The 247,592-nt window shown below is 46.9% G+C and overlaps 9 protein-coding genes across 14 annotated transcripts in view; 5 read left to right on the top strand and 4 right to left on the bottom strand.

The window, feature by feature from the left end:
* Nucleotides 1-36,119, top strand: part of SRRM3 (serine/arginine repetitive matrix 3) — a 110,912-nt gene extending 74,793 nt beyond the window's left edge. Inside the window, exons 8-17 of one of the 2 annotated variants that reach the window (XM_077919257.1) lie at nucleotides 3,516-3,545; nucleotides 4,290-4,358; nucleotides 5,636-5,671; nucleotides 7,026-7,094; nucleotides 8,393-8,497; nucleotides 9,279-9,456; nucleotides 24,520-24,869; nucleotides 25,563-25,778; nucleotides 30,420-30,557; nucleotides 34,337-36,119. In XM_077919257.1, coding sequence (XP_077775383.1) covers nucleotides 3,516-3,545; nucleotides 4,290-4,358; nucleotides 5,636-5,671; nucleotides 7,026-7,094; nucleotides 8,393-8,497; nucleotides 9,279-9,456; nucleotides 24,520-24,869; nucleotides 25,563-25,778; nucleotides 30,420-30,557; nucleotides 34,337-34,526 — 1,381 coding nt within the window. In that variant the 3' untranslated portion in view covers nucleotides 34,527-36,119. The remainder of the gene's footprint in view (nucleotides 1-3,515; nucleotides 3,546-4,289; nucleotides 4,359-5,635; nucleotides 5,672-7,025; nucleotides 7,095-8,392; nucleotides 8,498-9,278; nucleotides 9,457-24,519; nucleotides 24,870-25,562; nucleotides 25,779-30,419; nucleotides 30,558-34,336) is intronic. The other variant, XM_077919258.1, reaches the window with a different exon arrangement.
* A 6,668-nt stretch (nucleotides 36,120-42,787) lies between these two features.
* Nucleotides 42,788-49,141, top strand: HSPB1 (heat shock protein family B (small) member 1). Its single transcript, XM_028708559.2, has 3 exons — nucleotides 42,788-43,253; nucleotides 48,428-48,491; nucleotides 48,819-49,141. Exons 1-3 carry the CDS (start codon nucleotides 42,851-42,853, stop codon nucleotides 49,006-49,008), a joined length of 657 nt encoding a protein of 218 aa, XP_028564392.1. The 5' UTR covers nucleotides 42,788-42,850; the 3' UTR covers nucleotides 49,009-49,141.
* A 14,955-nt stretch (nucleotides 49,142-64,096) lies between these two features.
* Nucleotides 64,097-93,504, bottom strand: YWHAG (tyrosine 3-monooxygenase/tryptophan 5-monooxygenase activation protein gamma). Its single transcript, XM_028707743.2, has 2 exons — nucleotides 92,979-93,504; nucleotides 64,097-67,738 (listed from the first exon to the last, which is right to left on the bottom strand). Exons 1-2 carry the CDS (start codon nucleotides 93,063-93,065, stop codon nucleotides 67,082-67,084), a joined length of 744 nt encoding a protein of 247 aa, XP_028563576.1. The 5' UTR covers nucleotides 93,066-93,504; the 3' UTR covers nucleotides 64,097-67,081.
* A 20,152-nt stretch (nucleotides 93,505-113,656) lies between these two features.
* SSC4D (scavenger receptor cysteine rich family member with 4 domains) lies at nucleotides 113,657-130,726 on the bottom strand. Its single transcript, XM_028708638.2, has 11 exons — nucleotides 130,540-130,726; nucleotides 128,067-128,102; nucleotides 126,686-126,991; nucleotides 124,809-124,880; nucleotides 123,487-123,801; nucleotides 121,908-121,988; nucleotides 120,697-120,774; nucleotides 119,258-119,569; nucleotides 118,263-118,340; nucleotides 116,015-116,342; nucleotides 113,657-114,824 (listed from the first exon to the last, which is right to left on the bottom strand). Exons 1-10 carry the CDS (start codon nucleotides 130,655-130,657, stop codon nucleotides 116,026-116,028), a joined length of 1,713 nt encoding a protein of 570 aa, XP_028564471.2. The 5' UTR covers nucleotides 130,658-130,726; the 3' UTR covers nucleotides 113,657-114,824; nucleotides 116,015-116,025.
* A 10,764-nt stretch (nucleotides 130,727-141,490) lies between these two features.
* DTX2 (deltex E3 ubiquitin ligase 2) lies at nucleotides 141,491-175,101 on the top strand. 2 transcript variants are annotated; one of them, XM_028707891.2, is made up of 10 exons: nucleotides 141,491-141,617; nucleotides 154,025-154,419; nucleotides 156,668-157,274; nucleotides 160,050-160,108; nucleotides 162,829-162,963; nucleotides 166,590-166,660; nucleotides 167,524-167,682; nucleotides 169,964-170,125; nucleotides 170,796-170,885; nucleotides 174,598-175,101. In XM_028707891.2, exons 2-10 carry the CDS (start codon nucleotides 154,140-154,142, stop codon nucleotides 174,820-174,822), a joined length of 1,788 nt encoding a protein of 595 aa, XP_028563724.2. In that variant the 5' UTR covers nucleotides 141,491-141,617; nucleotides 154,025-154,139; the 3' UTR covers nucleotides 174,823-175,101. The 2 variants fall into 2 exon arrangements, with proteins under 2 accessions (XP_028563724.2, XP_028563725.2); XM_028707892.2 differs by lacking the exon at nucleotides 162,829-162,963.
* A 4,095-nt stretch (nucleotides 175,102-179,196) lies between these two features.
* On the top strand, nucleotides 179,197-191,801 carry LOC114585670 (uroplakin-3b-like). Of its 2 annotated transcripts, XM_028708514.2 has the most exons (6): nucleotides 179,234-180,246; nucleotides 184,698-184,847; nucleotides 186,171-186,390; nucleotides 188,912-188,988; nucleotides 189,248-189,377; nucleotides 190,373-191,801. In XM_028708514.2, the coding sequence occupies exons 1-6, from the start codon at nucleotides 180,189-180,191 to the stop codon at nucleotides 190,542-190,544; spliced, it is 807 nt and encodes a 268-aa protein (XP_028564347.2). In that variant the 5' UTR covers nucleotides 179,234-180,188; the 3' UTR covers nucleotides 190,545-191,801. The 2 variants fall into 2 exon arrangements, with proteins under 2 accessions (XP_028564348.2, XP_028564347.2); XM_028708515.2 differs by lacking the exon at nucleotides 184,698-184,847 and having other exon boundaries at nucleotides 179,197-180,246.
* A 6,916-nt stretch (nucleotides 191,802-198,717) lies between these two features.
* Nucleotides 198,718-210,009, top strand: LOC114585784 (uroplakin-3b-like protein 1). The gene is made up of 6 exons (XM_028708661.2): nucleotides 198,718-199,221; nucleotides 201,796-201,945; nucleotides 202,748-202,973; nucleotides 205,402-205,478; nucleotides 206,710-206,839; nucleotides 207,611-210,009. Exons 1-6 carry the CDS (start codon nucleotides 199,044-199,046, stop codon nucleotides 207,714-207,716), a joined length of 867 nt encoding a protein of 288 aa, XP_028564494.2. The 5' UTR covers nucleotides 198,718-199,043; the 3' UTR covers nucleotides 207,717-210,009.
* Nucleotides 210,010-217,185: 7,176 nt separating this feature from the next.
* Nucleotides 217,186-228,727, bottom strand: LOC114585431 (putative methyltransferase DDB_G0268948). 3 transcript variants are annotated; one of them, XM_077919953.1, is made up of 7 exons: nucleotides 228,474-228,727; nucleotides 226,032-226,073; nucleotides 222,658-222,818; nucleotides 220,771-220,984; nucleotides 219,258-219,358; nucleotides 218,708-218,845; nucleotides 217,186-217,582 (listed from the first exon to the last, which is right to left on the bottom strand). In XM_077919953.1, the coding sequence occupies exons 1-7, from the start codon at nucleotides 228,582-228,584 to the stop codon at nucleotides 217,492-217,494; spliced, it is 858 nt and encodes a 285-aa protein (XP_077776079.1). In that variant the 5' UTR covers nucleotides 228,585-228,727; the 3' UTR covers nucleotides 217,186-217,491. The 3 variants fall into 3 exon arrangements, with proteins under 3 accessions (XP_077776079.1, XP_077776081.1, XP_077776080.1); XM_077919955.1 differs by lacking the exon at nucleotides 226,032-226,073 and having other exon boundaries at nucleotides 228,474-228,724; XM_077919954.1 differs by lacking the exon at nucleotides 228,474-228,727 and having other exon boundaries at nucleotides 226,032-227,432.
* A 6,898-nt stretch (nucleotides 228,728-235,625) lies between these two features.
* LOC114585430 (putative methyltransferase DDB_G0268948) lies at nucleotides 235,626-243,780 on the bottom strand. The gene is made up of 6 exons (XM_028708085.2): nucleotides 243,541-243,780; nucleotides 241,476-241,636; nucleotides 239,360-239,573; nucleotides 237,900-238,000; nucleotides 237,331-237,468; nucleotides 235,626-236,267 (listed from the first exon to the last, which is right to left on the bottom strand). The coding sequence occupies exons 1-6, from the start codon at nucleotides 243,649-243,651 to the stop codon at nucleotides 236,177-236,179; spliced, it is 816 nt and encodes a 271-aa protein (XP_028563918.2). The 5' UTR covers nucleotides 243,652-243,780; the 3' UTR covers nucleotides 235,626-236,176.
* Between the last annotated feature and the right edge of the window lie 3,812 nt (nucleotides 243,781-247,592).

Raw genomic sequence — 247,592 nt, forward strand, 5'->3', positions numbered from 1 at the left:
TTTGAAGCCTTAACCCAGGGGACAGGAGATTTGGAAGGTTGCCTGGGTAACTGGGCACAGGAAGTGATGTCACAGGGGGATTTGGGGGCCTTTGGCATGAGGCTTGGGATAGCTAAAGAGAAAGAAAACCATTTTGGCAGGCTTGCTAATGGCAGGCTGGGGGAGATCACAGCCTCCAGCATTTCTCCAACGAGAATAGGGATGCCCTATTTAATAATAATAATACAGTGGTACCTCAGGTTACAGACGCTTCAGGTTACAGACGCTTCAAGTTACAGACTCCGCTAACCCAGAAATATTAACTTGGGTTAAGAACTTTGCTTCAGGATGAGAACAGAAATGGCGCAGTGGTGGCGCTGCGGCAGCGGGAGGCCCTATTAGCTAAAGTGGTGCTTCAGGTTAAGAACAGTTTCAGGTTAAGAACAGACCTCCAGAACGAATTAAGTTCTTAACCCGAGGTACAATAATGATGATGATGATGATGATGATGATATTATTAGTTGTACCTTGCCCATCTGACTGGGTTGCCACAGCCACTCCAGGCAGCTTCCAGCATATATAAAAACATAATAAAACATTTAAAAACTTCCCTCTACAGGGCTGCCTTCAGATGCCTTCTAAAGGTTGTATCTCCTTGCCTTGGGGCGGGGGCATGGCTGTCAAATTTTCCCTTTTCTTGCGAGGAATCCTATTCAGAATAAGGGAATTTCCCTTAAAAAAGGAAAACATTGACAGCTATGGGTGGGGGGGGGTCACATAACTCTATACCCTGCAACATTTCTCCAGAAAAAATAGGGACATCCTAAGGAAAAGTGGGACATTCTGAGATCAAATCAGAAACCAGGACAGCTTCTGTAAATCTGGGACTGTCTCTGGAAAACAGGGACACTTGGAGGGTCTGGGAGATGCCTTACATTTCAGTGCTGTGAAGAACAAGCCCCTCTTGAGATGACCATGCTGTAAGAACAGTACTTTGTAACAATACATTACAAAGTCAGCGTCAGTTTCCTCGCACGCTGCATTTCCTGCAAATACATTGTGCTCCCAAGTGGTTCCGCGCGTCGATAATTTACAGACAATCACTATAATTATAACGCAGTACGATAGAAAACGTTAGCAATTCAGCAGCGGCTGCTTATTTGATGCAGGGATGGGGATGTGGCGGCCCTCCTTCAGGCACATTTGGTTCCCCTCCCATCTGCCTCCGTCAGTGGTCAGGGATGATGGGAATTGTAGTCGAGCCACGGGTCCTGGAGGGCCACAGGTCTTCCTCTTACCTCTGCTTTCAGCCAAAGGGTGGGGAGGGCACCATGGCCAATGGTATCCGAAGCTGCTGAGAAAGAAAAGAAAGAAAGAAAAACAGAGTCCTACTGCCCTCATCCCATGCTCTATAGAGGTCATCCATTAGGGTGACTATGGCTAATTTAGTCCCCAAACCACGCCTGAAACCAGCTTCAGATGGATCCTGATCACATATATCCTCCAGGAACTCCTGGTATTAATAATAGCAACATACGACCCAGGATTACGCTGGTGGCGCTGTGGGTTAAACCACAGAGCCTAGGACTTGCCGATCAGAAGGTTGGCGGTTTGAATCCCCACGACGGGGTGAGCTCCCATTGCTCGGTCCCTGCTCCTGCCAACCTAGCAGTTCAAAAGCACATCAAAGTGCAAGGAGATAAATAGATACCGCTCCGGCAGGAAGGTAAACGGCGTTTCCGTGGGCTGCTCTGGTTCGCCAGAAGCGGCTTAGTCATTCTGGCCACATGACCCACAAGCTGTACGCCGGCTTCCTCGGCCAATAAAGCGAGATGAGCGCCGCAACCCCAGAGTCGGCCACGACTGGACCTAATGGTCAGGGGTCCCTTTACCTTTTACCCAGGATAGCTCAGTCGGTAGAGCATGAGACTCTTAATCTCAGGGTCATGGGTTTGAACCCCACATTGGGCAAAAGTATACCTGCATTTTAGGGGGTTGAACTAGACCTTCCAGCTCTACAGTTCTGTGATTCTATTATTATACCCCCATTAAGCAAATAAAAATAGCATATGCCAACCCCTCCCCAGAAATGTCTCAACAAGTGGGGCAAGGAAGGGGGGCATCAAATTGAAATCATTAAATTGTTGGCTGCATAAATGAAATGTTATGAATTTCTTTAAGAATGATTGGGAGGATGTCCTCATAGCAAAAGCGTGGTCTTAAGGCAGGGGTCTGCAACCCGCGGCTCTGGAGCCGCATGTGGCTCTTTCACACCTTTGCCGCGGCTCCGGGGCGGATACTAGCGAGGGGAGGAGGTGCATTGTGCGCCCCGACACTCCCCACTGTGGCGGGCGCTGTACTGGCTGTGACGTCGCATGGGGGCGGTGCGTGCGTTAGTCATGCACCGTCCCGACGTCACCTTCCCGCTGTCAGATTGCGGCTCCGGAGATATATTTGTTTTAAATGTCGCAATGGTTTTGCGGCTCCCAGTTGTTTTTTTCTTCGGAAACGGGTCCAAGTGGCTCTTTTTGTCTTAAAGGTTGCAGACCCCTGGCTTAAGGGAACAAAGCAAGATTATATGGTGGTGTGAAAATTGCAATATATGCGTTTTATACACACATTACCCAAGTGAATACATTTTGGCACACATTACTTGGTTGGAGAAGTGCATTGCAAAATTGGGAGAAGTGTGGATTTTGAAGGGTGTCTGTATTTCGTTTGCATATTGTTTCTGGAAGTGTGGATTAAGTTAAAGTTTGTCTTTAAATGTGAACTCAATAGAGTCAGTCCCCCCCCCTTTCTTACTACCTCCCCATAACAGGTGGTGAAATTTAACAAGTTAAAAAAGTGGGGGTGATGACCGCAGCAGATGGCATTCCTTAAATACTGAAATTGGAACATGTGAAATGGGGGGGGGGTTACTACCTAGCATGGCCCTCACTCCCTGCTGGGGTGGGTCTTACCCATAATGCCACCTAAGTAGGGCTAAATTAAAGCAACAGACACATGAAACATAAAAAGGTTTGTAAAACACGCCCCACCCCCTTGCAAAATTGTATAAGCCTGAGGAATGTTGTTCTCTCTTGGTCTGACCTACCTCACAGGGTTGTAGTGTGGATAAAACTGGAAAACCCTGAGCTCCTTGGAGGAAAAAAAAGTGGGTGTTTTTTTTTACAAATTTGACAGATGGAACAAGAGTTCTCCAACCCCAAATCCCTGGCAATGCTTCTGAACCCCACAAGTTATGATGCCTGCTTTCACCTCCACAGGGACTAGCAACTTGCTCAAGAAAGCTGAGATTCTTTGGGTGTCAAATTGAACCCTTTCTGTGTTTGCGCAGGGGCTCAAAAACACACACAGTCCTGATAGATGTGGCCTGTGTAATTTACTTACTGGTTTTAAAAATATGCCAGGTTAGACACTTGTCCGGCCCGGTCGTGATTTCAAAAGTCTACCCTGTTCTACAAACCCTCCGCTCTTTTCAGAGAGACACTCCTTAACCTCTCCTTTGTCTGTTTCCTGTCTTGCAATCTCAGCAAAAAAAGGAAACCTGGATCTGAACGCAGGTGAGTGCCAACAGAATTCGCATCATCCACATGATCTATTACCTATAATTTCCCATATATTTATAGAAACCCATCCAAGGTGTCTGGTTTTTTATGGCTTTCCCCATACGGTTTCCCCAGCCACCCAAAAAGCAGTCCCATAAAGCAAGGGGGCTAATTTGTCTGGATGCCTTTAACCCTTGGATGGCTTCAAAAGAGAATTGGAGAAATTTGTGGAGGGGAGGGCTCTGCCTCTACAGTTGAAGGCAGCCCAGCTTCTGCTTCCCAGTTGCTAGAAACCACAGGAGGGTAGAGGGCTCTTGTGGTCAGGTCCTGCTTGCAGATTTCCCATATAAAGCATCTAGTTCAGGGGTCAGCAAACTTTTTCAGAAGGGGGCCAGTCCACTGTCTCTCAGACCTTGTGGGGGGCTGGACTATATTTTGAAATAAATAAAAATGAACAAATTCCTGTGCCCCACAAATAACCCAGAGATGCATTTTAAATAAAAGGACACATTCTACTCATGTAAAAACACGCTGATTCCTGGACCATCCGCGGGCCGGACTGAGAAGGTGATAGGGCCGGATGCGGCCCCCAGGCCTTAGTTTGCCTACCCATGATCTAGTTGGCCTCTGTGAAAACAGGAAGCTGGATTAGATGGGCCATTGGCTTGATCCAGCAGGCTTCTCTTATGACATTCCCACATGCTTATTCAGCTCCATTTCCTCCTGACAAACTGACGTAGTCCTTTTTTTGCTTTTCAGCGGGGATAGCTCTTCCCCGGTCCGGAAGGAGAAGAAGAAGAAGACAGGGAAAAAACATCGGAGAGACAGGTAAAGGACTCAGGGCTCCCCCTTTTCATTTCCCCCTATCAATAGGAAGGTCCATAGCTCACTGGCAGAACATCTGCTTTTCATGCAGAAGGTGCCCCGGTTCAATCTCCAGTGTCATCTCTGGGGAGGGATGGGGGAAGGCACTGAAAATCCTGGCAGCATCTCTTTTCATTGCAAATGCTTCACTATCCTGGCTTCCATTTTCTGGTCACGCTGGACTGTGACAGGATATTGGAAACTTGTGTGGCTACTTCTGGGCAAGCAGCCAGTTCCAAAGCTGGCCAGTAGCACTGCCAGCTGGCCCAGGGATCTGGACCCTGGAGGCAATTGCCCTCAGGCTGGTAGGTAGAGGAGGCAGAGAAGCTGAGGGACTGGTGCAGCCTGTCCTGTCTGTCCCTCTATGGCTTGTCTGGGCTGCCCATCCACCACTAGTCAGCATGCTGTAGTCACCAGTCAGCAGCGCCACCTGTTGACAGCCAAGCAAACTGCAGCATGACAACACCCTTCCATTTTTATTATATTCGATCCCCGACATCCCTGGCTTGGGCCCTAGGAAGCCGCTTCTGGTCGGTATAGACACCACTGAGCTAAGTGGTTCAATAGTCTAACACAGCTTCCTTTGTTCTTATCTGTCTCTTCCACTAGACAATCTCCTGTTGATAGGAGAGTACATACTTTTTTTAAGCAAAATGTCCCAGGTCTGACCCCCCCCCCCAGCATTTCCAGTTAAATGGAGGCCCCTGGATTGGAAGAGACCTTTCTTTTCATGAAATTGAGGTGTGCCACTGCCAGTCACAACAGGTTAGAACTGGGCTGAATGGACCAGAACTAACAGAGGCTATAGATTGTCGCAACCTCCAACTCCCATCAGCTCTGGCAGGATGCTGTGAATTGGAGTCCAGTGACATCGACAGGGCAACATGGCTGTGTTACATAGAGATAAGTTGCTGCAGGTTCCGTCAGTAAAGGCCATGGTCAATCTTTCTGTTCTTCACAACCCCACCCCACCCACATTCTGGACTGAGATGGTCTGGAATGGGCAATTTATTTGTTATTATTAAATTTATTGCTCACCCTTCATCAGCAGGTCTCAGGGCTGGGTACAGCAATTGAAAATTCAGGAATAGGGTAATCTGGGTGCTGTGTCTTTGGTGTGGCTCTTATGCAAGGAAAGAGATATTTGGCTATGCGCTCCCCCCCCCCCTTTCTCCTGGACCATCTCAACCAGTGTCTCTCCTTTCCTCTCTTTGTTCCTGTTCTTGCCGGTTGCCCATCAGGTCTGCGTCTGGCTCTCGTAAGAAGAGGAGGCACAGGTGAGGGTTAATGGTGTAGATTCCAAACCACCCCCCCACCGCACACCTTGTTTCCCCTAATCCCACATCCACATTCCTCACCTCCTCCCCCACCTGACCAGCAAGGCAAACTATACACTGCCCTCTAGTGGCCAAAGACCACATTTGATCCTCTTTCTAGAACAAATTCACCATTTGCCCCCTTGTCGGGCTCAAGGTCTCTTCTGGCCAAGCACAGAAGAAACCAAATTGGTGCAGGGCCATGAAAGTAGCTCCATAAAGGCCACCATAGCCAGGCACGAAAAGGCCAAAGGATCTGGGTTCAAAGGCTTGCAGGGAACAAGGAAAGTCACTTGACTTGCCCGGAAGGGTGTCACCAAGATTTCACCTGCCAGGAACTCCTGGAGGAGTTTGTTCCATAATGATGGGGCCACCACCAAGGAAGTCCAGCCTTGGACATCCAGATGGGTGCAGGGGTTGCCTGTGGAATCTGCCATGGAAAGATGTCATGATGGTTACCAACTTCAAAGGCATTTAAAAGTGGAGTCAAACAGATTTATGGAAGGAAAGGCTATCAGTGACTACTAGTCATAGAAAACATACCTCTGAATACCAGAACAACAGCAAGAGAAAGTAACTGCACTCCTGCCCTGCTTGTGGGATTCCCAGAGGCAACGGTTGCCAGCTCTGTGAAACATGTCACCCAGAATCTGCCATTGGAGGTGGCTACCTCACTTTGTCTAATGATAGAGCCGGCCATGGCAAAAATTAGTTAGGTGAGCTCTCGGTCTGATCCTGCAGGGCTCATCTTAATGTTCTTATGTGAAGTATGGTCTCTAGAGCTGTTCTCTACAAGCTGGGGAGGGTGTGGTGGCCAGAATTTATATAATAAGGCATAAAATGTACCAACATTATAATCACTTAGTGATAACAATGGAACAGCAAGAGCTTTCAGTGCAGGCACACAGAGCTCTCCTCGTCTGCAACAGCTTCCCTGTTCATTTCAGCACAGGAAGGTGATTTGAAGGTGCAGATAAAGCAATGGGTCATGGTGAGGTGAGATGTCATGACTTGCAAAACGTTCTCCAGACTGTCAGAAAATAGCCTGCCCCTCTGATTCCAGACCCTCCCCCTAAGAGTCAACTCCCCATGGAGCGAATGATAAGCAGGCCACAGGTTTGGCACTTTGGCACCTGGGCAAGCTGTTCCATGAAATATTCTAGAAGGAAAAACTAGCTACTGAGGCTGGTGCTTCCTGTGCCCATGTCTGGTTTCCCTCCTCCTCCTCCTCCTCCTCCTCTCTCTCTCTCTCTCTCTCTCTCTCTCTCTCTCTCTCTCTCTCTCTCCCTCCCTCTCCCTTTTCATGTGCGTTCAGTTTTCTGCTGTCTCATAGGTCCAGAAGTCTCAAGAGCAAAAGGAAAGAGAAGAACAAAGACAGAAAAAGGTGAGGATCAGAATGGATTGCACCCCATCCGCAGAAGAAAATAGCACAAGCTGAATGCTTATTCCCATGTTACTTGCAAGTGAAATTTCCCCCCAGAAGCAAATAAAATGGGAATTAACCATCTTGAAATAACTCATGGAAGATGAAGCAAGCTTGTTTCCTGCTGCTCCAGAGGGCAGGACCCAAACCGATGGATTCAGATTACAAGAAAGGAAATTCTGACTAAACATTAGGAAGAGCTTTCCAATGGTAAGAGCTGTTTGACAGCAGAACAGCCTCCTTTGGAAGGTGGTGGACACTCACTTGCTCTGTTTCCAACAGAGGCTGGATGACCACCTGTCAGGGATTCTTTCGTTGTGATTCCTGAATTGCAGAGGGTTGGACTAGATGACCATTGGTGGTCCCTTACAACTCTGTGATTCTAGGACTAACACCTTGAATTTGGCCCAGTAGCTCACCAGCAGCCAGTGTGATGCTTTCAGAACTGGTGACTCAAGGTCCCGTCAGACTCCTGAACCCAGACCCATGGTTAGGCTCGGCATCCAGGCCTGGATCCAAATTCTGCCCCTCCGTAGCTTGCACCAGCTGGTCCTTGTGCCAAAGTCCTGGCTGTCAATCAGGGTCTGGGTCATGATGGGGGCAGTCCCAGAACTCCTCCTGAGCCACAGTCATGGACTAATTGGACACAGAAGAATAGTAGGGGGAACCAGCTGAGAAACCCCCAGGGGAAGAAGGCTGAGAACCAGGGGAATGGTGGTGGGACAATGGGGTGGGAGGGATAAGAGGGAGAGGACTGGAAGGGGGTGTCAGAATCTGAAGGGTTAACAGGGTTTAGTGAGCTGGGGGAGTCTGTGGCAGAGAGAAGTCCAGAATAAAGAGGCAGAGGTTGAAGCAGGAGCGGAGGGAGACCAAGAGGCAGAGAGGGGTCAGGCTGGTGCAGAGTCATGTGTGCCTCCCCTTCCTGCCACAACAAGCTCCCCTCCCACCTTGTCTTCTAGAGCCAGGAGAGGCATGAAAAGGGAAGAGGAGAGATTAGCTGTGTGTAGGTGCAGTCTCTGATTGCTTGGGGGAAATGCTGAAGAAGAGAGCACTTAGGCAGCTATGGGGAGGCGAGGACCTTTAGTCTCAGTAACTGCTCCATGGGGCAAGACCGACCAGGGATAAGCTGTTGTGCTCATCCAAGTCTGTGCAGATCTTGTTTTCGCTAACAAAGGGTTAACTCCAACTTGCATGGTGTGCCAAGCTGCTGGAGCGCCAGGTTCTGCCTCACCCTCCCGCTTCTCCCCATCCTCTCCCAGGTCACACAGCGAGTCGTCCACTCGGAGGTCCCACAGGCGCAGCAGCTGCAGTTCCCGGAGCGCCTCGCTCTCCTCGGACTACAGCGACTGCAAATTGACAAGCAGGTAGGCTGGGCTTGCGCCTGGTTTGGCCCCAGGTTTAGGGGTGGGGAGGCACAGCTTGGGGGGGGGGCTCTTTAAATGGGACCGGTTGTGGATGGTTTTTTCACTCAAAGGAGGATTAGATAAATTCATGGAGGAGGATAAGGCTAGCTCTGCCTCCAGAGTTAGAGGTGGCGATGCTACTGACTACCAGTTCCTGGAAACTGCAGGAGGGCTCTGGTGCTCGGATCCTGCGTCAGGGCTTCCTACTGGTTGGCAACTGTGTGAACAGGGTGCTGGTCTAGGTGGGCCATTGGCCTGATCCAAGAGGCTCTTATGTTCTGATATTGGCACAAGTTGCTCAGTGGGAGCTCTCCTTGGTGCTGAAACAACCAGCCTGCCTTTCCCTGTGAACTCTTGCACCAGATCAAAGCAGGATAGTTACGTCTGGGTTCTCTTTAGCTGTATTACATCCTTCTGCAGCAAAACCTACCTGGTGGCCTTACCCCATATGCTTCCAATCAACCTGCTTGCTGGCTTCTGTTAGAGCAGCTGGTTGGCCACTTTGAGTAGAGGATGGTAGATCAGATGGGCTGTTGGCCTGATCCAGCAGACTCTTCTTATGTTCCTACTAGATGTTATGCTTCTTCAATTGCTGTTGTCCTTTATTTGTTTGGGAACTGCCTTGCTATTTCTCCTTGAAATAAAAGGGGATCTATAAATCCTTCTAAGAAAGAGAGCAAAAGTCTCATGGAGACCTACATAGCTGCTGACCAACCCTCTCTGTCCTCCCCTTTGCTTGCAGACCGAGTCCCAAGTACAGAGAGGATGCCCAGAAGGGCAGCAGCCACCAGTCCAGCCAGAGCCCCTCCTCCTCCTGTACCGGCCACAGCCGATCGGCCACGCCTCACCAAAACGGGCACAAGGGCGGTGCCCAGAACGGCCGCCATAGCCACGGCACCCTCTTGGAGAAGAAACAGGAGGTATGGACCTTTGGGGTTTGCTTTTCTCAGGGTTCAATCCAACCCCACCTTCCCCAGCTGCCGCCCCCCCACCTTTCCTCCCCAGATCGGATCAGGCCCATCTCACGTTGCTGCCTCCTCTTAGGCGTTTTGCTCAAAGCGTGGCGGACGGGGAAGGCTAAGGAGAAGATGTTCCTCCAAGCCAGGCTTTCAGGTGCTGCTGGACTCCAACTCCCAATAGCCAGCATGGCCAGTGGTTGGGGACGATGGGACCTGCAGCCCCACAGCATCCGGAGGGCTGGGGGGTTGCTCTGGAACTTTTCTCCCTCCCTCCTTCTCCGTCTCTTTCCTTTCTCACCAGACACTCATGTGCTACATCTGCATTGGGGTAACTCGATGGTAGAATTTGGGCTAGATTACCCTTTGGGTCCCTTCCAATTCTGTGAGTCCAGGAAGCACTTTGCAGAGATCTTTTTGAGGAGTAGCGTTGAGGCAGAAATCCATCGCCAAATGTTTTCAGGTCCGAGGATTTGGGTCTGTACGCCAAAGTTTTCCATACTTCTCTTCTCTCCATGCTTTTATCACCACCTCCCACTGCCTGTTTGTGGTCCGCAGGAAAGGTCCCGATCCTGGCTATTGCTGGGAGTCTTTTTGCTTCTTTTTTTTTACCCACATGTAAGCTGTCTGAAGGCAGGAACAGGCTGCAGTTCGGTGGTAGAGCATACGTTTTGCACAGACCATTGCAGGCTGAATCCCTGGCGTCTCAAAGATGCCTGCTGGAGACCCTGCTGGAGAGTTGCTGCCAGTCAGTGTGGGCAATATTTAGCTAGATGGATCAAGGTCACACTCGTTTTAAAGCAGCTTCCTGCTTTCATATGACTAGGAAGCGTTGCCCTCCATGGTTTAGCTTGACAACAGCGCTGTGCCTTTAAAGAGCAGAGATGGGAAAGGAACGGATTCAGTTTGTGTTTTAATGCAATATCACCTACAGCCAATTCCAGGCTTCCCCATCCTGAAAGCAGCCCTCCCCATGATATACATGCTTCAAAAGAAGATGAGTTCTTTCAGTTTAAGCATTCTCTATTAGGATTACCTCCCTCCATTCCCCTCCCCCTACCATTTTACCTCCAAATTTCTGAGCATCTTGCAAGGAAGGAATTCCTGGTACAATCTTCCCCAGAGAGTTTGCTAGGCCAATCCACTCTAAGTTTATCCATTCCACTGTCTCTTTCTCCTCAGCCGTCTCTTTCTCCCTCTTTTTTTAAAAAAAAAAATTATAAACAACATATATACACATTTTTATTTATTTTCCTAACCATGTGATTCTACCTCTTTTCCCCGCACACCCCAAATCACTGTAGTTTGTTTATTCCATTATTCATCTCTATGTGAGCCTTTCCCCCTGCCCTGGCCCAGTTCAAAAAAGGTGGCATTAAATGAAAGGTGAGGGCTCTGTGACCCCCCCCCCCAAGGGTGTTGATGGATTCTAACTCCCATCATCCCTGACCACTGGCCATGCTGGCTGGGGCTGATGGGAATTGTAGCTCAACAACATCTGGAGGAGGGCTGCATCCCTGCACAAAGTTTCCTAATCCAGGGATTGCCATACTGTGTGCCAGGGAAGAATGTGAAAGACACCAAGGAGTTGGTTGCAGAGGTTGCCTGGGTCTCTGCATGAGTCACTGTTCTGGGGTTGGGTGGGTCATTTCCCCTGCCCTCGGACTCATTTTTTCCAAACTGACTTTGGAATCCGTTACGACTCCAGGCTTACATGTGTGATTGGATCCATCAGCACAATTGTGTCCTCTGAAAATTCACTCCCAGAACAGCAACTCACACAGAGGCGTCAGGGATGAGCACTCTTGTGAACGGGGGTTGTTTCTTCTCTCACACTCTAAAACTAGTCATGCAGTGCGCTTCATGTCTCAGAAGTGTGGGAAACAAAGCAGGATGTATTTTAATGCTTCGGGAAATGAATAAAAGAGCCAGCTTTTCTCCAAATTCCCTGATAATACTCGAGTCAACACACGTTTCCTTTGGTTGTCAATTGCGGCTCCTGCTGTCCTGTGCAACTTTTATTTTATTTTTCATTTTTAATCCCAATCTGTGTTTTTCTTTAGCCTCCCGTCCGAAATGTGGTAATATAAAAGTTCAATTTCTTGCTCGGCAGAAATCAGGGGACTGGGCGGGAGGGCGACTGGGGTGTGCCTTTCGGATTCCTGCATTTTCTTTCTTGTTTTCTTCCCTTTTTGTAATGTACAGAAATGCAAACTATATCTTTCTCTTTTTCTTTTTCTTCCATTGTTGTCATGTGGATCTAGAAAATAAATATTATTTCTTCTATTATTATTATCATCATCATCATTATTACAATTTCCCCCTTCCGTTTCGTTTCTTTGTGTGTGTAAGTGTGGAACCCTCCCGGCCAATTGAGAAATGCACAGACGTCTTTCTTTAGTTCTTTACAACCATTGAACTCTGTTGTCTGTTTAAAATTCACATTTAAAAGGGAAGATAACTGTGTAGTTTCCTTTTCCTTTTTTAAATATTATCTGAGGCAAAGCAGAAAGCTCCATTTCCCTCTCCCACAGAAAGTGGTGGGTTTGAGGTGGCTCAAATGAAACCCCCAAACGAATCTGGTGCTATGCCTGTAAAGAAAATGAGAAAATTATCAGGTCAGTTTGCTACTAGAATCATTGTTATCTGTGCTATTTTTCTAGAAAAACAGGTGTTGGAACTCACCATGAACTCCCTTGTTCTCTTATAATGGTGCCCACCTGAGAGGTGCCAGAACTGAAAAAAAAATCCCTGGTTATCATAATTATTATTTACTTGTGTCAGCCACCACATTTTAGTCAACCAACTATTTAGATTAAAAAGGAGTATTTGTTGCCCCCAATTAATCCACCAGAAGGCTTAAATTATCAATATTTTTTAATCTCAGTACTCTTAGAAAAGCCCAGGTGGTTAGCAGCATGTACGATGGGGTGGTAGATGTATCTAGACTACAATTCCCATCAACCCCAACAGCCAGAGTTGATGGGAGCCAGGTTAGGGTTCATGTTTAGAGTCCAGTGACTTTCGGAGGACCGCAGGTTCCCCATCCCTGATGTAAGACAAGGGTTTTCCTCTTGTGTGGCAGAAAACAGAGAACTTCTCCTAGCAGGCTCCCTTTTGGATACCCCTATATTTTGAGGGTAGGGGCCGTCCCCCTAAAAACATGGACCTGAAGAGTGGAACCCATCATGGTGTGCCTCCAGCTACAGAAGGAAGGAGGGTCGAAGTAGCTTCCCACCAGTGGCAGTGCCAAGAGGGGCAGAGGAGGAGCCGGATTTGGCTCCTCCCAACGTTCTGATGTCACACTCATGACATCGGGACATTACACGTAACGACGGCTCCTCCAATTGCAAGCTGGCACCTCTGTCTCCTAGGAACACAGGAAGCTGCCTCATATTGAACCAGACCATTGGTCCACATAGCTCAGTATAATTGATGGGGATTGGCAGCAAGTCTCCATGGTTTCAAGCAGGGTTCTTCCCTCCTCATACATCCCATTCCCCGGGCCCATAGGAAATAAATTCTGCAGGCTAGGATGCAGGGGGAAAGAAATAGTATCAAGGCCAGCTCTACCATTGAGCAGAGTGAGGCAGGCACCTCAGGCAGCAGATTTGGTGTCATGAAAAGGCAGCAAATTGCCAGTTGTTCACTATTTTCTTCTATTTTTACTGCCAGGTAATCAGGAGGGATGTTAGTGGGATATTCCGTCGCAGCTCCCAAAATAACTCTGCTGGCCTTGAGTACACTAGATACCTTGACTTCGACTTCTTCTTATTTATATTTAATTATTATATATAATATTTAATAATAATAATAATAATAATAATAATATCAATAAATTAACTTTATTAGTTGGGTTGTTTGTTTGTTTTTACAAAAGTCATGCAAAGTGACTTATCACATAATGAAGGCGTATCTAAAAGACAATACTATTCTTAAAAGACAGGATTAAAACATCTGTATTGTGCAAGCAGGGGAGCCACCACCAAAAAGGCCTGTTTTCATGTTGCCACCCTCCGGACCTCCCATGTAGGAGGCCTTAAGTGATGATCACAGGGTCTAGCAGCGGGTGGGCAGCATTTGCTTCTCTGCTTCAAAATATTTTGAGCTATCCCTGAGTAGAATCAAACTCAAATGAAGTTGACTTCCCTTTTAAAAAGGTGGTTTCAATTTTCATGCCATATTTTCATGCCGGTGGGCTTCCTTGGTGGTACTCTATATCTATTTCTCTCTCTCTCTCTATTTCTCTCTCTCTGTTTCTCAGCTTCTCTTTCCTCCTCCTCCTCGCCCTCTCATGTACACACTTTACAATTTCTCCCTCTTTCAACGGGGCCCCTTCTAGCTTATCCCAATACAAACAGATTCCCGTCCCCGTCCCCACCCCCCAACTTGACATTTTCTGCCTTCATCCGCTTCCTTTCTTGCATGATCTTTGGGACTTTTTTTTTTCCTTTCAAAAATATTTAAATGTTACAGAGAAACTTTTTAAATTGTTTCATTTTCCGATGGCTGCCGCTATTTAGACAACTACTGGTTATCCATATGCATATATTTTTTTTATTTAAAAAAATAATGAAGAATGATGGCTGCCTGAATTGACCAAGACCATGTTCGCACCATAAATTTAAAGCAACTATCACACCACTCGGAATGGTTGTGGCTTCCCCCAAAGGATTCTGGGAACTGTAGGTGTTGGTTAAAGGTGCTGGGCGTTTTTAGGAGACCCCTGTTCCCTTCACAGGGCTATAATTCCCAGAGTTCCCTGTGAAGAGGGATTGATTGTTCGACTTCTCTGGAAACAGTAGCTCTGTGAGGTGAACGGAGGGGCTCCCAAACAGTCCTTAACAAACTACAGCTCCCAGAATTCCTTGCGGGGAGCCATGACTGTTTAAAATGGTACCATAGTACACTCTGTGAGGGGAATAGGGGCCTCCCAGCAACTCTCAGCAGCCCCATAATGAACTGTAGCTCCCAGAATGCTTTGGGGGAAACCATAAATCTTTGAATTGGTACCATAGTGCTTTAAATTTATGGTGTGAATGGGGCCTGAAATCCAAAGTGTGGTCAAAGCAAAGCAAAAGTTGATTAGCAAAAGGGGTCTGAAGCACGTTACTAAAGAGTCGTTGTCTTTTTCCCCATTCTGCCCTCCAAATGTGGAGATTACCATTTCTTTTTTTATTATTGCATTCCTCACCACTCCGAAGGTAGGTATTTCTCTCCCTCCGCACGTTCACTTCTACAGATCAGCCTGTTGAAAAGCACCGTAGTTTGATTAAATGTGATTTTTTTCTATCTTCTCTCTCTCTTTCTTCCTCTCTCTCTCTTCCTCTCTCTCTCTCTGTCTATCTCCTAACGCTTGTCTATTTTTGGTGGCTCTGTACAATTTTTATTTATTTTCTTACAATTAGCTACAAAGTCATGCTTCTCTTATCCTTTTTTCCCCCCATGGAAATTTATTTAATTTCTTTAAAATATAATAATCCTCGTTCTGTTGTTAGAATGCATTTCTGTGTGTTTTTTCTGCTCTTCGATCTTGTGTTTGTTTCCATAAATGGTACAGTCATATCCAGCTGATTTGATTTCCTTTTTGTGATATTATTATTATTATTATTATTATTATTAAGATGGCTTACTATGCAAGCCATTTAATTGTTATTGCCAAAGTAAAATCACTAAAGTGGAGGGAGACTCTCCATACAATTGGAATTATCCTTCCTCTGCCTTGATCACATGGGTGGTTATGAGTTTTGTAGATGGTGTTAAAAAGACAGTTCCAGTTACAGTGGTCACTGAATTTTGGCAGCAAAGTCCTCTCTCTCTATACAGTCATACCTCGGAAGCTGAACGGAAGCTGTTCCAGAAGTCTGTTTGACTTCTAAAACGTTCGGGAACCAAGGCTCCTGCTCCTGCAGCCAATCGGAAGCCGCAACGGACGTTCAGGTTCCAAAGAACATTCACAAACCGGAACAATCACTTCCGGGTTTGCAGCATTTAGGAGCCAAAACGTTAATCTCGTAAAGCATTCGACTTCCGAGGTACGACTGTATATACATTGAGCCTTTATCTATAGGCAACAACATCCTAGGGGATTTCGACGGAAGTGAGAAGATGTTTAAAATGACGTTGAATATATACAGTCTAAGGCAGAGGGTGGCGTTGGTTTGCAGTACAGTACGATCACGTCTTACAGACGTCTAACTTGCGTGATTTCAACCATACGAAGTTGGAGGCCTTTAGTTGAAAGTTAAATGCATGCAAGACAGAGATCTTACAAGCTCTTTGCAAGGCCCTCTGAGTACACCAGCTGTGGAAGCCACTGGATGCTCTTTCAGAAGCAGTTTTATATGCACTTTTGCATATATGTGGAATCCATGCATCCGAACACCCACATAAGATGTGATTGTACTGTACATACACTGAGGTTTGAGATTTGTGGCTACTGTGGAGATTCCTGTAGGGCCAAAGAGCAGGAAGAACTTATGAGAACTTATTAGGAGAAGATCAGGCAGCCCCCTTTCCTTACCTCTGCAAAGTGAGGAAACTGGTAGTGTGTAATGCAAAAGACTTTGAAAGAAATATTGAAAGCTCCCCCTGTCCCCAGAAGGGCCACCTGGAGAGTGACTCTGCCTAATTCCAGTGACCTTCCACAACTGGGACTGTGTTATTTGCAAACTGGCTATATTCCAGAAAGTGGTCTTTATGTCATGTGGAATAAAATGTTGTGTGGAAGCTCAGACATAATGCGTAATTTAACAGTTAGGAAAGCAGCAGGAAAATGGAATAAGCTGATGTGTGAGTGTATTCCGCAACTCACTGCCCAACAATACGAACAGCAATGCTGATTTTGGGGGGGAAATATATTCTGCTCTTACGGAGCTCCTCTGCTTATTCCCATTTGCCCCATCCAGGTGGCTAGTCAAGCCAATAAACACTGGACTTTGGACAATGGATTTCAGAAATCTGCTCCTGGTATTGGTGGAACCCTAAAAGTTCCCAGAGGCTCTGCAGCTTCCGTAATACTTATAAGCCACACAATGCTTCCAGATCACATTCATCCCATGCGTTTAGACTTAGAACCATAGATTTGGAAGGGACCCCAAGGGTCATCTAGTCCAACCCCCTGCAATACAGGGGTCTGAACACATAGCTCCCTCATCCAATTTGAAACCATACTGGACCCTGCTTAGCTTTGCAAATGTGCTAGCAGTTTTATGTGCCCTAAAGCAGTGTTTCCCAACCTTGTGCCTCCAGCTGTTTTTGGACTACAATTCCCATCATCCCTTGCCACTGGTCTTGCTAGTCAGGGATGATGGGAGTTGTAGTTCAAAAACAGCTGGAGGCACAAGGTTGGGAAACACTGCCCTAAAGCATTATGATTCCAATTTGAACAATCATGGCTTTCCCTCAAGGAATTCTGGGAGCTGGAGTGTGTTAAAGGTGCCGAGAGTTATTATGAGGCACCAATTCCCCTCACAGAGCTACAGATTCACAACCAGTCCCACTTTGCATGGAACTCTGGGAATTGTAGCTCTGGAACTGTAGTCATTCATTTAAGATCTCCCACAAAATGTACCATATGGAGTCTTCTGTCCGTGTCAGAAAACGTGCAAAAAAAGGTCACCACTGATTCTAAATCAAATCTTTATGGTCAACAACCAACATTAAAGAAGCAAAATAAGAGGCATTATCCACATGTGTCTATTAGGATGAAATAGGATAAAATGAAATCCTTTATCTGAATGGCTCCCTGTCCCTGTCTCTTGAGGTAATTGACCTGGTAAACCAAATTAATTGGGTCAGGCCCCAGGCTGTGATTATGTCCTCCAACCCAGAGTTACTCAAGAGAGACATTGACTGGGGGGCTCCACTTCTGGCAAATCTCTTCACCAACTTCAACAATTAATTGCACCATTGATTCAAAATTCAGTTAAAACTACCTAGTTTAATTAATTCAGCACAACTGATGAACTTGACTCAGTGATACCAGCTTTTCAAAGCCTGGTAGTCATTTAGGTATACCTCCAGTATCTCAAAAGGTCTCAAATGGAAGCATGGAAGTGATTTGAAACCAAGCCTGTTTGTAAAAGAACCTGGGAAGTTTCAGGTGATGGACTCTGGGTGGGTGTGCAGGTCATCCCATCATAGTTCAGAGGTGGGTGATGTGTCCATCACCTCCTTGATCAGTTTGGGCATCACTGCTTGACCGAGACAGACCAGTTAGGCCTGGAACGTGAGCCAAATCCATCAGTCAACTCTTCCCTTGTAAAGGAACACTGGGGTTAATGGTAACACCAGGATTCAAGTGCAGTGCCTTTTGTGTAGAAGACCCCGGTTCTGGTTGTCCTTCCATTCTCCCTGGTGTGAATCAGACCCTTTTTTTCTCACCATCTCCCCCCACCCAAAAATCCAATAATTACCTCCACTTAAAGGGGCTATAATGATGGGTGCTGCTCCCTAAGGCTGTGGTGGTAACTCTGCTAGGTGCTTTGGTGAAGGTGGGGAATGTTAACATTTTAGACCGAAATACTGATTTCCTTTTGTTTTCTTATTCATGCTGAAGCCTCCATAGGGTCTCTCGCTGGTAGGTATATGTGTATCTAGAAGGATTACTAACTCTCTTCAGATTTAGCTGGGCATGCTTTGAATGGGCAAGACTGGCCACTGATTGCATCTGGGCAGAGACCCAGAGGCTCTGCCACTGACCACCAGCAGCCTCAAATCCATTGTGGTTGACCCTACACCCTTGCAATTGGCCTCATGGCCACCCACAAGGCAAAAGACAAGCCTTCAATGTGTTGCTCTGTGTGATTCTTGCTGTTCGAAGGCAAATCTCAAGATCTGAAGTGGTTTTGTTCCAGTGTATACAGAATTCAAGTGGTCTGGACTTTCCTGGGTTGATGGCAGAAAATACCAAAACAATATTCTTGACTGTTTGTTGTGTGGGTGAAAATGAAGGCATTTCTCTGGCATTTTCAGGAGGGGGCCCCTTGCTGACAAGCTGGCCAACAGTTTCCCATTTTCCCCTTTGCTTTTTATTTTTAAGCACTAAAACACACATGGCAGCGCAAAGCTCTCCCCATAGCTCCTCGACTGTCACACTTCATGGCTGCCCTCATGGGATACCCAAGGCATTCTGGGAAGTGCCGCTGGCAGGAAGTAGCCTGAGGCTCTCCCCACTGCTTCCCACTAGCTGTACTTTCTAAGGAAAGCACCAATTCCCTCCTGAAAATTTTAGAGATGTTGCTTCCCCACTGTACACTTCAAGAAAGCTGCAGAAAATCAGCAACTGCTTCTTGCAAGGGGATAATATTTTCTGGACACATGGGCAGGGAAAGTCCATTTCAGTTTTAACAGGGGATGTTTCCATATCCTGCCCAAGGTGCCTGAGGGAACCCCGATCCACCCTTCTTCCAATGCTCTGGCCCCATATATTCCAGTTATCCCTGTTTACCAGGGTCAGTTCTGGTTTTCTGTCTCCCATCTAAGGTAAATCAGTGCCATGGTTTGGTATTTTCTTGCAGTCTGTGTAGGGGGAGATGCCTTCAAAAAATAGTTATGTACACACATGCATCCAAGTTGCCCTGGGTCAGAGCTCAAGGCCTCTTTTCCAGGTCTCTAGAAGTTAATTCTGCCAATGAAGGAGGGGAGGCATCTTAATTCTAGGGTATATGTAGGCCATTGTACACCTGGAAGTGGAACACTGAGTATACAGCAGCTGGAGAGGTCCACTTCGAACCTTTATGCCTTTACCCAGCTATGACTTCTTGTCTTAAATGTTGATGAATGAATAGCAACCGTGTGTATAACCAGACCCACCGTGAGGTTAAATATGGCTACGTCTTTTCAAAAAGAAAGGAAAGAGATCAGAGCTGACAGTACATTTTTTTCCTGAGAGATTTTTATTTTTCACACCTGCTTAGACAAAGAAGGTCACTTGCAGAATTTTCTCCAAATATTACGCACCATTTTGTGTGCATGTGAGTGGTAGTCACCATTTCTCTCTCTCTCTCTCTCAAACACACATACATACACACACACACACACACACACACACACACACCAGAACTATGCCAGGTCTCTGGGGCATTGTGGAGGATGCAAGATGATTGCTAGGCTATCCATGCAGTTGCTGCTGTCATCGCTTGCAGTGACAAAAGCTTTGAGGGGAGAGGAGTTGTGTTCCTGCTAATGGTGACCCTCATACCCAAGAAACAGTTGGATAATTTCTCTTCCCCCTGGAGAAATTCATCACCATCCCCTCAGTTTCTCTGCCCAGAAGCAGAATCAACAGTGTGATGTAGCAGCAAAAAAATATTTAATGCTATTCTAAGCCAGGTCAACAGAAGCATAGTGTCCAGATCAAGGGAAGTAATAGTACCACACTATTCTGCCATTGTCAGACACCACCTAGAGGACTATGTCCACTTCTGGACACCACAATTGAAGAAGGATTAGGGTTGCCATATTTCAAAAAGTGAAAATCCACACAGAAAAGTTGTTGAGTATTTTTTGTCCAAAGTTGTTGAGCCAAAGTTTCCAACGGCCTATTTCCAGCTATGTTTGGGAATTTCCAGACCTATGGCAACCCTAATATTGATAAGCTGGAAGGTGGGCAGAAGAGGGTGACCAAGATGATCAAGGGTCTGGAAACCAAGCATGTTGAGGAACGGTTGAGGGAGTTGGGTATGTTTGGCCTGGAGAAGAGGAGATTAAGAGGTGATATGATAGTTGTCTTCAAATACCTGAATGGCTGTCACATGGAAGGCAGAGCTGCTTCAGAGGGTAGTACTTGAACCAATGGCTTCAGATGACAGGAAAGGAGATTCTGACTAAACAGCAGGGAGAACTTCCTAATGGTAAGAGCCATTTGACAGTGGAACGAGCTCCCTCGGAAGGTGGCGGACTCTCCTTCATTGGAGGTTTTTAAGCACAGGTTGGGTGGCCATCTGTCATGAAAGATCTAGTTGAGATTCCTGCATTGCAGGGTTTTGGACTAGGTGACCCTCAAGAGTCCCTTCCAACTCAAAAATTTGGTGAATACAGAATGTCAAGAGGCACACATGTCTAAAATTGTGTACCAGGCAGGGGGAAGTCTTTGGTGCTGGAGAGAATCTCAGGAAGTGATGCTCTTTGTGAGAACCAGGGGTGGGGTTTTACAAAATCCAGGGCTGACCCTGCTGTTTTCACCTGCGAGAAGTTGGAGGGTGTTTGGTGGTATTTATTTTGATCAAATAGGAAAGGGGAGAAAGAGAGGGCTGCCCCCCCATCCGACACCACCACCCCTGAAAGAAAATGAAACTGCACCCACAAAATTTGACAGCGAGGACGTTTTGAACCCTGAATACAAGTTTCCCTTTGGGGAAGCTGGTTGGCCACTGTGAGAACAGGATGCTGGACTAGACAGGCCACAGGCCTGATCCAGGAGGCTTTTCTCACATTCATATTGCCAGTTCCCTTCTGAGTCACTCTTTCTTACTGAAAGCAAGAGCGGAATGAACTGAGAGTAGCGAACCAGAAAAACAGTGGGTTGCTTTAAATGTCAGCATAGGGGAGAGAGCTAAGAGCTAACCCTCTCCTGTGCTAGCCCTGAAAGCTCAGAACAAGCTCAAACCCTGTGTAGGAAGGAAGCCTTCCTCTTTTTCATTGTATTTTAATACGGACCTTGAATGCCATAGAACAGGGTGGGTTTTTTGTGGGTTTTTTGGTGGGGTGGAATTAGAGTAGTTGGGAAAGTTTTGCGAAAGTAGATCAATATATACTGGTCAGGGAGACCTAAGGAAGCAAATCCCACCCTGTTCTATGAGTCCTTAGAGTGTTCTGAAAGTAGGCAGGGCTGGATAGATGGGTTGAACACTGAACAGGAGCACACCCCGCACTGCAACATTTTGTTGCAGACCCCACTTCCTCTCAGCTCACTTCCTTTTTCTAAAACAGGGTTTCGTGAGAACTAGCAGACCCAGAGTTTTCAGAGTTTCTTCTTCTTCAGGCAAATAGATCAGGCCAGAGTATAAAGGGACTGACCATTATTAGGCACATGCACCCATGTACCCACCCAGCTAAGAGAAGTAAATGTTTTACAGGCTAGGAAGCCTGTCTTACTCAAACACCTATTACCATTTTTGGAGGGAGTGGGGGAAAACATTTTTTCCACTACATTTGATCCCCATAGTTTTTTTGATGTGGGACATTTAAGATGCCAGCCCAGCCGCTGATTTTGGGTGTCTTTGGTTGCTTCCTTTTCTCTGTGTCTAAGGCAGCCTTCTGCAATCAGGAGCCCTCCAGATGTTCTGGGCTACTATCAGCCTCAGCTGGCAATGGTCAAGGATGAAGCGATTAGAATATTTGGAGGGTAGCAGGTGGAGGGAAGCGAAGCAATGGATCAGTGGCCCTCCAGATGTTGTTGGACTCTTCCTCCCATCAGCCACACCAGGAGGGTACCAGAAGATGGAGAAGGCTCAGCTAAAGTCCCCAGCTCTCACTCAGCCCAGAGGTTGCACAACAGATACACCCTCTGTTGCCTTTTCAAAGCCGCCTGTTGCCCAAATGTTCACCTGCTTTGCAGATGGGCATCTCTCCAAGGGAGATTTGAACTGGGGCAGTCATTTGGCCTTCTCAAGGAATCCTGGGAGTTGTAGTACAGTGGAGGAGCTGGGTTCCCGTGGGGAACTAGCTCTCACAGCACCCTTTAAGGCTCCTGGTTTTCACTCTCAGCTGTATCTCCACCTGCCCCACACATGACATGGCATAGGTGTGGGGCAGGTGGGCATGGTTTGAGGGAAACAGCCTGCAGTCCAAATTTGAACATCTGGTGGGCTATGTTTGGCCCACAGGCTGGATTCTGGAGACGTGGAGAGAAGTTGCAAGGGTTATGAAGCTGATCTATGTCTGTCACATGGTCGGCCCTAAATCTACCAATCCAGCAGTGTTCTGCCTCCGCCGACAGAATTGTTTCAGCCTCCTTCTGTATAATAACAATTCCATGTTGAATGATTCTCTTATGGGGCTGTCCTACATAACTGTGTGCCCCTTGCAGGAAAGGCATAGCTCAGAAGTCCAGGGCCTGCAGAAGGAGGTGTGAGTCCAGTCCCTGGCAGCATCTCCAGTGAGCAACAGGATTAAGTCAGAGGTGAGGACAAAGATGCCTCTTCCCCAGAGAGCTTGGAGAACAGCCAACTTGACAATATTGAAGTACAAGGACCCATCACAGCCTGGCTGGGCATAGGGCAGCTTCCTGCTTATCACCAAATACGGGAACAATTCCCATCATGGGCTTTTGGGGAAAGTCCACAGGAAGGACATGGCTTGTTTCCCCCTACAATCTTCCCACTGTGCTAAATTTAATTTCCATAAAACTGGGCCTTTGTGTGGGTCTGAGAGAGATGGAGCAGACAGATCCTGGACAGAACTAAATGAGGAGAGGTGGGGAGAGAACTTGTTGGACTCCCATGCCCAACAGTAGCCATGGACAATGGGTGTTGTAGTCCAACACCATCGGGAGGGCCTCAACACTGACCTAGAAGAATCTGATCAGTTAGAAGCAGATTCAGGGCAGCATACTCAGGATGAGGATGGAACCAGATTAGAATCTCTGGGGTAAGGGGCAGAAACAGGCCACAATCAGAGGGTTAAGGGTTGTGGTTGGCGCCTGGGCAAAGATGGCTGCTTTCGAGATCCCAGTACTGGTGGGAAAACACTAGTCGCAGGAGGGGCAAGCTAAACTCCACTGGGTTGGCAAACCTACGTACGTCATTGGGCTCCCGCAGCCTTGAGAGGATGTCCGTCTTAAAAGAAAACCCACCCTGTCATTTCCACTAATTTTAGGGAAATCCAAATGGCATTCCGTTTGTTCTAAAAACCAAAGAGGGGACTGCACACAGGGTCCGCCTCATGGCTGTGTGTTGCAAGAGCTTAGGAGACCAGGGTGGTTTGGTTTTTTATTCCTCTCCTTTCTATCTCTCTCTCTCTCGTTCTTTCTTTCTTTCTCTCTTCCTCTCTCTCTCTCTCGATCTCTCTTGCATTTTTTGTCAATCTAATGATTCACTTATATTGCCCAACTTTTCCCTTCTCTTCATACCTTACCTACTAAAGGAGGAAATACCACTTTCTTGGTAAGTGGACGTTAACCAGGACGGACTTAAAAAAAAAAAGTGGAAATTTAACAAAAATAAATAAATAACATAAAATAAAATAAAAAAGGAAAGAGAATAGAACGCTGGTGGAGACTCTGCACAAATTTTCAAAACCCAGGAAGAGTTCAGAAACTTTTTTTTAATATCCTTTTTTTTCAGTACTGATGACATTTGTGGAGTTTTCTTTTGGTTTAAGATTTTATTTTCTCCATCCCCAACCCAGCCCCTGTTCCAATCCCCATCACCTACACATAGCTCTCTCTTCTCTTCTACATGCCTTGATCAAGCTCCCCACAAAGAAATCCATTTCTATCCAAACCCCACCCCACCCGATCCCTGGCTTCTTATCCTTTTCCCCCACCATCCCATAATGTACCCCCTCTTCCACCGATATGAGCACCCTCCCTTTTCTTTCTCTCTTTCTCTCTCTTTGTTTTTTTTCCAACAAAATATAATTTGGGGTCTTCTTTCTTTTCTTTTAAAAGAACACACACATACACACACACATGCACATATTATATACTTTTCATTTTTCCAAGGTGACCCTCTCCCTCCCGCCCCGTTTGAAACTCTCCGCCTCCCCTTCCCTGTCTCATTTTTTCATTTTGGTTTATTTCCTGTTTTTGCATGCCAGAGATTTTGCATGAGCTGCATCGTTTAAGGTCGAGAGGTTGAACAGGGGAGAGAGGTGCAGAGTAGTATCTGTGTAGCCTGCCTTTATTCAAATCATTGTGCATCGCTGTTGTGAAATTGCAGCTTTTTCCTGCTGGTGAGGGGTCTCTCTTTGTTTTTTAAAAAAACCCTCTCCTTTCCTTCTTTCTCTCTTTTCGCCCCACCCCGCCCCACCCTCCCTCTCTCTGTATCTCTCCCCGTCCCTCCGCGTCTTTCATTCTGCTAGAGGCTGGATTCCACGTCTCCTTCCACGAGGGCCCACGTCAAGTCCGAAGCCCCGTCGCCCCACTCCAAGGAAGGCCGGTGCAGCAAATATGGCGTCAAGGCCTCACGCCGGTCCGCCTCACCTCCGGGGAGATGCTCGGGTGGAGATAAGCGCTTCCACAGGCGCCATGCGAGGTCCACGTCGACCCACAAGCACAAAGGGCGTGGCAGGGCCAAGCTCTCAGCCGCCAAGGAGTCCCCGCGATCTGTCAGCCACACAGGCTACAGCAGTGACTCAGAGGGGTCCACCTGCTCGCACCCTTACCACACCGTGGCCGGGACAGAAAAGAACCATGGGGTGCACCTAAAAACGTAAGAACCAGAATGGGGTGCATGCTTGTGAGTGGCCCATATACCATACCCTCCAACAGGGCCCAAGTTTGGTCCAATGCGCAGAAAAACAACCTGCTGCTGTGCTGCTGTTTAGTTGTGTCCGACTCTTCGTGACCCCATGATACAGAGCACGCCAGGCATTCCTGTCTTCCACTGCCTCCCGCAGTTTGGTCAAAGTCATGCTGGTAGCTTCGAGAACACTGTCCAACCATCTTGTCCTCTGTCGTCCCCTTCTCCTTGTGCCCTCCATCTTTCCCAGCATCAGGGTCTTTTCCAGGGAGTCTTCTCTTCTCATGAGGTGGCCAAAGTATTGGAGCCTCAGCTTCAGGATCTGTCCTTCCAGTGAGCACTCAGGGCTGATTTCCTTCAGAATGGATAGGTTTGATCTTCTTGCAGTCCATGGGACTCTCAAGAGTCTCCTCCAGCACCATAATTCAAAAGCATCAATTCTTCAGCGATCAGCCTTCTTTATGGTCCAGCTCTCACTTCCATACATCACTACTGGGAAAACCATAGCTATAACTATACGGACCTTTGTTGGCAGGGTGAAATCAAATCCCCCCGAATTAACCATTGTCTGAACCTGACACCCACACCAAATGCCCCCCCCCCGCTGCTTCTCCCTCTGCGCTTTGATTGGCCCTGCTAATCTCCGCCCACTGCATGTTTCAGAGCAAAGGAGAGGCACCACCGCGGTAGGCTGGGCAGTTGCTCTCCAGCCCCAGCCAAACACTCCAGGCACAAGTCGGAGCGAAGGAAGAGCCTGTCTCGGAGCAGCTCCTGGAGCTCCAGCCGGTCCCCGTCGAAATCTCGGTCCCGATCCCGGGAGAAGAGATCTGCACGCAGCAGGACCCGGTCTGGATCCCAGAAAAAAATAACAAGCAGCAGGTAAGGTGCTTGTAATCCCCAGTTCTGACACTGGGGGCAGCGGCAGCACAGAAGATGGCGACTTGGACCCCAGATCATGGTGGTGGGACACTGGATAGCAGCCTGGGTAAGGGACAAGGTGGGAGGTGCTAGAAGCAGGGGGTTTGGGCGATCAAGGCAGGGGGTCAAAAGAAAGAGACCCTTCCAGGACAGGGCTGGAGGCTGAGAATTGCAGTGGGAGCGCAGACTCGGACAGAGAGGAGTCAGAGATTGCCCCTGCTACACAGCACCAGGGAAGTCCCAGTACTGCTGGCTCTCCTCAGAGGAGATCGAGGAGAGTCCTGCATGTTGCTGAGCACTGGGCCAGACAAGCCCAGAGGAGGAGCCCACCCCATTTCTGCAGCCCTTGTCTGCTTGGGAGGGATCCAGAGTGACAGGCTAGAGGGGAAGGGCAGGGCCCGTGGTCAGTTTCAGCACCGTCCCAAGCTGAATGAGTCAAGCCACAGGAATTCTGCTGTGATGTCACTTTCTGTGAATAAAAGCTAATTGCACCTCGTGCCTCACATTCTTCCTGCCCTGTGGATGACCTGTGCTTGCCTGACAGCTCCTTGACACACTGCCACTGCCCTGGGTCTAAGTCTTCTTTCTCTGTGTCATCCCTGGGAGGTTCTAGGGCTGGTGCCTCCCACTGCTCTTTGTCACCCAGCCATTCCCTGACACAGAGTAACCTTAGGAGCCCGTCCCCAGTGACTGACTCAACTCCTTTCACCCTGATTGGCTCCAATCAGCACAAAGTGTCTTGATCCCACCCCCTTGTCCCACAACCCTGGACAACCTATGAATGTTGAGCTAGATGGACTAATGGTTTGATTCCATATAAGGCAGATTCCTATGTCCCTCAGTGTTTGCAAGATGGGGGTTTGCTGCCTTTCATTTTTTTTTTAATTTCTTTATTTATTTATTTATTTTTTAAAAATATATATTTATTAAAGTTTTTTCAATACAAAAGCATATTACAAAAACAACATTGATTGTTTAGCATCTTTCCATTATTGCTTTGGACTCCCCCACGCCTCCCGCAGACACTTACATCATTATACAATTGTTTCCAAACAAATTATCATTTTATCCATAATCTTAATTTTGTTCATTGACATATAATTTAATCTTAAATCTAATTTAGTGGTAGACAATCATTTCTATTCTGACATCCCGGTCAAGATTCAGCCAAATTACAATACTTTTGTAAATAAATCTTAAATTTCTTCCAGTCTTCTTCCGTCCTTTCTTCTCCCAGGTCTCGAATTCTGCCGGTCATCTCAGCTAGTTGCATATAGTCCATCAGCTGCATCTGCCATTCTTCCAGAGTGGGTAGATTTTGAGTCTTCCAATTCTTAGCAATCAGTATCCTTGCTGCCGCTGTTGCATACATAAAAAATGTTCTGTCTTTTTTTAACACACTCTGGCCGACAATGCCCAAGAGGAAGGCCTCTGGTTGCTTAGTAAAGGTGTACTTAAACACCTTTTTTAACTCATTGTATATCATCTCCCAGAAGGCCTTCACTCTAGGACAAGACCACCAGAGGTGAAAAAATGTTCCTTCATTTTCCTTACATTTCCAACATTTATTATCCGACGAATGGTATATTTTAGCCAATTTGACTGGGGTCATGTACCATCTGTATATCATTTTCATTACATTTTCCTTCAAAGCATTACATGCAGTGAAGTTCAGCCCAGAGGTCCACAACCTTTCCCAATCTTCAAACATAATATTATGCCCAATATCCTGAGCCCATTTTATCATTGCCGATTTAACCATTTCGTCTTGTGTGTTCCATTTCAGCAGCAAATTATACATCTTTGAAAGTACTTTAGTCTTAGGTTCTAACAGTTCAGTTTCCAACTTTGACTTCTCCACCTGGAATCCTACCTTTTTATCATTTTTAAACACTTCTTTAATCTGAGCATAGTGTAACCAGTCTCGCACTTTATCTCTCATTTTCTCTAAACTCTGCAATTTCCAATTGTCACCATCTCTTTCTAATATCTCCCAATATTTTGGCCAATTGGCCTCCATATTGGCTCTTTTTCGGGCCTTAGCCTCTAGGGGTGACAACCACCTCGGAGTTTTATTCTCCAATAAGTCTTTATATTTTGTCCAGACATTAAAAACTGATTTTCTGACAATATGGTTCTTAAAAACCTTGTTTATCTTAACCTTATCATACCATAAATATGCATGCCATCCAAATGCATTATTAAAACCTTCCAAATCCAATACATCCGTATCTTCAAGGAGTATCCAATCTTTCAACCAGCAGAAAGCTGCAGCTTCATAGTACAACTTTAAGTCTGGCAGGGCAAAGCCCCCTCTTTCTTTCGCATCTGTTAATATTTTAAATTTAATTCTGGGCTTTTTGCCCTGCCAGACAAATTTTGAAATATCTTTCTGCCACTTCCGAAAACATTCTGTCTTGTCTACAATCTGTAGTGTCTGAAACAAAAATAACATTTTTGGCAATACATTCATTTTGATGGCAGCTATCCGGCCTAACAAGGAAAGTTTTAATCTTGACCAACTATCCAAGTCTCTCTTAATTTCTAACCAACATTTTTCATAATTATCTTTAAATAAACTCAGATTTTTTGCTGTTATGTTCACCCCTAGGTATTTGACTTTTTTAACCACAGTTAATTCTGTCTCTTTCTGAAACCGTTCCAACTCAGTATCTGTCAAATTTTTCCCCAAAACCTTAGTTTTTTGCTTATTTAATTTAAATCCCGCCACTCGACCAAAGTTTTGAATCAGTTGTAATACTCTTTTCGTACTAGATTCCGGCTCCTGTAATGTCAAAACTAGGTCATCTGCAAATGCCTTAAGTTTATATTGTTTCGCTCCGACCTGGATCCCTTCCACCAACCGGTCCCCCCTGATCATATTCAACAGCACTTCCAGAACCGAAATAAACAGTAATGGGGAAATCGGGCAGCCTTGTCGTGTACCTTTTTCTATTTTGAACTCTTCTGTAACCACATTGTTGAGTATCAGTTTAGCCTTTTGTTCTGAATATATAGCCTCAATCCCATTCTCAAACCCACGTCCCACTCCCATTTCTTTTAAGTTCCCCTTCATAAATTTCCAGGATATGTTGTCAAAGGCTTTCTCCGCGTCTATAAAAATTAAAACTGCTTTAGTGTTTATGTTTGTTTGCAAAAGTTCCAATATGTCTATAATGTTCCTTGTATTAGCAAACATATATCTACCCGGGAGAAAGCCTGCCTGGTCTTTATGGATTATCTCACTTAAAACTTTCTTGAATCTACGTGCCAAAACGTCTGCAAATATTTTGTAATCCACATTTAAAAGAGAAATGGGACGGTAGTTCTTGAGTTGTGTCTTTTCAGTTTCCGACTTTGGTATCAATGTGATAAATGCTTCTTTCCACGATTCTGGCGCCTTCTTCCCCTCCATTATTTCATTACTGACCTCCAACAATGGCTGTATCAGGTAATCTTTCAGTGTCTTATAATAGTTGGAGGTCAGTCCATCTGGCCCTGGCGATTTGCCCTGTTTCAAACTCTGGATGGCCTGCTCAATCTCTTGTCGTGTTATTTCACCATTCAAAATTGTTCTGTTTTCTTCTGACAGCTTTGCTAATCCATTTTTCTCTAAAAATTGTTTAATCTCTATTTCGTCTTGTGGCCCTTGGGTGTATAGCTTTTTGAAGTATCTCTGGAAGCACTTTCTAATCTCTCCAGGGTTCTGGATATTCCTTCCTTCAATCTCTAAATTTGTTACCGTATTTAGTCTTTGTCTCTTTTTCAACTGCCAAGCTAGCAGTTTTCCGCATTTATTAGCCGATTCAAAAGTTTTTTGTTTCATTGTTCTGATCTTCCATTCTATTTCCTGATTTATCAGTTTAGAATATTGTGCTTGGTAAAGTTTGATTTCTCGCAGAATCGGTTGGGACTTCGGGTTAGATCTTAACTTCTTTTCTAACTCTTTAATTCTTTCCAGAATCTTGTCCTTCTTTTCATTTTGTAATCTTTTCTTTATCGAATTTTGTTGTATCAAGAACCCTCTCAACACGGCCTTGCTTGCATCCCAGATGGTTCTTTTTTCCACCGTGGTGCCCATATTAACCTCAAAATAGTCCTTTAAGGTTTTTTGGGCCTTCTCTACAAGTTTTTGATCTCTAAACAGGCCATCATTCATCTTCCATCTATAGGAGCCAATTGGGGTCAGTGTCATATCCATTCTCAATGCGTTATGGTCGGAGCATGTCTTTGGGCAGATTTCCACCTTTCTGATCTTGGGTGCCAGACTTCTAGTTATCCATATTTGGTCGATTCGTGTCCAGGTCAGTTGGGCTTCAGAAAAGAATGTTCCTTCTCTTCCCAAGGGGTTTCTCACTCTCCAAATATCAATCCAATCCATATTGTCAGTCATTTCAAAGAAAGGTTTGCTGCCTTTCAATCCCAGGGGCCGGTGTCGCAAGCCGTCATTGTCTTCTGATGCCTGAAGGGGGCGCTGCAGCTGGTTCGCACGGCCAACTGTAGTTCCCTAGACCCAGATTCCCAGTTGCGCTTCAGAGACTCACAGTGTGTGTGGAAATGAGGCCACAGGGCTGCTGTGGTTGTTGTTGTTTTTTCATCCAGAGAGAAGGACAATGAGCCGCGGGCCCGCCACAGTGACACAGAACCCACGCGTGCCCGGCGTCGCTCCCGGAGCTACTCCCCCATCCGAAAGAGAAGGCGTGACTCCCCAAGCTTTATGGAGCCCAGAAGAATCACCAGGTAAAAACTTGGCCACAGGAGTTCACGCATTGGTGCGTTCAATATTGGATTGGCGCAATGCGCTCTTTGTGGAGCTGCCCAGGCACTCGATCCAAAAGCTGCAGCTAGTACAGAATGCTATAGCATGATTGCTGGTATAATCAAAACCCATTGGGTTCAAGGGTGGGTGGGCTTGCCAAAATCATTTCCCCCAGAACCTCAGCCCCTTTCTGCACCCTTTTACATTTAAATGCTTGTGAAGCTGAATGCACACAAGTTAAATGCACATAAGTTGCAGACTTACTGTTTAAGGTTTAGGCATTGTTCTGTTTCTACAGGTTATGCCTACACCTGTGGTTTAGAACAGGATTTTAAATATATATATTATTATTGTCATTTTGAAGGATCTAAACTAAACCTCTGAGTTCTGTTGACTTCAGTTGTAACTGAATTTAACTGTTGTTTTATTTTACAGAAATTCCACTGCTGCCTTGTTAATTTTAGCTGTTTTTAGTTTATTTAGTGTGATTCTCTCTCTCTCTCTCTCTCTCTCTCTCTCTCTCTCTCTCTCTCTCTCTCTTTCTGTCTCCCTCTCTTTCTCTCTCACTTTCTCTCTCTCTCACACACACAAAATACTCTGCCCAGCCATGTCCTAGAACAGGCATCCCCAACCTGCGGCCCTCCAGATGTTTTGTCCTACAACTCCCATGATCCCTAGCTAACAGGACCAGTGGTCAGGGAAGATGGGAATTGTAGTCCAAAACATCTGGAGGGCTGAAGGTTGGGGATGCCTGTCCTAGAACATCTTCAGTATATGCAGACGCCGTCACCTTGTTTTTCAAGTGGCTTCGTTTTGCTTCCAAAATGATTGGCCCTCAGCCGCCTCAGTCCACTGCCAGAGGGGCTGATGGTCATGTCTCCTCACCCCAATGAGGAACAGCAGCCAAATCTCTAAGGCGTGCAAAGGAAGCCATATATGTAAGCTGCTCCTCGTATCTCCTGTGTGTTTGGGCTTCTCTGTCCGCTTCCTCCGCCTGCCTATTCCTCCTCCTCTGTTAATGATGCAAATTTCTCCCTTTTCCCATCCCGTCTCAAGGTTCCTCCTGGAGAAACATCAAGCAGAAGCCTCTAGCTGCAGGGCCGGGTTACCATGGTAACCTTGCCTCCCATCAGGACCCCGCTGTGCATCTCCTTGAATCCGCCACTCTGTGAGGCCTTGTGGAACTAAACTGCGTCTCTCTTGTCGTGTCTGTCTCTCTCCCTCTCTGTCAGTCTCGCTAACAAGGAAGATAATAAATTGGAGGCTGGGTGGGTGTGTTTGGTGGGTCAACGGTGAGGCCGGTGACTCTTGAAAGGGGGACAGGTGCCTCAGAGATGGCTGAGCAAGCCAATTCCTCCCCATTACCTCCAAAATATTTATCATGCACCTCCCTAAGTACTTCCCTTCTCTTCCCTTCTCCACAACAGCTTCAGGCCAGCTTCACACCATCCATTTAAAACACCGCAATACCGCTTTAGATAGCCATGGCTTCCCCCAAAGCATTCTGGGAGCTGTAGTTTGCTAAAGGTGCGGAGAATTGATGAGGGGACTCCAGTTCCCCTCATAGAACTGCAATTCCTAGACAGGTTTCGTAAGCTATTCCCTCTTTGCAGGGAACTCTAAGGATTATAGCTTTGGGAGGGGAATAGGAGGGTCTTCTTGACATACTAAAGGTAAAGGTAAAGGTAAAGGGACCCCTGACCATTAGGTCCAGTCGTGGCCGACTCTGGGGTTGCAGCGCTCATCTTGCTTTATTGGCTGAGGGAGCCGGCGTACAGCTTCCGGGTCATGTGCCCAGCATGACTAAGCTGCTTCTGGCGAACCAGAGCAGCGCACGGAAACGCCGTTTACCTTCCCGCCGGAGTGGTACCTATTTATCTACTAGTACTTTGAAGTTGGCAGGAGCAGGGACCGAGCAACAGGAGCTCACCCCGTCGCAGGGATTTGAACCGCCAACCTTCTGATTGGCAACTCCTAGGCTCTGTGATTTAACCCACAGCGCCACCTGCGTCCCCTTGACATACCGCAGCTCCCCAAATCCTGATCCTCGGCCCCTCAGAAAGGGCTCTCAGAGCAGCTCACAAATGCTTGAATCGAGGCTGTCGCTGCCCACAGGCTTACAGCCTGAAAGGCACGGCACAAGAGGAAGAAGGGACAGGGAGGGAAGAGGAAGCATAAACGGGCCTACCATCACAGCTAGGTCGCTTAAACAGCAAGAAACATAATGTCTGAAATGGTTGGCTGGGGGTACATTGGTATGGAGGTGGTTGGTTTTTGGACTTTGGCAAGAACTTAGCTCTTGATGGGGTGTGTGGGCTGCCTCCGGGGCAAAGTGTGCCCTCCAACTAACACCTAATCTCTGTTTTCCTGCAGCTTTAATTCTCCAGCGTCTGGAGCAAAAACACGCAAGCGCTGTTAACCCTTTCATGCTCGGTTGTTTTAGCTGGCTAATCCAGGACTAACGACTGGAGAGGCAACAGCTTTGGCACTGAGGGCTTCAGGTTTGGAGGGAGGTACTTGGGGTGAGGCAGAACAAGTTTATTATTTTTACTCCATCCATCTGGCTGGGTTGCCCAAGCTTCTACCCATGAACTTGGGTCATGTTTGCAAGATTCCAAATTGACAGCATTCCCTTCTGTCCATGTGGAGCGAAAACCAAGATTGAACTGAAAATTTTGAATTTTTGAATGTTCTGTTTTGAACTGAACATGTCAAACTTATGCAAGAAGGGGAGGCTGCTGGGAAGAATTTTGTTCCTCGGGGCTCATTTAAATAATAATAAAAAGCAACCCCAAAAGCTGAGATTTCAGCTGCAACAGATTAGCTATGGTTTTTTTTTTAGTACATTTGGCCCCAGGTCTTCAGTCAAAAAGGTTCCTTGAACATATTACATACAACCAATGAAAACAAGACAGTCACTGCCTGTCAGCTTATAATCTGAAAGACACAGCACAAAAGGAAAGCAGGACAGAGACAGAAGAGGGGGAAAGCAAGATTCTTAAGCTAACCAGTATAATGTACTACTTATTTGTGGGAAATGCTTTGTACAAAGAAATTGACAGTGGCTCTGACCCTCCAGATGTTGTTGGGCTCCAACTTCCATCATTCCTGACCACCGGTTCTGCTGGCTGGGACTGATGGGAGTTGTGGTCCAGCAAACCTCTCCTCTGAAAGTGCATTTAGTATGGGATCCCTGATTGGTTGAGGCATGTCCAGATGTTGCTGAACTACAAAGCCTATCGTCCTTGACCATTGTCTGTGCTGGCTGGGGCTGATGGGAGCTGGAGTCCAGCCACATCTGGAGCACCACATGTTTCCCCGCTCCTGATATTGAGCATACAGCCCTTCTGTCCTTTAAGTGTAGAATTTAGGTTGGGTTGGACTAGATGAGGACCCCTTCCAACTCTATTTCTAGAATCACAGATCTGTAGCATTAGAAGGGACCCCGAGGGTCATCTAGTCCCACCCCCAGAAATGCAGGAATTTTTCACCCAACACGGGGCTCGAACCCACGACCCCGAAATTAAGAGTCTCACGCTCTACCAACTGAGCTATCCCAGCAGTGTTCAATGTTCTAAGATTCCATCTTCACCCTTCCTTGCAAACTTGGTTTTCACTCTGCTCTGTATTTAAAAGAAAAAAGGAAATAGGTGTTTCTTGGCCCTCAGTGCCGAAGCCAATGCCCTCTTCCTAATCAAATCCAGTTCAGACCACTCTGCTTCTGCCTAAAGGCACTAAAAATGTCCTTCTTCTCTTCCAGTGCCCGCAAGCGCCCGATCCCCTACTACCGGCCCAGCCCGTCCTCTTCCAGCTCCCTGACGAGCTACTCCTACAGCCGCAGCCGCAGCCGCAGCTATGACAGCTACAGCAGCAGCCGCAGCCGGACTCGCACCCAGAGCCGCAGCCCAAGCTACAACAGCCGGAGCAGTTCTGAGAGCGCTGGGTTTTGAGGGCCAGCTGCCCGGTTGCCGGAGTGAGCTGGCCCTGCCCAGCTGCCCTCCCCACCCGCCCACCCCTCCAAGGCATGCCCAGTTTTAATTCCTCAACCAGCGCCAGCCTCCGCTCCTTCTTCCTTCCTCGTGACTCTGGAGTTGCTGGGTGCGTCCAGCCAGCGAGGAGCTGGGAGCTGGCCCAGCCATTAACCGGGGAGTCAGGAAATCTTGTCGGTGGGGGAGAGAACTGCCGAGTCACCTGTTAGAACGCAGCATCGTGGCGGAGGAGGCCAGACACTCGCTGGAAGTTCGGGGTTGCAAAAGGATCGAGGTTTTGTGGGCAAGGACCCCAATCGTCTGGCTGCTCACAGGGACAAGAGGCCTGATGGTGGACTCCGTTTTGCTTTGTTGTTGTTGTTTTTTTAAAAAAGCTAGTTTCTACTGACAAAAGGGTAGGGAGGGTCTCCCGGGGAATAATGCCTCCAGGGTTCAGGATCACGCACAGAGCATATGAACAAACACCCAAACCCACCACTGAACTTTGGGCTCTAGAACATAGGAGTCCTCGCTATTTGATCGCACCCAGCCTCGAACAAACAGCTCACAGAAGATTCTTCCTCCAGGGGAGTTTGAGGGTTGTTGTTGTTTTCCACCCCACCCCAACCCCTAATTTATTTGTAGTGTTTATTTATTTCGACTCCAGCAGCCTGGAGAGGTTAATGTTTAATTTATTTTAGGAGGCAGAAAGGAGAGGGGTAGGTGTCATGGAAGCACAACTCTGTTAATTTCCAGAGGGAGAAATTCCAAAAGAAAGCTTACTTGGGAGTTTGGAGGGTTGTGTAAAACCCAGGAAATGGATGGAGAAGGAAGGAAGGAAGGAAGGAAGGAAGGAAGGAAGGAAGGAAGGAAGGAAGGAAGGAAGATAGAAGCTGATCACTTCCAAAAAGTTACAAAGATGACTACTGGATTGACTACTTCAAAGCAGAACTAATCTGCATCCCAGGAAAGGACCTCAACTCAATGCTAGAACCCAGCGCACAGGATTGGTGTTTAGAAGTTTGCAGGTACAAACAGCATTTGCCACCAATGAAGACACACACAGAGAGAGCACTTCCTGGTGGATGCAATGACCTAGGGAAGGCCCCAGAATCACCCCCTGCCTGGCAACATGTCCATCTGGCTCCACGGCAGGTGATAGCAAAGCCCCATCTCTGCGTGAGACCCTGGAGAGCAGCTGTTGTTCAACTTTGATGCTTCTGGGCTTGATGGACAAGCAGTCGATAAGACAAGAGGGACACCTGATGGGGCTCAAATGCCGTGGGCTGGTTTGCCAAGTTGGGCGGACCATCAGCCTGACTTGGTCTAAGGCAGCACTTTCATATAAACCTACATCTATGTGTCCAAGGCTGTATGGAAGCTTGCAGAGAGAGCGAGGTGCTTCCAGCCCCCAGCTTTGCAGGATGACCTCTGACGTATCTTAGCACAAAGGGGTATTTTGCTTTCTGCAAGAGAGCAAAGGTCAGCCAGGTGAGGGTCACGTCACTTAGCGCCCTTTCTGTATAACCAGATAGCACAACCGGATCAGTTTCCCTTGCATATATGAGGTGGGGGGGAAATAAATAGAGCAAGTTCAGGGACACCACCCAATCAGACCTTTGCCTCAAACCAAGGGAGAGAGAAAGAGAGAGAGGAACAAAACAGGTGAGTTGTGAATCAGATCCCCCTTGGCAAGCCCATGAAAGCTCCAAAAATCAGTCTGAGTGTCCAAATCTCCTTCTATCAGATGTCAGATGTAAAGATGTAAAACTCACAAAGGACTAGCATCCTGACGTGGACTGTGCTAGAAGGGCAGAAAATGCACTGGGTAAGGAGGAGCATCGCCCATTGGACATCATTCTCCAATTAGCGTAGCATGAACAAAACAGAGAAGCCACAACACCTTTGGAAGAAAACCTCCTGGTTCTGCAGAGGTGCCACCCACATATTATTTAAGCCCCACCATTCAAATTCAGATGCTGTAGACACCCTCCCGATTCTTTGGATTGAGCCTCCAGACCTGAATTCTGTGGTTTGTTGGCCATATGTGAAAAACTGGATTCAGAAGAAGCAGTGCGTTGGATCTCTGTGTGGCCGTGTTGCAGGTTGGGCAGAGAGGGAGGGAAAGAGAAAGAGAGAGAGGAATGAAGGACAATTCTTTTTAGGGACATCTGACATTGCATCCACCCAGTTCTTCCAGTGACACGTTTAAACTATGGAGATTCACAGTCCGTGACTTACTTGGCAAATTTGGATTTGGGAGGCTTTTGAAGCAAAATGACACCTGCCTGTTGCTGAGTTGTGATTGTGGATCCAGATATTATGATCTTTATTTAACACTTATAAAGCACCTAATGTTTTCTAAGCACCGTCATATATTAAAAGCTGAGAGAGTTCCTGCCTGTGGTCTTGCAGCCGAAAGGACACAACACAAAAGGAAAAAGGGATGGGGAGGGAAGAGGAAAGCAAACTGCTCCTTACTAACTGAGAGATGGGGCCAAGATGCCCTCCCCCTGCCCGTGAGGTTCTTCCTGGGAGGTGCAGGCCCCTCACTCCCCATGCTGGCAGCAGAGACCACAGTATGCCTCCCTTCAGCTCCACAGTCCCAGGCAGCTGGCAATTGGACATGACAATCAAGAACTCTTGGCGGTCTTTGGAGCAAGAGCTGCCAGAGTGAACTGTAGGCTAGATCTAGGCAATAGGTCCTAGTACATTGATCAAGGAAGGAGGGAAGACTAGGCTTCTAATTTAGTCAGCCCAAAGATTATACTGTTGGACCCTGGTATTGCAGAAGAAATCTCTAATCTATATCCAGCTGTTGGTTATTGTTTTTTTACATCCCTACCAGTCGCTGAAAGCTCACACTGGCAGTAGGCAGAGCCAAAGTATCTTCCTCCTATTAGTTCACACCTGAAACACAGTCGCTGCCAGGGTGCTGCCTGGGCTCTCCGAAGACGACGGAGCAACAGCAAATACTGGTTCCGTGGGGCTCTCCAAAGACGATGGACAGCTGGGGAAGCTCAGCCAGTAGAGCAAGAGACTTATTCTCAGGGTCGTGGGTTTGAGCCCCACATTGGGCAAAAGATTCCTGCATTGCAGGGGGTTGGACCAGATGACCCCCGTGGTCCCTTCCAGTTCTACAGATCTATGACTCAGTGCCAGCAAACGGCGGTTTAGTGGCGCATCAGTCTCCAAAGGAAGGTCCCCAAAGGACTGCAGTGTTGAGATGTTTTTGGGGTTCCCTTCCAGTTCCAAGCAGCAACGAGTGTAGAAAGACGGCGTTATCAGGGAAAAACATGTCCAGTCTTCCTAGCATCCTTTCATAGTCTCTGCAGCCGTTAGCAAACCAGAACAAACCATTCTCTAGAGGGGAAAAAAATTAATCTCTCTTTCTCTCTTTCTTCTTTCTCTGAATTGTGAAGTTGAGCTGTAGATTCAGTGAGCTGGTTCAATGATAATAAAATATACAATATATATATTGTAATGGAATCTTCCTGAAGTAGAGCCTCTTTTTGATGGCGGTGCGGGGGGCTAGCTGAGTGGGAGAGCATCTGACTTTGCATGCAAAAGGTCATGGGTTCAATCCCCAATGGCAACTCCAGGGAGGGCAGGCTGGGGATATCCCTTGCCTGAAAACCGGAAGAGTCATTGTCAGTCAGTGCAGCTGGAGGGTGGGCAAGATTTATTTATTTTTGAAGTGCATCAAGGTTATCTGTCAAGGGCCACGTATCAGTGGCAGAGAGGCCAGAGCTGAAAAGACGTGGCTCTGGAGTTGAAGCTGCGTCAATGTGTTTGCAATTGTACATCTTTCCAGATATTGCCCTTTTCTCAGATTTGCCCATCCCTAGAGAGCTGCGTCAGATTAGGATTCGGTTTGGGTTATTATATTCCCATGTTGCGCTACAAAAGCCTCAAAGCAATTTAAAAACCAACATAAGGACATGATAATAAAAATCACAAAAGCATGCTGGAATACAAGATTGGAAAAGGGTTCATCCTCTTACATAGGCGAATCCTGCTTCCCTGGTCTGGGCAGGCAAAGGAGCCCACAAACCTCTACTCTCTTTATCAGTTCTTAAGGGTGACGCAATTCATTTCGGATTATGCAGACACCTATGTGCAAACATATTTGGAGTCTCACTTTGTCGCAGAACAATGAGGTGGAGCTGTTGTCTATGTAACCTCCCTATCACAATGTAAGCTAATATTTGTAATGAATACAAGAAGAGCCTGGATCAGGCCAAAGGCCTACCTAGTCCAGCATCCTGTTCTCACCCAGTTGGCCAACTGGAAACACCCCCCCCCCCCCGCAGGATCTGAATGCAATAGCAACTCTTCTCACCTGTGATTCCCAGCTTCAGGTTTTCAGAGGCTGTCTCCCGACAGTAGAGGGACAACATAGCCATTGTGGCTCACAGCCATTGAGAGCCTTATGCCTCAGGAAATCTGTCCAATCCTCTTTTCTTATCTCTCTCTCAGTGTGTGTGTGTGTGTTTATTGATTGATTGATTGATTGATTGATTGATTGATTGTATTTATATCCCATATTTTTCTCCGAGGAGATCAAGGCGGAGTACATGGGTCTCTCCAGGGCTTTTGTTTTGTTTTGTTTTGTTTTGTTTTCAACTGGAACCCACCAGAACTCAGTTCCAGCACCTCTCAGATGATGGAGAGAGAACAAGGGAGGCATTTGGGGTGAGTTCTGGCACCTCTGTTTCTACAAAAATAGCACTAGGTCTCTCCCTCCTCATGCAATCCCCACAACTCTGCAAGGTAGGTTATGCTGAAAGGCAGCCCAAAGTCGTCCAGGTCTCTCCCATCCCAGGTCGTAGTCTGACACTCTCACCACTTCCTCACACTGGCTCTCGGTTTTTATCCTACGTAGCAGCTAGGCGAGGGGCGTGAGGTGAAAGGCCCATCCATTTGTTCTACAAACCAGAGCAACTTCATTGGATATGTATATTGTGGTACCTAACCAGCCAAAGCCATTCCCTTACCTTAACAAAGGAATGGGTTCCTTACCACAGGATCACAGGCTTGGAACGGGCACAGGGCATCATCAAGACTGCACACAAAAAAACCCCATAACATTGTATTTTTACATTCCTGGGGGGCTCCATTTGCCATTTCCCCTTTCCCCATTGTAGCACAAGCATCTGGCCAGCAGGAGGAGCTGGAGGGTAGCTTTTCCCTGGCCTGTCGGACTGCCGGCCAGGAGGAAGGAGGAATGGGAATCTGGAGGGAGTCTTCTGGATGCTTCGCCCTCCCTCTTCCCCTGCGCAATCAGCCCTTCTCATCATGCTCCATTATCCTTGCAGCTGGGGGATCTGGGCACGCAGCACAGCAGATGGGGCCCGTCAATCTCCAGTAATTGAGACAAGAGAGATATTTATTGCCCGGCTGTCTGCTCAGCCCGGCCTTTGGCTCTGCACCGAGCCTGGGATCCTGCAACCAGCACGGGTGGAAGGAACTCACAGCCATGGCCACTTCATCTTGCTTTTGACCTTGCCGTCCTTTCTGTTGCAGGAGCGCCTATGTCCTCCTCCTCCTCCCCTTAATATTTCACCACTATTGTTATGTATTATACGGTCACAGACCTGCTAAAACAGGGCATGCAGGGAGTAAGATGTGAGCATTAAAACACACACGTAAAATACAGTGTGTTGCAAAGAATCAAACAGGCAAACATTTAAAATGCAATATAATACAAGAGAGAGAGAAATATGCAGAAATATGCCATTTTATCCTCACGACAACCCTGTGAGGTCAGTTGGGCTGAGTGTGAATTAGCAGTGCATAGTCACCGAGCCAGCTTCAAGACAAACTGGGGGTGGCAGAGAGGGGAGGATTTGAATGCTGGTCTCTCCCAGATCCTAGGCCAGCACTCACAACTCTACACCGGCTCTCTCCAAAGCTCTATACCCCAAGGAAATACAAAATGAGAAATACATTGTTAAAAATCTAATGAAACAATACAAGCCTATAGTATTCCCTGCCTCTGTGGTCACTCAAGTGAAGTCACACACTTTGCCTTGCTCTGCCACGGATGTGGCCAAAGTGGACCTCCCTCCGGCCAGCCTGGATGAGAGAGAGGGGGAAATGAGCTCTGCTTAGGAAATGCTTCTCCGCTCTCTCTCCGAGTCTTTTTTTGGGTGTCAGGTGTCAAGGCCAAAAAATGTTCTGGAGACTCTCAGAACCTCCAGGGGTTATTCTGGCCTGCAGCCAAGGATGACTACAACTTCAGGATGGGCAGCGGCGGGGGCTCTTCATAATCTTCAAGCAGTTGCTTTCCCTCACTGACTCATCGTCTCCGAGACAGCGAGAAAGAGAAAGATCTTTCTCTCGGTCACCTTCTCCTCACCAGCCGCCTTGATTCTGCCTCGCAGCCATCCCACGACAGTGGTACCTTGTTTCTTGAACTGCTTAGCTGTCAAACAAAACGGCTGCCGAATGCCGCAAACCCGGAAGTAAGTGTTCTGGTTTGCGAACGTTTTTCAGAAGCCGAATGTCCAACACGACTTCTGCTTCAGTGCAGGAAGTTCCTGCAGCCAATCGGAAGCCGCGCCTTGGTTTTCGAACCAAGGTACCACTGTGCCCAAATGCACTCCCATCTTCCCTTGCCATCCATCAGGCTGGCTGGGAATGATGGGAGTTGGAGTCTGCAATTCCTGGAAGGCGAGTGGAGGGGCCTTGATGGGAAGGTACAAAATGATGGAGAATGTGAGTTGGGTTTTTTTCCTCCCTCTCTCCATTCATTCCAACTGGTAGAGATCTGATGAAGCTGAATGTTGGGAAATTCAGGACAGATAAAAGAAAGGGCTTCTTTAAACTGTGTGAACAAACCTGAGCCAGACGGAGCAATAATCTGACTTCTTCTTAGGCCTCTTCCTATGACATATCTTCTGTTGCCTGCCATCTCCAAGCCATCTCCAAGCGGTGAGAGATTCTAAGGTTTCCAGGCACTTCCCCAGAGTATGTGTTTCCCTTTGGAAATGTGGCACAGTGGAAACTGTGGTGTCTTTAGGATGTATGGTTTAGTGGATACATCTATGCAACCTGAGGTTTGACTAAACTGTGGGAGGCAGTGGAAGACAGAAGTGCCTGGCGTGCTCTGGTCCAGAGCCACTAAGGGGTGTGGCCTGCACAGAGGAGTGTGGCTTGTAGAGAGTTGCAAGAACCAACTTTGGAAGATGAAGGTGAACGTTGGAAGATTTAAGCCAGGTAAAATAAAGCCCTCCTTTCATGCAGTGCAGTTAAACTATGGAACTCCCTCCCATAGGAGGCAGCGATGGCTTCAAAAGAGAATTAGACAAATTCATGGAGGAAAAGGCTATTGCTAGCTCAGTCGGTAAGGGACGTGGGTGGCGCTGTGGGTTAAACCACAGAGCCTAGGAGTTGCCGATCAGAAGGTCGGCGGTTCAAATCCCCACAACGGGGTGAGCTCCCGTTGATCAGTCCCTGCTCCTGCCAACCTAGCAGTTCGAAAGCATGTCAGTGCAAGTAGATAAATAGGTACCGCTCTGGCGGGAAGGTAAACGGCGTTTCCGTGCGCTGCTCTGGTTCGCCAGAAGTGGCTTAGTCATGCTGGCCACATGACCTGGAAGCTGTACACCAGCTCCCTCGGCCAATAAAGCAAGGTGAGCAGCGCAACCCCAGAGTTGGTCATGACTGGACCTAATGGTCAGGGGTCCCTTTACCTTTACCTTTTAGCTCAGTCGGTAGAGCATGAGGCTCTTGATCTCAGGGCTATGGATTCAAGCCTCACATTGGGCAAGGGATTCCTGCAACGCAGGGGGCTAGACTAGATGGCCTTTGGAGTCCCTTCCACCTCTACAATTCTATGGTTATGAGAGGCCTGGCAGGCTGGATTTAGCCCTCAGGTTTTCCTACCTCTTATAAGTAAGGCAGAGGAGGGAAGGCCAGCGACTCGTGAGCCATTTGGGATGTGAATACTCTCCAAACACATTCCCTCCCCAGGCTGGCTTGTGCTTATTCTCAGTTTGCTGAGATCAAACGCAGGCCTGGAAAGCCAGGATCCTGCTCAGCTCCGATGGGAATTGGTCTCCATCCCACCGCTCCCCTCCCTGGAAAAACACACAGGGCCGAAATGACAAATGCTGTCAGGACCTGGGCAACACTCATCACCAGTTCCTCTGGCCAAGAGTAATTTCCATTAATAGACCTCTGGAATTCCTCTCCCAAAATAGGCGTTTGTCTGTTGATAAGGGGCAGCTGGCGGCTCCAGCTCTCCACAGGAGTCAAGAGGCTCCACAAAGCGGTTCGGGACGACTCCGGGACGCCTCGCCATGACAGAACGCCAAGTCCCCTTCACTTTCCTGCGCAGCCCCAGCTGGGATCCCTTCCGGGACTGGTACCGGGGCAGCCGCCTCTTTGACCAGTCCTTTGGGATGCCCCTCATCCCTGAGGACTGGTACAAGTGGCCTGCGGGGACCACCAGCTGGCCGGGCTACATCCGCCCTCTGGCCAGCACTAGCCCAGAGCCAGTGGCCGCCAGCCCAGCCGCCGCTGCCGCCGCTGCCAGCCCAGCTGCCAACCCAGCATACAGCAGGGCGTTGAGCCGCCAGCTCAGCAGCGGCATCTCTGAGATCCGGCAGACTTCCGAGAGCTGGAAAGTGGCCTTGGACGTCAACCATTTTGCGCCCGAGGAGCTGGTGGTGAAAACGAAAGACGGCGTTGTGGAGATCACAGGTAAGTGCCATCCCTTGAGAGGCTGGGAGGGGGACTTCAGGCCTGGAGGCAACCCTCAGTTGGGCTCCAGAGGACTCTCCCCAAGGCACACACCCTCCCGTCCCTCCTGTGGTGTAGTGGTTAGAGTGTTGGACCAGGACCTGGGTTCGAATCCCCACTCAGCCATGAAGCTCACTAGGTGACCTTGGGGGGAAGTCACACAATCTCACCTCGCAGGGGGGTTGTTTGTATTAAATGGGGGGCAGCAGGAACCCTGTACGTCGCCTGGAGCTCCTTGGAGGAAAAGGTGGTCTATTAATGCAATAATTAATCCATCGATTGATGGCTGGCTTGCTCAATGGATGAATAGATTTGCTGCATTTTTCTCCAAAGAGATCAAGGTAGCAAACTTGGTTCTCCCTCGTCTCAGTTAATTCCACAATGACGCTTTGAGGTAGCTTAGGCCAATAAGCTTCTTCAGGGCTGGGGTGGGGTGGGGATTTCAGCCCTGGCCTCTCCCAGGTCCTAGCTAGACTGACACTCTGACCACTAGGCCACACTGGCTCTCTGCACTCTGAAGTATTTTTGCCTGGCTGGATTGTGTCCTTGAGCTCTGATAAGGCCATTAAGCCTTTGCCTCCAGCGACAAAATGTATTGGAGCTGCCCAGGCATCGTGTGTGTGTGTGTGTGTGATGAATGGACCAAAAGAAAGTTGTAGCAGCCTGAAAATAAGATAAGGCACCTTCCCTGCTTTCGGAAATAAGGGCAGGTGATGTGGAACTCAAAAATCTGCTGAGACTCCAATGCTGAAAAATGTGGAATCTTCCCAAGCCTCTAGGAGACTAGATCATGGCACTTGTAGAACCACAGAACTGAAGAGTTGGAAGGGATCCAAAAGGTCATCTAACACCCCCCCCCCCAAAAAGCAGGATTCACAGCTAAAGAATAGTAATCCAGGTGGGGTCTGACCAAGGCAGAATAGAGCGGGACTATGACTTCCCTTGATCTGGACACTACACTTCTGTGGATGCAGCCTGGAATAGCATTAGCTTCTTTTGCTGCTGCATCACACGGTTGGCTCATGATCGGATTGTGGTCCACTAAGACCCCTGGATCCTTTTCGCCTGTACTGTTGCCAAGCCAGGTGTCCCCTATCTTCTGTTTGTGCAGCTGGTTCTTCCTGCCTTTTGTCTCAACTCTACTCAGGTGGCAGGTGGAGGGCTTGAATCTCCAGGTAGGCAAGGGGTTATTTAATAATAAAACGCTTATTAAGGAAGCCATGTACACAGCTGCTGCCAGTCAGTGCAGGTACACTACAGTGATACCTTGGTTCATGAATGGCTTAGTTGTTGAACAAATTGGCTCCCAAACGCCGCAAACCCAGAAATAAGTATTCCAGTTTGCGAATGGTTTTCGGAAGCCGAACATCTGATCTGACGCGGCTTCTGCTCAAGTGCAGGAAGCTCCTGCAAGCAATCAGAACCCACGCCTTGGTTTTCGAGAACCACTGTACTAAGATGAACCAATGGTCTGACTTGGGAGAAGTCAGATCACTATGTTCCTATGGCACTGGAAATTCATGTTTTGCAGGACCCTAACCCTCTTCCTAGGGACGAGGGTGGTGCTGTGGATTAAACCACAGAGACCAGGACTTGCCGATCAGAAGGTCGGCGGTTCGAATCCCCGCGACGGGGTGAGCTCCCGTTGCTCGGTCCCCGCTCCTGCCAACCTAGCAGTTTGAAAACACGTCAAAGTGCAAGTAGATAAATAGGTAGTGCTTCAGCGGGAAGGTAAACGGCGTTTCTGTGCGCTGCTCTGGTTCGCCAGAAGCGGCTTAGTCATGCTGGCCACATGACCCGGAAGCTGTACTCGGTCCCTCGGTCAGTAAAGCGAGATGAGTGCCGCAACCCCAGAGTCGGCCATGACTGGACCTAATGGACAGGGGTCCCTTTACCTTTAACCCTCTTCCTACAAGTGCCATCTGTCCTAACTGTTTGTAATTCTGAATTCTAAATCGTCGTAGTGTGTCCAGAGACCTGCTGGTGAAGGATGGGTGATTAGAATTGTAGAATCATAGAACTTTAGAGTTGGAAGGGACTAGGAGAGTCATCTAGTCCAGCCCCCTGCAATGCAGGAATCTTTTACCCAAGGTGGGACTCGAACCCACAAGCCTGAGATCAAGAGCCTCATGCTCTACCAACTGAGATATTAAGTACTACTACTAATATGCTAGTTTTCTTTTTCTCTCCCTGTTGGGGTGGGGAGATCATTCCCCCCCCCCCCCGCGCCTCTTATTCAGCCCAACGGTGGAGGGGAAAAGCTAATGAGATAAAGCCACATTAGTCAGTTACAGAAAATTGGGAGGGAGGGAAAGAAGGACTGGTCTTGTGACACCTTAAAAGCCATTGGGTTTATTGTGGCAAATGCTTTTGGTTTTTTTGAGGCGCATCAGGGCGATGAGTGCTCTGAGTCGGATCTCCCCACTTTTCCCCTCGGTGAGGCTCCTCCAATCAGAGGAGCCGGAAAGAACAAAGATGGGTGTGGCCCAAGAAGGCAGACAAAGGAGCACAGAGCTTGGGAGGTCCCTCCCCCCTTCTCTCCCCCCCCCAGCCAGCTGGGTTGCAGCTGCCACATTACACCCCTGATTAAAATCAATGAGATTGATCAGGTGCCAAGTTTGCGCCTTAGCGAATCGTGGGCAGAGGAGGAGCGGAGAGGAAGCCTGGAATCACAGCCTCCCCCCCCCACCCCAGAGACACCCTTTCTTTTTCTTTCTTTTTTAATATTCAGAAATATGAACAGTTTATTTTGAGACAACAATAAACCTATTTAGCAAAACATTAATAAATAGGTGGAAATGAGAGAATTATACTATATTGGACATTTTGGCTATATTACTAAAACGATCATTCTCCCCAAATTAACTATTAATTAATTAATTTCCCTTTTTAAAAAGGGAAAAGTTGACAGCTAAGCCCCCACCCCACTTCTCATGCTCTGTTGATACCACAGCCGGCACCCATCCTTGTGGTGTCCCAGCCCCCCACCCAAATCTCAGTTCGTCGCCCTCTGAAATATTAATGGATGTATGCGGTCCATGGCTTAACATGTGGCCATGGCAACCAGCGCAGCAGCAGGCAAGGGTGGGGAGGCAGGAACACAAGGAAGAGCGAACGGTTTGGTGTTGCAGTCAATTCTCAAAAATACGGCAGCAGTGAAGGTTGGCTGGTTAGTTGGTTTCTTTGTAGCTTTATACCAGGCTCAGGGTTCTCAGGGTAGCTTATGAAAATCAGCACTGAAACAGCCCCTGCTAGGCTGACCATTTTAAAAAAGACACAGCACACGAGGAAAAGGGAGGAGGAGGGAGGAGGAGGAGGGAAGCAAGCTCAAAGTTACAGCTGTTCATGCCATCCAGCCTAGAAGGCTCCCTCCCTTCTGGCGCCGACCGAAGGACAAGAGGCATGCTGATGCTCAGGGTGACCAGTGATTTCCCTACAGATATTCATAGAATCATAGAACTGTAAATGATCCCTGAGGATCATCTAGACCAACTCCCCCAGCGATGCAGGAATATGCAGCTGTCCCATCCAGAGATTAAACCTGCAACCTTGGCATTATCAGCACCATGCTCTAACCAATTCATCCATGTTAAGCATTAAATATCTATTCTTTTTAAACATATGTCGTCCGTCCCCCCCATCTTTTTTAAAAAAGGGAAGCTGGCTTATGCCAAGTCTGAAACTTCACCCATTCAGTAGCAGGGATGAGAGGCAGAATTTGGTTCAGGTCATATTTAAAGGCCTACAGAGGTAATACACCCTTTTTGAAGCAATCCACAAACCATATCAGGCCACCTTTGCAAATCTGAACGTCTCCAGATATTTCAGCGCAGTTCTGCAGCCAAGTTATGTTTGCAGAAATGCGTATGATTTTGGAAGAGTGGGTGTTACTAGGGTAAAGAAATGCATATACTGTACTTGGGCTAAACATACCTAAAAATGCATATATTCAGTGGGTGGGTGGGAACCATAGCGAACAGCATTCTGTTAGGGAAGATTACTTTGCAGGAATATGTATATTAGAGAAAGTCTCATCAATAAATCACTTACTATGCTGGAACAAACCCATTAAGATAGAAGAGAGAGTGAAAAATAACAACACTCAATGCAGCATTCATGTATTTTTAATACCATATGATGCACAGAGTAAGACACACACATATTTGAAACAGAATGTGCTACAAGGAGAAAACCTGAGATACAAATAGCAGTTAAAATGAGAGTACCATCTTGCAAGGCCTTTGAGGAAAGAGGAGGAACTTGGTTATTAAATAATTTGTATCAGCCAAGAAATATTCCAAATACCAACTCCAGGGTTCTTCCCTCATAAGGGGCAAAGGAGAGAAAATCCCATAGGTTTATGCATATTAAGAGAAATTCACATTAAAATGCTGATGAATTTCCATGCGGAGGTTTTTAAAATAATAATAATAATTTAAGATTGGAAAAATGAGAACCTGAAACTGGCATAGGCCTTTACAATCTGTGGCCTTTTGGACTGTCTGTGTGTGTTAGTGTTTTTGCTTGTTATTATGGTATGTATTCTTGTGTTTTCACTTTGCAAATTGCGCATTGCAAATCTTTGGATGAAGGGCAGTATAGAATATACCGGTAATAGTAATAATAATAATATATTAATAATAATAACCCATCCTTAAGTAAGCGTGCATGCAGATACCACAGGCTTCCCTTCCCTCTCCGCATGGCATTCTTGCCCAGTGTTTCTGACATGGAGGAAGCCAGGTGGCGGCTGCTGCTGCACCTTGCCGGTGGCTGGGCACTGGCCCTGCTGCTCTCCTCACGCCCTGCCCATCCCTGCCTCTTGGATTCTGCTTTGGCGAGGGTGCATGTGGCTTAAAACCCTGCAGGGGTGAGATAATGGCGGGAATGGGGGGTGGGATGCATTTTCTCATCTGCCTCAGGCGGCAAAATATCTTGGGCCAGACCTGAGAGAGAGACATGATTAGAGTAGGGGTCCCTTCCAACTCTACAATTCCACGATCCTATGCTTCAGAATGCAGGTTGGAGAGACCTGGTTGGGTGCCTGGGGAAGAGTTAAATGAATGTATTGGGGGATTTCCCCATCTCTTAAGGCAGTATCGATGTCCCCATGACAGTGTTGTTTTCTTTTTCAGGCAAGCATGAAGAAAGGCAGGACGATCATGGGTTCATCTCCAGATGTTTCACAAGAAAATACACGTAAGTAGCTGAACCAGTTGGCTGGGGAAGGAAGCGAAGCTTTTCAGGGTCTGAGGACAAGGAAGGCAGATCCGCTGCCCCACCAACCTCAATCTTGATTTTTTCCAAGCCTTTCTGCCATCTGTCTCTCATTGCCTTGCAAAGGAATTTGTCCAAACAGCTCAGCAGCCTCTTCTGCTGGATTCTAATCCTCATTGGGCACAGGACCACAGGCCTGGAAGAGACCCCCTGATATCATCCAGACTGACCCCCTCGAACCCATAACAATGTACTGCTTTGGGCACCTTGCCTCATTCCACTCTCACGCTTCTCTGTTCCCTTCTACAGGCTGCCCCCTGGTATCGACCCTGCTGCAGTCCGCTCCTCCCTTTCCCCCGATGGCATGTTGACGATAGAGGCTCCTTTGCCCAAGCCGGCCATTCAGTCTGCCGAAATCCAGATCCCTGTCACCTTCGAGGCGCATGCCCAAATCACCCCGTCAGGAGCCAAGAAACCGGAAGAGGCTCCCAAGGTGTAAATGCCGGGTGGGAGTTTACCACTCGAGTTTCGAAAACGGGCAAACCCTCCCATATCCCTTTTTTTTTTTTTTTGTAAAGACAGAGACCTCTGCAACAGCGCCACAAATAAAGTTGTGTTTTTTTTAAACCCCATGTATGGTTTTTGATTTATTTATTTTGAATCGTCTTGTTTTTGTGTTTGGGGTCATGTTGGGAGTCGGCCGATTAACGGGCATCCATGTGGACTAAGAATCAAGGCCTTCAAAACAGACAGACAGATGCAATGGACATACAAAAATAAATATCATTAACAAGTACGGTAAATGTTTCAAAGCATGCAAAACCAAGCATACAGATTTGATGCACATCAGCACCCCACAGTTTAGTCCTTTTCAGCAGACATCTGAATGCAACCCTCTATTGGGAATTTTTTAATGTCTAATGCCTTACACTTTTTAATGTGCTGTAACCCACCCAGAGTGGCTGGGGAAAGTAAGCCAGGTGGGTGGGGTATAAATAATAAAATTTGTTGTTGTTGTTGTTGTTGTTGTTGTTGTTGTTGTTGTTGTTGTTGTTCTTCTTCTTCTTCTTCTTCTTCTTCTTCTTCTTCTTCTTCTTCTTCTTCTTCTTCTTCTTCTTCTTCTCCTTCTCCTCCTCCTCCTCCTCCTCCTCCTCCTCCTCCTCCTCCTCCTCCTCCTTCTCCTTCTCTTGGGTAATGCATCAGTGACCAACCCCATTCATAAGTACTGGTCATCCCCAGCTGGGTTGCACAGTTGCTAGGCAACCCCTCCAGGGAGCAGGCCCACTCTCTACAACTCAGTGCATTTACTGTCCACCAGCGGCTCAAACCCTTTTCCATGCTCAGAGAATTCTTTCCATGTAAGGAAACCATAATGTGGGAAATGAACCTGAAACCCACCAGGCTGAATGGAGCTCACCAGCTACATATAAGATCAGCAGAAAGGGGGCAAGGAAGGGTTTAAGGCCAGCCAGAATTGGCCAGCTGTGGCTAGCAAGGGGCTGCAGTTGGCTTCCACAATCCTGCCCAAGATGGATCTCAGTCTTTCTTTGTTATGTACTAAGCTTGGATCCTAGAACAATAGGCAGGTAGGATCCTAGAATGCAACAACTGATTGGCTTGCAGGAAAAGATCAATCAGGCTCCAGGAGCGAAGCAGTCAGCCAATCAGACGGGACTCATTGTGTAAATAATGTATATAAAAGCATGAGGTTTAGGGGGCAATTCAATCACTGTTTTACAAGCTGCAACAAAGAGCATGAAATCACTACAGGACTCTGAGTATATTTCATTGTTCTTTGCCCTCTTCTTCCCAGCACACCTTGCTAAAGACTCTCTTTTCCTGTCTCTTCACCCCCAGTTACCCTGGTAACCTTCTGTCTGGCCAGGCCCAAGAATTCCTCTTACATGGGGCATCGACACCTTTTGTTGTGTTCATGTCGCCATCCCAGGTGTGACCCAGGCTTGGAAAAGAAGCTTAGCCCGTTTCCCCCCACTAGCCTGCAATTTCCCCTACAGTACTCCAAATAATCAAAATCTGACCATTTATTAATTTCTAGGGTTTAGCCCCCACCCCCAATCTATAACAATATATTGGTGTGAGGGAAGGGAAATTTTTTTATTCGGTTTGTACTTAAAAGGCAAATCTACCAGATTTGCACTTTCCGGAACAATATGTCAACAATACAGTGGTACCTCGGATTAAGTACTTAATTTGTTCCGGAGGTCTGTTCTTAACCTGAAACTGTTCTTAACCTGAAGCACCACTTTAGCTAATGGGTCTCCTGCTGCCGCTGTGCCGCCAGAGCACAATTTCTGTTCTTATCCTGAAGCAAAGTTCTTGACCTGAAGCACTATTTCTGGGTTAGCGGAGTCTGTAACCTAAAGCGTATGTAACCCGAGGTACCACTGTATGTCCACATTTCTCCATATTTTGGCATGCAGTTCTCCTGCTAAGTAATTTCTGCAAATGTGTGTAAATTGCATTTGAAAGTGAACCTGCCCCCCCCCAAAAAACTCCACCAAAACTAAAAAGCATTATATTAGGGGAAATGTATATCTTAGGGAAATAGACCCATTTCCAATTCTGGAAAAAAGGTGGTGGCCAGAAGAGAATGAAAAATAAAAAAATAGAAGGAATGCATTTGTCTGCACAGGTGAAACGGGAGTTGCGCAGAGACATTTCTCTGTGGCCATCAGAGCTGGAGGTTTCAAAGCCCCTGACACAGAGTATTTCGATAGCGACAGCTGGAAATTTTAAAATCGCAGGCGGATGTCGCCTCGCAGTCAAGCATTGTGAGTGCACATCGACGTAGCTGGTGCAATCAAGTTGCAGACGGTCCCCCAGGAGCCCCTGTCCAGGCTGGGGAGGGAGGCAGAGCGGGAGAAGCAGGCCAGCAATGAAGGCGAGGCCTTATATGGTCAGAGCTGCTGCAAAGGCACAGAAGAGCCTCTCTGCATGGTTAGGGGGATGCGAGGCAGGGGAGAGAACAAAGCCGGCAGCCCAGGGCACCAAGATTAAGAACGAAGATCCTAAGGAGAACCAACTGGATCAGGCCAATGATCCATCTAGCCTCACGGTGGCCAGCCAGATGGCTCAATGGGAAATCCGCAAGCAGGACCTGAACACTAAAAGCACTTTCGTCCCTCCTGTGGATTCCAGCAACTGGCATTCAGAAGCATTGCTGCTTTCACCATCCTGTGTCTTGAGGGTTAAGAGCTACAGTAAACAGTGGCGTAGCATGGGTTGCCAGTGCCCGGGGCAAGGCAAATATTGCACCCTCAACCCATGGTTCCTGCCAGGGCAGGGCAGTGGCAATGTTAGTGGGGAGGGGTCTTCCCAGCAGGGAGAGGGAAGCTGGGCAGGGGACAGTGACAGCGGCCATATATTTTATCATTATTATTTACAGTGGTAAAAGGTAAAGGTACCCCTGCCCGTACGGGCCAGTCTTGACAGACTCTGGGGTTGTGCGCCCATCTCACTCAAGAGGCCGAGGGCCAGCGCTGTCCGGAGACACTTCCGGGTCACGTGGCCAGCGTGACAAAGCTGCATCTGGCGAGCCAGCGCAGCACACGGAAACGCCGTTTACCTTCCCGCCAGTAAGCGGTCCCTATTTATCTACTTGCACCCGGGGGTGCTTTCGAACTGCTAGGTTGGCAGGCGCTGGGACCGAGCAGTGGGAGCGCACCCCGCTGCGGGGATTCGAACCGCCGACCTTTTGATCGGCAAGCCCTAGGCGCTGAGGCTTTTACCCACAGCGCCACCCGTGTCCCTATATTTACAGTGGTACCTCGGGTTAAGTACTTAATTTGTTCCGGAGGTCTGTTCTTAACCTGAAACTGTTCTTAACCTGAAGCACCACTTTAGCTAATGGGGCCTCCTGCTGCCACCGCGCCGCCGGAGCCCGATTTCTGTACTTATCCTGAAGCAAAGTTCTTAACATGAAGCACTATTTCTGGGTTAGTGGAGTGTGTAACCTGAAGCGTATGTAACCCGAGGTACCACTGTATTTCATGGCTTTTTTACACCACTTGCTTGTTGTTGTTGTTGTTGTTGTTGTTGTTGTTGTTGTTGTTGTTTTAAAAAAACCTCAAAGCGGTTTTACTTTTGAAATTCTGAACCCGGGGCAACAGCCCCTCTGCTCCCCACCCCTCTATGCTACACCACTGGTTCAGAACCCCAGTTGCACAGGAGATGAAGCCTCCTAGCTCCTAATGACCAGGAAAGGAGATCTTGGGTTCATAGTTGGTGGGTCATTGAAGATGTCGGACCAGCCGTGGAAAAGGCAAATTCCCATGCTAGGGATAATTGGGAATGGAACTGAAATGAAGGCTTCCAGACTCAGAATGCGGTTATACAAATCCACTACGTTTTTGGAGTGCTGTGTACCGTTCTGGTCACCTCACCTCAAAAAGGAGTTGGAAAAGGTTCAGAAAAGGGCCAGCCAAATGATGGAGCAACTTCTCTATGGGGAAAGATTGCAGAGTTTGGGACTTTTAAGTTCAGAGAAAAAGTGAGTAAGAGCCTTCCTGGTGAAGGTTTATGGAAAAAGTGGTAGAGAAAAAGTTTTTTCCCCCCTCCCTCTTTCATAACACCAGAGCTTATGGACATCCCATGAAGGCGAATGTTGGAAAGTTCAAGCCAGACAAAAGAAAGGCCTTCTTCACACAGCACATAGTTAAACTGTGGAACTTGCTTCTTCAGGAAACAGTGGTGGCCACCAACCTCGACAGCTTTAAAAGAGGACTGGACAAGTTATTGGAGGAGAAGGCTATCAATATGGCTATCAGCCATGACGGCTATGCTCTGACTCCAAGATCAGAGGACACAATGATTCTGAATATTGGTTGCTAGAAATCGCAGGAAGGTAAAGGGCTCTTGAATTCAAATCCTGCTTGTGGGTTTCCCACAGGCATGTTTGTTCACTGCGAGAATAGGATGCTGGACACAACAGGCCATTGGTAAATTTTGCATAAAAATGCACATATTAGTGAAAACAACATACGGAAATGCATTACAGTACAGAAAATTGATCTGCAAAAACTAAAATGCTGGTGCATATTCTTGGTTTTTTAATGAAACCAGAAACTGATGCGGAGGTGCAGAGAACTGAACTTTGGACAGGAAAAACAAAAACCTGAGAGAAATAATACAGAAAGGTTTGCATATCCTTAGCAGCAGCCCTGCATAAGCATGAGAGGCCAGGGTTGAAATCCCCACAAAGCTATAAAGCTCACTGGGCCAGTCACTGCCTCTCAACCTGGCCTACCTCACAGGGCTGTTGTGATGATTAACTGAGGAGGGGAGAGAACCATGTGTGCCACGTCAAGTTCTTGGGCGGGGCGGGGGGGGGGGGAAGGATGGGATGTAAATGCCATCAACCAACCAATTCAAATAGTAAATAATTGCTTTCACCTATCCAATAACGGTTTGGCATTTTCCAGGGCTTGAATTATTTCAGGGTGGTGGTTGCAGAGCAGTGTGTCCTCTTTATTTTCCTAATGCCCTACTCTTTACTGGAGTGTTGTGGAGGTTGTTTGGGGATTTCGAAATGTCACTGCTGAAAACTTTAATCTGACATAGCCGCATTGTTTGCGCACAAAGCGCATGCTTGTTTTCTTTCATTCAGAGGGTCTGTATGTGTGTGTTGGGGATGTTCGCACTTGTCCGGATAAGAAAGGAGAATGAATTGCCATTGTGTTACTTTATTGTGTCATTTACTGCCTTGTGTCCGGTGTGGGGGAGGGGGGGATGTGTCCTTTTAAAGGGCAGGTGGGGAGAGGAGAAAAGAAACCGGGAGGAAAGTATCCTGCCCAGAGAAATCCGCACATGCTGTCTGTAGCGCTCTCTGTGACGGCAAGGCAATGGTTGTTAGGCCGGCCCAGAGACGCAAAACTGCATCTCTTGGGCTCGTTGCTAGGCAACAGTGGAGGATTCTGGGTAGTCGCTGTTCCTGATGAGATGCAGTTAAGAGATCTTCATAGCATACCCTACAACACTTCTCCAATGAAAACAGTGACGTCCTACTCCATAAGAATATTAATAATTTTATTATTTATACCCCCGCCCCTCCTCATGTGACAGGCTTGCCCTCAGCCACTCTGGGCTGCTTCCAACCTATATGAAAGCATAATGAAACATCAAACGTTTTTTAAAAACTTCCCTATACAGGGTTGCCTTCAGATGTCTTCTGAAAGTTGTCAAGATTCTTATCTCTTCGGCTCGGGGGTCGCATAATTCCATACCCTCCAAAAAATTCTCTGGTGAAAATAGGGGCGTCCTAAGGAAAAGTGGGGGGGACATTGCAGGATCAAATCGGAAACCTGGACGGCTTCTGTGAATCCAGGACTGTCCCTGGAAAACAGGGACACTTGGAGGGACTGTATATCCTATGTAAGGAGGTCTGCACATAACTAGCAAACCTCTCTGCGTGAGGTCCCCATGCAGTGCAGAGTTAAACTATGGAACTCACTCCTGCAGGAGAAATAAGGCTATTGGTGGCCACTAGCCATGGCGGCTGTGCTGCCTCTACAGTTGGAGGCAACTATGCTTCTGAATACCAGTTACTGGAAATGGCAAGAAAGAGGGAGGGTGCTCTTGTGTTCGAATTCTGCTTGCTGCTTTCCCACAGGCATCTGGTTGGCCCCTGAGAGAACAGGATGTGGATTAAATGGGCCACTGGCCTGATCCATCAGGAACTCTGATTATTTTTATTCCTTGAACCTGGAAGCTTGCAAGAGCCATGGGATTTCACCCCTTATTTCCCCCAAATAAGCCATATTTAGGGGGGGGGGAGAAATCGGCTCTGTTCCACATCTGCTTAAAGCCACATTTTCCTTTGTGCCGCAGGAGGCCCTCTGCACATGCTCAGGGGCCCGCTGTTCAAGGCATGCCTCTTCAAATCTGCAGGCCCCTCGGGCTCACCAAGAGCGTCTTTGCCCCCAAATCACACTGTCTCCAGATGCTCATCTCGGGACACACTTCCCGGCTTCCGAAAGCCGGCTCTTAATTTCAGAAGTCCAGATGGTGGACTTAGCTGGGGTGTTTTGACCCGGCAGGCCTTAATACAGGATGTGACTGGCGGCCTGGGCTTGACCCAGCTGCAGTTACATAAAGCCCCACATGCATGCAGCAGGCGCAGGAAAAGATGTGTGAACTCTTTCCTCCTCCTCTTCCTCCCCCCTCTCCCCAAATCCTTCTGCCACAAGGCAGGAGGTGGGGGGGAGGCTCTCCCTCCCTCCCCAATTCGTTCCAGCCTTAGCAACAGACTGGTGATTTGGCAGCCAGCTGCTAGCTCCCTCTCCCTCATTGGCTGCCGAGATTGCGCAGGGATTGGCCACAAGCGATGTGTGCGAGTGTGCTTGCACACTGGGAATTGTGTGTCAGGCCCAGAACAAAGGGCGTGGCAGGCTGGGAGGCTGCTGCAATTGCGGTCCTCCTCGTCCCAATGCAGATTTCCGAGGGATCAGGCCGGACTCCGGAGCTCCCGCGCTGCACCAGAGATGTGGCGCAGAGCAGGATGTGCCCCTCTGGGGGAGGAGGGCGGGCAAACCAGCAGAAAAGGCTTGGCTGCGATGCTGTCTGTGCTCTCTCGCTCTCCAGCACTTCACAGATGGAAACAGGAATATTCCTCTGTGCTGGTAACAGCTGAAGGCTCTTTTCTGACAGCCCAGATGATGGTCCTTGCTTGCCCAGCAAAGCTTCTGCGCTGGACCAGTTTTTAAAGGACAAGTGTCCTTTGCACACTTGGGCAAGGTGGAAGGAAGGAAGGAAGGAAGGAAGGAAGGAAGGAAGGAAGGAAGGAAGGAAGGAAGGAAGGAAGGAAGGACGGAAGTCTGGGCTGCATCTGTCCCTTTGACAGCACCTAGACAGGCTAGTGAAGCTCTTCCAGGACAGGGCCATAAACTGCATCGCCTACCAAGTGTAGAATTGATGGGCTGTAAGGAACTCCAAGGGCCATCTAGTCCAACCCCCTGCAATGCAGGAATTGCAGCTAAATAATCCCTGACAGATGGCCATCCAACTCCCATTTTAAAATCCTCCAATGAAGGGCATTCTGCTACCTTCCTTTCCATGGTCACACAGCTTTACTTACCCTCAGAAAGTTCTTCCCGTGCGTCAATTTGCTCTTCAGGTACAGATATATCAGCCAGTTTAAAAGTTTGAGCTTTTTTTTATTTTAAAGAATTTATTGAAGTGAGTCAAACAAATCAATAAAGGTAAAAGGTGAAGGTAAAGGACTCCTGGATGGTTAAGTCCATTTGACTATGGGGTGCGGCGCTTCAGGCCAAGGGAGCCGGCATTTGTCCACAGACAGCTTTCTGGGTCATGTGGCCAGCATGACTAAACCGCTTCTGACACAATGGGACACAGTGATAGAAGCCAGAGTGCACAGAAATGCAGTTTACCTTCCCACCACAGTGGTACCTATTTATCTACTTGCACTGGTGTGCTTTCGAACTGCTAGGTTGGCAGGAGCTGGGACAGAGCAACGGGAGCTCACCCTGTTGCAGGGATTCGAACCACTGACCTTCTGATCAGCAAACCCAAGAGGCTCAGTGGTTTAGACCACAGCGCCATCCACTCCCTTTTTAAACAAATCAATACAATAAAAACAACAGAAGTACCCAAAAAGCAGCGCAGTACAGTCATACCTTGGGTTACAGATGCTTCAGGTTGCGTTTTTTCGGGTTGCGGACCACCAAAACCCAGAAGTATCGGAACAGGTTACTTCCGGGCTTTGGCAGTCGCGCTTGCGCAGAAGCGCTAAATCGCGCATGCGCAGAAGCGCAACCCCCGTGTGCGCAGAGGTGCTGCTGCGGGTTGCAAACGCCGTGGGTTGCGAACGTGCATCCCGCACAGATCACATTCACAACCCAAACATCCACTGTATATGCAGGACTTAATATTAGGCGTGTGTTTCTTTATTGCGCTTATAACCCACCTTCCCCCACAATGAGCTCACGATGGCGCACATGACTCTCCTCCTCTCTCCCCCCCACCCGACAACAACCCTGTGAGGTAGGCATGGTTGAGCAGAAGTGAGTGTCCCAAGGTCACCCAATGAGCTTCATGGCTGAGTAGGGATTCAAACCCTGGTCTCTCCCAGGTCCTGGTCTGACACTCTGACCACTCAAGTCCATTAAGAAAGTACTGATTTGTACGTTGTACTGTAGGGAATGAGTTCTGTGTGTCTGCATTTGCTGTAGACAAGATAAAATCCCACCAAAAAGCATACAATTTATCAGGGTCCTCCAAGCCTCTGCCATTATATAATTTATTAGTCTCCCCCAACTTATTATTATTATTATTTATTTAATTTATATACCACCCGGTACCCTGATGCTAAACTCCACATATTTTTTATACCAAAGGAAAAGTTGCATGTCCTGTAAGGTTTTCCATTTTGGGGGGGCAACTGAGGTCCTGGCAGCTGCCATCGTCCTGTTAAGAGAGCTGAAACCTTGCAGCTGATCATCCCATGTATTTAGCAAACAGAAATTGGAATGGGATGTTTGAGTGCTTTGACCATTGCTTGACAAACCATTATCCAGAATTTGAATACCTGTGGGCAGAAAAGGGGTCTCTTTTTCCACAGCTAAAACATTGGCATCGCCGATTGTAACCCCGAGCTCATTAGACCTAACAAATTCCAATTTACGGCCTGGTGCAGGCAGCAAAAACAGGATGGGGAGTTTGTTGAGTGCCTTTGCCAGCTGATCAGCCTGTGGCACCTGGCTGATTAGTTTTTAATCCTCTAGGTAAAGGTAAAGAGACCCCTGACCATTAGGTCCAGTAGTGGCTGACTCTGGGGTTGTGCGGTCATCTCTCTTTATTGGCTGAGGGAGCCGGCGTACAGCTTCCGGGTCATGTGGCCAGCATGACTAAGCCGCTTCTGGCGAACCAGAGCAGCGCACGGAAACGCCCTTTACCTTCCCCCTGGAGCAGTACCTATTTATCTACTTGCACTTTGACATGCTTTCGAACTGCTAGGATGGCAGGAGCTGAGACTGAGCAACGGCAGCTCACCCCGTCACGGGGATTTGAACAGCCAACCTTCTGATCAGCAAGTCCTAGGCTCTGTGGTTTAACCCACAGTGCCACCAGCGTCCCTCTAGGCCAGTTGCCTCTAGGCCAGTTGCCAAATGAGAGGGTGGGGAAGCAGTTCCCTTCACCATCTGATTTCCTCATGCCTGTTATTTTATTTTTAATAGTTGACATGTGTGTGCTTTTAATGCTTTGCTGATTCGATAGCTCAGTTGTTGTTGTCAAATCCAAATATTAGAAGGTTGGATGGAGTCTCTTTCCAGCAACTCCTGCAGCCAAGCTGCCAAATGGACACATTACTCTGCTTTCCTTTGGACCACAAGGCCAAGAGGGGTGGGGTCTTGTTTTCTGGGCAGCCCCGGACCTACATAGACACTGCTGGCCAGGCTTGCACCCGAGGAGGTAACCTCTGTGCTAACGCAGTAGATCAGTTACCAGCTCACTCTCTGCAGGACAGAGGTGCGCTCGAGGGTGCCATACCAGTAACAGCCTGTAGGTGGCAGCGCCGCCGAGCAGACGCCAGGCGGGGATTGGAAGCTGATGCTGCTGCAGCAGCAGCCGGCAGCTCCCTTGCCGCGCAGGAGAGGTGAAGGGGGCGAAGTGCGCCTGCGCAGCTGGGAGGGAGGGGGATTTCTGCATTGCAGCGAGGTCCGTTTTGCAAGAAACTGGGGATCGGGGGTCGGAAGGACCCCATGTAAAGTGAGGCACGGAAAAGGAGCTGGCAGCAAGCCTCAGATCCCAGGACAAGCACACCCATCTCCCCACGGTGATATCATTAATTAAATTTATTTTTTGACGGTCCTGTCTGTAACAAGAGGCAGAAACCCAACAGGTGTAGCTTTCCTCTCCATGCGATTCCGAGCTCTGTGTGTGTGATGGCATGGAAAGTATCCCTCCCAAAAGCACTGCGAAGGACGTTCAGCTGGGTGACAGTGACTGGCCAAAGATCAAGAAGTCAATTTTCATGGTTAAGTGGTCCTAGTTCTACACCTTATTAGCCGATTCAGAAGAGGGTCAAATGCTGGCATAAGTCCCCAACAGCATGTAACACCTGTGCTCAGAGACCTGGAGTCATATAACACTTGTTCCATGTTTGTAAGAAATCGAACTTCTAGTCTGGCAACACCCACACTTTGGAATTCCCTGCCTATTGAAATCATCAAGGTGCCTTCACTCTGTTTGGCACCTGCTAAAAACATTTTTCTTTAGGGCAAGCTGACCCAGACATGTAGAATGTTGGCATGTGTCATAATCTGGTTTTCAGCTTACCGCTGACTGTCTTTTGAACGTTTTAAATAGTTCCTTTTAACAGTTTATTATTATTTTTGTAAACCCAATTTGAAGTTTTTCCTTACAATCAGGCAGTATATAAAGTTTATATACTGCATTCTCAACAGCTGCCCAGCGAAGGAGATCCCACCTTTCGGAACTGCTTCTAACACTGCCCTCTAATTCATTTCCAGGCTTTCTGGTGTTTAAAGACAGCCATCATGTTATTCCTTAAATCTTTGCTTCTCCAGGATGACTGTAACCAGTTCTTTCAATCGAACATGTTACCATAGAGCGCTAGAATTGGAAGGGATCTCGAGGGTCACCTAGTCCAAAACCCTGCAATGCAGGAATCTCAACTAGATCTTTCATGACAGATGGCCACACAACCTCTGCTTAAAAACTTCCAATGAAGGAGAATCCATCACCTTCCAAGGGAGCTCATTCCACTGTCAAATGGCTCTTACCAGTTCGTCCTCAAGTTTAGTCAGAACCTCCTTTCTTGTAACTTTAAGTCACTGGTTCAAGTCCTACCCTCCAGAGCAGAGGAAACGAAGAGAAAACAAAGCAGTTTCCCAGACTTCTGCCTACCCCAGTTATCTTCCAACAGCGGCAAACTGGTACCCATTAGGACTCATAGGATGGAAGACGAACAGTATGAGAACCAAAAACAGGCTCCCTGATGGGTTGTAAGAAGACAAGGCAGGCAGGGGTTGGCTGAGGGCAGATTGAGACTGGTGGTGTAGAGCCCAATTTTCCTTAATGTCTCAGCCTCCACCCGTCCAGTTTCTCAATACCCTTCCCAAAACATGGTGCCAACAACTGGACACTGTACTCCCAATTCTAGCCTGACTGGTGCAGAATTGGCCAGAACTATGACTTTTCACGATGTAGACACTTGGTTTAATGAGGACCATCGGTTGCCTTTAACTCAGTTAATCTGTGAAGCATATCCAGATGTTGTTGGACTCTGACTCCCATCATCCATAGTGAGTGCAGCCCCTGGGAATGCACAATGGGAGTTGTGATCCTGCAGCACCTCAACCTTTACCAGTGCTTCAGCACATATAAACTTCAGAAGCGCCTATGATGCTGGAAGACTTACATGTTTCCAGAAATATAGGCGCATCCTATAAGAGTTTACCAGGGGTGTGTGGGGAGAGAAGGCGCCTGTGCTGTTAATTCAAGCTTTTGAATGGGTTGTGACTAACATATGCAGCTGCACCCTGGCATTTCGCTTAGCCCGTGCTGCAGAAATGGTGACTCACCATTTTTTTAAAGTCTCTCTGTGCAGCAGCAATCATAAGACTGTAAGACAATCCTGGCTGCTGGATCAGACCAGGAGCCAGAACTGTGCCTTGACTCACTGGCTCTGCAAAGGAGACAACCGGGAGTGGAAAGTTTACACTTCACAGCCCCAGAATGGAAAACTAAAAACAGAAATCCATGGCCCTTGGGTGCCCTCTCAAGAGGTTTCCCCAGAGACATTCCTCATTAAAGCTCAGATCTGATAGAGAACAGGGGCAGAAAATCTGTAGACTCCAATTTCAATCAGCCTCCAGCTTGCACAGGCAAGACTGAAGGCAGACCACCCCTCTGAAACCTGCTCTGGCTTTGGTGCACATCAAGCCTGTGCATAGAGACCCACAAAACCTTTAAGGGAGGGGTGGGCATCTGTGGCCCTCCAGATGCTGTTGAATTACAACTCCCATCATCCCCAAGCACTGGCGTTGAGAGCCCAACACATCTACAGAGAGCCATCGCGTGAGAAGCGAGCCAGCAGTAAATCACACTGTGCAAATTGGAGTGAAGTCTTTATTAGCAAAGACATGATCAACACGGGAGTGTCAGGCCTAATGAGCCCAGCAACTTAGTTTCACTAGGCCTTGCCTCTATGGAGCAGTTGCTGAGACTGAAGGTCCCCGCCTCTCCATAGCTGCCTAAGTCTTCCTCCTCTCCAAAAAATGTTCCAAGCAATCAGAGACTGCATCTATGCATCAGTAATCTCTCTTCGGCCCTTTTCATGCCTTTTCTGATCCTGGGAGATGAAGGGAAGGGGAGCTTGTTGCAGGAGGGCGATAAACCTGTGACTCTTCCCCACCCTGACTCCTCTCTGCCTCTTGGCCTCCCTCCTCTCTTGCTTCAGCTTCTGCCTCTGATTCTGGACTTCTCTCTGCCACGGACTCTCCCAGCTCACTAAGTCCTGTTGCTCCGTCAGCGTCTGACACCTCCTCCCCACAGTCTTCTCCCTCTGACTGCTCATTGTCATCCTACCAACATTCCCTGAGCTCCGAGACTTCTTCCCCTGGGGGTTCCCCAGCTGATTCCTCCCACCATTCCTCTGCATCCAACCAGTCAGTGACGCATAGGTCCCGTTTCTCCTCTAAGGCAATGCTATCAACACCCTTGAATTACATGCCAGCAGCACTACAGCTGCATTATCAACTAATCTAACCTAGTCCAGCACGGATTTCCCAATATAAATGGGCTGCACGGACATGATGGAGATGCAGCGGTGGCAGAATTGATACCGCCAGCCAGATCTTCTCCAAGCAAGTGTCTGCTCAGGTGGCAAGATAAATGTTAGGAGTAAGCCACACATTTGTTTATCCCCAATCAGCCTACATAACGTTCAGGCAAGGCTCGGTATTTAAACTACTCTTGCATATATGTAGTGTCCACCACAATCAACACCCTTTATATCCGACTGTCCACTGAATGGACAAGCTACCGCCAATGAACATGCTGCATCTGATTTTTGATGGCATTTAGCCACCTGTGTCCTAAACCATTGCCCCCTGCTCCATCTTATCTGGCATGCGGAGTTTCCTGGGTTAAATCCCCAGCAGCTCCAGGTAGGGCTAGGAGGGACTCCCTGCCGGAAATCTTGGGAGAGCAGCTGCCAGCCATTGTACCAGATAATTCCAGATGGGCCAACGCTCTGACTCAGTTCAGTATAATGTAGCATCCTATTTGAAAGCCAGTGTGGTACAACAGGTAGGGTGTTGGACTGGGATCTGCAAGGCCAGGATTCAAATACTCACTTGGTAATTAATAGATAGATATAATAATAATAATAATAATAATAATAATAATAATAATAATAATAAAAAATTGGCAAGCCCAATGAGTCTCAGTGGTTTAGACCACAGCGCCACCCGCCTCCCTAACAATAATAATATTTACCGTATTTTTCGCTCTATAACACGCACCCGACCATAACACGCACCTAGTTTTTAGAGGAGGAAAACAAGAAAAAAAATATTCTAAACGAAACAGTGGATGTATGATTTTTGTGGTTCATGCTGTGGCCACAGACATGTGATCTGACAGTGAGTTTGGAGTAGACGACTGCAGCAGATCCCCCCTGCCACCAGTAGGCATTCCCTCCATAACACGCACAGACATTTCCCCTTACTTTCTAGGAGGAAAAAAGTGAGTGTTATGGTGCAAAAAATACGGTATATGCTGCCCATCTGACTGGATTGCCTCAGCCACTCTGGGTGGCTCCCAACAAAATATTAAAAACACAATAAAGCATCAACCATTGGAAACTTCCCTTAACGGGGCTGCCATCAGGTGGGGTGTGGGAGAACCATATGCCTTGAGCTCCTTAGAGAAAAAGGTGGGATCTAAATGCAATAAACAGTAATATATTTAAGACGAAGCTTTCAGTCCATAGCTGCTGAACATGGATACAGTCGTACCTTGGTTGCTGAATGCCTTGGAAATCCTATGTTCCGGCTCCCAAACAATCGAAAACAGGGAGTTAGCGTTCCGGTTTCCGAACAATTTTCGGAAGCCGAACGTCCGGCGCGGCTTCCGATTGGCTGCAGGACGCTCCTTGGTTTTCGAACAGTTCTGGAAGTCGAACGGACTCCCGGAATGCATCTGTTCAAGAACCAAGGTACAACTGAATTCTAATTCAGACTAAGTCGCCAAAGCACCTTGGTAGGCTTTCAAGGAGAACAGGTTTCACCACCACATGTCAGAGGTACGTTAGGAACAGAATACTGCCAAGCTGGGTTCCATAATCAAGAAGAACATATTAAGAATGGTGGGGCTCCTACTCACTACCATTTCACTACAATGGACCCCGGGGGCCCTTCATACAGATTTCCAAGGCTGGGCTGCAGCTTATGAGATCCTGCATACAGAGCGTATTCTGCACTCGACAGGATCTCGCTGCAGCCAGACAGATTCCCAGACACAGGCCCATTCACAGCTGCCAAGAATAAAGCAGATTCCAACACAAAGACCAAATAGCACTGACATCAGATCTGTAAGTTTATTTGCTCAATGTACGACGGCTACATAATGACTCACATTCATGATATTCCATCACTGAGGAAAACTGCTAAGAATGGTCCGTGTGTGAAATAATTCCTTACAGAAACACGGAGTTGGAAAAATAATCACTGATTAGACCTTAAAAAGAGTTCACTGCATAACATGACAGAAAAGCACAAACAAAGGCTCATTCGAAGAACATAGTCATTTTTCCCCTACACTGTAATAGTTATAATTTCACCATGACGAACACCAGACATTAAGATTAAGCTAACACTGGTGTTTTCTTTTGCTTCCCTTTTTTTAAAAAAAATCATATATAATTGCATGTCACTATAGCAACATCCATAACAGATCAGTTTCGTTACGATCACTATTTGGTAGAGCAAACTTTTACCCCCAAAAAGGAAGGGAAAAAAATAGGAGGGAAAAAAATAAATTAAAAAACTTTAAAAAATTGTTGAAGACTATTTGTCATAGGAATACATAACATCTACAGTATAAGTTAATAAATTTCAAGCTACTTTATAGAAATACAACACCAGCATGCACAATATTGTATCAATAGAATAATGGAGCAGTTATTCATTTCACTGGAGAGACAGTTATCATATAGGCAAGTGCATTTCCTTAACAAAACAAAACAAAACAAATCGAAAGAAACCATTCAAGCTGCTCACAAGTCCCCACCCCACCCGCGACTCCGTAGGTTTTAGCCCTCTTGTGCGATCTTTTCCCCCCAGCATAAAGTTTTCCTAAAGCAGCCAGAGCAAAAATAAAAAATAAAAATCATCATCATCATCATCATCATCAAGAAAAGGTTTTGTAATTCCAGTAAATCACTTCCAATTCAAAGCCAGGGAGACACATTGCTCACACTACATGATTGCAAACCAAACAGAAGCCTAAACATGGCCTCCAAAGTAGTCTTGCGACATTTCCTAAAAGGTTCCCATCCGTTTACCCAGGTTGCAAGCCTCTCCCTCCTCTACTTCAATCCCACAGAACGTAAGATAAGCCATGGGATTTTGGCGTGGCTCTTTCCCCGAGGTGGCTCAAAAGAATAATAATAATGGAAAAGTCACCGAGTGCAAACTCTCACGATGCAACGAAAGTTTTGTTTTTGTTTTTTAATGCAGCTGCTTGGACACTTTAATGCTGGACTTGCTAGCGTTTTGCCTGTTGTCGATTCGCTTTTAAACCCAGACAGCCTTTGGGACTCGCAGGCCACCAAAGCAGCTCACCCCCACTGCCCAAAGCATCAAACAACGTGAGCACAAAAAAACCACACGGCACTGTGTCAAATGGAGTCATTCATCTCCACGAGGGGAAGACAAATGGTGTAGCACAGGGGAAGGCCCCATTAGAGGCCATTCTCCTTCTATGCAGCCCCTGATGAACAGAAGCAGGCAACCAGAGAAGGAAAACCATCAATCTGTTTTCTCTCTTTTCAAAAAAAGGGTGGGTGGGTGGGTAGAAAAATGACAGAAAACGACTTGATTAGCTACCATAATTTTCTATTTTTTTTTTCCTTCAAGGAATCAAGACCTGTATGTGAACAGATTCTCTACAAGTTCTAGAGTGCCTAAGGTGTTTTTTGGGGTGTGTGTGTGTGTGTTTTTTTAAAAACAAACAAACACTGGCGAGCAAGCTCTCACCTTTATGAAATTACTACAATTCCACATCATTTCACTTCGTACCGCAGGCTTCCCACAGATCAGAGACCCGGCTTTAGTAAAGGGGAAGCCAGAGATCTGCCATAATCTTCTGGCACAGAAGTGGGTGGGAATCAGGTTATAATCACTACGGCAGCATGATTCCTGCAGAAGGGGCCATGACACCTTCGCCTTCTTCCTTTTTTTAAAAAAAGGAAGAAATCAGCATGGTCTTGGAATATACCAGGTACAGTATGAGACATACAGACCTGAGTTAGTCAAATTACATTACAGTTCAGCAGCTCCTCCTCTGACCAATTATATTATGAACGCTTCTTGCTGGGGGCGGCCTCTTGGGACTTTATACTGTATAGCTGCTTACGAAGCACCCAACAGAATGGCCAACAGATGGACGTTCTTCAGGTGGCCTTTGGGCAACTGGGGAAACCGAGTCGGGTGGGTGAAGCCCACCTGCAGGTGTTAAGGTTGCAAGGGAGATGGCAAGCCGGAAAAAGCAAGCAAAAAAAGGTTTACACTCAATGGCTCGGTGTCAAAAATATGGCTGTCATGTAGAAAACACTGTTAAAACTGCAATTTAGCAATAATACTGAAAGCTGTCTCAAGCATCCTGACTAGATGGGCTCTTGCGGGTTTGGAGCCTAGGACTTTCCTCCCGCTTTGAAATTATGCTGTAATGAGCGTTCCAAAAGGTCGGGGCAGGTATCAGAGAGGAGACACACACAGATGCACCTCGACAACGGAAAAGGCAGGGGACATGTTAACTCGGGGGACAGATGGATGGGAAACCTTACTGGAACCACAGAACTGCTTCTCTCAAACGAACACACGCGCACACACACACACACACACACACACACACACAAAATTAAACCCCAACAACGAAAGAGAGGGCCATTCCATCCAAGTTAGTCATCGTCAACTTCCACGTACGCCTAGCGATTAAGATAACTTAAAAGACAGCTCCCCCTTGAATTAATAAGTCTACAGAACAGTCCATTCGCCATTGTGAGGCTGCCACAATCGAGTTACTCCATTCCACCCAAGCACAGCCAAGCCTGACCTTTCCCGCTAAGTTGTGTTTTGGCAAAAGTGTCAAAAGAGGCAATCAAAGACAGGTTGCGGGGGGAGCCTCCCTGGAAGGTCGCCCCTCCTTTTTGTGTTTTGTTTTGTTTTTTTGTCCCCCTCCCCCACCCGACCCCCTCCCCCCCACACCTCGTGGGAAAACAAAATTAAAGACTGCAGTAGTAGCATCAGCGTGCGGCTGCCAGTCCATCCGGAGGGGGGGGCGGGGTCCTAGTTGTTGCCTTCGCCACCGTCGTCGTCCTGCTGGTCGCTTGTCCAGAGCGTTAGGTTATCGCGCAGGAGCTGCATGATGAGCGTTGAGTCCTTGTAGGAGTCCTCGTTGAGGGTGTCCAGCTCGGCGATGGCGTCGTCGAAGGCCGTCTTGGCCAGGTGGCACGCCTGCTCGGGGGCGTTCTGGATCTCGTAGTAGAAAACAGAGTAGTTAAGCGCCAAGCCCAGGCGGATGGGGTGAGTGGGCTGCATGTGTTCCTTGCTGATCTCGTGGGCTTCGCTGTAGGCCTTCTCGGAGGACTCCACCACCGTCGCCCTCTTCTCCCCCGTGGCCACCTCGGCCAGGTAGCGGTAATAGTCCCCTTTCATCTTCAGGTAGAAGACTTTGCTCTCGTACTGGGTCTCGCTGCAGTTCTTGATCAGGTAGTTGTCGAGCAAGCTGAGCACGTCCTGGCACACGGCCTCCAGCTCCTTCTCGATCTTCTCGCGGTAGGCCCGCACCATCTCGATCTTCTTCTCGTTGCCGTCGGCCGAGGTCTTCTGCTCGATGCTGCTGATGACCCTCCAGGAGGAGCGCCGGGCCCCCACCACGTTCTTGTAGGCCACCGACAGCAGGTTCCTCTCTTCGTTGGACAGGGGCTCGTTCAGCTCCGTCACCTGCACCAGAGAAGGGAGGACACAACAAACAGGCCCAGTTAGCCTTTGGTCCCCACACCTGAACCTGCCGCTTTCCAAAACTCGCTCCTGCTCTATGGAAAAGTCTTTCACCGGCTCCCCCCAGCAGAAGATGCCATCTTAAATGCCCCATACCTAGGTTGCTGCCCCATCTTTAACAGAACAGGATGGAACTGGAGGGGAGGGAAGAGAGGAATTAGGAAGGATACAGGGGGTCAAAAAGATTTCAAGAGATCTAGGGAACAATCTGTCAGGTACTCGGATGCACAAGCAACAGCTGACTCCAACTGGAAGTTTTTAAAAAGCAGGGAGCCACACTAGTAGCTATTAAGTTTACCTGCCTGACTTGAGGATTTCTGCATTTGCAGTCCTCGCCCATCCCTCCATAAAAAAAGAAAGAGTACAATACAGAATAGGGCTGGGCAATATATCATCCAAAACCAGTTTGAAGCCCATATTGTGATATCAGTTTCATAATTTTTGACCTGGCAATATATTGTGAATCATGGGGGGGGGGGGTGCTATGCAAAAATCGTGATGTGGGAAAAACCATGAAGCCAGCCAATGCCTCTACAGAGCTTGATCCTTATTTCAGACATCATGATATACAGTGGTACCTCGGGTTAAGTACTTAATTCGTTCCAGAGGTCCGTTCTTAACCTGAAGCACCACTTTAGCTAATGGGGCCTCCCGCTGCTGCCGGAGCATGATTTCTGTTCTCATCCCGAAGCAAAGTTCTTAACCCAAGGTACTATTTCTGGGTTAGCGGAGTCTGTAACCTGAAGCATATGTAACCCGAGGTACCACTGAATCAGTATATGGCGATGTTTAGCTGGGGATATATTGCAGTGTTGAAAACCAGGTATCGCCCAGCCCTGGTACAGAACACTACATCCTGCAAGAGATGTGACCATAACCTAGAGCATTTGGAGGATAGAGGACACTACAAATACAGCCTTCTGAAGGGCAACCAAATCTAATTTTAGGGTTAGGAGGGAAGACTTCCAGCACACTCCTTTATGTGAATAAGGCGGCACACATTTTAAAGAGCTGCCGGTAGCATGAGGCTGCAGGCAGCACTCATTTCAAAACAATGCCTGGTTGCTGTCTTGTGCTGGGACATGGCATTTGCATTATGGGTTGGCGGAGGACAAGGACTGCCATCAAAGGACAAGGACTACTGCTCTTCCCCTAACAAACCCCGCCTTGCTGGTCCCAGAAGAATCAGATTTTTGTTTCGAGGGATCAAGAAGAAAGAAACGTCATCAGAAACAATGATCCGCTAACAAACCTAGCCAAGCAATTGAATCATAGAATTGTAGACTTGAAAAGGACCCTGAGGATCACCAAGTCCAACCCACTGCAATGCAGAGGTCCCGTATGGGGATCAAACCTGCAACCTTGGTGTTATCTACACCACACACTAACCAACTGAGCCAATATCTGTAGACTCAAGATATGGGAAAGGGGGAAATGGAGGATGAAAGTTAGCTGATCCATCAAATGTTTTAATGGGGGGGGGGGGTCCTTGAAGCAGCCCAGAACTATAGGACTCAGGCCTGAAAGTAGGTTGCTGAATTTTTAAAAAAAGAAACAGAAACAAAAAAACAGCCATGGCAAGTATGGGGGCGGGAGGGAGAGATACAGGAAAGAAGTCAGCAAGCAAGGACAAGAATAGGCAAATAGGTTGAGAGATGGGTGTGTTCGAGATAGGATGAATGTTGGAATTTGAGGGGACAGTGAAGCCACTGAGGTCTCTTCCCACTGATTTTTACGTTGCCCTCCATAGCATAGTTCGAGGAATGCTGTTGTTTGTTCTTTTATTAAAAAAAGAAGCCAACATTTGAGATGTTCAGGCTGCCAGATCCTACTAGAAGGATCCTGTGTTGACTACGTTGCAGTCAAAAACGCTTTCTTGACCCCAATTAAAGCGAGGGACAGGGAGTTGAATTCTGCAGCTTGCTGGAGCTTAAGCCGCAAGATGCCCGAAACAACTATTCCACCTAAGCAATGGTGCTTGTGCTGCAACAGGCAGCTCCCAGAGTAAAATGCCTGCACCCTTCATTAATGCAACAAAAGCCCTGCAAGAGCCCTTCCGGAAATTCACCTGCCTGCACACGGCACCAGCTCTGAGCTGCTCACTAGGCTGCCATCCCTCCAGCGCCTTCAGGAATCTCAGGTCGCTCACAGAAGGCGCGTTTAGTGGGCACCGCAGAGCGCAGAGATAACTTGGCAGTACTGAGTCAAGGTTGCATGTACTTCCTCTCGCAATCAGGCGCAGACATCAGCAGAGGCAGGCAGCAGGCTGCAGCCTCCAGCAAGAGCACGGAGATAGGATCTCAGTGGTGACAAGGCAAATAAATGGGAGATCATATTTAAGAATGTCACTCTGCCCCTCCAGTAATTCTGCACACAGCATCGCTCTATTTCGGGCCATGAAGCAATTAAACCTTTGCGATAATTTGGTTCAGACAGCGCTGCAGAAAGCTATTTAGAGCTCGTTGGGTTTTATTTTAATTAGACAGTCTTAAAGCCATGCTTCAAGGGGACATCGCCTCTTGGCAGTTAACCTGGTCAAAAAGCAAAACGTGGGCATCTCTGCAGCCTGGAAAAGGACATTATAGGTGTGCCGAGTTTTACATGAAGCGGTCTTTCCCACTTTGGATACCCCTGAAAGATCCACGGTCTCCTGGTCTTCAGGGACAACGCAGAAGGTCACGGCCATATTCCAGAAGCAAGTCCAAGGCACAGGCTATTAGTGGTAGCACCTCCAGCTAACGGCTTGCTCTGGGTACCATCTAGATTACTTGAGAATGTGTGCCACAATGGCCTCCCTGGAAACAACTGCAAAATCTGAATAAGTTTTGTTCTTAGCTTGAAGCAGGAACTTAAATCTCCAGCTCCTTAAAGCTGGACAGCAGCAACTGGGCCGCAGAGATTTGTTTCGTAATTGCATTTTATTTATTGAACAGGATTCATAGAATGCTTGATCATCCTTAACTTCCAAGAGATTTACAAAAAATATAAAACGTTCATTAAAAAGACTGGGGTAGGGGGGAGAAACCAACCATTAAAAGCAAGTTAATCTAAAATGTATCAAAATAATAATAAGTAACATAACCAGAAGCTATTAAGTATGTATATAATAGAATACAATTACATGTTTAAATCACAGCATGTTCAATTTATGCAGGGATAATTTGTGCTGCCTTCGGGTTATTACGAAGTGTGGCTGTTTTCCAGTTGTATCCATAGTGGTGGTTCTCGTAATGGTTTAGCCGTTCAGAGAAAAAGCAAATATGAGGTGACATGGTAGAAGGGTATAGAATCACGGCATGGAGAAAGTGGATAGAGGAAAGTTTTTCTCGCTCTCTCCCATCGCTAGAAGAACTCATGGAGATCCGACGAAGCTCAATGTTGGAAGACTCAGGGGGACAAAAGAAAGCGCTTCTTTGCACAGCGCAGAGTTAAATTGTGGAACTTGCAGCCACAAGAAGCAGGGATGGGCCACCAACTTGGATGGATTTAAAAGAGGATTATACAAATTCATGGAGCAAAGAGCTATTGGTGGCTATAAGGCCGCCATGGTTATGCTCTCTGCCTCCACAGCTGGAGGCAAAAATTCTGCTGGAAACCGGTTGCTGGAAACACTGGAGGGGAGAGGGCGCTTGTGCTTGGGTTTTCCCACTGACCACTCTGAGAACAGGATGCTGGACTATTAGGGCCTTTGGTCTGTTCTAGCAGGCCCTAACAATGTTCCTAATAAAACTTACATCTAATACCCACAGGAAATAATGGCTCTCGCCATACAGGTAACTGACTCCCTGGTAATGGAGGTTGCCGGGTTCTACAGCTGACAGCAGGTTTGAGATGTCACAAAGTACAAATGATCAAGGTAACCCCACCCTATCGGTAACCTATGAAAGGGCAAGAGCCCAACCTCCTATAGCCTGTCCCAAAGTTTTCATGGTGCAGCTGGAGAGATGCACACCACATGTACCTCTCACTGTTCTAGCTACCATATTCTCCTAGGCAAAATCGTGGCTTGTCTCCGCAAGCAGTAGGGTCAGTGTTAGATCCACAAAGTGGCATGGAGGCGGCATTCAAGTGTGAGATTCAGATTGCCACTTCATGTGGAATAGGCTTCAAGTTTTCTTCCACCGCCTACCACCTTAATAGGTACATGCACTGTCTTGAAATTCATATTATCTAGGATTAGACAAGCCATTCATCATCTGCTCCACAAGCCCTCGGAAGGCAACCTTACGCTCATTCACATAGGTGAAATTAAATCTGTTCATTTTCTCACACCGGCCGTATTTCATAAGCCAGTGTCAAAGCTTCACAACAGACTGTGTGCTTGAGCATTCTGACCACCACCATCCCGGCCTCCTTTCTCTGCCCGTAACTGCAAGACAGCCACTGGAAAAACTGTGTTAAGGGAATCTTGGCCAACAGTACAGAAGCAATGGCTGTGCACATTAATCCACTGGGTTTCATTTTATATAGGGAGAGCACTGGAACGAAGGTAAATGTCTAACCAACAAAACAGGAATGTGAAGACAGGTGGAAGCACACTTGGTTTGGTTGTTGCCGCCAAATCCAGATCTTTGGAAGGCAGGCAGCAACCTTGTGACTTTGTGCTGAGTTTAGAAGAAGAAGAGTTTGGATTTGATATCCCGCTTTATCACTAACAATCTCCTTTCCCTTCCTCCCCCACAACAAACACTCTGTGAGGTGAGTGAGGCTGAGAGATTTCAGAGAAGTGTGACTAGTCCAAGGTCACCCAGCAGCTGCATGTGGAGGAGCAGGGAAGCGAACCCGGTTCACCAGATTACGAGACTACCGCTTTTAACCACTACACCACACTGGCTCTTTGGGTTTCCGGGACCCAAAAATGCATACTGAGCAAGCTGCAACCTCCCTGCAGGCAAGGGCAGCACAGGCAAGGGAAGGATCTCCTAAGTAAGAAGCTCCACTGCTTTGCAAGGATTTGACTTGTGGATGCTGCCCCTGTCTGCATCTTCAAAAGCTACCCCTTTCGATCTCTCTGCAGCAGCCATTTTTGCCCACACTATTTAGACACACTATTGTTGCTAGAGAACACAAGCCATCTTCAGCGGAGCCTTTCCTGAAGGCATTCTGCCTAACAATGCTGTAAGCCCAAGGAAAGACTTGTGTCACTTCTGTCCCCTAACAAAGGGGCCAGGATGCAGATGGCATCAAATCTGTAGATGGCAGCAGTGGCGACTTCCGATTCATAGGCTACTGCCAATGAAATTTCATTCAAGAGACTGATGGATTTCAAGCTAGGCACCCAATGGCACCTTAAACCTAGGTTACGCTTGCCACAACAGAATGTTGTCAGGGGGTTGGACTAAATGACCCTTGGGGTCCCTTCCAGCGCTGTGATTCTATGATCTCAACTACATTGCAGGACTTTAACTTGCTCTTACAACTATTCACTTGTCCCGGTATGCAAGAAGTAGAAATGGAAATGGTATTAGCTATATGAGCAAAGGCAGAGGTTTTTAAAACTGTGACCGCCAAGCTGGTGCCCAGAAATCTCCACGTAGTCACAATTGGACCCACGCCAGTTGGACCTACTACAAAACGCACCTGGAGAATTTGGACACTGATTTCAAGGTATCACTTTCATCAGCCACAAACAGCTTCGATTACATGTGCCTTTTCCTCATAGTAAAAGGATAGGTCTACATAATGTAGAAATTGTACAGTGGTGCCTCGCAAGACGAAATTAATCCGTTCCGCGAGTCTCTTCGTCTTACGGTTTTTTCATCTTGCGAAGCACGGCTATTAGCGGCTTAGCGGCTATTAGCGGCTATTAACGGCTTAGCGGCTTTAAGAAAAAGGAAACAAACTCGCAAGACGTTTCGTCTTGCGAAGCAAGCCCATAGGGAAATTCGTCTTGCGGAACGACTCAAAAAATGGAAAACCCTTTCGTCTAGCAAGTTTTTCGTCTTGCGAGGCATTCGTCTTGCGGGGCACCACTGTACTTCTGAAGTTCTCCATGAGCATAAAGGTGCTCTTAATACTATCAGCTACGCCAAATGCATCCTAGAGCCAACCCCCTTCCTTGCGCTTTGCTGGAACACCCAGCTACAAGCTAACAAAATGTTGGGTGCCCCTGATACAGAAGTTATTTGGGGGGCGGGAGAGGGAAATCATGCAGGATATAAGTTGCTACAGCCATATGGCATCAGAATGTCCAGTCCCGCTAGATCAGGCCAAAACTTCCTGTTCTCACAGTGGCCAAATAGATGTCATAATTCCAAGCAACTGCTATCCAGAGGCATTGGGCTAGCAAGTTACTAGTCATGATGGCTGTTGGAGCCTGATCTACAGTGGTACCTTGGATTCCGAACAAATCAGCTCCTGAATGCCGCAAACCCGGAAGTGTTCCAGTTTGCGAACGTTTTTTGGAAGCTGGACGTCCGATGCGGCTTCCAACTGAGTGCAGGAAGCTTCTGCAGCCAATTGGCTTTTGAACGGACTCCCGGGACAGATTTAAGTTCTGACAACCAAGGTACCACTGTATTATAATCAGAGCCAGGCGAGAATGGCATTGCTCAGATTAAACACTGAACGTTGGCTCTGCATTCTGTGAACAAACCACAAACTCTCCCCCCTTGCTTTCCCTCCAGCATGAAAATTGGGAAGCTTTCCCACTTCCAGTTTTAAAGTAACTGTGGTTTATTGCTATGCCTTAGCCCAATGGTTAGCCTTAACTACAGTTTAAGGAAACAAACCAACTTCAAGCTGCAGTTCATGGCTCCCTAAACCATACTTAAGGCTAACCAGTTTCTGGTTCAGATGAACTTATAAGGCATGGCAAATAGATAATGGAAGCAAGTGTTTCCAATATCCTCCTTGTGGCCATACCAGAGTGGAAGAGGGGAGAACATGCGCCCAAGATTTGGGCAGCCAACACTCAATTGGTAGAGCATGAGCCTCTTAACCTCAGGGTTGTGAGTTTGAGTCCCACGTTAGGTAAAAAACTGGTTGCAGCTTAGCTTCACATCAGAACTCAACTCCCTTTGAAGGTCCAGGAACACCAGTGACCTCTGCCTGGTAGAAGAACACTCTGGGTAGCGAAAGATAAACCCATCGAGAAATTAACGTGCAGCTCTGTTTTCTCCAAAAATAATCACAATGCTATTCTGCATCAGGCAGGTAACTGCATGACTGGGATGTCTCTAATGCTCTGCATGTTCACTGGCAAATAAAGTCCCACAAAGCAAGGGGACCTCTGGCACTTTTTTGTTGAGTCAGGATAAAAAAATATACCAGACAAGTAGCTTTTCCAATCAGCAGTTTAGTTTCAAACCATAATACAGTCATACCTCGGGTTGGGAATGTGATCTGTGCGGGAGGCACGTTCGCAACCCGCAGCGTGACGCAATTTGGCGCTTCTGTGCATGCGCGTGACATCATTTTGTGCTTCTGCACATGCAGCAAAACCCGGAAGTAACCTGTTCCAGTACTTTCGGGTTCGGCGTGGTCCGCAACCCGAAAACATGCAACCCGCAGCGTTCGTAACCTGAAGTATGACTGTAATGAGCATACAGTGGTACCTCGCAAGACGAATGCCTCGCAAGACAAAAAACTCACTAGACGAAAGGGTTTTTTGTTTTTTGAGCTGCTTCGCAAGACGATTTTCCCTATGGGCTTGCTTCGCAAGACGGAAATGTCTTGCAAGTTTGTTTCCTTTTTCTTAACACCGTTAATACAGTTGCGACTTGACTTCGAGGAGCAACTCATAGAACGCGGTGTGGTAGCCTTTTTTGAGGTTTTTAAAGACTTTGGTATTTTTGAAGCTTTTCCAAAACTTTCCCGACACCGTGCTTCGCAAGACGAAAAAAATCGCAAGACGACAAAACTCGCAGAACGAATTAATTTCGTCTTGCGAGGCACCACTGTACTAAAGCTTTAAGGACCGGATGAGAAACAGCCAAGCCTGGCATCCTACTCTGTGTAACTGAGTATCTCTCAAGAGCCCAACATGATGGCCTGATGCTAAGCCTGTCATAGAGATACAGTTACCAGCCCCCTTTCAAAGGGATTTCTGCTCTAATTTCAGGAACTATTAAAGTTACAACTGCCTGCATCCTGCTCTTCACCCAGACAAATCAAGGAGGGATCAGCCTTGGGAGTTTTAGTGTAACTAGCCAGAGTACAGTTATAGTCAATTCACCTCCACCAGAACTACAAAAGTTCTCTCCACCTGTACAAGTGCTTCTTGACGGCCTTTGTTTTTGGGAAAGCCTCAAGACTTTGGCAGGACTTTAAGTTCACTCACATTCTGTAAAAAGTTTTGAATGAACCGTTTTAAAGTAGGCAAAGCAAATGTAATAACTGCAGTTGATAATCTATGGAAGGAGGTGCCGCCACCACACAGGGGGAGGGAAAGAATGCACGCGCTGGAGATCCACATGGTGATTCCCGGAGCATCCGTGGGCCGGATCCAGAAGGCAACTGGGCATGATCCGGTCCGTGGGCCTTAGTTTGCTGACCCATGGTCTGGGCATTTATGCTGGAGAAAATAAGAATGTAAGAAAAGCCTTCTGGATCAAGCTAGGGGCCCGTCAATTCCCGCATCCTGTTCTCACAGTGGCTGACCAGATGGCTGTGGGAAACCCACGAGCAGGATCTGAGCACAAGAGCAGCCCTCTCCCCTCCTGTGGTTTCCAGCAACTGCCCTTCAGAAGCATTGATGCCTCCCACTGCGGAGGCAGGGCACAGCCTTCATCATGGCTAGACGTTATCAAAGGCCTTCTCCTCCATGAATCCGTCCAACCCTCTTTGGAAGCCATCCATGCCACCTGTGGGAGCGAGCTCCATCCTTTTAACAATGCGCTGAATGATAAAAACTCAGCTTTGCTGCCTTTTACACAGACACACCCTATTATTATTATTATATTAAATTTCTATACCCCTCTTCATCAGAGGACCCCAAGGCAATTTACAATATAAAAACAAAAAAATACGTTAACATAATAATAATTTATATCCCGCTCTCCCCAGCCAAAGCCGGGCTCAGAGCGGCTAACAACATTAAAATGATACAACATTCTAAAATCATTTCATTATAAAATCAAATCAAAACATAGTAACAAAACAATGACAGAGAGAGAGAGAGAGAGAGAGAGAGAGAGAGAGAGAGAGAGAGAAGGGAGGGACTACATGCACACCCAAAGCAGGCGACCCAATAATTATGGAGTTAACTGGTCCACAATATAAACAGGGGGCTTTTGCATTTTAAGTTCATTAGTGGGTACCAATAACTTGCACCCACTGAAAACCAAGCCTTATGAGGAGCGCTTGAAGGAGTTGGGTGTGTTCAGCCTGCTAAAGAGGAGACTGAGAGGAAATATGGCAGTCATCTTCCAATATCTTAAGGGCTGTCACGTGGAAGATGGAGCAAGCTTCTTTAGTCCTGCTCCGGAGGGTAGGAGTCAAACCAATGGCTTAAAGTTACAAGAAAGGAGATTCTGACTAAACATCGGTTAGAACTTTCTGCAGTAAGAGCTGTCTGACAGTGGAATGGGCTCCCTCAGGAGGTGGCGGACTCTCCTTCATTGGAGGCTTTTAAGCAGAGGTTGGAGGGCCATCTGTCAGGGATGCTTTAGCTGAGATTCCTGCACTGCAGGGGGTTGGACTAGATGACTATTGAGGTCCCTTCCAACTCTACAATTCTATGATCCTACCATCTTTACAGCCTTCCGCTTCATTAGGCTTCGCATCCATGCACCTAGGGGCTGGCACCATAGGCAAGACTTATTATTACGGCCTGCTGCGCTACATCTGTCAATTTGAGAAGGCCGTTCCTCTGCATTATGTTATACAAAGAGATGGTTGTATAAAAGCAGGTGAGTGTTAATTCACTGGCAACAGAATGATGCAACGGCAAAGCTGAAGTCTCACATGATCAGAGAAGCAGAGCTCAAAGGAGTACAAGCACACAGAGGGTGGCAATTAACAGCAATTAATATTTCCTGTAGTCATTTTGCTTTTGTTATCCTAACCTGAGCTCCTACAGCAAATGATTCCCTCACACTGGATATGACCATGTTTCAAGGCTCTTGCAGCTTGCCGCAAGCACATTCTTACAATCAAGTGTTTTTAGGAGAAAAGACAGCGTGCTTTTGGGAGTTCCTGTTCCACCTCAAGATCACCATTCCTAGAAAACACTGAGGGCCTCTGGCACAGTTACTATCTTTGTTCAAAGGGGCAGAAATGCACTCATGACAGAAAACCAACATCTGAAGAACTTATGAGTAGGCGCAGGAATGAGTCAGACCCGAGCATGCCAACTGATTCCATCAGAGGGGATGAGTAATTTTAATAGTTCTCTCCCTGAATGACAAAATTCCAATCAATTAGAACAATTGTAACCTCTTCGTATGAAGTGACAATTCCCGTGCTAATTAGTGTTGCATTGTCCTACAAGATCGCAAATGCAGGTCTCGGTTGCTTAAATCAAAGCCCATTCCCGATTCAGAAATCTCGAAGATATGTTCTTTCCTTAGCCGAGGGCTGGTCCCTCACATTGGTTGCCATACTGAGACAAGTGCTTGTCCATTGAGCACAGCTACTGTCTACTACCTCTTGAGTTTTTCAAGACAAAATTCCCTCTCTGCCCTCTTGAGATATGCAAGTCAAAAATTCCTTCATGCATAGCATGATTTGGGCAATGGCTCTTACTTTCACTGCTACTTTTCATGACAAATATCACAGAAAGGGAAAGTAAACATCTCATGGTCTTCACCATTCTCTTTTGGTGGATGGGATGAAGGATACCCCAATTTATCCAATTAATTCCAAGAGAGGCTGCATCAAGCAGAACAAAAAAAATTCCTTCCAGTAGCACCTTAAAGACCAACTAAGTTAGTTCTTGGTATGAGCTTTCGTGTGCATGCACACTTCTTCAGATACCTGAAGAAGTGTGCATGCACACGAAAGCTCATACCAAGAACTAACTTAGTTGGTCTTTAAGGTGCTACTGGAAGGAATTTTTTTTTGTTTTGACTATGGCAGACCAACACGGCTACCTATCTGTAACTGCATCAAGCAGAGTCATCTAATGAATTTTGTAGTGAAGCAGTTAACTGAATCAAAGTCGCCCCAACTAAATCTGACTCTAATCCACTAAACCACAAATGTAACTAGTGGATAATGAATATATGACCGAACACTTCTTAGATATTTAACCATTAACTAATGAGCATGTGAATTTGACTTAGTGAGTACATTAAATAAAATATCTGGAAGCTTGCCTGAACAGAGAAATGCCTTGTCTCAATTTCGAAAGTTCAGAACCAAGGAAAAATGAATCATGACATACACGTGCTTATCGCTTGGGAAGAATGAAGTGTTTTGCCTTTGCAAATGGAAGAGGTGAAGCTGAATTTAATGCAGATCAGAACAGGAACCCTCTTCTAAACCTGCAAATTATACACATACACACACACACACACACACACACACACACACATCTCTATCACTTAACTGACAGAAGTCCCATCCTCTGAGACTTCATTCTGAAGTTAGTCAGTTATCCAAACTTAGACCTTGATTCACTGCTCTAGGAACCCATACCATGGCATTTAATGGCATCCGATCTACCCTACCCAACCCAGAATTCTATATGACCTCACACTGAGAGCGTTAATTTGGGAACTGCTAAAGGGTTAGAGGCCTAATTTTCCAGAAACACTGGCAGCAGAAAGAGCATTCTGAGATTTGAGGAAAACAAAATTGAAGTTGGCAGTGAACTGAAATACTCAACACCAGAGTATTTCAATATCCTCTGGACTCTTAGATGTAAAAAAGTAATTGCTCCAAACTCAGCTTGCAGCTACAAGACACACCCACCTTATTTAAGAACAACGGGGTACTTGGCTGTTTGATTTCCTCACGCTTTTAGGCGTTTATTTACCAGGCTATGAAATGTTTTAAAACCAGAAAACATGCAAAGTCGGCCTTTAAAATGCCGTAGTGGCTTTATGTTGTTTGCTAGCTGGGAATTTAGTGTGGCTTATTTATTATTATTTTATATTTTTATATACACTGCTTAATACCAAAACATGCTAAGCAGTCAACAAAGAGAGGGGACAACAATGAAAGCCAAACAGACAATAAATTCCAAGAAATGTAGCTACACTTCAGAGAAAACACCCACCTTTTAGCCTGGACCTCTGGAAAGTGAGAAGCATGCTCTACCTACCAGTGTCATTCCTCTGGCCAACTACCAAGGAATGGACCACTATAGCACACTTTACATTTTCTCGCCCTTGAAAGTGTTCAGAAGCTAGCCTAAGACACAGCCAGCTTGTCTGAAGGAACATCTCAACTTGATATGAAATCACCAGGGTGACAGCAGACCATATGTACTCCTGCCGTATGAGCTCTCTGGGTGTCAGAAACCAATTATGATTAAGGGTCTTCTCAGGAGCAATTCTGAATTTCCTCCCAAGGGAGGTTCCTGAATTTCCTCCCAAGGTTCATCACTGTTCATGATTCCATGAAACGGACTAAGACGTTCCCTTGCGTCATCAAAAGTCTTCATAAGGAGCTGAATCTTGTCAGCTGACTCTGCTATTCTGCAATGTTACTGTACTGTACATTTACAGAAAACTGCAGACAGTGTATGGTTAGTTATCCATTACAGGGAGGCCCAGCCTCCTCATTTCTGCTGTTCTGCAGCTCCCAACTATGTGACCTTCTCCTCTCCTGCCATTTCCCACCCCATACCTTCTCTTCCACCCCAATCATCTCCCCTCTTCCAAATCTTCTCTTATGCTCACCTGCTTTCACTGGCCAGCTGCCTTCAAGACCCTGCCTCTTCCTTTCCTATTCACACAGAGGTAGGGAGAAGTGTTTTCTTTATGACTACATTTTTTTTTACTGCTACAATTTTCCACAGAAAGCTTTCAATTTTTTTAAAAAAAGTTTCATAAAATTCATTTGACCCACAGTTTATACCTGTAAATCAGGGGGCAGACACCAAATAAGAGTAAAGGTACGGCATATAATAATTTAAATAGCTGTCGCAGCACAATTTTGCATTGGCTTGTTTTTATTAGGTAAAGGTAAAGGAACCCCTGACCATTAGGTCCAGTCGTGACCGACTCTGGGGTTGCGGCGCTCATCCTGCTCCATTGGCCGAGGGAGCCGGCGTACAGCTTCCGGGTCATGTGGCCAGCATGACTAAGCCGCTTCTGGCGAACCAGAGCAGCGCACGGAAACGCCGTTTACCTTCCCGCAGGAACTATTTATCTACTTGCACTTTGACGTGCTTCCGAACTGCTAAGTTGGCAGGAGCAGGGACTGAGCAATGGGAGCTCACCCCGTTGCGGGGATTCGAACCGCCAACCTTCTGATCGGCAAGTCCTAGGCTCTGTGGTTTAACCCACAGCACCACCCGCATCCCTTTGTTTTTATTACCATTCGTCTATTTGGGACATTCTTGAGGAGGAACCTCCCCCCCCCCATGTACAAATGAATGCCCCAATTCCACCATTCCTACAAGGACTATCTGCCTATTGGCAACATCGAAACGATCACCAACAGTACAAAGGTGTCTCACGATTGGTCAGCATCCCATGGTTAACAAGATTGGTGTGGAACTTTCAGCCTGAGAAGAATACACTGTTCTGCACTAAAACCCCTGTCACTTTTTCTTTAAAACGATACCTCTTAAGTTATTTGCTTCCCATCACTAGCTCCCATCACCCCTGATCACTGGTCCTGTTAGCTAGGGATGATGGGATTTGTAGTCCCAAAACAGCTGGAGACCCAAGTTTGGCCATGCCTGGCCTAGACCATCTTTTATCACACGCACAAGCTAGAGATCACACAACCAGTTTATGACACAGCGCTCATTCAAGCAACTGGTTCTGTCACGCGAATGAAGGAGGAAGTGTTTACTTAAGACTACAACAGCCCAGCAAGTCATTCTCCATAGCAACAGTATTGCATAGTTAAAAGCTTGACTAAATCTGGCTTTTTTGCTGACATTTTCGCATTACCCACCAGGCAGCATCTGCTTGCTGCCTAAGACAACCTTGTATTTATCCACTTGCCAGGTAGCCAAACCCGGAATTGCACTCAGGAAAGCGACCTGATGGGAGGCCAGACTGACCGCTTCTGTGTGCAATATATAAAGGGGGGGGCACTATCAAAAAGATAAACCTCCTCCAGCATAGAAATGCACCAGGCTGCTACAGGAGATCCCCACCACTGCAGGACAGTAAAACCTTTACTAGAAACTTTTGCAGTCTTTACAAGACTGGTGGTCATTGCTGAAGGACAGCTTTATTCTTCCTTTTTATTTTTACTTGTGGCTGAATACTCCCAAGAAGTGTAGCTCAGCTCTCACTGTGACTCTGGTGCAAGAAAAAAGATGCAGAAGTATTCATATCCCACCAAGTAGCTCAAGTTGTCCTCATCCCCAGTTTATCTGCACAACAACCCTTGAGAGGTAGGTTAGGCCAAGAGGCAGTGCCTGGCCCAAGGTCACCCAGAGAGCTTCAAGGCCAAATAAAGCATTTGAACCCTGGTCTTCTAGCCCCTAATCCAACACTCTTGATCAATACACCACACTGGCTAGTGCTAGCTTAGGAGGTTTAGTTTGGTCAGAATCAAGTATATGCTCTCATTGTGACTCTGGTGCAAGAAAAAAGATGCAGAAGTATTTATATCCCACCAAGTAGCTCAAGACGGTGTACACAGTTGTCCCCATCCCCAATTTATCTGCACAACGACCCTGAGAGGTAGGTTAGGCCGAGAGGCAGTGCCTAGTCCAAGTTCACCCATCAAGCTTCAAGGCCAACTAAAGCATTTGAACCCTGGTCTTCTAGCCCCTAATCCAACACTCTTGATCAATACACCACACTGGCTAGTGCTAGCTTAGGAGGTTTAGTTTGGTCAGAATCAAGTATATGCTTCCAGAGTTAACATTACTTCTGGTATATGGGGCACCATAGCCGTTAGAGGGCTGTGCAAATTTGTGTCCCGGGCTTTTTAGACTCTTCTGCCCATGTGCTATCTGAAACCAAAGGGGAGGGAGGCAGATGGGGTGAAGGAGAGGGACAATTATTATTTTTATTTGGGGGGGGGGGGAGATGCAGCAGTATATTCTGTTCAAGCTTTAAACTAAGCTGTGCTGTTACTATGGAGAAGGGAAGGGAATCTGCCTGTAAAAGTCTCCAAGTTCAATGGCCTATAATAATTTTAAGCCTACACATTTCCGCTTAATAGCCTGGCTCTGCACATTTATGACCTGGGTCATTAGCTAAAGCCAAGCGGTGCCTCGGTGATCAGGCAGGCTTCAGGTGTTCAAGCAACACAGCCCCCTACATCCCTTTGTCCTCCTGCCAGTCCTGAGGGAGCCCCGCCCATCAGCACCAGCGCAGCTGCCTCAGAGTCAGCTGTTTGCGAAATTAAGACTTTATCCCAAGTGGGTCGTGCCTCCACTTTTAAGGGGTGAGCAACATCGCAGCCAGAACACAGAAGTCAGTTCTAAAACCAACCGATTGCACTCAGTGTTGGAAACTAAAGATATATAAGCTAACCGCCAAATGGCACCTTAAACCTAGGTTATGGTCGCCGCTGCAGAATGCCTAGCCATTTCCCCCCCAGTGAAATTTGTTGTTTCTATTGCTATTCATTTCATTAACACTCTGTATTTTAAAGACAAGACCTCAATGCGGTTTACAGCACATTAAAATATCAAATACAACAATCCAGAATAAAGCCAATTCAAGGGAAAGATTTCAGAGCCTTCTCTAAGTGACACTTTGCTTTCCCCATATTTAATTATTTAGCTACTTAATTTATAGAGCTGCCAGTAGCAGAAGGACTCTAGGAAGCCAGTGTGCTATAGTGATGAGTGTCAGACTAGGACCTGGGAGATCAGGGTTCAAATCCCCACTGGGTGACCTTAGAGTCACTCACAGCCTCCTAACCTACCTCAAAGGGTCGTTGTCGGGATTAACAGAGAAGAGGAGTGAACCATGTACTTCTTGGAGAAAAAGGTGGGATATAAATGCAATAAATGAGCTCTTCTGCTTACCTGCTTAAGAAAGCTGGAGAGGCCAGCCAGATGGAGATATCAGTTGCCAATCTGGCATCCAGAGATCTCCATGGGGTCGCAAGTGGAACGACGCCTGCTGCAAAACACACCTGGCTGATTTCTAACACTGATGCCACTTCAAACAGAAGCTTCCATTTTATTCCACAGATGCCATTTATGTATGCATCCAGCACACACTAAAATGGGCCTACAGTTTAGAATGCCCTGAACATATTTTTTTTTTAAAGTGAATTATTCAGTAAGTTACATCCAAGATTTTATATTCACAAAAGGTTTAATTGAGCCGACGCACTAGATGTTAACAATATGGGACTGAGCAGATTTCTGTGCCACTCAGATATTCTAATGTCAGGAATTCTCAACAATTCTCAAGGCTTGTGTGGTTTTCAACACGAGGCTCAAGGCTTGTGTATTTTGGTACCTCCTTTCCCACACTTCCAGGTGAAAGATTGCAATACACATGCCCAATAAAACGCAGGCAGTTCTGAAACCCATTTCTAGGGGGGGAGGGAAAATGTCACTCTGAAATTTGAAGCAGACAATCAGCTCTCTCAAGCTTGTTCATTAGCTTGCAGAAGCATCTCATGCTCTTGCTAATAACGAAGTTAACGTATTAGGAATGTCTCTTCCTCCTCCTGTTCACTGAAAGGTTCAGAGTGTAGAACAGGAATAAAGAATGAGCAATCAAAAGCCACCCAATAGAACCATGTGCAGACAGGGTGAGAATATAGCAGGCAAAAAGGCAAATGCTATATCATACTATGGAATCAATTTAGGATATTGCATTCTACCTAAATAGGAGCTGGCCAGTGCTTCCCCTTTCAGCACAGTCTGCTGCTGTTCTTCTGGCCCACCCAATGTAAGGGCCCAGTAGACATGTCACTTTAAACCACTGTTAAGCTTAGCCATGTTTTAAAGGTGCACACACAGCTAGGGGTTAAAGCAGGTGGGGGAAAACTTTGGTGCTACAGATGTTGCTGAACTCCAACTCCCCCCAGTCCAGCAAGCATGGTCAATGTCCAGGGATGATGCAAACTGTAGCTTTGCAACATCTGGAGGGCCAAGGGTTCCTCTCAATATACCTGGCTGAAAGGGGCACGCAAGTGAGGCTGCTGTCTAAAGCAGGGTGGTCCAACATGCAGCCCAGGGGCCACATGTGGCCCTCGATGCCTTTTTGGGCGGCCCTCAGAAACATTTGGCGCTGGGCTTTGGGAAGAAGGCAGGAGGACTCTTGACAGGGTCCTAGAGTCCTCCCACCTCCTTCCCAAAGTCTAGTTAGCACTTTCCCAGCTTTGGGGAGAAAGTGGGAGGACTCTAGGACCCTGCCATCCAAATGCCTGGTGCTTGGGGCATCCAATTTTGGCCTTACTCATCCCCTCACAGCACGAGGCCCACAGGTTCCATGTTGAAGTACTCTTGCGGCCTACTTAGTATTGAGATTTTGGGCCATCCTGGTCTAGAGGAATGACCAATTACTGACGTATCAAGACACCAAAGGCCAGAAAGCTTTGTGATCTGCAGAACCAGGGCTACATAGCTGGAGGGAAGCTAAATACCATCTTTGTTCAGCATTCACTTCAACAGAGTGCCATCAGTAGGTTAGACAGGACAGTGCAGCCTACAGAATGTCATGCAAACTATGAAAACATTAAAGATGCCTGCAGGACAACGGAGCATTTCAGCAAAGCTAAAGCATAAAACGTTAAAAAGGAACAATGCTACCAAGTGGATAAAATGTGTCGCTAGACCAGGCCAGTCACTGGTGCTGTTGGTTTCCTTCATTCCTCAAAAACCCAAATCTGCCATCTTCCTGCATTAAATAACTAACCCACTGCCATTTTTAGAAACCACATAAAGTCAAGCTGACTTTGCAACTATTTCCCCCCCTCTTCATCTACACAAAAACCTTTCCCTCAAATTACCCAGCAACAGATGACCTAAAAGGCCTCCCTATATAAACCTGCCCAGGTGCTGAGATCCTCAGGTGAGCACCTTCTCTCGGTCCCATCAACATCAGAGGCATGGTTAGGGGTGACACAGGAAAGAGCCTTTTCTGTGGCTGCTCTTGGTATTGTGGAATTCCCTCCCAAGAGAAGTCAGACTGGCTCCCTCTTTGCTATCCTTCCGCTGGCAGACTAAAACCTTCCTGCTCAGACAGGCCTTTGGAAACTGAGAAGCAGACAGGGCTGACCACTAGGGGCTGCTGTCAGAGCAAATTGCTTGTCTATGATGTATTCTAATTATTGCTTTTAGCTAGTTTGTTATTACTTTGCATTTTATCATGTTTTTAAATGTTGCAAGCTGTCCTGAATCCCAACTTGGAATAATAATAATAATAATAATAATAATAATAATAATAATAATAATGGCATCTTTGGGCAGGGTAGAAGACAAAGAAAGAGGCCCGCTTCTTGTTCACAATCACTGCTTCATCCATGCAATCTACTTACTGGTTACTCTTAAGAGGGAAGTGATCCTATAATGTGCTCCTACTACCTAGCGTCTCAAGTGACTTCTCAACACAGAAAGTAAGTTCTGAAGGTTTTCCATCTCAGAGAACTTCCATCTTCATGGACGATCCCATTCTGGCAAGAATGAAAAACTGGCTGGCGGCCAAGGCTGGCCACTCCCCGTGGCGTTTTGCTTCCTGACCTAACGGACTGGTAGCCGCAAAGGGCAGCTTTCTGATCTATCTTTGTAGAGCTGCAGCGCTCTCGGCGTATGGGTGCATTAAAGGTCACTTGTAACATCACACTTTGCCCTAATGCTATTATTACATTTTGGACACTTGGCCACAGAGAAACATTAGAAAAAGATTTCCTCGTACTTCTCATCCCAAAGGATGAGTATCGCTTGTTAGCACTTTCTCCCAAACGCTGGAAATAGGGCAGCACCTTTAGGTGATATGACTAGCCACTAATATTGGTTAAGATTTACGGCAACATTTCAGGTACTGTTTTACTGGGCTTGTTCTAGGGATTTGTCCTAGGGTATATAGGGCGATATAAAAATTCAATAAATAATAGTAATAATTTTTGTATGGCTTTTACTGCACTGCAATGGTTCTGATTTTAAAATAGGCTTTTAAGGTTTTAAATCTTTATAAATCTTTATACACTTGGTGAAGCAAGCAACTAATACACTGAAATAACAGCTTTGAACGTAGGAGGCTCAATCAAGATGTGGTACTAGTATTGAGGTCAATGAAACCTGTTAAGATTTTATCTCATTGTGGTATAAAGCAATGCTTTTCAAACTATCCACTGTGGTGGACCAGCAACACCCACCCATGCCCCAGGGACTGGTACCATATTTGGTTCCTGAAACATGCCACCCAATCTGGGTTGTGGTGGAGCTGCCCTGGACCAGCAGCCCAATGCCTTGCAGACCAGCACCAGTCCGTGGACCACCACTTTGTGGAACACTGGTTTAAAGGACACTGACATTTAATTTCAAGGGGAGATTGCATACCAAAAAAAAACCAACCCTGCAAAGCTAGCAGTGACTGCATTTCCTTATTTCAGAGGCAGAGATACTAAAAAAATAAAGGCCCCTGGTCTTTAATTTACCCTGCATTTTTGAATGAAATCTGAATAAATTCCATAAATTATCCAGCTAGAGCACATCAAAGCTAGATGTCACACCTAGGCATGGTGCAGTTCTTATTAACTAGGAGCTGGGAAGACTTCCAGCTCTAGAGGGACTGCAAGGAGTCAGGGTGGGGCGAGGCTTTATCTCCATTACAACTAATGGATATTGACCTAGGCATCCTGCAATAGGCAGCTGTATGGCAGGCCATGGGAGTCGATCCTAAAGCAGAACTGCTGATGCATCCACATCAAACATGCTTTCAAAATATCACGCCTCTAAATTTTAGATTCTAAAACTTGGGGGATTTTTCTTGTGGTGGGGGGGGGCAACCTTCTCAGTTTAAAGGCTCTTGCACAAACCACCCTTTCATTCCAGTTGTAAAACAGCTATCACCTTTTATACTCAAAGCAAATCAGAATCCTACACACAGGGAATTTTGCAAGCAATGGCAGGCCCCCAACCTTTAACGACGACAACGATTTATTCCCCACCCCCCTCTGCCTAAGGCCCCAGGGTGGGTTGCAACCATTAAAACACAGAATGTTAAAAACAGTTTAAAGCAACTTGCAATCACAGAAATAAGGTGGGTCCCAAATAAACCCATCTCAAGCGTCAAAGGCAAGGCTGAAGAGGTACTTTTAACCAACACTTGCCATGTGTGCTAAGGGACAAAACAAACTGTATTAACCTTAAATGCAGGCCCTGGTATCTTTTAGACTAGCAAGTGTGCCAACTGCTAGCTTAAGGAAATTCTGCCAATGGCACTGTCTGGGCAGGAGAATGTATGTTGTGGTCCTTCCATTTTAGCAGAGGACAATTCGTGGCAGCGAGTTGCCTTCATACTAACCCAACTGCCTTAATATTTGTCCAGCCAGCAGATGCAGCAAAGTCTTGAAGAGGGGGTCATGCTTCTGAGCTCTTCCATCAGGACAGTACATACACACTGCCCAGCAAATTAATGCTTCAGCAAATTCATGGGAGATAAAGCTATCGAGAGCTACCAGTCCTGATCACTGTATGCTACCTTCAGGGAACAGAGGCAGCATGCACCTGAATGCCCACTGCTGGACATTCAGCAGTGAAAGAAGTGCCGTTAGTTGACCACTGTAGGAACCACAGCATTGGCTTAGATGGGCTTTGGTCTGGTCCAACATGGCTCTTCTTACATTCAGGTAAAAGAGGACACACACCAGCAGCACCATTTTGTGCACTGTCTTCAATAAGCCATAGTTGTCCATGCTGACAAGTTGTCTTAGAAAGTAACCACAAACTACAATCAGGATACAGTCTAAAGCAGGCATAGGCAAACTCCGGCCCACCAAGTGTTTGGGACTACAATTCCCATCATCCCTGACCACTTGTCCTCTTAGCTAGGGATGGAGGGAATTGTAGTTCCAAACATCTGGAGGGTCGGAGTTTGCCTATGCCTGGTCTAAAGGCTCAGACTATTAGGCTGTGGGTGCATTTACCTGTAGCAGTGGAGAAGCAATTTTGGGGAGATGTTAGAAGAGACCTAATGATGAATGCCTACTGCAAAAAAGTGAATGGCTAACTACAGTATAAATGGCAATAAAAACAATTAAGTGCATTAGTTGCAAAAGCAGAAGTGAATGAGGACCTAAAATCCACTGTCCATTCCAACAGGAGAGGTGTCAATCCAAATTGAATCACTACATTTCTGCATTACCTTGGACAAATGCCATTTGTACACTCTCTGCTACCACCTGGGTGCACTGCAGCTTCTACTCTTACGCGTGACATCATTGAGTTGCTACAGAAATGAGTGTGAGGTCATAAGTCTCCCACACAGCTGGAAGTGGGGTAGAGGGAAATAGTGTTGCACAGTGGCAAAAGGAGATGGAGAAAAATATCAGGCGTTAATTCAGCCCCGGTCCATTAAGATGGGCTTTAAATTTTCTTTTCCGAGTACAGCAGGCCAGATCTTTGTGTTGGCCCTAGGAGGAAGCAGTGAGCAAAGATTTCCAAAAAAAAAAAAAAAAACCCAACCCAGATACTAACACAGCTGGACTCGAAGTGCTGTAACATCCCAGGCTACTGTTTTAGAAGAGATTAGCATTTCTACTTCTTTACACTGATTTATTTGCTAAGTTACATTTAAGGCAATTACAGCAATAAAGCAACAGAAATAAAGGGTTGCTGAAAGTATCAGTCTTCAGGTAGTCATAAAATGAAATGCACAGATCTTAAAATACAGTTTTAACACTTGCATTCAGTGAGATTACTCTGTAAGCACTGACTGACATCAAATCGTCCTGCAGAGAGGGATGCTCAAATATTAACACAGTACTGCCGTGCCACTAGGCTGATTCCCCACCCTAATTATGCTGCTAGCTGCATCTTCTTCTGCTCCTAGCTAAGCTTCAGCAGTTTCACATGCTTGACAAACGAACGGTTACGACAAAATGGTGCAATCAGGGAGAGAGAGCAGCATCCCAGGCAAGACTGCGACAATTCTGGATCAGTATTCACTATTCATCAGAGACAGAGGCCACGCTGGCTTCTCTTAAAGGCTCAGACCTGACTAACAAGACAAATATAAAGAACCGTTCTCCTCTTTAAAGCAACCCCTCCCTCCCTCTCTCCACCCAGTCTAGCCTCTCTGCAATATGACAAATGCAGAATCTTCTGGAATGACTTGATACTGCCTCCTACGATCGCTTTGTTTGCAAGATCACATCAAAGATTTCTCTCTTTTTTCCCCCTTTTACTTATTGAACACTCAAAGAGGCCACCTGTATTTTTTTTAAAAAAAATACCCTACTTGCACAATTTAAGAACTGTTCCATTTACAGCTGTCATTTTAAAACACAGAAATTAACAGCACGCCATCCTATCTTAACCTCCTTTTTGAAAAGCTAACCTAGATAAATACTAAGATTGCTAGAGATTGAAGTCACCGGTCTTTCCGTATTGCACGCCTTTCTCTCACCTGAGAGAATAATGTATAATAGTGGACGGGGTGAGGGGAGAGAGAAATAACCCTAGGGAAAGATTTGCCTACTGGTTAACCTACATATCTGATCCGAGCTTTCTCCCTGTAATACCACACCACCCTGCAAAAGTGTGTTAGATGGGGTGGAAGACTTGCAGATCATTTACATCCCCCCCAAAATGTAATCTTAAGGCCAGCTCTTTGCAATGTTCCTTGCCCTGTCATGAGGCAGATTAAGAGAGGGTATGGTAGGTGATTGTGGGTGGGGTTGGTTGGGGGGGGGTAGGGAGGGCACAGCAGATGAATTCATGGGAAAGGCACCGCCCAAGCACAAGGGAGGGAGAGATAAAGAGGGGGCAGAGGACACAGCACAGGTTACACTCTGTCCTTCACTTTTTTCTCCAACAGGGTGAAACAAGAGGGAACCCATATATAAATTGCACTGTCATCGCCACCACCCCACTTTTCTCCCTCAAAGCAGAAGAGAAACCATTTTTAACTAGGCCCAATGATAAGGCAGAAAAGAGGACATCCTCTTTACTTCGTCCAAAGAGGATAGCGCCTAATCTTACAAAGCAAACCCCCCATCAGACCTGAAATAGAAGCACACGCCTTTTGGTGTGTAAGGTGCCTCTGAAACACAGAAGGTGCTCCGGGGGAAGAGGGGATTTGAGCGCACCTTAAGCCCAGAGCAGCATTTGGAAAAAAGAGCCACCCAAGGGGGTCAAAATGGTACCTGGACATTTCAATGGGGGGCACTGTGCCCTAAGGGATAAATGAGAAATCTGGGGAAGCAGGGACCAAGCAAAGTGTAAGATGGTAAGAGAGGATGCATAGGGTGGCCAAGCATTTTCAGGGACAGACTGACATGGAAAAGGACAGGAAAGAGCATCCCTGTAAAAAGGGGGGAATTGCAACTTTAGGGAGGGGCATCTCCCTGGGGGGGGGGGGGGGAGAGCATCATGTTCCCTTCCCATTACACTTACTCAGGGAAGGGCATCTGTTCCAGGAATGCTATACTTTTATTGTTTAAGGCACCTTTTGAAGCTGCATTTCCCTGCCAAAATATGATAATAGCAGGTAATAGCAACAAGGCAGGCTGCATGTATGGCTATCTATGGGTGTGAATGTGTGAGGTCCAGTGGTGATGGTTGAAGATGACACTGGCCCCAAGGAGGGGAATTATCCTTTGAGCACATTGGGGAAGAGAGCAAATCTCTTTTTGCTCTAGGCATGGTGGAGCAGGAGAAGAGTTCAGGGCTTGGCTCTGCAAGGCCATTTCTACCTCCGGGGGGGGGGGGGGGAATGCTTGCAAGGTGGAGTGGAGAATGGGAGTGACAAGAGAAGAAACCTCCTTACTCACTCCCCAAAGCATTTTCTGTATGGGGCAAGGAAAGGGATGGACAAGAAAGACGTGTGTGTGTGTGTGTGTGTACACACACACAGAGTAATGCCTCCACAGAGAGCCAGTTGCAGCACCTGCCCCCCCCTTTCAAAATGAAGAGAATTCATCAATGGCATTTCCTCTAGCCATCATTTCATTTGGGATGGAGCAGAATGAAAATCTAAATTACATTCTACAATGGGGGGGGGGGGTTCTGTGGAAGCATTCTCCCCTTTGTATGAATTATTTCTCCCACCCTCAAGACAGAGAAAAAGAGACCCCCGCTTACCACCACCACAACAAATCAAAGCATTTATGCTTTTGAAGCATGCAGATTAAATAAGTGCATTGGTCCCCTACTCAAAAATAAACAAATTTTCTGTGCAAGAAATAATACATAGCATACACTCTCCTCAGAGAACATGTCCATTTCACTCTCCCCCCCCCAGCTTTCTTTTCCCCCCAGTATGTTGATCACACCCTCCCAATAAATTAATACGAGTCCATTTCTCCCATTTCTCTTAATAATGAAAAACCCTGTCAATTGCCACCACTGCTCTCCCCATCCAATAAATGAATATATGGTGTGAGGAAGACAAAATTATCTCACCCTATCAGAAATACCCCCTCCCCATGTCAAAAGAAAGAAAGGCACATTATCCTCCTTCAGTCAGTGAACAAATCTGGGGAAAGGTTGCAAATTCTCTCACTTCCCCCCTGCATCTCCAATAATATCCACCAGAAGCAATATATTCTACACGCTGATTAACGTAATTTATTTTAATGTACAATAATAATCAATACGTTAACATTTTGATTTAATGTATTTATGCACTTTAAGGAGGGGTAAATTATCTGACCCACTAAATGAAGAATACTAACCAGTAGACACATCCTACTCCCCTCCACTCAAAAAAAATTAAAAGGAAAATTGGGGTGGAGAGCTGGGAATCCCCCCTTTTAAGAATATCTCCCAGAAATATCCCCCCAGAGGGGGAAAAATATCAATCCCCCCTCCTCTCAATAAAAAAGGGTGGCACCCCCCCCCCGCAACAAAGGAGGCAGACGGGAGGGAGGGGAAAAGGAGGAGGGAAGGCCCTTCTGCGGTGGCGGCCGCGGCGGCAGCAGCAGCAGCAGCGGAGGAAACCGGGAGGAGGAGGGAGGAGGAGAGACTCACGTTCTTCATGGCAGCCGCCATGTCGTCGTATCTCTCGGCTTGCTCAGCCAGCCGGGCTTTCTGCACCAGCTGCTCGCGGTCCACCATCTTTCTTCTTCTTTTTAATTCTTGGCTTGCACTTTTATCAAAATAACAGTAGCAATAATGGCAGCAAAGCTATCTCTCGTTTATCCCGACCGCGCGCTGAAGGTGAGAGAGAAACGCAAAAACAAAACGGGAGAGAGAGAGAGAGGAAAGAAGGAAGGGTGGCAATGGAACGAGAGGCAGGCGCGCGCGCCAATCAGGGCCGGCCGAACGCTGGGCGCGCGCGAAGCAGGCAAGCAGGCGGTTAAGCTGCTTGCTGCTGCTGCTGCTGCTCCCGCCGCTGTTCCCTGAGCGCGAGACGGACTTTCGCTTCTTTCCCCCCTCACGCTCGCGCCGCTACTGCTCTCGCTCTCTCGCACGGCAACAACAGCGGGCTGTAGTAGCTGCGGCGGCTGCTCCCGGGCGGCGTGCGCATGCGCCCCTATTTCTCCTCTCCCGTCTCCCCTCCTCTGAGGGATCCTCCCCGCAGCACGTAGACCCCGCCTCCCCCTCTCCCCACCACAGCCCCTATTGGAGCCGCGCGCTCCTCCCGCCCGCCCTTTTTTCCTTTGCCTTCTAAAGGAAAAGAAAGAGGCGCCAAACCGCCGCGCTGTTCTCTTTCCCTCCTCGCTCACACCCCCATCCCACCGCCTGCGCGAAGGGCACCATGGGAGTTGTAGTTTGCTCTGTTAAAGCACGCTTTGAGTCTGAGGGAAAACCCTCTGAGAGGGAGCCTCCATTTCCCATAAAGCAACGCGTGCCTCGCTATTAGTACGAAAAATCGTATTTATACGTATATAAATATCTATATTGTCTTTATACGTATATATACATATTTGTAGGTATATATACATATACCTACACATTCATACAGTTTTGTGTTCATATATGTACAGACACACAATGTGTGTGTGTGTGTGTGTGTGTGTTTGTGTGTGTTTGTGTATAACATATAACTTAGATCAGTGCAGTTCATGTATTTATCATGTCGATGCAAATATTAAACATGTCGTTAGTATCCGAATTAAATCAAATCATATTAAATTGATTATAGTACAAAATACTGGTCCTGTCACAGTAACCTAATTATTTTAAATTCATTACAGTATAACCTTCCCTCTGCCTCCAATGAAGCTCTGTTTTCTCCTCACAATAGCCCACTGTGACAAGTTAGGCTGATACAGAATGTCCACCCAAAGCAACTCATTGGGTATCATTCAAACACCAATCTCTCCTGCCTTAAGTCACATCCATACCGCATACTCAAAACACATGGAAATCGTTATTTCAATTATATTTATGAAGTTTTCAAATATACAAGAAGAAAAAGAACAACATATCCCCCCCCCAAGAAAACCCACCCTCTGCAAATATCTTCCCAACATGGGATCACTGATAAATCATAATACATTTCAGCGGAAAGAAGAAAAGAGAAGTAATAGGACAAAGTCCATTTCTGAAGACAAAGCCTCATCCAATCCAAACCCTGTTTTCCATATCTGGCATGTATTTTTGTACATCCGATGTATGGAAATCATATTTAAAAGCACCTTTAGAGAAAATCCCAGAAGTATAGTTTGCCCCTCACAAAGCTGCAATTCCCAGCACCCATTACAATCTACAGTTCCCAGGATTCTTTTGGGGAAGCCATGCAATTTAAATGCATGGGGTGGATGTGATCCTAGTCTTACCCAATCTGTAAGCAGGACCAAATTGCAACAGCACTCTCCACACTTGTGATTCCCAGCAACTTGCATTCAGAGACAGATAATATAGCCAATGTCCTATCTCCCAAAATACCCAGATATGGTATATAAGTACAGTACAAGCAAAAACCCATCGGCTGGCAGAACAAGACTCAAGTGAAAGAGAAAGACAAGTGGATCTTCTAGAGTTACAGATCAATATACAAGAACATAAAAGAATGATTTAGATGGTGGAATTAGCTGTATATGGAACCAACAACAAAATGTTGCAGTGTTGAGTCCTCCTGTGCAAGCCTGACACCATTGTGCCCCTCTTATATATGATTATTAAAATAGCTGCTTTCCTACATGACATTTTTCAACAAGAAGACAGGGACAAGAGGAAGAGATCTCATTCCAGATCCACTAATGCTGCTTCATAGAAACCCCCTACCCCTGCATAGCGGAAATATAAGAAAGAAATGTGAAGTCTCATGCACAAGCATGAGGTGGACAAAAGGCAGAACCTCTTCGAGAATAAGAACTCTCCTCACACGCCTCCAAGCCTTTCCCGAAATTAAGTTCTCCCCCACCCTTGCAAAAAGCCCTATAGTCAAGCGATGACAAACCTTGTGCTTCAGCACTGGAGGGAGCACCCTGCAAGCAGCCTTCAAAGAACTGAATTGGATGAAGCTCAAAATATTCAGGAACTGGAAAAATTATTTCTGAACAAGAGAGATCACACTCCTGCTAAGTGCCTGCGCCACTTTTAAGAAAGGCATGCATGGACTACACTGCCATCAAAATCAACACTGGAAATAATCTAATATCTGGGAAATTGGGCCACAGCTCTCTGGTGAAAAGGAATATGCTGAGATCTGCCAAGAAGGGCCTTCTTGGTAGTGGCGCCCTCCCTGCCCACCTGGGAATTCAAACCCTGGAGGTCTGGCACCTTAATTAAGGTGTAGGATTCAGCCATAAGTCCATGCAACAGACATGTGGAGTCTTCCAGGGCTGCAGTAAGAACATCTCCACGCAAAGGCTTTGCAGGAAAGGCGAGTTCCTTGTTTCATAATACCATAATACATAATTGTGGTCCTATAAGGGTCCATTATTTGGTGAAGTGTATGCCCCCCCCCCCACAATGCCACTACAGTTGCTCATAAGCCATGGTTTTTGTAAGATCTCTGGAGATTCAGACCTTTTATACCTGTATTTTGAGACACAGGATATACTTTTTACGAGCAGTTTTAATGCTTCTTTACACAGTTGTCCATTTTCAAAGCGACCCAAGTTAATGTTCCTCACTTGGATAATCACCTGGTGGCCATGTGATCCTAGACAGAAGAACAATAGCCTGAATGGGGGGGGGGGGGCTGGAAGCAGGCTAGAAGCCGGAGACACAGAGAAATGCTTGCTTCGTGCTGGACTTAGGGGCTCCTCTGGAAACCTAAAGGGGAAGCAAGATCTATGGAGGTGTTAATGCTGTGAACCCCTCCATATACGGTATCCTAAAGACACCACAGTCTCCACTAACCTTCATTTCAAGGGAAGCACATCCTGGAGTTCCTCACTGCTCAGACCAGGGTTTCCCAAACTTGGGTCGCCAAGAGTTTTTGGACTACAGTTCCCATCACCCCTGACCACTGGTACTGCTAGCTAGTGATGATGGGAGGTGTAGTCCAACAACAGCTGGAGACCCAAGTTTGGGAAACCCTGGCTCAGTGATTGGGGTGGCGTGTAACAATATTGTTGGCCCAATTTTACAGAACTCCCTTCCAGTCGTGGTCTGACAGCCCCCTCCTTGTTGGACATCTGGAACTTCCTGATTCCCCCCCCCCTAATTCCAGCAAGCATTGATGTTCAATTCCATAAGTTTTGGCTGCTGTTTGTATCCTATCTTTGTAAGCCGCTGAGAGGTGACGTCAATTAAGCGGTATATAAACTCTTTAAATAAATAAATAAATTGTCAACGCCGTGTCAGAAAAGCACTCTGAATTGTCCTCCTGCACCATCACAGCACGCGGCGGGAATGCAGTGTCGAACAGGCTGGACATCTGTCTCCACCTGGGTCTCCCGTGCAGATGACTGAACAGTGACAAAGCGGTGTCCCAATTAGATGACCAAGGAGGAGGAGGTGCAGAGGCAACCAGCAATCGGCCAGCTGCTGGGGTGACAGGATCGCAGGTGGAGACCAGACAGACCGGGTGGGAGATTGTCAGCCCACCTACCTTCAAGACACGCCCCTACCGCCATCACCCTAGAAACTCAGCCCTGCCAAACCCCAGGGGACGATCGCTGAACTGAGAGTGAAACAGCGCACTTAAGGGAAGCCAAAATAAAAGCCTGCAGAGGATTTAGAGCAGTATGGCATTCACAAGACAGACAAAAGGACAGAAAGCTCCCAGCTGGATGATGCACCCCTCCACATTTAGCAACACATTTTCAGTGCATAGAATGTGCATGCAAAAACAAATGTTTTCCCTAAAAGATGCATGCAGAATGTGTATTTTACTGGTGGATTTCATTGGGTACAATGGATGGAACAGCATGTGATGGAAAGGAGAAGGACAGAGCAGACCTATATGACCATGACTGGACACCCAGTGAACTTCAACTCTAAGTGGGGCTTTGAATCCTGGACCAGGTGTGAGGAACCTCCAGCCCTCAGGCAAATTCTGGCCTGCCAGCAGGTCCAATTTGGCCCATGAGGCCATTTCCAACCACACCCACTGTCAACCGACTGAAGTCACTGTGTGAAACTGCAGGTTGGTGAGGGGGTTCAATCCTGCTGTGTGTTGCATCAGCAATGCGTTCCCCTTGGGAAATGCACTGGTGAGGCAGACCCCTTCTTCCCCCCCCCAGCTAACTTTGACAGGTGGGCAGGACAGTGGGTGGTGTTACAGTGATGTCCAATGACTGATAGGTGTGTGGCCTCATCGACCTGTCAAATTTAGCCTGTGGGGTGAGGATGGGGAGAACTGGCCCCTCAGGTCCAAGACATTTCCCTACACTAGTGTGATCCTCTAACCAAGATATACATAAACATGTCACCATACAGCCACCACTGGAGCATTTGTTGTGCTGCATCATGTAATCCTGGATTTGCATGACACCAGGAGTAGGAAGGGTAGGTGAGCAGAGATGGCAGCCCCATTATCTCTCTCTCTATCTATCTATCTATCTATCTATCTATCTATCTCTCTATCATCTATCTATCTATCATCTCCCCCCTTTTTCTCCAAGGAACTCAAGGTGGCCCCCTCCTAATTTAATCCCCAGAACAACCTTGCAAGGTAGTCTGCACTGAGTGACCCAGTCACCCTATGAGCTTCATGACTGAGGGGGGATTTGAACCCTGGTATCTACCAGGTCCTAGTCCGACACTCTAACCACTATGCCACACTAGCTCAATATATTGCTTTGTGAGCAAAGCAGCAGAAGCAGAGGGAAGGGAGGAGGAAGAGAAGAAGAAGAAGTGGTGGTGGTGGTGGTGATGACCTACTGGGAGGTACTGAGCTTTGCAGCAGATCCAACATCTTGGAAGCAAAACAAAAAAAGGAGGGGTGAAATGTGAGGGGGGGTGCAGGAGATCTGCATCCCTGCACAAAAGACCTTCGGAAGGGGCCCTGGGTCACCCTGGAAGCCGAAAACAGGTCTCTCACCTGCAAGAGATTGCAGGCTCTGCAGGACTGGGGACCCACCACCGTCCTTTTCTGTGTTGTGCATGTAAAACGTCCATCTTCTGGGGCTGCTGGCTGGGGCCTTGCTGCATCCTGGCAGCAGTAGCAAGCAGCAACAAGCAGCAACAGCAGCAGAGCAATCCTTGTGTGTGTGCTTTGGAAAGCCTTGTTTGCAACCCCCGAGACTGCAGTGGAATCGCCAGTCTGCTTTGCAAGTCATACTAATTGAGGACTGCAATGCAAGCCAGCTGTCTCTCCCTCTCTCTCTCTGCATTTGCTGCAGTGCAAGAGCAGGAGAGATGGCTGAGGACAGGGGTGTGGAGGTGCATTGTGTAGTGGCCCCAGAAGCACTCGTAGAGATCGGCAGCCAATCAGGAGCGGCCGAGGGAAGTCTGCATGGCTTGCAGAGTAAATCAAAGGCAAGCAGCTCTTCCCAGCCTAAGGAAGCATTGACAGGATGTGACATGGAGAGAGAGAGAGAGAGAGAAATGGCCATTTTGCAGTGACAGTATTTGAAACCCCTCAATAGCATCTCCCGGTAGGGTCTGTCCTTAATGCCCCCTGTCTGAAACCCTGCAGAGCCAATGCCCATCCCAGGCCATCCCTGGTTCTATGCTTTATCCTTGCCCTCTCCAGTTGAAGGATCTCACATCACAAGCCCCAAGGCCCATGAACAGGGGTGGGAAACATTTCCATCTGCTAAGGAACACATTCACTCTGGGGCAATCTCAGGAGGAGAGAGGGCTCTTGTGCTCAGGTCCTGCGTGTGGGTTTTCCAGAAGAGGCATCTGGTTGGCCACTGTGAGAACAGGATGCTGGACTGGGGGGGGGGGGCGTTGGCCTCATCCAGCACTGGCTCTTCTTATGCTCTGGGCTTCTTATGTTCATGACCATTCCATGCTTCACAGGTGCTTCTGCGTGCCTGATATGTTGGTGAGAAGAAACCAGAAACAGTTTGCCGGCCTTGATTTTAACAAGAGAGGATGTGTCGTTTTGCATCTTTCTTAAATGGCAGAACCGTGAGAACACAGCTTTATACTTAAATCATTGGTCCATTTAGCTCAACATGAACAGACTGGCAGCAGCTTCCCAGTGTTTCAGGCAGGGGATATGATGATGATGATGATATTGTTTATATGCCGCCCATCTGACTGGGTTGTCCCAGCTATTCTGGGCTCCTTCCAGCAATGCAATAAAATATCAGACTATATATATATATATATATATATATATATATGAAAAAACTTTACAGGGCTGCCTTCAAATGTCTTCTAAAAGTCAAAAAGTTGCTTATCTGTTTGACATCAGATTATCAGCCCTGACCGAAGAGGTTGTGCAGGAAGGATTGAACCTGGGACCTTCAGATGCTCTGGCACTGAGCTATGACTCTTCCCCACAAGGACACCAGGCATAAATGGGAGTTGCTTCTGCTGCTCTGTGAATAAGCAGCATGCTGTTGTGGAAAAGAATATCCTTTTAAAAAGATGAGAATCTGTAACCGTGTACATGGCAGTCTTGCCCACCCTTTGGCAAAAGCTTAAGACCCAGGCAGGATGCTGTCCCAGGTGCTGATCCTGGGGCTGGTCTGCTCCTGCCCCCATTATCTGCTGCTCTCTGCTGGGTCCGTTGCCGCCCCACACCTGAAAGCTGCAGAGCTCCAGAATGCACCCCTAGCTGTGCCCAGACACAGACGAGATGGACTTCCTGTCGAGAACAAGGCACCACGCTGCCACCGCAGGAATTGAGCAGATTTGATCTAACCATTTCTCTTTGGCCCAGATTCCCTGCTGCATTTCATCTCCGGCCTGCTGGCTTGCTCAGAGCAGGGGGTGGGAGAAGCAGGAAGGGGGAGGCGGGGAGAGAGAGGAATCCCTCCCTGGTGCTGCAATCTCTTCTCTCTTGCATCTCTCTCTCTGGGATTGTTTCTCCTCCTTGCAAAGCCCCCCCCCCCTCCTCCTCACAAGCCGCTTGTTCTGCAGATGGATCCGGTGTGGATGAAGCCAGAAAGCACCGGGGCCATAAAGAACAATTAACTGACACATTAGTTTTCATCGGGAGCCAGCAGCTCAGTGCTGCAGTCTGGAGGAGAGAGAAAAAGATTCCGCAGAATGACTCAGCAAAGAGGGGAGAAGCCCTGAGTCGGCACCGGGAGGGTCAGGATAATTCTGCTGCCCAGACCCACCGCAAGAATGCCAACCTACCGCCCTATTTGCCCTGTGGGTTTTGCAAGCCCTGGGCTTCCCTTGCTGGGACTGCCTTGCTTTTATTTTTTAAAAAGCCTTCCTTGATTTTGGGTTGGGGTATTGTTGGGGGGGGGGTGTTATTGGAGATTTCTACTGCTGTTGCCCTAGTTGTTTGGGCTGTTTCATATTATTATTAACTGATTTTTAACTTGTGTGTGTTTGTTTTTTTAGATTAGGAGATGTGGGATGTGCCTGGGAAGAGAGGAGCTCGGGAGATCAGGGGTGATCTCAATCACAGTGGCTCTGGGCAAGGGGAGTTATGGGGTGAGGGATGGGTCAGCCTGGGTAAGGGGCACTTGGCACAGGCAGTTAGTGACTGTGCCATGTGTCAGCGCCTCCTCCAACCTGAGAAGTCGCAGCGGTCCTACCAGCCAGCCCTTAGGTCTGTGGCTGAATGCCGGGTCGGCTCAGAGTCAGGCCTCCCTCATCCATGATCTGATTGTGGATGAGAAGGCCGATATGGATTGTATCACTGAGACCTGGGTTGGGTGAGCAGGGTGGTCTTGGTCTCACCCAGCTGTGCCCACCTGGGTATTCAGTACAGCATCAGGGCAGACTCGAGAGGAGCTGTTGTAACCTATAGAAATTCTCTAGGCTCTCTCCAGTTTGAGGGGGGATCTAGAATGTGCGTTCCTGGCACTGGGCAATTGGGACAGATTAGGGATTTTGTTCATTTACCACCCGCCTTGCTGCCCAGCAGTCTCCTGGCCCTGAGCTGACAGAGCTGGTTTCGGAGGCAGTGTTGTGGACTCCCAGACTGTTGGTTCTGGGGACTTCAACATCCATGCTAAGGTGATTGGCTCAGGGGCTGTCATGGCGACTATGGGGCTGCCCCAACATGTCATCGGCCCAACACATGTGGCAGATAACATGTGTTGGCCCGACCTTGTTTCCTCAACTGGGCAGGAAGAGGGTGATCTGAAAGTGGAGGATAGTGACACCAGTCCCTTGCTATGCTTAGATCACTTCCTGTGGAGATTCAGGCTTTCAGCACTTTCCCACCCCCTGCAGAGGTGGGGGGCATATTAGGATGGTCTGCCTTCGGAGGCTGATAAGTTTCCAGATGGCTCTGGGGGATTTTCTAGCTGATATGAGTGGTGCTCCTGTCGAAGCCCTGGCTGACTGCTGGAACATCTGAATGGCTCAGGACATTGACACGATCGCCGCTCTCCCTCTCCAGTTTCGTGGAGCCCTATTGGCCCCCTGGCATGCTCCAAAGTTTAGGGTGAGGAAACAAACTGGGAAATGGCTCCGACACGAGTGGAGGAAAACTTCGGTCGAATGCAATCGAACACTGGTGAGGGCTCAACATTGGGCCTACCTAGTGGCAGTGAAGGCAGCAAAGAAGGCAGACTTTCCTGCCTCCATTGTATCCTCATTGTGCTGCCCAGCAGAAATTTTCTGTGTACAGTGGTACCTCGGGTTAAGTACTTAATTCGTTCCGGAGGTCCGTTCTTAACCTGAAACTGTTCTTAACCTGAAGCACCACTTTAGCTAATGGGGCCTCCTGCTGCTGCCGCCACGCTGCCAGAGCACGATTTCTGTTCTCATCCTGAAGCAAAGTTCTTAACCTGAAGCACTATTTCTGGGTTAGCAGAGTCTGTAACCTGAAGCGTATGTAACCCGAGATACCACTGTAGTGCAGGGCCTTTTGCAGGCTGGCCCAAAGGAGGTGACAGAACCGACAGCAGCTCACTATGACAGGTATTTGAGCCTCCAGATGTTTCTGGCTCTGGTTCTTAGAACCAAAAGGGGTGTAAAGGAGGACAGAGCAAAAACAGACAAGGCGTCGTAATCTCAGATCGATTGGGAAGGACCTGGGGGAGGAGGAGACTCAGGGAGCTGTGGGAAGGCAGGGACCTTCAGTCCTCCCAACTGCCTCATCGGGGCAAGATCCACTGGGGAGAGCTGCTTACTAGGCCTGGCCTCCTGAGCATTTTTTAAAAAATAAATAAAGAGAGCTAACTTCGCTGACACCGTGTGAGTCATTTCCGACCTGCTCCTGACATCTGCCCTGACACAGCTGTACCAAAGGAATTTTTTTTGAAAATAAGGAGGGGGAATATGGGTGGGTGCCAAATTTTGTCCTTTCTCAAGGCGCCTTTATTACCAAAATCTGCCTCTGCTCTGATGATGTGGACCACATTTCAGGAAAGCCTTTGCCAGAGGGAGGGAACCTGAGGCCCAGGGTATGAAATGGGACCTTCCAGGTCTCTCGGTCTGGTCCCTCGGGAGCCTCCAAAAGCCACACCCTACACTTTGCCCCCTCCTTAAATGTTTTGATCTAACTGGAACACGTCCTTAAATTCCAATTATGCATTTTGCAGGCTCAGATGAAGGATAGGGTGCATGTAGAAACTAGCTTCCTGTGCAAAGGTAATGTTTACATGCGTTGCCCCGCCCACATTTTCATCTGGCCCCGCCCACCACCGGCATGCGGCCCCCAGGAGGTTTCTCCAGATGGTAATGTGGCCCTTGGGCTGGAAAAGGTGAGTCCTCAGAAACGCCACACAACTTTCTGTCTTGTTCCCCCCCCCCCCCCCGATTTAGACAACCTTAGAAAAGCCATCTATTGAAGCAAGCGTTTCATGTTTACAGGCCTGTGGTTTTTAATATTGTTCTAGTCGAACGTCACTGTTTTATGGCATAATTGTTTCATGAGTTTAATTGCCATTTTGCTCATTAGGTTTTGTTTTGTGTTCTTTCAAGAGGCATTGTTTTAATTGGCTGGTATGATTTTCAGTGTCTGCAAGGTGCTCTCAGTGTGGACGTTTATGGAAGTGCAAGATGTATCAACTGAGTACATATAAACAGAAAATTAACAAATTATACCTTGGGAACCATCGTTTAGCTAAGTTCGTGGTGCGCACAGAATTGCTAATTCTGCTTCCTAGGTTGGGGGCTGTGCTATTCTGTCCTCTTGCACTGAGTTGAGGACACTCAAACCAATTTTATTTTATTTTATAGCCGAGGAGGGCAGAAATTAAAAATTGTCATTATGATCATTCTGTTTTAACTTTTAAACACCTGCTGAAAACTTTTCTATTCTGCCAGGCCTATGCAGGCAATTAAGAATACATCTTTTCATAATGGTTAACTGATGACTATTTTCATCTTTTTTATACGTTTCTACTGTATGGTTTTATATATATTTGTTGTAAACCACCTAGCTAATTTCAAAAATGAAATAGTCTAAAATAAAATAAAATAAAAATGTTTTATTATTTATTATTTTTGCTTATGTTCTTTTCTTTTTTAAAAAAATCTTTTTTTATATAGTTTTCAACTGCAGAGACAAGTATACAATAACAGAAATTCAATAATATGTCGAACTGAAGGCAGGGCATACAAAACCTAAACATACTAAATTATAACTCCTAATCAAAACTAATGATAACCATATTTCTTTAGATGGTGTGTGGGGGGGTACATACCTGTAAATCTGAAACAAAACTGTAGGAATTAAAATCCCACTATACTGAGTAGAAATTATCCGGGTCTTCCTGTCCCTTAGAGACTCATAATGTATGGGGGGGGGGAATAACTTAATTCCCAAGATTTTTATAGCATAAGGATATATTCAGATTTTTAAAAATGATTTCCATGGTTGTGCCATAGAGATCTTGGCCGCCACCAGCATCCATGTCAAAAGTTCCTTTTGGCAAAACATCTCCATAGTTTTTGCCCACCTATTTAGGAGGGATAACTGGAGAGTAATGTTAATATGTGCTTTAATAATATTTTATATCTCCTGTTGAATTTTATTACAGAAGAAAGCAATCTTGTGGGCGTTCTCACCAGAGATGGAGAAAAGTCCCAGTTCAGTGATGTACTGGAAGTCATACCGTCAGTGTAAAAACTTTAAGGAACATTCTCTCACATGTACAGATACTGATTGACAATATAATAGAATCAGATATAAACACAGTATGTGTGTGTGTGTGTACTACCTTGACATTTCTGAAGAAAGTTAGAGCACAAAATGTGGAGGCAGCTCTGGCATTTGGCTGGCAACACCATAGCTAAGGATGCTCATCACTCACTGTTTTTTTAAATAATAATAATAATAATATGTAAAACAAGTGACACTGAGGCTGAAGAACACCCAAAGGAAGCATACCCTCTGCCCTGAAAGCCTGTTGGCCTCACTCTAAATGTATGACCATTAGCAGCAGCCCTGTGGGATAAATGTACTCTGCCCATGCTCAAGGTTCGGCTAATGGCTGCAAGCAGGTTCTGAGATGCTCCACATGCTGGCCTGGCTCAAGCATTAGGCAGTGAGGCAGGTGCCTCAGGTGGCAGATGTTGACGGGGAGGGGCAGAATACGGGGCATGGCAGAAAAGTACTGGAAGATGGAACTGAGTATGTGTCACATGACTTGTCAAGTACCATCTAATCTTCCCTTCTGCCCACTGGTGTGGTTAGGGTTGCCAGGCCCTGTAGAGCTGGCCTGAATTGTCCTGGTTGATCTAGCCAGTCCAGGTAACAGGGAGAGTGCTTGAATTTCCAGTTGGGCAAGAGTTCCTTTTTGGAAAAAAGAAACTTTTAAAGAAGATTGCACATGCAGCTTGCTTCCACACACACACACACCCCATTAACTTCATAGAATCATAGAGTTGGAAGAGACCACAAGGGCCATCGAGTCCAACCCCCTGCCAAGCAGGAAACACCATCAGAGCACTCCTGACATATGGTTGTCAAGCCTCTGCTTAAAGACCTCCAAAGAAGGAGACTCCACCACACTCCTTGGCAGCAAATTCCACTGTCGAACAGCTCTTACTGTCAGGAAGTTCTTCCTAAAGTTTAGGTGGAATCTTCTTTCTTGTAGTTTGGATCCATTGCTCCGTGTCCGCTTCTCTGGAGCAGCATAGACTCTCAGGCCACCCTCTTCCTCTCTCCCAAGTAACTTCCATCTCTGCAAATTATTGCATAGACTCTTAGGCCACTAATAATAATAATAATAATAGTAGTAGTAGTAGTAGTAGTAGTAATTAATTAATTAATTAATTAATTAATACCCCGCCCATCTGGCTGGGTTTCCCCAGCCACTCTGGGCGGCTTCCAAGAGAACACTAAAATACAATAACTTATTAAACATTAAAAGCTTCCCTAAACAGGGCTGCCTTCAGATGTCTTCTAAAAGTTTGGTAGTTATTTTACTCTTTGACATCTGATGGGAGGGCGTTCCACAGGGCGGGGGCCACTACCGAGAAGGCCCTCTGCTTGGTTCCCTGTAACTTGGCTTCTCGTAGTGAGGGAACCGCCAGAAGGCCCTCGGCGCTGGACCTTGGCGCATAGACTCTCAGGCCACCCTCTTCCTCTCTCCCAATTAACTTCCACCTCTGCAAATTATTGCAAAGGCTCCCAGGCCAGCCTCTTTCCCTCTCCCAATAAACCTCCGTCTCTGCATATTATTGCATAGATTCAATGGCATCACCAGGACCCACTGCTAGGTCTTAGGTTTGGGCTCTGAAACCTCAAGGCCTGGGATGCTCCAGACCTGACAACCACAGGCGTAAGTGGAAGACGCTGTTCCCATCGCCAATCAGGTCAGAGCTCTATGCATGGAACAGGGCGGGGCAGGCAACATTTGGCTCAGCACCGCAAGCAGCAGAATGTCCTGGTCCAGATGGGTCCAGACGGCTTTCAAAAGCTTCCAGAGGGCTCCACTCCCAGTGCGCAGGATTCTCCGTGCGAGAAACCTCGCCATGGCCACATGCCAAAAAGGCTCTTGGCTTCTGAGAAGCGGCAGCGATGGAGCCAGCTATGCTTCGGAAACCTGAGGTGCTCATTGCTCCAGTGACTCTGCAGCTCCTTAAAATAGCAGGCTCTGCGGCAGGAATGCAAGGAGAAGAGAGGAGGAGGAGGCTCAGAGGCACCAGCTGCAGCTAGCAACACCGCCATGGGCAAAGTCCTACTTCTACTACTACTACTACTATTATTATTATTATTATTGTTATTATTATTATTATTAACGCACCCTTCACCCTAAGGTCTTATGTCAGGCCACACGGCTCATAGTTAAACTATGGAACTCCCTCCCACAGGAGGCAGTGATGAGCACCAGCTACCAAAGGAGGCAGTGATGATCACCATGGAGCCAGGATTTGGTGCATACCCTCCAACATTTCTCCAATGAAAATAGGGACGTCCTATTCTATTATTGGGACGCGGGTGGCACTGTGGGTTAAATTACAGAGCCTAGGACTTGCCGATCAGAAGGTCAGCGGTTCAAACAGGGTGAGCTCCCGTTGCTCGGTCCCTGCTCCTGCCTACCTAGCAGTTTGAAAGCACGTCAAAGTGCAAGTAGATAAATAGGTACCGCTCCGGCAGGAAGGTAAACGGCGTTTCCGTGCGCTGCTCTGGTTCGCCAGAAGTGGCTTAGTCATTCTGGCCACATGACCCACAAGCTGTACGCCGGCTCCCTCGGCCAATAAAGTGAGATGAGCGCCGCAACCCCAGAGTCGGCCACGACTGGACCTAATGGTCAGGGGTCCCTTTACTTTTATTCTATTATTAGTATTGCTGTTATTATTATTCCTATTTGTACTCCACCCATCTGACTGGGTTGTCGCAGCCACTCTGGTCAGCTTCCAACATAATAAAATATTCAACATTAAGAAAAGTTCCTGATACAGGGCTGCCTTCAGATGGTTCAGGGATCAGATAACTCCACACTCTCCAACATATCTCCTATGTAAGTAGGGACGTCCTAAGGAAAAGTGGGACATTCCAAGATCAGATCAGAAACTGGGGCGTCTTCTGTAAATCCAAGAATGTCCCTAGAAAACAGGGGCACTTGGAGGGTTTGTTGGTGTAGTGGTTAGAGCGAGAGCCAAAACCTGTGTAATGAAGGTGCAAAATTCTGTGGGGAGGGAATTCTACAACTTGGGGCGACCACAGAGGAGGCCCTTTTCTGGGATGCCAGCATCCCATAACTTCTGAAAGTGGAGATACCTACTGTTGATCTTAACCCCCCGCAGGAAAGGAGGCAGTCTGTCAGCCAGTCTCTGGGTTGAAACACCCTGCCCACAATTTTCACTCTTTTTTTTAACCTGCATTTAAGTTGTATTTCTTTATCAACAAAATTAAAAATTCTCTGCTGCATGCTTCAGGAACATGGAGACAGTAAATGACTGCCCCATGCAGGAGATGGAGGAGAATCTTAAGCGGTGTCAGGGGGGGTGGAATTACAAGAATATGAGTGTTTGCCAGGTCTTGTCCATGAATTTTTGAGGGTGGTGTTAACTAGCTCCCATTGGTGGTGAGCAGTGATTTGTGTCCCGCTCCCTAAGCATATAAAACCACTGTGTCCTAAAATAAGGCTCCAGAGAGCCTTCTGCCCCCAACTGCAGACCCCCCCTCCCCATTCCCAATTTTTCCTGGATGCGTTGCCACTTCTCCTGGGAGGATAGATCGTTTTGTCCTCGTCTAAGCCCCCCCTCCCTCTTGCCTGCCTGTGCCTTGCTCTAGACAGGCTGTAAATCCAGCCCGAAAATAACCTCCGGTTCTGCTTCAGACTTCGTGAAATATTCATCTCCCTCTCTGTCTTCTGGGCCACCGTTTCCTCCTAAGAGATGATGAAGCAGGAACTGGTCGATGCTATTGATCCAGGCAGATCTGAGCTGTCTGCATAAAAGGGGCTGATTAAGGTGGGCACAGAAGGTTCCATCAGGGATGTCCCTGGCTTCTGCTGAGGGGAGAGCAGACACCCCCAAACTCTGCCCTCCAGATGTTTTGGGACTACAGTGCCCATCATCCCTGACCACTGGTCCTGTTAGTTAGGGATGATGGGAGTTGTAGTCCCAAAACATCTGGAGGGTTGAATTTGGGGGTGCCTGGGGTAGAGGGTAGCTGGGCGGGGGACAGAGCCGGCCCAACCATAAGGTAGGTGAGGTTGCTGCTTCAGGTGGCAGAAGCCCCTCAGCAGGGATGCCAACTTGAATAAAATATGGGGCGGCAGATAACAGACCCTCCAAGTGTCCCTATTTTCCAGGGGCAGCCCTGGATTTACAGAAGCCGTCCCGGTTTCTGATTTTATCCTGGAATGTCCCGCTTTTCCTTCGGACATTCCCTGCATCTAGAGAAAATTACTTGAGGAGGGCACACTCTGACACCACTCCAAAGAGTTATAAAGGTAAAGGTAAAGGGAGCCCTGACCATTAGGTCCAGTCATGGCCGACTCTGGGGTTGCGGTGCTCATCTCGCTTTATTGGCCGAGGGAGCCGGCATGCAGCTTCCGGGTCATGTGGCCAGAATGATTAAGCAGCTTCTGGCGAACCAGAGCAGCGCAAGGAAACGCCGTTTACCTCCCCACCGGAGCAGTACCTATTTATCTACTTGCACTTTGAGGTGCTTTCAAACTGCCAGGTTGGCAGGAGCTGGAACCGAGCAATGGGAGCTCACCCCGATGCGGGGATTCGAACCGCCGACCTTCTGATCGGCAAGTCCTAGGTTTTGTGGTTTAACCCACAGCGCCACCCACATCCCTCCAAAGAGTCATGGCTTCCCCTAAAGAATTCTGGGAGGTGGAGTTCATTCAGCGTGCTGGGAGTTATTAAAAGACCCCTATAGCCCTCAGACCCTCCAAGGGTCCCAATTTTCCTGGACAGTCCTAGATTAACAGAAGCCGTCCCAATTTCTGATTTGATCCCGGAATGTCCCGCTTTTCCTTAGGATGTCCCTGTTTTCATCAGAGAATTGTTGGAGGGCATGGAGTTAAGTGACCCCTGACCCAAACAGATCAGTAACTATTTAACCTTTAGAAGACATCTGAAGGCAGCCCTGTATAAGGAAGATTTTTTAATATTTCATGTTTTATTAGGTTTTTATATATGTTGGAAGGTGCCCAGAGTGGCGTGGGCAACCCAGTCAGATGGGCAGGGTATAACTACTAACATTATTATTATTATTATTATTATTATTATTATTATTATTATTATTATTAAATAGGACATCCCTATTTTTATTGGAGAAATGCTGGAGGGTATGAGCTAAGCCCTCCCCTCGTAAGTCCTCTCCTCCAAGAATCTGTCTAATTCTCTTAAAGCCATCCAAGATGGCTGCCATCACTGCCTCCTGTGGGAGGGAGTTCCAAAGTTCAACTATGCTCTGCATGAATATGTCTTCTATCTGCCACAGGGTTGTTGTTGTGGGGATGGAATAAGGACGGGCAAACCATGTTTGTCACCTTGAGCTCCTTGGAGAAAAAAATGGGATACAAATGAATAAATTAAATAAATAAATAAATAACCAAATAGCTCTGAAATGTGGGCGGGAGGACTGCAACTTCCCCGTGCTCTGTGCTGAGAGAGCCAGTGTGGTGCAGTGGTTAGTGTGTCAGACTAGAGTGCCAGACCAGGTTCTAACCTGGTAGAGTCCATGGAGCTCCCTGGCTGACCCTGGGCCAGTTACTGCCTTGAAGCCTACCTCACAGGGTTGTTGTGGGGTGAGGGAGAAACATGGATGCCATTTTGAACTCCTTGGTAAGAAAGATATGATAGTAAAAGGTAAAGGGACCCCTGACCATTAGGTCCAGTTGTGGCTGACTCCGGGGTTGCGGCGCTCATCTCGCTTTATTGGCCGAGGGAGCCGGCGTACAGCTTCCGGGTCATGTGGCCAGCATGACTAAGCCACTTCTGGCGAACCAGAGCAGCACACAGAAACGCCGTTTACCTTCCCACTGGAGCGGTACCTATTTATCTACTTTGGCGTGCTTTCAAACTGCTAGGTTGGCAGGAGCAGGGATCGAGGAATGGAAGCTCACCCCGTCGCGGGGATTTGAACTGCCGACCTTCTGATCAGCAAGTCCTAGGCCCTATGGTTTAACCCACAGCGCCACCCGCGTCCCAGATGTGATACAGACATGATGAAACCTAAAATAACGCTAACGTGAACACACACTGTGTCTTTAAACAGAGAGAAACCGAGCAAGAGAGAGTTTTGAAAGGGTTTTTATTTATTCAAAAAGAACATATAAGAAAAAAAATGACATCCTGGAATATGCACACTAAAATATTAACAAAAGAATTATACAAACACTTTCTCCCCCTTTTCCCCTTCCCATGTTCCCTCCCCACCCAAATTACATATATTTACATGGCTGGGGGCTTTGCTTTTCGCTTAGCTCCTTATTCTGAGCCAATCCTGCACTATGAGCAACAATCCCCCTTTCTCTCCTCTCCCTCCCCCCTTTGGCTCAGTTTACCTATTGCTAAGGCGGCCATTTCTTGCCACAGACTTTGCTTGCATTGGGTGACTGAAAAGCAATTAAGTTCTACACACAACGGAAATGCTTTCTTATATGTGGGTTGGGAGGAGGACGGGGGGTGAAGAACCCAGCACCAAATGTTAAGGATGATTTTTTTTTTTTTTTTAATGAATAAGGCTGTAGTCCTGTGCCCACTTACCTGGCAGTAAGTCTTGGGTACCTGAAAGGGGCTTGCTTCTGAGTAATCATGGATTACTCAGGTTGATCCAGGGGCTGCAGAAGAGGAGGGCTATAGATCGCTTGCGGGGGGCAAACTCCCGCCTGTTTATAACACCTTGCTTTCAGAATTCGCATTGGTTGCCAGTCTGCCATGGGGCCGACTTCAAGGTACTGACATATATGTTCCTACACTGTTTCAGGACCTGGTGACTTGAGGGTCCGCCTTATCCCTTACACACCCAGCGTGGGTCAAAGATCTCAAAAGCCTGCGCTGCAGCAGGGCCTTCAACGTGGCAGCCCCTGCTTCTGTGGAACAGAATTCTCATTGGCGCCCTCTATCTCTCTATCCCTCTATCCCTCTATCGCCCAGTCTCAAATCTTCCATTCTTGGGCAAGGTGATTGAGCGAGTGGTTGCTGAACAACTCCAGGCACGCCTGGAAGAAGCGGACCATTTGGATCCCTTCCAGTCGGGATTCAGGCCTCATCATGGGACTGAAACTGCCTTGGTCGCACTGGTTGATGATCTCCGGCGGGCTAGGGACAAAGGTGAGAGCTGTTTCCTAGTTCTGCTGGATCTCTCAGCGGCGTTTGATACCATCGACCATAACATCCTTCTGAACCGTCTTGAGGGGCTGGGAGCTGGGGGCACTGTCATACAGTGGTTCCGCTCCTTCCTCCTGGGCCGTGTTCAGAAAGTGGTGGTGGGGGATGAGTGTTCAGACCCCTGGGCCCTCACTTGTGGGGTGCCTCAGGGCTCTGTCCTCTCCCCCATGCTTTTCAACATTTACATGCAGCCACTGGGAGAGATCATCAGGAGGTTTGGGCTGGGTGTTCATCAGTATGCGGATGATACCCAGCTCTACCTCTCTTTTAAATCAGAACCAGTGAAGGCGGTGAAGGTCCTGTGTGAGTGTCTGGAGGCGGTTGGAGGATGGATGGTGGCTAACAGATTGAGGTTGAATCCCGACAAGACAGAAGTACTGTTTTTGGGGGACAGGAGGCGGGCAGGTGTGGAGGATTCCCTGGTCCTGAATGGGGTAACTGTGCCCCTGAAGGACCAGGTGCGCAGCCTGGGAGTCATTTTGGACTCACAGCTGTCCATGGAGGCACAGGTCAAATCTGTATCCAGGGCAGCTGTTTACCAGCCCCATCTGGTACGTAGGCTGAGACCCTATCTGCCTGCGGACTGTCTCGCCAGAGTGGTACATGCTCTGGTTATCTCCCGCTTGGACTACTGCAATGCGCTCTACGTGGGGCTACCTTTGAAGGTGACCCGGAAACTACAACTAATCCAGAATGCGGCAGCTAGACTGGTGACTGGGTGCGGCCGCCGAGACCATATAACACCGGTCTTGAAAGACCTACATTGGCTCCCAGTAAGTTTCCGAGCACAATTCAAAGTGTTGGTGCTGACCTTTAAAGCCCTAAACGGCCTTGGTCCAGTATATCTGAAGGAGTGTCTCCACCCCCATCGTTCTGCCCGGACACTGAGGTCCAGCTCCGAGGGCCTTCTGGCGGTTCCCTCACTACGAGAGGTCAAGTTACAGGGAACCAGGCAGAGGGCCTTCTCGGTAGTGGCGCCCGTCCTGTGGAACGCCCTCCCATCAGATGTCAAAGCGATAAACAACTACCTGACATTCAGAAGACATCTTAAGGCAGCCCTGTTCAGGGAAGTTTTTAATATGTGACATTTTAGTGTATTTTTTATCTTTGTTGGAAGCCGCCCAGAGTGGCTGGGGAAACCCAGCCAGATGGGCGGGGTACAAATAATAAATTATTATTATTATTATTACTATCTGCGCTTTCCAGAAACAATCCGGATGGATGGAAAGCTCTCTGCCTTAGGCATGTGGCTTTTTAAGACCTCTCTTTAGTTATTTGTTTGTACTGTTTTAAAAAAACCATTTTCCGTTGCTTTCATGGCTGGTTTGCAAATCACATTGAGACTCGCCTGGAAGGTGTTTCATAAACTGAATGGAATGGTAATTCCACCGCTGAGCCTGCGTGTTGCTCCCTGGAAGGAGGATATGTGTCTGCTTAGCTTTGGATATTCTAAATAAGCATTAAGAAGAGGAAAGTGGAGCTTACAGGCATGTTTCTTTTCTCTCCCTCCATAGATTCGGAGCACCCAAAACTGCAAAGGGGCTTTAACCCTTTCTTCAATTCAGGGGAATCGCAGAATTGTCACGTTGGAAGGGACCTTAAGGGTCATCTAGTCCAACCCCCTGCAATGCTGGGGTTCTGCAATAGAGCCCTTGTTTCGCATGCAGAAGTTCTCAGGTTCAATCTCCAGCATCTCCTTTCCTTTGCTGTTGCAAAGACAAATTTCTGGTGTTTTTCCTTCTTCTGTTCATGCTGAATGTGTGTTAGAGATTATTCCCGATAAAATGGTTTCAACTCCATCAAATCCTGGGAGATGTAGTTTGTTAAAGAGGTGCCTATTCCCCTCACAGTGCTACAATTCCCATAGTCAGGGCCAGCCCTCCCTTTTTATTTTAATTGGATTATGATTGGAGATGTTAACTGGATGTTAATTGGATTTTTTTATTGGAAAATTCATAAAAATGTTCTTCAAAGGGAGTTCTGGGGTATGTATCTCTGTGAGGGCATTAGCGGTCTCCTGACGACTCCCAGCACCCTTAACAAACTACAGCTCCCAGTTTTCTTTGGGGGAAGTTTGTAGCTGGTTAAGCATGCAGAGAATTGTCAGGCTACCCTCCAATTCCCCTCACGGAGAACATTATGATGCTACCTCAAAGAGTCATGGCTTCCCCCAAGGAATTCTGGGAGCTGTTGTTTGTTCAGGGTGCTGGGAATTATTAGGTGGCCCCCATTTTCCTCACAGAGATACAATTCCCAGAGTTCCCCATGAAGAAGGATTGACCGTTAAACCACTTTGGGAACCATGACTCCTTAATGCGCATACCCTCCAACATTCCTCCGATGAAAATAGGGACGTCCTGACGGAAAGCGGGACATTCTGGGATCATTCTGGGATGGCTTCTGTTAATCTAAGACTGTCCTGGGAAATAGGGACCCTTGGAGGGTCTGAGAACAATAAGGGTCTTCTAACAACTTCCAGCACCCTGAATGAACTCCGTCTCCCAGAATTCTTTGGGGGAAGCCATGACTCTTTGAAGAGGTGTCCAAGAGTGCTTTCAATGGACGGTGTTGTGAGTGTGGCCTGGGACTCCCGCTACATCTCTCCGCAGCGCCTCAGGCCTGCTCTGCGTCCTCCTCAGGTGCTTTTTCCTGGCTGCAATGTGTCCTTAAGCCATGATCTGACCTCTTGCTTGCTTCACTGGATGATGGAGAAATGTACATGCAAAGGGGTAGAAACCTCTGGCAGGTTTTGTGCACCATTGGAACACAGCCTGCTGGCCAAAGGAAAGAATCCTGTCCTTTGTGTCCGTCCCCCCACTTTTGTCTGTGCCCTGCCCCACCACCGGTACCTGGCCCCCGGCAGACTACTCCACAAGGGAATGCGGCCCTCGGGATGAAAAGGGTCCCCCACCCCCTGACTGAGGCGACGAGCGAAAAGCAGCCTTCCTGGCTGCAGCAGTGGGGTAGAGGGTGTTCTCTATGTCAGGTACGTACGCCAGTTTTTATACAGAGATTTACACACGTGTACACAGGCACACACAAAGGCACCATTGGAACGAGAAGGTTTCAGCCACCGTCGGAGGAAGCTGAGGCTCCCACAGCTGGAGCGCTGTCCTTGCGAGGGCTGGCGACACCCATCTGAAAGAGGAAGGGCCCATTTTGCCCAGTTAATTTGAGATGAGGCAGGGACCGCTCCCGAAACAAGCTTATTGTTGAAAACGGAGAGCGGGAAGGTAGCCAGACTCAAAGGCATCCGCATCCGCTGCCTCCAATCCCATACCTGTGGCTGGTCCTGCCTGTCTGACAGGGGCTGATGGTTCCTTTGCAAATGCTTGGGAATCCACTTTATTTTTAAATAGGTAGCTTCATTTTACATTTTTGCAAAGGCTCTTCAGATGAAATGGCCACAGGCAACTCACAACTTAGGCGCATTTAACTTGCACGCATTCAGCTTTATGCACTTGCCCCCCCCAAAAAAATAAATAAATAAAGTGGGGGTTGGAAATGGGGAGGGCATCTGGGGAAAAGGACTTTGGAAACCCCACCTGCCATTGAAAACACAATACACGATTTTGGCTTTATGCATTATCCCCAGAGCATAACCCCAGCATGAGTTGAGAGTCGCTGTATTCTAAAATAGGGATGCTGCTTTCCAAAGAAGTTCTAGCCTATTGGCATATTTCTGCTGAACAGCACCTACCGAAATCAAGTTTTTTGTTGTTGCTGTTTTCATTTTAATCCATCCATTTCCAGCCTTAGGTTCGCTCATAAATCCATCCCACCCTGTTTGTGCATTAATCCGTTATTTATTTATTTATTGCACTTACGTTTGACTTTTCAAATAAATAGCTTAATACAAGTTATTTATTTGACAAGTCCAATTTAATTGCATAGCCCAGAAATCTTATAGCCGATTGTGTTGGAAGTGCAGCGGCACAGGTCATTCCGTTTGTACCTTAAGGGTTAATTCTGTCCCTATTGAAGGGGGGGTGTTGCTTAGCAACCAGGCAAGTCACCTGATCCACGTGGACTTGAAATACCACCCTGTGGCCACTCGCAGCTCTGGTGGCGCTGCAGTACAGGCAAGAGTTGACTGTTAGGGTCCACCCCTGCTTAGACCTGGACAAGGAGGAGGTGCAGGAGGAGCAGGATCCCCCAAGCAGACCCACACACCCCGACAATGACCCTTTGGACGTCTCCTCGTCCGGTTCTTGGCCAGCTCTCTCAGGTAGCACCCCCTACCCTTCAACCCCAGCAGATAAGCTGCATGCAAGCCTTCTTGGGAACAGGGGAAGTGCATGCCAGCCTTTGCCTGGATCAGGCCGTACCTTCCGGCGCATCACAGGAGCCTGCAGAGAGCTCCCGCATCTTCCGAGTGGTCGCAGTTGTGCACGTTCCAGCGGATGTGGGAGCAGCGCAGAAGGGAGCTCTCGTCGCCTTTGCACTTGAGGTTGTCGAGGAAGATGTAGCCGGTCCCTTGGCCGTAGCGGGCCTCCCCCCAGGCGGCCAAGGCCCCCCCACAGCCCAGTTGCCTGCACACCACCTTCACATCCTTGAGGTCCCAAGCGTCGTCACACACCGTCCCCCACTGAGACAGGTAGAACATCTCCACCCGCCCTTCGCAGCGGTGGCTCCCGTTGACCAGGCGAAGGAAGCCTGCAAATGGGGGAAACAGAGGGGGGTGGGTATCACGAAGCTTAAGTGAAGCTCCCCCCCCCAAAAAACAACCAAATCTGTGCCCCACCAACTCAATGGCTGTGCCACCGGCCACCACCCAGTTTCCCCTGTTGCTCCTCAGCTGAGACAATAATGCGCTTTGCACAATGTTACTTTTTTCCCCTGCATGCCACAACAGCTGCGAGAATATTGCTAGCGAAGAATTGGAAGAAACAAGATTTACCAACTATAGAAGAATGGCAGATGAAGATGATGGACTATATGGAACTTGCCAAACTGACCGGGAAACCATAGAGAAGAGACGGTGGAAGAAGATTGGAAGAAGTTTAAGGAATATTTGAAAAAATATGTTAATATTTAAATCTTAGAATAGCTTTGGAAGTGGATTTAGGCTGTAGGGTTAGAAGTAGAAGATAGTGTATTTTAAAACAGTATTATTTGCAAGTGATAAAATGTGAAGATTTTTATGGTTAAAGTAACTGTGATAAAAAAATGGTTAGAAATTATGATATATGTAAACTGCTAAAGATGAGGTAAAATGAAAATCAGATAGGGGGACTTGGGGAAGCCCACCTAACAATGTTTAGAAAAAATAAGGATAAAACAAGAATCTGTTTGTATTGTTTGTTTTCCTGTTTGAATGTTTATTGTGTTATAAAATGAATATTTTTTTTGAAATAATAATAATGCGCTCTGCACAAGCTCAGAGTTCCTCCAAAGAGGAGTCTGTCCACCGCACCTCTAGACCGCTCACTGCTCTGGCTGTGAATAATTTCTCCCGCATCTTTATGCAAATCTGTTCCCCCACCTACCGTAAGGGGAATCTTCTGGTTCCTGTTACTCGGAGTGCATTAAGGATATTAGGAGAATCTGCTTACTCAGACTGTATTAAGGACGTGTCAAGAATGCTTGTGCAGGGAAAACTCAGCCTCAAGCGAGCCCGACAGAGAGCAGGTACCCTCTTATTCCTGCTGAATCAGGCATCCAGCTCGAATAACACAGGCACGCTTTCCCTCTGAGAATGTGACTTAATTTCTATGTATGTGTAAAGCTAAGCAAGGGAATACCTGTGTCATTTTCAGGCCTGGGGGGTTCAACTTTTGTGGGCCACTGTTCTGTTTGATCAAGCAAAGGCACCTCATCCATCACAATACTGTGGGTTTTTTTAAAGCTAATACTGCACAACACAGAATCGGGATTCAGGATGACCTTAGCTGATTGGAGAACTGGGCCAAAACTAACAAAATGAATTTCATCAGGGAGAAATGTAAGGTTCTGCACTTTGGCAGGAATAATCAGATGCACAAATATAAGATTGGGGGGGGGGGCACCTGGCTTACCAGTAATACATGCAAAAAGGGTCCAGGGGTCTTAGTAGACCCCAGGCTGAACATGAGTTAACAGTGCGATGCAGCAGCAAAAGCACCTAATGTGATTCCAGGCTGCATCAGCTGACATATAATGTCTAGATCACGGGATGTCATAATCCTGCTCTATTCTGCCTTGGTCAGATCCCACCTGGAGTCCTGGGACCAGTTCTGGGCACCACAGTTCAAGAAAGACATAGACAAGCTAGAAGGCAGGCAGAGAGGGAGACCAAGATGATGAAGGGTAACCAAGCCTTGCGAGGAATGTTTGAGGGAGTTGGGTATGTTTAGTCTGGAGAAGAGAAGACTGAGAGTGAGATATGATACCCATCTTCAAATACCTGAAGGGCTGTCACATGGAAGGCAGTGCTCAGAAAAGACAACCCCTCTTCTGTTACCATAGTGCTGCCCCCTGAGAAATCTTGCCCTAGGCAGCCACCTAGAGCAGCCTCTTGCCCTGTTCCTGCCAAACACCAGGAATTTCAGCTGAGAGTCAGCAAGCGGGGAGCTAGAGGCCCTGTGCCCCACATACCATCCTTGGGACGTGTGGTGGTTGATGTGGTGGTGGCAAAAGGGTCTTCTTGGAAGAGATCTCCAGATTCTTCTGCACCTGGGACCAGGGAAAAAGCAAGGGGTACATTTAACAGCATAGAGACACGCACCCCACACACACCACACAGAAAGGCACTGGGAAGTGCAGTGCAGTGGTTAGAGTTGCACTAGGACCCGGGAGACTGGGGTTCAGGGACCTGTACTAGGACCTGGGAGACCCCACTTAGCCAGGAAGCTCACTGAGTGACCTTGGAGTCAGTCACAGCCTCTCAGCCTAATCCACCTCACAGGATTGTTGTGAGAATAAAATAGGGCAGGAAGTATGCATGCCACTTCGAGCACCTTGGAGGAATGGTGGAACAAGACAATAAAATACCCAACCTTGAAAGTTTGTTTAGAAACAAAAACACTGACTTCATAGAGAATTGGAGAGTTGGAAGGGCCATCTATTTTAGTCCAACTTCGTACCATGCATTTTTCTTTTTTTTTACAAAGTGGCACCTGTGACAAGGAGCAATTGTCCTGATTCCCTCGTGAGCTGTTTACATGTCTTGCTGTTAATCATTCATTCATCCCACACTTTTCAATGCATTATTTCTCAGTCATTTTCCACACCACAAAAAAAGTCTGCTGTGTGTGTGTGTTTTATGTGGATTTGTTGTGCTGGGGTGACAAAAGAACTTTGGTCCCCTTTAATCACGCAGAATAAAGATAAACACACAACTCCCTCCTGCAAAAGACTGACAGCTTGGAGGCATCGCAGGGGAACCTGCGCTGTTTACATTTTATAACGCCAGGTTATTTCTCTCTCCCAAAATTCTCTGATCCACTGGAGGTTTTGGAGAGCTGCCTGTCCGGGATTCCTTAGCTGTGATTCCTGCACAGCATGGGGTTGCACTAGGTCACCCTTGGGGGCGGGGGGCTTCCAACCCTACGATGAAACCACAACCCCTCCTTTCCACCTGTCCCTCTCACCTCTGCATATGACACCGGCGTCTTCATGGTGCCCGCAGTTGTGCTGCCCCCACCCCAGGTTGAAGCAGTCGGACAGGTCAGTCTCCGTGCCGGCGCAGTCCACGTTGTCCAGGAGGATGGGTCCGGTGCCGTAGCCAAAGTAGCCCAGCACGGTGGCCACCACCGCTGAGCCGCAGCCCACCTGCCGGCAGACCACCTGGGCATTGGGGAAGTCCCAGTCGTCATCGCAGACCGTGCCCCAGGAGTCCCCGTACAGGACTTCCACCCGCCCTTGGCAACTGCTGTTCCCGTTTGCTAGTCGTATGCCACCACCTGCTGGTCAGAAAGCGGAAGGGGAGAAAAGGCCGGAGTGACTTATGGAAGGTAGTGGACTCTCCTTCCTTGGAGGTTTTTAAGCAGAGGTTGGGTGGCCATCTGTCAGGGAGACATTAGAGGAGATCCCTGCATTGCAAGGGAATTGGACCAGATGGCCCTCGGGATCCCTTGCAACTCTACAACTCTATGATTCTGTGATTCTATGATGTCACATGGCAGGGCATCCCCCACGTCCACTTTTCCTTTGATTTGGGACCTTGTGGACATTCCGGCTCCTGGTTTTTCTCTCTCCCGTTTCACATTTTCAGAGAGTGGCAAGAGCACCGGCAAGAGGCCTTGACCCTCATGAATTCTGTTGTTTTAGAAACAGCCTGTATCAATAGTTGCTGGGTAGCTGAGTTGGTTAGGGAGTGGTGCTAATAATGCCAAGGTTGCAAGTTTGATGCCTGTGTGGGAGAGCTGCATATTCTTGCATTGCAGGGGGCTGGACTAGATGACTCTCAAGCCCCACTTCCAACTCTACAATTCTATGACTATGATTCTAAGCAAGGGGCCTCAGTGCCCATGCACAAACTTCTACAGACAACATGCACCTGCCTCCTCCTCCCACCCTTTCAGAGATGCAGAGAATAGGGACCGGGACTTGGAGAAAGTTCAGCGCTAGCAACTCACACCAGCATAGTGTATGGAGGTGGAAACAGGAGCAGTGGTTTACCAAGGACTGGGAAATAGGGGCTGCCTAAACAGGGAAAGCTGGACTATAGAAACCTGGCATTGGGGGTGGGGCTGTGGCTCTAAGTGTGTTGCTAGACTACAACTCCCATCATCCTTGTCTGCTGGCCACACTTGCTGGGGCTGATGGGAATCGTAGTGCAACAACACCAGGAGAGCTCAGGTTCCCTGTCGCTTATATGGACACAAAGCGGATGTTATGGGACGAGAGAGGAAACACCAGGGCTTCATCCTTCCTGCTCCTGGGTCTGTTTTCACATTGTCTGAAATAAACACCTTCCCATCAGCGAGGCGGCCCCCTCAGCCTCCAGCTCTCTCAATCTCTTCTTTGCAGATTTTTACATCTCGGATGAAGCTTTATTCCCATCGACAAAGGGCAGGCAAGCACTTACTTCTTCTTTCTAGCAGGAGAAGGGCTGAGGTCACCATCATCTCAGTCTCAGGAGAAGGCTGGTCTCGACCATCTGTGACTGCAAGAAGACATATCCTGTCATCACAACAACATCCGGCCTCCAATTATATCTCACTGGTTGCCTTTGGACACAGATGGGCAAGCCACGAGGCAGGAAGGCAACCCTCTGTTTTGGCCTCAGCTTCCGGGACTATGTTTTTAACTGCCCCTCTCCTGCTGGTCCTTTAATAGAGATTTGATCTGCAGCTTTCAGGACCCCAATCTCCAAGTGGTGAGAGACTCCGGGGTGCCTGCACTTGCCTAGGGTTTGGTTTCCTGGGAATGAAGGTCAGTGGAGATGGTGGTGTCTTTAGGGTATATTGTTTTATTTACATATATATACAGTCTGGGCAAAGGATGGAAGGGCTCGTAGCATCAACACCCCACCAGATCTTGCTTCCTCATTCAATTCCAGGGAAGCCCCAAACTCACAGTTTTGGGTCCAGCACAGATCAAGGCATGTCTCTGTATCTCCAGCTTCCAGCAGCAGTCAACAACTTTCTCCCTGACCCCCACATAAAGTCCCTCTTGGCCTGCTGTTCTCCATCCTAGGAGGAGGTTGCATTCAGGCAGGTGAGGTGGGGAAAGGCCCACCCATTTGTCTCTATGGCAACAGAGCAGCCTCTTTGGACATGTGCATGGCAGTACTCAACTGGCTAGGCTCAGGCCATTATCTTACAAAGAAACTTGTCTGACTGGTTCAACAGCCTTTTCTAATAGACTCTAAACTTCACTAGGTACAGGATCACAGGCCTAGAAGGGACCCACAGGTATCATCCAGACTGACCCTCCAGACCTATAACACTACTGTATATTTCTGCATAGTGCAAAGTTTCATTTCAGGTTTGACCCTTCCCCAGTAACAATGGGTCAAATATGGTTCTCTTCCCATTTCACCAGATTGGGGTTGGAGTGCAGAACTGGCTTGTGCATCTATGACAGGGGTGGGGTTAGGATCTGAAGCCTGGTGGATCTAACTAGGCCCCCACAGGCCAAAAGTTCTCCACCACCAATCTATGATCACAACCAGCATTGTCCCAGGTGTGCAGATAACACAAGTGTGCTCCTATATCTTTGAAGTCATGGAAACATAAACTGTCCCTGTTGGGGTTTTGTGGTGGGTGGGATTAGCAACAGCAGGTTCTCCCTTACCTGTGACTGTATCAGTGAATGACTGTTCATAGGTGGGAGCCACTGAGGTGGTGGCAGCTGTGGTCGTGGTCATCCCGAGACCTAGAAAGAGACAACAATAGGTCATCAATCAAAGCAAGTCAGTGAATTTAATGTTTTATTCAAGAAACCCAAACGGTGCAGGCCTAGAATTTCCAGCAGCTCTTCCCAGCAGGTCTTGCCCCAGTGAGGCAGTTGCAAACACTGAAGGTCCCCTGCCTTCCCACCACTCCCTAAGATTCCTCCTCCGCCAGGTCTTTCCCAAGCAATCTTAGGCTCCTTCGTCTAGTCTCTCATTGCTCCCCCTTTTGACTCCTCCGCATGTTCTGGGAGACCAGGGGAAAGAGGAGCTGTTCACAGCAGGAGGGGGAGACTCCCTGGATTCTTCAGCGGCCTGCCTCCACTCTGTCTCTTGATCTCCCTCCTCTCCTGCCTCAGATTCTGTACAGCTCTCTGCCCCAGCCTCTTGCTGCTCACTAAACCCTGTTGCTTCTTCAGCTCCTCCTCACCTCTTTTTCCTCTGACCACGCATTGTTGTTCCACCACCACTTCCCTGGCTCTGAGCCTTCTTCCCCTGGGGGTTCCCTTGGGGGTTCCCCAGCTGGTGCCTCCCCCCCCCCAACTCCTCTGCATCCAGCCAGTCCATGGCACTGTGGTTCGTTAAAGGTGCTGAGAATTGTTAGGCGGTCCCCTAGTACCCTCACGGAATGACAATTCCCAGAGTTCCCTGGGAAGAGGGCTTGATAGAGGGGTTTAACAAGCAGCAAGGAGCCAGGGTGTCAGGCTCTGACCAAAAGGATTGCCCTTTTAAGGCCTTCCTCCCCTCGGGAAAGGGGTGGGTCCTAGGATGAGTTTCCTATCCTCTGGGAAGATGAAAGGCCTCGTTCCATCCCTAGATCTTGCTAGTAGAGCATGAGACTCTATATCTCAGTGGTGTGTGTCCTTAATAACAATTTAAACAATTTATTTAACTAAAACAATAACATTATAGCATATGTATCCATGTTTGTTAACGGATGTGGTTAAACGGGGTTTTTTTAAAAAAAAATAGACTGAGTTTTAGCACACATGAAATACTTAAAACAAATCCTTATTTCCTGATGAATAGCCTTTGGACTATAAAGTAACTTAAGTAGAAAACTATCTCTGGAAAGATGTTTCATCCAAAAGCATTTTATTTTAAAAATCCGATTTAAACCACAAAAATCCGATTTAAATCTTTAAAAATCCATTTTTTATATTTTTTTTAAAAACATCATTGATTTTTATCCACCCTGGTTCTGCAATGCCTTGCTAGGCGTTCACAGGAAGCTGCCTCATACGGAGTCAAACTATAGATACATCTAACTCAGTATTGTCTACACTGACTGGCAGCTCCCCAGGGTTTCAGGCAGGATTCCCCCCCCCCCCACAGCCCTACCTGGGGATGCCACTGGGGACTGGATCTGCAGCCTCCTGCCTACAAGCAGATGTTCTAACCACTAGACTACAGTACTTTCCACACAGGGCGGCTGCCCACTTCGCCTGCCCGGCTGCCCCAAGCCCTGAGGGGTCCACCCACCTGAGCAGATGACACCAGCATCCTCGTGGTGACCACAGTTGTGGATGCCCCAGCCCAGGCTGTAGCAGGCTGAGAGGTGCGGCTCGCTCCCGTCGCAGTTCACGTTGTCGAGGAGGATGCGCCCCGTGCCGTAGCCAAAGTAGGCATTGGTCCTGTAGTCTACGGCGTGCCCACAGCCCACCTGCTTGCACACCACGGACGCATCGCTCAGCCCCCAGTCGTCGTCACACACCGTGCCCCAGTTCCCTTTGTAGAATATCTCCACCCGGCCCTGGCAAGAGTTGGCACCACTCACCAGCCGGATGCTCCCATCGCCTGGAAGAGGGATAGGGAGAGTCAGGGTACAAATTGTAGACTTGGAAGGTCATCCAGACCGCCTCCACTAAGGGGAGCCCAAGAAAGGAACCTGCATTTTAGTAGAGGCCGCGGTGCAGGTGTTTTTTTATTTTATTTTAATTTCTATACCATTTTATATTTTTAATAAAAATCTCAAAGCTGTTTACAGCAGGGGTCAGCAACCTTTTTCAGCCGTGGGCCGGTCCACTGTCCCTCAGACCATGTGGTGGGCCGGACTATATTTTGAAAAAAAGATATGAACAAATTCCTATGTCCCACAAATAACCCAGAGGTGCATTTTACATAAAAGCACACATTCTACTCATGTAAAAACACCAGGCAGGCCCCACAAATAACCCAGAGATGCATTTTAAATAAAAGGACACGTTCTACTCGTGTAAAAACACACTGATTCCCGGACCGTCCGCGGGCCGGATTGAGAAGGTGATTGGGCCTCATCCGACCCACGGGCCTTAGGTTGCCTACGCCTGGTTTACAGCATATTAAATCAATGAATCAATAAAACATTAGCCGGGTGATGTTCCTCTGGCCTCACGAGGAGCCTCTTCAGTAGGGCTGGTGTGTGTGGGCCCTGTCCCCCAGGCCAGGTGGAAAGGGCCTTGCAGGGAGCAAGGAGATGGGGACTATCTCTCCTTTGTTTCCCCATTATTGGTGGCGGCGGCATCAGCTGCTACAGCAGGAGAAAGGGGACAAACAGTTTCTCTCCTTCATTGCCCCTCCTGCAGTTGCAGCAGCTGGTAACCAGGGATGAGGAAGGCAACCAGTCGCAGCAACAGCCTCTCATCACACTGCAGTTTGCAGCACCACCTGTTGGCAGTCCTAAGAACTGCAGCTTGATGAGACCTTTACATTTTTATTATACGTTAAGATATGAATAACAGCAACACTATGTACATGTATCGTGTTGCTATTGCGAATCGTGCTAGCTGAGGACAGCTCCTCATGTGAATCCAAAAAGCACTCACTTTCCCCATTTTGCAACGAGGCGGTGGCTGCTTTGCTGATTGGTCCTCTGGATGCTTGGGTGGGCAACAGCTCTGCAAAAACAAACAACCCAACAGAAGGATGAACGTCAGTCAATCATCTCCATTGACAGCATCTGCTTGCCCTCTGCTATGCATGCAAACATGTATACCTCCAACCTTTTAAGCAGGGCCAGCCAACTTGTTCAATTAATTTCTTAGATAAATCCATTGTGGTTGATGACATTTGACTGCCTATTAGAAGTAGTAGTAGTAGTAGTAGTAGTAGTAGTAGTAGTAGTAATATTTATTAGTATTTCCTGCCTTTCACTAACAGGTCTCAGGGTGGGTTACAATGGGCTCCTTCATTTTATTGTTTCTGATACCAGCTAAAAATGTTTTTATTCAGGCACACCTGTAATTTTATTAGGTACATTTGTTTTTTTCTATAAAACTGTTGATTTTATCTATATTTTACTTTTAACAAACGTCTGCTTGTCTTTAAAGTATGTTGATTTCATCACTATTTTCTGATGAATATTTTATGTAAACAACCTAGAGGCGGGCTTTCATATCATTTAAATGATGTCCAAATGTCCTGGGCTGGCTGAATGCAGAGGAATGGTGGGAGAAACCAGCTGGGGAACCCCCAAGGGAGCCCCCAGGGGAGGAAGGCTCAGAGCCAGAAGATTGGAGGTGGGATGGTGAGAAGGAGGAGGAGACTGGGAGGAGGTGGTGTCGGAAGTTGAAGAGGCAACAGGGTTTAGTGAACAGGAAGAGCTGTGGAAGAGCACAGTTCAGACTCCAAGGCAGAAGCAGAGGCCAGGGATTCTCAACCTCCTACTGCTCCCCTCCTGCTGGCTTCCTAAAACACGCAGAGAAATTAAATGGGCAGAGCAGAGGGTGGTTGTGTGCAGACCCAGCCTGAGACTGCGTGGGAAAGACCCTGGAGAGGAGGAGTGTGAGCCCCTCCATCCTATGCTCAGGTGGTATATATGTGTAAATAAAACCATATATCCTAAAGACACCACAGTCTCCACTGACATTCATTCCAAGGAAACTGAACCTGGAAGTCTTTCAGCATTCAGAGATTGGGGTGTTCGTACAAATATATAGGACCCACCCTATTCTTGTAACCGTAACTGATCTTAATATTGTATTTTTAAATTACTGTAAACCACCCTGCGACCTCATGGTGTGGGGGGAGGTAAGAAATCAAAACAGCAGTCAAACAAATTTGGTATTCTTCATTATACACCTTTAGGCACCAGGCAAAAACGTTCCTTTTTAACCAAGCCTTTGGTTGACCTGATCAACATCCCATATCCTTTTAAAATGTTGCTCTTGGGGGGGGGGTATTATTGGTTTATTTCTTTTATTTTTATTTTATATACTGTGATCTTTTTATGTGAACAGCCCTGAGACCTCTGGGTATAGGGCGGTATATAAATAATAATAATATGAATCCTTTTCTTTTTAGAAATATCATTTAATCCCCATGCAATTTTATTACCGTCATAACTTTTTATGTTTCTATCCTGCCTTTCCTCCACCCTGTTTAAGATACACAGGGTTCCTTAGTGTCCCCTGCAGGACAGCGCGGTGCAGTGGTTAGAGTGTCAGGCAAAGACCTAGGAGACCAGGGTTAAAAGCCCACGCTTGGCCATGAAGCTCACTGGGTGACCTCTGGCCAGTCGCTGACTTCCTGTAGCCTAACCTACTCACAGGGTTGTTGTGAGGATTAAATGAGGAGGGGAGAACCATATGTCCCACCTTGAGCTCTGGGGAGGGGGAAAAGGTGGGATATAAATGCAGTAAATAAGCCTGCTTCACCCCTCTCCCTCCTGCCACCGCCACCAGACAGACCCAAACCTTTGTACCATTACAGGTGACAGCCACATCCTCATAGTGGTAACAGTTGTGGATGCCCCAGCCGTGGCTGCTGCACTCGCTGAGGGCTGCCTCTCTGCCTTTGCAGTCCACGTTGTCCAGGAAGATGGGCCCACGCCCCTGGCCGAAGGAGAGGGTGGCTGGCATGGCGATGGCATGGCCGCAGCCCAGCTGGCGGCAGACCACGTTGGCGTCCACGATGTCCCAGTCATCGTCGCACACCGTGCCCCAGGTGTTGTTGTAGAAGATCTCCACGCGTCCTTGGCAGCGGCTGCGCCCATTGACTAGCCGGACCTCTGGGAGAACAAGGCCGGTCCATTAGAGCAAATGGGACAACACCCTGCCAAACTCAACCTGCCGTCCCTTGTCTGCCTGCAGTCCATGGTGCAGAATTGCCTGCCACGTTCCTCCTCCTTAGTCCCAGGGTTGCCCTTGAGGAACTCAGCAGGGCTGTCATGGACTGGCTGGATGCAGAGGAGGGGAGGGAGGCACCAGCTGGGGAGCCCCCCAAGGGAACCCCCAAGAGGAGAAGGCTCAGAGCCTGGGGAGTGGTGGTGGGACGACAATGAGCGGTCAGAGGGAGAAGGCGGAGAAGACTGGAAGGTATCAGAAGCTGAAGAGGCAACAGGGTTTAGTGAGCAGGAAGAGTCTGTGGCAGAGTGCAGTTCAAACTCTGAAGTGAAAGCTGAGGCTGCAGAAGGGTGAGATCAAGAGGCGGCTGAAGAGTCCAGGGAATCTCCCCCTCCTGCTGCGATCATCACCCCTCCTCCCTGGTCTCTGGGGACACACAGAGAAATGAAAAGAGCAGAGACTAGTTGTGCGTAGACACAGTTTGAGACTGCATAGGAAAACCCTGGAGAGGAGGAGCCTTAGAGGGGGTGGGACAGCAGGGACCTTCAGTCCTCACAACTGTGTCATCAGGGCAAGACCCACCAGGAAGGGTTGCTGGCTAGACCTGAGTTGTATTTTGGTTTACTTGAATGTAGAGTTAACTTCATTGGCATCGGTGACTTATTACCTTTGTGCTGATCTGCACCTGACTCCAGCCCTGACCAGGGCGGAGGATGGGGAGAAAATTGGAATGAATTGTCTCTGACTCAATCATTTGCCTCTGGCACCACCTACTGTTTGGCTCCCTGCCTTCCACCCTACAAATGGGCACCAGCCACCACTGGCGAAGGGACAGGCCTGCCCATTACATCATGGACACCGTCCAATAGGCTCAATGGGAGGGGCTTGCAGGAGGAAGCTAAAATGGGCAAGGATTCAGCAACAACCCAAGCATCATTTAGGAACCCTTTCCCAGATCTCTGCAGTGATCTATAAGACACAGCTTCAAGTGCTGGTTTCTCTTTCGCAACAAGAGCTCACCTGGAACAGGCAGCTGTGCAACCTCAGAGCCACTGGCTGAAATGGAGAAAATGAAAGTTAAGGCAGATTGAATGCCACCCCGGATACGCACTTAATGATGCAATTCTGAGCAGTTGTACCTGGGAGCAAGTCCCATTAGGAACCCAGAAACACAGGAAACTAACTTATACTGAGGTCAGATCCTTGGTCCATCTGCATCAGTACTGTTTGCACCAACTGGCAGCATCCTTCTAGATTTTCAGACAGGGTTCTTTCCCAGACGCACCTGGCGATGCCATCAGGGATTGAACCTGGGACCTTCTGCATGCAAAGCAGATGCTCCAACCACACAGATCAGTTCTAAATGCCTATTCATGGATGGGGACCCTGTAACCCTCCAGATGTGGTTGGATTCCAGCTCCCATCGTCCCTCACCATCGGCCATCCCCAGCGTACAGGAGTGCAGTTATATTCTGAGCTGAAAGGGCTCAGGGCTTGCGCAGCCAGCGTATAACAATACTGTGATACCAAAAAACACAGCTTTTGAGCTCCACAATTAAACAGAAGCCGTGATGTGGTTGATGGGTTCTCTGGGACAGAACTGGTTTTATGTGCTGAGGATGATGTTTAAGGTCACTCAACGCAGATTAGATACCTGATCCTCTCCTATTAACATGCAGTGTAACTCACCTTGGCCCAAATCTAAAGGTGGAAAAAGCATTTGGGGATTTCTGAAACAAACCATACCCACAACTTCTAAATTCCCCATCCTAGATGTGAAGTGTCCTGCGACACACACACACCAACAATTCCCCTTGCATGTTGAGTTGTTTGGGCAGCGGGTAGTGTGATCTCAGCCTTTGGGCCCTATAGATTTAAGGCATCTTTAAAAAAGATTTGCAAATATCATCCTTATCCGTTTGTTTCCCTGTTATATATTGCTACATGCTATCCTTATATCTGAGCAGTATGAGATTTCATGGGTTCCAGGCAGGCACTTACCCAGGGTTTGTGTTTCCTTCAGAAATTGGGCACAGCAGAGATGGCAGTGTCCTTATGTTATATGGTTCTATTTACACATATATGCAACCTCAGTCCAGATAGAGGGATTGCAGAGCATTGGGTCTTAAGGGCAGCACTGGATTCAACAGACAGCCAAAAGCCATCCTCTGTGGCTCTTAGTTCCAGCCTGTCATGCCCAGCTCACAGAGAGGTCTGCCCCTCCCTCTCCTTCTCACTGCTAAGGACCTCCCCCCAGCCTACCTCATTCAAGGCTGAAACCCTAAACCTGGCCTTTGCCTCTGCCCACTAGCGCCCAGAGAAGAAGCCCCCCCCCCCCCGCTTGCCTGCCAGTCTTGCGTTCTGATAGTTTCCTTGATGGCCCATCCTTGGCTTTTGTCCCCTGCAGAGCTGGCTTGGGTCCTTAGCAAAACTAAATCTAGTTATGTTTCAGTGCTTGGAAAAGTTGAATCAAGCCTTGATTAATTTTGACCCTTACTAAATCCAGGAATTATGGGGAGGATCTGGCACCCAGGAATTTAAGGGAATTGGTCCCCCTTCCCCAACCTGTAACAATATTTTGGAAAGGTGTTTGTTCTCCGTGCAGTAGGACACCTCTTAAAATACCATAACTTTTGTAGGGTGCTTCCTGAGATCAGGGAACCTATGTTTGGATACAAGTAGACACCATTTTGAATCAAGATGGTGGACTGAACTCTTCAAAACTGCACTGGTTTTTGTTTGTTTCTTAGAATTTGCAAGTAACATTGAATATGAAGCTGCTAGCTGCTCATCGTGATGGCCTGGGACTCGGGCTCGGACTCGGCACCAGAGGAGTCTCAGTCTGCACCGGATCCTTTGCCTCAGGCATCATCTGAACCAAGTCTGGGGCCTGGTCCTGAAGAGTCCCAGTCTGCACAGGTTCCCCTGCAACAAGCACCAGCTGGGCCGAGTCAGGGGCCTGAGCCTGCCCTGGCTTCAGATGTGGGGATTACCTCGTTGCCTTCAGCTGGGCCATCACTTACAGCTGCTCCACTACCGGTTGGGTCAGGGGAGGCCCCTGGGTCCAGTAACCCACCGATGTCTCCCGAGCTGCAGAGACTAAGGTCTGAGAGAAGGAGAGAGTGCTTGCCTTCGGGCAAAACAGGGAGGTGAGTCGCTAGGGGATCAGGACCAGCCGTTACTCCAACAAAGATAAAAGGCTGTCAGACCCCACCCCAGGTTGTGGGAGCAACATTGCTGTATTCCAGGTCCTGCCTGAGATCTTGCACCTGTCCTTGCCTGGTTTCCTGCCTTGGCCCTGTCGGACTGACTCCTAGTGGAACCTTTGGATTCTGGACCGGATCTGGACCACATTTCATGGGTTACCCCTGGGCTCAGCACACTCATAATCCCAGTTGCCATCAAGGGGAAAACAACAGAGAGGACTGACAGGAGCCATTACCTGGGCATCTGCACACCTGTCCACAACTTCTCCGCCACATGAGCAGCTTACCTGTGGGGAAAAGGAAGAGGAAGGAACCCAGTGCTGACCAGACCAGCAAGGCAGGTTGCACCCAGAGCCCAGGCTTCTGATCTCTCTTCCTGTGTCCTGGAGAGGGACCAACTTTCATTTCTGCTTCTCCCAGGGTGACACAGAGGACCTTCCACCGACAGACTCCCCAAGAAATAACTACAGAGCCGCACCTGGTAAGTAAAGGGAAGACACAGGTTGAGCATCACTCAGCTTTGCTGAGTAGTGTCACCGTCACCAGTTACATTTGGGACTTTTTAGCTTAGGAGAAAAAAGTGATGCGAGCCAGTGTGGTGTAGTGGTTGGAGTGCTGGGCTAGGACCTGGGAGAGACTAGGGTTCAAATCCTCCCTCAGCTGGGAGGCTCGCTAGGTGAGCTTGAGCCACTCAATGTCTCTCAGCCTAACCTACCTCACAGGGTTGTTGTGGGAAAATGGGTAAGAGGAGAAAGTATGTAGGCCACCTTGAGCTCCCTGGAGGAAAGGTGGGATTAATAATATTAATATTAATAATAATGAAATAAGAGATGACATAGTAGAAGTGTATAAAATTATGTGTGGCATAGAGACAGTGGATGGCGGAAACTAATTCTCCCTCTCTTCTAACACTGGAACTCATTGGCATCCCATGAAGCTGAATGTTGGAAGATTCAGGACTGAAGTGAAGGACACGAGACAGGTGTTGATCATCAGGTGAGCTGTGCATAAGCAAGCTGCCAGCTAGCTTTGCCGAGGCTCTTTTTATTAGCACAATATGCAAAACTAGTCAGATACATTTTGGACTGTGCCCTTTACACCTCTTCGTGGGGTGGTACAAAGTTAATTTGGCACCTGTTTCCACCGCGTCACTTTCCCCCTGAACAATGTTTAATCGAAAGAGACAAAGGTCACAGACAGGGCATGGCAGACTACTAAGAGAGCAAAGGTTAGATAGAGGGCATGATGTTCAGACAGCTGTGGCTTGTCTACGGGTGGAAGTGTGCTCCACACCTGGCGGTCGTTCCTTCACAGGACAGATGAAAGAAACAACTTCTTCATGCTGCACGTAGTTAAACTGTGGAACTCTCCCCAACAGGAGGCAAGGACGGCCACCAACTTGGATGGCTTTCAAAGAGCATTGGGCAATTCACAGTGGAGGAGAAGGCTATCAACAGTGACTAGCTGTGACGGCTAAGTTCTGTCTCCACAGCCAGATGCAGAGATGCTTCTGAATACCAGTTGCTGGAAGCCATGAGAAGGGAAAGAGAGGGCTCTTGTGATCAGATCTTGCTTGGGGGCTTCCCACAGGCATCTGAGTCACCTCCGTGAGAAGAGGATGTTGGAGGAGAGGGGCCATTGGACGGATCCAGCAGGCTTTCCTTAGGTTTGCTATGGAGTAAGCGCAGGGGAACTTACACCTGCTCTCATGAAAAACAACCTATGTATAATTTTTAACGTATGTATAACCCATGTTCATGAAAAACAACCTATGTATAATTTTTATTAAATTTTCTGTTTTACAATTTAATATACTCATTTTACATCCTTAAGATATCAATGACTTCCCTTCTTCTCTTTCCACGGTTCATTTGGTTCATTGACGCTGCCAGCATTTTCGGCTGTACACAATTATTTCCCATATATTCAATCAACGTTCAATCTCTAAACGAATGTTCTTTTTGTTCTCTTATTCTATATGCTAAGTCTGCAAGTAGTGCATATTCTGTCAACTTAAGTTGCCATTCTTCTTCGGTTGGGACCTCGCACGTTTTCCATTTTGGGGCTTACAAAACACAGGCCGCAGTAGTAGCATACATAAATAACTTTTTCTGACACCTGGGAATTTCAGTCTGAATGATCCCCAACAGAAAGGACTCTGGGTTTGGGAGGGGAAAGTACTTTTAAACATTTTTTCCAATTCATTATGGACCATTTCCCAATACTCTTTTACCCTTTTACAAGTCCACGGCACATGAAAGAATGTTTCCTTCCCCCTCTTTGCATCTCCAACACTTATCTGATTTAGTCTTATACAGTGGTACCTCAGGTTAAGTACTTAATTCGTTCCAGAGGTCCGTTCTTAACCTGAAACTGTCCTTAACCTGAGGTACCACTTTAGCTAATGGGGCCTCCCGCTGCTGCCGCGCGATTTCTGCTCCCATCCTGAGGTAAAGTTCTTAACCCCAGGTACTATTTCTAGGTTAGTGGAGTCTGTAACCTGAAGCATCTGTAACCTGAAGTGTCTGTAACCCGAGGTACCACTGTACATCTTAGCAAGCCTAAAGGTAAAGGTAAAGGTACCCCTGCCCGTACGGGCCAGTCTTGACAGACTCTAGGGTTGTGCGCTCATCTCACTCTAGAGGCCGGGAGCCAGCGCTGTCCGCAGACACTTCCGGGTCACGTGGCCAGCATGACGAAGCTACTCTGGCGAGCCAGAACCGCACACGGAAACGCTGTTTACCTTCCCGCTAGTAAGCGGTCCCTATTTATCTACTTGCACCCGAGGGTGCTTTCGAACTGCTAGGTTGGCAGGCGCTGGGACTGAGCAACAGGAGCGCACCCCGCCGTGGGGATTCGAACCGCCGACCATACGATCGGCAAGTCCTAGGCGCTGAGGTTTTACCCACAGCGCCACCCGCATCCCCTTAGCAAGCCTACTCAGAGTTAAATACCATCTGTGACTCCTTCTCAGGTAGCATGGCTCTCCTCCTCCTTACAGCCCCCCAGAACCCAGCCCAAATGTTCTGGAGAAGGTGCAAGCATCAAGGCACACTGCCGTTCCCCCGCTCTCGTCGCAGCAGGGGCTCCGCCTTCCAGCAGACAACTGGCACAGTTATATCTGAGGATGAAAAACAATCTAGTCCATAAGATTTATGTCTTTGAATACTCTATTCATCCATCAGAGCGCGAGGCTCCCGGGGGAATAATGTCGCCTTTTGTTTCTCTGAGAGGCCCCTGCCTACCTCCCCTTCTTCTAAGAAGAGCTGGATGATGGCAGACGAGGTGGTCTGCAGCCAAGAGCATGTACCTGTCCTGGCTGCAAGAAGGTGTGTAGCTTCGCTCAGGAAGTCCTCTGCCCCATCCCCCAAACCATCCTGCAATCTTAACAATTTGGAGCACGCAGATTTTGCACGCTACCTGTGGCTCCGAGTGAACAGAAGGGGTTTTTCTTTCTCTCTTTTTTAAAATTGATTTGATGGGGGGGGAATTCAACTGATAATAATAATACTGTAAAATAGTAATAATTTATTATTTATACCCTGCCCACTCTGGTCAGCTCCTAATCAAGTGTTAAAAACAATGCAGCATTAAATATTAAAAACTTCCCTAAACAGGGCTGCCTTCAGATGTCTTTTAAAGATAAGATAGCTGCTTATTTCCTTTACATCTGAAGGGAGGGCGTTCCACAGGGCAGGCGCCACTACCGAGAAGGCCCTCTGCCTGGTTCCCTGTAACCTCACTTCTCGCAATGAGGGAACCGCCAGAAGGCCCTCAGTGCTGGATCTCAGTGTCTGGGCTGAACGATGGGGGTGGAGACGCTCCTTCAGGTATACTGGACCAAGGCCGTTTAGGTCTTTAAAGGTCAGCACCAACACTTTGAATTGTGCTCAGAAATGTCCTGGGAGCCAATGCAGATCTCTCAGGACTGGTGTTATGTGGTCCCGGTGGCCACTCCCAGTCACCAGTTTAGCTGCCGCATTCTGGATTAATTGCAGTTTCCGGGTCACCTTCAAAGGTAGCCCCACGCAGAGCACATTGCAGTAGTCCAAGCGGGAACATAAATGGTGATAAATGGTGCTCTAGAATGGTCTGAACTATAAGGGCACTTCTAGTGTGGGACCGAAAGAAAAATCACACATGCTATTGGGTTAAAGGTAAAGGGACCCCTGACCATTAGGTCCAGTTGTGGCCGACTCTGGGGTTGCGGCGCTCATCTCGCTTTATTGGCTGAGGGAGTCGGCGTACAATTTCCGGGTCATGTGGCCAGCATGACTAAGCCTCTTCTGGCGAAGCAGAGCAGCGCCCGGAAACGCCGTTTACCTTCCCGCCGGAGTGGTACCTATTTATCTACTTGCACTTTGACGTGCTTTCAAACTGCTAGGTTGGCAGGAGCAGGGACCGAGCAACGGGAGCTCACCCTGTCGCGGGGATTCGAAACGCTGACCTTCTGATCAGCAAGTCCTAGGATCTATGGTTTAACCCACAGCGCCAAGTCCCTGCTATTGGGTTAGGTGAGTGCAAAACACATGCACAGGTTGTCGAGTGTTGGAGGGTGTTCTTCAAGGGTACAGAACCTCGGGCTCTCCTCCAGATGTTGCTGGACTCCAACTCCCATCAGCCCCAGCCAGCATGGCCTATGGTCAGGGAGGATGCGAGTTGGAGTCCAGCAACATCTGGAGGGCCACAGGTTCCTCATCCCTGGAGTACCTGTCTCAAACCCAGCACACACCCCTTTAACATACCTGAAACGCAACCTGGTCAACAGCCTCCAAGTATTCTCAAGGAACACCTGCCAGACTTTCTACTTAGGGTATCCATATCCAAGCACCAATTATAAAAATGAGAACTGGCCTATTCTGATGGCCTAAGGAAGTGGATAAACCTCAACATCACGGTACATTCCTTTAAGACATATCTAATAAAGCACGTCTCTGTCGCAAGTCATTTCATGAGGAATGCCATTCTCTTGGGAAGCTGCATTGACAGACTTCAAAATACTCGCTCATTTGTTCAGGACGTTTGTTTTTCATAGTGCAAGAAGCTAAAAAGCAACCATTAGTGTTTAAACCAGTGGCTCTAAAAAATAAATAAATGGGAGGGGGGACCTCTGCCCCCTTGGTTCTATATATTCATCCCCGGTGCCCCCTACCCTATAAAAAGCATTGTTCAGCACAGCGGTTTGCACAACCCACTAAGGAAGATCATAACACAATAAAATTATAACTGAGAGCAATCAATTGCATATTTATTCAGAATCCAATTGAAATGAGTTAGTTTAATCAATTCAACAAATCTGATGGACTTGATCCAGCAACACCAGTTTTTCAAAGTCTGAAAAAAGCTTTTGAAGCTCCTGAACGATCAACCAGGAGGGAGAGAACATGCCAGTTGGGCATGTGTCTCTGCCAGGGTCCTACTCGAGTGTAGGCTGAACTCCTGACAATTTCTGCCTCCAGAGACCCCCTTGCCTCTTAGTGCCCCCCAAGGTAATCCTACCCCCCTCACACACAGGGGGCGCTATTGCCTACTTTGGGAACCACTGGTTTAAAACGTTGCATGTGAATTCTGGGTTTTGCCCCTAAATTTCTTAGCTACTTAAGCATTATCATCATTCACCCCTCTTCTGCTTCCAGAGCACCCAAGGGTGCTTGAATCCCCTTGCCATCTTCCCAAAGTTGGAGAAAAAGCGTTGTAAAGTTCACATACCTGCTTGCTATTCTGTTTTGCACTTTGTAATGGATGTCAGGGTCACATTCCCAATTTTAGTCTTTGGCGATGAAGTGGCCGGGCGGTGAAGACGTTTGTGCGTGGGGAAAGCGACTTCAAAACAAGAAAAAAATCTTTCTTCGCATGCCAAGCAAAGGCACCCCCTTTTTTTCCTTTTCTTTTTCCTTTTCTTGCAAATTACAAAGAAGCACGGAGACAGAAAATCCCTCATCCGTCAGTTCAGCGGTTCCAGACTGTCATTGCTGTAACCTTGCTAGACTTTGCAGTAGATGGAACAGGACGAGCCTTGAGATTCGATGGTATGGCAAAAGGACCCTTTACAGTAGTGCATCTTGGCTTAGATTTGAAATCATCTTCATCGGCAGGGAGGTAGAGCAGGGGGTGGAAACCCCAATCCGGACTCCTTTAAAGGTACATGGTTTCCTGCAGAATGGATCAAATTTCCCGAAAGAGCAGAAGAGATACTTTCACTCAAGAGGCGCTGGCCACAGGCTGCTGATGGAAAGTGGAAGCTAGTTTAGCAACTCTCACAAGAGGAAACTTTCCTTTTTCCTTTTTCTTTTTTTTTGCAGGGGCATTTTATTCCCCTTTTAAGAAGGGGAGGGAGAAGCACCAGGTCTAAATTGGGAGGAAGTCAGTACAGCAATGATCATTTGGCTGCAAGGATATTGGCTGAGGGCCTTTGCACAGTGCGTGATTCCTTCCAACATATTAGCAGAGAAACAGCCAGGTGTTGGGGGAGGGGGGTTTTCGGGGATTTATTTTGGCACTGTATGCTTTTGCCTTCCTTGTAGTGTGTGTGGAGCGGGGTGGGGAGCACATAGATGGGGCAGACTGCTAGATTTGGAAATGGTCAGGGCATCACTGGAGGACAGGTGGCTCCTCCTGGCAAATGGCCTGGTGCGTGCTAAAGCACCAGTCCTTCCTCGCCCCCAGAATCTGGGCAACCAAAGGTCCCTTCATGGTTGCCATCTGTAATAAACAAAACCTGTCCTTATTCCCTTATGAGGGACACAAGAGCCCTTATAGTCTTTTGTAGATTCTCTATCGGTAGGAGAAAATAACAGAGGCCAACCAAAGAATATTCAGAAGCAAAGCAGCTAGTAAGCCTGATCTTTATTGAACTGTTGCAACAGGGTGCTCCCCTCACACACAGAGAAAACATTTGGTCAGTTTGGGAGTCAAAATGGTTTCAGGATGGTCTTCCTGTGCTGCTCCAGACATGTTGTCCACATATCTATGTACGTGCTTGGTTGGTACATTTATGAACATTTATATTATATATAAGACCTTAAATTTTTTATTTCAATAAGTTTTCCACTTTTGAACCATTGATTGATTAAACTGTAATGCGGGATCTGATAGTATTGTTGGAATTCTGGATAATATTACGTTTCAGAGCCTTAAAAAATAAATTAAAAGAACCAATATTCTAGCTCCCTGTCAGGGCTGAGGAACCTCAGACCTAGAGGCATTGAATACATTATTCCAGACCCGTCTTTCTGGTCCTATCACATTGCAGGGCTTGGGGCTTTTTAGTTTAGAGAAAAAGCGAGTAAGGTGGCAGGACCCGCAAGGTGATGTTTGTCCTAAGAAAGGGCTGTTCCCACCCCCAACAGCATAGCACATAGGCTGGTTCAGGCCAGAACAAGATTGCCTTTGTTCACCTGTGTTAATCTGCTTCATGATGGGCCTTGAGCAGCAACAGCAGCAGCCTGTCGTGCCAAGCCAGGGAAGGGGGCGAGGGAGAGCAGCCCAAGGGCACCCTGTTGAAAAGGGGCTTTGGGTATGCCAAGCAGTTCCTGAGAGAGACCCACTTCTGATGGAGGAGCAGCTTTCAGTAAAGGAGGAACTTACAAACGAGACAGAACTGCCGCTGGTCTATAAGGCTCAGTCTAAGGCTTGACTATTGCTGAAACAACATCCGAATTCTGACATTTTCATCAGGCAGCCTTGAGCCCTGCAAAAGGCCTTGAAGTCTCAGATGCGGTCAGCGCTTGCAGTATAACGCTCCTCAGATTTTGTGGGGTGGTGGTTCTGCCTGCGGGGAGTCAGAGAGCAAAGCCCTAGGATTCCATGGTCCAGTGCAGCGCAGAGGTATAATGGTTAATGCTGAAATAAAAAATTTAAGGCCATATATATATATATATATATATATATATATATATATATATGGTAAATGTTCATAAATGTACCAACCAAGCGCATACATAGATGTGTGGACCACATGTCTGGAGCAGCACAGGAGGACCGCCCTGAAACCATTTTGACTCCCAAACTGACCAAATGTTTTCTCTGCAAGGAGGAAGGGCGTGGCGGGGGGGGGGCTTCCCATTGTCTCAGGAAGTGGGTAATCACCATCTCAAAGGAATGGGCAGGCTACCAGAAAAGGCAATCAGATAAGGCATTATCAGATAACCTGGCAGACAGGAAAAACAACAACATTCGATTTTCTGTTGTAGACCACCTTTTCTGTGATGTAGGTATGATGTTTGGGGGTGGTGGTCTTGGGTTACACCCCTTCTGTGATGTATGTATGATGTATGGAGTGGTGGTCTTGAGCTCCAGGGCAGGGAATATAAAATGTCTATATAAGGGCAGGCACACCTTTGTTCTGAGTCCTCCCCTGTCCTCCTGCGTGTGAGGGGAGCACCCTGTTGTAACAGTTCAATAAAGATCAGGCTTACTAGCTGCTTTGCTTCTCAGTATTCTCTGGTTGGCCTCTGTTATTTTCTCCTACCGATGGAGAACCTACAAAGCACTCTATAAGGGCTCTTGTGTCCTCCATAAGGGAATAAGGGCAGATTTTTGTTTATTACAATGCCTTGGCCCAGGAAGATGGTCCAAAGCAGTACGTTGTGTGTGTGAGAAATCACAATTCAAATCACACAAACATGGCTCTAAAACACAGTGTACTAGATCTGTATCTAATGGGCTTACATTACAGGAAGGGGAATTTTGGTTGAATGTTAGGATAAACCTCTTGAAGCTAAGAACTGATGACTTAGAGTGATGCTGGATGGGCTTTGCCTCGCTTCAAACTTGACTCTAGCTCTGGATCTTCTGGATCCAACAGGGGGTTAGACTAGATTGCTTACAATGACAGGGGTGAGGGGACTCAGGAGGTACATCAGGACATGCTAGTAGATCTCTGGGTGATTTGCAAGAGATAGGCAGAGACTCGGATCACTTGAAGGGTTTGATTCATCAAATGCAGGTAGAAGCAAGCATCCCTTGGAAGGTGTGGGGTAGGGATGGGAGGGGATTTTATTTTGATTGCATTTTAATGTGAACCTTCTTAACCTGCAATTTTTGAACCCATACATGAACTGAAACACAGCTATCCTTGGAAGTTTACTTTTCTCCAAATTTTGCAACACAGTTCTGCAGCCAAGCAGTGCATATACTACTGAACATAGCATTTAAAAGATGCATTACATTGGGCAAATATTTGCATTGGTCAAAACTGCCTATAGAAATGGGTTTATCTGGAGATATTTGCAGGGAAAAGCTGGCAACCTTCACCAGGGTTTCTAACAGGACTCTGTCCCAGGCTTATCTGGAGATGCTGAGAACTGAACTCAGGGGTCTTGCACTGCCCCTGGGTGCTCAACCACTGAGTTAATGCTGTTGGTGATTTCCCTCTGCCCCAGTTCTCTGGGCTGGCATTGCTCACCAGCTGTTAAAATAGCCTTTTGATCCAATATCAACCTTGCTCCATCAGAGCCTAGTCCTTCCTAGGCCACCTCTTTGATACCAACCAAGCAATTAACTGCTCATGGTGGCTGCTAACTTGGCAAGGTTCCCCTTGCTAAAAAAAACAAATAGACTGGAAATAATTGCTCTTAAAACTCCTGGGCTGTTCTGGATGGTCAAAGTATGACTCTGTCACCTCAGGAATTCATATCACATCCTTCTCACAGTTATCAGCCTGAGAGATCCCGAAAGATGCCTTGAATCGTATTTCCCAAGCGCAAATTAGCTTTCAGTTGTGCCTTAATAAGCCCCTTCTATCTGCATGACCTTGATCCAACAACAGGATACAAAATAACTGCACAGCAGCTGCTGCTTATCTGCTATTCATTTTTGTTTTGTTTCTAAAGCCTTGCAACGCAGAGAAATCCTTTTCAGCCTGAGGGATACATGCCCTTCTGGGCAGCCTTGAAAGCGTAGGAGCTTTCACCTCCCCCCCAATAAAATATCTGAGGGAGCTGCTCCGCACCCCACCCCCAAGATGAGGGGCATTGGCATTCAGATGGTGTGTGTTGCACCGCAACTAGTGACTGATTATGTGGGGCAGGGCTTACCTGCCCCCCCATTTCCCCCCAAGTTGGCACCCCTGCTTCCAAGGGCTGGTGGGCAGAGGCAGAAGCAAAAGTGGGTTCAGCAATGAGTGCAAATTTTACTTGTGTACCCTAGGCTAGTTTCTCCACACACACATGTAAGGAGAATCTGCTGATTCCCCTTACCCAGACTGCATTAAAGATATTGTTAGGAGAATCTGCTTATTCAAACTGTACTGTATTAACAAAAAAAAAAATTCCTTCCAGTAGCACCTTAAAGACCAACTGAGTTAGTTCTTGGTATGAGCTTTCGTGTGCATGCACACTTCTTCAGATACACTGAAACAGAAGTTGCCAGATCCTTCTATATAGTGAGAAGGTGGGGAGGGGTATTACTCAGAAGGGTGGTGGGAATGGGTGATTGGCAGATAGCTGTGATGAGCCTGTTGACGACTCTTAACGACTGCAATAGGTCTTACAGGAAAAAGCAAGGGGTGAGAAGGTGAAAAATGGCTTTGTCGTGTATAATGAGATAAGAATCCAATGTCTTTGTTCAGACCAGGTCTCTCCATGGTTTTAAGTCTGCCAATCACCCATTCCCACCACCCTTCTGAGTAATACCCCTCCCCACCTTCTCACTATATAGAAGGATCTGGCAACTTCTGTTTCAGTGTATCTGAAGAAGTGTGCATGCACACGAAAGCTCATACCAAGAACTAACTCAGTTGGTCTTTAAGGTGCTACTGGAAGGAATTTTTTTTGTTTTGACTATGGCAGACCAACACGGCTACCTATCTGTAACTGTACTGTATTAAGAATGTGTCAAGCATGTTTGTGCAGGAAAAACTCAGCCTTGAGCTAGCCTGATAGAGAGAGGTAGCTGTTTTTAATCGCATCTAATCCAGACCACAACTAATAATATGACAACATCCCTAATCCAGGTTGTTATTATTATGATTGCAACCACCCCCTGCACTCCTGCAAAGGTCCCTTCCAAAGGAATCACCGCCACCACGTGGGAAGAGGCGGAGGGGCTGCAGCCCGCCCCACTTCCCGAGACTACCCTTCCCAGGACGCACCGCGGCACGCATGCGTAGTTCGGGGACGGGGCGCGGAATGGAATGGAATGCTTGTGCTGGAAAAAAAAAAAGAGCTGTTTCAGCGGGGAGGGGAGGAAAGACTACGACTCCCATGATGCTGCTCGGCAGCGAGGAGGCGGTGCCGATGACGACAGCGGCGGCGCATGCGTGCTTACTCTGGCTGAGGCGGAGGTGGCCGTGAGGAAGCAACGGCAGGAATAGCAGCAGCGGCTGGAGCAGCGGCAACGAGGAGCTTCCTGGCAGCGGCCTCCGGTGAGGGGCTGGGAGGGCGAGGCGGCTCAGTCCCACTCACACGGCGGGAGGTGGGGCGGTTTTGGGGGGGGGGGTTGAAGATTTTTGGGGGCTGAGAGAGGTCTGGGGGGCTTGGAGAGTTGTTGTTTTTTGGGGGGACGCGGTTTTTCGAAGTGTTGCGGGTCTGAGGGAAGTGGGTTGAAGGGCTGAGGGGGGCATTTTAGGGGGTCAACGACCCCTCGTGCCTTTCAGTCTCCGGCAGTGCTTTTCAGGGTTTACAAAAAATTAAAAATAAATGGTGTTTTTTTTTTGTAAGTGGAGTTTCTGAGAAAATTGGGAGCGGCCCTTTAATAACATGACATCTTTCATTTCCTCCCAGAAACTCGGGGTGGGGCCGTCGGTGTTTGTGGTCTCTTGTTTTCTCCTTCCTCTCCTGTCCATTTTACCCTCGCAGCCCCCCCCCCCTCCCGGCCCGGTGAGGTAAGTTAAGACTTCAGAGACGGAGAGAGTTACTAAGCAGCCAAGTACTTGCCCAAGGCCAGCCACCCACCCACTGTGATTTCTTTCTTTTTTTCGCTAAGGGAGGGTTCGAACCCAGACCTCTTAATCTTCTCTCGCCCCTCCTTCTAGCCCAAGGACGACTCTCAAAACCTGTAGGTTGTGGTTTATTCATTTATTGTATATTGTATTTTTAATAAACCCTGCCCTTACTTGAAGGAGGAACATAAGGTAAACAGAGGAAGTTTCACTTCTTCTGTCCCCTTGCCCCACGGAACCACTGTGCAAGGGTGATCAGTCCTGTGTGGTTACAGTGTTTGTCAAGGGTCAGGAAACTTTTTCAGCAGGGGGCCAGTCCACTGTCCTTCAGACCTTGTGGGGGGCTGGACTATATTTTGGGGCGGTGGGGAAATGAACGAATTCCTATGCCCCACAAATAACCCAGAGATGCATTTTAAATAAAAGGATACATTTTACTCATGTAAAAACACCAGGCAGGCCCCACAAATAACCCAGAGATGCATTTTAAATAAAAGGACACGTTCTACTCATGTAAAAACACGCTGATTCCCGGACTGTCCGCGGGATGGATTTAGAAGGTGATTGGGCCAGATCTGGCCCCCGCGCCTTAGTTTGCCTACCCATGGACTAGGACCTGGTTTCAAATCCCCATTTAGCGATGAAGATCACTGGGTGACCTTAAGGGCCACTCGCTGCCTCTTAGCCTAACCTACCTCACAGGGCTATTCTCCCCCCCCCCCAGCTGGAACTCACAGGAACTCAGTTTTGGCACCTCTCAGGTGGACACTATTGCCGTTATAAGAGAACAAGTGATTCATGGTGATTTCCGGCACCTCTTTTTCTAGAAAAATAGCACTGTTGTGACGATTACAGTAAAGTGGGAGGGGAAACCATGTGGACCACCTTGAGCTCCTTGGAGGCAAGGTGGGGTATAATTTTTATGATGGTGTGTGACCCAGTGATACCCAGTGGGCTTCAAGGCTGACTTGAGAATTTGAACCCAGGACCGCCTGGTCATAGGCCAGAACTCTGTGGGGAGGAGAGGGGTAGCTGAGTGGTGGCCTCTAGATGTTAGACATCCAGCTCCAATAATCTGTTACTGTTGACCATGCTGCCCAGGGCCAATGGAGATTGGAGTCCGACAGCACATTGACCGCCTTTATTTTTTTTTTTTTTTATAATAAATTTTTATTAGTTTTCCATAAATAAAAAAGAGACAAAACATAAACATAAACATAAACAAACCAAAAACACGACTTCCCCATACCACCCCTTTTCTGCATTCTTGTTTCAAGATTTTTCAGCAACCCTCTGCACATAGCTTAAATATATTTCATGTATTTAACTTCAGTTAATTATTAATACAACTGTAGTTCTTTATCTCTTATAACTCTGAGCCCCTAATTTTCCAAATTACAACAGTTTTTAAGATAAACTTTAAATTTGTTCCAATCTTCATCCACCGCCTCTTTCCCCCGGTCTCGAATTCTGCCAGTCATCTCTGCCAGTCCCATATAGTCGATCACCTTCGTCTGCCATTCTTCCAACGTGGGTAAATCTTGCGTCTTCCAATACTTTGCTAGAAGAATTCTTGCTGCTGTAGTGGCATACATAAAAAATGTCCTATCCTTCTTTGGCACCATTTGGCCCACCATACCCAAGAGAAAGGCCTCTGGTTTTTTAACAAACGTTCTCTTCAGAACTTTTTTTATTTCGTTATAGATCATTTCCCAGAAAGCCTTAATCTTCGGGCAGGTCCACCAAAGGTGATAGAAGGTTCCCTCCGTTTCACCACACTTCCAACACTTGTTGTTGGGCAAATGATAGATCTTTGCTAACTTAGCAGGAGTCATGTACCACCTGTAGATCATTTTCATAATGTTTTCTTTTAAGGCATTGCATGCCGTAAATTTAACACCAGTGGTCCATAACTGCTCCCAGTCAGCAAGTTCAATGTCATGCCCAATATCCTGTGCCCATTTAATCATATTAGATTTCACCATTTCATCTTGAGTATTCCATTTCAACAGCAAGTTGTACATTCTTGACAAATTTTTAGTATTGGGTTCTAACAGTTCTGTTTCTAATTTTGACTTCTCCACTTGGAAGCCTTTCTTTCTGTCCTGTTTGAATACTTCATTTATCTGTCGATAATGTAACCAATCTCTCACCTTAAACTTCAGTTTCTCAAAACTCTGCAATTTTACATTTTCACCATCTTGTTCTATAATTTCACAATATTTAGGCCAATTAGAACCCATATTCAATTTTTTCACCTCTTTTGCTTCCATTGGTGACAACCACCTGGGGGTTCTACTTTCAAACAGGTCTTTATACTTAATCCAAACATTATACAGAGCTTTCCTCACCATATGGTTCTTAAAACCTTTATGCAATTTTACCTTGTCATACCATATATATGCATGCCAACCAAATCTGTTGTCAAATCCTTCAAGATCCAAAATGTCTGTATTCTCGAGGAGCAGCCAATCTTTCAACCAGCAAAACGCTGCTGATTCATAGTAAAGTCTTAAGTCCGGCAGGGCAAAACCCCCTCTATCTTTCGCATCTGTTAATGTCTTAAATTTTATTCTTGGCTTTTTGCCCTGCCAAACAAATTTCGATATGTCCTTCTGCCACCTCTTGAAACAGTCCATCTTGTCTATTATTTGTAATGTCTGAAACAGAAATAACATTCTAGGCAATACATTCATTTTGATAACAGCAATTCTGCCTAACAAGGAAAGTTTCAGCCTTGACCATATGTCTAAATCTTTCTTAACTTCTGTCCAACATTTATCATAATTGTCTTTAAAAAGATTCACATTTTTCGATGACAAATTCACCCCCAGGTACTTCACTTTTTTTGCTATCTCCAAACCTGTTTCATTCTGGAATGTCTCTTTTTCTTCATTTGTTAGGTTTTTTTCCAAGACTTTAGTTTTTTGTTTGTTCAACTTAAATCCTGCAACTTGACCAAATATCTCGATCAGTTCTAAAACTCTTTTTGTGCTAGTGATTGGCTGTTGCAAAGTCAAAACTAGGTCATCTGCAAATGCCCTTAATTTATACTCTCTCACTCCGACCTGAATTCCTTTAACCAACTGGTCCTTTCTGATCATATTTAACAAAACCTCCAGAACCAGTATAAAAAGTAAGGGGGAAATAGGGCATCCCTGTCGTGTTCCTTTCTCTATAGCTATCTCTTCCGTTACCACATTATTCACAATTAGCTTTGCCTTCTGCTCAGAATAAATTGCACTTATACCATTTTCAAAACCTTGGCCTACCCCCATCCCTTGGAGATTCTTTTTCATAAAACACCAACAAATATTGTCAAAGGCTTTCTCCGCGTCCACAAAAATCAAAACCGCTTTTCTGTTAATGTTCATTTCCAACAGTTCCACAATGTCTATTATGTTCCTCACATTGTCAGACATGTGTCTTCCCGGGAGAAAGCCAGATTGATCCTTATGAATCTCACCTGTCAATACTTTCTTCAGTCTTTTTGCTAAAATGTCTGCAAACATTTTGTAATCCACATTTAATAATGATATCGGGCGGTAGTTCTTAACCTGGTTCTTTTCAGTCTCGGTCTTTGGTATAAGTGAAATAAAGGCCTCTTTCCACGTTTCAGGTGCCTTTTTCCCCTCCAATATTTCATTGCAAACTTCTTTCAGTGGTTGCACTAAACCTTCTCTCAAAGCTTTATAATATCTAGCCGTCAGTCCATCTGGTCCTGGAGACTTTCCCAGTTGTGCCTTTTGAATGGCCTCCTCTATTTCCTGTTCTGTTATTTTCTCATTCAAAATCAACTTGCCCTGTTCTGGAATTTTCGGTAGTCCATAATTTTTAAGAAATTCTTCTATTTCTTGTTCGTTTTCTGGCCCTTGTGTGTATAATTTCCTAAAAAAACTTTGAAAACAGTTACTTATCTCATTTGGCTTATGAACATTCTTTCCCTCTATCTCCAAACAAGTAACTGTATTCAATTTTTGCCTCTTTTTCAATTGCCATGCAAGGAGCTTCCCACACTTGTCTGCAGACTCAAAAGTCCTTTGTCTCATTTGTTTAATTTTCCATTCTATCTCTTGATTTGTCAGTTCCATATATTGCGTCTGATAATGTTTTATCTCTCTCAAAATTTCTTGAGACTTTGGTTTTGACCTCAGTTTCTTTTCTCCTTCCTTCATTTTTTCTAAGATTCTTTCTTTCCTTTCATTTTGCTTTTTCCTCTTGATTGAATTCTGTTGTATCAGGAAGCCTCTCATCACGGCTTTACTCGCGTCCCAAATTGTTCTTTTTTCCACATTTGTTCTCAAATTTATCTCGAAGTAATCTTTCAATGTCTTTAGGGCCTTTATACAGAATTGTTCCTCTCTAAATAGGGAGTCATTCATTCTCCATCTAAAGGATCCAGTTGTTGTCATTTTCATTTCCATCTTTACGGCATTATGGTCGGAGCAGGTTTTTGGGCAGATTTCTACTTTTTTAATCTTTGTAGCCATCACACTAGATACCCAGATTTGGTCGATTCTCGTCCATGTCATTTTAGATTCCGAGAAAAAAGTTCCCTCTCTCTCGAGAGGATTCTTTGTTCTCCAGATGTCAATCAAGTCCATATTTTCCGTCATCTCGAAGAAAGTCTTTGGTAATCTTCCTTCTTTAGATATTGTCTGTCTTTGTGCCTTGTCCATATTTGTAGAAACCACTCCATTCATGTCCCCCATCATTATTATTTTGCAGTCGAGATAATCTAGTAAGGTCTCATGCAGCTTCTTGAAAAATTCTGCCTTCCCATCATTTGGTGCATATACTCCAATTATCAAATATTTTTCCCCCTGGATCTGTACTTCAATTGCCAGGTATCTTCCTTCTTCATCCTTAAATTTTAATTTTGGGTCCAATTTTTCCTTTACATAAATCACTACTCCTCTCTTTTTTACTTTATCGGAAGATATAAATTCTTGTCCCAATCTTTTGTTCACCAACAATTTCCTGTGTGCTCTAGTTATGTGAGTTTCCTGTAGACATATCAGATCCAGTTGTTCCCTTTTCAAAATGTGGAAAACCTGTCGTTTTTTTCTGGGATGGTTCAAACCGTTGCAATTCCAACTTAGAAGTTGCAGAGACATTTTGTTTATTAGATGTTTGATCCTCCGACTGCTCCAAGTTTTTCTTCCTCTTCAGTTGGCGGTTGTGGTAGTCCAAATGATAGATTTGCAATGTCCGTTAGCCCTCCTCCTTCTGATGTTAATCCTTGTCCTTCTCTTGCCGGGTCCACCGTACCTTTCTGTAGGTCCTCTAGGTTTCTCTCCAAAAAGTACTCTTTCTCCTGTACTGTTCTTATTCTTACTTTCTTCCCTTTGTAGTTAAAGGACAACCCCTGTGGGAATTCCCACCTGAAGGGTATGAAGTTCTTCCTCAGCAAATTGGCAAGGTCTCTATAAAAAGTCCTCACTTCCAAGATGTATTTAGGGATGTCCTTAAAGATTTGGACTTGAATGTTTCCAATCACCAAAGCTTTTTGATAATGAAGGTTCAGTATCTTGTCCCTTTCCTCTTTGGTTCTAAAGGTAATCAGACAATCCCTTGACTTCTTGCTTTGCTTTCTACCAAGTCTGAAAGCAGTTGTTATCCCCACTTCATCTTCCTCCAGATCTCCTTGCCAATTTTCCAGAATTGCCTCTGTGAGAAATTCCGCCAGATTGTCCTCCTCTTTCTCTGGAACCTGTCTAAATTTCAGATTTCGTTCTTTCCGTTGTAATTCCAGTAAGGAGAGGGCCGCTTCATGCTCATTCACCTTTTTCTCAATCGGCGCAAGTCTTTCCTGTGTCTCACCTGCAACAGATTTTGCACTCTCTGCAATTTTCCTTGTTTCTGAAGATTCCTGAATCAGTCTATTTATAGATTCTGTATTTGTTGCCACTGATGTGGTATTCAGATCCAATCTTGTTGTAAGTTCTGTCAATTTCTTTGAATTTTCTGTAGATTGCTTTGTTAAGGCCTCAAGGGATTGATTTATTTTAAGCAGTGCCTGTGTCATAGATTCCATTGATGCTGCTGTCACACTGTCCGGTGCAGGCACTGTGTTGCCAGAGATTGAACCTCTTTTCTTTTGTGTTAGTTTAGCTTTAGATCTGGTTCTTATCTCCTCTGCCGTGCCACTCATATCCCAAGGCCGTTCTCACAGGAAAAACTTGCAATGGAAAATCCCAGTATTAGTCAGTTACCTTGCAATTTTTCCCTCTTAGCCCTCAAGAGGGAGCAGTTAAAAGTTTCCAAGTTAGAAACAACAAAGAGACAGAAAGCCGGATGTAGAAAATCTCAAGTCCGCCATTAAAGTTGTAAAACTTTTTCTCCAATTTAAATTTGGTTAGTCCAATGTCAGTAACAAAGTCCCATTCAAATCTTAAATGTCTTAAAATTTTTTCACCATTTAAGGTATAGTCTATATCCACTTCAGAGTTATTTTAAAGAACAGTTTTCCCGGTGTTAAGTCCTGGCAGGTCGTCCCGGGGATCAGAGCAGTGAAAAACTTTGTTTCCCTTTAAATTAAAAGTATCTTCACAAGACTGTCTTTTTTCCCCCTTCTCCTGCCAATCTGGAGGGGAGAGATACTTTTGACAGCTCAGGTTTGACAGTTCGCAACTAAGTTTCTAATAACTGCAGCGAGGTCTTTCGTTGCTTTAAATTCCTGCAGTCCGGGGGGGGCAGACTTCCTTATTTTTTGCCCTCCCGTTTTCAGCCAAATTTTCTATTTTTAAAGGTTCCTGATTTTTTTCCCTTCTTACTCACGGGAATCCAGTCCAGATTTTCTTTTCAGGAAGGAATCGGCGCTCTCCGCTAATGGCGACGCGGCTTCACTCCGCAGGCTAGGTAGCGACTCTCAGCACCGCGCTCACTCCCGATGCCGCTCCGGAGCCTTTAAAAAGGCTCTTTCACAGTACCGGGGGGCGCAAAGGTGCCCACCGAGTCTCCTTGCTCTCAGGCTTCCGCGCCTGAGATTTTAGGGGTCCCCCACTCGCCGTAGCGGGTAAGACCCGAACTTGCGGAGCAGTCCTTCTCCGGAGCTCGGAGGTAGGACCGCCATTAAGCGCTGGCACCGACCGGAAGTGCACATTGACCGCCTTTAATACACCACACATTGCTATAGTCACCTGCCTGGAAAATGTTTTAGGGGTGCTTTAATGGTCCCCTGGGCAATGTAGTATTCCTTTAAGGATTCAGGCTTCTCTTGGGGGAGGTTTTGTGCGCTTGCGCTAAGGCACACATGCTATGGTTCAACTTTTATTCTACAGGAAAGCTGTGTGGGTGTGGGATGGGTATTTTGGGGTGTTGTGGTTTCCCCTCCCAAGAAAGGGGGGCTACTGAGTGATCAGAGCTGTTGGCAAAATTGTGCATTGGGACGTAAGTCCCTCCCCTAAGGTTGTGGGTATATATGTTTGTGTGTGAGGGGTTCTCCTTATACAAGAAAAGTTTACCCCTAAGTCCCTTCTGCTGGGGAAGGTTTCTCAACTTCGCCAAGCTTCCAGGAGGCATTCCATTGGCAGTTGGTTGGAATCAGGATGCTAGGCTAGGTGAGTTTTTGGTCCGATCCAGCGGTGTGTTTCTTACTGTCTTAGCAGGGTTGCCTTTTTGTGACAGAGGTCACCAGGCATCTGAGGTTTAGCCGCTTTTCACTTGAGGGGTCTGAGCTGCAAGAATCTATCACCCTTCGAGTAAACAGGCCCACCTCTGGGGTGGCTTGCTGTTTGGCTGACTTGGTACCTAACTTTATGGTCCTAGTTACAGATGGGTAGCCGTGTTGGTCTGCCATAGTCAAAACAAAAAAAATTCCTTCCAGTAGCACCTTAAAGACCAACTAAGTTAGTTCTTGGTATGAGCTTTCGTGTGCATGCACACTTCTTCAGATACACACTGAAGAACATTTTTTATGGTCCTAGACAGCTATTCCCAATGCTGTAAATTTAACGGTGGGAAATTCCTCTCCATTCCTTTATCATTCATATGTCAGCTAATCTAATTGGGGAAGGATGAGTAATAACTTTGTGTGTATACGTGAGAGAGCAGAGGGGATAGATGTCATCCAGCTGTTTCTCAGCACCTCTTGTGTGTCATTCTCGGCTCCATTTACTTACATTGGATAATCATTCCATGTTGCCAGAAAGGCATGTGGAACTGCTTCCCCTACGTTTAATACCCAACCCAACACCACAAGCCTTAGTGGAGTTATTTGCATGTTTCTGGACTTCATTTTCTTCCACATCTCCACAGTGTTGCTGGAAGTGGCTTCTGCAATTTGTCTGTGAATGGGTGGACCCTCTTCGTTCTCTTGCTAGGGTTGCTATGAAGAGCGACAAAATAATCACAGTACTCTAAGTTTCTCAGAGTGGGTTACAATATCCAAACACAGCACAGTATTAAAAACAATTTAAAGCGACTTACACAGGTGGGTCCTGAAAACACATAGCTCAGGTGTCTTAAGCCAGGATTAATGAGGTGCATCTTCAAAATTTTCCAGAAACTGCTGAATGAAAGTGCCAGATGCACCTCTGTGGAGAAGGAGTCACACAGTTTAGGTGCTGCTACAGAGAAGGCTATCTTCCCAGCTGCCACCCCCACTCTAAGCTTCTGCAGAACTACTAAGGGGTTCCTTCTGCCCATCTTAGCAACTGAGAGGGTCTGTAGGGTAGTCTTTCAGTTATTTGGGGCCTAAGTCATTTAGGGATTTAAACACTACTGTGAGCACCTTGAATTGGGCCTGGAAATGCACTGGTAGCCATTGCAGCTGTTTTAGAACAAGGGTTATATGAGATCTAAATGCAATCCAAACCAGTAATCTGGCTGCAGCATTTTAGACCAGCTGAAGTTTCCTTCCAAGGGCAGCCCCATTAAGGGAGAGTTCAACCCTTTCCAAAACAGACAACCAGCCTAATTTAAAAAAAAAAAATACTGGAAGAGTGTTTTTTGAGCCCTTAGGCAAAATCATATGTAAATACCAGTAAGTGGAAGCATGCATCAGAAATGTGAAATGGCCAAGGTTCTCGAGTGCTTGAAAGTGTTCAGCAGCAAACTAGTGCTGGTCACTTTTAAACCCTCCATAGCTGGGGTGGGCTAATCTGTGGCCCTTTGGATGTTGTTGACCTCCAGTTTCCATCAGTCCCAGCTAGCATGACCAACAATCAGGGGTGATGGGGGGTTGTACTGCAATGTCTGGAAGGCCACGAGTTCCCCATCTGTGTTGAACCGAAGGTGAGACTGTTCTCGGAAGGCCCTCAAGGCCATCTTGATAGTCAAAATAACTTTGAAACTAATTGGTAGTTGTTGCAAGAATGCGCTCACATATGTATGTTCACTTGCTTGGATATCTGCTAGTTGGCTTGTTTTGGTGCTATTCTTTTCTGTGGGCCCTGAGATCCTGGCCCTGGGCCCAAAGAGGGGAGTTATCTTTCTTTAATAAAGCACTGGAACTGGCCGCTTTAGTGTTTTTAAGATCCTCCTTTGGTATCCCTGCACCAGACTACTCCCACAAGCCCCACTTTGTGCTTGCAGTTTGGGACACCATCCCTTCTCTTGAGGCAGGAGTGCACTGTGTAGTTGTAGCAGCAAATGATGAAGCAAAAGCAAAATGCCCGTACTTAATTTGTTCCAGAGGTCCGTTCTTAACCTGAAACTGTTCTTAACCTGAAGCACCACTTTAGCTAATGGGGCCTGCCGCGCTGCTGCCACACAATTTCTGTTCTCATCCTGAAGCAAAGTTCTTAACCCGAGGTACTATTTCTGGGTTAGCGGAGTCTGTAACTGGAGTGTATGTAACCTGAGGTACCACTGTACTTTAAACTGCAACCTCCTTGAGGCAGGGGTCTTTCCTTTTATTGCTTTGTAAAAGTGCCACCAATAAGGGGCATCAGGGTGCCATTAATTTTTTTTAGCCCTCCAGGTTGACTCTCAATTGACCTACAAACCTGGGTTACTCAACAGTAGCATTCTATGTAAGCTGGTTATACTTTGCTTGTATGCTAAGTTTCGAAGCAAAGTATTTTCTGAGGGGAGAAAACTCTGTGTTTTGACTTGAAAACAGCTTCTTCTACTCTTTACAGCACACAGCAAAAGCTTTGGTGACCTCTTTCCTCCCTCCCTGGTGTCATTTGTCCACATTTGAGTTCAATGCATCCAGCTTGAAAAGGGGTGCATGTGCTGTCAGCTTTGGACTGGGGACCAGAGTTCATGGTCTCATGTATTTCACCAGCTATGACCTTGTGGACCATTTTCTGGCTCATAGCTTTTTTCCTGCAAAGCTTTTGGAACAGGCTCCACAGCTCTCCTGTCTCCTTGAGGAACAGTGAAAGCAAAACGGATGCAAGAATAAAACCGAAACCTTCTGATCTTATAAAATCAGCCTGCATGAAAGCCTTTGTGCCATTGGTTAGAAAGATACCACCACCACCCCCTCTTTGTCCACACATGCTGGGCCCAGTAGAACTGATCTTTCCTCTTTGCCCTCCCAACAGCCCCAGGAGAAAGAAGCAGTTCTTTTGCGGAGCCTCTCTGCTTTGAAAGGGAAAGCTTTCTTTCTTAGCTTGTCCTAGATTCTTTCCTGGGTGGAAAAAAACCTGGTTATTTGACCTGCTTCTTCCTTGTTCCTACCTCCTTTCCGAGTGCCAAGGAGGGCTGATGCTGTCAGAGACAGGGTTCTTGGGCAGCAGCTGGAAAGGGCAGAAGGAGACTTTACCTGTGTGCTTGTAGCAGCTGTCAAAACTATTTTTGCCACCAGCAGCCAGAGGCTTCACCCACATGAAGCCATGTTCCCAGGCTCCTGCATGAACCAAACAGACCAGAACAATCCTAGTTGTTTGGGGTTTGTTTGTTTTTTAATTACCTGCTTTTGTTCTGTTACTTGATCTTCCCATAGGGACAGAGGACGAGTTCATTCTGTCCGCTTTCTACAGTGGTACAGTGGTGGATTGGAACATAGTGTGGATTTGTGTGGATCTTTGTAGTGCAATTTCGGCCCATGCAACATAGGCACAATACAGTGGTACCTCTAGTTACGGATTTAATTCATTTTGGGGTGCTGTGTGCACCCCAAAAAATCCGTAACTAGAGATGCCACTTCTGCACATGTTCGTGGCCCGGTAGAGCGCTTCTGCGCACGTGCGCAGAGCTCTTCTACGCATGCTTCTGGGTTTGCCAAGGCCGTAACCCGAAGTTTCCGTGACCTGGAGGTTACGCAACACGAGGTACCACTGTGTGCATTTGTATTTATAAAAGTATTTTTTTTGGGGGGGGGAGAGAGAGAGATTCAAAAAATGTGTACATTGCATGCAGAGTGTGCATAAAAAGGAATTTATAATTTAAATGCAGGTGTTTTTGTGCATTCTTTCATAAACACCACACAAGATGGGACAAATTGAGTGCCAGTGAAACTGAAAATGAGACTGAAAATGGGCAGAGTTACGCAGATTCAGCTCAGCTCTAACCTTCCACTCATTTTTATTTTAATTCAAGAGTCTATTGTGAAGATAAAATAAGATTGCAGTAGGAAATATGAAATAAAGAAGAAGAAGAAAACTTGCCCCTCATTCATCATTCTTTTTAGGAACATAGGAAGTCAGATCATTGGGTCCATCTAGCTCAGAATTGTCTACACTGACTGACATTGACTTTCCAGGGTTTCAAGCAGTGGATGTTCCCAGCCCTACCTGAGATTGAGCCCTGGGACCTTCTGCATGCAAAGCAGATGCTCTAACCACTTAACTGCAGTCCTCCTGTTCTTGCTCATACCATTGTATTGGTGGAGGGTGATATTACCATGTATACTGTATATGTTTGGCACCCACTTGTTGGAACCTTGGGTAACAACACAGAGACTCAAGGCTAACATTCCCCCCCCTTTTAACTTGCAGATGTGACAAGCTGCTGTTGCCAAAGATGAAAAATTGAATTCTGACTTGACACCATCCCGAACCTTCCATATTCCCCCCACTTTTTTCTGGAGGAAGGGCAAAAAGCCCATTGAAGATGGCAACTTTGTCAGGTACCTCCGCCGGGCCTTCCCCGTCCCTGCCAGATCCAGGAGTGGCCGTATGGGAGTGGCAGGATGAGTTCGGCAGGTGGAGGCCGTACCCAAGCGGCGTGTGCAGCTACATCGAGCAGTCCTTCCAGGCTCTCATGGCAAAAGGGAGGCAGTCACTGCCCTCCTGGCCTGCCAACGGCAGCATTCCTTTGGGGCAAGCGGATTCCACGCTAGCACCTTACATCATCGACATACCGAATCTCACGCAGTTCCGGCAGGATACAGGTAGGAAAGCGGCTGTGCCAGCTGGCCTGGGCGTGACTTAGCAGTGGCCCTTCTCATAACACTAGAACTCGTGGACATCTGATGAAGCTGGATATTGGAAGATTCAGGACAGATAGAAGGAAGGGCTTATTCACACAGCACTGAGTTAAACTATGTAACTTGCTCCCACTGGAGGCAGTGATGGTCACCAATCTAGATTGCTTTAAAAGAGGATTAGACTAGGGATGGACGAGATTATGTAGAGGCGAATACTGTAGGGCTGGGCAATATCTGGTTTGCAACATTGTGATATATCACCAGATAAACATCACAATATATTGATCTCTCATGATGGCTGAAATAATGATTGAGCTGTGTAGAGGCATTGGCTGGCTTCACGGTTTTTCCCTCATCATGATTTTTGCATCACACACACACACACACACAGAGAGAGAGAGAGAGAGCGCTACAGATACACATCATGATTTGCAATGTATTGGCCAGGTCTAAATTATGAAACTGTTATCACAATACAGACTTCAGAACGGTTTTGGATGTATCAATATATCGCCCAGCCCTAGTGGGTAATATCCAACAAAGTCATGCTCTAAGTAAACCCATTAAAATGGATGGCTTAAAGTTACCAAGATGCACCAATTGCCTACTTAGAGTAGGACAAACAGTGTGTGTGTGTGTGTGTGTGTGTGTGTGTGTGTGTGTGTGTGTATACACACACACACACACACACACACACACACACATATATACGTACACACACACACAAAATTGGGGGGTGGGCAGGAAACCTAGCAGGAAATGCCTATCCACAAAACTTTGTAATTGCAATGTAAAAAAACCCCAGGCAATCTGGGCTGTTCATCAGAAGCCAGAGAGAATGGCAGGAAATCTTCCTTCCTGAGTTTCTGAACATCTTTGTAGAAGGGAGCAACAGATGCAAAGTCAGGCCGCAGGAGTGTGGCGCTTCAGCTGTCGGCAGTGGACAGATTAGCAGATGTAGGGGTAGCAAACACTCTCTGGTTGCTGCTGGACTACAGCTCCCATGATCCCTGGCCATGTTGGCTGAGGCTGGTGGGAGTTGGAGTCCAGAAGCATTTAGAGGAGATTGTGACTTGGGCCCAGGCTGCCTGAAAGGTCCCATCTCCATATGTGAATCTGCTTAGGTTCTAATATCCTCAGGTAAGCACCTTCACTGTCCCATCAACATCAGAGGTACAGCAGGTCCACAGGAGAAAGCCTTTTTTTTGTGGCTGCTCCCAGGTTGCGAAATACCCTTCCAAGAGAGGTCAGACTGGGTTCCTCTTTGTTACCCTACCACCAGTAGGCCAAGACCTTCCTGTTCAGATGGGCCTTTGGAAACTGAGGTGCAGACCATGCTTACCACTGGGCTGCTGTCAGGGCAAACCCAGTGTTAACTGCTGGCTCTAAATGTGTTGTGATATACTTTGACTATTGTTTTCAACTAGGTTGGTTTTGTTATTCAGTATTTAATGATGATGTTTTTAAATGTTGCAAGCTGCCTTGAATCCCTACTTGGGGGAAAGGCAGGATAGAAATACATTAAATGATAGACGAGCTGAACAAGAATGCAGGTCAGTGTTGGGTCTTCTGTTCCCTGTTATTTAGATTAAGAGTTACAGGTGTCTCCAACCTGGAGGAGGAGGAGGAATGTCTTCTCCCAGCCAAGTTCCTTTGGTCCCAGGATCTCTTTCCTCTTCATAGTAGGGTTAGCCAAAGTGGCAATGTTGGGCTCCAACTCCTATCAGCACCAGCCTGCATGGCCAGCAGAGAAGGATGATGGGAGATGTAGCCCTACAACACTTAGAGCCCACCACATTCTCTGTTCCTGTCTTGCAGGAACAGCATGTTCAGGGAGACTTCTGCTATGTGCTGAAGAATTTAGCTGGTTATGTCTCAGTCAGTCAACTGAAGGAGAAGAGCCTTAAGGCACAGAAACAATGGGACTGTTAGTCCCGTGTCCAAATACACAGGACAATGCATCAGAGCCCAAGAACCTATTCCAGCCTGACAAGAGCACTCAAGGTTGGAGCAAAGCATAGTCATTGAAGGGTGTAGCGCTGAGTACTGGGCGATTTGCCAAGCCTTGGGATACCAAAATTCTCCAGATCATTAAGATGAAGTGTTTTCCTTAGCAATTGGGGCCTGGGCCTCTGTCGAAAGATGCAAGGCTTCTTCCTTACCATTGTTCCTCATCTTACAAATTGCTGGTACCCCTTTTCTCTCCTTGCAGGGACTATGCGCTGTGTGCGCAGACACGTTTTCCAGTTGGATTCAGCCCCTGGGCAGGGAGTTGTCTGGGAGTGGCAGAACGATGACGGCGGCTGGTTCCCCTATGAGATGACCGTCTGCATCTACCTGGAGCAAGCCTTCACGGTCAGCACCCCCCAGGCAGATCTTGGGCTCTTTGGCTACAAGTACAGCATCGATTTCATCTCGCAGACCCAGACCAACAAGGCCACGGGCTACCAGCGGAGGATCCGGAGGCGGGTGGATTCTCCCTACCCAGTCACCACAGTGACGGGGCCTCCTCATGCAGGACCCTCATGCACATGCCAGCAGTGTTTGTTGAACAGTGGGACTGGCCCCATTACATCACGGTTTCGGCACTCCATGGTGAACCTCCCTGGACCCTCCGCCGGAACTGCCCCCAGACCCTCTGCTGGGAATCTGGGGGCTGGCAGGACAGCGGGGCTCAGTTCCTCTCTGGTGGGCTTTGTGCCTTATAACAAGCCAGCCCTGTCTGGAGCACGGTCAATGCCAAGGCTGAATGTACACAGTGCCGGGGCAGCACCGCAGTCTGGAGCCGTCGCTGGGCCAAGCCCAGCAAAAGGAATCAGGTGAGCTATGTTTGTTGATCTAGTCTTGAGTTGTTAACATCCTTTCTAAGCCCAAGGGTGGGGAGCATCAGGCCTGCGGGCCAAATCTAACCCTCTAAAACTCTGTATCTCAGCCTTGGGACTCTCCCCCAGGCCACCCCCCTCTCCCACTCTGCTTCACAACCCATCAATAACTTCGTCCTGTGCAAAATTGTGTGTTCTTTTAAATCCAACCAGGTTAGACAGTCACTATGTTTTCTGGTATTAAATTCCATACTTCAGCTATGTGTTGTCTGAATTAGGACTTCCTTTTGTCCTGAATCTTCCACCCTTCATTGGATGTCCCTAGGTTCTCATATTATGAGAGAGGGCGAGAAAAGCATGGATCCGGGGGGGGGGGGGGAGTTGTCACTGTGATTAGGATAAAAGTATGTTTAAGGCTCTGTTTAGGATGAGGCAGTTGCATTGGAGAAGACCCCATCAGCCAGACTCTTCTGAGCTGATCAATAGGGTGTTCTGCTTACGTGCAGCTTTTATAGAGATAGCAAATTTATCACACCATGCACAATTTCTGTATATCACAGTCCTCCCCTCCACCCCAACTCACCTTTTTTTCTGAACGAAAAAGACCCGAAATGTTATAGCCTTTCCTGGTGGTTTTGACTGCCCTTATTCTGCACCTTTTCCAGCTCTGCAATAAACTTTCTGAGGAGCGTCAACTGGTATTCCATGTGTGGTCGTGCCACAAGCATTATGAAATCAGCAAGGTGTGGAAGGTGTCAGGCCCTTTCCTAATGATCCCCAACATGGGGTTTTCCTTTGTCTCTCCTTCTGCACACTGGATTCAGGTAACAGGAGATGGAAAATATTCCCTCTGCCTGAGACTGAGTGCCACTGCCAATCAATGTGAACCCACTGCTGATGGTTCCCCTCTCTCTCTTGTATGGTGATGTTTATCTGCTGTACAAGAGCCTCTGAAGCCTGCAACTGAAATAATGTCAATCTCCCAATCAAATATTTGTTGGAAAAGAGATGCAACTTCAGCAGTGAAAAAATAAAATAAAATTGTTGATAGTTAGTGGACTCTCTTTCAGCCCAGGAGTGGGGAACCTCCCTCCCAGGGGCCAAATGTACCCCATGCCCAATCCCCTCTAAGGCCACAACTCTCACCAGCCCAGCTTCACATCCTCCTTGAGGGTTTCTGCCTGATTGAAATGTAGCTTTAAACTCTGATCGTGTCTCTTTCTTGCCTGGATGGAAGATAGTGTGGGGTACCTGAGTGTGCAGAAACCAGCTTCCTGTACAAATATTAAAATCACATTCATTGTTCCACACACTTTTGCCTCTGGCCTCATCCAGCACTAATATGTGGCCCTCGGAAGCTTGCTCAGAAGGGTACGCAGCCATTAAGTTGAAAAAAAGGCTCCTAACCCCTCTTGTAGAAAATGCAGGGTTAAATCGTCTGAGCTGATATCAGGCAGCTTCCGATGTTCCAGTGACTCTTTCCTTCAGGACACATTCTTACTGGCTGTCGGGTAAGCCATGTTGACTGCAACATGCTCTTAAGCTCTCTTGGTGGCAGGGGTTCACACATTCAGATGCAAGTATTTAGTACCCAAGTGATTCACCCTGTGTGTGTGAACTGGCCTTCAGGTTAGGGTCACTGTATTGCTGCTGCTGCTGCTCTTTATGAGGTGTTTAGACTTCCTCTTTCACTTGCCTGTGCTAAGTGGGGGTCAGGCCTTGAAGGTGATGCTGGTGTTTGGGGGATTAGGTAGAAGCTTAAGCTGGGGAAAGGTCCTGTTTCAGCACCAGCAGACAGCCCTGGGCAGCTTTCCTCCACATAATAGCCTCCTGTCGGAAGTGTGTAATTACTTCTGTCCGGGCTCACATACTTGAAGTTTGCAAAAACCCACCTTCAAACAGAATATTCCCATGTATGTGATTAAAGGAAATCTGAGCAGCCAGCCATTGCTATCCAGCTCTTGGGCTGTGCTGTTTGTTGGTCAGCACCACAGATTAAAATATTTCTTATTTTTGTTAGATTTGGAAACTTTTCATTTTTGTGCGCACAGCAAAAAGCCCCCCTAGAGCTGCAGACAGTGTCTTTAATCTGACCCTGAAGGTTTTGTTTTATGAATCAGCCTAGATACAAAGCCAGGAAATACTGGATCAGATCAGAACTGTACAGTTGTAAGGGACCAAAAGGATCATCTAGTCCAACCTCCTGCAGTATAGGAATTTTTGCCCAACATGGGCTCAAACCCAAGACCCTGAGATTAAGTCTTATGTTTTACCAACTGAGCTGTCCCAGCACTTGGTGGTGGTGTTGTAAGAAAACTTGGTATATCTTGAGCTGAGTATAAGAAGCTGGTACTGGGCTTGGAATTTAACTTCCTGAGAATCGGCTGTTTTCTTTTTCTAAAAAAGCAAGTTGCTGTGTGTGAGTGTTTTAAACTGGGCAGTACTTGTTGAAATCTCAGAAAGCCGATAATATATCCTGCTGAATAGGTTTTGCAGTGGTGGTGATGGAGTTGTGTATGCCTCATTTCCCCCATCTGATAAAATCACTATAAACTGTGCCCATGTGTACAGTTTGCTTGATTTATCCATGGTTGTAGGAGTCAGCTGTTCAGGGGGCCAAACCTGGATTGCCTAGGCAGGCAGAGAGATGCAGTTTTTAGCCTAGAGCATGTACAGCCCTAGGTATGTCTGGTTCTCTTGCTTATTCCTTGTGGTTGCTATAATTATCCACTTTAAAACACATTCAGTAACATTGTCCTCTTCTCTCTCCAGTGTCCCAAAGCTACCAGTGAACATGTCCAGACACAGCAAAGTGAGCCAAGCTCTGGCAGGTAAATGGCTCCTGTTAATTCTTTTTGTTGTCCCCCCGCCCATGGCTTACATTGGCAACTGGGCTTACAAGGAACTGGCAGCCTCATACCCAGTGCTGCTCGGGAATTCTAAGAAACAAAAAAGGTGCAGTTATGAAAGGTTCAGTCCACCATCTTGTTTCAAAATGGCATCCACTTGGCACAGACGAAAATCTGCTCCTTGATCTCAGGACCCATCATGCAAAGTGTGATTAAAATCCATGCAGGTTTGAGCGATTGAGTCTGCCATCGTGATTCAAAATGGCGTCCGGTTTCATCCAAACATAGACAAAAACCTGGGATTGTAGTCAGCTAATTTTTACTCAGAGTGGACCCATTGAAATTAACCAACCTAAGTTAGTCATGGCCATTAACTTCAACTCTTGAGTAAAAGTTAGTTGGATACAACCCCTGCTCATTGATCCCAGAAACCATTATGCAAAACAATTAATTGCTTCAATATCTCTTAGAGGTGTTCAGTTGCATAGCAAAAAGACAAAATGGTGCCCTCACTGATGATGTGGTACTGCAACTCCCATCAGCCTCAGCCAGTATGGCAAATAGTCGGGAATGATGGGTGTTGTAGTCCAGCAACCTTCTGGAGGGCCACAGGTTCCCTATTTTTAGCAGTTACCTGTATCCTGTTGGGGTAAACATACTGCCTGCTTCTTCCTGAATGTCCGTAAGTCCACTTCACCTTAAAATGAGGATTTCTGAATTCTCAATAGATTGTCTTTCCATACTTGATACAGATCCCCCTCACCCCTTCTGCTTCTCAGAGGCTGCTACAGCTACTGGAGTTCAGACCATTGGTCCCCTTTCCCTGACCAGAGGTATTGAGAAGACCGCCTTTCCATAGTTAAAACCATGCCTAAGGCGGCTCACAACATGAAAAGATGTGTACAGTTGCAAAAGTACAACAAAAGTAGACATAAGCAGAGAAAGTAAAAGCATATAAACAATCTGCATCTAAGTCATAATAAAATCTAAAATTAAAGATACAAGAAACTGATATTAATAACAGCAAGGTTAAGCCTCTCCAAAATTAAATCATAACCACAACAAAGAACCCTAAACAATAACCTGCCCCAAGAGTCTGCAGGCTTTCTGAGAAGCAGGGCTTGAAGGACTCGCAGCCAAAATAGGCCCTGGCCTCTTAGGCAGTCTCAGCTTTTGTAGCTGCAGTCAATCAGTCAGGACTTCACCCTCCCCAGCTAGGTAACAAGCCAGGGAGCAGGGGTTGCAGGACTCACAGCCAAGATGTACCCCTGCCCCATATATTCCATAAGATGCTCGGATGATCTAATGGGAGGCTACAGTCCACAAATTCTCTTCCAGGTGCTATATGTTTTGAGTGCATACTACTTTCCCCTGTGGCTGGCTCTGGGCATTGTGAGAGTCTGCCTTAATTGGGCAGAGTCTCATTGCAATGAGGTGCAAGGAAGAAAAGCCCAGGAGGGTGTGGGGACACCCAGGGAAGTCATAAAATGGGAGATGGAGGGTGCACTCCTGGCATCACCCCATCCTTAAAAAAAAAAGCAGGGTGTGGTCTTCCTTTTCTCCAAAATCTGTTCACCATCTATCCTTCCCTGATTCTGGAAAGCAGGTGGCTGGTCTTCAATATGGGTGCTTAGGAACAGCAATGAGTCTTGCTGCTTCTACATGCCTCAGAAACACTTTGCAGCTGCTGGGATGATATCTTTCCCATTTCTCGCTTTGGGACTTGAGTAGGCACTGCAGCAGCCCTCAATATGGTCGACATGGTGAGTGTAGGCCTCAGGACTCACATGAACTTGGAGCACCCCAGAATCCTCTGCCACACACAAATTCTGTTCTGTGTCATCGGCTCAGGGCTTTTCAGCAACCAGCTGAACCTAGGAGAGATCCCTTGAAAAACAGTGGTGTGTTTGTGACTTCTTGTCGTATTATGTATTAGTCTGGTTCAGATGACTTGTCTAAACCAGGGTTTAGTGATTGAGAATGGCCTGTAGTGAGCCTTGCATGCCCCACCCTCTAAATCTCCAGCTTGATCGTGCTTTTTTTTTTTTTTTTTTTTTTGTGAATGTTGGTTAGATCAAGCCGCAGTTCCCCCAAGCTTGTATGTCACATGGAACTATTGTTCATTCTAAAGTAAAAATGGAAGCTTTTGCTCTTTGCTGAACTGAAGGCTGGGAGCCTGCATTCCCCATCACCAGTAATGTGCTTTTTCTGGGAAAAAGTTAGTTGGGAAAATTCTCCTATGCCAATTAACCTTCCTCAAGCTTGTGCCTTCCATTTATTTTGGACTTCCAGTTCCCATCTGCCCTAGCCAGCATGGCCACTGCTCAGATCTGCTGTGGCCCTCCTGATGTTGTGGGCTACAAATGGCCCATCCCTGATTTATGTGGTTGTTCGAAGTTGGCAGCTGTGAACATGCCTGCTGCTTGACTCGCTTCCTTGCACCCCACCCCCAAATTCCACCCTTTTGGGAGAAAGTGAGTTTTCTGTCTTACCCATCTATATCCCCACCCCCTTGCAACACTGAATCACCTCCTTTTCCTTTTGTGCTTGTTTTATGATTTCTTTTTACATTGGTCGAATCAGTTTCTCAAATCAAGGTTTCCTTGTGTTATTTCCCGGCAAATTGTGTGATGCAAATTTTCTTTTCGCTCCTCCTTCCCTCCCTTCCCCACCTTGCATGCTGATCTCGTGCCCCCCTGTAGGCATGATGGCCTTTCTGATGTCAGTCCCTGGATTCCCTGTGCACCTCAGCCTGGCACCTCAGCCCGCCAGAGCCCCTAGAGCCTCTAAAAAACACAGCTCAGTTAAGGAGGGGAGGAGGAGAGAGCTCGCCAAAGGTAGCCCACTTGCTTGGATTCCTCAGGGGGGCGGGTTGTGGGGGAGATCTCCTCCCGGCTGCTGCTGCCACCACCTCCTCCTTGCGGCATTCTGCTCTCCTTTCCTTCCTCCTTTCTGGCTTCTCTGGCAAGTTGGATAGCTTTGGACGCTCTTTGGATGGCCTGGCCCTTTTCTGCCGCTGAGGGTCTTGGCGCGATCTTTGCCTACACGCTGCTGCTTTGTAGTCTCTCCAGAATCTGCATGACCTTTTCTAAAGCTGCCTCTGTGCTCCCAAACAGAGAAGTCGGGTGGTCTCCAGGCTTTCTGTGCTTAGAAACCAAGGTACACACAAGAACGAAGGGAAGGGTGGAGGAGGAGGAGGCTATATTTACAGTAGCGGAGGCTCCTGTTGCAGCTGATCGGATTAGCCGAGGTTCACCTTCTGGTGGCTGACACAAAAACAGTCTCGGATGGTTAAACTGGTATTAATAAAATGTTTTGGGCTGAACGACAGCTCAGTGATACCTTAGTTGCAGCTGGGTTTCCCAGGTTTGCAAATGTGCATAATACTGACCCCCTTATAAATGTTTGCGTCCTTTAGTCTTAGGGCTCATCCATCACGGCTCCTCTTAATTCGCTCATTTAGAAAGATTCCCAGATCACTTAATGATAAATCAAGTTCCTATTTGTTGCCATTGTGTTTGTTATGCTGAGACACATTTCCCTTTAGGGACATCCAGAAGAGCCTGCTGGATCAGGCCAATGGCCCATCTAGTCCAGCCTCCTGTTCTCACTGTGGCCACCCAGATGCCCATTACGGAAAACCCTCAAGCAGGATCCAAGCCCAGAGCCCTCTCCCCACCTGTGGTTTCCAGCAACTGGTATTTGGAACCATTATTGCCTCCATCTGGCTCATCCTAAAAAGAAATCCCAAAAGCCCTGTTTTGGCCCAGCCCCTTTGCTTTCAGCCTTCTCCAACAGCTGGTGCCTTCCAGATATTTTGGGCTGCCACACAGTCGATGGGTATTGTAATGCAAAACAACTGAAGAATCATAAAATCTTAGAGTTGGAGCGGTTCCCAAAGTCATCTAGTCCAACCCCCTGCAATGCAGGAATCTCAGCTAAAGCATCCATGACAGATGGCCATCCAACCTCTGCTTAAAAGCCTCCCATGAGGGAGAGTCCACCACCTTCCAAGGGAGTCTGTTCTGCTGTTGAACAGCTCTTACTGTCAGAAAGTTCTTCCTGGTGTTTAGCCTGAATCTCCTTTCTTGTAACTTGAATCCATTGGTTTGGCCCTCCAGAGCCAGAGAAAACAAGCTTGCTCTATTTTCCATGTGACAGCCCTTGAAATATTTGAAAATGGCTGTCATATCTCCTCTCAGTCTCTTCTTTTCCAGGCTAAACATACCCAATTCCCTCAACTGTTCCTCATAAGACATGGTTTCCAAGTCCTTGATCATCTTAGTTGCCCTCCTCTGCACACGTTCCAGCTTGTCAATAACTTTCTTAAATTGTGGTGCCCAGAACGGGACACAGTGCGCTAGCTGTGGGCCTACCAATTCGGAATAGATAGGTACAATTTCTTCCCTTGATCAGGACACTGTAATTCTGTTGATGCAGCCCAGAATAGCATCACATTTCAAAAGAGATATATTGGGGGGGGGGTCATTCCAACAGGGCAATGATTTCAGCATGCCAGAAGGAATTATCTTCACCCCGTGTTGCTACTCTGGGGCTTTTCTCAACCCCACAAGAGGCAATTTTGGGTGCGAGGGGGAGAGAGAGAGCAGAGGGTATCGTTGCAGAAAGGAAAGCTATTGGGCAGCACCTCCGCTGGTGTGACTCCTTAGCTGAATCCCATCCACTGCTTTTTGATAGGTTTCCAGACATTTTTGGGCCACTGCCCTCCTGGTTCCATAAACTCATCCTCAGTGCCCTTTACCCTACCCTATAAAACAGGAATAGGCAAACTTGGCTCTCCAGCTGTTGTTGGACTACAACTCCTATCATCCCTAGCTAACAGGACCAGTGGTCAGGGATGATGGGAGTTGTAGTCCTAAAACATCTGCAGGGCCGAGTTTGCCTATGCCTGCTATAAAAAGTATTATTCAGTAGGGCAGTTTGCACAACCCACTAAGGAAGATAATAATACAGTAACATCCAAGCCAGTTGCAATTAATTGCACATTTAGTTAAAAAATAAATATATGCAGAAATAGATGGATGCTCTGATCTAATATTGTAGCTAAAGAAGAAGAAGCAAAGAATTATGCTTGAAAAATATTTTTACTCAGTCTTGCCAACGACAGCATACAGGTGAAGGAAATTTAGAGCAGTACGTACCAGACATACACAAATCTTTGCCTACCGCAGATGTACAGTAACTAATTAAAACTAAGAGAAAACTAATTAAAACTAAGAAAATCAATAGCTGTTTATAATAATTGGCTTTCTTGTGACTTGCAAAGTCAGAATCATAAATACAAACAAATGTGACCAAAGGAAATAGCTTTGAAAGTGGTAAGAGCAGTAAAACTTTTAATTACAAAGAGAGGAAGGGGCTTTGCTTTAGACTCTAGACTGGTCAGAACCCACTGTAAAGAACCACTGTCCTAATGTTTTTTCTCTGCATTGCTCCGCAAGCCCACATTTTTGCATTCTCGGAGGTGGTGTACTGGATCCTTAGCTCTGGGCAGTTTGTGGACAACCTGTTTACCTCTCCCACCAGTAGCTTAAGGCGCAGGTGGGGAACTTGTGGCCCCCTGGCTGTTATGGGTCTTCATTCTCATCACCCCTCTAGTCTGACCCAAGTGTCAATGGGGCGTTGTAGTCCAGCAAAATCTGGGGAGCCACCCCTGGTTTAAGGATAGTGTTGCATGTCACTGGCCAGCTGCATCTGCTCTCTGGGATGAGGGGAGAGGACTTTGCATATGTTCAGAGGTGCTCTTCTCCCCAGTAGACAGCTGTGGCTTCCAGTAGGTGCACAGACATTTTTTTTCAATGACTGGATCTCAATGCATTTTAACATTACCTTTTCTTTCAAGGGGAACAACGGTAGAATGGTATTAAGTCTCTCTAGGCAGGTGGTCCTCTGCCCAGGTATTGGACCCTTCCTTACAGACCCACGGTAGGAGCAGAGCAAAGCTTCCGTCATTGTTGCAAGTTGAGAGACCAAGGCCACGTTCACTGAAAGCACCTAGAGCTACAATTCATAGAGTTCCCTGGGAAGAGGGATTGACTGTTAACCTAACTGTGGAAATCGTAGCTCTGGGAGGGGAACAGGGGCCTCCTAACAGCACCCTTGATAAACCGCAGCTCCCATGATTGTTTAAAGTGATTTTATCACACTTCAGACATATGGTGTGAATGGCCTCTACCCAGCTCTTGTGCCCATCAGTGGAAACTACTCCGCCCTGCTCTGTGATCTTATGCACGTAGCATTGAAGCGCTGGCTGCGACTGCTCAGAAATTACTTTTGCTGGATTTAACCTTCTTGCACCTTCTCTAACCCTTCCTCCTTGGCCCGTCACCTTGACTTGCCTGTGGGCCGCTTGCTCCTATTGCATCTGCTGTCTCCCAAGCAGATTTGTGCCTTAGCTTAGGTTGATGTCTCCCTCTGTGCTTTCTCTCTTCTCTTTCTCTAGGTGGCTCCAGCAATCCTGAAGAGGTGGTTAAGAAGTATTTGGAAGAGCTGAATGCACCCCCTGCTGACGAGGTGAGCTGGAGAACGGCCCCAGGAGCCCTTCCAAGCTAGGAACGGAGCCCTCCCTAGAAACCCGGGGTGGGGAACCTCTTTCAGCCTGAGGCAAACCTCCAGGTGGTGGGTGGGGCCAGAGCCAAAAGTGGGCAGGGCAGTGAATGCAAATTTCTACAGTAGGCTTGTTTCTACACCCACCCACCCTTCTTTCTCTCCTCCATCCAGGCAAGCCAGTGGCATGAGTTCAAGCAAATGTTCCAGCCAGGCAAAGTCACTGACGGCTGGTACAGAGCAGGGCTGGGGAGGGCTGTGGCCTGGAGAGAGTTCTGAGGGCCAGGTGAAGAGGCTCGGAGGGCCACATTTGGCCTCCATGCCTGAGGTTCCTCACCCCTGTTTAAAGTTGAGGGAGAATGGAAGGGGAAATGCAGCTTTCTTTATTTGTTCATTTTTGCTAAATTGGTTACAGAAACATCGCAATTTAAGTTGTCAGGCGTTAAGTCAGCAATAGCAAACATGGCATCCGTGAAGTTATTCAAAGAAAGCAAAACAGCTCAGGCCCAGTGAGCACACCAACTCGTCCCTGTAGGTCTTGCCCCGCTAAAGCAGTTGCGAGGACTGAAGGTCTTTCCCACTGCTCTCTACGGCTCCTCCTCTCCCATGGTCTTTCCCCAGCAGTCGCAGATTGCGCATACAGCCAATCTCTCCTCTGCTCTTCATTTCTCTGCGTGTTCTGGGAGACCAGAGGGGAGGGTAGCTGGTTGTGGCAGGAGGGGGAGACTTCCTGGCTTCTTCAGCAGCCTGCCTCCACTCTGCCTCTTGACCCTGCTCCTCTCCAGCCGCCTCCTTCTGCTTGAGTTGAAATACTGATTATCTCTGTCCAGGATTGCATCATCTGCATGGAAAAACTAGGCGCCCCTTCGGGCTACAGCGATGCCTGCGAGAGCAAGACGATCAGACCGGAGAGCGTGGGGAGGCTGGCCAAGTGCACCCACACCTTCCACCTCCTCTGTGTGCTGGCCATGTACACGAGCGGCAATAAGGTACTTGGTGGGTGGGGCGGGTGCATGTGCAGAAGCAGCTACCCTTTCCCTAAACAGCACAGTGTGCAGTTGCTGCTGAGGGTAATCATTATAGCAGGGATGGTGCTGGTGCTCCAGCGAGGCGTAACCTTTAAAGTTGCTGGAAACTTAAGACCAGGGCAGGGATAGGGGCAGAAGTCTCAATTCTCCAGCCAGCTCCTCTGGTACATCAGCTTCAGCGAATGCTCCATCTAGATTTCCATTAACACACATATTCCATAAGGATTTTAGCTCAGAAAATAACCAAGCGCAGGTTCAAGGTTCTTGCATTAATTTACGAAGCCCAGAACAACTCATTAATATATCAATATCTTCACCCACAATTATGAATTTCTGTGCAAAAATCTTGCAAATGGTTGATTGACTGCATTGTTGGTCCTTTTGAGGAAAAGAGGCCTCACACTTTAGAAACGCCCTCTTTCCATTTTAGAAAACCACAAAATGTTCTAACTCGCTTGCTTGCGCCTATATCAAACGCCCTCCTGCAATGGTTGTTTGGCTACAGGAAGCACCTTTAGCAAGAAACTGACTACTAAAATGAAGTGTTATTATTGTGGTCCTGGTAAATTCCTGCTCCAATCTGCCCCTACAAAATATCATATGGACTCCTTATGCCTACAAGCATATAGCTGATGCATTTGCTGTTGGATCAATCCATCAAACTGATGGATGATTTAGAAAGATTGGGTCCGGCATCACTTTTGCTGCGCGTGTGTGCCAGTATCCATACTCAGCACAGTTACATCTCAACGCAGCTCCTTCCTTGGAAGCGTCTTTGGGGTTGTAGGCACACACAGTAGGCAATAAACAATCATGGATGCCATATAGATTCAGTCAAGTGTAGAGATTTACTTGACAGGCATAAAAGCATATTGGTAGCAAATATATACAGACATTCACCACTGCCGTGGTCAAGGCTTTGAGTCCAACAAGAGTCCAAGACACTCTCTCTCTGCTTCTCTCACCAAAAGGCACAAGTAAGAAACTCACATCAAGTTATGCAGAACTTTTGTTATCAGTGCTTCCTGTCATAATGTGCATGTCTAAAGAACAGTTCCCACAAAAAACGTTCTATCTCAGCCTTCTGCTGCTTCTTGAAACTACTTCTTCTCTGTTTCTGGAACAAATGGTTCTCACACAGAGAGAGAAAATATCCAAAATATGCATGTACCGATCTCCTAGAGCCCCCTGGGAAAAAGGGGTTTGTAGCCCTTGGAGAGACATCCTCCTAACAACTCTCAGCACCTTGAACAAACTACAGATCCTAGGATTTTTGGGGAAAGCCATGACTCTTTAAAGTGCTGTCACAGAGCTGTAAATGCATGGGGTGAATGTGACCTAGATGGTCAAGCAGCTTTGACTTTGTACAAGGACTTGCACCCCCAAACTCCTGTGGTTGCACACGACTTACTTTCTTCTTTCTTTCTTTCTTTTCTTTTCTTTTTTCTTTTTCTTTTGCTGTGACCTATCTTCTTGCTGAGCAGTCCCCTCTCCCTCCCACTACACACCCCCGGGAATCAAAAATTTTTGCCTGGCCTTGGTAGCCATCAAAACTTGGCTTCCCTCCCTTCCTGTATTGCAGAGAAAAAGCAAATACATCCTCCTCCCAGAAGATAATGGGTGAAAAGAAAGGGCTATGGCTTAGGGGCAGGGCATCTGCTTTGCATGCAAAAGGTCCCAGGTTCCATCTCCCATGGTAGGGCTGGGAGAATTCCCGGCTTGAAACCCTAGAGAGCCATTGCTGCCAGTCAGGCGATGCTGAGCTAGATGGGCTGTTGGTCTCACTCAGCATGAGGCATATTTCTACATTACTAAGTCTATATTTCTAAGTGCCTGGTGCCAATTTGAAAGAGGTGCTCTCTGCCTCCTGTTGCCAGCTGTAACGATGGCAGAAAGAACTCTTTCCTTCCGGCCATCAGAATTAAATTTCTGGCTGCCACTGGTGACCGTATTTGTGGGCTCAAGGAGAGTAGGCATGCCAATCTATGTAAAAACTGTTCCAGCCGAAGTGGGGTTGAAGTTCTGGGAACTTAAGGAGGTGAGTGATTGCAATCTCCTCCGCCCTTTGTGCTTCAGAGTTGTTCTCTGTAAGTATAAGCAAAACTTCTTTAAAAGGAATGGGGAGATGCAGGCGATCTGGAGCCTGCCTCAAAAGATCCTGGGGCTCAGGCTCCCCACCCTGACACGTCCCCTGGTTCTCGGGGTTCTAAACCTTCCTTTGACCTGGTTTTTTACCTTCCAGGACGGCAGCCTCCAGTGCCCCTCTTGTAAGACCATCTACGGGGAGAAGACAGGCACCCAGCCCAACGGGAAGATGGATGTCGCCATACTCTCCGAGTCTCTCCCGGGGAATGAGGACTGTGGCTCGATACAGATCATGTACCACATTAACAGGGGCATTCAGGTGAGAAAGTTAGAATGGAATCTAACTTGGACACCACAGATCATCTAGTCCAACCCCCTGCTATGCAGTGGCGTCAGCTAAGGAAGAGGGGAAATCGTAGCTCAGGGGTGGAGCGCCAGGGTTCGCATATTGGCTACCCCTGACTGTTGGCATCCGTCTGTCTTGGGAGACAATGGAGGAGTGTGCCTTTGGGGGTGATGTCAAATTGCTGGAAGGTTGCAGCGCCTGCTGTGGCTGTAGAAACCGACATGGGAGAGACATGTCCTGTTGCAGCTGGGGCAGTTGAAGGCATCCGGTTGTGCTGCTGCAGATGCACCACGGCGTTTCTTCTCTCTGCGCTCCTCCCAGCAGCCATTCCTCCTCTGGTCCCTGCGATGGGTGCACACCCTGACTGCCTGCAGGCACTGTGGACATCTGTGAGGGATTCCCACATAGCGGGGTTGATGTTGCCAGCCTTCATGCCACATTTGCAGACATCTTTTTAACTCAGAGTTGGTCTGCCAACAGGCCTGACTGACAGCGTGCAAAGTACCCATCTGATATTTAACCAGCAACCCTTCCGACATGTTCCTATACAGCACTGCCCCCTTCCTGCAGCCACCTCTGAAGCTAAGTGGGCAGTACAGCCAATGACTGGATTTCACATGTGTGACCTTTGTCTCTCTTCCAGGGTCCGGAGCACCCCAACCCAGGCCGCCCATATTCCGCAAGGGGCTTCCCGCGCTACTGTTACCTGCCAGATAACGAAAAGGGAAGAAAGGTATGATGGATTCAGCACCTGCGCTTACCTGTGGCAGTCATCTTTCAACAGAGTTTGGAGGAGGAGCTAGGAGGTCAGCCTTAGACAACCTGATGCACTCCAGGTGTTTTAGACCAGTGTTTCCCAACCGGTGTTCCGCGGCACACTGGTGTGCCGTGAGACCTTGCCTGGTGTGCCGTGGGAGGGAGGCGGGCGAGTCGGGCGGCGAGAGGCGAGAGGATCGGGTGCGGCGGAGGCCAGCCCCGTGCTTGGAGAGGACGCAGCAGCCGTCGCCAAACCCGATCCTCCTCCTCCTGCTCCGCCGCCGTCCTCTGGCTCTCGGCCGGGAGGAGCCTGCGGCGACGGGGCGGGCGCCGAAGTTGGCAGATCCGCGCGCAGCCTCTCGCCTCTGCCCCTCGCCGCGCCGGCCCAGCCAGTCAGCCAGCCGAGGGCGGGCGCGCTCTCGCTCCTCGCTCGTTCTATCCGTGGCCGCGCCCGGCGCCAGCCCCGCGGGACGACGCTGCGACGGGCGGCCCTGTGTCGCGAGGGGCGGAGCCCAGGGGAAAGGACCGCCCAGCAGGCGCGGCTGAGGCGCGCTTGCGTGGCTGGGGGGGGTGCGCCCTCTGCTCTCTCCCCCTCCCCCCTCTGGACCCCGCGCGAGGCTCTCCGGGGGCGGGAAAAGGGTTTCCCTCAGGCGGAAGGTCCCGTGGGAGCCGGGAGGGGGGCAGCCGCTGCTCTGGCTCCCCCCCGCCCCGAACCGGCTCTTCCTTTCGGTTCTGGCGGGGAGCGCGCTCCCCCCCCCTTGCGCTCCGCTTTCCCCTCAGAAGAGCCCCCTGCTCCCCGTAATCGAGGGTGATCGTGCCCAGGGGCTCGCCAGATCCCCCTCCGGCCGTCTCTTAGTCCCCACACGATCCCAGGAGCGCGACGTGGAAGTGTGTGGACACCCGCAAAGGTCAGGGATGCTTCTCAAACCGCCAAGAGGCAAAGCCAACGTCCCCCTCACCTGGCCCAGGAGGATATCTTTAACATCCTTTTGACACTAATCAATAAGTTACATTTTTTATCTTTTTTATTTAGCTATAAATGCCAGGCCATCTCTTTTCTCTGCCTGGAGAGGAACAGATTGCTCTTGCCAGAGGTCAGATGTGATGGACTTGAGAGGCTTCCCTGCTTTCCACCATTCTGTCTGTCTTGACTGCCCCCCCCCCTGTTTCTTTTTCAACTTTCTCTCCAGACTTCCCCTATCAGCATAAAATTAGGCAGAAGAAGCTTGGTTCCCTACCCCTGATCCAGTGCAGGGGGGGGGGGACGACAAGCAGTTGTAGACAACCTTATTTTAAAAGTTCTCTTCATGTAACTTTAGTACAATTACATCCTCTGTATATCATTTATATCAGAAGTGGGGAGATGATAAATTATGCTGTACCATGCAGCACTAGGGACGCGGGTGGCGCTGTGGGTAAAACCTCAGCACCTAGGGGTTGCCGATCGCATGGTTGGCGGTTCGAATCCCCGCGGCGGGGCAAGCTCCAGTCGTTCAGTCCCAGCTTCTGCCAACCTAGCAGTTCGAAAGCACCCTTATGTGCAAGTAGATAAATAGGGACCGTTTCCGTGTGCTGCGCTGCTGCTGGCTCACCAGAGCAGCTTCGTCACGCTGGCCACGTGACTCGGCCGGGAGGAGCCTGCGGCGACGGGGCGGGCGCCGAAGTTGGCAGAAGTTGGCGCGCCTCCTCGGCAGCGCCTTCATCCTCCTCCTCCTGCCTCTGCTCTCCTCCGGCGGGGCCCGTGGGGAAGGAGGCCATGTTCGCGGCGCGCGGGATCGCGGCCCCCCTCGCCCGCCTCCGGCCCGCTCCCCTCCCCCTGCGCGCTGCCCTAGCCGTGCGGGTCTCCTCCCCCTGCGCCGCCGTCCCCTTTCCACATCCTAGGAGCCGCGGTCTGCCTACCGCCCCCGGGCCGCGGCGCGGCTCCCAGCCCGGGCTGGCCTCCTGGGACGCGCGCCCACCCCCGCGGCCCCCCAAACTTCGGAGCAACTCTCCAGACGCTTCTCCCCCGCCTCGGTCTCCCTCCTTTCCACTTCTCTTCCCCCCTTCCTTCCCTCTTTCTTTCTCTTTCTCTCCCACCCGCCTTTCCTTCTATTAACTTTCCTTTCCCCTCCCTTCGTCCTTCCTACTTTTACTCCTGGGCTCCTCCCCCCTTTGCGCAGCCACAAATCAATCTCTCTCTCTTTTTTCCCCTCTCTCTCTTCTTTGCTCAGACGCAAAAAAGCGCCGCTTTTTGGAAATCCGGACTGCTGTCCCCGCTGAAACGATACTTTAAAAAAGGAAGAACCCACTGGCTCTTATTTCTGTTTAAAGCAGTAGATCCCGAACTCTTTTGGCCCACTGCCCCCTTGGTTCCACATCCCCCAGTGTCCCCTATGCTTACTCTATAGAAAGCATTACAGGGGTTAACGCGGCTCGCTAAGGAAGATATTAATAGAATTCTGCATTTGGGGGGAGACCCTAACAGTCATCTACCATTACCTTCTATACTGTTACTATTTATTTTATTTTTTTTACATAAGTAAAAAGTGACCTTTCCCTATCTGGCATGGTGGTGTGCCTCGAGATTTTTTTCATGAAACAAGTGTGCCTTTGCCCAAAAAAGGTTGGGAAACACTGTTTTAGACTACAAGTCCCATCATTCATAGCAAGGGCTGCTGGGAGCTGGAACAACTCTGGTCCAGGGTACCTCAAGGACTCTCCCGATCCCTTATATTCCAGCTCAAACTCCGGGATTATCTGCAGGAGCAGCTCTGACTGCTCCCTGAGTAGGTGAGGCTCATTTGACAACAACAAGGAACTGAGCCTTTAGTGTCGTCAGCCCAGTACTATGGAACTCACTGCCACTGGAGATTCAGCAGGGGCCTATTGTATTAATTTTTAAATGCCTGCTGAAAACCTTTCTATAAAACACCTGGAGGGCATTAGGTTGGTGAAGGCTGTAATAGAGGAGAGGGGTGAGCACAAGCTTATGTCTGTCTTCCTTATTGCCTGTATTTTAATAGATTTGCTTCTTATATTGTTCAGATTCTGTTAAAAGTTTGATTACTTTTCACAATAATATTTTATATGGTTTTAGCTTTTTGTATTTTATATGTACCCTGTTTTAATTTGTGTAAGCTGCGTTGAGCCCCAGTACGAGGGAAAAGGCAGGATATAAATATTATTATTAACATTAACAGTAGTAGGTAGTAATAATAAATGTAAGATGCAGTGGGGGACACTGGTAACTGTCCCGGCCAAAACCCCATCCAACACCAGGGACAGCTAAGAAAGGAGGTGAGATGTAAGGACAGGCAAACACCTCTCGATGAATGCAGAACAAAGCCAAATGAGAACTTCCCCATCACTCAGATTCAGCTCAAAACGGCACCAGCTTCATAGAGACAGTTCACACTTACAGCCAAAGTCCATTCGCCCACATGGTTGCAGGGTGCCATCTACTGCCATCTACCAGGGCCAAAACGGGGAGGGGTACCCTCACTCTGATTTGGCTTCACAACAATGCATTGTCACTGGCAGCAGTGGCCTCCATTACGCCAACAAGTTAGGTCTGGGCGAGGGCAAAGCTTCACACCCTCACTCTGATTTGGCTTCACGGCCACACAGTGTCACCAGCAGAGGTGGCCTCCATTGAATCAGCAAGTCAGTTTTGAGTGACCTCCTTCCCTGCCTTGCCTTCCTCTTGCCAGGTTTTGGAGCTCTTGAAGGTGGCCTGGAGGAGGAGACTGATCTTCACCATTGGGACGTCCAGCACAACAGGAGAGAGCAACACCGTGGTGTGGAATGAGATCCACCACAAGACGGAGATGGACTCCAACACCTCGGGGCACGGCTATCCGGACCCCAACTACCTGGACAATGTGCTGGCCGAGCTGGCAGCTCAGGGGGTCACGGAAGACTGCTTGAGATCCTGATCACCTGCGTCAGTCGGACGAAGCCCGCTCCTGCACCTTCGGACTGCAGGCACCCCCCTCAAGGGTCGCCGCCGCTACAGCCAGTCACCCCTGTTGCCTTAAGCTCGCTTGCCCCCCTTTCTCTGAGCAATAATGCTGTCTCTGGGATCGCCTGGTTGCAGGGAGGAGGTTTTGCTACTCCGTTTTGTATCTTTCTAAGGGCTTAGCCCAGCCTGAATGTACGCAGCGAAACCTTCTCCCCCTGTATAGAAGAAATGCATAAAAGGACAGTGACTTTAACTCTCCCCTCGTTGCCTTCTTCCGCAATATGCGGTTGCTGATGGGGAGGCGGGGCTTGGAGGTGCCTTTCATGCAATGTGGGCTTGCCTGCTCTGGGAGGCAACCTGCAGGGGGCGCTGCGTCTTCCTCCTGCATTGCAGATCCTGCATTTGAGCAAGGCAGTCTGTCTTCACACAGCACTGAGTTAAACTCCGGAGCTCCCTCCCAGAGGAGGCAGTGATGTCCGCCTGCTTTGGACGGCCTTAAAAGACAAAATATCTGAGGAGAGGGCAATCGTTGACAGTGCTCTGCTTCCACAGTTTGAGGCAGCAACATTTCCCAATCAATACCTGTCACTGGAAGCCATAAGAGGGAAGAGTGCTCTTGTGTACGAATCCTGCTTGCTATCTAGTTGGCCGTTACGAGAACAGGATGCTGGACCAGATGGGCTGTCAGCCTGATTCGGCATGTCCTCGTGTTAGATGACCTACAAGGTCACTTCCTGTGTGCAGAAGTTTGCAGAGCAGAGCGAAGAGCTGTAGTTGAGACTTCTCCATGATCTGCTCATCTTCTCTGTGCAGGGAGATGTAGAGGCAGGGCAGCATTCATTTAGAAGGTCTCTTTCCGTGTCTGGGATCCAGGATGGTGTTGCTCTTTGGGAAGCGGTGGGCTCTCCACCACCAGACAATGACCTTTCAGGGAGGCCACCATTGCCTCCCACATGGCAGGAAGTGGGTTAGGCTGGATGACCTCTGAGGTCCCTTTCAGCTCTATGATTCTGTGCACCAAAGTGTGCAGAGCAGGACATCCAGAACAGTCAAAAGGGCCCGAAATGAGTTTCCTATGAGAAAAGGCTACAACCTTTGGGCTTCTGAAATCAGGGCGGGAAGGCAAGTAAAGGAGAGGGGACTTGATGGAAGATGTTTAAAACGATGCATGGTGCGTGGAGTAAAAGGATAGAGGGACGCTCTTCTTCCTCTCCCAGCCAAGGGAAGTCCTCCTTCACACAGCAGATAGTTGGATTGTGGAACTCTCTCCCACAGGAGTCACTCGTGGTCACTAGAATCCCAACACTCTGCTTGAAATGTGCCATCTACCTACAGAGAAGCTGCTGGCAGCACTCTGTCCTTTGCAGCTGAAGTAAAATAGACCCCCAGCATCAGTAAAAGCAGGAATTAACACCCTGCATGCGTTATGCAAATCAAATAGGTTTGCATAATGTTCTCCATAATTCTGCATAATTTTTATTACTATGCTAGTCATATGGAGAAGTAAAGTCTTACTCAGCTACCCTTTCAGCCTTCTGAGATAATATGGCCTGTCTTTGCTTACATACTTTGAAGTGTATTTTCACAGCCATAAGGACTTGCTTACCAAAAGAACTTCAACCCCTGAAATTTGAGATTCTCAGGATGCTGAATTGTATAACCATTATGTGGTTGCTTGATTGCTTGGTTTTAATGCTATGGAGCTGGAATCCTCACAGAGTCACCAAAGTTTTTTGGTAACTCCCCATCTGAATCACTATTTTGGGGCTGTGCTGATTTGTCAGCAAAAAGCAGCCTCAGGGCCTTGGCACCCTGTTCAGACATGACGTGTAACCCTTTATTCCCTTTTCCAATCAAATTTTGTAACTGCTGGAGCGCCATCAGGCCAAAAGATAACTTTGATCCCTAAGATTTTGGAAGGTAAGGGTGTTGTAGTTTGGGAGTGATTTTCCCACTTTAAGCACTGTGACAAAGGAATGGAGGAGTGGAAGTTTCCATTGGGACAAAGCTCACACTCATTGCCCGCTGCCATTTTTTATTGCAGCGTAGCAAATGAATAAAGATTATGCCAAGGTTGACCATAAGAGGGAGACATATGATCCACATTGGAGATGGAAGATCAAATCTCTGTCCAATGTGAGATTCATATCCCCATGGGCAGGGCTCAGCAATCCAGGCTTTTCTCTCTTTCCCAGCTACTGGCAGACCTTCCCAGTATCTCCAGCTTCTGAGAATTCAGACACCTTTTTGAATTTCTCTGGCCTCCTGTGGACTAGGAAGTTGATTTTGACATCAAAGCGGGCCCAGCCTTCAAGCAAAACCGACTTACCCCTGTGCTGTCTTTGCTGATCTGTATGAATGTCCTAAAGCTGAGCTATGCGTGGCTTATTTGGCTCATGGGTCTGACAAAGTTTTGAATCTAGACCATAAATGCTCAGCTGCTGGGAACAGAGAGCATAATAACCTCTAAACAATAAATACTTTTGCACAGAACTTGGAAACTGGTGATTTCTTCCTCACATTTTACTGTGAGTGTTGGAAATTCTACGTGGAGAAAAACTGGATGCAAGCGTCTTGTTTAAACTACTCCCCTGCCCCACCTCCTTTTCAAACCCTACCTTAGGAGTCATGAGGACTAGTCCCTTACACTTAACAGTAATGAAATAAAATAAAAATGCAGCCCTCCAGCTGCAGAATTCCACACATAGCACACATAGTAACCATTGCTGTACAGTGGTATCTCGGGTTACAGATGCTTCAGGTTACAGACTTTGCTAACCCAGAAATAGTAAAGGTAAAGGGACCCCTGACCATTAGGTCCAGTCATGGCCGACTCTGGGGTTGCGGCGCTCATCTTGCTTTATTGGCCGAGGGAGCCGGCGTACAGCTTCCGGATCATGTGGCCAGCATGACTAAGCCGCTTCTGGCGGACTACAGCAGCGCACGGAAACACTGTTTACCTTCCCGCCAGAGCGGTACCTATTTATCTACTTGCACTTTGATGTGCTTTCGAACTGCTAGGTTGGCAGGAGCAGGGGCCGAGCAACGGGAGCTCACCCCGTCCTGGGGATTCGAACCACCGACCTTCTGATCGGCAAGTCCTAGGCTCTGTGATCTAACAAACAGCGCCACTTCAGGATAAGAACAGAAATGGTGCAGCGCAGCAGCAGCGGGAGGCCCCATTAGCTAAAGTGGTATCTCAGGTTAAGAACAGTTTCAGGTTAAGAACGGACCTCCAGTACGAATTAAGTTCTTAACCCGAGGTACCACTGTATTCAAACACAGCCACTTGGTGAGGTCATCCTTCTCTGGCAAGGGATGAAAACCCCAATTTAAAGAGAGGGAAAGGTTCAAGAAGAGGCATCCTATAGTGTTGTAGACTGTGAGCCTTGGGAATATCTGGATTTTGTCTTATTTTTTGGTGGATCACCCAACCCAAAAAGAGCTCATTGGAAGGAGGACAGAAAACTTGCGTCAGAGACAGAGTGAGCTACCTCCTCTGCATAGAAGCAGTCCCAGGGCATCTTTGCTTCCAAGGCACAGAGACATTATCGTTCTGCCCCCTCCCTGCAGAAGCTTGGCTGCAGGGAGGAAATGCCAAAGCAGTGGATCACCCAGAGAGACATCAGGCACCCTCCTCTTCGAATGAGTGCCCTGTGCTCTCAAGAGTTTACTCATCATTTAATCTCAAGTCTCTTTGGGGCGGCTCAGACCTGCCTGCCCACATTAATGGACTGCCCAGTACAACCCAGCCTTGTGGAACTGGTTTGGCAGCATTACCCCCTAGCTTTGTCCGTAACCTGTGTGACAGGTAGCATGGCTGGGACTTTTGCACATATGTGTACCCACTCCCCAATCCAGACAGGTCTGGCGGCATTTTTCAAGTGTTTCTGCCTTTCCTGTCTCCCACCTGCCACACTGTTCTTTTCCTGTGTTCCGCTGGCCTGGTTGATGGACCTACAAACATTCGCCCTCAAATGTTGCTTATTTCTTAACTTAAAAGCATTTATGGACCATTTATAGGGAAGTTTATTTTTAATGTTTTATTATGTTTTTATATGTGTTGGAAATCACCCAGAGTGACTGGGGCAACCCAGTCAGATGGGTGGGTTACAAATAATAAAATAATAGTAATTACTACTACTACTACTACTACCACCACCACCACCACCAGTACTACTACAATTATGGGATAGGGCATCCCTATTTTAATCAGAAAAATGTTGGAGTGTATGGACCTGTAGTCTAATGAATTGTTGGGCAGTACAAATAACAGAATTTGATGAGGCCCTCAGCTACTGAAGGTAATGGGGCCTTTTGTATGTCCAGCTGTCCTTTGTCAATAACAAATTGCCGCTGTTTTTTGTGTTGAATATATGCTATATGGTATTTTATGGACCTAATAGGTATCTAAAGCTATTTGCACATAACAAATAGGAGCCTACACAACACAAAACACTGTTGCTGTATTTAGGTTTTATTTTACTTTTTATCTTATATTTTGGAAATGTTCATCCAGTTGTTGTTTACCTTTAATTTTTTGGGTCCCTCCAAGAGAGTGGGGCCCTAAGCTGTAGCTTGTTTAGCTTATACATAAATCTGGCACTGGTCCTATTCCATACCCTCCAACATTTCTCCAATAGTCCTAAGGAAAAGTGGGACATTCTGGGATCAAATCAGAAACTGGGATGGCTTTTATAAAACCAGGGAAGCATTCATGGTGAGTTCTCTTTCTGGGAAAAAATAACACTGGGCACTATTAATAAATAAAAAACCGTCTTGCCAAACAAAGGGCAGCCAGGACTGGCTAATACCTGGATAGGAGTCTACAGGGGACCTCCCTGCGAATTAATTTTTTGATGGAAGGTATAAAATAAAATTCAGGAACGACAATAGGTTGAGAAACTCAGTCCCAGAAAACTCCTGTTCTTGACACAAAGGCAGATTTGGTTATGAAGCATCTTGATCCATCACACCTGGACCAGAGGGGCTGCTGGTCTCATCCGGCAAGCTCTTCCCATGTTCCTCTTGCTGGCTGTTGTGTGTTTTTTCGGTGGGGCAGAATAAAAACAAGACAAACCTGCTCACTATCAGGGTCAAAATCCTCCTTACACAGGCTGGGAGGAATGTGGAAAGTGGGGAAGGGCCTAGGGCAGCCCCTGAAGGCAAAGCAAAAAAAGAAAAAGAGCCAGCCAGTTGAGGAGGAGGAGGAAGATCTTTCGCCTCAGTGGTCCTCTCTTCACTTGCACCCAGGACAGCAAGAGAAGCGGTTTCTGTGGTCCTGACCATCTCCTGTTTTAGTGAGGAGAAACATCTGGAGAAGATCCGGGCTGTGTGAAGATGGCCTCCTTCCTTTTGCTTCTGCTGCTGGCAGCTGGGGGGACTGTCGCTGGCATAGGTGACTATTTTAAAGATAATTTTATATATATTCTGACTCATCCCCAGGATTTTGGGGTAGTTCCTTCAAAGAATCCTGGGAACTGCAGACCCTCCAAGTGTCCATATTTTCCAGGGACAGTCCTGGATTTACAGAAGCCATCCCATTTTATGATTTGATTCCAGAATTTTCCTTAGGGTGACCCTATTTTCATCAGAGAAGTGTTGGAGGGTATGGAGTTATGCGACCCCCCCGAGCCAAAGGGGTCGCATAACTCCATCCTTTAGAAGACGTCTGAAGGCAGCCCTGTATAAGGAAGATTTTTTTATTTATTAATGTTTAATGTTTTATTGCATTTTTATACGTGTTGGGAGGAGAAATGTTGGAGGGTATGGAACTGTAGATTTGCAAAGTCCTGGGGGCTCTGTGAGGGGGAAACTACAGTTCCCATGATTCTTTGGGGGAAATAATGTGCTTTAAAATCTGGCATATGTGTGTGGAGCAGTGCTTGGGATTTTTTTTAGTTTTGAGGAAAAGCTGAGTAAGAGGCAGAATGATAGAAGTTTATAAAATTAGGCAGAGAAAGCGGACAGAAGAAAGTTTTTCTCCCTCATAACACTAGAATTTGTGGACCTCGAACAAAGATGAATGTCGGAAGTTTGATGCGCCTTGAGTGATGATGACCAGGGTAGGTGGAATGGAAGGAATAAATTTGATTCAGTTCCTCTTTAAAGATAAATTTGCTCTTCCTGAAACAATGCTTGAACCAAAACGCATCCATCCTTCAGAATTCACGCTTCTCCAAATTTTGTAGTGTCATTCTTCAACCGAATAAATGGCACAAAAATGCAAGTACTGTGGTAAAATCTGCATAAAATCTGCATATATCCGTGAAGGAAAGATATTTAAAACATGCATTCTATTCCGGATATTACTTTGTAAAGAGAAAAAGAAAGAAAGGCCAAATTGCATAAAAACATGTAGATTTGGAGAAATTCAAACTTCAACGCTACCAAATTTTCATGGCATGTTACTTTCTTTTTAAATTGCAAACTGGTGTGGAAATGTGGAGACTTGAAGAATGGGAAAATGATTTGCCCATCTCTATTGGGGAGGGGATTTGCCTCAGGCAGCAAAACACCTACCCTTTGCCCAGTTATTCAGGAGAACTTTTAAACCCCGTGATACCATTATATATAGTAATGGCTTTCCCCCAGAGAATTCTGGGAGCTGTAGTTTGTGAAGGATACTGAGAGTTTATTATGTGTTTATTTCATCTCTATCCCACCTTGGCTCTCCAAGGAGCTCAAGGTGGCGTGCGTGGGTCTCTCTCTCCCAGTTAATCCCCACAACAACCCTGTGAGGTAGATTGGACTGAGAGGCAGTGACTGCCCCGTTCCCCCAGGTCGCCCAGTGAGCTTCATGGCCGTTTGGGGGAAGGAGGCGGATTTGAACCCTTGTCTCCCAGATCCTAGTCTGAGACTCTACCCAATACACCACACTGGCTGTTTAACGAACACTCCACCTCTTTCCCCTGGCAGAGCTACAATTCCCAAAGTGGCTTAACAGGGAACAGGGAACTCCGGGAATTTTAGCTCTTTGACAGGGGGGTGGGGGAATAGGGACCTCCTAACAACTCCTTTTTTTAATTATAATTTTTATTGGTATTTTCGTTTTCAAAAAACACCGTGTGATTTTACATATCTTTACATTACCTATATTCTGACTTTCTCGAGTCAACGACTTTGCCCCATCCCACCCAACTGACTTTCTAACTTCCAATTATAATTTCATCTGCATTTCTCATTCCCCCCATCTACCTTTCCTTTCCTTTAAGATTCCTTATCATTGTAAATAAGTTTCTAATTTTAACTGACAAACCTTTAAGCCAGTCCTGTTAGTGTTGTTAAATGGTTACAGTGTTCTTTCAAATAAATAATAAATTTACTCCAGTCTTTTTCAAACTGTTGGTCTCACTGGTCTCGGATTTTCCCGTACAGTCTTGCCATCTCTGTATATTCGATCCTCTTGTTCTGCCATTCTTCTACTATCGGGGTTTCTTGCTGTTTCCACTTCTGGGCTGAAAGAATCCTTCCTGCTGTCGTTGCGTATAAGGATATAGTATGGTCTTTCTTAGGGATCTCTTCTCCTAAAATACCTAACAAGAAAGCTTCTGGTTTCTTATGGAACGTGTTCTTAAACACTTTCTTAAGTTCATTATAGATCATGTCCCAGTATGCTTTCAAAACCTTAGGGCAAGTCCACCACATATGGTGAAAGTTACCTTCTTTTTCTTTACATTTCCAACATAAATTATCAGATGTTCTATACATTTTTTTGCGAATTTAGTTGGTGTCAAATATCATCTATACATCATTTTCCATATACAGTGGTACCTCGGGTTAAGTACTTCATTCGTTCTGGAGGTCCGTTCTTAACCTGAAACTGTTCTTAACCTGAAACACCACTTTAGCTAATGGGGCCTCCTGCTGCTACCGCACAATTTCTGCTCTCATCCTGAAGCAAAGTTCTTAACCCGAGGTGATATTTCTGGGTTAGTGGAGTCTGTAACCTGAAGTGTATGTAACCTGAGATACCATTATATTCGCCTCCAAACAACTCTCAGTGCTCTTAACAAACTACAGCTCCCAGGATTCTTTGGGGGAAGCCATGTCTGTTTAAAGTAGTATTGTATAGTGTGAATGTGGTCCAGGTTTTCTTGAAAATCCATCTTCTAAGATCACTGGAGAGAGGAAGGATCGTACTATGGGGGGCTCCCATTCTGAGGGTTGCAGTCGGCACCTATGCTATGGTCTCTTTCATCTCAGAGGTATCCAGAGCTGTTGAGCCTGGCAGCAGGCTTGCTGCCCTCACCTGGAGAAACACTAGATTACATGGCCATTTGGGGGGAACAGAAGGAGTTAGGAGGGTGCCTGGTTGATCTGTCCAGAAAAAAGAGGAGCTTGTCTTGTGTAAATTTATACACTCTAAAAATTGCAGGGATTAGTGAATAGAGGCCCCATTCCCGCCATATGTTCAAAGCACTACAATACCACTATGGGATCCGTGGTTTGTTGGGAGTGCTGAGAGATGTCAGGAGACCCTTAATTCCTTCAGAGAACCACGATTCCCAGAGTGGTTTAACAATCCTGCTTTGCAGGGAACTATGGGAATTGTAGCTGTGGGAGGGGAATGGGGGGGGACGACTCCTAACAACTATCGTCATCTTTAAGAAGCGACAGATCCCATTATTATTTGGGGGAAGTTAGTAGTTTGTTTAAACTTTAAAGGTGGGCTTAGACACAGTCGTGGTGGATAAAGCTAACAATGGCTACTAGTTGTGATGACAATGTCTTCTCTCCACTGTGTTCCTGATTGGGGGATTATTTACTCATTTATTTATTCCATCTGCCTCCCACCTTTCCTGCAAGGAGCTCAAGGCAGCAAGGAAAGCCCATGTGGTGTAACAGTAGGAGTGTTGGATCAGCCCCTGGGAGACCCGGGTTCGAATCCCCACTCAGAAATGAGGAAGCTCACTGGGTGACCTTGGGCCAGTCACCAGCGATTTTTTCCCCCTGGGGGTACGCAGGGATAAGCATACCCCTAAACATTTTGTGAATCTTTGTACTTTTGTCCATTTACTGTATTTATTTTCCCAGATTTGAACTATAAAATGGTGACCTTCTTGAGTCAAAATGAGAGTAACCCTAAACATTTTTTTAAGAAGAAAAAAAGCACTGCCAGTCAACATTCCTCAGCCTAATTTACTTCACAGGCTTTCTGTGAGGATAAAATGGGGAAACCATGTACACCACTGTGAGCTCCTTGGAGGAGAAGGTGCTGTATAAATGTACAGTGGTACCTCGGGTTACAGACGCTTCAGGTTACAAACACTTCAGGTTACAGACTCCGCTAACCCAGAAATAGTACCTGGGGTTAAGAACTTTGCTTCAGGATGAGAACAGAAATCGCAGGGCGGCAGTGATGGCGGCGGCAGCAGCAGCGGGAGGCCCCATTAGCTAAAGTGGTACCTCAGGTTAAGAACAGTTTCAGGTTAAGAACGGACCTCTGGAACGAATTAAGTTCTTAACCCGAGGTACCACTGTAATCAATCAATAAATGCATGGTTCTCCCTCTCTCTGTTTTATCCTCACACAACCCTGGAAGGTAGGTTAGGTCGAGAGACAGTAACTGGCCCAAGGTCACCCAGTGAGCTTCCTCATGGCCGAGTGGGGGTTTGAACCCTGGTCTCCCCAGGCCCTAAGTCTCAGTGCTCTAACCACTAGATCACACTGCCTCACTTCCCTTTGGAGTGTCTGGCTGGCTGCCATGAGAACTGGATGCCTGGCCCCTTTTGGCCCGATGCAGCTGCAGGCGTCTCCTGGTGCCCTTCTGATGGCGTCTGTTTGCGTACCTCACATTTTTCTGCATCTGGGAGTAGGAACCCACTGAATCTTCCTGTGTCTTTTCAGAGACGATCTCCTACACCCCCTCTGTCTCCAACAAGCCATTGGAAGGGAAAACCACTCAAAGCACCTTCGCCCTGACGCTACCCCACTGCATTTTTGACCGATTTGCCAATGCCTCGGACAATATCTGGTTGGTGGTCACGTATGCAAACGGTGAGTCTGCGGTGAGCTTTTTGTAGAGCCCACCAAAATCTGGACAATGGGGTTGGGGGGGGTTTCTCAATTTAAACCCTTGTCAACACAAAACTACCTGCAACTTTTACTTTTCTATTTCCCAGTTTTAATTTTTGACATCCCTCCCAGTCTGAGTTGCTGCAGCACTCAGATATTTTAGCAAGCAAGATGAGTAGAGATGGCATGTTGGCAGTTAATGTAACCGCCTTAAAGCCAGGGCTGCAAGCTTTCAGCAATAAATAAATCAACTTGAAGCAGCAAGAAAAGACAGACAGCTTAATTTAGGTTACAAAATGGTAAATGTTTCTAAATTTTATGTATAAGCTAAACAAGCTATAGCTTAGGGAGTGCCCCCCCAAATTTTAATATTAATATACTTCTTCTTAGTTGTATTTCAGTTCAACAATTACTTTGATAAAATACATATTTTGTTATGTGCAAATTGCTTTATGTTATGTGCAAATTATGTCCATAAATTACCATATAGCATATATTCAACACAGAAAACAGCGGCAATTTGTTGTTCTCAAAGGACAGCTGGACATATAAAGGGTCCCATTACCTTCAGCAGAGGGACGCAGGTGGCACTGTGGGTCAAACCACAGAGCCTAGGACTTGCCGATCAGAAGGTCGGCGGTTTGAATCCCCATGACGGAATGAGCTCCCATTGCTTGGTCCCTGCTCCTGCCAACCTAGCAGTTCGAAAGCACATCAAAGCGCAAGTAGATAAATAGGTACCACTCCGGCGGGAAGGTAAAAGGCATTTCCGTGCGCTGCTCTGGTTCGCCAGAAGCGGCTTAGTCATGTTGGCCACATGACCCGGAAGCTGTACGCCGGCTCCCTTGGCCAATGAAGCGAGATGAGCACCGCAACCCTAGAGTCGGCCACGACTGGACCTAATGGTCAGGGGTCCCTTTACCTTACCTTCAGTAGCTTACGGCCTCATCAAACCTAAATCTGGTCCTGATAGAAACGCAAAGATGGCTTGCTAAAAACATGCAGTCTGGTTTTGGAGCAACCAGCCCAAACATCCTTACTGGTTGATTCACATGGGGGAAAGGTTTAAGAAGAGTTTGGTAGTCCTTTCTCCCAAGGTGATGGGGTGTGACCTCGCTAAGCCTGGCAGGACAGCTTACTCTATGATATTAACCCCTTTGTGCATTAATTAGAGTTAAGCATGTTGGTTATATGAGGCTGGAGGTATTCCACAAGCAAAGGGGGCCGTCTTGGTCCTTACAGAAATATTCCTTCACCAGCAAAATGTTTCATTCCTGCCCCCGCTATGCCTCCTCCACCCAACAGCCACAGCCAGATTCAAGAACCCCAAAACACCTCAAGAGATCCCACCATACGAAGCTCTGTTCACCTCTCACGGCTACATGACCATGAAGTCCACCCCCGCCCAGTACTGCAAAGCCGGTAATCCCAATACCGTCCTCCGGGTAGGAGGCGAATCGTCTTGCAAGAACGACGACACCCAGACCACCTGCAATGGGCCGCTGCCTTCTCCTGCCTCTTTCAGGTAACAATTCATCAGCTGACTTGATGCAGAGCAGAGGAGCTGAATTTGCATGGGAAACTCAGACAGAGACCCTTAGCCAATTCAACTATTATTGTTGTTGCTTGCCACCCCAATGCGAGATTCCAGGGGTTCCAGGCGCTTCCCCAGGGATCGTGTTCCCTTTTGGAGATGTGGCACAGCAGAGACCGTGGTGTCTTTAGGATATAATGGTTTATTGACACATATATACAACCTGAGCCTACGATGGAGGGGCTCACAGCAATAACACTCCAGTGGGGCCTTGCTTCTCTCTCTCTCTCTCTCTCTCTCTCTCTCTTTCTTTCTTTCTTTCTTTCTTTCTTTCTTTCTTTCTTTCTTTCTTTCTCTCTCTCTCTCTCTCTCTCTCTTTCTCTCTTTCTTCCCAGCTTCCTGCTTTGTCTCTAGCTCATATCACTGCATCTCTCTGCTCTCAACTCTCGCTCTGTCTTTCTAACTACCTGGAGTTGAGGGAGGGGCTTCACCCACTGGCCATCTCGCACAGAGCCCCTTTCCTTTGTTCCCCTTAATGGCTCATCACCCAGGCTATCGCTTCCACCAGAAGGCTAGCCTGGCTCTTCCAATAATTAGAAGCCTGATTAAATTCTAACACTCGCTGGATCCAGGGATTGGAAGGGTCTCGGCATACAACCTAACACCTCAAACTCTTAACATTATTATTATTATTATCCCACCTTTCCCTCAAACCAGGGCTCAAGGCAGCTTACGCAAATTAAATCAACACCGATAAAATATAGAAAGCTCCAAGACAATAATTAAAAAGCAATTAAACTATAATAAAATTAAAACATGGCTTCCAGAGATGTCTGTAAACGCCACACACCCCTCTTAGAAATGAAGCGACCGTGTCGTCAGTCCTGGCTTGTTTGAAGCCTGAGGCACCTTGAGTTTCTGACGGCTCAGAACCATCCCTCTACCCAAACATCCATGGCAGGGTAGATCTGTTCAGCCAGAAATTCCACATTGCACTCCACGTGAGTTGACATTTCTGAGGGACTGGAACGAGGCCTCAGGCAAAGGAGCTTATTATGGGTGCAGTCAGGGCTCTGTCTCCTATTTTAAACACAGGCCTGGAAGATACAGTAAAGGCCTCCGCCCTGCGATCAGGTGAGAGTCTCCCTTGCAGAGAAAGTTTAGATTGGCATTTATTGAGCAAGTTGGAGCTTCCTGATTGGGATGGGGGTAGAGATGCTCCTTCAGGTATACTGGGCCGAGGCCGCTTAGGGCTTTAAAGGTCAGCACCAACACTTCAAATTGTGCTTGGAAACATACTGGGAGCCTATGTAGGTCTTTCAGGACCAGTGTTATATGGTCTCGGCGGCTGCTCCCAGTCACCAGTCTAGCTGCTGCATTCTGGATTAATTGCAGTTTCCAGGTAACCTTCAAAGGTAGCCCCACGTAGAGTGCATTGCAGTAGTCCAAGCGGGAGATAACTAGAGCATGCACCACTCTGGCAAGACAGTCTGCGGGCAGGTAGGGTCTTAGCTTGCCTATTGGTAGACAGCTGCCCTGGAGACAGAATTGACCTGCGCCTCCATGAACAGCTGTGAGTCCAAAATGACTCCCAGGCTGCACACCTGGTCCTTCAGGGGCACAATTACACCATTTAGGACCAGGGAGTCCTTCACACCTGCTCGCCCCCTGTCCCCCAATAACAGTGCTTCTGTCTTGTCAGGATTCAGCCTCAATCTGTTAGCTGCCATCCATCCAACTAGCTTTTATAAGCCAGGATGGGCAAGGATCAAGGAGACAGGTGATTAGTTTCACTCATCCAAGCAGCCTGTCCACATCCTCGGAGGTAACAGATTGGAATTGATCCCACGCAACTTGACTAGACAGGGCTCTAGCACTCTCCCGCCCCAGCCCTGCTCCCATGGTGGAGTCTACCTCCTTCTGAATCTGAGCAACTTTATCTGCAAATAACTTTGCAAAATCATTGCAGGAGATCTTGGGGTCGTCACCAGGCCCCAGTGGTGAAGGTGGTTCCATTAGATTGGGTTCAGTTTACATTGAAAGGTGAACCCACATAATTATTTCCAAAAGAACATACAAACCAAAAAAATCCCAGCCATCCTTTGAAATTTGCACTTCTCTGGGTAAGTTATGCATACACAAATGCATATACTGGGGTAAAGCATGCAGAAGAATGTGTATATTAGCAAAAATAACATACACTAATGCTTTATAGTAGGGGAAATATAAATAGTAGGGGGAATACATCTTGCAAAGAATGCGTATACTAAGCAAGACTGCATACAAACGTGTGTTTACTAGGGGAAATGCAAGTGAATTTTCCTAAGGCAGGGTGATGTGGAAATGTGAAAAGCCAAATTTAGGGCTGGGGAAATGAGAGACAGAGAGAAACCAAGGCTAGATGCACACGCTGGACCTAGATTCAACCAGTGATTTGTTCCAATAAAGTTTAGTAAGACACCCCTGATATTTCCACTCACCCACCTCTGTCTCTTTTTAAACTCCTCCTCAGAGTGAAATTCCTCATCATGGATTCCAAAGGACCGAAAGCTGAAACAAAGTGGTCCGCTCCAATTCAGTTGAAAGGAGGTATGTTATAAAAGAAAGAGGCTTGCAGAGAAGATCTGGGCTGGCTCAATGTGATTTGCCACCTGAGGCAAAGGGCAACATGGCGCCCTGTCACCAGAAGCTGACCAAGCAGGCAGGGTAACTGGCAGAGTCCTCACAAAGGCACCTGAGTCAGACCATATAGCTCAATATTGTTTACACTGACTGGCAGCTGCTCCCCAGAATTTCAGGCAGCTGAGGAACCGATGAGAAAATTGCCTCCTTTTGTTATCCCTTTCAGGTGAAGCGTGGGAGACAGTGGATACCTGGCCTGGACGTCGCAGTGGAGACATGATCGTCATCACCACTATTCTCTCTGCCCTTTGTGGGGTTGTCACCATCGGCTTCCTAAGCACTGTCTGCTATGAATGGTAAGACTTTGCTGCCTGGCATCCTAGATTTGAGAGAAGCCAGCAGGCTTAGTGGGGTACTGGAAGGGGATTGTGGTAGAGGGCAAGTCCCGGGTTTTACCTCAGTGAGGCCTTCTGCTAAAACACCAAAGTGATCAACAGGCCCTCCCTGCTCCCCTCATAATGGGACTTTCAGGTTTGTTAGCACAGAGGGAGTCGGAGGATGAGGAAAACCATCCAGCCCACAGGCTAGTTACGTTTTCCCTTTCCTTTGATGGGATTCCTGATTCAGGCTAGCAGTTCAAACAGCAGCTGCGTCACATTTTGCTAAAGCTCAGCGTTTTCTTACAAGCAGAACTGAGTTGCGCTTGCATTGCTTCACATGTAAACCGCTGGAAGATCTGTGCTTATATTAAGAGAGCCAGTGTGGTGTAGTGGTTAAAAGCGGTAGTCTCGTAATCTGGGGAACCGGCTTCGCGTCTCCGCTCCTCCACATGCAGCTGCTGGGTGACCTTGGGCTAGTCACACTTCTCTGAAGTCTCTCAGCCCCACTCACCTCACAGAGTGTTTGTTGTGGGGAAGGAAGGGAAAGGAGATTGTGAGCTGCTTTGAGACTCCTTAGGGTAGTGATAAAGCGGGATATCAAATCCAAACTCTTCTTCTCCTTCTTAAGTGGGATATTTCAAAATATATTAAAAAATGAACGAATGCATGCTGTCAGATGTAAGCACCACTGAGTTGCAAGGCTAAGGCCAAACCTCCATGGGAGAGCATCTGTTTCGCAGGCAGAAGATCCCAGGTTTGAGCCCCAGTGCCTCCGGTTTGGGCTTGGAGAGGCTCCCTGCCTGAATTCCCTGGGAGCCACTGCCAGTCCGTGTAGACAGTACTGAGCTAAATGGAGCAGTGATCTGACTCAGTATAAGAAGGCAGTTTCTGATGCCGCCCCCATCACTCATTCCCAGCTCTCCTCCGACATTCATGCTCTGTGCTCTCTCTCTCTCTCTCTCTCTCTCCAGCTTCAAGCTTTGCCGCCCAGGCCCACCGGAAAACCAAGAGGAGCCCCCGCGCCAAGATCCCTTCCAAGGCAGCCGCTATGATACGCACCACATCCCTCCTGCCCCTCCTGCGCCTCCTCCTCCCCCTGCCATGGACATGCCAAGCCCCCACCACCTCAGCCCTGCTTCCTAGTGCCCCCCCCCCCGGGGTTGGGTCTCTGGGCAGATCAACACACACCCTACGTCTAAAACACACATTTCAAGCACATGACTTCCCCCAAAGAACTCTGGGAACTGTAGTTTGCTAGGCTCGCTGGGGACGGTAGCTGTGCGACGGGAAGACTACAGTTCCCATAATTCTTTGGGGGAAGTTGTGTGCTTGAAATGTGCACTGCGAACGTACTTTAAGTGTGGCCCTGCCCTCCCGTGTCTGTTTGCAGTCTGATTCCATCCAGACCAGACAGCCACCCACTCGCCCCAAAGTAGCCCTGTTACATCAACACTCACAACCTTGACCACCTTCCTTCTCCAGGTTTTATTCTTCCACTCAGCAATATAAGCCTGTCCTCCATTCACTTTTTCGAATGTCACGTTCCTAAGCTGGCTGTGATTGTTTCCTCTTTTTCCTTTCCTTTCCCTTTCTTTAAATGACTTTTTATTGGGTTTGGTAAACAACAGTCCTGGGGATAATAAATGATGCGAATAAAGAGTCTTCTCATGTCATTTGTATAACACACAAAAAACAACACAATAAATTTGCAGCAATGTCTGCGACATATGGTGCGTTAGCGATCAATGTAAAGGTTCTTGGTTTAAACAAACACAAATGGGAAACAGGACAGAACAGAATTATCAGGGAACATTCAGCATCGCATAGATAAAAGTCCAACCGGGAGCCCTCGTGGCTGTGCTTCGATTAAGTATGAGTAATAGTCATTGTTCCTCTTATGTTACCAATGGAAAAAAATATAAAGTGTTGGTTTATTGATAAATAGGGGAGGGGGTTCAAAGTGAAGATTATAATTTACATTTAAATTTAAATTTCGATCAACCAGCTTGAGACATATGCTGATGGGGTGAGGGAAAATTGTTCATTTTCTGGAATACTGGCATAGACTCATAAAACTAGAGTTGGCAGGGGTCCCAAGCGCCGTGGCTATCCTACCTCTACTTAACCCCCCACCCCCCCAATGAAGGATATGTCATGAAATTCAACCACACTGGGCTCAAACCTGCTGTCCACGTGTCAACCATAGTATATTTGTTAATCTCTGAAGGAGGGCTGTTTCTCAAACTGTTTTGTACCAATTCTCTATCATTGTGCCAGAAAGGTCACTCCAGTATGTTGCATGTTGCCACTTGTAATAAATGGCTTATTCATTCTTTACTATGGAAATCCAGATTGTTGTCTTGAAATACATGTAATAAAGCTAATTCTGGTTCGACTGCCCATTGTTGTTTCGTTATTAATTTCTCCGAATATCAAATTCCAGAAAGGCTGGGTTTTTGTATGTTTACCCACCATGTGTGTAGAAGATGTGGGACATTTTAAAATAAATAAATAAATGACAATAATAATATTATAATGCAGACTCTCCCCCCCCCCACAATGCCCTCCTGTTGTCTTGTTCAAATTTGGTGCTGGTCGCAAGGCATGTTGCCTTTGGCAGGGATCAGACATGTATGTTACATCACAGTTTTATTGCCACAGGAGAAGGAACTGAAGCTTAAATTGTTCTGGTCGCCTCGTCTCAGAAGGGATATTGCAGAGTTGGCAAAAGTTCAGTAAAGGGGACCCAAAATAATAAAGGTGGGGACAGATCAGTCCTATGAAGAAAGGCTGCAACATTTGGGAATTTTTAGCTTAGAGAAAAGTCAGGAATGCTTTTGAAAGCCAGAGAAGAGGAGAGGGCTCTTCTGCTCAAATCCTGCTTTTCCCATAATGGGCATCTGGTTGGCAAGTGTGAGAACAGGATGCTGGACTAGAGGGGCCTGGGCCTGAACCCACAGGCTCTTATGTTCTTAAACAGATCTACTATTCTTTCTTCTTCTCGTTTCCTGAATTTTCCTCTTCTTATTTTTCTTCTATTTACTTTTAGGCGCACGTTACGCAAAATGAGAGTTAATTTTGCCAATAGAATCTATGTACAAAAGCTCTGCGTGTGCCAACTTGACGTTGCGTAAATAAATATTGAAAAAAGAAAGAAGCAGCCCTTTGGAGATCCGAATGTGGAAATCCTAAAGCAGGGCTGGGCGAGATTGAAAATATTTCTCTGCCACTGAAGTGTGAAAGGGTTTGAGTCACCCAGTGCGCTAACATATGAGCCCCACCCTGGTTACACAGACCTGGACACTGGTGCTTGGGGATTCCCACCCCAACCCCACCGGATGGGACTCCTTCCTGCCGCTGGAGATAAGAGAAAAGTTTGTCAAATCTTAGTTTTCCTCCCTCTCATAACACTAGAACTCATGGGCATCCAATGGAGCTGAATTTTGGGAAAAGAAAGAACTGTTAAACTGTGGAACTCCCTTCCACAGGAGGCAGGGATGGCAGCCAAATTGGATGGCTTTAGAAGAGGAATGGGCAAATTCATGGAGGAAGAGGAGAAGGCTATGATGGCTCTGCTCTGCCACCACAGCTTGAGACAGCAATGCTTCCGAAAACCAGCTGCTAAAAACCAAGTATGTGGGTGCTGCTGTGGTCTAAACAACTGAGCCTCTTGGACTTGCCAATCAGAAGGTTGGTGGTTTGAATCCCCATGACAGGGTGAGCTCTGTTCCAGCTCCTGCCAACCTAGCAGTTTGAAAGCATGCCAGTGTAAGTAGATAAATATTGTATTTTTCCGTGTATAAGACGACTCCGATTTTTTTTTTAACCCAAAATTAAGAAATTAACTTGTTTAGCTTTTGGGGGGGAGGTCACTTCCGCCAATTGCTCACCCGCCTGCCCGCCACTGCCAATTGCTTGCCATAGCCACTGCCGATCGCACACCTTGCCGCAGCCAATTGTCTGCCCACTCGCCGCCACCAACCGCCCACCCGCCCACTTGCCACAGCCACCAATCGCCTGCCCAATTGCTGCAGCTGCAGCCAATCGCCAGCAGGCCTTGCCTCAGCCACCAATCACCCACCCAATCGCTGCTGCTAATCTACTGCTTGCTGTTGCCATCGCACGTCCCCCCTCTGCATTCACTATCCATGTATAAGACGACACCCAATTTTTGCCTATTTCTTTATTTTAGCAAAAAGCACCGTCTTATACACGGAAAAATATGGAAGGTGCCGCCAGTTCTTTTCTTTCTTTCCTGGGGTACGCAGGGGTACGCATACCCCTAAACATTCTGTGAATCTAAGTTTGGCCTCATTGAGGGGCAGTATTTCAATATGAGTAGGAAAATGAGAATACCCCTAAACGTTTTTTTAAGAAAAAAAGCACTGGGTATCACTGTGGTGGGAAGGTAAACGGTGTTTCCGTACGCTCTGGTTTCCGTCACGGTGTTCCATTGCGCCAGAAGCGGCTTAGTCATGCTGGCCACATGACCCGGAAAGCTGTCTGTGGACAAACACCGGCTCCCTTGGCCTGAAAAGTGAGAATGAGCGCCACAACCCCATAATCGCCTTTGACTGGACTTAACTGTTCAGAGGTCCTTTTTTTTCTTTTACCTTGCTGGAAACCACAGGAGGAGAGAGGGCTCTTGTGCTCAGATCCTGCATGTGGGTTGCATCTGGTTGGCCGCTGTAAGAACAGGAGGCTGGACTAGATGGGCCACTGGCCGGATCCAGCAGGTTTTTCTTAGGATCTTATCATCAGTGTTTAAGGACATGTTCCAATCAGGCAGAAATGCTCAAGGAACACTGGTGAGGGCCTTGCTGGGGTCCCAAGGGCCAGACAGGAGGCCTCGAGGGCCACATCTGAGGATGCCAACAAGCACCCCAAAGCGATTTAACAATAAAAAAAAACATTGCAGTAGCGTCTCATACCTAACGTAAGCGAACTGTGGAGATGCTATGTGTACTTTTCCCTGTTTGTTTGTTTGTTTGTTTGTTTGCTTGCTTGCTTGCTTGCTTGCTTGCTTGCTTGTTTTGTAACACGAGGAAACCATTAATGAAAACACTGATGGACATAAATGACAACTGTTTCAAATCCAGCACAATGCAGGTTGGGATTTAAAAGGGAAAATCTCGCTGGAATTGGAAGGTATTTGGTAAGCACTGAAAAGGCAATAAGAGGCAGGAGGATGTTACAGAAAGAAGGGGCTGCCCCACTAAAGGCCTGATTCCGGCATCGTGAGGGCCAGAGAGAGAGAGGCCTGGAAAGTTTCAATTAGCAGTGAAGAAACCAAACTGATTACAACAACAGTTCTGCCAGGTAGGCTAGGCTAAGTTAAGATATGCAGAGAAACAGCAGATCTTTTCAATAAGTGGGGCACCAATCCCCTTACAATGTACTGGGCCCAGGAAATCCTGTTAGCATCCCTGCCTCCCCCCCCCCCCCCAGTCTTGAAGGTCTCCTTGTTCTAGATCAGTTGCAATCAACTGAAAAGTTCACAATGATCCATATAGACTGTCACATGCAAATGTTAAGCAAATCTGTGCCCATATTTGGACAATTAAAGATCTGAGGAGTGAAAGGCCCCAAGGCAGGTTGAGCTGCCTACCCAAGACCAGGCTCCTCGCAATTTAGGAAGCGCCACTCTGCTAAAAATAACCAATAGGTGCGGCCAAGCTGACCTCAGCGCATTGGAAGCCTTTTGCTCACCTGCTTGGGCTTGTCGGCGTGTGATCTTTCAATCACGCACTTGAGAACTTTCCCTCGACATTTTGCGTTGTGTTTCCGTTGCAAAAGGGCTGGGTTTCGACAAGGCCCCAACCCTGCGCTGTTAGGTGTGGCCGAGTCCTCATGACGGACGACAGCTGTCACCATTTTCTTTCTGGGCAGGGTTTTGGGTCTTTTTAATGGGAGTGCAATGAGCAGAAAGAAAGTCGACCAGCGTAGCGTTCTGAAATTCTTCGACAGCGCATAATTCTGGAATTCTGACCCACAAGGTGTGGCCACACGGCCACCGGCTTTGGGAGGAGATGAGACATATCTGGCTGGAAAGAGATGTCTCTCGACAACTATTAGCAGCAAGAAACCAGTAGAACCTCCAGGTTCGGATGCAGTCTATCTCTGATGTTGACCCAGCATGTGGCAGCTGTGAAAAAGGCAAAATCCATGTGAGGGATGATAAGGGCAGGAACTGAAAATAAAACTGCCATTATACAAACCTATGGTGCGATCGCATATGGAATGTGATGTACAGTTCTGGTCACCTTGCCTCAAAAAGGATATTGTAGAGTTGGAAAAGGGCAACACAAATGATAAAGGGGATATGAAAGGTTGCAGTGTTTGTGATTTTTAAATTTAGAGAACAGCATAACCCCCATCCGTCCCTATTTGCCTGGAACATCCCTGGAATTACAGAAGCCATCCTGGCTTCTGAGCTTAACTATTTTATTAGGGGTTTTCTTGTTTTACAGTGTAAGTGTAATGCCTCGTATTTTTTTTTTTTTTCATGTAACATTTTTACAAATCCGTTTCATTTGTTGAGGCATTAGGGGGAGAAGGAAAAAAAGGGGGGAAGGAAGGGGGTGGAGGGAGGGGAGATGGATGGGGGTGGGGTCGGGTAGCGGTGTTTCTTTTATGCTTAATGTATGTAGAGTTTGGTGTCAGCGTGCTTGTGTTGTTCCTTTGGTGGTGAGAGAGGTTGGGGTTGGCCTAGGGTGTGATTGTTTGTTTGTGATTGGCTGTGGTGATCTTTGTTTTCGTGTGTGAGTGAGGTGGGTGGGTGTTTTGGATCAGGTTAGCCATATTGATTTGTATGCTGTTGGTGGATTATTGTCATTGTCCTGTTGGGCTGTGTATGTGATAAAGGGGAGCCATACCGGGGTGAAGGTGTCTTCTTCTGTTTGTCCCCGTGTCAGTTTCAGTTTATTAGTTAATTTTTCTAGTAGGGCTGTTTCCCATACTATTTGGTACCATTGGTCCATGCTTACTCCTGACAGGTCTGCCATCCTGGCTTCTGATTTGATCCTGGAATGTCCTGGGGATGAGTGGGTGCTTGCAGTGGTGCCACGCTCTCACGCGAGTCAGCTGGCTCCCACGAGAGCACAGAAGACGCATGTCTTTTGGTGCCACGCTCTCGCAATTGCCAGCTGGCTTGAGTGGCAGCGCTGCTCCGAAAGACAAACTTCTTGATTTTCGTCAGATTAACTATGGAGACTATGGGACAGGGAAGAAGAGGCAGGATCGAAGTTTATAAAATCACATATATATTTTTCTCTCTAGTAACACTAGAACTTGTAGATGTCCAATGAAGCTGAATATCAGAAGATTCAGGAAGATAAAGTTCTTCACACGGCCACCAGGGCCAGGGCCTTCTCAGTGATGGCTCCGACCTGGTGGAATGCTCTGTGCCATGAGACCAGGGCCCTGCAGGATTTAACTTCCTTCCTCTGCCTGTAAGACAGAGCTATTCTGCCTGGCTTTCAATTTGAACTTAGCCTGATCTTTTATTCCCCTTCCTTCCCCCACCTTCCCTTTTTATGAAGATTACCCGCTCTGGGATCCCACAGCTAATTCTCCCCTGGTCTCCTCGCTGGCCCAAATAGGACTAATTTAGCCAGCTAGCCCTGGTGATCATCTAATGTTTATTGGATGGATTTCCCCCCTAAATTAATTTTTGAATTCTGAATTTGTTGTTATTCATGTTTTATACTGTATTTTTGTTGCATAAATTAAGTGCTTTAAATTTGTTGTTAGCTGCCCTGAGCCCGGTTTTCTGAACTGGGAAGGGTGGGGTATAAATAAAAAAAATATTATTATTTATTATAATTAAACTATGAGACCCACTTCCACAGGAGGCAGAGAGGGCCATCAACTTTAATTGGACAAAACCATCAAGGAGAAGGCTATCAACGGCCGCCACCCATGATGGCTCTGCTCTGCCTCCACACTTGGAAGCAGTCCTGCTTCTGAATACCAGATGGTGGAAACCACAGAGAGGGGAAGGTGCTCTTGTGCTCAGGTCCTGCTCGTGGCTTTCTGTCTGGGACATCTACTTCACCACGATGAGAACAGGATGCCGGACTAGATGAGCCATTGGCTTGATTCAGCAGGCTCTTCCATCATCAGTGGTGTAGCATAGGTTGCCAGCCCAGGGCAAGGAAAGTACTGCGTCCCTTAACTAGCAACTCCACGCGGCACTGCTCAGGTGAGGAAGGGAAGCCAGATGGGGACTGCCTCCAGTAGGGGGTGGCAGCTGCAGAGGCGCACCCCTAACTTTTTTTGAACCTGGGACAATCGCTCTAGTAATCCCCCTCCCCCATGCTATACCCCTGTCTTACATTTTTATGACCCGAGGGGAACTTTACAACCCAAGTGAATGTGCAATAATAAAAATCGCAAAAGCTGGTCAACATCAGAAGGCAATGCTGGGAAATGTTCCCTGGTCTGGGCGAGCAGGAGTCCATTGGCCTCTGCTCTGTGGCACAAAGGGTCTCTCATCTCCCTTGTTCAGCCCCATCTCATTCTGGCTTCTTCTCACCGCTCTTTGGATTATACAGTGAGGGAACTGCCAGAAGGCCCTCAGAGCTGGACCTCTGTGTCTGGGCTGGACGATGGAGTGGAGATGCTCCTTCAGTTACAAGCTAGTTGCCATTGGTAGACTTCCTCTCCGTGAATTTGTCCAGTCCTCTTTTAATGCCACCCAGGTCGCTGGCCATTACTGCTTCCAGTGGGAGGGAGTTCCATAGTTTAACACTGCGCTGCGTGAAGAAGGACTTTCCCTTCATGGCCTAGGACCCTCGTACCTACGGGACCGCCTCTCCCGGTATGCCCCACAGAGAGCCTCAAGGTCCATAAATAGCAACACCCTAGTGGTCCCGGGCCCTAAGGAAGTTAGATTAGCCTCAACCAGAGCCAGGGCCTTTTCAACACTGGCTCCGGCCTGGTGGAACGCTCTGCCTCATGAGACCAGGGCCCTGCAGGATCTGATCTCTTTCCACAGGGCCTGTAAGACAGAGTTGTTCCGCCTGGCCTTTGGCTTGGAGCCAGTTTGATTCCCTCCACCTTTCTTTTTCCTTTTTCCTTTCTCCTGTGATGAGGCTGCATTTTAATATTTCAATATGTCAATATTTTAATGTTGTATTTTAATATTTTTTTAAGCTGTATTCATTCATCTTGTTTTTATTATTGCTTGTTGGCCACCCTGAGCCCAGCCTTGGCTGGGGAGGGCGGGGTATAAATAAAAATTATTATTATTATTATTATTAATCTGTCCTGAATCTTCCAACATGCAGCTTCATAGGAGGTTCACAAGTTCCTTTTGCCCCCGAATCTACCAACATTCAGGCTCAAGGATGCCAGGCCAGAACGTGACATCCCTCTGAGGCAGGTGTGGCTTCCTCTTGCCTTTAGAAACCAAGTGTCTCTACGTGACGCCCAGAGAATGCCAATCCACGTGAGGGACCTTCTCTCGCTCCCACCAGCCCCTGGGCACACCCCTCTTTGGCACGGTCGGTTGGATCGCTCACGCTCCATCTATCCCTCGCTCTCCAAAACAAGCCGGACTTGTTTGCTGCCAGCCCTCGCCCGTGTGTATGGAGGGGTTGTGTTTTTTTAAAGTACAGCTGTCTAAAAACTGAATGACAAATGTGGGCGAGGCCCAGTGGGGCAGGACCACAAATAGGGACAGGAGGCATCTTTCTGATCAAGTCTCCTGGTGGCGTTTTGGTGTGCGAGACCCAGAAGGAGGAAGGACAACCCGTGGGAAGCATGCTTTTCTCTGGGATACTCTTGGTGATGGGAATCGGCGTCACAGCTGAAAAAGGTAGGGATGTTCCTTGCCTTATTCAATTTATGGGGACATTGATTTATTTGTAAAATGCATTTTTGAGAGAGAGAGAGAGAGATCACTAATAATTCAACATCAGGAAGAACTTTCTGACCATAAGAGCTGTTCAATATTGGAACAGAGAATACTGGGCTCTCCTTCCTTGGAGATTTTTAAGCAGAGGTTGGGTGGCCATCTATCATGGAAGCTTTAGCTGAGATTCCTCCATTGCAGCGGGCTGGACTGGGTGGCCCCCAGAGCCCCTTCCAACTCTATAATTCATTGATTCTGTGATTCGCTTCAGGGCGAGCGACAACGATTTAAGAATGCAATAGGAAAACCAGTTTTAACAAATGGCTGTCAAGAGAATAGCTTGAGTCCTGATATATGTATATCTGTGGTGTCAAAGGCTGTGGTCTGGAGGTGCATATTTAAGATACAATGGAAGGTACATAATGCAGGTGTTCAACACACTTCTGTGGGAAGGGAGTTTCTCAGTTTAGGGATTGCTACAGAGAATGCCTTCTCCCACCCACGCATTGCAGCTCCTGAATTTACAAAGACATCTATTTGTTGGTTTTATTTGTAAAATTGCAGACACCTCTTAATGTTAAAAGGTTGCATCTAACAAGTCTGTGCCACTAATGTGACTGTCCCTTAAGTTCTGCAGAATATAAATTATGCAGAATATATTGGGTTGTTGATAAATATATTTGTAATAGCATAAGACCAAACACATCTGTATTCCAATGTATGGAAATGTAATTGAGTATTTTTATTTTATTTTTTATTCTCATTCACATTTTTCTTCCTTCATCACTCTTTTTTTATAAATGACATTTTTCTATTATAAACAAACAAATAAATAAAAGTTCTACACAAAGTAGACTTTTTGAAATTAACGGGCCATGGTTTATTAATTTCAGTGGGTGTGCTCTTGTGTAGGACTAATGTTAGAAATGCCCCCACCCAATTTTTATGTTTATTTTAAATCTCTAAGCAGTTTACATAAAATATAATGGAGCGGGGAGTCAATATAAATTAAGAAAAGAATACAACAGCAGTGTTCAGACAAGATTTTTGAAAGACTAAATAAAAACAGTTTAAAGCTACATAATAGATAAAACTGAGCAGTTAACAAAGACTTTGTAGCCCAGCTGAAGTTAAGAAAAACGCAGCAAAATTTGGACTAGTTTATATACAGTACATGCTTTGGTTGGCAGTGTTTTTATTGATGCCTTTTATGATGGTTTAATGTTTAATCTCTTTGCGATGTTTCGCAGGAAGCAATAGAAAAATGAAACAAATAATAGAATGACAGCTACAACCTCCCCAGATTTCCCCTTACCCAATTGGCACACCCCAGGGACATGCCATCGGTTTGGAAAGGGTGGCAAAGAATTTTGACCTCTTGAGAAAAGATTAAAATAGAAGCGACAGGGTAGTGTGTCTGTAGATGTGAGGGGTGAAAACTTTGGGGAGTGGGTGGCTAAGATTCCAGAGGAGGATTAACTTTTTCAATTAGAGAATAAGCCTCGGAAAGGTAGACGCTGGATTTCTCTAATTTATGCCTCCCACAAAATGCAATACATTGTTTTAGTAACTTAAAGGGTGGAAAGGCAAGACAGGGGTGGGGGGAGGCAGTTAATTAGGCCAGTAAACCGGGCACCTCTCTCCCCTCAACCCGGTTTTAGTGGAACAAGTCCTTAAACAAGCCACACACATTTTTACAGTCCTGGGTGAGGTGTGCTAAATATTCTATCCCCCATTAGGGAAAGGGAATTTGCAGGGAGGGTAAACGGTATACAAGTCCCATCAGAAAATATGGTGAGAATTGAGGAGTGGAATAAACATGCTTTCCATAGATAACAGTATTGCAGATTCATAGAAGTGTAGAGTTAGAAGGGATCTCCAAAGGTCTTCTAGTCCAACCCCTTGCAAAATGCAGGAGTCACAGCTAAAGACAGATGGACACCCAACCTCTGTTCAAAATCTCCCAGGATGGAGAGTCCATCTCCTTCCAAGGGAGCTCATTCCATCTTTGAACAGCTCTTGCCGCCAGAAAGTTCTTCCTAATGTTTAGTCGGAATCTCCTTCCTTGTAACTCGAATCCATTTGTTCTGGTCCTGCCCTCTGGAGCAGCAGGAAAACAAGCCTGCTCCCTCTTCCACCAAACGGATTATCACCTGCACGAACTTTTCCTGCATAGCTGTCCTGGGGCTGCAGAGATGGAGTACAGGGTCTCTGCCATCAGCCAGAAAAATAAAGACATCTGGGAATATGCCTCCCGGGAAGAACGTAATGACAAGGCGAAGATCACTTGCAAGGACATCAGAACCTCAGAAGCAGTGCTCGAAGTTGCATTCTTTTCCTCTTCCCTCCCAATCCGTTTTTCCTTTTGTGCCACACCCTTCAGATTGTAAGGCTGAGAACAAGCACCTTATTATCGACTGCTGCAAGCCGCTCTGGGAAACTTTCTGCTGAAGAGTGGGATTAACCCCCCCCCCCAAAAAAAACCCTTTAATAAGCAAAATGATCAACTCACTTCCTTTTCTCATTGTCTTTCTCTAGTGTCGGTAGGATATACGCCTCGCCTCACTTCCAAGGACCTGGCCGGGAAAATCACTTCCTCCACCTTCACTTTGGAACAACCCCGTTGCGTCTTCAACAAGTTTGTCACTGCCACGGATGAGATATGGCTGCTGGTCGCCCGCAGCAGCGGTACGTTGTGTGTAATTGGTTGCAATTATATCCCGCCTTTTTCTCCATGGAGCTCTTTTTTTGTGTGTGTGTGTAAATCAGTTTTTATTGGTTTTTTTCACAGTTAACTACAAAAGACAAATCCCTGCCCCCAATCCCCATTCACAAACACCTTTCAAAACCTTATCTTTAAAGTTCTTTAAACCTCATGACTTCCCTCCATTCCCTCTTCTGGTTCCTTATATTCACAAAATTCTTCTGCATTTCTATACACATATTTCATCTCTTCTTCTTCTTCTTCTTCTTCTATCCAAATTTTGCTGATTGCAAATGTGCAGTTACACATATACAATAATTATTTCACATTATTTTTCCTAACTTTGGCATATTGAAATTTCACTGGAAGGCAGCTATCAGTTAAATCAGATTTAAAATCCAGCTCACCTACCTCACAATCTCCTCTTAGTCTCAGGGGCTGTAATTTCTGCCTCACTTCAGCCACCAAGGCATTCCCAAATATTTTTTGCCTGCCACCCATGCCATCCATAGTTACTTCTGGCTTTCCTTCCAGAAATTCCACCAGTTCCTTTACATTTTTTTCTCTTACGTCCTCCCTCTCCTGTTCAGGAACCCCACGGAATCGTAAGAGATTTTCTTTTTGTTGCATCTCAAACATTGCCAGATCATCCTCTATCGTCTCTTTCTGCCGTATAAAGGAGTTCATGCCTTCGTGCGCTTGCACTGTTTTCCCCACATTGTTCTTGTTAGGGTCACCCAGCAAGGCCTGGCGAATAATCCCTTTTTTCTTTATTGCCCTTTACAGCGGCAGAAAACTGCGCCATCCTCAGATCCCCTGAGGAGCTGCCCTATCAGTCGTTCGAGAACAATTCCTGTTACATGACCCTGGGCACTGCCCCAGCAAACTACCCCTGCCCAGCGGAAGAAAGCAGCAAGCTCACTGTCTTGCGAGTGGGGAACGAAGTCGACTGCAAGACGGATCCCGCCAGGCCAGATTGCAACGGCCCCCTGCCTGAGCCAGGACCCTACAGGTGAGTTACCTGTGTCAGGTGATTCCCCCACCCGCCACTCAAAGTTCTGATAGTGTCTCTGTTTTCTGAATTAAACCAGTACTGCATTAAAGTACTGTCTATATCTGGGTTTGCTTGTTTGTTTTCCATTTGGTGCAGCTGTCCTCAACAGGAAGCCTTGCCAGGTGTGATTGGACTCCAACTCCCATCATCCCTGATCATTTGCTACACTGGCTGGGGATGATGGGAGTTGGAGTCCAACGACATCTAGAGCAGTGGCTGCCAAACTCCTCACCAACAACACTACCACACCGGGCCTCTTGAAAATGGCCGAGAGTCTTGGAAGACAACTTAATGGTCCTATTTTTCTCCCAGTAAAGCATTGTTGACATGCAATGGCATTTGATGGCTGACATGTAATGGGACGGGTGGAAGGGGAGGAAATTCGATTCAGTACGCTGTTAGAAAGTTGGTGCCACTTTGAATCTATTTTGGCCTGTTGCTATTTCAGCTTTTCAGAAGTCCTACGTTATCGCTTTTCATTTTCCTTATTGATAATTTTGATTGCTTTATATTTTTTTGTGTAAACTGCCTTGAGGGTTGTTTGTTTTCTGCAATCCAGCGGTGTATAAATTATGTGAAACAAACAAACAAAAAAAGAAATTAGAGCCAAATCTATCATATTTGTGCTTTCCGAAAAAAACACACAAGGCGTTCCAGCCTGTGGGAGTGGGGGGTTACCTAGGGAGAGTCTTGAGGACTGGGAGGAGGAGGTGTCAGAAACTGAAGAGGCAGCAGAGTTTAGTGAGCAGGAAGAGGCTGTGGCAGAGAGCAGTCTAGGTTGACAGGCAGAAGAGGAGGCTGGAGAGGAGGAGGGCAAAGAGGCAGAGATGAATCAAGCTGCTGAAGAAACCAGGGGGTCTCCCCCTTCTACTGTGACCAACTCACTTCCCCCCTGGTCTCCCAGAACCAGAAGAGGTATGAAGAGGGCGGAGCAAAGGCAGGCACAGCAAGGAAGTCTCAGATTGCTTGGGGGAGGAGAGGAGTCTTAGAGAGCTGTGGGAAGTAAGGGACATTCAGTCCTTATAGCTGCCTCATTGGGGCAAAACCTACTGGGTAGAATTGCTGTGATCACTAGGCCTGCACTGTTTTTGTTTCTTGAATAAAAAGCTCATCTCACTGACACTGGGTGTTTTATTGCTGACCTACCCCTGGCCCTAGCTCCTTACAATCTCCAGGGAGGACTCAAGGTCCCCTTAACTCTCAATTTTTTAAAAAATTATTAAATTTTCTGAATTACATTTCATAATATTCATTTAAACAACCTTAAATCAATTACTTCCCTTCTTCTTATGTGGTTCATTTTGCATACCATAAAGGTAAAGGGACCCCTGACCATTAGGTCCAATCGTGACCAAGTCTGGGGTTGTGGCGCTCATCTCGCTTTACTGGGCGAGGGAGCCGGCGTACAGCTTCCAGGTCATGTGGCCAGCATGACTGAGCCGCTTCTGGCAAACCAGAGCAGCGCACGGAAACGCCATTTATCTTCTCCTTTCACTTTGACGTGCTGCTAGGTTGGCAGGAGCAGGGACCGAGCAATGGGAGCTCACCCTCTTGCGGGGATTCGAACCGCTGACCTTCTGATCGGCAAGTCCTAGGCTCTGTGGTTTAACCCACAGCGCCACCTGCGTCCCTGCATATTTCACATGAACTAAACCATTCAGTAATCCATTGTTACATCCATCAGAACTTATTTACTCTGTTGAATTTATCTTAATGCTACCAGTGTTTTTAAATGAACACAATTTTCACCTATATATTCAGTAAATATTTTCCAGTCTTCTTTAAACATGCATTCTTCTTGTTCTCTTATTCTAGAAGTTAGGTCTTCAAGCTGTGCGTATTCTGTCAGTTTAGGTTGCCATTCTTCTTTGGTTGGGACCTCCCTCGTTTTCCATTTTGAGGCTAACAAAACACAGGCTGTGGTAGTAGCATACATAAATAGCTTTTTTTTTTTTTTTTGACACATGGGACTTTCCCTCTGAATTATCCCCAACAAAAAGGACTCTGGGTTTTTTTTGGAAATGTACTTTTAAATTCCCCCTCCCCCAATTCACTGTATACCATATCCCAATACTCTTTTACCCTTTTACAAGTCCACCACATAAGATAAAAGGTACCCCCAACCTCTTTACATCTCCAACACTTACCTGATTCAGACTTACACATTTTAGCAAGTCTACTCAGAGTTAAATACCATCTGTAAATCATTTTCAGGTGCCCCTTATCTCAAACCCTGAAGGGAGATGCTGCCAGCCAGTGTCAACAATCCTGAGTCAGAAGGACCAATGGTCTCTTTCAGTCCCAGGCAGTTTCCTTCTTTCCTTTATTCATGTGACTTGGAAGAGGGTATTCCGACTCCATCACGTTCTTACCTTTCTCTTCTCAGAGTGAAGTTTCTGGCCTTTAATTCCGGAGGCCCCATAGCAGAGTCGAGATGGTCGGATCCCATCACGCTGATCCAAGGTAACTGAACAGGACCTGCTGGGTGCAATCCACACCCTGCCAAGCATGTTGGAGACCCCTCAGTTTCAAGAGGACCACAGCAGATGCCTTCAAACACCTCCCTATCACTGTGTGCGGATACATGTTTATCACTAGAGGGCCGAAGGACTAGGAGTACCTGGTTTGCCAACTCTGGGCAGGGATAGCCTGGCCACTGCAGTCCATGCTTTGGTAACCTCAAGGCTGGACTACTGCAATGCTCTCTGTGTGGGGCTGCCCTTGGGACTGGTTCAAACGCTCCAGCTGGTGCAGAATGTGGCGGCCAGGTTGCTGATGGAGGTGGCTGGCCAGTAGCATGCAACACCTTTGTTAAAACAGCTGCACTGGTTGCCCATCCGTTACTGAGCCAGGTTCAAGGTCCATGTCTCAATTAACAAAGGCCTGAACAAGTTAGGTCCAGGGTACCTCAAGGTACCCCAGGCTCGATCACAAAGATAGTCTTGCTAGTCACACCTGAAGTTGGCGAGGTTCATTTGACAACGAGAAACTGAACCTTTAGTGTCGTGGGCCCAGTCCTGTGGAATTCTCCGCCACTTGAGATTCAGCAGATACCTTCAGTGGCAACTTCTAAACGCCTGCTGAAAACTTTTCTATTCTGCCAGGCCTAGGCACGCAATTACCATGTACTGGTGTCTATTTTTAACTTTTTTGTTTTTAACTTGTGTTTAACCTTTTTATGCTTTTGATGTATGGTTATACAGTGGTACCTCGGGTTACATACGCTTCAGGTTACAGACGCTTCAGGTTACAGACGCTTCAGGTTACAGACTCCGCTAACCCAGAAATAGTACCTCAGGTTAAGAACTTTGCTTCAGGATGAGAACAGAAATCACTCAGCAGCAGCGGGAGGCCCCATTAGCTAAAGTGGTGCTTCAGGTTAAGAACAGTTTCAGGTTAAGAACGGACCTCCGGAACGAATTAAGTACTTAACCCGAGGTACCACTGTATGGCATTATTGCTGTAAACCACTTTGTTCTACTTTTGTGATATAGTGGCAAACATTTTTTATTATTATAAATAACTATTCCCCCACCCCCAGTTGCGATGCTCAGGAATCGGGCTCACCAACCTTTCTAGACCTCTGGTGCATATACGTATATGACACTGTGTATGCCATTCCTTCTAGTCACTTTTCAATAGAACGGCCCGTCTGACAATTACAGCTTTAAATGTATTCTCTTGTCCTTATCAGGGAAGGATCCCGAGACGATCGACACATCCCCTGAGCGGCGGAGCGCAGGAATGATTGCCATCGCCACTATCCTCTCCATCCTCTCTGCCATCCTGCTGGCTGCCCTCATTGCTGCCTTGGTCTATAAATAGTACGTTTCTATTTAGAATTGCGGAGGGAATTGACTATGGCCTTGCCTGAAACCCGATGGCCGTGTCACCCTGGAGTTAAGGGCCTTTGCTTGACGTCTGCAGCTTGGCTTGCTTACTTGAGCCTTCTGGAGCATAGGTGTTGGCTCCGACATTAGTCATGCCCAAAACAGAAACGAATGGAGATGGCTAGCACATTCATTTCAATGGGTTGCCGCTGAGTAGGACTTAGCTGAAAGTCTGGGCAAATGTTTAATCCTATATTTGATGCATTTTTGTCTAGCAGAGGAGGAGGAGAAGGAGGAGGCAATGTGGTGGGGAGACATCCACAAGGGTGGGTAGCAATGAGCAGAGGAGGCTGGATTTGCCATCTGAGGTGACCGCCTCACCTCATGGGCAGGCCGGAGCCTGCCTTTAAGTAATACAGGATTTCCCCCAGTTTAATTGTGAAGTGTTTCTTTTTCATTTAACTGAGTCTACAGCCAACCTTTTCCTCCAAAGAGCTCAAGGTGGTGTATACTGTTATCCTCATTTAATCCCCACAACGACCCTCTGAGGCAGGTTAGGCTGAGAGACTGGTCCCTAAGATTAAAGCTTCATGGCCAGGTGGGAGGATTTGAACCCTGGTCTCTCTCAGGTCCTCCTCCAGCCCTCTAACCACTACACCACCACTGCTTCTCCCACATCAGTGAGGTTGAGGCCCGAGCTGACCTTACGCGATCCTCACAGCCCATATTGACCTCATTCTTCCTTCTGCCATTCCTTTCCCACAGTTCGGACGTCTGCGGCAGCGCCGAGATTGTCACCGTGAGGGATACAGCAACAATCACCCGCTACACAACCCACCATATATATGACCAGCCTGGCCGAAACTTGTGAGGCCCTCTGTTTCGGGACGATCTGTCGACGGTATCCATCTTCCCTTTCCCCTCCCGCTGTGGCTGCCTCAATCCCTTTAACTCTCTCAAGGAGCTCCGCTGAGACATTTGGCCTCTGGACGTACATCCCATTCCTGAGTCCCTCTTGGAGGAGCTCAGAGGAGTTGGCGGAGCGGAGGGAAGAGGAAAAACTGAGCGATCATCTGTGAATTACACACTTTGGGATGTTTTCTTCCCTGAAGATGGATTTTGGCGGCACCTTCTGCTCAAAGGAGAAACCGGTGCTACAGTGGTTTTGTCTTAACACATTGAAATAATTCCATATGTAAACAGCAGCAGATTTACGCTGTTCCCAATGAACGAATAAGTTTCCACCATCTGGGGGCAGCCTCATTTTAAAAGATGGGGGGGCGGGGGCAGGGACAGAGCTTTTGGGGTTGCTGTTTTTCCAATTAAGCATCATAGATGTGGTGGTTGCGGGCAGAGTAATTCACCAAAGATACAGGAGAGAAGCTTCAGGGCCAGGGTGCCCCTCAATTAAAGACGTCTTTGTTTGATGAATGGGATGGGGTTTGTTTGAACCTGAAAGGAATATCTCACAGGAGAAAAGGGATGCACACCTTGTTTTCAGGCATCTGTGGGAGCAACAGGCATCTTCTTAAAAGAGGCTTTTGAGTGCCTCTTAGAAGATGGTGCCTGTCGGCTGGGAAGTCTGGCGGTACTGTTATTAAAATATAATCTATATCGTTTTAAGGGACGCGGGTGGCGCTGTGGGTAAAACCTCAGCGCCTAGGACTTGCCGATCGCATGGTCGGCGGTTCGAATCCCCGCGGCGGGGTGCGCTCCCGTCGTTCGGTCCCAGCGCCTGCCAACCTAGCAGTTCGAAAGCACCTCCGGGTGCAAGTAGATAAATAGGGACCGCTTACCAGCGGGAAGGTAAACGGCGTTCCGTGCATGCTGCGCTGGCTCGCCAGAAGCAGCTTGTCACACTGGCCACGTGACCCGGAAGTGTCTGCGGACAGCGCTGGCTCCCGGCCTATAGGGTGAGATGAGCGCACAACCCTAGAGTCTGGCAAGACTGGCCCATACGGGCAGGGGTACCTTTACCTTTACCTTTTATATCGTTTTAACCTGCTGTTGCCTAGTTAATCGGGGGCAGGCACCATTCAAAGCTGTGGAATGGAGAAATCAACGCAACCAAGGGTGTGCACTTCCAGGTATGGTTGGACTACAACTTCCATCCAGGGGCGGCCTGGCCCGTCTCACCGCCTGAGGCAAAACAGGAAGGTGCAGTGAGAATGAGGGCCCTCATTGTCCTTAGAATTGGAAGGGACCCTGCAGATCATTTAGTCCAACCCCCTGCAATGCAGGAATATGCAGCTGTCCCGTACGGGGATTGAACCTGAAACCTTGGCGTTATCAGCACCACGCTCTTACCATCTGAGCTACCCAGGCCTTCACAGAGTCCAAGAGCATCTGAAGGACCACAGATTAGGCGCTCCTGGATGACACATTATAATCCTACACTTGGAAAACACCACACCATCAAATGGCCACCTTCCCACAATCAAACAAGCCCAAGAGTCAAAATAATCGACTCATCCTTTTGAGGATTCCTCTACCGCTTGGGCCAAGCAGATGAATCCGAAAGAGAGGGGTCTTTCTTTGGCGTCACACTTATAATTCTCCCTCCGCCTCTACAATCATTGTGTTGTCGTTTTTTGCAGAACATGCTAAGATCATCCTATGTACGGAAGCAGAAAGGCAACCGGGGTGTGTGTGTGTGTGTGTGTGTGTGTGTGTGTGTGTGTGTGTATTTCAACCTAATGGGTGGCAAATCCCCAACTACAGAGCCTAATTTTCTGACCCACCCCAAAACATTTAATTTTTTTCCCGATTCCCCAATTTGGCAGCAGCAAAAAGGAGAAAAAGTGGACTCAGAACTGGCGTAGGCGGAGACAATTTAGGAAGGGGGAAGCTATAGCCACGCCCACTTTGGGCCACACCCACCACTGGCATGCGGCCCCCCAAGGCGGTTGGCCAAGACTGCATGTGGCTCTCAGGTCAAGGAAGGTTAGTTGCTTCTCCCGTAACCAGCCCATTAAGTATCGTTTAACCGAACGCAAACCATGATTTCTTCTTAAAAGACAACAATGTGAGCATTCATTCGTATGCACAGTAGAACTATTACCAATTCATTGTGCACATTTTCTGTTCTTTGATCTGTTCCACCCTATTTCTGTATCAAATGGCTTTTTAAAATAAAAGAAAAGCACAGGTGTTTTTTCATTAAAGTATATTTTAAAATGCAAATTTTACATAGGGTGGGCAGCATATTTTGCATGTATATCTCGAGCACCCTGGATATTTGTACATTTTTGAGTCGCAGCAAAATTTGGAGAGATGCAATAACTGGCCAATAGCTGTGATCTGCAAAATTGGCTTGGTCCCCATTCCAACATGGCTCATACGAAATCCTCCACCTTCCCTACTCTAAAGTGAGGAACTGCAGTATCAGTCCAGCACAAATGAAGCCTCCTAAAAGGAGGGTGTACACAATCAAGAAATAAGCCAAGACCATTTGGACTTCCTGGAGGACCGCGGCCACTATCACCCAGCTTTTCTCTGGCCCAAACATGGCTGAGGCAATGCACTCTCCTAAATCACCATGGAACATGGAGTCTCCAAGAGTCCTGGTGGTTGAAAGCAGGTCTAGATAGGACAGGCTGGGGCTGTGGAATGCCTTATCTTGATTTCCTTTCCATTAAATTTGCTGTTGTGTTCTTCCTGTGAAAAGGCAGAAAGAAAGGGTTTGGGGTTTTTTTTTTTGCATTATTATTTATTTACAATCTCAGAAGGCATGACACAAATGGAAAATGGATGGGGAGGGAGGAGATATGCAAATGTCCAGTTACAGGTTCTTTCCCCCTTTTTTATTTATAATCATAAATAAATAAGAATAAACATGTGCACCCACCACCGGGACCATTCCATTGTAACTATCCAACCTCCCAAAATTTCAACACCTCTTGCAATTCCATTTTAACAGTACAAATTCTAAAAACACCTTCCATATTTCCTCAAAACAATTTCTCCTGTATATTCCCTGTCTTACCATAATGGCACATGTTAATAGCTACTGTATATCCCACACCTCTTTATACCATTCTTCCATTTTATATTCTGCTTGCCCCTTCCACTTCCTGGCTATAACAATGCATGCAGCTGTCAATAAATTTGTGAGCGAGTCCTTCATAGCCTGCGAAACTTCCGCCCCGTCGTAAATTGATAATAATGCTGCCTCTGGACTTTCGGTCAGCTTTAACCCAGTGATTTCTGATATCTCCTTAAACACCCTTTGCCAAAAACAAAATGTACATATTTACACCCCCACCACATGTGAACATAAGTCCCGGTTTCCTGGCATCCCCTCCAGCACAACACCGAATATTCCTTGTTTATTTGATTTACAGGCTCTTCTAATGAGCAACGGGTGGAACAATTCAAAGAGAGGAGATGTCGAAAGTTGCCCATTTCTCAACTGTGCTGATGGAGGGGTATTGCTTTCCTTCTCAACCCCTCCTGAGGCGGCAGTTCAAGGCAGGAGAAGCCTGGCTTCTCAGCAGAGCTGGGCGTGGCCTTCATCCCTTTTCTTCTGTTGCCTTGACCCTCACGCTGAAGAAAGTCAGTAAGCATTTGTGAGTCTTCTGTCGTTCCCCTCATTCATGTTCCTAAAGAAAGGGCCATGTCGCTTTAAAAAAATTAAAAATTAATATGCAAAAGTTTAAAAGGCGCAAGGAAATAGGATCATAATATATTAAGGATGGAATAACAAATAAAGTGAATAATGCATGTTGTAAACAAAAATTGCCCTTTTCCCTTATGGGGTATCCAAGAGCCCATATAGAGTCCTTACATAAGTTCCCTATTGGTAGGAGAAGATAACACAGGCCAACCAGAGAATATTGAGAAGCAAAGCAGCTGGTAAGCCTGATCTTTATTGACCTGCAGGAGAGAGGAGGAACCCAGAAAAATGGCGCGCAAGGCCTTATAAAGACTTTTGAAATTGCCACCCTGTAGATCAAGACCACCCCTAGAAACATCATACATACATCACAGAAGGGGTGTAACCTAAGACCACCCTCAGATACATCATACCTACATCACAAAAAAGGCAGTCTTAAAACAGAATTTTGAATGTTGTTTTTCTCCTGTCTGGCAGGTTACTTGATTGGATTTCCTGGGTAGCCTGGCCAGTATTTTGTAATAATAAATACTTAGTTCCTGAGCCATGTCACAGGCTCACACACTATTCATATCTTAAATGTGCCCTTAAGACAGGAATTGTGAGGAAAGAGACAATGGGGAGGTTTCCCACTTTGACCTTGCAGAGAAAACATTTGCTCAGTTTAGGAATCAAAATGGTTCCAGGTTGGTCTTCCTGTGCTGATCTATGTATGTACGTGCTTGGTTGGTATGCTTATGAACATTACCATATATCTAAGACCTCAAAATTCCTATCACACGCAACAATAACAAAAATAATAGTAGGTAAAGAAGATCGCACCCGGGTGGAGGGAAGTTCTGGGCTGTGGGGGAGGGAGGTGAAGGGATTAACTGAAACTGTTAAAGATTGGTATAGGATTTAAGAGATTCAAATTTTCATAAAGATTCTATAAGGAAAGCAGAAAGCAGCAAGAAATATCAAGTAAAAGTATTGGAGAGGAGATCAGTGTAAATGAAAACATGAGACTTATGGTTTTGTTACATATGATTTTATTTTGGAGTTGTCTATTTTGGAGCTGTTTGTTGTAAAGAATGTATATTATGTGAATAAAATAACAAAGGATGAAAAGTTAAAAAAAAGAAAAAAGAAAAGATAGGGCCATTTCGTATGTTTCCTTGTTTTAGTTATTCAGCATATTTATAGCATCCCCTTCGTCACAATGAATCCCAGGGCAAGGGGGGGGGTTGCATACATGTTGCATAAAAACACATTGGAAGAAGATCAGAATATAAAATAAATATAAACAATGAGAACTAAAGTGGGCCAATCGCATCCTATCAACAAATTCACTAATATTCTGCAGATTTATTTATTTTATTTCATAAAATTTAAATACTGCTTGATTGTAAGGGAAAAAATTCTCAGCACAGTTAGGCAAACAGGTCAAAGTCTTCAAAGCGGCACTGAAAAGAATATTCAGAAACATTATGTGCTTCCAATTTTGGCATTCAAATTTTGAGAGGAATTTAGAATTCAGATTTTAACTCTGGGCACCCCAAAATTTGAATGCTTATTGGCTTCTGTTGTTTTGTTTTGAATATTTTTTGGGGGGCAGGCATCCCATATGAAATCTCAACAGCTGTAAGTAAAGCATTTCAAACTTATTCAAACAAGCAGATCATTGTGTGGTCTGCTTGTTGCAAGAGGGTTAGAAGAAGTCAAGTGCTGTTTGCAACTAAATGGGATAAAAGGGTCAAACAATTTGTATTCCTAAAGCTACACTGCTGCTTGACTTTTGCGAGTTTAAAAACTCTGCTATTTAGGGCTCTATCTTGCTGGAGTTTAGCTTCACATTTTGAACCCAGAGGATTCTTTTGTTATTTACCGCCCCAACCCACCGATTCACATTTCCCCCCATATATCTTTCCACTTGGTTTTAATGCATCTATGTGGGGTTTATTGTCTGCTTGTTTGTTTTGTTTGAAGTCACTTTGGGTTGCCCTGACCAAGATAAAGCAACTAGCAATTCATTCATTCATTCATTCATGTCAATAATCACATGCTGGGAGAAAATAAGACCACCTTTAAGGTGTCTTTCAAGACCCCCAGCAATTTCCAAGTGGTCCTGGAGGGTGGAGTTTGGGAACCACTGCTGTAGACGTTATTGGACTACAAATCCTATCAGCCCCAGCAAGTGTGGACAATGGTTAGGGATGATGGGAGTTGTAGTCCAGCAACATCTGGCGGTGCCTCAGATTCGTGGGAAGGCTGGTTTGGAAGATCCGCTACTACCCAGGAACCTGTGCTAATATTGAGGACTAACCTTGCGGTTTTAGCATCTGGAGAGACCCTCTGTCCACGCACAGCACAACATACACACAGATATTGAAAGTTGTATAGTACCAGCAAAATGAATTTGCGACCCCTCTGCATGCCACAGAAAGCACCTGCAGCTCCAACCTGGTGCCTCTGAGGTTTTTTTGTGATTAACAAAAATGAAGCGCAAACATAACAAAGAGAGAAACACACACACACACACACACACACACAGAGAGAGAGAGAGAGAGAGAGAGAGAGAGAGAGAACCACAAAGTGTCACAGCCTGTAAGGACAAAAGTGCAAGGATACAGCACAGCTCCAAATGGAAAATAAAGTAATAACTTGTTCAAAGATTCCCTTTACAAATAATAAAGTTTTATATATATAAAAAATAAAAAGTATTCTCCACCTGTGAGTTCCATTATTATTGTAAATAAAGGTTCTATATATTCTTAAATGAGCCAGATGAGCATATCTGGATGGCACTGAACAACCATGTGCTTCAACGTATAGGAAATAAAGTCCTGCCATATGTCAAAAAAGAACAGTCCTTTGAGCTCTACCCTTTAGATACTTTTGGTTTACGGCAGATCTCTTCAAGAAGGGTAATTTGCCAAACCCTTGAACACCAGCGACCCAAATGATTTAGGATTAAAGGTCTTCCAGGATTTGGCAACACAGCCCCGGGCTGCTGTTAAGAGATGAGAAATAAGTTCTTTACTTTTCAAATCCCGCTCTGCCTTGGGTTTTTAATCCAGAAGAAAATGCTGCCCGCAAAGCTGTTTGCTAACCTTAACTCACCCTAAACTCCAGCCAACGAGATCCAAAGGTCCAGCGCTTCTGTTCTTCAGATCCTGTAGTTTTTCAAAAAGGATCGATGCTGCCACCCTCCTACCTCAGATTTTCTGGACCTTCCTTGTGGGGTGCAACAAACCAGGACACCTGCTTTGGTTGGCTCTGCTCCTAGCAGCAGGGCGGAGGCGTTCGGAAGACTCCAGCCCTCAAGGAGAGAGCCAGACGAGATGGCCTGGTGGAGCAACCGGCTGGAAGGGTGACTGGCAAAAGTGAAAAAGAGAGAGGCTGATTTACATGGTTCTGCTGAGCGCAGCCTCTTTCATCTGCTCCCCCTGTTGCTTGGAGACCTCCTTATCACCAATTGCACATCCTCTCTCACTTCTTATGGACCAGAGTGATTGATGGCCGGGGAAAAGACAGACACCTCGGGCATATGTTTTAACCTACATCTCCGCCACTGGTTTGGAGAGATTGCCCGCTGTGGCATCACTGAACCCCCTTCCCTACTGGTCCACACACAGGGGCTGAGATAGCGGCAGTTCCCAGATCGCCGACTGGAATCATAAAGACTTGCAAAGCAAAATGCTTTAAACTGAATCAGACCATTCAATTGATCCTTTATTAGGCATAGCAGACCACACATTATAAAACAGACACCATATACAAATTGTGGAAAATATGAATTCAGCACAACAATTTGCATAAATAATGCAGTATGACACTGTTATCACCGACTAATCAAGAACCACTAAATCTCTCCATAATGGCCCAGTCTTTCCACATGGACAGCACTCAAAAATTTAGCCACTATTAAAGTAACTTGATCATTTCGGTCCGAGAGCAGGTCCTGAACCATTGGCCAGTGGCGTAGCGTGGGGGGTGCAGGGGGGGCCGGCCGCACCGGGCGCAACATCTGGGGTTAGGGCAAATCCACAGGTTAGGGGGCGCAAATCCACGGGTTAGGGGGCGCAAATCCACGGGTTAGGGGGCGCAAATTACTTGCCTTGCCCCGGGTGCTGACAACCCACGCTACGCCACTGCCATTGGCTGCATAGAGCTGAGCCTGTTAAGTTGTAAGGCCTCTAACAATTGTCTTCTGGCATAAATGCCAAAATCACAAGAAGAGAAAATATGCTCCAACGTATCAGGTTCTTGAATCAGACCATTGGTCCTCCTTGCACTCCAGGTTTCCAGACAGGAGACCAATCCCTATCTGGGATTATAAACTGCTTCGAGGTTTGTCCCCCACCCCCCCACAAGCGGTGTATAAATTTTATGAAATAAAAATAATTATATAATTTTTATTTATTTTCCATTTGATATTATAAATTCACACCATCATTGTCCACTTTACCGCCCTGGCTCTTTAGAGCCTATCCCTATCGACTTCCTTCCCTCCCGCCTCACGGCTATCAAAATTAAGCTTTATATCATTGCATTTTGTACGTTTTCCAGTTCTAATTACACCCATTACAAAATGGCTCAAAATAAATATAGAAAGATGGAAAATTTCTCATTACAAGTCTTCAGACAACCCTGCTAGTGATATTGCTTCCAATAATCTTTCAGATATCGTATAAATTTACCCCAGTCCTTTCAAATACTTGATCATGCTGGTTTCTGATTTTTCCTGTCAGCTTCGCCAGTTCTGTCAAGTCTGTCATCTTCATCCATCACTCTTCTTTTGTTGGCCCAGGAATTTTTTATTTACCATGTCAATCAACATGGGTGACGTCTATGATCCCCCTCCAGATGTGCCGGGCATCAGTTCCCATCCCCCAATGGCCAGGGATGATGGGAGTTGTAGTCCAGGAAATATCTGAAGCTCCACTGGTTGACCACCTTTGGCTGATGTGAACATAAGAAGAATCTGCTGGATCAGAACCATGTCCCATTTAGTCCAGCATCCTGTTCTTGTAGTGGGCAACCAGGTGCCCTCATGGGAAACCTGCAAGCAGAAACCAAACCCAAGAGCTCCATACTGTGGCTTCCAGCTAATGGTATTGAGAAGCATTTCTGGCTCGGATTGTGGAGGTACAGCATAGCTATTGTGGCTAGTAGCCACTGACATGGACATAGTAGCCAGTATTTTTGTTGGGGGGCAGGCCTTTTGTGGAGGGGGGTGCAGAATCTCAGTTAGCTATGTATTTTTATTGATTTTTATTGATGGGGGGCAGCTGATGTGATTTGTCACCCTATTGATTTTATCATATTTCAATGCTGTTGAGAAATTAGGCTTGCACTGTGGGTGGCGGGGGTAGGTTTGTAAATCTTACTGCGTGTACAAAGCAATAGAGGGCTAACTCAGGGGCGGAATTTTACAGTCACTGAGTAAGCCTGGGAAAGAGACAAGTACTACTAAGCTGACTTTGAGAGTACAGGAACAGAGATTACTATGAGTAAAGACATAGCAACACCATCCATAGTGTCATATCTATTCTTGCGTCGGGCGTTTGGTATTTAGGTTTTAAGCTGGATTGGATTTTTAAGGTTTCGTACGAATGCAAGATAAAAATGACAAACACAACAAAACACGATCAAGTTTATGAAACATAACAGAAGCAGTAGAGAGGTTGCATTTTCCAAATAGAGAGCAGATAACATAGACAAATAAAAGCAGCAAGAGAAATTCAAGATTCATTGTGGATTTTTATTTTTTAAAATTGTCATATGGTCATGGTTTTAAGCTGATTTCATTTTATGTGAGTTACATCAGCCATAAACGAACAACAAATAAAAACAATGAATTCACTATTCAACTCAGTTCTGTTTTATTATGATACCAAATGAAAAGATTCTTAACACGATAAATTTAATGCACATGATTCTACATGAGAGGAGCAGGTAAAATATGACGCTGACCTCCAGTTTCAGAGGTAGCCACCCAGTGACCTACACATGTGCCCTGCCCTGTGCATTTAGACTGACATTCCTCTCAGGAGCTCTTGCAGCCCAAGATGCAAATGTGCTTCGTGCGCAACTCCAGCTGGGTATCCCGAGAAGAAACGCCCATCGTCTCCAGAATCCTAGGGGAAGGAAAGCAAGAGAGCAGAAACCAGGGTTCAGTTCCGGGATTCATTGAAATGAAAACAATTACTGGACGAAACACCTCGAAATGTCCAGAGCTAGCACCGCTCCATCTTTTCACGGTTCAAACAAGTTGTCTTTTGACGGCAGCCAGGCGCATAATGGCGAGATACTTAGAAGAATTTGGGAGGCTGCCTCTTCGACAAACTAGGGCAAAAAAAAATGCGGCAAATGCCAGGTGTGGGGAAATGGGACTGATGACATAAAGTTGGCATAAGGTTTGAAGCATGGCTTATGCACAGATTAAATGAATAGCTGGCATCTGGCAACACTCCTGACTTTGCCACTCACGTGCGTTAGCAGACATTCCTGCACTGCAGGGGGTTGGACTAGATGGCCCTTAGGGGTCCCTTCCTTTTTAAAATAATATTTTAATTTGATTTTTAAAAAGTATAAACATGTAACAAAAAAAATCCAAATATTGAGATTACTCTGAATCTCCTGACTTCCCCCACCCATCCCTTCCATGGGTCCTAATGATATTTACAACTGCATATCAATACTAATCCAAATTTTTATCCTTCTAAATTATCCATACTTACTGTTACTTTACAATTGTGATTAAAATACTGCTAATGTTTTAACTTGCTTACAGTAGTCTCGTAGATAAACTATAAAGTTTCCCCATTCTTTCTTAAAGTTCCTATCTTCTTGATTTCTGAGCTTCCCAGTTAATTTGCCATCAACTTGGTTTGCCATTCTTTTCTGGTCATGGTTATCTCTTCCTTTGATCCCTGGGCTAATTTTTTTTTGGGGGGAGGGGTGTGGTTCCCATCCAGCTTTACAATTCTGTTAGTCTACATGGGAATTTTTTGAATTAAAAATTACAACGTGCATACTGGAGCTGAATTTTCATTGCAGGAAAAAATACGGAAATCCAAGCCCTTCTGCTTTGCTGGCATCTCGTACTGAGAACAGTTACCGGTAAATTCTACTGCATGCCATCTATGAAAAGACATACAACATCACAGGCTAAAGACTTCAACACGACTCTCCTAGTGGACTTAGCCATGGTTCCTTGACCCTTCCACATGTGGCTTATTCCAGCAAACAGATTTTATCACCTTCGCTCTGTGTTTTGGAGAAGTGATTTCGCCTCCTCAGGCTGGGCTTCCAGATAAAGTCGGTACTGCGAGAGTGACTGGATATATCCTATTACGTCAGCAACACTCAGGGTAATTTTATCGAAAATATCCATCATCCTGGAAAGAAGCAGAAAACTTTAGGAGAAGTTCGGGGCTGAGTTGAGAGTACGGAAATCTTTTGACTACGGAAGTGGTGTCAATCATATGTATGTTTGCTCAGAAGAGTGTGGCTGTTCAACTTAGTGACTTTGACAGCATTGTTCTGGACTTTCCAATTTGCATTTGTTTAGTTACAAAAATATTTGATGCTGCTGTGTCATAAAAATATATCAAATATATACATCCTATAAATTCAGTAAGTTGGGGGGAAAAGAAGAAGTTAAACACAGGTATCATTTAACAACTGTGGATGCATTCTTAATACTTTGCATAAGGTTGGTGGAATAGAAATGTTTTTAGCAGGAGATTGAAAAGATTGGCATGGCTGGGTCCACGCACCGCATTGTACAAAAGGGCCTGATCCACATACCTCTTCTTCTCCGGAAATGGCAAAGAATCAAAGATTTCTTGGTAATCATTCTCAAGTGATTTGAGCTTTTTATTTCTAAAGGTGAAAAGCTGGTCTACCACCTGGAAGAGAGAGAGAGAGAGAGAGAGAGAGAGAGAGAGAGAGAGAGAGAGAGAAAGGCGGTGGGTGGGAAGCCACAGTCATTTTTTTTTATGCTTGCAAAATCTCACTGTTCAAAGCATGCAGCATAAAAGAGGATGCTGAGCTGTGAAATCCGGAGTAGAAAAATGATCATCATGCAAATGCTCCCTATATGAAAAGACTGAAAGCACTGAGGGAAATGTGTGAGGTGCAGCAGCCTATAGAATGTACAGTGGTACCTCAGGTTACATACGCTTTAGGTTACAGGCTCCGCTAACCCAGAAATAGTGCTTCAGGTTAGGAACTTTGCTTCAGGATGAGAACAGAAATCGTGCAGAGGCGGCACGGCGGCAGCCGTAGGCCCCATTTGCTAAAGTGGTGCTTCAGGTTAAGAACAGTTTCAGGTTAAGAACGGACCTCCGGAACGAATTAAGTACTTAACCCGAGGTACCATTGTATTTCAAGACTGTCACCCAGTATGTGCCCATTTGATGGCTGGGATCTGCAAAACTGGCCCTTTCACAAGTGTCGCATAACATTCATTCAGCACTTACAAGAAATCAATCTTTTATTGTGGCAGCACTTGGGAACTGCCTGCCCATTGACATATCTGGCTAAAAACTTTTTCAGTCTCGCATGCCTACCTAGGTTTTAGTAGCTATAAGTGTTTGAAAGGGTCAGTTTTATTTATGTTATGTAACATGTTTTTAATGTTTTTTAAATTGGTATTTCAAATTATAGTCAGACCTCGGTTCCTGAATGCCTCCATTTTGGAACGTTTTGGCACCCAAACACCGAAAACCAGGAAGTAACTACTCTGGTTTTCAAACGATTTTCAGAAGCCGAACATGCTACGCGGCTTCTGTTTTGAGTTTCCCCCTTGTATTGAGACTTCCGCTTTGTTTTCGGTTGTTGAACGTTTCAGAAGTCGAATGGTCTTCTGGAACAGATTAGGGTCAACAGCCGAGGTTTGACTGTAATATTTTAGACTGCCTTGTAAACCACTTGGAAGTCTTTTGTTTTATGTGGTGTGTGTGCGTATATATATATATGGACTATTTTAATTACTGAGCGGGGGTTGGTAAAAGTGTGGAAAGTCATGGTGCTTTGTAGAAACTGGCTTTATAAATATTACTGTAATAAACGCCTGGGCCCTGAAATGATATTCTTTTCCATAGTGCCAGTGTTTTGCAGGAGGGATTAAAATTCATCCAGGACTTCTAGGTTTGCTCAATTAACCTAGACTGAAGTACTCTTCTGTCCTTCTACAGGAAACAACAACCCCACAGACATTTGGGGCTAGAAAACTGGCAGGGATGACCCTGAAATATGTGGTCTGAGGGCAGACCTCAGGTCCGAGGTCTGGGCAGGCCGGCCTGTGCGATGGACTGACCTCTCTGAAGATCTCTGTTAACTCGTCTGTACAATCTTTGTAACACAACTGCATGTCCCAGTTGTAGGAGCTGAAGACCACACAGCCTGATGGCTTGAGGACTCGGTCCACTTCCCTCAGAAAGCGAGGCCCGTCAAACCAGTGGACGGCCGCAAACGCCGTGACCAGGTCCACAGAGCCGTCTTCGAAAGGGAGGTCTTCGGCAGGGCACACCCTGTGGGAGGAGATGGCAAGGTGATTGTTCGAAGACGGCTGGATCAGGCCCAAGGCCCGTCTGGCTAAGCATCCTTTTCTCACAGTGGCCAGCCAGTTCCCCTTAATGGGAAAACCGCAAACAAAACCTGGGTGCAAGACCAGCGGCAGAGGAAGCCGCTCGGGTGCCTGGGGCAGTGCGCCCAGTGGGTGAGCCACCCATAGGGGCAGCGCGCACCGCGGGGCCTCCAGAGTCTGCCTGCCTTCTCCCACTCAGCCACCCTACAGCTGGGTGGGGGGCAGCACAGAGCCTGCAGGCGCCCAATCCACCACGTCACTCCCAGTAGACATGCGTAGCTCGGGCGCACTGCAGGCCCGGCCGTGGGTGCCGCCCAGCATTTTGTAACCCCCCTCAGTGGTGACACCTGGGGCGGACTGCACCCCCCGCACCCCCCTTTCTTGGCCCCTGTGCAAGACTCCTCTCCCCTCAGTGGTTTCCAACAACTGGAATTCAATAGCATTGCTGGCTCCAGCTGTGGAGACAGAGCACAGCCATCATTATACCGCCCAACATTTCTCCAATGAAAATAGGGGTGTCCTATTCCATAATCATTGTATTCTTTATACCCAAGCCATTTGACTGGGTCGCTCCAGCCACTCTGGCTGGCTTCTAAAATATATAAAAACATAATAAAACACTACACATTAAAAAAAAAACCCGAAAACCTTCCCTGTGCTTCAGGTGTCTTCTATGGTTGTATGGTTGCATAACTCCATACCCTCCAATGAAAATTTGGACGTCCTTGTTATGTACTGAAGTTCTCACCCTGGGCCAGCAGGGGGATACTGTAGATAGTTTTGACTCAGGTCCACGTCAGTTATTTTAGGCGGGAAACCCTGGGTTGTTGTTGCTACAATGTTAACAGCTGGCTGCCTATAAAAGCAGGCCGGCTGAGCTGTTTGCTGTTCAGTTTCTATTCCAGCTTACAAAATAAAGAGCTGCTTTGGAGAAATCGCTGTGTCGTCTGCCATGTCTACCCACTATTCAACAGTCCTAAGGAAAAGTAAGACATTCCGGGGCTTCTTTTGTAAATCTGTAACAAATGATGGCTCCCAGAATCCTCTGGGGGAAGACATGACTATTTAAAGTGGTATGATAGCGCTTTAAATATACTTTCATATTTTAATACTTATTATCTAATTTGTGGAGTAATTGGAAGTGTCTGTGTGCACAAACATCAGAACATAAGGAAAGCCTTTGGATCAGGCCTAGGGTCCATCTAGTCCAGCATCCTGTTCTCACAATGGCCTACCAGATACCTGGGGGAAGCCCACAAGCAGGATTTGAGCAAAATGGCTTCCCTCCTGCGGCTTCCGGTAGTCAGAAAAACTGGCCTTCACTCTGCCCACCTTGTAGGTCTAGCAGAGGCATCGTGGCTAGTAGCCACTGATAGGCCTCTTCCTTAATTTCTCTAGTCTTCGTTTAAAGCCATCCAAGTTGGTGGCCATCCCTGCCTCATGTGGGAGGGAGTTCCATACTTTAAATATGGACTGCATGAAGCAGTGTTTTCTTTTGTCGGTCCTGAATCTTCCAACATTCAGCTTCAAGAGTTCTAGCGAGATGAGAGAGGGAGAAAAACATCTTCCTGCCCGCTTTCTCTCGGCCATCCACGTGCGAGGTCAGCTCCTACTTACAGATAAGAGACATTGGGCGGTTGTGGAGATCTCCTGGCCTCCTCGATCTGACCTTCACTGATGTCTGTCCCGACCACCTTCTCAAAATGTTTTGCCAGCATCGGAGTGCTTTGGCCCGAGCCACAACCCACGTCCACTGCCAGCTGCCCAGGGCTCACTCTCTGAGAAAAGATAGCGACACATCTCAGAAAAAAACCAAGAATAAGCTCCAAATGCCTGCACCTCCCCACCTCAGAAGGAGGATGGGGAATCCCCAGCATAGAAGCATATTACATTGCCAACCAAATACGCCATATAATCCCATATATACTCGAAGATGAGACAAAACAATGGGTACACCTAGAGAGGGACACAATTGAAAACACCTGCACCACAGCATACCCACTCCTCCCAAACAAACTAAATAAAATTGCCACAACACTTAACAGGTACACACAGATCATGCTCAAAGCATGGAAAACAGAAATAGGCAAACTACCCCCAACCCCATCCCCACTAATCCCCCTGGCATACCACCCATTATTCCACCATGCAGCACAAAACCTCCAGATAAAAACCTGGCGAACCAAAGGCTTATATCGCCTAATAGACTTTTATAAAAAATAACAGACCTTTGTCAACACAAGAAATACAAGACAAACTAGAAGACACCCAAATGCCCTGGTTAACACAACACCAACTACATGCCCTCTTAAACAACCCAACAGTAAAATCAGCAGCAACTAGGCCCCTGACAACCTTCGAAAACCTCCTCCTAACAACAAAGAGAAACGGTAAAGGGACGGTATCCGCAATATACAAAATACTACTCCAAAATCCCACAAACCCCCTAGACGCAATCAAAAAACAATGGGAGAATGACATAGGCTATGAGATTAACCCCACTCAATGGACCAGAATGTGTTCTAAACCCCCCTTTAAATCCATATCAACAAAAAGAAAAGAACTCACTTTGACACTCACCTACAGGTGGTACCTAACACCAAGAAAACTAGCGCCAATACACCCAGGAACCTCACCAAAATGCTGGAGAGGGTGCACCTCCACAGGCACATACCTCCACATGTGGTGGGAGTGCCCCAAAATCCAACTATTCTGGACAACAGCCATACAAGAAATATGTAAAATAACTAAGCAAGTATTAGACACCACCCCAGCATTGGCCCTACTAAACATCTTTCAAGACAACAATGCCCATTTACACCACAAAGAACTCCTAACCCACCTACTTTCAGCAGCCAGAAACACCATAACCAGACACTGGAGAAACCTGTCAGGAGTAAGCATGGGCCAATGGTACCAAATAGTATGGGAAACAGCCCTACTAGAAAAATTAACCAATAAATTCAAACTGACATGGGGACAAACAGAAGAAGACGCCTTTACCCTGGTATGGTTCCCCTTCATCACATACACAGCTCAACAAGACAACGACAATAATCCACCAACAGCATACAAATCAAAACGGCTAACCTGATCCAAAACACCCACCCACCCCACTCACACACGAAAACAAAGATCATCACAGCCAGTCACAAACAAACAACCACACCCTAGGCCAACCCCAACCTCTCTCACCACCAAAGGAACACAAGTGAACAGCACAAGCAACGCTGACACCAAACCCTACATACATTAAGCGTAACAGAAACAAGAAAAAAGTAAAACAAGAAAATATTTAATAAATTTTTTTTAAAAAGAAGAAATGCACCGCCAGGTCATTTTCAGCAAGGCTAGCACCTCAAAGTGCAAGTAGATAAATAGGTACCACAATGGCGGGAAGGTAAACGGCATTTCCGTGCGCTGCTCAGGTTTGCCAGAAGCGGCTTAGTCATGCTGGCGACATGACCCAGAAGCTGTACGCCGGCTCCCTTGGCCAATAAATCGAGATGAGCGCCACAACCCCAGAGTTGGCCATGACTAGACCTAATGGTCAGAGGTCTCTTTACCTTTACCTTTTAGGGAACCTGTGATCCTGCACCCACCCACCCCAATGTTGTTGGGACAGTACAGCCCTCCGTCCTCCCCAGACAGCATGGCCAATAGTTAGCATGGATGGGAGTTGTAGTCAAAGGAACAACATCATGAGGGACACGGCTTTCCCACTCTTGACTTACCCAAGGCCATACCCATCTAGGTCCGATACATGAGCAGTTTTCACTTGAATACAGTGAAACCAGCTGTTAATTAACCCAAAATGTCATGGGCTGGTTTGACGCAGAAGAATGGTGGAGGAACTAGCTGGGTAGCCCCCAAGGCAAGAAGATTCGGAGCCCAGGGAGTGGTGGTTGCAGAAACCTGAGGTCTGAACATGATCTGATTTACTTTTACAACCCAATTCGTGACTTATCTGTGATGCTTTTGGGGTGGTCTTTGGCTAAGGAGTTGGGCAATTTGTAAAGTTGTGACACACCTTTGTTCTGGGTTCCCTCTCGCCTCCTTGCACAGTGGGGTGATGGTAACTGTGTTGCAACAGAAAACTGCTTCCTTCAGTTGGTTCCTGCCTAACTTGTTCTTCTCTGATCCGTAATGGACTTGAGGGATACTGCATTCCTTTGATGGGGAGTTGGCCTGTAAAAGCCAACTCCATTTTCTTCTTATATCACTGCCACCCCCTTGTTACTACCTAGGCACAGTACCAAGAGGTGTAAGACCTTTTGCTAGAGTTCTAATGTTTGTTTGTTAGAAATATGTGTTTATCCTCAGCCTTATGCCTGCTAGAAGTTTTCACGGAAAAGGAATAACGAAAGATTGGTTGTTTACAAGAAATGAAAGAGACAGAATATTTACTTCGGGAAGCAAAATGACACTGTAGAATCGTGGAGTTGGAAAGGACCAGAGGCACAGCAGGGCCTTCTTTTAGGCTGCTCAGCCTCCTCGTCTAGGAGCTGACGCAGGAGGTAGCGCTGCCTCTGCCGCCGCTTTTCCTCACAACCTCCATCCAGCCCCCAGAGCTTCAACTCCAGATATTTTGGTCTGGATTGGAGAGAGAGGAGGAGAGCTGGAGGGGAAAGCAGGCATTCAGAGGTTTTTTTCAAGGGTGCTCCCCACTTTGCACAATTTCACTTATGTGTGTGGGGGCCTCAGAACACAACCCCCACATAAGGGAGGGGGAGTTTTGCAGTGCCTGTACTGTTATATACCAATGTTAGGTTATGGAAAGGGTCTTCTAGAGGAATCATTTACCATGCTAATTTTTTTCCTCAAGTATTAAGAAGGCCAGGAAGCCTTCCAGGACATCTTCAGGATAAAGATTAGTATCAGAGTCAAGAAAGTTCATACTGGAACTCTCCTTTTATATAAAATAATGCCAACTGTACGAATGCAATGATCTACGCGTCTAAGTTCAGACACATACACTATTATGTTCTTACCTTTTCTTCCAGGTACGAGAAGATCACGCCCTGTAAGTTCTCCTGCGGGGAAAACCTATATTTTTGATAAATAGCAGCGTGAGCCCTCTCCTCAAACAGACGAGTGGCCATGGTGTCACGGAGCACAGCCTGCAACTTCTTGCAAGTTCAGAATGACACACACTACCACGTTCTTACCTTTTCTTCCAGATATGAGAAGATCCCGCCCTCTAAGTTCTCCTGCGGGGAAAACCTGTATTTTTGATCAATAGCAGCGTGAGCCCTCTCCTCAATAAGAGGAGTGGCCATTTCATGGAGCACATCTTGCAACTTCTTGCAAGTTCAGACTGACACATTCTATTATGTTCTTATATTTTCTTCCAGGTATGAGAAGATCACACCCTGTAGGTTCTCCTGTGGGGAAAACCTGTATTTTCGATAAATAGCAGCGTGAGCCCTGTCCTCAAAAAGACGAGTGACCATGGTTTCACGGAGCACAGCTTGCAACTTCTGCACGTTCCTAGGGACACTGGTCTGCCTTTGTGTGTTTTTAAATGTTTTAACAGTGAAGTAATTTATTGTAGCGCTTTTAAATGTAATCAGGCAATCAGATAAGGCATTATCAGATAACCTGGGTGTTATGTGTTGATGTTCTCACCCTGGCCACCAGGGGTATTGTGTATATAGTTTTCACTCCGCTCCACATAAGTTAATTTAGGTGGAAAACCCTGGGGTTTTGTTGTTACAATGTTGACAGCCGGCTGCCTATAAAAGTAGGCCGGCTGAGCTGTTCAGTTCAGTTCAGTTCCAGCTTACTATAAAGAACCACTTGGAGAAATCTCTGTGTCAACTGCTATGTCCACCCACAACTTAATACTGGCAGACAGGAAAAACAACATTCAAATTTCTGTTGTAGACCATGTTTTCTGTGATGTAGGTATGATGTTTCTGGGGGGTGTTCTTGGGTTACACCCCTTCTGTGATGTATGTATGATGTATGGAGGGGTGGTCTTGAGCTCCAGGGCAGGGAATTTAAAATGTCTATATAAGGGCAGGCACACCTTTTTCGGGGTCCTTCTCCGTCCTCCTGCATGTGAGGGGAGCACTCTGTTGGGCAATTTGTAAAGTAGTGACACACCTTTGTTCTGGGTTCCCTCTCGCCTCCTTGCACAGTGGGGTGATGGTAACTGTGTCTCAAGAGAAAACTGCTTCTTTCATTTGGTTCCTGCCTTCACTTGTTCTTCTCTGATCCGTAATGGACTTCAGGGATACTGGGTCCCTTTGATGGGGAGTTGGCCAGTAAAAGCCAACTCCATTTTCTTCTTATATCACTGTCACCCCCTTGTTACTACCTAGGCACAGTACCAAGAGGTCTAAGACCTTTTGCTAGAGTTCTAATGGTTGTTTGTTATGAATATGACTTTAAGGTAAAGGTAAAGGTACCCCTGCCCGTACGGGCCAGTCTTGCCAGACTCTAGGGTTGTGCGCTCATCTCACTCTATAGGCCGGGAGCCAGCGCTGTCAGCAGACACTTCCGGGTCACGTGGCCAGCGTGACAAGCTGCATCTGGCGAGCCAGCGCAGCACACGGAACGCCGTTTACCTTCCCGCTGGTAAGCGGTCCCTATTTATCTACTTGCACCCAGGGGTGCTTTCGAACTGCTAGGTTGGCAGGCGCTGGGACCGAACGACGGGAGCGCACCCCGCCGCGGGGATTTGAACCACCGACCATGCGATCGGCAAGTCCTAGGCGCTGAGGTTTTACCCACAGCGCCACCCGCGTCCCCGAATATGACTTTACCCTTAGCCTTATGCCTGCTAGAAGTTTTCACGGAAAAGGAATAACGAAAGATTGGTTGTTTACAAGAAATGAAAGAGACAGAATATTTACTTTGGGAAGCAAAATGACACTGTAGAATCGTGGAGTTGGAAAGGACCAGAGGCGCAGCAGGGCCTTGTTTTAGGCTGCTCAGCCTCCTCGTCTAGGAGCTGACGCAGGAGGTAGCGCTGCCGCCGCTTTTCCTCACAACCTCCATCCACCCCCAGAGCTTCAACTCTAGATATTTTGGTCTGGATTGGAGAGAGAGGAGGAGAGCTGGAGGGGAAAGCAGGCATTCAGAGGGTTTTTTCAAGGGTGCTCCCCACTTTGCATATTTTCACTTATGGGGGGGGGGCAGAACACAACCCCCACATAAGGGAGGGGGAGTTTTTCAGTGCCTGTACTGTTATATATCAATGTTAGATTATGGAAAGGGTCTTCTAGAGGAATCATTTACCATGCTAATTTTTTTCCTCAAGTATTAAGAAGGCCAGACAGCCTTCCAGGACATCTTCAGGATAAAGATTAGTATCAGAGTCAAGAAAGTTCATAATGGAGCTCTCCTTTTATATAAAATTATGCCAACTGTATGAATGCAGTGATCTACGGGTATACGTTCAGACTGATACACACTATTGTTCTTACCTTTTCTTCCAGGTACGAGAAGATCACGCCCTGTAGGTTCTCATGTGGGGAAAACCTGTATTTTTGATAAATAGCAGCATGAGCCCTCTCCTCAAACAGACGAGTGGCCATTTTTTCACGGAGCACAGCTTGCAACTTCTGCAAGTTCCTGGGGACACTGGTCTGCCTTTCTGTGTTTTTAAATGTTTTAACAATGAAGTAATTTATTGTAGCGCTTTTAAATGTTTAACAGAGAAGGAATGTTCCCGTTTTCCTGTAGCGTAGTGAACTTTGGCACCGGAAAGAAGCCTGCCTCTTTCAGAATGCTGACTGTGCAATGCTAATTACCGTATTTCTCAGACTTGCTTTTTTGCAGCCAAGAAGCAAAGGATTCAGCTCTGAAATCCCTCTAGGGCAGCCTTGTAATAAAAAAATTAAGGTCTTATATATATAATAAATGTTCATAAATGTACCAACCAAGCACATACATAGATATGTGGACCACATGTCTGGAGCAGCACAGGAAGACCGTCCTGAAACCATTTTGACTCCCAAACTGACGAAATGTTTTCTCTGTGAGGAGGGAGGGGGTGAGGGAACCTTCCCTTTGTCTCAGGAAATGGGAAATCACCATCTCAAAGGAATGGGCAGACTACCAGGAAAGGCAATCAGATAAGGCATTATCAGATAACCTGGGTGTTATGTGTTGATGTTCTCACCCTGGCCACCAGGGGGATTGTGTATATAGTTTTCACTCAGGTCCACATAAGTTAATTTAGGCAGAAAACTCTGGGGTATTGTTGTTACAATGTTGACAGCCGGCTGCCTATAAAAGTAGGCCGGCTGAGCTGTTCAATTCAGTTCAGTTCCAGCTTACTATAAAGAACCACTTGGAGAAATCTCTGTGTCGACCGCTATGTCCACCCACAACTTAATACTGGCAGACAGGAAAAACAACAACATTCAAATTTCTGTTGTAGACCACGTTTTCTGTGATGTAGGTATGATGTTTCTGGGGGGTGGACCGGGGTTACACCCCTTCTGTGATGTTGATATGATGTATGGAGGGGTGGTCTTGAGCTCTAGGGCAGGGAATTTAAAATGTCTATACAGTATAAGGGCAGGCACACCTTTGTTCTGGGTCCTCCTCCTTTCCTGCATGTGAGGGGAGCACCCTGTTGCAATAGCTTTAATGGTTTTATTAGATTTTAGATCAAAGCAATAATTTACTGTGGGAATTAATTGCCCTTATAAAATTAACAAATTATAAAGTGATTCAAGTTCACACACACACAATACTGTACTGAGTCTCTCTGGCCAGAAACAGCATTCCTCCTTAATCCCATCTCCACTGTCATAATTATAAATACATGGTTTTAATAAGTTTGTATCCCTGATAAGAAGCAGCAGTAGGGCCCACTTCTGTATTTGGTTACCTAGCAAGATAATGTTTAATAGATACATTTATGCTTGTGATATAGCCACATATAATGCTTTTAACTAGACAGCATCCTAAAAAGCAGAGACACTAACTTGCCAATAAAGGTCCATATAGTTAAAGCTATGGTTTTCCCAGTAGATGTATGGAAGTGAGAGCTGGACCGTAAAGAAGGCTGATCGCCGACAAATTGATGCTTTTGAATTATGGTGCTGGTGGTCAAGTAGCAGGATTTAAGTTGAACAAGCAAAAAACTAAGGTTTTGGAGAAAAATCTAACAAATGTTGAAAAAGAGAGGTTTCAGAGTGAAACAGGATTAATGGTGGCAAAGAAAGTGAAATATTTGGGGATTAACCTGACATCTAAGAATGTGAATTTATTTAAAGATAACTATGACAAATGTTGGACGGAAGTAAAGAAGGATCTAGAAATATGGTCAAGTTTGAGACTTTCCTTGTTAGGCCGAATCACTGTTATTAAGATGAATGTACTGCCTAGAATGCTATTTTTGTTTCAGACATTACAGATTGTGGACAAAATGGACTGTTTCAGGAAGTGGCAGAAAGATATGTCAAAATTTGTCTGGCAGGGCAAAAAGCCCAGAATAAAATTTAAGATATTAACTGATGCAAAAGATAGAGGGGGGTTTGCCCTGCCAGACTTAAGACTGTATTATGAATCGGCAGCTTTCTGCTGGTTGAAAGACTGGCTACTTCTTGAGAACACGGACATTTTGGATTTGGAAGGGTTTAACAATAGATTTGGTTGGCATGCATATCTATGGTATGACAAGGTAAAATCGCACAAAGGATTTAAAAACCATATTGTCAGGAAAGCACTATACAATGTTTGGATCCGCTATAAAGATTTATTGGAAAATAAAACCCCTAGGTGGTTGTCACCAATGGAAGCTAAGGAGGTGAAAAAACTTAACATGGAATCTAAATGGCCAAAATATTGTGAAATTTTAGAGCAAGATGGTGAAAAAGTTAAACTACAGAGCTATGAGAAATTAAAGTCTAAAGTACGAGATTGGCTTCATTACCTTCAGATAAATGAGGTATTCAAACAGGACAGGAAAATTGGCTTCCAGGTGGAGAGATCAAAACTAGAAACGGAATTGTTAGAACCCACTACCAAGAATTTGTCAAGAATGTATAATTTGCTGTTGAAGTGGAATACACAGGATGAAACAGTTAAATCAGCCATGATTAAGTGGGCACAAGATATTGGTCATGACATCATGTTTGCTGACTGGGAACAGTTATGGACCACCGGTATAAAGTTTACGGCATGTAATGCCCTAAGAGAGAATATTATGAAAATGATTTATAGGTGGTACATGACCCCAGTCAAGCTTGCAAAAATCTATCATTTGCCCAATAATAAATTCTGGAAATGTAATGAGACTGAAGGTACCTTTTATCACCTTTGGTGGACATGCCCAAGGATTAAGGCTTTCTGGGAAATGATTTATAATGAAATTAAGAAGGTCCTTAAATGTACCGTATTTTTCGCACCATAGGACACACTTTTTCCCTCCTAAAAAGCAAGGGAAAATGTGTGTGCGTCCTATGGAGCGAATGCAGGCTTTCGCTGAAGCCTGGAGAGTGAGAGGGGTCGGTGCGCACCGACCCCTCTCGCTCTCCAGGCTTCAGGAAGCTATCCGCTAGCCGTGGGAGACCCAGCTCTCCCACCGCTAGCGGAGCGCAGCATTAATCCCAAAGCTTGGGGCGTGCGGAGCGCAGCGCGCCCCAAGCTTCTGGGTGCAAGCAGGGTCTCCGCTAGCCCTGGGAGAGCCCCGCGACGTCGCGCGGCTATCCCAGGGCTAGCGGACCACTGCGCTAATCCCGAAGCTTGGGGCATGCAGAGCTCAGCGCGCCCCAAGCTTCTGGGTGCCGGCAAGGTCTCGCTAGCCCTGGGAGAGCCCCGCGACGTCGCGCGGCTCTCCCAGGGCTAGCGAAGCACTGCGCTAATCCCGAAGCTTGGGGCATGCAGAGCTCAGCGCGCCCCAAGCTTCTGGGTGCCGGCAAGGTCTCCGCTAGCCCTGGGAGAGCCCCGCGACGTCGCACGGCTCTCCCAGGGCTAGCGAAGCACTGCGCTAATCCCGAAGCTTGGGGCGTGCAGAGCTCAGCGCGCCCCAAGCTTCTGGGTGCCGGCAAGGTCTCCGCTAGCCCTGGGAGAGCCCCGCGATGTCGCGCGGCTCTCCCAGGGCTAGCGGACCACTGCGCTAATCCCGAAGCTTGGGGCGTGCAGAGCTCAGCGCGCCCCAAGCTTCTGGGTGCCGGCAAGGTCTCCGCTAGCCGTGGGAGAGCCCCGCGACGTCGCGCGGCTCTCCCAGGGCTAGCGGACCGCTGCGCTAATCCCGAAGTTTGGGGCGTGCGGAGCACAGCGCGCCCCAAGCTTCTGGGTGCCGGCAAGGTCTTGCTAGCCCTGGGAGAGCCCCGCGACGTCGCACGGCTCTCCCAGGGCTAGCGAAGCGCTGCGCTAATCCCGAAGCTTGGGGCGTGCAGAGCTCAGCGCACCCCAAGCTTCTGGGTGCCGGCAAGGTCTCCACTAGCCCTGGGAGAGCCCCGCGACGTCGCGCGGCTCTCCCACGGCTAGCGGACCGCTGCGCTAATCCCGAAGCTTGGGGCGTGCGAGCTCAGCGCGCCCCAAGCTTCTGGGTGCCGGCAAGGTCTCCGCTAGGCTAGCGGAGACCTTGCCGGCGCCCAGAAGCTTGGGGCGCGCTGAGCTCCGCACGCCCCAAGGTTCGGGATTAGCGCTCTGCTAGCCATAGCAGCCTGCTTCCCGGAGCGTCGGGCGCCCTGAAAGCAGAGCTCCAGGCGCTTCGGGAACACATCCGCAGCGTGGGGAGGCTTGCAGGAGTTCCCCACAGGGCTCCCCACGCTGCGGATAGCAGCCTGCTGCCTGGCGGGTGGGGCGCCCTGAAGCAGAGCGCCCCTCGCGCCAGGCAGACATCCGCAGAGTGGGGAGCCTTGCAGGAGTTCCCCACAGGGCTCCCCACGCTGCGGATAGCAGCCTGCTGCCTGGCGGGTGGGGCGCCCTGAAGCAGAGCACCCCGCGCGCCAGGCAGACATCAGCCAGCCCCACAATCTTGGGGGACAGCAGGGAGGCGCAGCGCCACTATCCCGCTGTTCCTCGACCTGGTTCGGTTTCCCTGACCTGCTTTTGGGGGGGAAATAAAGGGAAAATTTTTTTTCCTTTATTTCACCCCCCAAAAAAAACTAGGTGCGTCCTATGGTCCGGTGCGTCCAATCGTGCGAAAAATACGGTACCTTTCATAAGAAACCAGAGGCATTTCTCCTGGGTATGGTCGGCCAATTGGTGTCAAGAAAGGATAGGACGTTTTTTATGTATGCTACTACAGCAGCAAGGATCCTCTTAGCAAAGTATTGGAAGACACAAGAACTACCCACACTGGAAGAATGGCAGACGAAAGTGATTGACTATATGGGATTGGCGGAAATGACCGGCAGAATCCGTGACCAAGGAAAAGAGACGGTGGATGAAGATTGGAAGAAATTTAAAATTTACCTTACGAACTGTTGCAAAATTAATGAGTGCTAAAATGTCATGGTTAAGGAAAATATAGAATTACAGCTGTAAATTGATTAAGTAAGAGACGAAAGGGGGGAGAAAAAAAGAAAATGAGTAATCAGTCAACTGAAGCGAGGGGTTGCTGAAGAAATTTTGAAATAGGGATGCAGAAGGGGGGGGTATGGGGAAGTCGGGGAAGTAAGATTTATGAAAAAGAAGTTGGGAAATTATACGTGTTTTTATGTTTGTGTGTCTATGTATTGTTTATTGTATTGTTTTTAATTTATGTTGGAAAATTAATTAAAAAATTATAAAAAAAATATGAATTATGGTGCTGGAGGAGACTCTTGAGAGTCTCATGGACTGCAAGAAGATCAAACCTATCTATTCTTAAGGAAATCAGCCCTGTGTGCTCACTGGAAGGACAGATCCTGAAGCTGAGGCTCCAATACTTTGGCCGCCTCATGAGAAGAGAAGACTCCCTGGAAAAGACCCTGATGTTGGGGAAGATGGAGGGCACAGGGAGAAGAGGGCGACGGAGGACGAGATGGTTGGACAGTGTTCTCGGAGCTACCAGCATGAGTTTGACCAAACTGTGGGAGGCAGTGGAAGACAGGAGTGCCTGGCGTGCTCTGGTCCATGGGGTCACGAAGAGTCGGACATGACTAAATGACTAAACAACAACAACAACAATGCTTTTAAAAACATGGATCAAAACTCTTTATCCTTTAACAATTTAAGTAAAGTCATGTTTATATCCCAGTTAGATTGACCTGGTGGTCAAGTTGCTAGTACATTTGCAAAGCTTAAGCAGGGTCTGGCATGGTTTCAAACTGGATGGGGAACTGTGTGCCTAAAGTCCTGCATAGCAGGGGGGTGGACTAGATGACTCTTAGGGTCCCTTCTATGACCAATAGCTTTGATCATCTTTGATCATCTTTGGCAAACTTGCCCTGTAACACCCACCCCACCCCCTGGGTCAGTCCGTTACTGAGGTTAGAAAATGCGAGAAGAAAATGTTAGAAATGGTCAAATAAAACAAGATTCGGGAACGGCTGAGCAGTGCCCCAAGTGGTGAGGCGCATCATTGCAGCTTCTCAGTAAAGCGTCGGGAGCTGGCGGACCACTGCCCCACGTGGCCAGCAATGTCACTACAGCTTCTCAGGGAAGAACCTTCCCCGCTGGCTGGCTCTCCCAGGCTGGCCATTGGCTCCTCCTGGGCTGGGAGGGAGATAAAAAGGGTTCTCCTGCCACCTAGGATTCTGCTTGAGCAGCAAAGCCTAAGGGAGCTCTAGTGCTGGTGCACTATGGGACGTGGGTGGCGCTGTGGGTAAAAGCCTCAGCGCCTAGGGCTTGCCGATCGAAAGGTTGGCGGTTCGAATCCCCGCGGCGGGGTGCGCTCCCGTCGTTTGGTCCCAGCGCCTGCCAACCTAGCAGTTCGAAAGCACCCCCGGGTGCAAGTAGATAAATAGGGACCGCTTACTGGTGGGAAGGTAAACGGCGTTTCCGTGTGCTGCGCTGGCTCGCCAGATGCAGCTTTGTCACGCTGGCCACGTGACCCAGAAGTGTCTCCGGACAGCGCTGGCCCTCGGCCTCTTGAGTGAGATGGGCGCACAACCCTAGAGTCTGTCAAGACTGGCCCGTACGGGCAGGGGTACCTTTACCTTTTTAGTGCTGGTGCAACTGGAGGCACTGTGTGGGGGGGAGGTAGGTTTCGAAATCTTACTGCGTGAACAAAGCAATAGAGGGCTAACTCAGGGCGGGGTTTACAGTCACTGAGTAAGCCTGGAAAAGAGACAAGTACTACTAAGCTGACTTTGAGAGTACAGGAACAGAGATTACTATGAGTAAAGACATAGCAACGCCACCCATAGTGTCATATCTATTCTTGCGTCGGGCGTTTGGTATTTAGGTTTTAAGCTGGATTGGATTTTTAAGGTTTCGTACGAATGCAAGATAAAAATGACAAACACAACAAAACACAATCAAGTTTATGAAACATAACAGAAGCAGTAGAGAGGTTGCATTTTCCAAATAGAGAGCAGATAACGTGGACAAATAAAAGCAGCAAGAGAAATTCAAGATTCATTGTGGATTTAAATTTTTTTAAATTGTCTTATGGCCATGGTTTTAAGCTGATATCATTTTCATCATATCAGCCATAAACGAACAACAACAAAAAAAAGAATTCACTATTAAACTCAGTTCTGTTTTATTATGATACCAAAGGAAAAGATTCTTAACACGATAAACTTCAATGCACATGATTCTACATGAGAGGAGCAGGTAAAAGATGACACCGACCTCCAGTTTCAGAGGTAGCCACCCAGTGACCTTCAATAGATGAATCGGGATTTGAACTCAGGACTGAGTTCTAATGCTGTTCCGACACCCAGCTCTCTTGTTTTCTGCTTCAACACGTGGCTGGCAGGGGGAGTCTCCCTGACACCCTTTTCTCTTCCATCTCACCCAACAGCTTGCCAGCTCTTATCAGTTGGCTAAATGGATCGTTTGCAGAGAGCTTCTGGAACAAGGTCCAAGGAGGGAGACAGACCAATCACTGCTGCAGGGAAGAGGTGACTTCAGAAGGCTCCTGGCCCTTGGATAGCATCTCGTTCCCACTCTCCTTGAAATCAATGGAACCCTGGAATCACAACCTGCTGTCTTCACGACTAATAGAGCTGGGGTCCAAATCTGGCTTTCCTACGCATGCGCCCTGCCCTGTGCATTCAGACTGACATTCCTCTCAGGAGCTCTTGCAGCCCAAGATGCAAATGTGCTTCGTGCGCAACTCCAGCTGGGTATCCCGAGAAGAAACGCCCATCGTCTCCAGAATCCTAGGGGAAGGAAAGCAAGAGAGCAGAAGCCAGGATTCAGTTCCGGGATTCATTGAAATGAAAACAATTACTGGACGAAACACCTCGAAATGTCCAGAGCTAGCACCGCTCCATCTTTTCACGGTTGAAACAAGTTGTCTTTTGACGGCAGCCAGGCGCATAATGGCGAGATACTTAGAAGAATTTGGGAGGCTGCCTCTTCGACAAACTGGTACCATAAAATGCGGCAAACGGCAGGTGTGGGGAAATGGGACTGAGGACATAAAGCTGGCATAAGGTTTGAAGCATGGCTTATCCACAGATTAAATGAATAGCTGGCATGTGGCAACACTCCTGACTTTGCCACTCACGTGCGTTAGCGGAGATTCCTGCATTGCAGGGGGTTGGACTAGATGGCCCTTAGGGGTCCCTTGCTTTTTAAAATAATTTTTAATTTGATTTTTAAAAAGTATAAACACGTAACAAAAAAAACCAAATATTGAGATTACTCTGAATCTCCTGACTTCCCCCACCCATCCCTTCCATAGATGGCATGGAATTATCCATACTTACTGTTACTTTACAATTGTGATTAAAATCCTGCTAATGTTTTAACTTGCTTACAGTAGTCTCGTAGATAAATTATAAACTTTTCCCATTCTTTCTTAAAGTTCTTGTCTTCTTGATTTCTGAGCTTCCCAGTTAATTTTGTCACCAACTTGGTTTGCCATTCTTTTCTGGTCGTGGTTATCTTTTCCTTCCATCCCTGGGCTAATTGGGGGAGGGGGGTCCCTTCCAACTCTACAATTTTGTTATTCTACATGGGAATTTTTTGAATTAAAAATTACAACGTGCATACTGGAGCTGAATTTTAATTGCAGAAAAAAATATGGAAATCCAAGACCTTCTGCTTTGCTGGCATCTCGTACTGAGAACAGTTACCGGTAAATTCTACTGCATGCCATTAATGAAAAGACATGCAATATCACAGGCTAAAGACTTCAACACGACTCTCCTAGTGGACTTAGCCATGGTTCCTTGGCCCTTCCACATGTGGCTTATTCCAGCAAACAGATTTTATCACCTTCGCTCTGTGTTTTGGAGAAGTGATTTCGCCTCCTCAGGCTGGGCTTCCAGATATTGTCGGTACGGCGAGAGTGACTGGATATATCCTATTACGTCAGCAACACTCAGGGGGATTTTATCGAAAATATCCGTCATCCTGGAAAGAAGCAGAAAGCTTTAGGAGAAGTGTGGGGCTGAGTTGAGAGTACGGAAATCTTTTGACTACGGAAGTGGTGTCAATCATATGTATGTTTGCTCAGGAGAGTGTGGCTGTTCAACTTAGTGACTTTGACAGCATTGTTCCGGACTTCCCAATTTGTATTTGTTTAGTTACAAAAATATTTGTACGTTGCTGTGTCATAAAAATATATCAAAGTTGTTTACAGCAACAAAACCATACAACTTACAAATTCAGTAAGTTGGTAAAAAAAGAAGAAGTTAAAAACAGGTATCATTTAACAACTGTGGATGCATTCTTAATACTTTGCATAAGCTTGGTGGAACAGAAATGTTTTTAGCAGGAGATTGAAGAGATTGGCATGGCTGGGTCCACGCACCGCATTGTACAAAAGGGCCTGATCCACTCACCTCTTCTTCTCCTGAAAGGGCAAAGAATCAAAGATTTCTTGGTAATCATTCTCAAGTGCCTTGATCTTTGCATTTTTAAAGGCGAGAAGCTGGTCTTGGATCTGGAAAAGAGAGAGAGAGAGAGAGAGAGAGAGAGAGAGAGAGAAGGGGTGGGGGGTGGGAAGCCACAGTCAGTTCTTTTATGCTTGCAAAAATCTCGCTGTTCAGAGCATGCTGCATAAAAGAGGATGCTGAGCTGTTAAAGGTGCAGAAATCCGGAGTAGAAAAATGGTCAACATGCAGATACTCTCTATATGGAAAGACTAAAAGCATTGAGGGAAATGTGTGAGGTGTGGCAGTCTATAGAATAACGTATTTCAAGACTGTCACCCAGTATGTGCCCATTTGATGGCTGGGATCTGTGAAACTGGCACTTTCACAAGTGTCACGTAACATTCATTCAGCACTTACAAGAAATCAATCTTTTATTGTGGCAGCACTTGGGAACTGCCTGCCCATTGACATATCTGGCTAAAAACGTTTTCATTCCCGCATGCCTACCTAGGTTTTAGTAGCTATAAGTGTTTGAAATGGTCAGTTTTATTTATTTTTTTAAATGTTTTTTAAATTGGTATTTCAAATTATATGTTTTTTAAATTGGTATTTCAAATTATAGTCAGACCTCGGTTCCCGAATGCCTCCGTTTTGGAACGTTTTGGCACCCAAACACCGAAAACCAGGAAGTAACTGCTCTGGTTTTTGAACGATTTTCAGAAGTAGAACATGCTACGCGGCTTCTGTTTTGAGTTTCCCTATTGTACTGAGGCTTCCGCTTTGTTTTCGGTTTCAGAAGTCGAATGGTCTTCTGGAACAGATTATGGTCGACAGCCGAGGTTTGACTGTAATATTTTAGACTGCCTTGTAAACCACTTGGAGCTCTTTTGTTTAATTTGGTGTGTGTATATATATATATATATGGACTATTTTAATTACTGAGCGGGGGTTGGTAAAAGTGTTGAAAGTCATGGTGCTTTGTAGAAACTGGCTTTATAAATATTGCTGCAATAAGCTAACAGAAAATAGCCACACAGTCACAAATCTTTCTGCAGAGGAAGGTCTTAAAACTTCTCCAAAAAATGTAAAGCAAGCTGACCATAAGAGCTTCTCATGGCAAAGATTTCAGAGGGTGGGATGAATTTTTCTTATCCCCTTCATGTCCTTGCCTGGGCCCTGAAATGATATTCTTTTCCATAGTGCCAGTGTTTTGAAGGAGGGATTAAAATGCACCCAGGACTTGTAGGTTTGCTCAATTAACATAGATTGAAGGACTCTTCTGTCCTTCTACAGGAAAGACACTTAAAAACAACAACCCCACAGACATTTGGGGCTAGAAAACTGGCAGGGATGGCCCTGAAATTTTTGGTCTGAAGGTGGACCTCAGGTCCGAGGTCTGGGCAGGCCGGCCTGTGCGATGGACTGACCTCTCTGAAGATCTCTGTTAACTCGTCTGTACAATCTTTGTAACACAACTGCATGTGCCGGTTGTAGGAGCTGAAGACCACACAGCCTGACGGCTTGAGAACTCGGTCCACTTCCTTCAGAAAGCGAGGCCCGTCAAACCAGTGGGCGGCCGCAAACGCCGTGACCAGGTCCACAGAGCCGTCTTCGAAAGGGAGGTCTTCGGCAGGGCACACCCTGTGGGAGGAGATGGCAAGGTGATTGTTCGAAGCCTGCTGGATCATCCTGTTCTCACAGTAGCCAGCCAGATGCCCCATTGGGAAACCCGCAAACAAAACCTGGATGTGTTGTAAACAAAAATTGCCCTTTTCCCTTATGGGGTATCCAAAAGCCCATATAGAGTCCTTACATAGGTTCCCTATTGATAGGAGAAGATAACAGAGGCCAACCAGAGAAGATTGAGAAGCAAAGCAGCTAGTAAGCTTGATTTTTATTGATGTGTTGCAACAGGGTGCTCCCCTCACATGCAGGAGGACGGAGGACGACCCAGAAAAATGGCGCGCAAGGCCTTATAATGACTTTTGAAATTGCCACCCTGTAGATCAAGACCACCCCCAGAAACATCATACATCACAGAAGGGGTGCAACCTAAGACCACCCCTCAGATACATCATACCTACATCACAAAAAAGGCGGTCTAAAACAGAAATTTTGAATGTTGTTTTTCTCCTGTCGTTTTTTTATCTCCTGTCTGGCAGGTTACTTGATTGGATTTCCTGGGGAGCCTTGCTAGTCTTTTGTAATGATAAATACTTAGTTCCTGGGCGAAGTCACAGGCTCACACCCTATTCATATCTTAAATGTGCCCGTAAGACATGATTTGTGAGGAAAGAGACAATGGGAGGTTTCCCACTTTGACCTTGCAGAGAAAACATTTGCTCAGTTTAGGAATCAAAATGGTTCCAGGTCGGACTTCCTGTGCTGATCTATGTACGTGCTTGGTTGGTATGCTTATGAACATTACCATATATCTAAGACCTCAAAAAGGCTGTTGCCAGAAGTCCCTGATAAAACCATTGATAGGAAAGGATTGATAGGATTGATAGGAAAGGAAATTTTTAAAAAGATAAAAATATCTTTCTATATGCCACGATGGCAGCAAGAACTATGCTAGCCCAGAATTGGAAAACGGATGTAATACCTACTATAATGGAATGGCAGGTTAAAATGGTTAATTACGCAGAACTGGCCAGAATATCAGGAAAATTAAGAGACCAGGGTGAACAGAAGTTTCAAGAAAACTGGAGTAAATACTTGATGTATATAAAAGACAATTGTAAAACTTTAAAGACACTGGCAGGGTTAAAATAACTCTAACAGCGTATGGTAGACAAAGTAAAATACACAAAATACGAGGTGCTAGAAGTTTTATGATACTTACCGAAGGAATGGAGGGGAGTCCGAGGCTCGGCGGAGCTTAAGATAAATATGTGACTCATTTGTATAATATATGTATGTATGTTGGTGTGTTTAATGGAAAATCAATAAAAATTTATGTAAAAAATACATTTGCGATAATACCGCATTAAACAGTCATGGCTTCCCCCAAAGAATCCTGGGAGCTGTAGTTCGTTGAGGGTGCTGAGTTGTTAGGAGAGACCCCTATTCCCATCACAATTCCCAGAGTACCCTGTGAAAAAGGATTGATCTAGGAACGCCATTCCCTTCTGTAAATCTGTGAATGTCCCAGTGAAATAGGGACACTTGACGGGTATGGAGTGGTAGCTCTGGGAGTGAGAGAGGGATCTCTCTTCACAACTCTCAGCCACCCTGGCCTTCACTCTGCCCACCTTGTAGGTCCAGCAGAGGCATCGTTGCTAGCTAGTAGCCACTGATAGGCCTCTTCCTTAATTTTTCTAGTCTTCATTTAAAGCCATCCAAGTTGGTGGCCATCCCTGCCTCATGTGGGAGGGAGTTCCATAGTTTAAATATGGGCTGCATGAAGCAGTGTTTTCTTTTGTCGGTCCTGAATCTTCCAACATTCAGCTTCAAGAGCTCTAGCGTGATGAGAGAGGGAGAAAAACGTCTTCCTGCCCGCTTTCTCTCAGCCATCCACGTGCGAGGTCAGCTCCTACTTACAGATAAGAGACATTGGGCGGTTGTGGAGCTCTCCTGGCCTCCTCGATCTGAGCTTCACTGATGTCTGTCCCGACCACCTTCTCAAAATGCTTTGCCAGAATACGAGTGCTTTGGCCCGAGCCACAACCCACGTCGACTGCCAGCTGCCCGGGGCTCACTCTCTGAGAAAAGATAGCGACACATCTCAGAAATGCATCACCAGGTCATTGTCAGCAAGGCTAGCACCTCAAAGTAAGGTAAAGGTAAAGGTACCTCTGTCCGTACGGGCCAGTCTTGACAGACTCTGGGGTTGTGCGCCCATCTCACTCAAGAGGCCGGGGGCCAGCGCTGTCCGGAAACACTTCCGGGTCACGTGGCCAGCGTGACATCGCTGCTCTGGTGAGCCAGAGCCGCACACGGAAACGCCGTTTACCTTCCCGCTTGTAAGCGGTCCCTATTTATCTACTTGCACCCGGGGGTGCTTTCGAACTGCTAGGTTGGCAGGCGCTGGGACCGAATGACGGGAGCGCACCCCGCCGCGGGGATTCGAACCGCCGACCTTTTGATCAGCAAGCCCTAGGCGCTGAGGCTTTTACCCACAGCGCCACCCGCGTCCCAGCACCTCAAAGTGCAAGTAGATAAATAAGTACCACAATGGCGGGAAGGTAAACGGCATATCCGTGCGCTGCTCTGCTTCGCGAGTAGCTGCTTAGTCATGCTGGCCACATGACCCGGAAGCTGTACGCCGGCTCCCTCGGCCAATAAAGCGAGATGAGCGCCGCAACCCCAGAGTCGGCCACGACTGGACCTAATGGTCAGGGGTCCCTTTACCTTTACCTTTTAGGGAACCTGTGGTCCTGCACCCACCCACCCCAATGTTGTTGGGAGTGTACAGCCCCCGTCCTCCGCAGCCAGCATGGCCAATAGTTAGCATAGATGGGAGTTGTACATCTTGAGGGACATGGCTTTCCCACTCTTGACTTACCCAAGGCCATACCTATCTAGGTCCGAGACATGAGCAGTTTTCACTTGAATACAGTGAAACCAGCTGTTAATTAACCCAAAATGTCATGGGCTGGTTTGACGCAGAAAAATGGCAGGAGGAACCAGCTGAGCGGCCCCCAAGTGACCTTTGTTCTGGGTCGCCTCTCGCCTCCTGGCACAGTGGGGTGATGGTAACTGTGTCTCAAGAGAAAACTGCTTCTTTCAGTTGGTTCCTGCCTTCACTTGTTCTTCTCTGACCCGTAATGGACTTCAGGGATACTTTGATAGGGAGTTGGCCTGTAAAAGCCAACTCCATTTTCTTCTTATATCACTGCTACCCCCTTGTTACTACCTAGGCACACCACCAAGAGGTGTAAGACCTTTTGCTAGAGTTCTAATGTTTGTTTATTATGAATATGTGTTTACCCTTAGCCTTATGCCTGCTAGAAGTTTTCACAGAAAAGGAATAACGAAAGATTGGTTGTTTACAAGAAATGAAAGAGACAGAATATTTACTTCGAGCAGCAAATTGACACTGTAGAATCGTAGAGTTGGAAAGGACCAGAGGCGCAGCAGGGCCTTCTTTTAGGCTGCTCAGCCTCCTCATCTAGCAGCTGACGCAGGAGGAGTCATTGACCATGCTATTTTTTTCCAAAAGTATTAAGAAGGCCAGGAAGCCTTCCAGGACATCTTCAGGATAAAGACTAGTATCAGAGTCAAGAAAGTTCATAATGGAGCTCTCCTTTTATATAAAATTATGCTAGCTGTACGAATGCAATCTACGGGTATAAGTTGATCAACTGGTATAACTTCAGACTGACACACACTATTACCGTATTTTTTGCTCTATAAGACTCACTTTTTCCCTCCTAAAAAGTAAGGGGAAATGTGTGTGCATCTTATGGAGCGAATGCAGGCTGCGCAGCTATCACAGAAGCCAGAACAGCAAAAGGGATTGCTGCTTTCACTGCACAGCCATCCCTCTTGTTGTTCTGGCTTCAGAGATTCAGAATATTTTTTTTCTTGTTTTCCTCCTCCAAAAACTAGGTGCGTCTTGTGGTCTGGTGCGTCTTATATTGCGAAAAATACGGTATGTTCTTACCTTTTCTTCCAGGTACGAGAAGATCACACCCTGTAGGTTCTCCTGTGGGGAAAACCTGTATTTTTGATAAATAGCAGCGTGAGCCCTGTCCTCAAACCGACGAGTGGCCATGGTTTCACGGAGCACAGCTTGCAACTTCTGCAAGTTCCTAGGGACACTGGTCTGCCTTTGTGTGTTTTTAAATGTTTTAACAGTGAAGTAAATTATTGTAGCGCTTTTAAATGTTTAACAGAGAAGTAATGTCCCTGTTTTCCTGTAGCGTAGTGAACTTTGGCACCGGAAAGAAGCCTGCCTCTTTCAGAATGCTGACTGTGCAATGCTAATTATTTCTCAGACTTGCTTTTTTGCAGCCAAGAAGCAAAGGATTCAGCTCTGAAATCCCTCTAGGGCAGCCTTGTAATAAAAAAAATTAAGGTCTTATATATATAATAAATGTTCATAAATGTACCAATCAAGCACATAAAGAGATATCTGGACCACATGTCTGGAGCAGCACAGGAAGACCATCCTGAAACCATTTTGACTCCCAAACTGATGAAATGTTTTCTCTGCGAGGAGGGAGGGGGGTGAGCGAACCTTTCCTTTGTCTCAGGAATTGGGAAATCACCATCTCAAAGGAATGGGCAGACTACCAGGAAAGGCAATCAGATAAGGCATTATCAGATAACCTGGGTGTTATGTATTGATGTTCTCACCCTGGCCACCAGGGGTATTGTGTATATAGTTTTCACTCAGGTCCACGTAAGTTAATTTAGGCGGAAAACCCTGGGGTGCTGTTGTTACAATGTTGACAGACGGCCGCCTATAAAAGTAGGCCGGCTGAGCTGTTCAGTTCAGTTCACTTCCAGCTTACTATAAAGAACCACTTGGAGAAATCTCTGTGTCAACTGCTATGTCCACCCACAACTTAATACTGGCAGACAGGAAAAACAACATTCAAATTTCTGTTGTAGACCACCTTTTCTGTGATGTAGGTATGATGTTTGTGGGGGATGGTCTTGAGTTACACCCCTTCTGTGATGTACGTATGATGTATGGAGGGGTGGTCTTGAGCTCCAGGGCAGGGAATTTAAAATGTCTATACAGTATAAGGGCAGGCACACCTTTCTTCTGGGTCCTCCTCCGTCCTCCTGTGTGTGAGGGAAACACCCTGTTGCAACAGCTTTAATAAAGATCAGGCTTACTAGCTGCTTTGCTTCTCAATATTCTCTGGTTGGCCTCTGTTATCTTCTCCTACCAATAGGGAACCTATGTAAGGACTCTATATGGGTTCTTGGATAACTCATAAGGGAAAAAGGGCAGATTTTGTTTACAACAGCCTCTACTCACCTGCTCCAAACTAACTTGCTTTAACTTCCATCATTTGTCACAGCGGCAAGCCTGCAACTAAACAGACTTGCCGGTTTTGGGTTTTTATGCCGGCTTAAAAAGGCTTCCTGCTAAAGGATTCTGGGAATTGCAGTTCAGCAAGGCTACTGAAAACTCTGAAGGTTTTTTTGCCTCCTTCCTTCCCTCCCTCCCAGAACTACAGGTCCCAGAATTCCGTGGGGAGTAAATTAAGTCAGTAATATGGGTTATAGGACAAGTTTAAGGTCTTGCTACTGGTAACATTGAAAATGTCCTAACTTGTACACACTGGTCTGGATGCTTTGATCCTTGGGAGGAGATGGACTCTCATTTGTATTGTATGCTCCTAAGGTTCATTGGATGTCTGCTAAGCCTTTAGTGTGAAGGCATTTGCCCTGCCAGGATGATTCCAATGAATCTCAGGCAGGTACCCACAGAACTGACATTGAGGAGCCTGCTTAACACTTAGCTGTTCACCCTTGAGGGATGATCCAGCTGTCGTTGGTGTATTACTATTTTATTTATCTGTTATTAGAATTATACCCCACACTTTCCCTCCTATTTTCTCCTCGCTACAACCCTGTGAGGTTGTTTAGGATGACAGTTTAGCCTGACTTAGCCAAAGTCACCCACTGGGCTTAATGGTTGAGCGATCTATTGATTTGCGATGTGCCTTGTATTTATGAATTTTATTATTATTGATTAAATTTGCGTACCGCCCTTCATTCGAAGCTCACAAGGCAGATTTTTCTAATTAGCCAAAGGCCTTGGAGCAGAAGAATGTTTTTGCCTGGTGTCTAAAGATATGGAATGAAGCTGCCAGCAGCAAGACAAACCTTCCTGGGGAGAGTTTTCCACAAACGGGAAGCCACAGCAGAAAAGACCTGTTCTTGTGTTGCCAACCTCCTGACTTCTCATGGAGGAGGCACATGAAGGAGGGCCTCAGGAGATGATTGCCGGGTCCAAGTCGATTCATATGGGAAGAGGCAGTATTCGTTTCATGGGTGCAATTTCATGGCTGGTTGTTTTTTTCACGCTGTTCACTTGCCGTGATTCCCCCCCCCCCCTTAATGTAGGTCGGTTAAATCACAGAGCCTTGGACTTGCCAATCAGAAGGTTGGTGGTTTGAATCCCCACGACGGGGTGAGCTCCCATCACTCAGTCCCTGCTCCTGCCAACCTAGCACTTCGAAAGCACGTCAAAGTGCAAGTAGATAAATAGGTACCGCTCCGGCGGGAAGGTAAACGGCGTTTCTGTGCGCTGCTCTAGTTCGCCAGAAGCGGCTTAGTCATGCTGGCCACATGACCCGGAAGCTGTACGCCGGCTCCCTCGGCCAATAAAGCAATATGAGCGCCACAACCCCAGAGTCGAACACGACTGGACCTAATGGTCAGGGGTCCCATTACCTTTACCTTATCCCTGATAAGAAGCAGCAGTAGGGCCAACTTCTGTATTTGGTAACCTAGCAAGGTAATGTTTATTAGATACATTTATGCTTATGATATAGCCACATATAATGCTTTTAAAAACATGGATCAAAACTCTTTATCCTTTAACAATTTAAGTAACGTCATGTTTATATCCCAGTTAGATTGACCTGGTGGTCAAGTTGCTAGTACATTTGCAAAGCTTAAGCAGGGTCTGGCATGGTTTCAAACTGGATGGGGAACTGTGTGCCAAAAGTCCTGCATAGCAGGGGGTGGACTAGATTACTCTTAGCGTCCCTTCTATGACCAATAGGTTTGATCAGCTTTGGCAAACTTGCCCTGTAACACACACCCCACCCCCTGGGTCAGTCAGTTACTGAGGTTAGAAAATGCGAGGAGAAAAATGTTAGGAATGGTTACCGTAAATAAAACAAGTTTCGGGAACGGCTGAGCAGTGCCCCAAGTGGTGAGGCGCATCATTGCAGCTTCTCAGTAAAGCGTCGGGAGCTGCCGGACCAGACCACTGCCCCACGTGGCCAGCAGTGTCACTACAGCTTCTCAGGGAAGAACCTTCCCCGCTGGCTGGCTCTCCCAGGCTGGCCATTGGCTCCTCCTGGGCTGGGAGGGAGATAAAAAGGGTTCTCCTGCCACCCAGGATTCTGCTTGAGCAGCAAGGCCTAAGGGAGCTCTAGTGCTGGAGCAACGGGAGGCAGAGGTCATGCCATCAGCTCTGCCAAAAGACCACGTCCCCCAGGCACCTCTGAACTGTGTCAACTGGTCATTTTAAGAACTGCTGACCAAGTTTTATTTCCACCCTATTATTCTATCCCCGTTTTTCTTGTGGGCTTTTGTTTTATATTGTAAGCCTGTCGGACAGGGGCTGTGTGGTTTTCAACGGACTGTAGTAAGCCACTCTGGGAGTCTTTTTGGATGGGCAGCGGCGTTACCAGATGCTCCATATAAGTAACACTTGTGGTCTTGCTCTTCTGTCCTGCTTGTTCTCTGACTCTGGCAGTCTTTGGGTTGTGCTTTGCACCCTTCTTGAGTCCTTTTGCCTGGCTGGAATGAGTCCTTGAAATGTGACACGGAATCGTTTGCCTGGCTGGATAGAGGATTTCAGAAGCCTTGTGTAACAGTTAAGAGGGGCAGGCTAAAACCTGGGAGAGACCAGGGTTCAAATCCATTACTTGGCCATAAGCTGGCTGAGTGACCTTGGGAGCCAGTCACTGCCCCTCAGTCTGACCTACCTCGCAGGGTTGTTGTGGGGACTAAAATGAG

The sequence above is a fragment of the Podarcis muralis genome, chromosome 15, assembly GCF_964188315.1.
Source record: "Podarcis muralis chromosome 15, rPodMur119.hap1.1, whole genome shotgun sequence".
Taxonomy (NCBI): Eukaryota; Metazoa; Chordata; class Lepidosauria; order Squamata; family Lacertidae; genus Podarcis; species Podarcis muralis.

Coding starts and splice junctions, on each gene's coding strand:
- SSC4D (XM_028708638.2), bottom strand. CDS start 130,657: ATGAAAGTTGGTCCCTCTCCAGGACACAGGAAGAGAGATCAGAAGCCT. Junction 126,992..128,066: donor TGCACAGCTGCCTGTTCCAG/GTGAGCTCTTGT, acceptor TTGTTCTCCCAG/AGGTCCGGCTAGTCAATGGG. Junction 124,881..126,685: donor TGTGGCTGTCACCTGTAATG/GTACAAAGGTTT, acceptor TTGTTTTTGCAG/AGCTGTTGCCCACCCAAGCA.
- HSPB1 (XM_028708559.2), top strand. CDS start 42,851: ATGACAGAACGCCAAGTCCCCTTCACTTTCCTGCGCAGCCCCAGCTGG. Junction 43,254..48,427: donor CGGCGTTGTGGAGATCACAG/GTAAGTGCCATC, acceptor TTTCTTTTTCAG/GCAAGCATGAAGAAAGGCAG. Junction 48,492..48,818: donor TGTTTCACAAGAAAATACAC/GTAAGTAGCTGA, acceptor TCCCTTCTACAG/GCTGCCCCCTGGTATCGACC.
- LOC114585431 (XM_077919953.1), bottom strand. CDS start 228,584: ATGGCCACTCGTCTGTTTGAGGAGAGGGCTCATGCTGCTATTTATCAA. Junction 219,359..220,770: donor TAACAGAGATCTTCAGAGAG/GTCAGTCCATCG, acceptor TCTCTCTTCCAG/GTGGTAGACCAGCTTTTCAC. Junction 217,583..218,707: donor CTCCAAAACACAGAGCGAAG/GTGATAAAATCT, acceptor TCCTTCCCCTAG/GATTCTGGAGACGATGGGCG.
- LOC114585430 (XM_028708085.2), bottom strand. CDS start 243,651: ATGGCCACTCGTCGGTTTGAGGACAGGGCTCACGCTGCTATTTATCAA. Junction 241,637..243,540: donor TCTCGTACCTGGAAGAAAAG/GTAAGAACATAC, acceptor ATCTTTTCTCAG/AGAGTGAGCCCCGGGCAGCT. Junction 237,469..237,899: donor CCCTTTCAGGAGAAGAAGAG/GTGAGTGGATCA, acceptor GCTTCTTTCCAG/GATGACGGATATTTTCGATA.
- DTX2 (XM_028707891.2), top strand. CDS start 154,140: ATGGCAACTTTGTCAGGTACCTCCGCCGGGCCTTCCCCGTCCCTGCCA. Junction 166,661..167,523: donor ATGCACCCCCTGCTGACGAG/GTGAGCTGGAGA, acceptor ATCTCTGTCCAG/GATTGCATCATCTGCATGGA. Junction 170,126..170,795: donor ACATTAACAGGGGCATTCAG/GTGAGAAAGTTA, acceptor TCTCTCTTCCAG/GGTCCGGAGCACCCCAACCC.
- LOC114585670 (XM_028708514.2), top strand. CDS start 180,189: ATGGCCTCCTTCCTTTTGCTTCTGCTGCTGGCAGCTGGGGGGACTGTC. Junction 180,247..184,697: donor GGGGACTGTCGCTGGCATAG/GTGACTATTTTA, acceptor GTGTCTTTTCAG/AGACGATCTCCTACACCCCC. Junction 186,391..188,911: donor CCTTCTCCTGCCTCTTTCAG/GTAACAATTCAT, acceptor ACTCCTCCTCAG/AGTGAAATTCCTCATCATGG.
- YWHAG (XM_028707743.2), bottom strand. CDS start 93,065: ATGGTGGACCGCGAGCAGCTGGTGCAGAAAGCCCGGCTGGCTGAGCAA. Junction 67,739..92,978: donor TGGCGGCTGCCATGAAGAAC/GTGAGTCTCTCC, acceptor TCTCTGGTGCAG/GTGACGGAGCTGAACGAGCC.
- LOC114585784 (XM_028708661.2), top strand. CDS start 199,044: ATGTGGGCGAGGCCCAGTGGGGCAGGACCACAAATAGGGACAGGAGGC. Junction 199,222..201,795: donor CGGCGTCACAGCTGAAAAAG/GTAGGGATGTTC, acceptor GTCTTTCTCTAG/TGTCGGTAGGATATACGCCT. Junction 206,840..207,610: donor GCTGCCTTGGTCTATAAATA/GTACGTTTCTAT, acceptor CCTTTCCCACAG/TTCGGACGTCTGCGGCAGCG.